We start from the raw sequence: 286,010 nt of genomic DNA, 5'->3' as shown, positions 1-286,010 counted from the left end.
GCAGGACCCTTGACTTCATTCTACCCAGGCTTCTGTCTACTTCCACCTGCTCACTCCTTTTCACCAGAGTCTGGAGGGTCAAATAAGGTAGGTACTAAAAACACTTTACAGACATTACTGTTACACGATTTGACCATGGCTGCTGGGGATAAAAAAGAATGCACTAACACAATTTCTCCCAGGTGATTAATTTTATTTTAGGCTTTCAAAGCTAGAGCTTCAAATATAAATACCCTACTTCTATACTCTTCCTTCAGATTTACAAAAGCAATGCTTGGACCCCAGAGTAAAGTTATAAGGAGAAATACTTGTATTAGTTAGATTACACTCTTATCAAGTTACAGGTAACTGCTCAATCCTGATTTTTATTGTAATACAGAAAGCTTCCTCATAACAAAACACTCTCAATTCTAAGGTTACATCCAACTTTCCATCATTTTGCCCATTGGAACTACAAAAAAAAAAAAAAAAAGATTTGAAATGGGTATTTTTATGTGCTCAACTGTGAAAGATGTGAAAAGACAGGGAAAATGGCTTGTTTTCTAGCTGAACTCTGAAGCTTTAGCAAAAACAATAAAGAATTATTTTTATTTCACTAGTGCCAATTTTATCCTTTACATCTCTCCTCATTTTCCCTCAGTCTGAGCTCTAATCAACAGCCACTTCATGTTTAACATATCATAGTTAATGCAATTAAGTCCAGAAAACTGTTTCACTAAAGATGCTCCCTCTATTTACATTCCTCTACCTTCTGCCCTGAAAATGTGCTTCTCTCTTAAGTTTTAAATCAAATTTCTGATAGATGGAGATATTATTTCTGTAGTTAATGTAATGTGCCTACATCAACATCATCCATTAAAATAAAATAAAAATGACTATATACTTCATTTATCCACATCTGACAAAATTCTGATCACTTGAATTCCTTCAGAAGAAAATTCAATCTATAAAAATAGTCCAATTATTTAAAATCTTATCAAGGAATGTAAAAAAAGAATCAAATGAAAAACTCCATCAGTACCAAACCATCTCACCAATGAATATTTATGACATTTCCATATTTCCTGTCTTCGCTCTGTTTATATAAAGCAGTGGTGCCAAGACTCATCTCAGGATTATTAGCCTGCAATACAATGATGGGCCTAATTGCCTTGCAAACCAGGACACCAATAAATGGAGTCTTCAAGCAATCAATTTTAAGAGGGGGGAAAAGGCCGAATCTCTTTCTGCATACATGCACGTTGCTTGCCTAGAAAATAAATTCTGCCTCTTATTTTTCAGTCTCATTCATCAGTTCTCAAGGAAGCAATGCACCCTTAACATCCTCAAGCTCATCAAATCTATTTAAATTCCAAATACCGGGACTAGTTTTAAAAGCAGGGGGAGAGAAGAGGAAAGGGAGAAGGCAGGAACGGCATACAAAAAGATTATATCACATTCCATTTTCATCTTCTCCCACCCACCTTTGCGAGGTTTTCCCTTCAACTTCCTCTTTATGATATATGAATAATAGAAGATACCCTCCCTTCCTTAATTCTGCCTTAAGCCCCTATCAACTTTACCCTTCGGGCTGACCACTTCCAAAGGCTACAAATATAACTAAAACAAAAAGGTCAAACTGACAGCTTAAAATGTCCTCTAGGCAGACGGTCTGTAATGTGCCTTCTCGGTCCCCTCAAAGTCCCTTCCAACGACCTTATTACTGCCCTTCCCCGCAAACAGCCACCAAAGCTGTCCATTTAAGGGTTCCAACCCCTAAACCTCCAGCATCTCTTGGAGGACATCTCAACCTTTCCTCTCCAGAATAACCCAATGCATTCCCTTCCCAGCAACTGCTCACAGAGCCTCTCCATCCTCTCTGCCCTATTCTTCGCCACAACTCCAGGTCTCCCACACCTTGCATTTCTCTGGTGCCACCTCACCACCACCTCACAGACCTTACTTCTCCAAAACTCCCTCTGCCACCTCGGCAGAGGGACATTTTCTTCAAGATACCATCCCCCCACCTTGCTCACCACCTGCCGTTATTCTTTCAGTGAGTCCAACCTAGCAATCTTAAGTGTTCCCCGCCTCCAACTTAACACCTAGGGCGCCACTGCACCCCTTCCGGTGATTCTAAGATCACCCTAAATCCTATCCCGCCGTGCCCCACCCCCAATTTCAATCCCTCCCATTTGGGGCCCAACTTGCAATTTACCATCTCCCATCAGCTCACCACCACGGTCTTCTCGAGGAAAGTCTCATCCCCACCAGGTCCTATTCCAACCTCGATCCGCCCACTCCAGGAAAACCCCCCGATTCTACCCCCTTTGCTCTCTCCCAACTCGCGCGGTTTCCCTGAGTCTCCACAAATTCCACCATCCACGAATGACAACCGCCCACTTTAAGCTCAGGTTTCAATCCATGCCATGCCCCTCACCCTCCCCCACAGTTCCAAACCACGTCCATCAGCCTGTCCCAGGTTCCCCCACCCCACCCCACCCCCCAAATTCCACCTTCCTCCCCAGGGTCCCATCCAACCGTTTGCATCCCGCTCGGTATTGAAATCATCCCACCGCCTCCCACCCCGGCTCAGAACCCAAGCTGTCAACTGCTCCAGGCCAACCCCAAATCACCACCTTGGCTCGGTCCCCTCCCCCATGAGAAGCCATCCCATTCCAGTCTCCTCTTCCACCTCGCCCCAAGACATCCCAAATTCCACTCCGGCTCCCTCACCACACCCCACGTTCCAGTCCCAGGTCTGATGATTCCCGCATGAACAGTCACCGCGCCCCCCCCGCCCCCGCCCGGGTCCCACCCGCACCCCACCCCCAGCTCGCGCCGGGACCAGCCTCCCTCGCCGGCCCGCCGTTCCACCGCGTCCTCGGCCCCCTCCCCCAGCCCGCGCGGCGGCTCCGCAGCCCCAGCACCCCCAGCCCCGGCTCGGGACGGGAGAGCCGGGGGATGGGGCGCGGGGCCGGGGGAGGGGTCTCCTTACCCGGGAGCGACTGCAGGAGAAAACCGCGGTAGCGGCTGAGGCGGCGGTGCCCTTGTCTTCTCCGGAGGCGACAGTGGCGACGCTCTCGCTCCCTCGCCCGAGTCCAGTAGGGCGGCGGATGGCGCGCGGGGACCGGAGCCGCCTCCGCCTCCTCCTCCTCCTCCTCCTCAGCGGCTGGGCTCGGGATCCGCTGCAGTAGCAGCCTCAGCGCCCGACGGGTGGGGGAGGGGACGCTCGGCTGCGGGCGAGCGCGGAGGAGGCGGAGGGAGGGGGCGGCGGAGGGAGGGGGCGGGGACCGCCGGGAAGGGCGGGGGAGGAGGAGCCCGCGAGGCGTCGCGACACGTCCCACGGCCTCAGCGCGCCTAGACCACAACTCCCGGCATGCCCTGCTCCGGCCGACTCGGCCTGCGCCTCCGGCTGCGCGCGCGCGCGCTGATGCAAATGACCCGTGCTCTAGCCCCGGGTCACGAATATCGGAATAGAAGCCGATAGTCTGCGGGCGGCTTTTGTAACTCCAAGTCCTTCTACCAGGCAAGTGAGGCCATTTTGCAGTCCCACAGCCAGGTGGCAAAGCTAGAAGGATGTCCAGTCTGCACGAATGCCCTTCGACACTCTTAAGACTACATATCCCACCATGCCCCACTGTCCCTACCCTCCTCCTTCCTGTCCCTTCTCAAAGCCGTGTACTACAGTTCCCGGAGAGGATGGTTCCTGCGAAATGCTGCGAGACGCGGTTCTTACTCCTTCCTCCATGTTAAGAAAAAGTGAGAAAAAGGGAAGGAATATTCCAACCCACCGATCGCTGGCCTCGGTGGGTAGATCACTTGTGATTCTCTATCCTCTGTTGCCACCATCTCACGCCAGAGTGAATACAGCAGCTGCTCCCCTTCTCCCTGCAAATTTGTGGACAACTGGCAACTTGAATCCAAATGTTTAAAGGCAATTTACATTTACACCCCATTTCTTTTAAGAACAAGCCTTGAAAAGATAATAGAACAATTTAGAATGTTGTGCAAGATACTCTAGGGAAGCAGCAACCAGCACTGGGAGAGCTAGAGAACTTTCCAGAGGAGTTCCTACGCCCGACTCTAAGACTCGCCTGACAGGAGTACAGTGCTTTTATCCAGTAGAGTGTCGGTGTACCCCAACGGTTATAGTTTCTTGAAAATTACTTGCAAGGTGGTTCTGGCAATATCAGGTTGAGGTAGTTCTGATAATGGCAGGTTTTCCATATTCCCTCCTTTGATAATATATATACTATATATTAATATATACATACACATAATGTGTATGTATATATTACGAGAAAGAGCATTATCACTTAGCGAGCTATGAGAATCAGTACACACAGAATGATTAAGCACCCTACTGTTATGGATAAGACTAAGCCTACTAAGGTCTGGGGCTCACCTAGTCTTGAGAACCATCTTTGCTCTGAATGAGTGGGTCTGGGGAAACTGCTAGCAGAGGTCCCCTACCCCTGGTCCTCAGTTCAAACCACCAGAACATAGTTACATCTTTTAACTTACAGACCAAATAAAATCATTCGTTAGGCTGGCATCAGATTGTTTTCACAGGACGGGAGTAGTATATACACAATCCTGACATCCATCCTCAGATGTTACAGATTTTATATACAGTCCAGACACAGCAACTATAACCAATATTCTGATCCAGAAGGTCATCCTCAAGCTTCCGCCATGTGTGGCTTGGTCGGCCCAGGAGTGACCAAAGCCAGGCTGTGGTCACACTCTCTCAAGCTTATTGACAGCAGGTCTGCCTGATGAACTTTTACTTTCCAGGTTCCTGGCTCCTCTGAGACAGCTGCTCTCTTATGTCACTGATGCTTCCTTCATCCCACCCCATTTTTCCAGACTGCTATAGGGACATGGGGGCGATGAACTCTGCTCTGCTACTTCCTGCTGAATGGGGGCTATGAGGGAGGCCCATGACAGCTGCTAGAGGAGCCTCCAGGGGGAACTGTGAGACCTTTAAACAATTGTAGTGATTGTAGTTTTTAGTTTGAATTGCTTCTGCCTCAGGGTCCCCCTGATAAATAAGCATATTTTCTGAGGCCCTAATGGTTTTGCTAATAGGACCTTACAGAACTCGCCTTGTAGAACTCACCCATGGAGAGAGGGTTAATGCCATCTGCAACCAGGAGTCTGTATGGGGAACTGGTCTCTATGACCAGGCTCCCCTGTTCCCAGCTGGTAAACTTCTCTAATAAGGCAGACATGAAGAGTGCCTTCCAGGGGCCAATCTACACCAAAAATAAAGCATTCAACAAAACAGAAGGTCTGAAGATCCCCCAGAGTCATCTTGATTCCTTTATTCTCAATCCATTCTAGGGGCTGAGAAGGTGGCTCAGTAGTAGAGCGCTTGCCTTGCATGCATGAGGCCCTGGGTTCAATTCCTCAGCACCGCATAAGCAGAAAAAGCCAGAAGTGGCGCTGTGGCTCAAGTGGTAGAGCACTAGCCCAGGCTCAGAGTTCAGGCCCCATGACTGACAAAAAAAAAATCCATTCTAGTGAGCAAAAAACATCAACAGGTTGCCTTGAGCTTGAGCCCCACACTATTAGCCTAGCAGGTGATGGGATTACAAGGGTGGCCACCATACCTGCTTCTAATTACTCTAAGACCTGTTGGTTTTGACTGACTCCCATCCATGTTCCTCCCTGCTTCGGTATTGTAAGGACAGACAAAGGTAAGTCACTCATGTTGTCCACCTGGCCACATTCCTCACAGGAATACACAACCCCCAGGCTTGGTTAGAGGTTCTATTACAGGATGTGAATCACTGTTGTGCCATAGGAAGTCACCATGGAATCACAGGTTAAGACTCACTCCAACTCTGTAGCTATTGGCCATGGAGCCACAGTAATTTCACATTCACTCACACATCCACACGAGGGCTGGGAAGGTGACTCAGCAGTAGAGTGCTTGCCTCACATGCATGAGGCCCTGGGTTCGATTCCTCAGCACCACATAAACAGAAAAGGCCAGAAGTAGCGCTGTGGCTCAAGGGGTAGAGCGCTAGCCTTGAGCTGAAGAACTCAGGAACAGTGCCCAGGCCTAGAGTTCAAGCCCCACGACTGACAAAAAAGAGGTTAAAACAATCTCTCCCCACTTTGGGAGTGTCCTAAACTGGTGCTCTCTTCAAATGGGCCATCGGAGGTGATCAGGCTTTTCTTCTGTCCACTGGATAGGGCTTGTTTTCAGAGAGACCTGGGCTCATACCTGATTCAGAAGCAGTTGTTCAGAGTTGGTCTATGTCTCCATTGAGTCCAGGAGACTGCCACTTTCTCAGAGCCAGGCCCCTCGGAGGAGGACCAGAATAACAATGTGGTGGTGTAGCCTCTTTCAAACCTAGAAGCATCTTGTGCTTCCATGAAAGCAAAGGCCTGCACCGGTGGCTCAAAGGCCCATCATGATTGTCACTTCCTGGTCAGGGAACCAAAATGTAGCAGAAAATACCCTGAGAAGAAGCAAGCGAGAATTGGAGACTCAGTTTATTATGCCAGCAGGACAAGAGGAGTTCCTACTCCAAACTCTGAGCCCTGACTGACTGGAATACAACCCTTTATCAGGTAGAGCACCAGTGTTTTGAGTGTTAATGGACCACAAGCTGTTTCTGGCAATGTCAAGTTGAGCTAATTGCAGATTTTCCTTATCAAGTAAAGATGAAAGCCCTTAGGTTATATGAGGTTGGAGGGAAGACTTATTAAATAAGTGTTTTGTACTTATATATAATGCAGGGACCAAGCAGGAATTTAGAATGATGTTAAAGATCTGCTAACTTGATAAGCTAGTCACAATCTATTGGAAAAGGGGGAAAAACAACATGTTTAGATAGGTTCAGTTTACATGACGTTTGAGACAATATTCTACAAGCATGATTTCAGGAGAGACATTGCTAAAAATATTATCAGTGATTATTTAGTGGGACAGAGTGTCAGATTTCAAGTTGCTTTATTTCATATTGTCTAACCTGTTTATAGGAGCACATATTTCTAAGCTATAAGGCTATTTCCACAAGTATAATTTCCAAGTCCAAGTATTTCTTTTTCCTGCCTAAGAACATTCAATGGCTCTCATTGGTTCAACCGTGCTTTTGGACCCTGATTTTTCTGTGAGCTCCACTCCCAGTATTAACAATGATGATCAGTTCCAATTCATAAAGGAATTAAGGTTGCAAAGAAATTTTTCTACCCCCCACCCCCTGGCCCCTGCTTTATTTTTGGCAATAGTTGAACTCGTGGCCTGGGCACTGTCCCTGAGTTTTTCATTCAAGGCTAATGCTCTACCACTTTGAGCAATAGTACCACTTCAGGTTTTTTGATGGTTATTTAGAGATAAGAATCTCCCAGACTTTCCTGCCCAGGCTGTCTTTGAACTATGATCCTCAGATCTCAGCCTCCTGAGTAGCTAGGATTACAGGCCTGAACCACCAGCACCTCGCTTTTTTCTCCTTTGTCAATACCTCTTCTCAATTTTTTTTTGTTTCTACCACATTCAGCCCATTTCCTTTTCTCCTATTCATTCTTCAAACTCAAGCCAAAGTCCAAAGTTCCCTAGAGGGTATTTTAGGCATATTGATTTGCCTTAATTCTTTTTCTTCTCTTTTTCATTTGATTTTGCTTTAATTCTTACAGAAATTGTTTCTAGCCCTGTAGGCCAGGAAACCTGTGGAGAGGGGAAGTGAAGATAGAAGACCAGAACTATTGTAAAGAATTGACAAAGCTCTACTTAAACCAAGTATAGAATGAATAACTAGCCAAGCATTGGTGGCTTGTGCCTGTAATCCTAGCTACTCAGGAGGCAGAGACCTGAGGATCACAGTCTGAGCCAACCTGGCAGGAAAATCCATGAGACTCTTAGCTCCAACTAACCACCAAATCAGCTGGAAGTAGAACTGTGGCAAAAGTGGTAGAGTGCTAGCCATTAACAAAATAGCTCAGGGACAGTACCCAGGACAGTACCCAGGTGCTGGAGGTACATGCCTATAATTCTAGCTACTCAGGAGGCTAAGATCTAAGAATCCTGTTCAAAGCCAGCCTCAGCCTTTATTTTCAATTAACTAGCAAAAAGCTGAAAGTGGAAGTGTGGCTCAAGTGGTAGGTAGAATGCTAGAATGAGCTGAAAAAGCTAAGCAGGAATGTGAGGTCCTGAGTTCATGCCCCAGTACTAGCACAATACAGAAAGAAAGAAAGGGAAAGGGGAGGGAGGAAGGAAGGAAGAAAAGGAAAGGAAAGGAAAGAAAAAAAAGAAAGAAAAAGAGAAAAGAAAGAAGAAAGATTTATCCACTATTGATAGGATTATAGTCCAACCACTATGGAAATAATTATAGAGATTCCTGAAAAAACTAGAAATAGAACCAACATTTGATCCAGGTATGCCACTTCTGAGTATCTATCTGAAGGAATCAAAGCATAATAAAGATGTCTGTACCCCATGTTTCCTGAGGCACTATTCACAACAGCCAAGCAATGAAGTCAGCTTAGGTTGTCATCAACAGATGAATGGGCAAGGAAAATGTATATACACACACATACATACATACAATGGAGTATTATTCAGCCATGAAGAACAAAATCTGTGACATTTTCAGAAAAATAGATGGAACTGGAGATTATCATGGTTAGTGAAATAAGCCATACTGAGACAAATAGTTCATGTTTTCTCCCATATTGAGAATCTAGAGCCAAATTTAAAATAACTAAAGTAGAAAGAGAACTATTTGGGTTACTAAGAAGAGGAACAGCAAAGGTGAAGAAGAGTGAATATGATCAAAGCACATCATACACATATATATATATATGTCATAATGAAACTCATTATGTAGTACAATTAATATATGTTAATATACAATAGACAGGCACTAATGGTTCATGCCTGTAGTAGCTATTCAGGAGGCTGATATCTGGAAGACTGGGGTTCAAAGCCAACCTAGGCAGGAAAATCTGCAAGTCACTATGTCCAATGCTGGAGCAAAAAGCTATATGGAAGAAGTAGCTCAAGTAGTATAGCACCAGCCATGATCAAAAAAGGTGAACAAGCACAAGGCCCAGATTTCAAGCACCAGGACACACACACACACACACACACACACACACACACACACACACACACACACACACACAATTAAAATACACTAAGTTCATTTTTTATGCTACTGGAGTTTGAACTCAGAGCCTTACACTTGCTAAGCAAATCCTCTACCACTTGAGCCACAACTCGAGCCTCTATTTTCAATTTCATATACTATTATTCTTTTTTTCCTTTTTGTCAATATTGGGGCTTAAACTCGGAGCCTACATAAAGTCCCTTTACCTTTTAACTCAAGGCTGGTATTTTACCACTTGAACCACAGCTTCCCTTCTAGCTTTTGTATGGTTAATTGAAGATCAAAGTCTCATAGACCTTCCTGCCAGGGCTGGCTTCAAATTGTGATCCTCAGATCTCAGCTTCCCGAGTAGTTAGGATTACAGATGTGGGCTTCCAGCATCTGGCTTCTTTGGTGTTCTGAAAAACATAGTAGGAGTGTTTGCACTGTTATCCTTCAGGACTTCACTTTCCCCAAATATCTCAGGCATTATCTTTTCTCAGACTAGGTATCTGCTTTTTCATTATATTCTCTTAGCTTTAAAATCCCAGCCCCAACATTCTTTTTTTTTGGAGGGGGGGCGGGGGGGTGGTATTAGTTTTTGCTTTGGGGATTTTGGTGGTTGTTGTTGTTGTTTGGTCTTTTTAAGAGGGACAAAGGGGGAACACAGAGAGGGAAAGAGGGAGGGTGAGCAAATTCAGTCATGTTATTCAGTATACATTATGTGGAAAATGAACCGTGCAACTTGGAAGCAGGGACAGGAGGAGGAAACTGGAGGAAAATAATGGAAGAGGTGACATTGTCCAAAAAAGGAATGTTCTCATTACCTGACTTATGAAAGGATAACACCTCTTTATAACAAGAACAACAATAAAATCAAATTTTTTAATGGGAAACTGAAAAATAAAGCAAAATAAATACTAAAAAACAACAACCAAAAAAAAAAAAAAAAAAAAACCTGTCCTTCAGTTCCTATCACAAGAGATTTTGTGACTATCAAGTCCCTTCTATCCCTAGTGCTGTTCCCACTGTTGCAAGACATTGCATAAACCCTATCTGTACTTCTTTTCCCAGGAAGTAGAAGTTAGGTAGTCAAATTCAGTGGAGTTCCAATCTAGCCACCAAGTAAAGTATGATAATCAAGAGGAAGAATAGGGCTGGGAATGTGGCTTAGTGGTAGAGTGCTTGCCTAGCATGCATGAAGCCCTGGGTTCCATTCCTCAGTACCACATACACAGAAAAAGCCAGAAGTGGCACTGTGGCTCAAGTGGTAGAGTGCTAGCCTTGAGGAAAAGAAGCTCAGGGACAGTGCCCAGGCCCTGAGTTCAAGCCCTAGGACTGGCAAAAAAAAAAAAAAAAAGTAAGAATAAACAGGTGTGTAGAAGCTGACTGGACTTGAAATCTAGGCAACAGATTCTAAATTAGACACTGCCAAGAGGATGGCCCTCAGTAAGTGCCTTCACCCTTCTGAACTTCAGTCTCTCCATCTGTGAAGTAGGAGACATGTTTCCTGGCTTGCCATTCATAAGGCTGGTAGGGGAATTCAATAACACCATGGCTGTGAACATACTTTGAAGAGTGTAATGTGTCCTAGCCCAATTCCTTCATCTAAGGTGAGATTTTACTCTCCAAATCTCTGCCAAGCCACGTTCTATCAACTTCTTACTGAGAATTATATCAACATTGGTGAATTTATGAAATTGCTTAATGAATTGATTAAGCCAATTTCATTACTTGAAAATATTTATTATATTCATAACTGTGAGTTCGTTTCTCATTTTTCTAGACTTTTCTTTTTCTTTTACCATGCTGAGTATGAAAGGTAGGGCCTCAGGCATGCTAGGGGAGCATTCTACCACAGAGCTACCACCCAGCCCTAGGTTTCTTTCTTCTAATGCTGGGTGCCATGATGTATACCTTTAATTCCAGCATCCCAGTTTTTAAGAATTTTACAAGTTCAAGCCAGCCTATGTTTCATAGCCACAGACTATCTCATAAAAACAATAGTAAGGCCAGGCACTTCTGGCTCAAGCCTAAAATCCTAGCTATTCAGAAGGCTGAGATCAGAGGATTGTGGTTAGAAGTCAGCCTGGGCTGTGAGACTCTTATCTCCAATTAACCACTCAAAGACCAGAAGTGGCACTATGGCTCAAAGTGGTAGAGAGCGGGCCTTGAGCAAAAAAGAGCTCAGGGACAGCATTCAGTTCAAGCCCCAAAAGAAAAAAAGAGTAAAATGCAACAAAAAGACAAATTCTTTTCTCTATCAATTTTGGTTGTTGTTTTTGTTTTTTTTGTTTGTCTTTTGTTGGTCGTATAGCCTGAACTCTGGGCCTGGGCGCTGTCCCTCATCTCTTCAGCTCAAGGCTAGCGCTCTACCACTAGAGCCAGAGCACTACTTCTGGCTTTTTCTGCTTATGTGGTGTTAAGGAATCAAACCCAGGGCCTCATGCATGCAAGACAAGCACTCTACCACTGAGCCACCTTACCAGCCACTCTCTATCAATTTTGTAAGAAAGATTTCATCCTTTTTTAAAAATTATTATTAAAGTGTTGTACAGAGAAGTTTACTGTTTCGTAAGTCAGGTAGTATGTACTTTGGACAATATCTTTGGACAATGTCACTGGAAATATTTGATTCTTCTAACAGCTTTTATCTTTATTGATTTTACTGTTTGTTATTTAGATAATGTCTACCTTTTTCCTCGGAGCAGTTTGAGCCATGTTGGTTTTATTTTGTGGTGATTTTTTCTTTTTTGGTCAGTTGTGGGACTTGAACTCTAGGCCTGGGCGCTGTCCCTGAGCTCTTTTGCTCAAGGCTAGCACTCTACCACTTTGAGCCACAGCTCTACTTCCAGTTTTCAGGTCTCTACTTCCAGTTTTCAGGTGGTGAATTGTAGATAAGAGTCTCATGGACTTTCCTGCCCGGGCTGTTTTGAACTGCAACCCTCATATCTCAGCCTCCTAAGTAGCTGGAATTTCAGGTGTGAGCCACCAATGCCAGGGTATTTTGTGTTGATTACTTGTACTAACAGGAATTTTCCCAGGGGTTAACTTTGCTATGTCCAATATTACCAATGAAGATGGGTTCATTCCATTTGTTGTTTTACCATCTGTAATAAATTGTATCACACCATAGTAGAAACCATTGTAGGCTTTATTTTGTGTTATTTCTACCACATGTAACTTTTTTTCTGCCACCCTATCAAAATAAACTCAGTTAAAAGGACAATGTCCAAACACTCTCCTTTGCCTGTACATGATTACTTTGTGGATCACAATGATTTGTTCTAGCAGTATTAGTGAGCCTCTTTGCTTCATGTCTCTCAAAACACCTCTTTAGGAACTTTGACACACCTGTGGACTTGACTTTACAACCTTCTCTGATCTGGGTGTCGGTGGCTCATGCCTGTAATGCTAGCTACTCAGAAGGCTGAGATCTGAGGATCTCATTTCCAGTTAACCAGTAGAAATCAGAACTAAGTGGTGCTGTGGTTCAAAGTGGTAGAGCACTAGCCTTGGGCACAAAAGCTCAGGAGGGGTGTTTGAGTATACATATCAAGTACTTGACTACAATGCTAAAATAGTTTGGTTGTTGTTTGTGCTAGTACTAGGGCTTGAGCTCAGGCTTCCTGCTCTTGATCAGCAATTTTGCTTAAGGCTGGTGCTTTACCACTTAACCCACAAATCCACTTCCAATTTTTCTGCTGGTTAGTTCGAGTTGAGAGTCTTACAGACTTTTGTGCCTGGGCTGGCTTCAAACCATGATCCTCATATCTCAGCCTCCCGAGTAGCTAGGATTGCACATATGAGGAACTGGCACCTGGCTCATTTTTCTTTTGTCTATGTGACATTCCATGGCATATACCCTTCTTTATCCATTCATCTGTGGTTGGGCATCTTGGCTAATTGTACCATTTGGCCATTTTGAAAAGTGCTGCAATATTCTTTTATTTATTTATTTATTTTGTCGATCGTGGGGCTTGAACTCTGGGCTTGGGCCCTCTCCCTCAGCTCTTCAGCTCAAGGCTAGCGCTCTACCATTTGAGCTACAGTGCTACTTTCAGTTTTCTGGTGGTTTATTGGAGATAAGAGTTTCACGGACTTTCCTGCCTGGGCTGGCTTTGAACCGCGATCCTCGGATCTCAGCCTCCTAAGTTGCTAGGATTACAGGCGTGAGCCACTGGCACCCAGCAATTCTTGACCATATATATGGTAGATATATGCACGCAACAGAAGGAAGCCAGGAGGGACAGAATAAGTGGGAAATGGAACAACATATAACAAAGGGCCCCATCAGCTGCACTGGACATAGAAGAAAAAGAACTAAGCAACCCAAAGACAGCGATGGGAAGGGAGGATTGAGAGGGAAAGAGGGAACAGCCTACACTAAGCAAAAGGAAAGAAATGTAAACATCACCTAACATGGAAGAAATCATTTGTATTGTCAAAGCTCATATAATTCACAAACTTTATAGACCATGATAATGACAATTTGCCTTGTGAAGGTTAAAATGTGTTTGTGACTTTAACTAAGTATTACTATTCCACAATACTGTGAAATATGTGAAATTTATGTAATCATCTAATCTCAATTTTAAAAAAAAGTGAGAGAAGGCATGGGTTAGGAGCGAAGGGTAACAAAGTTGTCAGACATCTTGTATTCATCTACTGTTTTGTAGAATGGGGACTTCTTTTTTTTGGGGGGGGGGTCGGGTCGTGGGCCTGAACTCTGGGCCTGGGCGCTGTCCCTCAGCTCTTCAGCTCAAGGCTAGTGCTCTACCACTTGAGCCACAGCACCACTTCCAGCTTTTTTTTAATGCTTATGTGATGCTGAGGAACCGAACCCAGGGCCTCATGCATGCAAGGCAAGTGCTCTACCACTGAGCCACTTTCCCAGCCCCATGTTACAATTTTTCTTTTTTCTTTATGGTTGCCATTCTTACTAGGGTGAGATAGGATCTTAATGTGGTTTAGATATGCATTTCCTTTTTGGCTAAGGATTTTGAAATTTTCTTTATATATTTATTAGCCATTTGTATTTCTTTTTCTGAGAATTTTCTGTTCCATCCACTGGTCCATTTACTAATTGGATTATTTGTTCTCTTGTTTAATCTTTATTTATTTATTTATTTTTTTTGGGGGGGGGTCCGGTCATGGGGCCTGAACTCTGGACTTGGGCGCTGTCCTTCAGCTCTTCAGCTCAAGGCTAGCACTCTACCACTTGAGCCACAGCGCCACTTCCGGCTTTTTTCTTTGTGTTTATGTGGTGCTGAGGAATCGAACCCAGGGCCTCATGCATGCAAGGCAAGTGCTCTACCACTGAGCCACCTTCCCAGCCCTCTTGTTTAATTTTTATGCTCTTTGTATATGTTGGATATTAATTTTTTCTCTGTTGAACAGCTAAGATTTTTCTCCCATTCTGTGGGCTATCTCTTCCTTCTGATGATTCTTTCTTTTTGCTGTGCAGAAACTCTTTAATTTGATGTAGTCTAATGTGAAATTCTTGCTCGCAATTTCTGAACAACTAGAATCCTATCCAGAAAGTATTTACCTGAGCCTATTACTGCTAAAATTTTCTCTGTTTTCCTGTAATAGATTTAAAGTCTCAGATCTTACTTTAAGCCCTTTGGTCCATTTGGAATTGATTTATGTACAGGGTAAGAGACAGACAGGGCCACATTTCAGGAAACAGAGGCCTAGTTTTTCCAGCACCATTTTTTAAAGAGACTGTCTTTTCTCCATTGTATGTATGTTTTTGATACCTTTGTTGAAAATTAGTTAGCTGTAGTTGTGTGGTTTTATTCCTTATTCTTCTATACTTCTTCTTCTTCTTCTTCTTCTTCTTCTTCTTCTTCTTCTTCTTCTTCTTCTTCCTCTTTCTCCTCCTCCTCCTCCCTTTCCTCCTCTTCCTCTTCCTCCTCCTTCTTCTTCTTTTTTTTTTTGTTTTTTTTGGGGGGGGGCTCCAGTTGTGGGGCCTGAACTCTGGGCCTGGACTCTGTCCCTTAGCTCTTCAGCTCAAGGCTAGAGCTCTACCACTTGAGCCACAGCGCTACTTCCTGCTTTTTTCTTTTTGCTTATGTGGTGCTGAGGAATCGAACCCAGGGCCTCAGGCATGCAAGGCAAGCACTCTACCACTGAGCCACCTTCCCAGCCCCTCCTCCTTCTTCTTCTTTGCCTGTCCTGGGGCTTGAACTCTGGGCCTGGGCGCTGTCCCTGAGCCTCTCTGTGCTCAAGGCTAATAATGCTCTACCACTTGAGCCACAGCACAATTATCAGCCTTTTCTGTTTATGTGGTACTGAGGAATTGAACCCAGGGCTTCATGCATGCTAGGCAAGCACTCTAAGCCACATTCCCAGTCTTCTTCTATACTCTTCTATTGGTCTTATTTTTGTTTTGGTTTTTTACTATCAAGCTGTCTTTCTGCTTAGTTTTTGTTTTGTTTTGATTTTTTATTTTGGCTGGTCCTGGGGCTTGAATTCAGGGTCAGGGCACTGTCTCTGAGCTTTTTTGCTCAAGGCTAGTTCTCTACCACTTAAGTCCCAACTTTACTTCCAGCTTTTTGGTGTAATTATCAATAAGAATCTCATGGACTTTTCTGCGCAGGCTGGCAGAATCCTCAAATTTCAGCCTCCTGAGTAGGTAGGATTATAGATGTGAGACACCAGCTCAAGTGGTGGGGTGCCACCTTACAATCACAAAGCCTTGAGTTCAACTCCCAGAATGGAAAGAAGGAAGGAAGGAAGGGGGAGAGGGAGAGAGAGAGAAAGAGAGAGAGAGAGAGAGAGAGAGAAATGGCCACAAAAGATAACTTACACTGGTGACATTGTAGCTATTAAATTGGAGATGAATTTTTAAGATTGATTGACTAATGACTCACATCATTATATAAAATTTATATGGAGCTGGACACTGGTGGTTCAAACCTGCAATCCTAGGTACTCAGAAGCCTGAGATCTGAGAACCAAGCTTCAAAGCCAGCCTAGGCAAGTATGTCCAAGGAACTCTTTTCTCCAATTAACCACCAAAAGCCAGAAGTGGAACGGTGGCTCAGAGCATCAACAACGAGCAAAAAAGCCAAGGAATAGTGCCCAGACCCTGAATTCACAAAAATAAAATAAGTAAATAAATAAGTAAAATTTCTATGGAGCCACAGCTCACACTCATGTCTTAGCTACTTAGGAAGGGGAGACCTAGAGGAAAATTGTTTGAAGCCAACCTGAGCAGAAAGATCCAAGAGACTCTTATTTCCACTTAACCAGCAAGATGCCAAACTAGAGGCATGGGTCAGGTAAAAGAGTACCAGCCAGTCATGGAGAAAAAAGTCAAGCAAGAGTGAGAGGCCCTGAGTTCAAGACCCAGGAACAGAAAAAAAAGCATAGAAGATAATTGTAGTTCAATAGAAGTGAAAATGATAAGTTGGAAATAGATTTAATAATAGAGAACTTAAGAATATTGAACTGATCTAATGCCGCTTGTTCCAATAAATATCCTCAGTAAAAAATATTCAATATGAGCCAGGTGCCAGTGGCTCACACCTACAATCCTAGCTACTCAGGAGGCTGAGATATAAGGATCACAGTTCAAAGCCAGGCAAGGCAGGAAAGTACCTAAGACTCTTATCTCCAAATGGAAATGGCAATGTGGTTCAAAGTGGTAGAGAGCTAGTCTTGAGTGGAAAAGCTCAGAGACAGAGCCCAGGCCCTGAATTCAGGCCCTGTAACCAAACAAATAAATAAACAAACCCAATATGGCATATTTTGGTTTAAAAATCTTAATTTATAAGCAGAACACAAGAGCTTGCAGAGAGAATAGAGCACTTGCCTAGCAAGTGTAAGGCCTTGGGTTCAAATCCCTATAGCACAAAGAAAAATAAAAACATCCTTACAGGATATCAGAAGAGGAGGTTACGTATTCCGATCCTGAGCTGTTGCCTGGGGAAACAGGATTGGAGACCATACTCAAGCATTTGCTCACCAACATTTTGTGAAGGAAATTTTACTTGATTCTTCTATCAACTTCTCAGCGATCTGAAAGTTCATAATGGTCTTCTCTTTGAAATGCTCTAGATCAAGGTTTAGCCAGCTCTGCATCCCGCACCAACCACTGAGCAGGGAGCATGTGGCCACCTTTTAGTATTGGGCTGGGCCATGTGACTGGTTTGGCCTGTGTAATGTCCATAGACTTGACTGGAGTCGTGGCTGTGAATGGCTTGTGCTGTTTGACTTGGCTGGCACACCTCAGCGAGCTGCCAGGTAGACTCTGGTCCAGATCGCATGAAAACAATGGAGCAGACCTGGCTCCACTCTGCACTCCACAGCCAGCCTGGCTGCACAGCAGGTGACCTGTGGACCAAAAGAGTGAACTAAATGCTCACTGAGTGTTGAGGCAATCTATTTTCTGGCAACTAATAACTAAAACAATAAGGAGCAACAAATACAGCCAACAACAAATAGGGCAGGAGGAGATGGAATTAGGGAAGGCACACCGCTGCTTCAGGGTTTTACTGCTGCTCCATTTTTTCAAACTGAGGATTGAGTTCACAAGTATTCATTACTTCATTATTCTTTAGACACTGCTGTTTGTAGACTATGCACTGTCATTTATAGTATTTTTACAATAACAAAATTAGAATTAGGAGTTTGGGGCCATGGCTTTAGTTTTTGTACTGGTACCAGGGCTTGAACATGGGGCTTTGTGTTCTTGCTTGGCTTGCTTGCTGCTTGCTCACTCTTGGTACTTTACTTACTACTTGAACCATTCCAGCAGCCCAGCATTTTGCTGATTAACTGGAGATGAGTCTCACAAACTTTTCTTTTTTCTTTTTTTTTTCTTTTTTTTTTTTTTTTGTTCCAGTCCTAGAGCTTGAATTCAGGGCTTGGGTACTATCCTTTTTATCCTGGGGCTTGAACTCAGGGCCTGAACACAGTTTCTGAGCTTCTTTTGCTCAAGGCTAGCACTCTACCACTTGAGCCACAGCACCATTTCTGGCTTTTTGTTTATGTGGTACTGAGGAATTGAACCCAGGGATTCATGCATGCTAGGCAAATGCTCTATCACTAAGCCACATTCCCAGCCTGTGTGTGTGTGTGTGTGTATTTTTTTAAGGAAGTGGATGTACCATGGCCTGGTACAGAATGAGAATGGAGGGGGAGGGGAAGTAATATATAAAGATAGATAAATCTGGCACAAGATGGATAAGACAATGGTTGGGGCTAAATGAGGGAATATGTGATTTGTTTTTCTTTTTTTTTAATTTTTCAAATATCCTAAAAGAAACAGGATTTTTGCCATCAAAATAGAAGACAAGAAATATTCTGGCAGACATAGTCTTTTATCCCTTCCCAACAGAGATTTTGTGTGTGTGTGCTTTGTGCATGTGCACACAGCACTGGAGTTTGAACTCAGGGTCTGTGCTTGCTAGGCAAGCAAGGTACCACTGAGCCACCCCTCCAGCCTTTTATTGCTTTAATTATTTTTCAGGTAGTGGCGTGGGTTTTGTGGCCAAGCAATCCTGAGACTATGATCCTCTAACCTTTGTCTTGAATAGTTGGGATGACAAGCACACACTACTGCATTCAATTTTTATTGATTAACATGAGCGTCTCACTAACTTTTTGCAGGTCTCAAATTTCCATCCTCTTTATCTCCACCTCCGAGTAGCTTGGATTACAGGCATAAACCACTTGATCCCATCTCACACATGATTTGTCTCCAAGTTGACAGCAAGAATCTTGATTGGTCCAAGCCACTCCTGGTAATAGTCCCCTTCCCCTAGACCCAATTTAGTGGAGCCTACCTGTCCCCAACCAAGAGAGGAAGGGAAAAGTGTGCTGGGGAGGAAAAGGTTGTAAGGAAAAAATTCTCTGCCTTGATAAAGAAAGGAAAAAAAAAGATGAGAAACCAGGCAGGAAACTCTTGATAATTTCAGACAATGTCCTGATGTTTGGATCCATGGCAGCTGTCTTACACCTTGAGGGAAGATGTCCTCCAAAGTGGATGGTTAGGAAAAAGGCAGCAAGGACTCTGTTTTGGGGGTTTTGTTGTTGTTGTTGTTGTTGGTGGTGGTGGTGGTTGTAGGGCTTGAACTCAAGACCTGGGCACTGTCCCTGAGCCTGTTTGTGCTCAAGGCTAGTGCTCTACCACTTGAGCCCCAGCACCATTTCTGGTTTTTGAGTGATTCATTGGAGATAAGAGTCTCATGGGGACTTTTCTGCCCAGTGTTAGGTCTGCCAACACCCAGGTTGGCTTTGAACCATGATCCTCAGATCTCAGCCTCCTGGGTAGCTAGGATTACAGGTGTGATCCACCAGTGCCCAGCTGCAGCAAGGACTCTAGATGACAAGTTGAGTCAGTCCAAGAGCTAGTCTGCTAAGTGAGGAATACAACATCTATGGCTCAAGTTACTTTTTGTTAGAAAGTATCATTTAGAGCTAAAAACATCCTAATTGATAGATATTGTTATAGGCTTTTTTAGTTTTGAGGGTTTTTTTTTGGGGGGGGGGTGGTACACAGATACTGGGGCCTTGCCCTCTCCCTTACCTTTTCTTCTCAAGGCTGGCACTCTGGCACTTAGGCCATGCCTCCATCCTGGTTTTGTACCGATTAAATAGACATAAGAGTCTTTTAGGTTTGTCTGCCCAGCCTGTCTCAGATCTGTCTTCTGAGTAACTAAGGTTTCCAGGAGGTACGAGCCTCTGGCACCTGACTTCTTCACATTATCAAAAGGACAGACATATATGACATTGGTAGGCCATTTCATCTCCCCAGATGGCTAGCTCAGCACATTTGAGTTAGCCTCGTGGAAGAACTGGCTGGCATTACCAGCACAGTGTTCCAGGGGCTTCCCCTAACTAACAAAGATACTTCCTCTATGAAGACTCTCTGGTGACTGTCACAGAACTTTCCGCTTTACTTGCACATCTAACCAAAAAAAAAAAAAGTTCCTTGTTCCGACCAGCACTAGTGGCTCATACAACTATAATTGTAGCTACTGAAAAGTCTGCGATCTGAGGATAGTGGTTCAAAGACAGCCTGGGGAGACAAATCCAGGAAACTTCAATCTCCGGTTAACTACCAAAAAGCCAGAATTAGAGGTGTGGCTTAAGTGGTAGAGTGCCAGCCTTGAGCACAAAAGATAAGCAAGAGCACAAGGTTCTGAGCTCAAGCCCCAGTACCCCACCACACACACATGCAAACACACACACACACACACACACACACACACACACACACACATACAAAAGTTCCTTTCTTGGACTGGTAGAATGGCTTAAGAGATGGAGCGCCTGTCTAGCAAGGATAAGTCCCTGAGTTCAAACCTCATTGCTGCCCCCAAAATAGTTCCTTTCTCCGTATTTATGTCAGCAAAATAAGTTTCTTCCCCATTTCATCATTACTGGAATGAGGCCATTTTCTACAGGAACCTAGCTCCAGTGCAGGGGGTAATGAGAGTTCAGGAATTGCTGTGGCTTGCTTCTTGGTTTGGACATTTTGTGTTTGTACCACTGAGTGGAGACTAGGGGTGCTGGTGACACTGTTATACAAAGAAGAAACCTTGAGATGGAGGCAATAAAGTAGACATAAACCCGGACTAACGCTTGTCAACATTTGCAAGGGATTCTGAATTGTCAGAGGCTACCTGCCCACAGGTAGGAGACATGGTGAGCCATGGTGGTCAACATCGCCATCTACTGGTAGGGTCCTCTCCACGCAGCCACTCCACAGCTTAATCTATCAGCAGTTTTTTTTGTTTGTTTGGTTTGGTTCGGTTTGGTTTTTGCTGGTCCTGGGGCTTGAACTCAGGGCCTGGGCTCTGTCCCTGGGCCTCTCTGTGCTCAAGACTAGCACTCTACCACTTGAACCACAGCACCACTTCCAGCCTTTTCTGTTTATGTGGTACTGAGAAATCGAACCTAGGGCTTCATGCATCCTAGGCAAGCGCTCTAACACTAAGCCACATTCCCAGGCCTGTGCCTGGCTCTTTTTCAAACTTAAATCACATCACTTCAAACTCTCTAAGGCCTGTGCCCTGCCCAAAATGTTTGCACCTGTCTTCTCTATGCCTGGTCAGCGTGGTCACATTTAATGTATCTATGGCTGTCTACCCTGGCTTTGACCACAGCAGAGGGAAAGCTTTGGAGAAGCTAGGCTATAGGTCCTCAGTCAAATGACTACATCCAGGGTCCTACAAAGGTTATATTCTAAAATATCAACGTTGGAATCTCTAATAGCTTCACAAGTGACACAGCTCCCTTCCCCATTCATCCTAAGGCATCTTGTTGCTTTGAGAGACAGGCTGCTGGTTGAGATCCCCTACTAGCCATGGGGTAACATTGGACTATTGAGGCTGAGGGCTTTCAGGCCATCTCAGCCAGAAGAGTAGCTACAAAATGCCAGTCCAATTGATATGATTCATGTGTGTGTGTGAGAGAGAGAGAGAGAGAGAGAGAGAGAGAGAGAGAGAGAGAGAGAGAGAGAGAGAGAGAGAGAGAGAGAGAGAGAGAGAGAGAGAGAAGAGAAAGAGGGAGAGAAAGAGAAAGAGAGAGAGAGAGTTGGGGGGGGTGAGAATGTCCTGAGGTTTGAACTCAGGGGCTGGGTTCTAGGATTACAGGTGTGAGCCCACTGTCACCCAGCTTAGTTCTTCTTTCTTTCTCTCTTGCTTTCTCTCTTGCTTTCTCTCTTGCTTTCTCTCTCTCTCTCTCTCTCTCTCTCTCTCTCTCTCTCTCTCTCTCTCTCTCTCTCTCTCTCTCTCTCTCTCTCTCTCTCTCTCTCTCTCTCTCTCTCTCTCTCTCTCGTCCTAGGGCTTGAATTCAATGCCTACGTACTTTCTTTTGCCCAAGGCTAGCATTCTGCCACTTGAGCCACAGCGCTGCCTTTTCTGTTTATGTGGTACTGAGGAATTGAACCCAGGGCTTCATGCATCCTAGGCAAACACTCTAACACTAACCTACATTCCCAGTCCATTTCTCTTTTTAAAAAAGAAAAGAAAAGAAAAAGAAAATGGTGAGCAGGGCACTGGTGGCTCACGCCTGTAATCCTAGCTACTCAGGAGGCTGAAATATAAGGATCATGGTTCAAAGCCAACCTGGGCAGGAAAGTCCATGAGACTTTTATCTCCAATTAACTGCCAGAAAACCAGAAATGGTGTTGTGGCTCAAATGGTAGAGTATTCACCTTGAGCTGAAGAGCTGAGGGACAGTGCCCAGGCCCAGAATTCAAGCCCCACGACTGACAAAAAGAAACAAGAAAATTCTGTTTCCATAGAAGGAATTATTTTTTTTCATTACAGAGTGGTATTTGGTTAACAGAACAAGAATTATTTCATATAAGCAGCCACGGAGAAAGCTGAAGATGAAAACCTACCATCCCCATATATAACTAATTTGTGCTGTGCACCAAGAACCTTTTTAAATTTTCCATGCAGGTTTACAACCCCCATATAGTACCAGGCAAAGGAGTTCTTCAACTTGGCCAGGGTATTTAAAAGTCCTGTCTTGACCCCATTGCCAGGCTGGGATGCAGCAACCAAACATGGCCACAAGAGGGCATTAACACCTCTCACCATTGGCAAGGGTTTGCTTGGCTTCAACAAGGAACAGCTCAAGGTATTTTTATCCTGTTAAAGCAGAAGGGCCAGATGGAGACAGATCTGTGGGTGAAGGCAGATAACTTGATGTGCCTTTAAAATAGCATACTTTAAATACACCTAGTGGAGTTGAGATGAATCTGTGTTTCTGTCAACACATTACTTGTAATCAAGAACCACAAATACTTCTATCTGTAGGACTCAGCACTCTACCTGCTGGTTTTCAGATCCTGTAAACCACCCTATGGGACATGCATAGCTGCAAGAAATTGAGCCATCCACCGGACTTGGGCTCAGAGCTCTTGCTCCATCCCTAGCAACAAACTATTTTAGATAGGGAGAAGAAATCCACTCTCCTTGGGCTTGGAGCTCCATTTCTGAGATCATCGACAGGACATTGGGCTCACTCCTCACAGCAGAGGGTGATGCCACTGGCCACCTCACCCTCAGCCCCCAAGTTGTTGCTGCTTAAACGTCTCCACTGGGCCATGTTCCATACCCTGCCCTCCTTGTGAATGCCTCTTGGGGCCTCTCCTACCAGCCTCTGTGGGAGGTGTCTCTAGACTCCCTGACTTGCATTGCTCCTTATTTCCAGATACTCTTCAGTAGCTTGGTCTCAACACAACAGGTCCCTGCAAAGAAGCATCTGGCTGTGGCACTTATCTGGGAAGTGATGTAATCAATTTTGTCTCCAATCCTAGCTTGTCATGAATATGACCAACACTAGGTCTGTGAGATTCTGTTGAGTTTTTCCTGGGCTAGGACTCCCCATCTGTTGTCTCCAGGGCTGCCTGACTTTCCCTGTGGTTACGGTTCCTCCATATGGACTGCTTCCTGCTTTTCTCTTGGTTGTTTTTTCTAGTTCATGTTTTTTAGTTGTCCAGTTACCTCCTTGATTCCCAATTCTTCCTCTTTGTCTCTATTGGAATATTGTCTTTACTCTGACTCTCCTCATTCACAGAGTTGCATGGAGGATGCTTCTCATCTGCCTTCTTTCTCCAAATCCTTCCTCATCATTGCTTGTGGAATGTCTTTTGTATATATTTAAACACACACACACACACACACACACACACACACACACACACACACACACACACACACACACGGGCTGGGAAGGTGGCTCAGTGGTAGAGCGCTTGCCTTGCATGCATGAGGCCCTGGGTTTGATTCCACAGCACCACATAAGCAGAAAAAGCTGAAGTGGTGCTGTGGCTCAAATGGTAGAACACTAGCCTTGAGCTGAAGAGCTGAGGGACAGTGCCCAGGCCCATAGTTCAGGCTCCATGATGGACAAAAAACAACACACACACACACACACACACACACACACACACTCATATATACACACACCCATCCTGGGGCCTAAACTCAGGGCCTGCGTGCTGTCCCTGAGCTTTTTGTGCTCAAGGATAGTACTCTACCACTTGAGCTACATTCCATTTCCAGCTTTTTGGTGGTTCATTTGAGATAAGAGTCTCATGGCTTTCTTGGCTGGCTGGCTGGCTTTGAACTATGATCCTCAGATCTCAGCCTACTGAGCAGCTAGGATTACAGACATCAGCCACTGATGCCTGGCCATTCAGTGCAGTTTGGTTAAATGACTGCGCAGGCTACCATCCTCCCTCAGTCTCTATATCCATTACATAAAGCACAAGCCCAAGGCAGATGGCTGCATCAACAGACATCAGAGATCCTGGGAAATTCCAGCTCCTGCAGGGGTGGGCGCAAGGGTCCCGGTGTTTTGCGGCTTGAGCAGTCACAAGCCCTCCCAGGCAGGATTTGGGGTTTCACTTAAGAGTATAATATCTTCAAATATACTCTAGACTTTTGATCTATTTGGTTCTACACAGTCCCATAGCCAAAGATTGTGTCAGAAGACTGACCTTTGACTTACTGGCCAATCCTTCAACTTAATGATGGCTTTCTTCAGGCCATTGAAACAGTCTGGCTTGAGTGGGTGAGTACTGCCTTTAATCCCTTCTTGGCCAACAGGTCTGTGGCTTTTCCAAAGAAAGCACTAGGTTTAAGTCCCACTAACGCTGCCACTTGGAACCACTTCAGTGCGGAAGCAAAACATTGTCATCTCTGTCAAATTCCAAATTACAGGTTCTTAGTCATACCAGATTAAATATTATCACAAAGATTTCCTCTCTTAGCACAGGGCTGCAGGGTAGGTATCTCCAGCTCAATTTTTCTTCTTCTTTCTCTTAGCACTTTGCTAAAAGTAACAACAACAACAAAAACAGTAAAGAGGAACACCCTGAATTTTCTTCCCATTTCTGTTTTCTTAATTTGGGGTGTGTGTGTGTGTGTGTGTGTGTGTGTGTGTGTGTGTGTGTGTGTGTATGTGTGTGTGTGTGTGTGTGTGTGTGTGTGTGTGTGTGTGTGTGTGTGTGTGTGTGTGTGTGCGCTTGCCAGTACTGAGGCACGAACTTAGGATCTAGGTGCTGTCCCTTAGCTTTTTGACTCAAGGCTGTTGTTCTACCAGTTGAGCTACTTCCACCTTCGTGTGTGTGTGTGTGTGTGTGTGTGTGTGTGTGTGTGTGCACGCACGCACACACGCATACCAGGCTGAGGTTTGAACTCAGAGCCGGGGTGCCATCCCTGAGCTTTTTTTTCCCCCTCTCAAGTCTAGGGCTCTACTACTTAAGCCACATCTTCACTTCCAGCTTTTTTTTTTTTTTTTTTTTGTAGTTAATTGGAGTCTAACAGACTTTCCTACCCAGGGTGGCTTCAAATCCTGATCCTCAGATGTCACTTTTTTTGCCAGTTAATTGGAGATAAGATTCTTACATACTTTTTTGCTTGGGCTGGCTTGAAACTTTGATCCTCAGATCTCAGCCTCCTGAGTAGTAGGATTACAGGCATAAGCCACCAGCTTCTGGAATTCTTTCTTTTTTTAATGATACCATATTAATTACACAAAATAGGAGACTTTTGCTTGTGACACTTCCATACATGTCTATAAGAAGGGCCCATATTTATAATTAGAGAAGAGGAGCCAGGAGAAAATCAACTACAGAAAAGTCAAAGGTGCACTTAAACAACCAACATGAAGAGGAAAATCAATTCTACATCAACATTCCTAAAGAATAAAACAGATCTCCTAAAACATCTTCAGGCCAAGCAAACTTTGATTGAAGGTGAAGACCAAAACCTTCCAAAGAGAGAAAATGAAGTGACAGAACTTGTCAGGAGAAAGAAGTGACGTCTTTTGAGAAATCTTCTGTTCTGGAAGATGATTAGGCAGCGAGAGTAGTAAACAAAGACTTAAAGACGTTCCAAAAACAAGCCAAAGAGTTTGAAGCAAAGCTGGAAAGAATCATTTGTTCTGTTCTTATCGCCCGTAAAGTGAAAGTTCCTGACAATGGGTAGACATGCTGGAGACAGCCAGACACACATTCCTCTCCAGACCCAGAGAAAGAGGAATGGAGGCAAGAGGCTGGTGGCTCACGCCTGTAATCCTAGCTACTCAGGAGGCTAAGATCTGAGGACGGTAATTCACAGCCAGCCCATGAGAGAGTCCATGAAACTCTTATTTCTAGTTAACCACCAGAAAACCAGAAGTGGAGCTGTGGCTCAAAGTGGTAGAACACTAATCTTAGAGCACAAAAGCTCAGAGACAGCACCCAGGTTCTGACTGACAAAAAAAAAAAAAATCTCATGGAAGTGGCACTGTAGCTTAAGCAGTAGAGCACTCGCCTTGAGCTACTGAGCTCAGGGACAGTGCCCTAGCCCAGAGTCCAAGCCCCACCACTGACCAAATAAATAAATAAATAAATAATAAATCAAAAACTAAAAAAAAAATCTATGGAAACAGTGACTAAATTTGAGTTTTTACATCTGGCTCTTCACATATCTGAGATTAGATATTCCATTTTTGCGTATGTGGGAGGGGTGGGGGGGGGTTGTGGATGTGTATGTATTGTTATTGAGACTTGAACTCGGCCTTTTACTCTTACTTGGCTTTTCCCCTCAATGCTGGTTAATTGGAGCTACACATCTCATAGACTTTCCTGCCTGGGCTGGAGTTGAACCATGATCGTCAGATCTCCTGAGTAGCTAGGATTAAAGGCATGAGCCACCAGCACCTGGCCTAGAAAGTCCAGTTTTTCAGGAAGAACTTGCAACCCCTCCTCCCCTGCCCATCACTGGGCATGAGGTATAATTTCCTCGGAGACAGGAGCTTCCCACTACCCTCCACTAGACTTCCTTCCCCCTCCATCCCCAAATGTGGAGTTTCTAAGACTCTACTGGGGAGTTCGTGGTGAGAAGCACATCAGGCGGATGTTCAAAGCTTCTGTGGCAGTTGTCTTTGTCCTCCCTGGAATAGTCATCCCTCTCCAGAGAAGTAGAAAGAGTATATAAAGAGATTTATTTCAAGGAGTTGTGCTTGCTTTAGTCTGGGGGCTGGCATGTCTGCCATCTGGCGGGCAGGCTGCTGGCCTGAAAGCCCTCAGGCAGGGCTGAGGCTGTGAACTACCCACAGGCACACTTCCTTCTTCCCCAGGGAGGCCTCTGCTTGGTAACGCACACCCTTTCACTGATTGGATGGGGCCACCCACATCACCATGGATAATTTACCAAAACTCAACTAATTGCACAGGTTACACACAAAATAAAGATCCATGTTTCATCTAATAATTAGCTTGCTGTGGTTTAGCCAGATGGTCATATAGAAGTAACCTGTGCATGACACCTGGATGGATCTCTCATGTCATGATTTTCTGTGTGTGTGTGTGTGTGTGTGTGTGTGTGTGTGTGTACACACATGCGCATGCATGTATTGGGACTTGAACTGGCACCTTTCCTGAGCTCTTTTACTAATGCCTATTATTTTTTGGGGGGGGGGTCTGGTTGTGGGGCCTGAACTCTGGGCCTGGGCACTGTCCCTTAGCTCTTCAGCTCAAGGCTAGCGCTCTACCACTTGAGCCACAGCGCCACTTCTGGCTTTTTCTTTTTGCTTATGTGGTGCTGAGGAATCGAACCTCAGGGCCTCAGGCATGTAAGGCAAGCGCTCTACCACTGACCCACCTTCCTAGCCCTAATGCCTAGTATTTTATCATTTGAGCCACAGCTCCACTTCCAGCTTTTTGTAGTTAACTGGAGATAAGAGTCTCTCAGAATTTTTCCGCACACACTGGTTCAAAGCACAATCCTCAGATCTTAACCTTCTGTGTAGGTAGGTTTCAGGAGGTCATTATCTCCCTCAGCTGAGATTTTAGCTGTAAGCCATCAGGCCCAGTTCATTATTTATTTATTGAGATGGGGTCTTGATAACTTTTTCTTCAGGCTGGCCTTGAACTGTGATCCTTCCAATCTCCACCTCACAGTAGCTTGGATAGAGCATGAGCCACAGTTCCCATCCAAATGACACAATTTTAAAATGCACAAAAGAGTACCAGTCTCTTATGCCTATAATCCTAGATACTCAGGATGCTGAAATATGAGGATCCTAGTTTGAAGCCAGACTAAGCAGGAAAGTCGATGAGATACTTATCTCCAACGAACCACCAAAAACCTACAAGTGGGTCAAATGGAAAGCTCAGGACAGTGCCCAGGAGTTCAAGCCGAAGAAGAAGCCAAGAAGCCAAGAAGAAGCAGCCAAGAAGAAGGGGGGGGAGGAAGCAGGAGGGGAGGAGCAAGAGGGGGGAGGAGGAGGAGGAGGAATGATCGACAGTGAAGTGAATGCTAGCTAGTATTCAGAAATGTAGTAACTCTCAGAGACTACTGGGGTTATAAAATGATGCAACTGCTTTGGAAAATAGTTTGACACTTCAAAATGTTAAACATAGGGGCTGGGAAGGTGGCTCAGTGGTAGAACGCTTGCCTTGCATGCATGAGGCCCTGGGTTCAATTCCTCAGCACCACATAAGCAAAAAGAAAAAAGCCGGAAGTGGCGCTGTGGCTCAAGTGGTAGAGCGCTAGCCTTGAGCTGAAGAGCTGAGGGACAGTGCCCAGGCCCAGAGTTCAGGCCCCAGGACCGGACCCAAAAAAAAAAAAGTTGAATATAGCCATATTATACACAATAGCTAAAGGTGCCAAATGCTCAAATGCCTATCAACTGATAAAATAATAATACGTGGTAGAGTAGAATGCTACTTGTCAATAAAAAGAGATGAAGACCTGATGCGTATTACAACATGAAAAGATTATACTGCCGGGCGCCTGTAATCCTAGCTACTCAGGAGGCTGAGATCTGAGAATCTCGGTTCAAAGCCAGCCCGGGTAGGAAAGTCCATGAGACTCTTATTTCCAATAACCCACTAGGAAACCAGAAATGGCGCTATGGCGTCAACCGTAGAGCGCTCGGCTTGAGCTGAAGAGCACAGGGTCAGTGCCCAAGCCCAGAGTTCAAGCCCCACGACCGACCCTCCCACCCAAAAAGAATTATACTAAGAGGTAGCAAATCAAAAAGGTCACAATTGCATGATTGTACTTATATGAAATATACCAAATAAGCAAATCCACGCAGATAGTAGGTTATGGGAGAGGCTGAGGTATGGCCCAAGTGGTAGAGCCTCCTGCCTAGCAAGTGGAAGGCTCTAAGTCCAAACCCCAGTACTACCAAACAAATAAATAAAATAGCAGCTACTGGCTCATGCTTGTAATCCTAGCTACACACACACACACACACACACACACACACACACACACACACACACACACACACACACACACACACACACACACACACACACACACACACACACACACACACACACACACTACTACCAGGGAAGGGAGTGTAGTTCAGTGTCAGGGTGCTTGTCTGGTTCCATCCTCAATACTTCAAGGAAAGAAAGGAAAGGAAAAGCTGTGTTTAGGAGTGCAGGCCTGTAATTCCAGCATTTAGAAGGCTGAGGGCTGGAGGATCACAATTCACATGTCCAGCTGGGGCTACATAGGACCCTGCCTCAAATAAGTGAGTGGGGTTTGAGCTCAGGGGTCTATACCACTTGAGCCACACCCTCCCCCAGTCCTTTTGGCTTTAGATTATTTTTCAGGTAGGGTCTTAGTTTTTCACCTTGAAGTCCCCATCAAACCATCCTCCTCCTGCCTATGCCTCCCCGTAGATGGGAGTTACAGGTCTGCTCACACCTTTTATTAGCTTCTCAAAAAGGTTTATTGGCCAGTGCTTTAGAAGCACCTGCCACATCTGGCTGCATTTAGATTTATATCAGTGGTACATGTGGCTTTAGTTTGTCCATGGTTCCCCGCCCCGCACCCCCACCCCCGACTTTTTTGTTTCTTCTTGTCTTGGCTCCATCTCTTTGGGAGAGCAGGGAATTCGGAATTGCTGTAGGAAAAAAAAAATCTTCCTTCTTCCTAAAGTTGCTAAATCTGGAGACTATAATCTAGACATTGGAGAGAAGAGAAAGCTAGGAAGAGAAAGGGAAGGAAACAGCAGGATTCTGGGCCAAATTCCTCCAAGCTAGTTTCCTTCCCTTCCTCTCTTCCTCCCTCTTTCTTTCCTCTCTCCCTTCCATGCTTCCTTCCTCCTCCCATTCCTCCCATAAGAACTGAAAACTTAGTTAAGAAGAAGGTAAGGGTGGAAAGTTCCAGGTACCTGGGATGAAAAACAGCAGAGGGGTTGGGAGATCGGGGTCCTGGGGCGGCTAAGAAGGGATGAGCTCAGTGGCTAATAGGATCGGCCAAGACGAATCCGCCCTCCAGGCACGCACCGCATGGAGGGCTGAAATGCAGGGGCGGCTCCAGGTCAAGATTACAGAGACCTCGGGGAGTGGGGAGCGAGACAAGGAGGCTTAAGGAGCCAGGCTGCACAGCCAGGACTGAAGTGGCAGGATGAAGATTTAGTCTCCGGCCAATGGTGGAGGCCTGGCTCTGCTCCCTTCTCCAGTGCCAACCCTTTCCTGGGTAACTTGGAGGCAATCAGTCAAGACCACCTAAGACGCAGGCAATAATGCCTTGACCTGCAGCTGAGCTTTCAGCGCCTGGGATCTGCCGGAGCTTGGAGGGAGAGGGACTGCAGCAAGAGCTTGGCTTCTGCCTAGGATCGCCCTGCCTCCCCCATCAGGCCCCCCACTTGGTAGCATCTTCCTGATCCCCTTATCTCTAAGGCGCTCAGGGAAGTGGCCCCCCTACCTGCCTGTGCAGTCTTCTCGGAAATGCTGCTCTGAACACCCAGGAGCCATGAGTCCTGCAACTCCGGTAAGGAAGAGCTCTGGGGGATATCAGAGGGAAGGCCAGGCCCGACGTGGGCCCTTTCTAACTAGGAGATGGGAGGAAGAGCCATAAGCCCTGGCAGCTCCTGATCGCTGCTTAATGTCAGCTGTGTGCTCACAGGGGGGTGTGCAGGGCACATGCTGGTGATTCCAGAGCATTCTTCCTTCCCAGTTGGGCCTCCCCCATCCCATTTTCTACTGTGCCCCAAAGGGTCCTTTCCCAATCACCAGCTGCTTCCTCTAGCCCTTCATCTGGAAAGTCTCTCCCCCAAGCTATAGTTTTCTGGTGGTTAATTGGGGGCCGGGGGAGGGGGGAAGAGTCTCATGGACTTCCCTGCCCCGGCTGGCTTTGATCTGATCCTCAGATCTCAGCCTCCTGAGTAGCCAGAATTACAGGCGTGAGCCATCAGCACCAGGCTGAGCATCTTTCATTTTGCTGGTGTTAGCCTGGATCACGATCCTCCTAGTCGCGTTTCCTGTGTCACTGGGATAACAGATGTGTGTCACAGCAACCAGCTATTGGTTAAGATAGAGGCTGGATAACTTTTTGCTTGGACTGGCCTCAAACCGTTTTCCCAATTTCTGCTTCCTGATTCCCTGGGATCACAGGCATGGGGCACTTTGTCTAGCTTTCAAACACTATTTTCAAAGCATACTGTAGACTTTCGAACGTTTAGACCAGTGCTCATAGGAGACTTAGTTTTACCCTAGGAAACTGCTACTCATCCTCCAAGGCCCAGTCAGTCTTTTCTGGAAGCCTTTTGGAACATCTTGGGCAAAGACAGATTCTTCTTTCTCTTTGTGAAACATGCCTTTTTTGTTTACTGTGGGCTTACGTCTAGTCTCCATCAACAGATTGGAGGGTGAAAGGCTTGTTAGATGCTACCCTTGACCCCAAGGAGTTTGGCTCCTCCTCAAATCTTTGCTTTTTCTATAAAAGTTCAGACTTGTGTGTGTGTGTGTGTGTGTGTGTGTGTGTGTGTGTGTGTGTGTGTGTGTGTGTGTGTGTGTACTGGGGCTTGAACTCAGGGGCTTGAACTCAGGGCCTCGGTACTACTGTAAGAAAATAAAAAGATGCTGTGGCTCAAGAGGTAGAGTGCTAGCTTTGAGCAAAAGAAGCTCAGGGACAGTGCCCAGGCTCTGAGTTCAAGACCCAGGACTGGCAAAAAGAAAAGAAAAGTAAAAGAGCTGGGTGCTGGTGTCTCATTCCTGTCTGTAATCCTGGCTATTCAGATGGCTGAGACCTGAGAATTACAGTTCAATGCCAGCCCAGGCAGGAATAACCATGAGACTCTTACCTCTAGTAAACTACTCAGAAAAAGCTGGAAGTGATGCTGTGGTTCAAACAGTAGAGTGCTGACTTTGAGAGAAAGAGTTCAGGGACAGTGCCTAGGCCTTGAGTTCAAGCCCAGGACTGGCACAAACACACACACAAAGAGCAGATCCTTGACTTATATAACTGTAACCAGACCTCTGTACATCACTATTATAATAACAATAAAAATATCAGTTTAACAAAAAGAGCAGAAAGGACAAAACGTAACAACAGACCAACAGGCTTTATTTGGGAGGAAAGTTCGGGAAGGAGGAATAAGTCTTCAGCTCAGCTGGAGGGGAAATGGCGCACCTTCCTTCCAACTAGGATTCCTTTAAATATGAGGCAGAAAAAGTGAGGTCAGGGAAGGGGGGACAGATGGAAGTGGGACCAGATGGTGGTGGGAGAGTAATCTTATTTTGACTGACGTGTTTCAAGGTTTCAACAGCATCTGTGTCAGGGGTGTCAGTATCAGATGTGGCCTTGGCCTCAGGCTCTCTTCCAAGACCACTGGTTGTGTTTGTTGGTGGGGGGAGGAGAAGGGAGCTGATTCAGGGGCATCAGCTACAAGGACTGTTCTAAGATATGGCTGTCAGGGAGAAAATAGAGTCATTGTCCATTAGCTATCCCATAGCTTAAAGCTGGCACTCTACCATTTGAGCCATACCTCTTCCTCTAGCTTTTTGCTGGTTAATTGGAGATAAGAGTCTCAGAGACCACTGCTTGGACTGATTTTGAACTGGGATCCTCAGATCGCAGCCTCCTGAATAGCGAAGATTACAAGTGTGAGCCATGGGTACCTCTCCAGGTTTTTTTTTTTTTTTTTTTTGGAGACAGAATCTCACTATGAATCTCACTGGAATTGTAGATGTATGCTACCACATCCATAGCTTTTTTTTCTTCTTTATTTTTGTCGGTCGTGGGGCTTGAACTCTGGGCCTGGGTGCTGTCCCTCAGCTCTTCACCTAAAGGCCAGCACTCTACCACTTGAGCTACAGCACCACTTCCAGTTTTCTGGTGGTTTATTGGAGATAGGAGTCCCACGGTCTTTCCTGCCTGGGCTGGCTTTGAACCGTGATCCTCAGATCTCAGCCTCCTGAGTAGCTAGGATTACAGGTGTGAGCCACCAGCACCCGGCTTTTTTTTTTTTTTTTTTTTTTGCCAGTTGTGGGGCTTGAACTCAGGGCCTGGGCACTGTCCCTAAGCTTCTTTTGTTCAAGGCTAGCACTCTACCACTTGAGCCACAGCGCCACTTCTGGCTTTTTTTTTTTTTTTTTTTTTTGTCAGTTGTGGGGCTTGAACTTTGGGCCTGGATGCTGTCCCTGTGCTTTAAGATATATATATATATAGGGCTGGGAAGGTGGCTCAGTGGTAGAGCGCTTGCCTTGCATGCCTGAGGCCCTGGGTTCGATTCCTCAGCACCACATAAGCAAAAAGAAAAAAGCTGGAAGTGGCACTGTGGCTCAAGTGGTAGAGCACTAGCCTTGAGCTGAAGAGCTGAGGGACAGCACCGAGGTCCAGAGTTCAGGCCCCACGACTGGATCCCCCCCCCAAAAAAATAAAAAAAAATATATATGTTTAATATATATTATATTATTGTAAAGATCCTATACAAAAGGGTTGCAGTTACATGAGTAAGGTAATGAGTACATTTCCTATTGATACCCCCTCCTTTTTCCCCTACTATTCCTTCCCTCCCCACCTCCCCAACTCCTCCCCACCACTAAGTGGTAAAGTTTGTTTTCAACATAGTGTCTTATACATCTCATTGTTACAGTGGGTCAACCTGTATCCTTGTTTCAGCATTTTGGTATTCCCCTCCCCCTATCCCTGCGCTCTTCAGCTCAAGGTTAGCACTCTACCACTTGAGCCACAGCACCACTTCTGTTTTTCTGGTGGTTAATTGGAGATAAGAGTCCCACAGACTTTCCTGCCTGGATTGGCTTTGAACTGTGATCCTCGGATCTCAGCCTCCTGAGTAGTTAGGATAACAGATATGAGCCACTGGCGCCTGACTATCTTCTGGCCTTTTCTGTTTACGTGATACTGAGGAATTGAACCCAGGGCTTCATGCATGCTGGGCAAGCACTCTACCACTAAGCCACATTCCCAAACCGTGCTTTCTTTTTTTTTTTTTTTAACTTACTTTATTGTTGTTCTAGATGTGACAAACATTGGGGTTACCTTTACATACATCAGGTAATAAGTAGCTTTCCTTTTGCATAGTGTCATCTGTTCCTTCATTCTGTCCATTCCCTCCCTCCCATCTCCACCCATGAGTTGCTTAGTTCACTTTCATCAATGTCCAGTGCAGCCAGGTGCTGGTGGTGGTTCACTCCTATAATCTTAGCAGCTCAGGAAGCTGCTAAGATAGATGTTTGAAGCCATCCCAGGCAGGATAGTCCATGAGACTCTAATCTCCAACTGACTAGCAAAAAGCTAGAAGTGGAGCTGTGGCTCAAGTGGCAGATCACCAGCTTTAAGCAAAAAAGCTCAGGAACAACATCCAAGCCCTGAGTTTAAGCCCCAGGACTGTATTAAAAGAAAAAAAAAGTATACTTGCATTTTATTTTGTTTCAGAGGATATTCAGCTCCTTAGAGCTTTGGTGAAGGTTATAGAGCAGCACATATAGGTCTAAATTGAGCTGAGGGAATTCAGATCTGCATGTTTCAGGAGATGGAGATGCCTACAACAGTGTATGAATGGCATAGCTCTCAGTGATGGAGCTTTATGGAGAGTGGGAAGCATTTTGGTGTCAAAGACAATAGCTTTGAAAATACCTATGAGGGGCTGGGAAGGTGGCTCAGTGGTAGAGCGCTTGCCTTGCATGCTCGAGGCCCTGGGTTCGATTCCTCAGCCCCACATAAGCAAAAAGAAAAAAGCCGGAAGTGGCACTGTGGCTCAAGTGGTAGAGTGCTAGTCTTGAGCTGAAGAGCTGAAGGACAGCGCCCAGGCCCAGAGTTCAGGCCCCACGACCGGACCCAAAAAAAAGAAAAAAAAGAAAATACCTATGATGTCTGTGGTACAGCCTCTTCCTCCCCTCTCCCTTTTCCTCTCCCCTCTTCTCTCCTCTTTTGAGATAGGGATTTACTAAGTTGCCCAGGCTGGCCTTGAACTCTTGGACTCAAGAGATCTTCCCACTTCATGGGCTGGGACTGTGGCTCATGCTTGCCTAGCATGTATGAAGCCCTGGGTCCAATTCCTCAGTACCACATTCACAGAAAAAGCTGGAAGTGGCACTGTGGCTCAAATGGTAGAGTGCTAGTCTTGAGCAAAAGAAGCTCAGGGACTGTGCCCAGGTCCTGAGCTCAAGCCCCAGGACTGGCGAGAGAGAGAGAGAGAGAGAGAGAGAGAGAGAGAGAGAGAGAGAGAGAGATTTCCCACTTCAGCCTCTGGAGAAAGCTATGACTATAGGCACTGGCTACCCCCACTCCTTCCCTCCACCCCCAGCTTTGATGGTACTGGAGATTCAACTCAGTCCTCCAGTCTAATCTCCACTTTTTTTTTTTTGGTTGTGGGGCTTGAACTCAGGGCCTGAGCACTGTCCCTGGGCTCTTCAATGCAAAGCTAGTGTTCTACCACTTTGAGCCACACCACTACTTCCAGTTTTCTGATGGTTAATTGGAGATAAGAGTCTCATGGACTTTCCTGCCTGGGCTGGCTTTGAACCATGTTCCTCAGATCTCAGCCTCCTGAGTAGCTAGGATCACAGGCGTGAGCCACTGGTGCCCCACAAAAATATAATTTTATTGTTAATATTGTTTTGGGTGGGAAGGTGGCTCAGTGGTAGAGCGCTTGCCTTGCATGCATGAGGCCCTGGGTTCCATCCTCAGCACTCCATAAGCAGAAAAAGCCGGAAGTGGTGCTGTGGCTCAAGTGGTAGAGTGCTAGCCTTGAGCTGAAAAGCTGAGAGACAGTGCCCAGGCCCAGACTGAGGTCCCACAACTGACAACAACAAAAAAAGGTGTTGTTCAGAGGAGTTACTATTTCAATTTCACAAGTCAGTACATTTCTTTCATGTGACTACATTTATTTTATTTATTTATTTATTTTTTGGACAATATCACCCTTTCCTTGCTTTCCCCCAGCATTTATTTTGGTTTTTGAGAATAGGTCTTACTCTGTATGTATCCCAGGCTGGCCCTGAATCCACAATCCTCCTGCCTCAGCCTCCCAAGTGCATGTGCCACCACTCAAGACAAAACACAACAAAGAAAAAAAGAAAATGGCAGCCGGGCGCTGGTAGCTCACGCCTGTAATCCTAGCTACTCAGAAGGTTGAGATCTGAGGACTGCGGTTCAAAGCCAGCCTGGGCAGGAAAGTCCATGAGACTCTTATCTCCAATAAACACTAGAAAAAACGGAAGAAAAACAGAGCCCACGCCCTAGCTCAAGCCCCAAGACTGACAAAGAAAAATGAACAGAAATTGGCAGGTGTAACTTCTCTTTAGTACGGTAGTCTTGGTAGGACTGCTCTAGACAGCCGCTTCTATTCAGCTATAAGGCTGTGGACTACAAGCCCCAGCATGCCTCAGTCACCCCAGCTAACCACGCCTTGCCCCCTCCCTTGGGGGTGGGGCTGGTCTAGAGGGCGGGGCCCAGGGGCAGCTAGGCCCCAGGCACAGCCTGGGGAAATGAAATACCCCAGGCTCTCAGTAGAGCCCAAAGCGCAGGCGCGACAGGTCGGGTAGCAGCTGCATTGAGTAGCAGCCGTTTTGGCAGCGGTGTCGGCCACAGGTGTAGACAGGTGGGTGCATCAAGTGGGGCTTGAGAGGGAATGTGCCCCTGGCCCTCCTGCGAGATGTGTGTCAGAGCTTGGTGAGGGGAGGTAAGAGACCAGAGAAGCAGATGCGAGGCCAGATCTTCCACTGCAGGTGTGCCAGCTCTAGTGACGCAGCAACAGATGTGAGCAGGTGGGGGAGGGGCAGAGGCACCTACTCGCAAATGAGCCATCTTCAGGACAGAAAGCCCCTGGAGTCCCATCCAAGCTCCATCACCCACAGGGATGAGTCATTTGCTTCTCTAGGACCATCTGTGAAATGGGAGTCATGATGATCCCCTCCTCAAAGTTGTGGTGGAGACACAGGGAGAAGGCGCAGTCTACGTCAGGCTTGGCTGTGTATTGGAATCACCTGGGGCTCTTTAAAGATTAGCAGTGCTTGCTTCCCATCTCCACAATTTATAATTCCTTGTTCTCATTTCTGACCTGGACAGTTTTGTGTTGTTGTTGTTGTCGTCGGTTGTGGGGCTTGAACTCAGGGCCTGGGTGCAGCTCCACAGTTCAGTTGCTTAAGGCTAGCACCTCTACTACTGTGACCCACAGCTCCACTCCCGGTTTTTAAGTGGTTAGTTGGAGTTAATCTCATGGACTTTCCTGCCTGGGCTGGCTTCAAACTGCTATCCTCAGAACTCAGCCTCTTGAGTAGCTAGGATTACAGCCAGGAGCCACCGTCACCATCACGGGCTGTGTGTTTTCAAGGCTCTTAACTGGTATCATAGGGAGAGGCCAGGGTATGAATCCCCTCTACAGTGCTTTACTAATCAAGTGCACCTGCACTTAGCCATTCCAGCCCACCCTTCCCCCATCCCCATTTCCTCATCTCTAAACCAGAAATAATGGCAAGGGAGAGTCTGATATAATAGTTAAGAGCAGAGCAATGTTCCTGGCATGCAGTTGACCTATCCTGACTACTTTTAAACTAGTTTTTAAAAACTTTTTTATTGTTATTATAAAGGTGATTACAGAGGGGTGACAGTGATCTAAATCAAGTAAAGAGTACATTTACTTTTGGACAATGTCACCCCTTCCCTCGCTCTCTCTTTTTCCCTCCTGTCCCCACCCATAAATTATTGTTTTATGTACTTCATCAATGGTTCCCATGGGCTTCAAATGCGGAGGAAGCTTTTCCTGTCATGGAAGTTTCCTGTTTCTTTTCATGGTTCTGAGCTGCTACCGTTTCAACATTTCTTTTGCTAGCATTTTAGGAGTTTTCAGAATTCCTTATTCCAACCTCTATCTCTTCTGTCCTATAGACTTTTAGGATCTCGAGACAGGCCAGGCCAGAGGGGCAAGGGCTGGCCAGGCTTCTGAAAGTCAGACTGGCCATCTGGGCTCCTGAGCCCCACCCCCACTGCCGCAGCACTGCCCTGCTGACCTCACAGGACAGTGCTCCCATTCTCTAGCTGCAGCAGAGCCTGGGGAGGAGATGGAGGCCGCCTGGCTCATGCTTGTTTACTAACCCAGCCTCAGTCTCCTGGGTGGCTCCCCAGGGAGCACAGGACTAGGGGCTTCTCTTCAGGGAGCTGCTCTGCTAAGTCTGTGTGTCATTGCTCCTCTGACAGGTCCCACCCGACGACGACTCCACCCTGGAAAGTCCTTTTGAAGAAATGGCCCTGGTGAGGGGCGGCTGGCTGTGGAGACAGAGTGAGTGATCCTGGGACCAAGTCCTTGTGTGTCCTGTACCTTGTCCTGGGGCAGCAGTGAGGGAAGTGGGGGTGAATCCTTCCTCCTTAAGTCTGGAGGATCTTCTTGATCCTGGTGCTTGACAAACTCAACTTACTCTTCAAGTCTAGATATCCCTCCCTCCCTCCATCCCTTCCTGCCTGCCTGCCTTCCTTCCTTCTTTCTTTCCTTTCCTCCTCCCCTTCTTTCCTCCTTCCTTCCTTCCTTCCTTCTTGCCTGTCTGTCTGCCTTTTCTCTTCTTTCCTTCATTTCCCTCCTTCTTCCTTCCTTCCTTTCTCTCTCCTTTCTTTTTCTCTTCCTTCCTTCCTTCTTTCTGATGTCTGTCCTGGGGCTTGAACTCAAGGACTGGGCACTGTCGCTGAGTGTTCAAGGCTAGCACTCTACCACTCTGTTAGTGAGTGGAAGTGAGCCACAGCTACACTTCCAGCTTTTTTTCTGAGGTTTAGTGAATATAAGAGTCTCATAGATTTTCCTGCCCATGGTGGCTTCAAACCTTGATCCTCTGATCTCAGGCTCCTGAGTAGCTAGGATTAAAGGTATGAGCTATCCTGGCCAGATGTCCCTTTCTTTGATGAGCCTTCTCTAACCCCCTCTAATCTGCTCTGGTAGCACTGCACTGGGTCAGAGACATCCTTTTTCTTCAGTTCCCACATTGACTTGTAAAACAGCTGTCTTTGCCTGTTGGTCTCCCCATTCCCCTACCCCCATGGCAACCCCACACTGTGAGCTCCTCAGGACAAGAGGACTGGGTTTGAACCTCTGAATGTCCCCAGCATCCCCAATCCAGGCTGGACACAGAACAAAGCTCAGAAGAAAATGAGAGATGTTGTGTGCTTTAGAATCTATAAAGCTCCATCCCATCTGTGTTCTTATTCTCTTCTAATTCCAGTTGCAAAATGTCTGAAGTTATAGTGGTCTCAGGCTTCAGCCCCTTGAATCAGAGGAGGCAGATAAGTCACCAAAGCCAGAGAAGATAGCAGGTGGAGGCTCAGGAGAGGGACAGGTCTTTGCCCTTGAAGAGTCCCTGACTACCTTGGGAGAGCTTGAATCAGGCCATTCCTCTACCCTGAAGGACATTTGTCAGTATCACTTTGGTAGTGTCACTTTACTATGGAGTAGGCCAGTAGGATGGAGGGTTTGAGCAAGACAGGAAGAGGCCTACCTTCATTTCAGGAAGGCAAGGAAGAGGTTAAATACTGGGGGCCGGAGCTGGGGACTCTGGGAGCCAATTTGGCACCCAAAACATTCTGAGATCATCACCCCTGGTGGGGTTGGAATACCACACAGGCTCCATCCTCCGCCGCTGGAAGAGGAACTGGTTCGCCCTGTGGATGGACGGAACCCTGGGCTACTACCATGACGAGACGGCGCAGGATGAAGAAGACCGTGTGCTCATCCACTTCAATGTCCGAGACATAAAGGTCGGCCAAGAGTGTCATGGTGAGCAGAAGCTCTTCCTCTATAGCACTGTGGCCTTGGGTACTCTCCATGCATTTAGAAGGCTCTTTGCCACTCTCAGAATGCTTCCACAGGTACCGTTTCTAGGCCTTCTAGGTCAGTTAGCTGAGGATCAAGAAACTGCTGAGCTCCTACCCTGTGCTGTGTCTCAGAACAGTCCTTGCTCTCTAGGATGAAGATGAATTGAGATAAAGAGGCTCAGACAAGTTGAGTGAGTAGTCCAGAGTCACATAGCAAATCTGATTTTTTCAATCAAGTCTCAAGCCACAATAACAGAGTAACTGAGAGGTGCTCAAGAAGCCAATAATATGGAAATGTTCAAAAGATCTGAAGAGTTCAACAGAGCCCCCTGTGGGTGGCTAATGCCTGTAATCCTAGCACTTTCAGGAGGCTGAGACCTAGAGGATCATGGTTAGAAGCCAGCCCAAGCAGAAAAGTTTTTGAGACTTCATCCCCAATTAACCAGCAAAACGCCAGCCTGGAGGTGTGGCTGACATGGTGGGGGGAGCCAAACACTGGTGGCTCATGTATGTAATAATCCTAGCTACTCAGGGATCTGAGGACCTTGGTGTTCAAAGCCAGCCCAGGCAGACAAATCCATGAAACTTTTTTTATTTTTGGCGGATCCTAGGGCTTGAACTCCGGGCTTAGGTGCTGTCCCTGAGCTTCTTTTGCTCAAAGCTAGCACTCTACCCACTCAGGCCACAGTGCCAGTTCTGGCTTTTTTGAGTAGTTTATTGGAGATAAGAATCTCATGGACTTTCCTGCCTGGGCTGGCTTCAAACCACGATCCTTAGATCTCAACCTCCTGAGTAGCTAGGATTCCAGGCGTGAGCCACTGGCACCCGGCTTAACCAGTAGAACAAATGAACTGGAGATGTGTCTTAAGTGGTAGAAAAGCAGCCAGGAGTGAAAAAGTTGAATGAGAGTGGGGTTTTGAGTTCAAGCCCCAATACTGGCAAAATGGGGGGGGGGAGAGAACACAACACAACAAGACTCCAAAGGAAGTGTGTAGGTTCAGAGGTTAGCAAGGACCAGTGAAGAGGACTCAGAGCAGTGAGAAACTACTTTTTTTTTGAGATAGGGTCTTGCTATGCAGTCTCTGGTTGGCCTTTAACTACATAGCCTAGGCTGGTTTCCATCAATTCCTACTTTTGTTGCTGGTGTCTAGGGTGGGGCCCTGGCACCTGTGCACATGGAAACACAATGTATGTGTGTCTTCTTCCAGATGTGCAGCCCCCAGAGGGCCGGAGCCGAGATGGCCTGCTGACCGTGAACCTACGGGAGGGTTCCCGCCTGCACCTGTGTGCAGAGACCCGAGATGATGCTGTGTGAGTGGCTTTGGCGAGAAGATGGGGTAGGGTCTTGGGGAACACAAGATAGCCCTCCTCATTGTCTCTTCTGGTTCTCTGATGGTAAGAAGAGCAGACGAAGTCCAATGAACAAGCTTGTGTCATCAAGGCTGGCAGAGGGATGTGAATGGCTCCTGACGATTGGTGTGGCACACAGTGGTCCCTTGTGTGCACACCAGCCTAGTTGCCTGATCCTGGGTATTCAGCCCCATGGGAGGTGAGCCCAGTGGCTTCTCCAGGGACCTCAGGGCTAGATCCAGACTTGCCTGCAGACACAGCTGATTGTGTTTAAGGCATGGGTACCCCACTATCAGATGCTAGAAACCTCCAGATCCTCACATTCTCTCCATTCCTACCCTCTGGCCTAGCTACTTGGCCTTACACTGGAAGAGAGGGAGAGATGAGTGTGGGAGCGGGGCAAGGGAGCTCTGGGCACATCACACAGAGCAGCCTTGTCCTCCCCAACCGGTTGCTATGGTAACCAATAAAGGCCCAATTGTCCCACAGCCCCGGGGCATTCCTGAGACTCTGGGGTCAAAGCTTTGGAAAGCTGTTTGTAGGATTGGGGTGTGGAGGTGGATTACACTAGAACACCCACCTACACAGGTCAGAATGGAAAAGCCCCTAAGAGACCCCCCCCCAAATGCACCTGTACAGAGGGAAAGAGACTGTGGTCCAGAGTGCCTAGCCTAGCTTCAGGTCCGTCCCCATGATGGGGCTAGGGAGGGTCGCTTTTGTCCACTTGAGGGAAGGTGGGAGAGGCTGGGTTGGAGAGGAGAGTCTAGAACATGGAAGGCCCTTCTGCCCCCCAACTGCCCTTTCCTTGAACTCCTTCTTCACAATCTGGGCATTTGCTTTGCAGAGCATGGAAGACAGCGCTGCTGGAAGCGAACTCCACCCCGGTGAGCCCCCTCCCCCTCTCCTCCCCCTGCCACCCTGTGTGCCATGGAATCATGGGTGACTCAGACTCGGTCTTCTTCGTCTAGAGAGGCTTGTGCAGACTCGAGCCCCTGGAGGCCCCTGTGAGAGAGTGTGCACAAGCCAATTGGGGCTCAGAGGAGGGAGGAGCATCAGGTCAACTAGAGGAAAGGATCTTTTATCGAGCAACTACTATGTGCCAGGCGAAGCACAGGAATCATTCCTCATGACAGTCCTCTGGGACTGGGATTATTGTCGCCCTCAGTAGATGGTAGGACTAACATTCATTCATCTGCACAAGTATTTACTGAGATCCTACTATGTATGAGGCACTTGGGCCAGAAATCAGAAGTGAGCCAAAGGGAGGTGGGACCTGTCCTCCTGGAATGAGCTTAGAGAGAAGAGCTTTATGTGGCACAATTAATTTACTTAGTTAACAATTCCATTTCAGTAGCTAATAACTCAGACCTGCAGGATGGGACCCCTTTGGTGATTTGATCCCAGTGGGTGTTTAGATGAGGCTCAAGGTGAGACCTGAAGGATAAACAGAAGTTGGGTGAAAGGTGTGGGGATGAGGTGAAGGGATTAGCTTTCAGGCAGAATGCTCAACATGTGCAAAGGCCCTGGGCAGGGGTTAAGATGTTGGCAAGTTGAGGAACAGAAGGGATACAAGAACAGTTGGAGTTCAGAAAGTGAGTAGTAGGCAGTGGGGGAGAGCAGGTGGGGCCAGACCTTGTGGACTGTTTAAGGATATTGGTTTCTGCTACGAACACTAATAGGCCACTGGATGTTTTTAAACAAAGGAATGGCATGATCAGAACGATCACACTAGTTTTCTTCTCCTTCTTCTCTCTCAGTATTGAGGATTAAACTCAAGGCCTCATGCATATGCTCTACCTTTTGAGCTATATCCCCAGTCCTTTGGCTTTTAGTTTGTTTTTCAGATAAGGTCTTATATTAACTTTGCCTGGGCTGGCTTCCAAATAAGATCCTCTGTCCCAGCCTTCTAAATAGCTGGGACCAAAGGCATGCATTTGTATTTTTTCAGAACAGTCAGAACATGTATGGTGGTACACATTTTTTGTTTGTTTTGTTTTGGTCAGCCATGGGGCTTGAACTCTGCACCTGGGTGCTGCCTTGTGCTCTTCAGCTCAAGGTGAGCCACTTGAGCCACAGTGGCACTTCCAGTTTTCTGGTGGTTATTTGGAGATAAGAGTCTCACATACATTCCTGTCTGGGCTAGCTTTGAACGGCAATCCTCAGATCTCAGCCTCCTGAGTAGTGAGGATTATAGGTGGTGCACATTTTAATCCTAGCCTTCTAGAGGCTGAAGATGGACAGTAACAAGTTTGAGACCCTGTCTTAAGAACAACAGCCAAAACCAACTAACTAAACACACACAAAAAAAGTCAGTTTGTCTGGTTGGTAGAGAATAGATTGTAGGGGGATAACAATGGACACTTAGAGACCAGGTCAGAGGCTGGGACAGTGTCCAAGAAACAGGTGTAGCCTAAGTTCTTGCTGGTAGAGACAGGCTGTTGATCACAGGACATACTCAGGAAATGCAATCAAGAGAGCTTAGTGACTGGAGGTATGGTTTTGAAGAGGTGCTGGGCCCAGCATGGCCCAGACTCCTCTTGTCAGACAGATTCTATGCTTGTTCCTTCTACATCTCCCATCTGAAGAGAAACACTCCATGTAGCAGAGGATCCAGAGATGCATTTAGAAACACCTGTAAGGCACCCACCTGCTCAGCACCTGGCATCATTTTGTCATTTCATCCTGGTAGGGGAGGGTTGGGGGGAGGCAGTTGTTATTAATCTCATCTTATAGATGGGGAAGGTGAGATTCAGAGAAGGAAGTACCTTGGTCAAATTCTTACAGGTTTAAGTCAGTAGAGGAGCCTATATTAGAGCCATGGAAGTGAATTATTATTTTCATTTTTTTGGTGCTGGTCTTTGGGCTTGAACTCAGGGTCTGGGTACTGAGCTTTTTACTCAAAAGTTAGCATTCTGCTTACTACTTGAGCCAGCTTCCCTCCTGTATTTTGGTGATTAACTGGAGAAGAGTCTCACAGACTCCTGCCCAGGCTGGCTTTGAACTGCATTCCTCCAATCTCAGCCTCCTGAGTAGCTAGGAGTACAGGTGTGAGCCACTGGCACCTGGCTTAGGCATGGGATTTTGAGAGGAGGCCAGCATCTGCATAAGGAGCTGTGTGCACAGAGACAGGAAAAGGATGTGTGGGCATTTGTATGTGAGTGGATGTGCATGTGTGTGCATGCATGTGCATGTGTGCTTCCAAGGGCCTGAAATCTGGCCTGGCTGGCTGGTTTAGCATGTAGGAAATGACATCAGAGAGATGACCTCTAAAGTGAAAGGGCCTGGTGATAAGGACTTCAAATTCTAATTGGTCTTTTCCTGAGGGCTGTAGAAGCAGTGAGGGGCTTTAAGCAGGGAAGGCTGTGGTCAGGCATGGCAGGGGTGGGGAGTGGGCAGGCTTGCAGGTGGAGAATGGATCAGAGGAAGTCAGGACTGAGAACTTTGGAATAGTGATCTTCAGTGGAGAGGTTGGGCTCACCCAGCTTTGAGTTTGAGTTCCCTTAAGCAGAGCTAATCAGTCCCATGAAGACAGGCAGAAGGAAGGAAGGTGAAGGCTGACCGTTCTGCACTCTGTGACTCTATGAAGCTGCCCTGTTCCTTCTGTGTCTGTCCACTACCCATTGCTGTACTGACCACTTCTCTTGGCCCTGCCCTCAGCCCTTCCTCCTTCTGTTCCTCATGTTCACATCCCTCTGGGCCGGGGCAGGCTACAGCAGGTGTGTTTGCACCTGTGTCTCAGTACTCACAACTGCCCACCTCTGTGTGTCTGTGGCTCTCTCTGCCCCTGTGCCTACGTAGGAATGATCTACACTTTCTTCTTCCTCATGCTACAGGCTCATACCCTACTCTGTCTGGAGGCTCCAAGAAGAGTCCAGTCCCTGACCCTAGCAGTACCAGAGCACGCAGCCAGGGACAAGACTGGGTGGTAGTGGTGGTGGAGGCCAGGGTGGGCAAAAGGACAGATCAGGGCAGCCTGGGCATGCCAGCTGCATGAAAGAGGAGAGGGTGGGCCACAAGAGGCTACTGGACCTTTTTGCTTTGTCACTTGAGCAGTTAGCCACATCCCCCTCCATTTGAACCTCCTGCCACCTTCACATTGGGCCTTAGAGAAAGAAGACACACTCCTGCTCCAGCCCAGCTGGCAGAGGGGCCTGCTAGGGCCTGGTAAGAGCTCTGAGTCTGCAGGTATAAAGGGCCTGACTCCTTCCTCCCTCCCTCCCCTCCTTCTTGGGTTTCTGTGGCTTGAGCAGGCCCCAGCTGGAGCCACGGTCCCACCCAGGAGCCGCCGGGTTTGCCCCAAGGTCAGGTGTGTGACCCGCACGTGGAGCCCCTGTAAGGTTGAGAGGCGGATCTGGGTAAGTGCTGGCTCGGTCCTCCTTGCCTCCACTCTGGCCACCAGGATGAGCCTCCCACATTGCCTGTCCCATCCCCTTCCTGCTCACAGATGTCTCCCCTTTGCTCACAGGACACCAACCACAGCCCAGCTTTCAGGATCCAGTTTTCTGCTACCTCCTCTCCCCGCTGTGCTCTACCCAGTCTGCTCTACCTTCACGTTCCACATTCCAGCCTCTCCCAAACTCCAGCCATGGCACATGTTCCCTCTGCTGCCAAAACCCTTGGCTCCCTCGTTCACATGACAAACTCATGCTCAACTTTGAAGCCCACTCACAGGCTGCCACCTCCTCCGGGAGAACTTTCTAGATTTCAGGCACCACGTCTCCCTCCCACAGCCCAGGACATGAATGCTTAGTTAGTACTGGCTTCATTCTGCTTGGCTTCAAAGTCATTGCAGTCCTACTTTTCTGTAGTCTCCTCTGATCTGGAACTTCCTCTGAGACAATGACCAGGTCTGCTTGGCTCTGTTCCTGGGAACCTGGCTCAGGGTTGGGTGTGCAGCAAGTGCTCAGTTAGTGCTCAATGAGGGGGGCAATCTATTATAACCACTTTATTCCTAGCAGTAAGCATGTGGTGTGTCAGAGAATGTTCACTGAATGAGTGAAGGGTGGAAAGAAGGAACAAATGAATGAACCAGAGAGTAAGAAACCCCTGTGTAGCATTAATGTTATAATGCAGTTTGGGTCTGTCTCTCCCCTAAGTTTTTTCTCAGAATTAGGATTTAGGCCTAGGCCCAGTGGTGTGAGTGGCAGTGGGAGTTGCAGTTAAAGAACTTGTAGCTGAGGGAGTGGCTTAAGTGGTATAGTAACTACATAGCAGGTGAGAGGCCCTGAGTTCAAATCCTAGAACTGCAATTAAAATACCTTTGGTCATCGGATCAACCATGAACTCTTCATGCTCAGTAGTGCTCCATGCATGGGTTAGAATTGCTTAGTGACTTAAAATTCTAACCAACATTCATATTTGCCCCTGGATTCTCTAATTTCACATCTGGGGTAGAGGCTAGGAAATCCATAGGTTTTTTTTGTTGTTTGGTTTTGTGGTATTGAGGACTGAATGCAAGTCATCACATATCAGTTAAGCAATTTACACTTAATACTAAAGTTTGAACTTAGGGGGCTGCAAAGGTGGCTCAGTGGTAGAGCGCTTGCCTTGCATGCATGAGGCCCTGGGTTGGATTCCTCAGCACCACATAAGCAAAAAGAAAAAAGCCGGAAGTGGTGCTGTGGCTCAAGTGGTAGAGCACTAGCCTTGAGCTGAAGAGCTGAGGGACAGCGCCCAGGCCCAGAGTTCAGGCCCCACAACTGGACCCCCCAAAAAACCAAAACAACAACAACAACAACAACAAAAAAAAGTTTGAACTTAGGGCTTTATGATTGCTAGGCAGGCACTCTACCCTAATTAAGCCACATTCCTGGCACTAAAAAAAAAATCATCTCTGGGGTTGGGGGTATAGTTCAGTGGTAAATTGCTTGCTCAAGCATGCTTCAGGCCCTGTTGATCCCCTACACTAAGTGAAAAACCAAACAGCTTGTATTGGTTATGATGTGCAGAACCACTGAGCCAGCAGCTCTTGGGCCATGTGGTTGAATACCTGTGTTCCCCTGTATTCTCAGGGTACATTGGGAGAGGGTAGGTAGGGTAGGAAAGACTGTTGACAGAATGGGAAAGCTGAAGAAGCTCTAAGAGGTTAGCTAACTTGATGGACCTGTGTCACTCAATTCATCTACAACTTAAGCTATCATCCTGAGACATTCCCTGTACCCAATCTAGGATTCAAACTTGTTTTTTTTTTTTTTTTTGGGGGGGGGTCCGGTCGTGGGGCCTGAATTCTGGGTCTGGGCGCTGTCCCTCAGCCTTTCAGCTCAGAGCTAGCTCTCTACCACTTGAGCTACAGCACCACTTCCAGCTTTTTTCTTTTTGCTTATGTGGTGCTGAGGAATCGAACCCAGGGCCTCATGCATGCAAGGCAAGCGCTCTACCACTGAGCCACCTTCCTAGCCCCTCAAACTTGTTTAATTGACAATTCCTAAAAATGAGATTTAGAAGACTGTACACACAAGTACACAAGTTTTAGCTGAAGGGGTTATTTGCATATTGGTCAACACTGTCCCTGCCCACAAAAGGGCTAGATCTTGGAAGAGGTTGAGATCAGAAATCAAGCCCTCCAGTTCTGTCCTAGAGGTCTCTGGGGGTATCTGTGCCTGTAGTCAGGAGATCTCTGGGTTTACTTCTGGGCCTCCCAAACCTGGAGGGTAGAAACCGGTGTCCCAGAGGAACATGAGGCAGTGTTTACCACCTTCTCCAGAGTCTCACAAGGTTGACTCATTGCAGCTGCAAGGCAGGTAGAGGCCTTGCGTTGGGTCTGAGTGTTTAAATCTCTCCAACCCTCTAGGCTTAGAGCCCAGATTCTGGTCACCCCAACTGGAAAGCCTTATTGGATCACTCCTGGGGAGAGAACATAGTAGCAAGTTGAGTTACTTAAGACTAAGGACCTACAGAATTGCTTATCTGAGCCTCTTGCATTGCCCTGGGATTGATTGTTCTCCTTGAACCTCAACTCAGGGTTGGGGTTTTAGTTCCAGTCTGGCCCTGTATTTTGAGCCACTTGAGCTAAATTCAATAAATATGTATTAGGCACTTGCTAAATTCAGGCAGGACTTGAGGGGTTTCCAAGTCTTCTGGAGAGGTAAAAGGACACACCAATCTTTTGTCATTGATCATGCTCTGAAGGATGGAAACCAAGAGTTATGATGTCCAGATGGAACCCCAACAGAATTTGCAGTTGCAGGAGAGAAATATTGGCATCTAAAAGACAAGCTAGGTAATTGAATAAGAGGTGAAAAAGTGTTTTATCAAAGGGAAATGATATGGTGACTTGAAATCACAAGTTGTGCTTGGAGAACTAACTTGTTTTATCATCAGACGTCATAAAAGAAATGTTGTTACATGTGGGTTCCATCCCTCACCTCTCAGACATTCTTCAATCTCTATAGTGTGGCTTCTCAATTATTCCTTTGAAAAGTGATTTTTTTTTAAGATCACTCATAGCTTCCAAGTTGCCAAAGCCAGTGTTTTGGGTTTTGTTTTGTTGTTTCTTTTCCAGGAGCCATTTGAATATTTATAACATCATCCATAGGCCTAGATAGACTGAATTTTTGCGTTGAAAAGGGGCTCCTAGATTTATTGAATTTTGAGCCCTGTCAGACATTTCCCAATCCTAGAAGAGGATGGGCAGAAAAAATGTATTCACAAAATGAAATCAAGGCTGGAGACATGGCTCAAGTATGGCTTGCCCATCTAGCAAGCTTAAGGACCCTGAATTGAAACCCTGGTACTATCTAAAAAAAAAAAAAAAAAAAAAAAAGATAAAACCACAAGACCTGAAACTGAGTGTATTAAAAACAAGAGTGCCAACCTGAATCCTTGGTTTGAGGGCACAGTGGTGGCACAGTGAAGCATTTATGGGAAGAGGAAAAGGTTTGGGAGATGGAAAGATGTTACAATCAACTTGAGTTAGTTAGAGTCGGAGACATCTAGATTTCTAAGGGGTAACTGGGCCATTTAGGTGGGAAACTCAGTGAGAGGGAGGGAGACAGGGTGAAGGGGAGCTAAGAGGAAGAATAGGATCCTGATCCTCCTCAGGTCAGCCTCTCCTATGGATAAAAAGTTTGCATTGGAAGCTTCCATTTAATCCAGCATATATTTATTGGTTCCTGTCATATGCTAGGCCCTGCCTGCTGGTAACACAAATTAATGAGCCTTTGTCCCTAGGTAGCTCACTTTGGGGGTTATAAACAAGAAAGGCCAAGAGAAAAGATAACAAGAAGCACTAGCAAAGCCCACAGAGAAAGTTAGGAAGAAAGAATTGTTTCAGAAATTGAAGGGTTTCCTGGAGTGGGTGACTTTTTAGCTAGGCTTTAAAATGTTGGTAGAAATCTAATGGGGTTGAGAGAAGACAGGAAGTACATTCTGGACCCTGACCATTTTCTGAGCATCAGTCCCCAGCTCTGTGATACTGTGGAGATAATGCCTGCCTTAAGGATCAGAGGCTAGGGCTGGGAATGTACCACTCAGTGGTAGAGTGCTTGCCTAGCATGCATGAAGCCCTGGGTTCAATTCCGCAGTAGCACATAAACAGAAAAGCTGGAAGTGGTGCCTGTGGCTCAATTGGTAGAGTGCTAGCCTTGAACAAAAGCAGCTCAGGGACAGTGTCCAGACCCTGAATTCAAGCCCCAGGACTGGCCAAAAAAAAAAAAAAAGGATCAGAGGCTATAACACATGTGAACACTCTTTTCAGGACCTGCTACACAGTAGATGCTTGATAATAGTTACTCTAGCTACTTTCCAGCTGTACCTTTCATTTCCCTTCTTTCTTTGCAACCCATTTATTTCCTGCCTGAGTCTTGACTATATTCTTCCTGTGACTAGGAGAAAAGAGAAATCCATTATGTTTTTCCAAGAGAGCCCGCTAGACTATTAAGGGAAGTTTGGTGCTATGGGGAAATTTGGAGCAAGGTAAATCAGGTCAAGGGAAAGAGCATTATTGTAGGGAGTTCAAGTTTTAGAAGACAAGGTCCATGGGATTTTCTGGGAGGGGTCTAGAGGAGAATGGGGTGGGAGTGGGGGGTCAAACACAGACCAGGTAGTTCCTAAGCAGCTGATGAGGCTGGACTCCCCAGGTACGTGTCTACAGCCCGTACCAAGACTACTACGAGGTGGTGCCACCCAACGCCCATGAGGCCACTTACGTCCGCAGCTACTACGGACCTCCCTATGCAGGTAAGTCCCCTGCCTGCCCATTCCTGCACCAAGCCCCTCCTACAGCCAATCAGTCTGGACCCTTATATTCATGGATTTTCTTAGGCAGGACCCTTCACAAACTCTTCCCCATCTTAAGCCTCAAAATAGCTCTCCCTACTCCAGAACTGACCTCACCCTGTTTCCAAGTCCTAACTTAGACCTATGGCTTAGTGAAAACTGTTCCTGAGCTGGTAGCGACCCCTGGTGGCTAATATGGGGAACCACCGCGTCCTTACTGCTCCAGTGGTCACCCTCAGGGGTGGGTGGTGGTGCTCGGAGATCCTGGGGTTCCTCCCCCCCCCCCGCCCCTATCCACTCGTGGGTTCTCTCTGCAGGCCCCGGCGTGACGCACGTGATAGTGCGAGAGGATCCCTGCTACAGCTCGGGCGCCCCGCTGGCCATGGGCATGCTCGCCGGGGCTGCCACCGGCGCCGCGCTCGGCTCGCTCATGTGGTCGCCTTGCTGGTTCTGAGCCCTGGGACCTCACCCTGCGTGTGTACACCGCTAGACCCCATTTCCTCCTGAATCCCATCCTCTAAGCCTTGTCTCATGACGGCCCTCTCTGCATTTAGTCCCTTCTGGGCTTGGCTCGCCCCACCTATTCCCTTATCTCTTCACCTCCCACCACCAAGGAAGCTCTCCTCTCAGGCAAGTGCATGGCTACAGCCGCCAGATACCCCAGAAACAGCGTATGACCTTGTTTCTTACACACACAGCAACGTAACTTCATATGGTTCCAAATTCTTCAGGCTCTGGAGACATGAGCAGGCTAGCTGTTCTGTCCTGGGGGGTACCTCCAAGCCTGGTAAGGAAAAGAGGAATAAACACTTAGAGAAGCTGCATCAGTCCTTTGCCCCTGGGACGTGCTGGGCAGGGAGCAGGACAGCTAGGCTGGGAATACTGCTTTTGCCATGAGCACTGTGGCATGTTCAAGGAATTAGAGGAATTCAGTTGGGCAGTCAGATCACCGTGACCTTCTAGACTAACAGCTTGCTGAATAAAGGGGATATATAGGCTCTTATGGAGGGATGTTTTGTGATCATGGCTACAATGAATATTTTGCCGTTTGTGTTGGGCCTGCAGTCTCTATACCCTTCTCACTACCAAATTCTCTGGTCCCGTTTCCTATGACAATTGAGCTGAATCTGGTGGCTCTTGGTTAGGGTGGACTGTGTTTTGAGACCGTTAGCCTTAGAAGAGGCCTCCATCAGGGAATGCCTTTCTGATTCCAGGAGCTCAGTCCTCTGACACCATCAAAGCTGTCTTTTCCCTTACTCCGGGGAAGATGGATTTTTTTCCCTGTAGGGCCTGACTCACCTTTGTTCCAGCCTGGGGGATCCCTCATGTGCCTGCCTTTAGTTGGCCCAGCAGTCTCCTCCTAGACTTTCCCCCTTCCCATCTTAAAGCCAATAGAAATGCTAACATCCTTGCCCACTAAAGTTCCCTTGTAGATGGGGGCCCCATTGGCTCAGCTGCAGAGACTAATAAAGATGTGATTGGCTCTAGAACTGGCTTTGGCTTGTTTTGTTCCTCCAGCAGGCCCTAATTTTCCAGGACATCTGTGACTTAGCATCTTCTAGTACCCTCTGGTACAGTGACTACCAGGATAGATTCTGAGGTTGGTGGGTCTTGTGAAAGTATGTTAGCTGAACAATTTCAGACAAGTCACTTTACATTCCCAAACCTTTTTATTCTACTGGTAAGGTGGCTCAAGAGAAGCTATGGCAGACTCTCTGTTGCCTGAGCTGATGGAAAACACTGGGATACATAACTGAGATGTCTAGGGACTCAAACACGGTCATTTAAATTCTCGTTTGTTTCCATCTTTACAGGGCTGGCTTTTGAGCTGAGATTAAGGATCTGGGAGGTTCATGATCAACCAATATAGATTTTCTTCCTCAAAGTTCTAGACCTGAGAGTCACCAATGCAAATTTGTTCCTATAGACATCCCTGAATCAATTATGTTGGTCTGAATGAGGGCCCAAAACAGGCCTTATACCAGACTGGAGTGGTGTCCCAAATGCAAATTAGAGCACTGAAATAGGACTAACAGATAAGAACTGATTGGCAAAGATATCAGGGGTCCACTCCAGTCCAGATACACCAACTTTGAGGGAAGACAATGATGATTGGGCAAGGGCAAAGAACAGGGTACGGTAGGTGCTCTGTAGAGGAAAGATCATGCCCTACCAAGGAAATTTAGGAAAGCTTTGGCACAAAAGTGGAAATTCACTTGATCCTTAGAGTAAGGGTTTGGCGATCAGAACTGAGACCTATTTTAGCCAGAAAGTGGGAAGAATCAGTTTGAGCAAAGTCCCTACAAGGCCTGAATGTGGTAAAGTTCAAGAATCAGTCTCCTGTCACAACAGTTTACACAGAGGAGGGATGGTAATGCTGGGTTCTAGCAAAACTCATGGACCAGACTCATAACCATAGAGCACATAGGCCAGGAAGTGGCCCCAACAGAGGCAGAAACATGGATCCATCAGCCTTGTAAGAACCCAAGGTCTGTGAGCACCTGAAGAACCCTGTGTTCTCAGGATCCAGTAGTGGATTAAATGCAGGCCATGTTTTAGAGCTTCAGAAACCCTTATTTTAGTGTTATCACCATTAAGCCACCTCTGAGGCTGGCTTGGAGAACAGGCCTACTCTCTGGGGCTCAGTCTCAGGGCTATCTTAGGAGAATCTGTGTGTGTGTGTGTATCCTAAAACTTGAACCCAGGGCCTAGACACTGTCCCTGAGCACTCTTTTGCTCACGGCTAAATTATCACTACAATTCAGAGTCTCATGAACTTTCCTTGATCCTCAGACATCATCCTCCTTAGGATTTCAGGCATGTGCCACCAGAACCCAGTTAGATGTCTTTTTATTATTATTAATATTATTTAATATGTAGGAAGAGTCTAGGCTGAGCCATCGAGATTTCTTCCCATGAATGTGAGTTCAACAGGGTTAGGAAGCTGCTGGAGAGGGATAGCTGCACTCATCTTCCCTCCCAGAGTTTGTCCTACTTGAGTTTATCTTGTAGGTCCTAACAATACTTTGGGCCAGTTGTCACAAACAGCTGCAAAGAGGGAAAACAAATTGATCAGTCTTGCATGTTGGATCACAATCTGTACTTAAATCAGGACACATGACCCTATCTAACCTACTACCCTGTTTGTGCGGTGTAAATCCCACATGGCTCCTTACCTGGTACAACAATTCCCAGAAAGGAGATCAGGGGCCCCTGGAAGACAGCCAACCATATGGCAAGAACAACTCTTCCTTTAGTAACTCCTTTCCTAAGGAGCCCCTATGGACATTCAGAGCTGGGAACTGCCTACTAAATGAATGAGACTAAGGAGTTGTGTGTCAGAACTATGTGGGCAGAACTATGATCACATGGTATCATCAGGCTGGTGACAAATAGGATCCCGGAGGCTTTGGACACAAAGAAGCCCTTAACACCCAGGTGTGGGACAAAGTGAGGTACAAAAGGCTGAGGGAATGATTGTCTTAAGTTGGTTCAAAAGGTAAATGTTCTTCAAACTATGCTGTGATGGGGATTACTGACTTTAGGTAAAGAAGAAACAGAGACCAGAGCAGCTCTTGGTCATTCCTATTAGGAGTTTACTGGATAAGACTAGATCTATAGGGGCATTAGAGGGAGCTAAGGGTAGATAAACACATCAGCAGAGATATATGGTAAAAATAAGATAGCTTCTTTGACAATTGGTGTTGGGAAAACTGGATATCCTTATGTATAAAACTAAAATTGGATCCCTGTTTACCATGCACCAATATAAAATCAAATACCTCATCCAACCTGAAACTCTGAAACTTCTGCAAGATGGAATAGGAGAAACATTAGAACTTACAAGAATATGTAGGATTTCTTTTGTGTGTGTGTGGAGGGGGGGTTGGTCATGGGGCTTGAACTCTGGGCCTGGGCTGCTGTTGTCCCTGTGCTCTTCAGCTCAAGGCAAGCGCTCTACCACTTGAGCCACAGAGCCACTTCCAGTTTTCTAGTGGTTTATTGGAGATAAGAGTCTCACAGACTTTACTGCCTGGGCTGGCTTTGAACGGAGATCCTCAGATCTCAGCCTCCTGAGTAGCTAGGATTACTGGTATGAGCCACCGGCATCCGGCCTGTAGGAATGTTTTGAAGATCCCAGAGGGATAGCAAATAGGAGAGACTTGACAAATGAGATTACATCAAAATAAAGTCTCTGCATAGCAAAGGACCTAGTTATTAAATGAGAAAGATGAACTGGGGGGCTGGGAAGGTGGCTCAGTGGTAGAGCGCTTGCCTTGCATGCTCGAGGCCCTGGGTTTGATTCCTCAGCACCACATAAGCAAAAAGAAAAAAGCCGGAAGTGGCGCTGTGGCTCAAGTGGTAGCGCTAGCCTTGAGCTGAAGAGCTGAGGGACAGCGCCCAAGCCCAGAGTTCAGGCCCCACGACTGGACCTCCCCCCCCCCCAAAAAAAAGATGAACTGGGAGAAAATCTTCATCAGCAATACATCCAACAAAGGCCTAGTATCCAAAATATACAATGAGCTCAAAAATTTACCAATCATGAAATGGTAAAAGAGAGATTTCTCAGTAGAAAAAGAATGTCAAATAGATATATGAGGAAATGGTCAACATCCCTGGCAATGAAGGAAATACAAATCAAAACAACCTTGAAATTCCATATCATCCTAGGTAGACTGGCCAAATCAAGAGTTCATGTTGGTGCCTCACGCCTGTAAACCTAGCTACTCAGGAGGCTGAGATCTGAGGATCGTGGTTCAAAGCCAGCCTGGGCAGGAAAAGTCTGAGAGACTTATCTCCAGTTAACTGCCAGAAAACCAGAAGTGGCACTGTGGCTCAAGTGGCAGAGCACTTGCCTTGAGCTGAAGAGCACAAGGACAGCGTGGCCCAGGCCCAGAGTTCAAACCCCATGACTAACCCCCCCCCCAAAAAAAAAAACAACACTCTGGAAGACAATTTGGAGGTTCCTCAAAAAACTAAATCTAGAAGTTTTCTAGCCATACCACTCTTGAACACCTACTCAGATCATTACAAGTCAGGATACAGTAAAGGAACTTGCACATCCATGTTCACTGCTGCATTATTCACACAATAGCCAAGTTATAGAAACAGTCCAGTTGCCCTACAACAGATGAGATTAATAAAATGTACACATTCATACACATATAAAATATATACATACATACACAGATGATGGAATTTCATTCATTCATTAGAAAGAATAAGATGGTCATTTGCAGAAAAATGGATGGACCTAGAATAAATCATACTAAGTGAGGTAAGCCAAGCTCAAAAGACAAATGGCACATTTTCTCTCATATATGGAAGTTACAGCTAAATATAACTGGACATGATAAACTATGAAGGACTCTAGGCATCCACATACAGTCAGACTAAAGAAGGATATCCTTAGGGATGAAACCTAAAGGTGTAACTTCTCCAAACATTTAAAATACTATTTATAGAAATGAACTCCAGGAAATGTAAATGTGGGTTTCTTTTGTTATTGTTGGTGATGGTAGTGGCTTTTTTTTTTTTGGAGGGGGGGAGGTGGTAAAGGGGACTCATGCACAAAGGAAGGGAGGAAGAGTAAACAAATGCAATCATGCTATTCAGCATGTATTATGTGGAAAACGGCCTATGCAGGGATGGGAGGAGGAAACTAAGGGAAAGCAAAGGGTGACAATGTCAAAAAAGAAAAAAGAGAAATGTGCTTATTACCTGACATATGAAATGGTTACTCCTCTGCAGAATACCTTAATAATAACAATAAAATTATTTTTTTAAGCTATAATCTTTCATAATCGAATCTCCTCATCCCCTAAAACCAGTTGGCTTGAACTCAGGACTTCATGCTTGCTTGGCTTTCTTGCTTGACTGCCATTCTACTTGAGCAATGACCCAATCTTTCTTTATTCTGGAAAACTGGAAAGTCTCACAAACTTTTCTGGCCAAGCAGACCTTGAATTCTGATCCTCTAGATCTCAGTCTTCTGAACCACCATGCCTGACTCAGAATCGAATCTTCAGAGTAACATTTCATTATTTTTGCTATTATTCTATTTCTTAGGAGCAAGTCACTAGGTCCAGTCTGTTACAGGCTTATACTCACAGAAAAATCAAAAGCAAAGTATTGTATACAATTGTATTTGTGATGCCTTTTTTTTTCCCCCATTGTGGGGCTTGAACTCTGGGCTTGGGCACTGTCCCTCAGCTCTTTAGCTCAAGGTGAGTGCTCTACCATTTGAGCTACAGCACCAATTCCAGTTTTCTGGTGGTTAATTGGAGATAAGAGTCTCATGGACTTGCCTGCCTAAGCTGGCTTTGAACTGTGATCCTCAGATCTCAGCCTCCTGAGATAAGTCACTGGCACCCAGCTTGTGATGCTTTTATTTTTTATTATTTATTTATTTGTCAGTTGTGGGGCCTCAACTCTGGACCTGGGCACTCTCCCTGCACTCTTCAGCTCAAGGCAAGTTTTCTACCACCTGAGCCACAGCGCCACTTCTGGCTTTTTCTGTTTATGTGGTGCTAGGAATCAAACCTAGGGCCTCATGCATGAGAGGCAAGTGCTCTACCACTGAGCCACCTTCCCAGTCCCTTGTGGTGCTTTTATATGACTGGTAGCCCAGAACATTTATACTATCCATCACCACAAGTGAAGATGTGTCGTGCTACATTATACTAACTGATAGGAATATTTTAGCTCTATTATAATCTTCTGAGACCAAATATATATGATCCAGCTGGGAACCAGTGGCTCATATCTGTAATGTGAGCTACTCAGGAGGCTGAGATCTAGAGGATCAAGGTTCAAAGCCAGCTCAGGGAAGAAAAATCTATCTCCAATTAGCCAGGAAAATGCTGGATTAGAGGCAAGGCTCAAATAGTAGCGTGCCAGCTTTAAGCAAAAAGCTAAATGAGAGTGAGAGGCCTTGAGTTCAAACTCCTATCAGAGCACATACACAAAATACATATGAACCATCATCATTGACTAAATGTCACTACAGAGTACATGACTATATACTATTACTATACCCTAGAAAAACAGGGCTATCTTTCAAGTTGCAGCCACTCTCTCACTTCTCAGAGTTGTGACACCCACAAGCTTTTCACATTTGTTCTTATTTTTATGGATTCCACATTCCTTTTATAGTTAGTTCTAGGGAAGAGATGAAGAAACATATGGTAATTCAAAAACTTGGCAGGAATGGGAAATCAAGTCAATAATTGTTTTATTTATATGATTTTGGCAGCAAAATTATGTTTATTAAAAAAACTGAACTATACTTCCATTGGTCGAAGAACCCTAAGCCAATGTAAGATCAGTATTAAAAGCAGCATACTGGTAATTTTCTTAAAGATATGGCATAAAAGAATCAAATGTGACAGTGTAAAAAGATAATCACCTCCTTTTCAGAAACCACAACTACCTCCAAATAAAGAATATGACCCATCTGACATATTGAATGGATATTTATTTCAGGACATGCCAGGTCAAAATAAAACCAAAGAGTCAATCCTTGCTTTTAACAATAATATTGTATTATAAAAGCACTTTATAACTCCATCCCATCTTTGAGTATAAGTTACGGGTATGTGGGCTAATGATTTTCTGAAAGCATTTCTCTATTCAGATCCATAATCCAAGTGCTCTCTGAATATTACAAGGTGACAGTAAGTGAGAAGTGGAGGACAAAGAGGAAGATAGGGCAATAAGGTTTCCCCAGTGAAGGGTTTTGTTGCAATGAGTAGATGAGGAAGTATGAAGTTATTTTTCTTTTCATCTTTATACTGTGTTAAGTAATGCTTACAACATAAATTCAGCAGGCCTTTTCTGAGCTGTAACTCAGAAGTTTTTCCCCTGCAAACAATGTATTTACAAGTGTGTTTATTAACTTTCACAGCAATCTCACAATAACTAGTAAAGATTAAAAGGGTGCACTCCTAGTATACTGGTTTGCAATATTTTAAGAGAAATACATATTGCCATGGTGATGAAGCTCTAAACAGATTCAACAAAACACAGAAATTTAAAGTTTTTAAAAGAGAAAAAGAAATAAATATCACCAAAAAGATTAATTGTAGCTTAAATATAAAACTAAATCACTATTAACTAAACTATACAGATCTAATAAAAAGAAAGACCAGCCTGAAAGACCCAACATTTAAAAATGCTAAAAAATAAGGCATAAATCTGTGTAATATTGACTTTTTATTTCCATTCTTTTTCCTCTTCAATATATATATGCTTTTTCTAATCTGCTGTTAGGGGCTTACAAGAAAATTTCCACCTTCAAATTTGACCTCAAGTATCCAGTATAGAGTATTTGTTATACTGTGAGGGTTCTTTCATTCATTGGTAAGCTTCAGATATCATTATTTCTATTAGTTATAGTAATTTTAACCATGGTGCCAAATTTATTCTTCCACTGGTTTTTCTTAAAGGAATTTGTCTTTTATAATGCCTTGCCTGCATAGCATTTTTTTAAAAAGCAAATAAAAATGAGTGATATCTATTGCTTAGAAAGGTAAATGTTGGTGTTGGGGACTGCGTGTGCACATGTAGAGAGTAACTATCATGACAATTTAACAGGCTTGGGAGAAATATCTCATTAGCTTTTTATGATTTTATCATGAGGAATTAAGTATTAAAAACCTGTTCTGAAGCACCTGGTTACTTTTCTCTCCCAGAGTCTAATAAAGCACATTCAAAAGGGTCACAAATACATTTTATGTTCCCCTATTTTTAAGTTCTCAGTTCATTTTGAACTTAACACCAGAACCCTTTCCTCATTCAAAGCACTGCCCACAATAGCTGAGTTCTGACCTCAAAGAAAGTCTAAGTAATTTATATCAGTGTTTAAGAATAGTTTTGGACATCTTGGCCCATAGCCTAGAGCAAGCAAAAGGTATTTCTAGTGGCTTGGTTGGACAATCGTTTGTCTCTTGTTTGCTTTGTGGGAGGATATAAACAGGGAGAGGAAAAAGGAAAGGTAAGAAAAGCAGGGAGAGGTCAAGTGGGTAAGCGACTGCCTCTGTGAGCATACAGCTCATTAACCAAGCCACGCTCATAACAGTTGAGGTTTCCATCATTTTAAAGCACATTATCGTTAACATTAAAAGGGAAGAAATGTTAAGAAAATGTATCTAATCTTTGAAGTTATCACTGGAATATGCTGGAATCTTTTGGCTTTTTTTTAAAAAATATAAATAATGAAGACACTGACTTTTTTTTTTTGTGCTTGTGAAGCTAATAGATCATCTCCACGAGACAGGCAGCAATGATGAATTGCAACACGTTATTACTGAAGGGAAAGATTTAAGCCAATATTCACACTGCAGTCAATGAAACAGAATGGGGCCAAAGCAGTGAGCTTCTGCAGATGGGTTAAAGATGCCTTGGGAGATTAGCAGGAACAGCCTCCTTCAGTGACTGGTTGCTCCTGAGGTTTTTCCAGTTTTATGTCAATCACTGAAACAAAAGTTAAGGAGTAATAATTGGAAAAGCATAATTCTGAGTCCACTGAATTCTGACATATTTGGAAAATCTTGAGTCATCTCAGCATACAAGGTGCTCAAATGAAAGAATTTGCTTATATCTGTTATTCTACAGGAGCAAGGAACTATATGAAGATGATATTCCTTAAAGAATTATCTATACAAAATAAACCTGACAACAGCCTATAAACAAGAGAATTCCAATAGTAGGGGGAAAATTAATAAATATTGGCACTTCAGTAGACCACGTTATTCTATTAAAAGTAATAAAGACCTGGAAAACATTTATAAATGGAAAGAGGTGAATACTAAATATTATAAGTTACGTAGCTTAATAATAATGTTTTCCTATTGAAAGAGGCTATATAAGGAAAATATAGAATGCAAATAACAAAATCCTGAGAAATAACTGTTAATAATGAAACACATCTAATGATATTCCACAAAGTAGAGGTTAAAATGCAGTTTTGCTCTCACTTGTTTTTTCCTCTTCCCTTCTCTTCTCTCTTCTCTTCCTGTCCCTTTTTCCTTCCCTTCAACAATCCATTACTTTCCCTACTCCCTTCTCTTCCTTCCCTTCTTCCCTTTTTTGGGCAGTATTGAGGATTAAACTCAAAGGCCTGAACTTACTAGGAAAGCAAGTACCTTACAATCTGAGCCATATCTCCTTTGGCTTTGTTTTTCAGATTTTTTTGGGTAACTTTGCTCAGAGCTGGACTGCAATCCTCCTGTTTGTCTTCTGAGTAGCTAAGACCAAAGACTTATACCATCATAGGCTTGTTCAGATTTTTTTTTTTTTTTTTGGTCGGCCATTGGGCTTGAACTCTGGGCCTGGGAGCTGTCCCTCAGCTCTTCAGCTCAAGGCTTAGTGCTCTACCACATGAGCCACAACGCCACTTCTGGTTTTCTGGTGGTTTATTGGCGGTAAGAGTCTCATGGACTTTCTTGCCCGGGCTCTGCCTCCTGAGTAGGTAGGAGGATTACAGGTGTGAGCCACCAGTGCCCAGCCGGATTGTTTTTGAGATAGGGTCTTGTTAACTTTTGCTCCAGCTGGTCTCAAACCTTAATCTTCCTTTCTGAGTAGCTGGGATTGCAACTGTATGCCACACTGCCTCTCTCTGAGTTATTTTTTGCCCATGCAAAGAGAGAGCTCAAAAATGCTAGAAGTAGGAAAAGTAAATATGATATACTGTAGGAGGAAAACCTAAAGTTAGTGGAATTTATTTATTTTTTATTTTTTATTTTTTTGTCGGTCGTGGGGCTTGAACTCTGGGCCTGGGCGCTGTCCCTCAGCTCTTCAGCTCAAGGCGAGCGCTCTACCACTTGAGCTACAGCGCCACTTCCGGTTTTCTGGTGGTTTATTGGAGATAGGAGTCTCACGGTCTCTCCTTGCCCAGGCTGGCTTTGAACCGCGATCCTCAGATCTCAGCCTCCTGAGTAGCTAGGATTACAGGCGTGAGCCACCAGCGCCCGGCCCAAGTTAGTGGAATTTAAACTGAAGGAAGAGACTGAGATTCTAAATTTCCTGCTCACTGAAAAGCAGGCATGTGGCAGGGAGCAGGGCTCATACCTATAACTAGCCACTTACTTGGGAGGCAGAGAGTAAAAGCAAGTCTAGGTAAAAAAGTTAATGAGCCCCATTTCAAACCAGGCATGGTGATTCATGTCCTCATCTCAGCTCTGCAATAGATTATAGAAAGGTCTAAGGCTGCCCCAGGTAAAGCCTTGAAAACTAAAGCAAAAAAGGGCTAGTCATGGCTCAGGTGGTAGAGTATGTGCTTACAAAGTACAAGGCTTGAGTTCAAACCTCAGTACCAACTACCTAGCCCACCAAAACAAACAAAACCAAACCCCAAACAAAATAAAAACCACTACTCTCGCTGAGTAATTATTGTGACCAGCTAGCTGTAAAGAGTGTACATGGATAACTAGAACCCAAAAGCTGTAGAAAAACCTTGTTTCTATACACTGAAGCCATCAATTCTGGTCTGTAAAAGGCAATAGTCTAACATTCCTTAGCCAACCAAATAAAGGTCTAACTACTAGCAGTAATAATTTTCTGAAGAACCAAACAGGATACTGTCTTCTCTGCTTCTGTCCTGGGTGCTTTCCATTCCAGGCAAAGCTGCTGCTACACGTCGGAAGAGCTGTGGGAGAGAGATATTATCAAGGTTGATGACTCAGGATCACAAGTTAAATGATGTGGCTTCTGGGTTATTCTTCTCTTGGACTCTAAAATGCCTATATTTTCTATGCATAAATATGTGAAATACATGCCAAATACAAAGAGTGAATAAAGTCATGGTCTCTGCTATCATATGGTAAGACAAGATATTAACATAACAAACAGTTCTGAAATAAGCAGCAAAATGTCATAAAGTACTACAGAAACAGAGAACACATCATTCATTTAGTAAGTGGAAATTCTAACTTTTATAAAGGATTGTTTCAAATTCAATGTATTAAATCTATAATGAAAGTTTGCATAGTCAAAATTACTATTGACAATTACTTAGAAAAGTACTATTACAAATCAATTTAAGGGAAGTGGCGCTGTAGCTCAAGTGGTAGAGTGCTCGCTTTGAGCTGAAGAGCTGAGGGACAGCGCCCAGGCCCAGAGTTCAAGCCCCATGACCGACAAAAAAAAAAAAAATCAACTTAAGACCTGTGAAACCAATGCAGCTGGCCTTTCCTCTACCTTCTTTCAGTGAAGTAGGTGGGCTGTTTTTTAGTATGATTCTAAAATACCAAGATCAGTATAAATACCCCCAACTGGTGAGATACTGTTCTTTAGCTTTTTTTTTTTTTTTTTGGTCAGTCATGGGCTTGAACTCTGGGCCTGAACACTGTCCCTCAGCTCTTCAGCTCAAGGCTAGCACTCTACCACTTGAGCCACTGCACCACTTCTGGTTTTCTGAGTGGTTTATTAGAAATAAAGAATGTCATGGCATTTCCTGTCCAGGCTGGCTTTGAACCGCAAACCTTAGATCTCAGCCTCCTAAGTAGCTAGGGTTACAGGCATAAGCCAACAGCCCCCAGTTTTACTATGCTCATCTTAAATGTGTTTTTTAAAAAACTGGTTGTGGGGCTTGAACTCAGGGCCTACTTCTGTCTTTGAGCGCTTTTGCTCAAGGCTAGTTGCTCTACCACTTTGAGCCACAGCTCCCCTTCCAGTTCTCTGGTAGTTAATTGAAGATAAGAGTCTCATGGACTTTCCTGCCTGGGGAGGCTTTGAACTTTGATCCTCAGATCTCAGCCTCATGGGTAGCTAGGATTACATGTATAAGCCACTAGTGCCCAGTTTAAATGTATGTTTTTAGTTTTGTTTTTTGTTTTTGTTTTTTGCACTTGTGGGATCTGAACTCAGGGCCTGCCAGCTGTCCCTGAGCTCTTTTGCTCAAGGCTAGTGTTCTACCACTTTAAGCCATAGTTCCATTTCAGGTTCTTGAGAGGTTAATTGAAGATAAGCGTCTCACTATGACTTTTCTGCCCTGGCTGATTTTGAACTGCCATCCTCAGATCTCAGGCTCCTGAGTAGCTAGGAATACAGGAGTGAGCTACCAGCGCCTGGCTTAAATGTGCTCTTAAAATAAAACTTTGGTTTCATTCTCTCATCTGGGAGTTCCAGGAATTTTTCTTCCTTGACTAAATTATATAAGCCAACAAAGCACAAATTCTAGAAATAGAAACAGAATTCTAACATATATGTAACACATTTTGTAAGTTAAGAAGGAAGCTACAGTAGAGCCGGTGGTTCACGACTGTAATCCTAGCTACTCAGAAGGCTGTGATCTGAGGATCACAGTTCAAAACCAGCCCAGATAGGAAAGACTGTGAGACTCTTATCTCAAATCAGCCACCAGGAAACTGGAAGTGGAGTTGAACCTCAAAGTGGTAGAGAACTAGCCTTGAGCTGAAAGATTCAGGGACAGCGCCTAAGTCCTGAGTTCAAGCCCCACGACTATTCCTCCCACCCCACTCCCCAAAAAAAATCAAGGAAGTTACAAAAGAAATTTTAAAAAGCAGTTCTGTTCCAAGAATTCCAATAGCAATTTATACTGTGAGATACATTTGAATGACACCTAACTCAAAATAGGAAATTAACTCATGTTTCAAATACCCCTTTATATATATAGTTGAAGATAATTCATTACAATATTTTTAGTGTACCTGTGTTTTGACTAACCTGACACATTTGGTCAGGTGTGAAACTTTCCATTTGTGTTATCAAGTAAGTTATCAAAACATCAAGATTTTGGAGCATTTTGTATTAGGATGTACAAGTTATACTTCAAATAAAGCTGTTTTAAAATGCTAATAAAATAATCAGCATCCGAGGAGTTACCTAAATTTGGAAACTATTAAACCTAATAAAGATATTAGCCATCAACAGTTTTCTTTACAAGCTATCTAAAGATTCCAATCCTGTAAATATTGATAGAAGGACATAACTTCTATAACTACTAATTTTACAGTAGGACATGACTTTTTTTTTCTGTCAATCCCGGGGCTTGAACTCAGGGCCTGGGCCCTGTCCATGAGTTTTTTTTTGGCTTGAGGCTAGCACCCTACCACTTTGAGCTACAGTGCTACTTCTCATGGACTTTCCTGCCCAGGCTGGCTTTCAACCATGATCCTCAGATATCAGCCTCCTGGGTAGCTAGGATTATGGATGTGAGCCACCAGGGCCTGGCAAGACATAACTTCTATTATTCAAAATCCTAAATTGTCTATAGGTTCTACAGGTTCAGCCACTTACACTTACTATGTATTTCAGTTAGGCTCTAGGAATTTTTTAATATATTTATGGTTTTTAAAATTTTTTCGGTGCTAGTACTGGGGCTTGAACTCAGGACCTTGTACTTTTTTGTTGTGTGTCTGTCATGGGGCTTGAACTCAGGGTATGGACACTGTCTTGAGCTTTTTTTGCTAAAGGCTAGCACTACTACTTTGAGCCATAGTGCCACTTCCAGTTTTCTAGTGATTAACTGGAGATAAGAGTCTTGTGGACTTTCCTGCCAGGCTGCCTTTGAACCTTGATCCTCAGATCTCAGCCTCCTGAGTAGCTAGAATTACAGGTGTGAGCCACCTGCACTAGCTACCTTGTGCTCTTGCTTAGCTTTTTCAATCTAGGCTGGAGCTTTACCACTTGAGCTACACTTCCTCTTCTGGCTTTTTTTTTTTTTGCTGGTTAACTGGAGGTAAGAGTCTCTTGGATTCATCTGCCTAGATGGCTTGGAACCTCAATCCTCAGATCTCAGTCTCTTGAGTAGCTAAAATTATAGGCATGAAATGCTGGTGTCTGGTTGGAATATTTAATTTTGGAGAGATTTTTTTTTTTTTTTTTTGGTTGGTCGTGGGGCTTGAACTCTGGGTTTAGGCGCTGTCCTTGCTTTTCAGCTCAAGGTGAGCACTCTACCGCTTGAGCCACAGCGCCACTCCTGGTTTTCTAGTGGTTTATTGGAGATAAGAGTCTCATGGACTTTCCTGCCCAGCTGGCTTTGAACCGAGATCCTTAGATCTCAGCCTCCTGAGTAGCTAGGATTACAGGCATGAGCCACTGGCGCCTCGCTTAAGAGATTTTCAATTTTTATTACTTTAGTAAGTGGTATGCACTATAGCAAGTCAGGTAACCATTACTCTATGATATTGCTTTGATTAAGTAAGCCAGTGAGCTTTTGGCTGACCCCTATTACAGAAAATAGTCTGGTAGTCAGGCTCCGGTGGCTCACGCCTGTAATCCTAGCTACTCAGGAGGCTGAGATCTGAGGATCTCGGTTCAAAGCCAGCCCGGGCAGGAAAGTCCAGGAGACTCTTATCTCCAATAAACCACTAGAAAACCAGAAGTGGTGGTGTGGCTCAAGTGGTAGAGCACTCACCTTGAGCTGAAGAGGGCAGGGACAGTGCCCAAGCCCAGAGTTCAAGGCCCACAACCGACAAAGAAAGAAAGAAAGAAGGAAGGAAGGAAGGAAGGAAGGAAGGAAGGAAGGAAGGAAGGAAGGAAGGAAGGGAAGGGAAGGGCTGGGAAGGTGGCTCAGTGGTAGAGCGCTTGTCTTGCATGCCTGAGGCCCTGGGTTCGATTCCTCAGCACCACATAAGCAAAAAGAAAAAAGCCGGAAGTGGCGCTGTGGCTCAAGTGGTAGAGCGCTAGCCTTGAGCTGAAGACCTGAGGGACAGCGCCCAAGCCCAGAGTTCAGGCCCCATGACCGGACCCAAAGAAAAGAAAAGAAAGGAAGGAAGGAAGGATAGTCTGGTAATCTATCTACATTTTCTTACTGTTCCCCACAAAACACTCCTACTATAAACACCAGTATATTCTTATTCTTTCTCTCTCTGTCAGTGAACTCAGGGCCTGCGAGATGTCCCTGAACTCTTCTGCTCAAGGCTAGTGCTCTACCATTTTGAGCCACAACACTACTTCCAGTTTTTGAGTAGTTAATTGAAAGTAAGAGTCTCACAGGGACTCTTGACTGGACTGGCTTTGAACTGTGATCCTCAAATCTCAGATTCCTGAGTAGTTAGGATTACAAGTATGAGCCCACCGGCACCCAGCTACCAGTATTTTCTTAAGCAACCAAAATGCACTTTTTTTTCTTTTGTCAGTCATGGGGCTTGAACTCTGGGCCTGAGCTCTGTCCTTCAGCTCTTCAGCTCAAGGCTAACGCTCTCCCAATTGAGCCACAGTGGCACTTCCAGTTTTCTGGTGGTTTACTGGAGATAAGAGTTTCACAGACTTTCCTGCCCGGGCTGGCTTTGAACCTTGATCCTCAGATCTCAGCCACCTGACTAGCTAAGATTATTGGCGCCCGGCCAAAATGCACTTTTATAATCAGTTAAATACTTGCTTTATTTATTGTAGTCTTGCCATCATCAAACTCTGAAATAAGGGAAGTTTACCTTTAAAACAATGAGGTTTGAATGAAGAATGAATATCGGAAACTTATAACTTTATAATGATAATACAATAGTTACCTTACATAAAATCTAAGAAGTTTGGGCAAATTATTTCCCTTTTTCCAAAAAATACATATTTTTTATATAATTTTTCACTTCTTTGACAATATGTTGCTAGATCATGAGGCCTGCTGTTGCTAGCTGTTGCTAATTGGAAGAAAATCTTACACTAGAGAATAGCAGGCACACACAATTATTTCATGTTTTCTCAATTTGGTAACATCATCTCATACTCAAAGGACACTTACCTGCTTTACGTTGTATCCTGCTTTTGCACTGGTTTCAATAAACATGACATTCAGTTCTTTGGCTTTTCTTTCTCCCTCCTCAATTGACACTTGCCTGTAGTAAAATGAGTTAAAAGACAGACAAATTCTTACTTTGTAAATATAACCTAAAGGTGGCAAAAAAGTTCTAAAAACAACTTTTGATATAGGTGGCTAGCTATACAGCAAAACACTTTATGCATTTGCAAAACACTTAAAGTTTGTATAATTCTGGGGTTGAGTGTGGCTCAAGAGATAGAGATCTTGGGCTGAGAAGGTGGCTCGGTGGTAAAGCGCTTGCCTTGAATGCTTGAGGCCCTGGGTTCGATTCCTCAGCACCCATAAGCAAAAAAAAAAAAGCCGAAGTGGTGCTGTGGCTCAAGTGGTAGAGCGCTAGCCTTGAGCTGAAGAGCTGAGGACAGCGCCCAGGCCCAGAGTTCAGGCCCACGACCTGACCCAAAATAAAACCAACAAACAAAAAAAGAGATAAGCGAGATCTTGCCTAGCAAGCATAAGGCACTGGATTTAATCCTCAGTATTACAAAAAATTGTTTTTTAAATCACATATGTGTGTGTATGTCTGTGTATAGTTATACTTAACTGATTTTTAAAAAAGAGTTAAAAAAAACTAATTTGCTTTGAGCAAAAGAAGGGGTGACATTGTCCAAAAAGAAATGTACTCTTGGGGCTGGGAAGGTGGCTCAGTGGTAGAGCGCTTGCCTTGCATACCTGAGGCCCTGGGTTCGATTCCTCAGCACCACATAAGCAAAAAGAAAAAAGCCAGAAGTGGCACTGTGGCTCAAGTGGTAGAGTGCTAGCCTTGAGCTGAAGAGCTGAGGGACAGCGCCCAAGCCCAGAGTTCAAGCCCCACGACCGGACCCAAAAAAAAAAAAAAAAGAAAGAAATGTACTCATTACCTGACTTATGAAATGTTAACCCCTCTGTATATTATCGTTATAATAAAATAGAAAAGTTAATTTAAAAATCTGCTTTTACTTGGCTGAATTCATCTATAATTGTTTTCCCTTTTTAAAAATGTGGGGGCTGGGAAAGTGGCTCAGTGGAAGAAGATTTGCCTCACATGCATGAGGCCCTGGGTTTGATTCCTCAGCATCACATAAACAAAAAGCCGGATGTGTGGCTGTGGCTCAAGTGGCAGAGCGCTAGCCTTGAGCTGAAGAGTGCAGGGAGAGTGCTCAGGCCCAGAGTTCAAGCCCCTACTGCCAAAAAAATGTGTTTAAAACTTTGTAGCAATGTAGCTCAGTAATAGAATACTTGCCTAACATGCACAAAATTCTGCATTTAATCCTCAGAATTGCAACCTACACCCAAAACCTACACTTAATTGTCTGCATTTTCCTTTATGTTAAATCATATGCATTTAGCCTTGTAACTGAACTCTCCTCTCCCCCCCCCCCCCCCCCCGAGCTTTACGGTTCAAAGCTAGCATTCTGCCACTTGAGCCACATCTCCACTCTGGCTTTTTGGTGATTAACTGGAAATTAAAGAGTCTCAAAGACTTTCCTGCCCAGGTGGCTTTGAACTGGAGTCCTCAGATCTTGAATAGGTAGGTTACATGCATGAACTACTGGCACCTGGCTGTGTAAAATAATTTTCATTGCTAGACATCACCAAAATGTATAAAACTACTACACAACTGTTAAAAATACAATTGTTTTCAAATTTTAGACTACTGTGAAAAATATTGCTCTAAACATCTTTGCGCTTAATATTTTGTGTACTGTGGGTCATTTTCATTAGGATGGATTTGTGGATTTCTGTAATTGAACAAGTTGGTAAAAGGCATGAATGATAAAACCTCAATATAAAATGATACTTTTACAGGGTACATAATTATCAGTGTTTCAAATAGGGAGTTGTTCAAGTATTAGATTATCTCCTTTACTCTGACATTCTTAGTACCTTGTTGGCATATAGGTACTTAATAAATATGTAAATGTTCTAATTAACCAGATCTTAACTGACAAAAATTCTTTCTACAACAGAGAAAATAGCAATGGAGGAAAATTTTCATAAGCTTCCATCACATTTATCTACCATTTTACCTGTGTGTCCTTATATTCTACTGTAGTTCAATTACTATGGAGTAACTGTCCTTACTCCCAATACTTACAACTTGGGTACTAGATTCCATTACCCTCTTGTCTCCAAGAAGGTATTATTGTAGGGGGTAGAGGCATGATTCAAATGGTAGAGCATCTGCCTAGCAAACACACAGCCCTGAGTTCAATCCTCAGTTCCACAAAAAAATTAAGATTATGATTCTGTAAATTCTCCATGCTCTAAAAACAAGGATATTATTACCTAACATCTCAACGTTTAGGATTTTACTACATTAAATTGTTTTGTTCTCTCATTTTCGCTATATTTGTACGTATAAATAGAAATACTTAGAAAAATAATTTGAGGATTGTGGTTCAAAGCCAGCCCAGGCAGGAAGTTCATGGGACTCTTATTTCCAATTAACCACCAGAAAACTGGAAGTGGTGCTGTGGCTCAAGTGGTAGAGTGATAGCCTTGAGCTGAAGAGCTGAGGGACAGCGCCCAGGCCCAGAGTTCAAGCCCCCTGACTGACAGGCTCATAGACTCTTGCTCTGGCTGGCTTCTGTGATCCTCATATCTCAACCTCTTATGTAGCTAGGATTACAGCATGAGCCACCAGCACTTAGCTAATTTTTGAAAAACACTTAACAGTGTGAGAGTAGATTGCCAATATACAGACATTAGTCCCAAACATCTCAGTACGATGAATTTCCTAATAAATAATGACAATTACTTAGTATCAATATCATACAATCATTAAATCTACAGATTTTATTCAGGTTCTGCCAACTGTTGTTTATAGCAACTACTTTTCTAAACAGAATTTTCTCAACTATTTAGTTATCTTGTCATAATTATTGGGGAGGTGTGAGAACAGGAATCAGAAGGAGGAATGATTTAAATTAAACATATGACAGTAATTGTTCATCATCAAATTTGCCTATTTTTTAACTAGAGAGCTTCTTTGAGTTGGTTTATCAAGTCTATTACCTAATAATCTTTTTTTTTTTTGGTCGGCCGTGGGGCTTGAACTCTGGGCCTGGACGCTGTCCCTCAGCTCTTCAGCTCAAGGAGAGTGCTCTACCACTTGAGCTACAGCGCCACTTCTGGTTTTCGGGTTGTTTATTGGAGATAGGAGTCTCACGGTCTCTCCTGCCCAGGCTGGCTTTGAACCTCGATCCTCAGATCTCAGCCTCCTGAGTAGCTAGGATTACAGGCATGAGATACCAGCACCCGGCTTTACCTAATAATCTTCAATGGCTTCTGTAATTTAAATATAACAGAATATTTCTTCAAATAACCCTGCCTACCTTCCCACCCCTGGGGAAAAAAGTGTGTTTTTAGACTACTTTGAGTAGTTTCATTCATTCATTTTGGTGCCAGTACTGGCACTGAATTTGAGGCATAACTACTGTCCCTTAACTTTTTCACTCAGGCTGGAATTTTACTTCTTGAGCTACATCTCCACTTCCAGCTTTTTGGTAGATAACTGGAGATAAGAGTCCCATGGATTTTCCTATTCAAGCTCGCTTTGAACTGGGATTTTCAGATCTCAGCTTCTTGAGTAGCTAGGATTACAGGAATGATTTACTGTGGTGGTCAGGTGTGACTTATACCATAGGAACAGCTCTTTATTTTATTTTTATTTGTGGATGGTTAGCTTGTTTACTTAAGTCTTTACATATTCTAAATAATGTTACAGCAAACAGGCTTGTAATATATAGTTTATATTGTATGTGCGCGCGTGCATGCGTGCATGTGTGTGTGTCTACACTGTCCTGAGGGTTGAATTCAGGGGCTGTCCCTAAGTTTGTTTTTTCTTGAGGCTAATGTTCTACCATTTAAGCCACAGTTCCACTTCCAGCTTTTTGATGGCTAACTGGAGATGATCGTTAGATCTCAGCCTCCTGAGTATCTAGGATTACAGATACGCACCAACTATGCCTAGTACCCAGCATAGTTTGTATTCTTTTTTTTTTTTGGTCGGTCGTGGGGCTTGAACTCTGGGCCTGGGCACTGTCCCTCAGCTCTTCAGCTCAAGGCGAGTGCTCTACCACTTGAGCTACAGCGCCACTTCCGGTTTTCTGGTGGTTTATTGGAGATAGGAGTCTCACAGTCTCTCCTGCCCGGGCTGGCTTTGAACCGCGATCCTCAGATCTCAGCCTCCTGAGTAGCTAGGATTACAGGCGTGAGCCACCAGCGCCCGGCTTTAGTTTGTATTCTTAACAATGTATCTTGGAGAGATACAAGTTAGATGTTAGAGAAGGGAAAAAAACAACTCTGTTTCTTATTGTGTTTACATCACTCTATGTTGGCCCAGTTGTCTATGAGTATACATTCCCCTGCAGTCTTGCTAACAGAGAAGTTCACCAAATTTGAAATCTTGGCATCTGAAAAGAAAAAATGTTTGTCTATGTAGTTTCATCATATGGTTTTGAGATTTGAACTCAGGCTTTGAAATTGATAGTCGGGTACTCTATCATTTAAGCCAGACCCAGTCCTAATTTGTATTTCTCTCAGTAAGAGGAAGATTGTTTTATAAATATAATTTAAAGGTAAATATTCCCTCTATGAACTGTGAATATTTCTATTTTTCTACAGTGCTGTTTTTCTTTTTAGAAGTCTTTTATTACCTATTAGATACTTCTTATATAATTTACAGATACTTTCTCCTGTTTGCCACTTACTTCATGGTGTTTTCATATAATTGCATTTTATTAATATTTGCACTTATTTTCTGTCATGGTATTAGCATTATAAAGCACTAGAATTTGGTCCCATACTTTTTTTTTTTTTTTTACATTTAAATCTGGTTTGTGAAATCTGTTCCTGTAGGAGGACTTGAACCAATTTTATCTTTTCCTATAGGTTAGTTATCCCAATCCATTTACTTACTTTCCATATGCAAATAAATGTATTTCCAGATTTTCTATTCAGTTCCATATACTAGTAATGCTGCCAGACCTTGTTTAAGTATAGGCTTTATAAATATTTTATTTATTTTATTTTTTTTTTTTTCCGGTCGTGGGGCCTGAACTCTGGGCCTGGGCACTGTCCCTCAGCTCTTCAGCTCAAGGCTAGTGCTCTACCACTTGAGCCACAGCGCCACTTCCGGCTTTTTTCTTTTTGCTTATGTGGTGCTAAGGAATCGAACCCAGGGCCTCGAGCATGCAAGGTAAGCGCTCTACCACTGAGCCACCTTCCCAGCCCTATAAATATTTTAATACATGAAATGGCCAAATGCCCATCTGAATTTTTTTTTCAAGTCTAGCTTTAGGAAAAAATAGCTATTGGCATCTGATCATTGGATATGTTCAATTAGAAATAAATTTGCGAAGCCAGGTGCTAATGGCTCATGCCTGTAATCCTAGCTACTCAGGAGGCTGAGATCTGAGGATCACAGTTCAAAGACAGCCTGGGGAGGAAAGTCTGAGATTCTTATCTCCAATTAACCACCAGAAAACTGGAAGTGGCAGGGTGGCTCAAAGTGGTAGAGCCCTAGCCTTGAGCAAAAAGAAGCTCAAGGACAGTGCCCAGGCCAGAAAATTAACATCTTTACATTAAGTGTTTCTATCCAAGGGCAGAATATGTCTGTGTATATGTTCAAATCTGTATTATTTCCTTAGTGTTTCTGTTTTCCTAGTATAGATTTGAATAGCATGTCAGTTTTACCTGAACTCTTTTAGCATGTTTATTTGCTGTTAGAAGTAAGATTGCTGGGCACTGTTGGCTCATACCTGAAGATCATGGTTCAAAGCCAGTCCAGGGAGCAGAGTTTGTAAGACTCTTGTCTCTAATTAGTGACCAAACAGCTAGAAGTGGAGCTATGGTTAACTGGTAAAGTGTTAGCCTTGACAACAAAAAGCACAGGGACAACACCCAGTTCCTGGATTCAGGCCTCAGGACAGGAACCAAAAATCTCCAAATTTCTAATTTTGGTAACTAATTCTTTTTTTTTTTTTTTTGGGTCCGGTTGTAGGGCCTGAACTCTGGGCCTGGGCACTGTTCCTCAGCTCTTCAGCTCAAGACTAGCGCTCTACCACTTGAGCCACAGTGCCCCTTCCGGCTTTTTTCTTTTTGCTTATGTGGTGCTGAGGAACTGAACCCAGGGCCTCATGCATTCCAAGGCAAGTGCTCTACCTCTGAGCCACCTTCCCAGCCCTTTGGTAACTAATTCTTACTCTTCATTTAATTTGACCTGAAAAGGGATTTGCATAGTTTATCCATCTCTCTTTCCCTTTCCACCCTTTTTTTGTTGTTGTTGGTCGTGGGGCTTGAACTCTGGGCTTGGGTGCTGTCCCAGCACTCTTCAGCTCAAAGCTAGTGCTCTACCGCTGGAGCCACAGCACCACTTCTGGTTTTCTAGTGGTTTATTGAAGAGTCTCACGGAATTTCCTGCCCTGGCTGGCTTTGAATTGTGATCCTCAGATCTCAGCCTCCTGAGTAGCTAGGATTACAGGTGTGAGCCACCAGCGCCTGGCTCCCTTTCCACCCTTAACATCTCATATGCTCTCTGCAGTACTGGGGCTTGAATTCAGGGCCTCATCCTTACTAGGCAGGCATTCTACCACTTCAGTTATGCCTATAATTCATCATTAACTTCTCTTTAAAACATTTTCAACTTCCTCTAGAATATTTTACCCTACCCAATATTTTCTCCTACTTTTGTGGCCTTCTTTTCTTCCTTTGTTCAGGCAGTTCTTCCTCATTTCCTTAACTTTTAAATTTATGGCTCTCAACCAGGAACAAAATTTTGGCTGTCACAACCTGATGTGTATGTGCCACTCAAATCTAATAGGTATAAGCCAGTGATGATGCTAAATATCCTATAATGCAAAGAGCAGTTCCCACAAGGAAAGAACCACCTAAAATGTCAATAGTACTAAGGTTGAAAAATGATGTTTTAAATACCTGATGCTTTAAAATGGCATTCTTTAGTCTTCTCTTCTCTGCAACCACTTCCCTAGTGATCTCTTGAAGTTTCATGACCTATATAGCCTCTGACTCTGAAACTTACATAACTATTTCTGGGTTTTTTGTTTTTGTTTTTGTTTTTTTTTTAGTAATGAGGCTTGAACTTAGGGCCTCAGGCACTCCGTCAGCTTTTTTGTTCAAGGCTGGCTCTCTACCATTTGAAACTACACCTCTGCTTCAGGCATTTGGTGATTAACTGGAGATAAAAGTTTCATGAACTTGTCTACCTGGGCTTTAAACTGAAATCCTCAAAGTTGCTCTCAGCCTCCACAGTAGCTAGGATTATAGGCACAAGCCTCTATCTCTGGCATGAAATTTACATATCTAGTTGCCTTATTGCTCTCAATCCCAGATTCATATTTTACTGCTCTAAACTTATTAGGCAATCTTGTTTATCTTATTTACTCAAGCCAAAAATCTGGGTATCCCCCTTGACTATTTCTTTTCTCACACCCTACAATCTATCCACCAATCTGTATTCCATTCATTTCATCTTTATATCCTAACAGCTCTATCTTAAAAAAAAAAACAACACAAAAACCGAATTTAATCACTTATTATATAAACTACTGTTTTCCTGGGTAGTTAACATCATTTCTTTACAGTCTAATTACTTTCCTCACTGATTCTATAACTTCTCTACATGGAAAATTATTCCTCTACTCAAGCCTCTAATCTCATTTAGAAAAAGTCTCCTACTTTTTCCTTGTGTGATCTGGTCTTAACATCTGTAAAGAAAAATCTTATAGTTAAACTCTTTCTATTATCCTCTTTACAGAGCTCTATGTGGATTTTTTTTTTTTACAGGTCCTGAGGCTTGAACACTGGGCCTGGGTGCTTTCCCTGAGCTCCTTTTGCTCAAGACTAGTACTCTAGCACTTGAGCAACAGCGCTACTTCCAGTCTTTTCTGTGATTTAATTGGAGATAAGAGTCTCACAGACTTTCCTGCTCAGGATGGCTTCAAACTGCAGATTTCAGCCTCCTCAGTAACTAGGATTATAGGTGTGAGCCAACAGTACCCAGTGATAGTGGATTTCTGAATTAAGGATTTTCCATCTTCTGAACCTATTGTCTAGAATTACTTCTTCCTTCAAGATGCACAGTTATTCCCCTCTACACAGCTGACTCCCTTATTTCCTTTGCATCTTTACTTGAAAGTCACTAGTCACCTTCTCAAAGAGATCTTCACTGTTAACCTATCTAAAATTTCAAACCTACCCCTGGCATTTCATGTCCTCTTTCCCCTGCTTTATTTTTCATCTTACCATTTAACATCATCATTTAATAACCTATGTATTGACTTTTGTTTTTTGAGAATGGGTTTTGCTATGTTGTCTAGACTGACCTTAAACTCATGTTTCTTTTGTTTCAGTCTCAAAAATAGCTTAGATTATAGGTCTATATTGCTGAACCTGGCTAGATTTGTCTAGATCATTTTCTTTCTTTCTTTTTTTTTTTTTTTTTGGGGGGGGTGGTCATGGACATGAACTCTGGGCCTGGGAGCTGTCCCTCAGCTCTTCAGCTCAAGGCTAGTGCTCTACCACTTACTTGAGCCACAGCACCACTTCTGTTTTTTTCTGCTTATGTAGTGCTGAGGAATCAAACCCAGGGCCTCATGCATGCAAGGGAAGCACTCTACCACTGAGCCACCTTCCCAGCCCCTAGATCATTTTATTAAATAAAAGCTTTCTGAAGTTTCTGGAAGATGATTTGTCCTTTTTGTGTAATACTCTATGTTGCAGAGGAGCACTTGAGACATAGTGATTTCAATAAATACTTCATAAATGAATGAACACTGGTCTAAAAATTCTACCAATGAAGAAGTCTAGGTGGAAATCCTTTTGGGTTTAGAATCTTGAGTTTATTCACTAGACTAACTATATGTCCTCCTAATTATTAAAGTGAGTTATGGTAATTGGCCCAAATGTGGTCTGTGTCAGAGCCATTTAGGAAGACCTTTATATATCCAAGTGCCCCACCCAAGACAATACTAAATCATTGTATCTACAGGTAGGACCAAATATCAAAAGCTTTAAAAAATATTCGTGTGGGGCTGGGAATGTGGCTTAGTGGTAGAGTGCTTGCCTAGCATACATGAAGCCCTAGTTTCGATTCCTCGGTACTACATAAACAGAAAAGGCCAGAAGTGGTGCTATGGCTCAAGTGGTAGAGTGTAATTGAGCAAATGGATCTCAGGGATAGTGCCCAGGCCCTGAGTTCAAGCTCTAAGACTGGCAAAAACAAAGAAACAAACAAAGAATGTTAAAAGCAGGCCAGCCACTTGTGGCTCATGTCTGTAATCCTAGCTACTCAGAAGGATCGCAGTTCGAAACCAGCCTGGGCAGAAAAGTCCCTTATGAGACTCTTACCTCCAATTAACCACTCAAAACTTGGAAGTAAAGCTGTGGCTCAAAGTGGTAGAGTGCTAGCTTTGAACAAAAAGAACTCAGGGACAACAGCTGAATTCAAGCCCCACAAGTAACAGAAAGAAGAAAAAAAAAAGCAGGTATTTAAACCAAGGATTCTACAGTGAATATTAAGACTTTTTTACATTATATGACTTGAATATGGCTTTGCTCATTTTACTAAAGTATCACAATCAAGCTATTCAGTTCAGCTACAGAGGTTGATTCAACTATACAATTTTAAACACAAACACACCACCGCCACCACCATTAAATATGGTAAAACTATCCCAAAAAACCCTGAGTATAAACATTAAAATTTTAATACTTAACTGGCTTCAGGTATAAATATTCTCACATAGGAGTTATTTGTTCATGGGTTTACATGAAATAAAAGTAATTTTTTCTTAAGAAATTAATTGAGTTGGGCACCAGTGGCTCACACCTGTAATCCTGCTACTCAGGAGGCTAAGATCTGAGGATTGTGGTTCAAAGTCAGGCAGGAAAGTCTGTAAGACTCTTATGTCCAATTAACCACCAGAAAACCAGAAACTGCATGATTGGCTCAAAGTGGTAGATTGCTAACTTGAGTAAAAGACCTCAGGGATGGTACCCAGGCCCTGAGTTCAAGCCCCATGATCAACAACAAAAAAAGAACTGAGGTGAATGTTTATGCTTGTTTAGATTCACACAATAAAGGCTTGTGTAAAGGGATTAATATGTCTCTTTTCAAAATTTCTTTAGTAAACAAAAATGAGCTAATTCTTAACACAGTAATCAAAATACCAAAAATCACTCCATACCTCTTGTCAGCAAGATCTGTTTTATTTCCTACTAGCATGATGATAACATCACTTCCTCTTTCTGTTCTGACATCATCAATCCACTTTGTAGTTTGCTGGAATGAGTTAACATCTGGTATAGGAGGATGGACAGAGGAATTAATGTTACTGAAAATGTCTCCTCAAGTAAAGGACACCACTCTCCCACAATCCCCTGGAAGTTGAAAGGGGGACAGCACATTAAGAACCCACTTTTAATGTGCCTACAACATAACTCCATTTTATCTGATTGCAACTGTCAAGTGATATAAACAAATCTATATTTTAAAAATCCTCAAGGTTCATTTTAATGTAAATTTTTTGACAAAAACCAAATGAATACAATGTACTATATATAGTTGGAAAAAATTTAAAAATTTTTGGGGCTGAGAATGTGGCTTAGTGGCAGAGTGCTTGCCCAGCATGCATGAAGCCCTGGGTTTGATTCCTCAGTACCACCTAAACAGAAAAAGCCAGAGGTGGCCCTGTAGCTCAAGTGGTAGAGGCTCAGGCACAGCACCCAGACCCTAAGTTCAAGCCCTAGGACTGGTCCAAAAAAAGAAAAGAAAAGAAAAACACTTTGAAATCTAAGGACAGGGGATGGGATCCAGTATAGTGGACTAGAGACAGGGCAATACCAGAGCTCTATCTGCTCATTCAGAAATACAAAGCTCTAACCCGGAAATCCAGCTTGAGAGTGGACACCAGGGAGAGGCAGGCAGTCAGGGCCTAATGCCAATTTAGAAACATCAAATTTATAACTCAGAAAGAGGATAAAAATTGACAAAACAAGTCCACATAACCAGGCCCAGCCCAGCCCACTGGGCCACAGTCTGCAGCTCTATGTAGATTGCTGTTGTCTACACAGCGATGGGCCCTACTCAGAATGAAATCTAAGGACAGCTATGACAGATAATATGGTGTTACATTGCCACAATGCTTTTTTTGATCACTTATACATATCAAATATGACAAAGAAAGCATTTCCAAAAGTATGACAGCCAGTAAGTCCCAACACAACCAGAAAATTTGAAAGCCTTTAAACAACTTTCAGTACCACTGTGTTTGCATTGCTTATGCAGTTTGTGATCACTTCAACTTAGTTTGTTTCAATACTTAGTTCTAACAAACTTCATCTTTTCTAAGATTGGATTCTAAGGATTTTTTTTAAAGTAGATATTGAAACAATGCACTAATATTGTAAGGAAAATACAAATTTCACTCACTTTCGTTAAAGTAAGCACAAACCTTTTAAAGCTACAAAACTGGTCAATGCACAATAATAAACACATAAAAAAAGTAGCAACCCAAAGTAAAGCTGCAAGAGAAGAATGACTGCATATAGCTCCTATTCAAAATAAGAAAGAAAAATTCTCAAATGCAATCTTTTAACTTCTAATTTTGCCACTGCAATTACTGTTAAGTAGCTATGACCTCTGATTGAGCAAATACACAAAAATTTCTAGCAATAATATTACTAGCTCAAAGAAGTCCAAGATGTTATATATCTGTTTTCTTATTAATTATGGGACACTATGGAATGATGTTTAAAATTGTGTGTATGTGTGTGTGTGTGTGTGTGTGTGTATAATAAACCAATCTATAAAGACAATTTCAATCAGAGAGCACCAACTGTTAGTCACCAATGCTCCACAGAAAATTCAGTCACTTAAAAGATGAAAGGCATTATTAAGTCTTTGGGAAAAAGAAAAAGACCATTACTTGTTTCATTTCCCATTTTAAATTTTTCTTAGAAATAAAAGTGTAATGTGTTAGCAACAAACTAAGTCAGTCACAGAATCCAGATATGATTCAAATAAATACGATTAATAAAAAAGTGCACGCTATGTTTCTCTGTCTTCCTCTATAGAGAGAGAATGGCTAGAACAGGGAAGCAGAGAAAAGCTGGCTAGTAGAAGCTTTTAATAGCCTCAACAGAATCCATGGAGAATTTGGAAAACGTGGTAAGAGTTAAATGCAGGTTACTTTAGAGAAATCTCAGATCAGATCAAATTAAATGAAAAAAATATTCCTTTAGTCATAATAATTATGGGATAGCTTACGGATAACAGAATAGTAAGAAAGTCTTGAAAAGGATTCATAATTGGACCTGAAAGACAATTTCTGGGGTGAAAAACCTGCATCATCGAAATAAGCCAAATATTGATATACTTCTGACCCGGTTGGTCTGTGATAAAGTTTACTATGATAAAACTTATTTTTACATGCCAGTAAGGAAAACAAGCACAAGACAAGAACATGCAGCTAAGCTAAAAGTTGAAAGGAGATTAGAGATGCATAATTCCCCCCCCCACTCACTTGTGATATCATAAACAACAACTGCCACAGTGGAGTCACGAATGTAGCTAGGAATCAAGCTCCTGAACCGCTCTTGACCTGCAGTGTCCCATAATTGCAACCGTACCTAACAACAAAATCAGTCAAACAAGCAAAAAAATAAGAAAGGTCAACCCATTACAATATACCTACTTGTGATATCGTAAACTACTACAGCTGCAGCAGAATCACGGATGTAACTGGGAATGAGGCTACGGAAACGTTCCTGACCCGCAGTATCCCACAGCTGCAGCCTGATCTGTGGGATGGGAAAAAACAAATAAAAAAAAAAAAACAAAACCAAAAAAACAAACAATAAAAAAACCCTAATGCTTAAAAAAAAAAAAACTAAATAAAAGAGAAACAATGTTCTTTGTAAAGGAGAAAGATGAGTAGTAGGAAGATAACTCAAGTAAAAGGTTTGCAGGGAAGGATGAAAATTACTCTTTTCAATGAATGAAAAACTCTTTTTTTTTTTTTTTGGGGGGGGGGGTCCGGTCGTGGGGTCTGAACTCTGGGCCTGGGCGCTGTCCCTCAGCTCTTCAGCTCGAGGCTAGCGCTCTACCACTTGAGCCACAGCGCCACTTCCGGCTTTTTTGTTTTTGCCATATTATGTGGTGCTGAGGAATCAAACCCAGGGCCTCAGGCATGCAAGGCAAGCGCTCTACCACTGAGCCACCTTCCCAGCCCCGAAAAACTCTTTTCAAAAGGAAACAATATTAAAAATTTGCTTGCTCTGAAGGTAAATGACTGAAAAATGTTATTGTAAAAGATTTCAGAAAATCAGAAACAGGATTTCTTTTTTCTCCTTGTAACTACTTTGAATCCATGTCTTCCAGAAGACATAAAGCAGACTCTTGATATTCACACACTGAGCATAAAAAAGGAACTAAGGTAAATCAGAATAAAGGTATTAATATTTCTTTTTTCTGTCGGTCATGGGACTTGAACTCAAGGTCTGGGTGCTGTCCCGGAGTTTTTTCCTTCAAGGCTAGTACTCTACCACTTTGAGCCACAGCGCCACTTCCAATTTTTCTGGTGGTTAAGTGGAGATAAGAGTCTCATGAACTTTTCTGCCTGGGCTGAATTTGAACCCCAATCCTCAGATCTCAGCCTCTTGAGTAGCTTGGATTACAAGCGTGAGCCACTGGTGAGGACTAGGAATATTTCTTTGAAAACCTCTCTGAAGCTATAATCAGTCTTCTTTGTTGGCCATTGACTACTATGTTTATGTTTCTATTAAAATTTTCTTCCTGAACATAATAGATAATACAACAAAATGTGAAAATATTTTTTTGTAATCCTACACAAATTTCACATATCACATGACAGAACAAAACCTGAAAACAAGTATCAAGTTCTCTTACCATTGTAAAGTAGTTTCCATACTTTAAGAAATGGTAGGTTACATATGAAAACAAAATATATATTTAAAAATTCACACATTTAAGAAATAAATTTGGAAATATAATGGCGCCTTTTGGGTACAGGTTCCAAAAGAATACATTTAAATTATTTACTGTTTATGTGACAGAAATCTCTTCAAGGAGTAATGCAATTGAATACAGAATTAATTTAAAGTTAACACTCAAAATGATAAAAATAAAAGCACACTTTCTCCACTTGTCAACATTGGCACAAATCCTATTCTGACAAATATTTGAATTCACAAATATATAACTATATATTTGAATTCACAAATATATAATATTCAAATAAAATGTTCCTTTTTGGTGTTGCTAATGTTTAAACCCACAGATCAGATCAAATTAAATGAGAAAGTAGATATTCCTTTAGTCATAATAATTATGAGATAGCTTATGGATAATAGAATATTAAGAAAGTCTTGAAAAGGATTCATAATTAGACCTGATAAGACAATTTGGAGGGGAAGGGGGGAGAGAACCTGGCATCGTAGAAATAAAGCTAAATATTGATATCCTTCTGCACTTACTAGGCAGATGTCCTAACCCACTCATATCCCCTCACCCAAATGAAGTCTTTCAAACTGCATCAAGAACAGCACTCAAAAGATTTTTAATGTAGTTCTAATTTCTTCATGAAAATTTTTAAAATTTAACTCTTAAAATTATCTGTTGTCATTTTTCCAAATCATGGTGGTAAGTTTTGTTTAACAAAACAAGAGACATCAGGATTTTAGTAAAAAAAAAAACCACAAACACGAACACAAACCCTTGGCTTTCTCTCCCACTTTGGATCTCACTTAGAGATTAAAAATAATAATAATAATAATAGTACTAAGAACAAGTAACTTACTCTGCAATAACAGTTTTCCAAAAGATCTAACTTCAGTAACAAAAAAAGTACTTCTGAAGGTGACAATCATGGATTATAGCTTTGACCAGTTTTTGAATCTGAATTATTGCATAAAATTGTACACCAAAATATTACTCACTGTTCGATCCTCTAAGTACATTGTTTTTGATAAAAAGTCAATGCCAATAGTTGCCTGTAGAATGAAACAAAATAGAAGTTAACAAAAATAATAGTTGGATGATAGCCACAAGTTTAGAGTACAAATGGGATTTATGAATATAGAAGAAATAATGAATGAACACATATACATAGTCAAGTAAAAATGACAATATTTTCAGTGATAATGGCTTTGATATACTAAACACTTGCTATTCCATGTTAGAAATTGTTTCAGGATCTTTACTTGATCATATGTGAATTGTAACTACAACATTCCTAAAGGGTAACCTTTTCCCCCTAAAGGGTAAATTATTTTCATCCCTGTTTTTCTCATTTTGCAGATAACAAGACAATGAGAAATACAGTTTACATATTTGTAATTGAATATTGAAATTTTGTATTTGTTTAGATTTCTCAGTGCTTCCCAGTCAGAATGGTTTTAGTGCCCCAGTAACAATTTTATAAATATTGCTGATGCAAACTGTTATTCTGTCTAGGTCACTTGTCCTAGTGTTTATTGGAGATAAGTCTCAAGGACTCTCCTGCCTGGGCTAGCTTTGAACCATGATTCTCAGATCTCAGCCTCCTGAGTAGCCACTGGCTACTCAGGCGTGAGCCACTGGTGCCTAGCTATCCCCATTATCTTTTCACATGATGGGTTTAATGTTGATTGATAGGAGTTACCTAAATCAATTATCTCATTTGATATACAAAAAGTCAATTTTCTATCAGGCATTGGTGGTCCATGCTGGCAATCTAGCTACTCAGGAGGCGGAGATCTGAGTATCACTATTCAAACCAGCCCAGGCAGCAAGCAAAGTCTGTGAGACTCTTTTTTTTTTTTTTTTAAATTTAATTTTATTTGTGAACATACTGTACAGAGGAGTTACAATTACATGGGCAGGATAATGCGTACATTTCTTACCAAGCATTGCAGCCTCCTCCTTTGTTTACCCTTCACATCCCTTCCCAGCCTCCCCCCTCCCCCCCAATCCCAATCCTTCTCCTTCCCCCCCATTCCCCCGCTCCCCCCACCCCCACCCCCGTCTGTGAGACTCTTATCTCCAATTAACCAGCAAAAAGCCAGAAATGGAGCTGTGGCAAATGGCACAAGACAGTACCTAGGCCTTGAATTTTGGCAAAAGATTGAGTTCTGGCCCCAGGACTGGAAGAAGAAGAGACGAAAGAAGGAGGAGGAGGAATAAGAAGGAAGAAGAAAGAGGAGGAAGAAGGAGGAGGAGGAGGAGGAGGAGGAATTTTTCTAATTCTGACATTACTGTCATGTTTACTAAATAAAACTCTACACAGAATTTACCAAGCTGAGTTATTTGGCTATCCCAAAGGACACTTTTCACAAGAAAAGGATGGACAGATACATCTTTCCTGTTAATTCTTAATTTCAGAATAAGTAGAATGATTAGCTATCACTCAGTGCAAATGAGATTCTCATTTTGGCTTCTTCCAACAGAGAATTTTGCAAAATTGATGGACTATACCCATTTTCATAATGGAGTCTTTTAAAGCGTAAGAGTTTTAATAAAGTTCAATTTACCAATTCCTTTCTTTAAGGATCATGTTTTTGAGTTTTTTTTTTTCCAGCCCAAATCTTTTATTTTTTTTTTTTTGGGGGGGGGGTCCGGTCGTGGGCCTGAACTCTGGGCCTGGGCACTGTCCCTCAGCTCTTCAGCTCAAGGCTAGCGCTCTACCACTTGAGCCACAGTGCCACTTCCAGCTTTTTTCTTTTTGCTTATGTGGTGCTGAGGAATCGAACCCAGGGCCTCATGCATGCAAGGCAAGCACTCTACCACTGAGCTATCTTCCTAGCCCCTCCAGCCCAAATCTTATTTGTATTTTATGTTTTATGTCTTTATGAGAATCCAGGAAAGAGAACACTAAAGGGAAGGAAAGAACAGGGAAGGGCTGACTGAAGAAGAAGAGTTAAAGAGAGTAGCTGGGCAGGGCCAAGAGTTAGCTTTAAAGCCATGAGATGGATAGGGCTTCCTGAAGCAAACTTGGCAGGTTCTCTAGCTGTTTGGCCTACTTATTTCATGGAACATATTTCCTTCCCAGAGAAAGCAATCAATTCTCCCCAAACTCATAATCTCTAGCCTCATACTACCTCCAACTTATATAAAGCTCAATGAGGGTAAAATTAAGGACAAATCTCTCTCAAAAAATTTTTCTTTTAAGTCAAGAGCACAAAAATGTTTTCCTTTAAAATTTCTTCTAAAAAATCCTAATATTTAAGATTATAATCTACTTTTAATTTTTGTATATGGAATAAAAGCCTAAATTTATATTTTCACAAGTGGATATCCAATTTGTCTAACATCATAAAAAAGGACTGCTTTTAACTGAATTGATTTGGCATTTTTATCAAAATCAACTTCACAAATGTAGAATTTAGCTGTATTTTCTTTTTGTATTCAGCTCAATATTTTCTAATTTCCCTTGTGATTTAATCCTTCACATTCATTATTTAGAAGTGAATTACAGAATTCTACCTACTTGTGAATTTCCCAAATTTGATTATGCTAGTAATTTCTAATTTCATTATTCATTTATTCTTGACTTCAAGTGTAGATCAAAATATTAAAGAAAACAACACCTGTAGGTATTCTTTATGAGGGAATATTTTTTTATTACTTCTAATTCCCTACCTGATGATTTTTTTTTGGGGGGGGGGGAGGGGAGCCGGTTGAGAGGCTTGAACTCTGGGCCTGGGCACTGTCCCTCAGCTCTTCAGCTCAAAGCTAGTGCTCTACCACTTGAGCCACAGCGCCACCTCCAGTTTCCTGAGTGGTTTATTGGAGATAAGAGTCTCACAGACTTTCCTGCCCAGACTGGCTTTGAACTGCTATGAGTAGCTAGGATTATAGGCTTGAGCCACTGGCACCTGGCACCTGATAATTTTAAAGAATCTTTCAATAGAGTTTGAAAGACAATAAAATTGAGTAAGACTGAAGATCAATGGGTAAAAATCATTTCTACTAAGTATTATACAGCATTTTACAAATGTTATAATCTTGTTCTTACATCCATTACTACAGGTATATAAACTTTTTAAATACTTTGAGAATTATTTGTAACAAAACACAACTAATAACTTGGCAACAACAAAATACCTGATAGGTGTTGTCAAAACTGTCATACATGAATCTGGTGATCAAAGATGTCTTTCCAACTGAAATGAAAAGAAAAAAGAGATTTGCTCAGTGAAAAATGTCACTGGGTTCTTAGGCAATTCTACAGAAAATTTAAAAATAAATGCAATAGAAAAATATCTACAGAGGGGTGGGGGGAGGCTGGGAAGGGATGGGAAGGGGAAACAAAGGAGTAGGCTACAATGCTTGATAAGAAATGTACTCATTATCTTGCCCATCTAATTGTAACACCTCTGTACAGTATTTTCACAATAAAAAATTAAAAAAAGAAAACTGAAAAAAAAATCTGCAGTGGTAATTAAAAATTATCTAGCACCAAGTTTGCCAATGTAATTTTTTCTAAAAACACACAATAATACCTTGAGATTAGTAAGAATACAGGTAAAGTAGTTAAGAGCTATGTTGGTTGCTTACACCTGTAATCAGAAGGCTGAGACTGAGGATCATAGTTCAAGGCCAGTTTGGGCAAGAAGGTCTATGTGACTCTTACCTTCAATTAACCACCAAAAAAGCCAGAAGTGAAGCTATGGCTCAAGTGGTAGAGTACTAGCTTTGAACAAAACAAAACAAAACTCAGGACAGCTCCTAGGTCCTGAGTTCAAGCCCCAGGATTGACTGATTCTCTCCCCCCCCCCCCATTCCTGCCCGCGCTCTTTCTCCCTCTCTCTCTCTCTCTCTCACACACACACACACACACACACACACACACACACACACACACAAATTGAGGAAAATAAAGACCGAACAGAGGAAAACAAATATGTTGATTCACAAGACGACAAGCAGACACTTATTTGGACCCTGACAAAAGAGACCAATGAAGGGAACGATCATTTAAAGTACTAGGTTACAGCCAGGCACTGGTGACTCACACCTGTATTCCTAGCTACTCAGGAGGCTGAGATCTTGAGGATTGCTATTCAAAGCCAGCCAGAGCAAGAAAACCCATGAACTCTTGTCTCCAATTAACCACCAAAAAAAAAGCAAAGTGGTAGAGTGCTAACCCTGAGCAAAAGGACTCAGATACAGTGCCCAAGCCCTGAGTTCAAGCTCCACAATGGACAACAAAAACAAACAAAAAATCCTAGACTAGGGCTGGGAAGGTGGCTCAGTGGTACAGCGCTTGCCTTGCATGTCTGAGGCCCTGGGTTCGATTCCTCAGCACCACATAAACAAAAAGAAAAAAGCCGGAAGAAGCGCTGTGGCTCAAGTGGTAGAGCGCTAGCCTTGAAGAGCTGATGGACAGTGCCCAGGCCCAGAGTTCGGGCCCCACAACCGGACTCAAAAAAAAAAAAATTCTAGACTATATAAGAGAGATGTGAGAAGTTGTTTACAAACTTACTGCAGAATCAGATCAGATCTTTACAATTGTCTGTCTCAAAGATCAATAATTTTATTTATCAGTGTTTTTAGGGAAATAAGCAAAAGGTCAAAAATAAACACTTGTAATTTCCTTACTAATGAATACAAAATATATTATATCTAATTATTTTTCTAGTTTCCAATAGCTTGACAGGCTCAATAAAACAAATACAAGAAATCCCATCAATTACAAAGAGAATGGGTAAATAGATATCTTTTAAAAAATTGAGAGAATAAAAACCATACCCAGATATTCATATTATACAATGATTAAGATTTTATTCAATCAATTTTTAGAGACTAGATCCTGGGCTTTACATGTCCCTCTTTTCTTTTCTTTTTTTATTTTTTTTTTTGGTCAGCCGTGGGGCTTGAACTCTGGGCCTGGGCACTGTCCCTCAGCTCTTCAGCTCAAGGCGAGCGCTCTACCTCTTGAGCTACAGCGCCACTTCCGGTTTTCTGGTGGTTTATTGGAGATAGGAGTCTCACGGTCTCTCCTGCCCGGGCTGGCTTTGAACCGTGATCCTCAGATCTCAGCCTCCTGAATAGCTAGGATTACAGGTGTGAGCCATCAGCGCCCGGCCATGTCCCTCTTTTCATGTACGATATGAAAACCTGAAGAAACCCAGGTGTGGTGGCTCATGCTTGTAATCCTAGATACTTGAGAGGCAGAGAGAAGATGACAGAAGGACCCATGGGTCAAGACCAGTTTGTGCAAGGGTTAATAAGATGTCTTGTGTCAAAATAAAGCTAAATGGGGAGGTATATAACCTGCAATCCCAGCTACTTGGGATGTGGAGGTTAAGAATTTCACAGTCAGAAGATGACCAGGGCAAAAGCACAAGATTGTGAGTTTAATCAGTACTGATCCCCTCGCCCAAAATGAAATAAAATAAACAGCAAAGAAAACTTGAAGAAAAATTTGGTCTCATGTAGAAGGTCAAAATACAAAAATCATCACATTTCTAGACTAGAGGCAAACAAATATAAATTTTCTAATTCTTTATTTCCAAAATAAAATAAAATTAATGTCGAAAATGAACTTTACAACTTTGGTGGGGGGGTTTAGGGGGGGGAGTGGGGAGGATTGGATGGGGGGGAGGCTGGGAAGGGATGGGAAGGGGAAACAAAAGGAGGAGGCTACAATGCTTGATAAGAAATGTACTTGTTATCTTGCCCATGTAATTGTTACCCCTCTGTACAGTATTTTCACAATAAAAAAATTAAATTAAGAAGACATACAAGACATCTAAATTGAATATAACATACCACTCTGCATAGTGAAAAATCAAGAAAAACTAACCAAAGGATACACCAGGGCTGGGAAGGTGGCTCAGTGGTAGAGTGCATACATGAGTCTCTGGGTTCGATTCCTCAGCACCACATAAGCAGAAAAAGCTGGAAGTGGTGCTTTGGTTCAAGTGGTAGAGTGCTAGCCTTGAGCTGACGAGCTGAGGGACAGTGCCTAGGCCCAGAAGTTCAGGCCCCATGACCAACAACAACAACAAAAAAAATACCATACAGCTAGTAAGAAGAATCAGTGTTAAACTGTTAACTTTCCCCAAATGACATACTCACACAGTCCTACTCACAATCCCAACATTGATTTTAAACAATCTTGACAACAATACAAAAATTTTAAGAAGCTACAGTATCCAGCCTCAAAACTGACCATGAAAATACAGGTTTCTAAACAATATGGTATTGGCTTAATGATAGAAAAAGATTGATGGAACAGATCATAGTCCAAAAATAGATTTTTAAAAAAAATGTTTTGGGGCTGGGAATGAGGCTTAATGGTAGAGTGCTTGCCTAGCATGCATGATGCCCCGGGTTCGATTCCCCAGTACCACATACATAGAAAAAGCCGAAAATAGTGCTGTGGCTCAAGTGGTAGAGTGTTAGCCTTAAGTACAGAGAGGCTCAGGGACAGTGCCCTGGCCCTGAGTTCAAGCTCCAGAACTGGGGGAAAAAAAAGTTTTGGCAGTTGAATAAAACATCTGTCCTTAAACCAAAACTATTTTCCCTGTCCCTAAAAGTGCCAGAGAACAGACAATTCTCATATTTTCTTTTGCATTAGCATCTCAAGAATACTATTAAAAAGTTATTTTTATAACTTGTGGGATGGGGAGGTGAAGGGGGAAGTGGAGAAAAGCAAAGGAAGGGGTGACACTCTCCAAAAAGAATTATACTCATAGTGGGTGCCAGTGGCTCATGCCTGTTATCCTAGCTACTCAATCAATGGCTGAGATCTCAGGATTACGATTCGAAGCCAGCCTGGACAGGAAAGTCCATGAGACTCTTGTTATTAACCCCCATAAAACCAGCATTTTTTTAAACTGTTTTTTTGTCAGTCATAGGGCTTGAACCCTGGACCTGGGTGCTGTCCCTGACCTCTTTTGCTCAAGGCTAGCAGTCTACCACTTTGAGCCCAAAGCATCACTTCCAGTTTTCTGGTAGTTAACTGGAGATATCATGGACTTTCTAGCCCATGCTGGCTTCGAATCCCAATCCTCCGATCTCAGCCTCCTAAGTAGCTGCGATTATAGGGGTGAGCCAGCTGAATTGTAATTTCTTTCTGCCAACTTTTGTTTAGGGAAGACCTTTGGGCCAAGTGCAATGGCATGTGCCTATAATTGTAGCACTCAAGAGTCCGGGGCAGGAGGATTTCAAGTTCAAAGCCAACCTGAAGTATATAATAAAACTGTAACAAGAAGGAGTGAAAAGGAAAAGGACAAGGAGAAGAGCATCACTTGCAATAAAGAAAAGTAACATGGGGATAAAAATTAAAATATAGTGGTATGGTGGTATACATCTGTAATCACAGCACTTGGAGGGGCAACAAGGAGAGATCTTACCTGTGTTTATCTACCTCAACAACAATATAGAAAATATAGTTAAAAGGTAACAAAAGGGCCTGTAATTTCAGCACTTGGAAGGCTGAAGGAGGATGATCGATAGTTTGAGTCACAAAGTAGTAAAAATGCTATGTCAAAAAGCAAAACAAAAAAAAAGAGTGGGTATTATGGTTAGATTAGGGTTCTTTCCACATTATTTATAATATGCATAAATAGTTTTTGAGTTTTTAATTTCACAGCTACTGTGGCCTTAAGTAACATGATTCCATAATTACAATATACTTCTTCATAGAAAACTCATTTCCAAACATAAAGAACCCCAGTCAAAACATTAAAAAAAAAAAAATCAGAGAGAGCTGGCATATAGATCAGTGGCAAGAGTGCCTGTTTGATATATGAGGCCCTGGGCCAGATCCTCACATCACACACACTAATCAAATTCCAACACAGAAAAATTCTACAAAATAGGTGACCATTAGTCATCAACACAGTCAAGGTCATCGAAAACAAGAAATGTCTGACCAATAGTCATAGTCAAAGAGCTTATGATGACAGGACTTGATATAATTAAGATATCTGATAGGAATCGGGAAAGGAAAGGCAACTAAATAAACCAGGCTAAGTAAAGTAAGTCAAGATCAGAGACACATACGGAATATGTTTTCTCTCATATGCAGAAGTTAGATCTAAAATACACTAGGACATGATAAATTCTACAGGACTTTAGGCATTCACAAACCAAAGGAGGATACTCTTAGGAGAGAATACAAAAGTACAATGCCTATGTGCATTTGATCATGTAAAATAGTATTTATGGAAATGAACTCCAGAAAATGGAAACGAGAGGTTTTTTTCTTTGTTAAAAAGATTAAAAAATAGGGGCTGGGAAGGTGGCTCAGTGGTAGAGCGCTTGCCTTGCATGCCTGAGGCCCTGGGTATGATTCCTCAGCACCACATAAACAAAGAGAAAAAAGCTGGAAGTGGCGCTGTGGCTCAAGTGGTAGAGCACTAGCCTTGAGCTGAAGAGCTGAGGGACAGCATCCAGGCCCAAAGTTCAGGCCCCATGACCGGACCCCCACCCCCCCAAAAAAAAAGATAAAAAATAAAGCTATCGGGCTGGGAAGGTGTCTCAGTGGTAGAGCGCTTGCCTTGCATACCTGAGGCCCTGGGTTTGATTCCTCAGCACCATATAAGCAAAAAGAAAAAAAGCCGGAAGTGGCACTGTGGCTCAAGTGGTAGAGCGCTAGCCTTGAGCTGAAGAGCTGAGGGACAGCGCCCAGGCCCAGAGTTCAGGCCCCACGACCGGACCCAAAAAATAAATAAGTAAATAAATAAAGCTATCAAAATAAAGTATAATTTTATTTTAAGTATATTATTGGTCATCAATTATGAAAATACACTAATGAAATATATTAGTAATAGGGGAGATGGAACAGTTTTATGTGAAACTAGAAGTCTCAGTTCTTCTGTAAAGGCAAAATAATTGAAACAATAAAGTTTATTTAAAAATTCAATATTCGGGCTGGGAAGGTGGCTCAGTGGTAGAGCGCTTGCCTTGCATGCCTAAGGCCCTGGGTTCGATTCCTCAGCACCACATAAGCAAAAAGAAAAAAGCCGGAAGTGGCGCTGTGGCTCAAGTGGTAGAGCGCTCGCCTTGAGCTGAAGAGCTGAGGGACAGCGCCTAGGCCCAGAGTTCAGGCCCCACAACCGACTCAAAAAAAAAAGAAAGTAAACATTAGCCATCATTACAGGTAGCTCACACCTATAATCATAGCTACTCAGGAGGCTAAGATCTGAGGATTGCAGTTCAAAGCCAGCCTGGGCAGGAAAATTTGTGAGACCCATCTCTAACCACCAAAAAGCTGGAAGTGATCTAATCATATAAAATATATGAAATAATATTTTTCAAAATAACTCCAGGAAATGGAATCAAGAGGTATTTTGTCTTGTTCATTTATCTATCTTTGGGGGGGCAGTGGACACAGAAATGGAGGGATAAAGGGTACTGCTCACTTTTGGTTCAAAACTACTCTGTGTTTGATTTCTACCTTATAGGAAACAAAGGACCCATCTATTAGATGTAATAATTATGACATATTAGGTCCACAATATTATACTTCTTGCTACAAAAACCTTGTTGTTGTTTTTAAGGGGGGATGGTGGAATGGAATCTTGATATGTAGCTCATGGCTGAGAACTTGCTATGCAGCACAAAGTGGCTTTGAACTCTTAATCCTCCTGCCTCTGCATCCCAAGTGCTAGGACTATAAATAGGCACATGTTACCATACCCAGCAGTAAAAATACTGTAATGTGTTTGTACATTTGTACATTACATATACATACATATATACATAATTTGCAAATATATATTCATGTGTATATAAGGAAAAAGCTAATTATATTACTCCAATTTTGCTAAAGCAAAAATATATTCATCATCCACAACCAAGAAAAACATTGTCTATAGTTGAAACGATTTCAAAATCCAATTTCGCGCGCGTGCGCGCGCGTGTGTGTGTGTGTGTGTGTGTGTGTGTGTGTGTTACAAGAGATTGAACTAAAAGCTAGGCAAGCCTTCTACTATTTAAGCCATGACCCAGCCCTTTTGTTTTATATAATGGGTTTTGTTTGCTTGTTTGTTTGTTTTTGGTAGGTCATGGGGCTTGAACTCTGGGCCTGGCACTGTCCCTGAGCTCTTCAGCTCAAGGCCAGCCCTGAGTAGCTACGATTACAGGTGTGAGCCACCAGCGCCAGGCTATCTTATGTTTTTGATACAGAATCTTGGCCTCTATGTCTCAATCTTCCTGCCTCAGCTTTCATAGTAAAAAAGCCATCTTTTTGTTTTATATTTTGTTTTTAATCTAGAGTCCTGCTGTCTTCTGCTGGATGGCCTCTTAAGTCTTAATCATTCTGCCTCAGCCTCCAGAGTAAAATTTCCAAACAATTTCTATGGTAAACATATACAAGTAGTTGGGTACTGGTGGCTCATGCATATAAATCCTACTCAGGAGGCTGAGATCTGAGGCTCTTGGTTCGAAGCCAGCCCAGACAGGAAAGTCCATGAAATTCTTATCTCCAATGAACTACTCAGAAAAAAACAGAAATGGAGCTGTGGCTCAAGTGGTAGAGTGTTAGCCTTGGGACAGAGCCCAGGCCCTTAGTTTAAGCCCTAGGACTAGCAAAAAAATAAAACATACATATGTGTGTATATACACTGGAGATAGTAGTGCATACCTCTAATTCCAGCATTAAAGAGGGTGAGGATTCAAAATGATTGTGAACTAAACAAGTGTTAGCCTGGACTAGCCACACAGTCATCTTGAGGAAACAAAAAGAAAGGAATGAATGAATGAATGAATGAATGCTAGAAGAAAAGTTCTCTCAGTAAAATTAAGTAGGAATATGAGAACTACAAAATACTGGCAGAAAAAGTAGTTAAATCATCACTGATTCTTTTTGAAACTTAAATATGTACTCTCTTAAAAGAAATTAAAACTAGGGGGAGGATGGGGGGGAGGATGGTAAGGGATGGGAAGGGGAAACAAAGGAGGAGGCTACAATGCTTGATAAGAAATGTACTTATTAGGGCTTGGAAGATGGCTCAGTGGTAGAGCGCTTGCCTTGCATGCCTGAGGCCCTGGGTTCGATTCCTCAGCACCACATAAGCAAAAAGAAAAAAGCCGGAAGTGGCACTGTGGCTCAAGTGGAAGAGTGCTAGCCTTGAACTGAAGAGCTGAGGGACAGTACCCAGGCCGAGTTCAGACCCCATGACTGGACCCCCCCCAAAAAAAGAAATGTACTCATTATCTTGCCCATGTAATTGTAACCCTCTGGTACAGTATTTTCACAATAAAAATTTTTAAAAATTAAAATTAAAACTAGATGCAGTATAGAGTGATACTGTGCAGAGTACTTATCTAGCATAAATAGAATATTTTACTCATTATAGTTCTAACACGTATTTACATAACATTTACATTGTGTTAGGTGATATAAGTAATCTAGTAATATGTATAAAGTGTACAGCAAGAAAAAAGTATACAAAAAGAAGTCATTTAATATAAGGAAGAAACTTGGGCACCTATGGATTTTGATAGCCATAGAGTTGCTGGAACCAGTTCTCTACAGACACCAAGAGATAGTTTTTTGGGGGATAACTTTTTTGTTGTTGTTGTTGGTGGTGGTGGTGGTGGTCGTGGGCCTTGAACACTGGGCCTGTCCCTCAGTTCTTCAGGTCAAGGCTAGTGCTCTACCACTTGAGCTACAGCGCCACTTCCTGGGGGGGTGACTTTTTAAAAACACAAATAATCACTAAAATATTACAATAATGTTTACAATGCCTCTTTAATGTTACTTCAAAAACAAAATAAGACATTGCAGCCCAATTTCAACATCTATTTTTATCATTTCTGAAAGTGAATCTCATATATTTAATATGCTAATTATGCCCTCTTATAATTCTACAAAGACCTGGTATGAAATGATTGGCAAAATTCTTTTCCATTTGTCTTATCAATAATCACTGTCAAGCTGGGCGCTGGTGACTAACGCCTATAATCCTAGCTACTCAGAAGGCTGAGATCTGAGGATTGAGGTTCAAAGCCAGCCCCAGCAGGAAAGTCCATGAGTCTCTTATCTCCAATAAAGTGATGCTGTGGCTCAAGTGGTAGAGTGCTAGCCTTGAGCTGAAATGCTCAGGGACAATGCCCAGGCCCAGAGTTCAAGTCCAATGACCGACAAAAAAAAAAAATCACTGTCACTTTAGGTATGAAACAATCCAAAGGACAAGCCTATACTTTTAGACATTTGTAACCTAAAACAAATATAACAGCAAAGTGAGCCTACTTATATTTCTTCATTCTAATAAGTACAGAGTAAATGCCAGATACCAAATGTAATGTTGGATATATAAACACAATGAAAACAAGTCTATGTTAGGATTAAAAGAGAAAGAACTTTTTGTTAGAAAGTACAGTAGAAGTGTATTGTAGGGCAGTCTTTTTTTTTTTTTTTTTTTTTGGTCAGTTGTGGGGCTTGAACTCTGGCCTGGGTGCTGTCCCTCAGCTCTTCAGATCAAGGCGAGAGCTCTGCCACTTGAGCCACAGCGCCGCATCTGGTTTTCTAGTGGTTTATTGGAGATAAGAGTCTCACAGCCTTTCCTGCCCAGGCTGGCTTTGAACCTCGATCCTCAGATCTAAGCCTCCCGAGTAGCTAGGATTACAGGTGTGAGCCACCAGTGCCCAGCTATTTTGTTATTTTTAAGTTTTTTGTCAGTCAGAACTGAGGGTACGGTTCAAGTGACAGAGTGCCTGACAAGCAAGCAGCAAACCCTGAGTTCAAAAAAGCTGAGATCAGCCAAGCACCAGCAGCTCATGCCTGTAATCCCAGCTACTCAAGAAACTGAGAGGGCTGGGAATGTAGCTTAGGGGTAGAATGCTTGTCTAGCATGCATGAAGCCCTAGGTTGGATTCCTCAGTACCCCATAAACAGAAAAATCTGGAAGTGGCATTGTGGCTCAAATGGTAGAGTGCTAGCATTGAGCAAAAGAAGCTCAGGAACAGTGCCCAGGCCCTGAGTCCCTAGGACAGGGAGGGGGAAGGGGAGGGGAAGGGGAAGGAAAGAGAGAGAGGGAGAGGGAGAGGGAGAGGGAGAGGGAACCTAGACTTCAGGACTAGAAGAAAAATAAAAACTGTCATCTCAAGTAGTTAGTAGAAAAGTCAGCAAAAACCATTTAAGATATCCCTGAGGGATATCTTGTTAGGGAGCTTACTTAAGTTGTATATATTTTTCGACCTTATTTAGAACACATCTAAAAAGAAATGAATTTAAATATGTGAAAGAAGCCAGGCGCTGGTGGCTCACACCTGTATTCCTAGCTACTCAAGAGGCTGAGATCTGAGGATCATAGTTCAAAGCCAGCCCGGGCAGGAAAGTCCCTGAGACTCTTATCTCCAATAAACTACCAGAAAACCAGAAGTGGCGCTGTGGCTCAAGTGGTAGAGCACTCGCTTGCCTTGAGCTGAAGAGCTGAGGGACAGTGCCCAGGCAGAGTTCAAGCAACACAACCTACAATAAATAAATAAATATAGGCTAAAACAGCAGTCTAAATTCTGGACTAGCTTGAGTAACACAATAAGAATGTGTGTACATGTGTGTAACCCTCACTCATACAACAAATATGAACTATTTATGTGAGTAACTGAATTCTTCAAACACAAGTCAAGAAAACAAATCTGCTATGAACCATATGCAAGATATAATTCTTTATGTTATAGACTCTTTCTAGGATACTAATAGTGAACCTATCTCAACCTCCAAAGTTAGTAAATGACAATATATGAGGAAACAGTTTCTGAGTTGAACTCCTACTTGCCTTTTCTAAGATAACTGAGACAGTTGACATTTCATAAACTCACCCCCCCCCTTTTTTTTTTGGTCTGTCCTGGGGCCTGAACTCTTCAGCTCACTCTTCAGCTAAAGGCTAGCACTCTACCACTTGAGCCACAGCGCCACTTCTGGCTTTTTCTGCTCATGTAGTGCAAAGGAACCAAACTCAGGGCCTCATACATGCAAGGCAAGCACTCTACCACTGAGCCACCTTCACAGCCCCTCACCCATTCATTCATTTATTTATTTATTTTTAATTTTTCTGTCATAGGGCTTGAACTCTGGGTCTGAGCACTGTCCCTCCTCAGCTCTTCAGCTCAAGGCTAGCACTCTACCACTTGAGTCACAGTGCCACTTCCAGTTTTGTGGTGGTTAATCGGAAAAAAGAGATTCACGGACTTTCCTGCTCAGGATGGCTTTGAAGTACAAGCCTCAGATCTCAGCCTCCTGAGTAGCAGGATTACAGGCATGAGCCACCAATACCTGACTTAAATCCACCCTTTTAGATGGGGCTGTCACTCAGTAGTAAAGCACTGGCTTTGCATGTAAAATCCTGAGTTTGATGCCAGGCACCAGTGGCTCACAACTGTAATCCTAGCTACTTAGGAGGCTAAGATCTGAGGATTGTGGTTCAAAGCCAGCCCAGGTAGGAAAGTCTGGAGACTCTTATCTCCAATTAACCACCAGAAAACACGAAGTGGCACTGTGGCTCAAGTGGCAGAGGGTTCGCCTTGAGCTGAAGAGCTGAGGGACAGCACCCAGGCCTAGAGTTCAAGCCCTACAACCAACAAAGAAAAAAAAAAAAATCCTGAGTTTGATCTTTATCCCAAGGAAAAAAGTTACCCTTTCAAAGCACAAAATTTAGTATGTCTTGGGGCTGGGAAGGTGGCTCAGTGGTAGAGTGCTTGCCTTGCATGCCTGAGGCCCTGGGTTCGATTCCTAAGCACCACATAAGCAAAAAGAAAAAAGCCGGAAGTGACACTGTGGCTCAAGTGGTAGAGCGCTAGCCTTGAGCTGAAGAGCTGAGGGACAGCGCCCAGACTCAGAGTTCAGGCCCCACGACCGGGCCTAAAAAAAAAAAATTTAGTATGTCTTAGTATAGTTATAAAGTTGTGCAACTATCACCAATAGCAATTCCAGAATATTTGACCACTCTCAAAAAGAAATCATGGGGGGCTGGGAAGGTGGCTCAGTGGTAGAGCGCTTGCCTTGCATGCTCAAGGCCCTGGGTTCGATTCCTCAGCACCACATAAGAAAAAAGCCGGAAGTGGCACTGTGGCTCAAGTGGTAGAGTGCTAGCCTTAAGCTGAAGAGCTGAGGGACAGCGCCCAGGCCCAGAGTTCAGGCTCCACGACCGGACCCAAAAAAAAAAAAAAAAAAAAGAAATCATGGGTTAGCATAGTGGCAAATGCCTGTAATCCCAGTACCAGTGGAGTTGAGGGGAGAACCCAACCAGGGCAGAAAGCTTTTAAGTTCAAGGCTAGCATATGGGCAATACAGTGAGACTTTGTCTCAAAAGAAAAGGAAATTTCAACTTAGTAAACTGTCATTTCTTCTCTTCCCCAAGACCCTGGCAATCATAACTACTTTCTATCTCTATGGATTTGCCAGTTCTTCAACCTACACTTCACTAGACATGTAACTTGCAAAGATTAATATAATTTGTACAGATTAATCCTCTTGATTTGTAAAATAAGGATAGTTTCTATCTCAAGGACTATTCTTTTTTTCTTGCCAGTCCTTGGGTTTGAACTCAGGGCCTGGACTGTCTCTGAGCCTCTCTGTGCTCAAGGCTAGGGCTCTACCACTTGAGCCACACCACCACTTCTGGCTTTTTCTGTGTATATGGCACTGAGGAATTGAACCCAGGGCTTCATGCATGCTAGGCAAGCACTCTACCACTAAGCCACATTCCTAGCCCCTCTCGAGGACTATTTAATACATACAAAGTGGTTAATATGATTTGTATATACTTAATGAATGCAGTAAACAATTAGAAAGCAGTCCTCTTTTTCAACCTAAGGTTAAATGGATGAATGAAGATAATGTTATGTAAAGCTAGAATTACTGACAAGTGCTAGGGGTAGAAGTCTAATTCAATGGTAGAATACTTGCCTAACATGAATAAGACCCTCAGTTTGATGCCTGGCACTGCCAAAGGAAAGGGGAGGAAAACATTTTCCGGACCATAGAGCAAATCTTGACAAGTTTCCAAGTTTGAAAATAATATACATTATGTTGTTCCCCCTCAGAAAAACAAAATGAGAAATTTATAATTGAACATAATCAAGAAAATCCTGAAATGTTTAGAAATAAGTTATATACATTTTTTAACTGTATTTTTTTTGTCTTTTCTTTATTGGTACTGGGGATCGAACCCAGGACGTTGCACTTGCTAGGCAAGCGCTTTTGCCACTGAGCTACATCCCAGCACTATACATTTTTTGACAAAGAAAAAAATCCTCTTGTTTCCATTAGTTACATGTTGTTTGTCTAGCCTGATTTCAAACCCCTGAGCTCCTGATACTCCTAACTCAGTCTGTTATATAGTTGGTACAACAGATGTATACTACTGTGTATTACTGTGTTCAGATTGTTTTGTAATTAGGAAAAACAAAAACTTTATTCAGTTTAGGTTTACAGAAAATGGCTACTATTGTTCTTCATTAATTTTTTTAGTTTTACCATGGATTTAACATAACCCAGTTCAAGTAGAGGAAAATAGAACAGGGTTAAAGTAGAGAAAATAGATGAGAAAAAATTTCCTGTTCCCCATGTAGGAAATGGGAGTTAAAGGAGTTAAAGACTCCAGAAAATGATTGTTATTGGTGTTATTGAGTGAGTTAACAACACTGAAGGAGCTTAGGTTGGCTTAATTAACTTTCTGTTTTGCTGTAGAATTACATCATCTATGTGAAACACACTTAAATAGGATAGTGAAAGGAGATTTGATTGCAGCTGAGCTTTTCTGCTATGATTCCCTAGGTACTTTTCTCAGCTTTCTGTGTTACCATGACTGAATAGTGACTGCAGATAGTATTTTTGCTAATCTTTATTCTACAGATAAAAGCATATGGTCTGAACAACTATCATCAAATGCACTGATCTTTCACAATGGCTTATGAGAAGAAAATAAGTAACACAAATATCTAATTAGTTTGAGTATTACTTGGCCAATGTAACTGATCAAAAATTATGAAACAGGTCATAATCTGTTATGGTAAGGCCTTGTCTCCACCCCTTTCTCTCCTCCACAAAAAAGTTGTATAGGATAGAGCACATCTGTAATCCCAGCATTCAAGAGTCAGTTGCAAGGATTAGAATTCTGAGCTATATAAAGTAACTCTGTCTCAAAAAGCAGAAACAGAAAAACAACTATTATACAATATTTTTAAAAGGAGTCAGTTTAGTTGTACAGAATAAGTAATTTTATAGCAATGATTCAAAAGTTGTTTTTTTTTTTTTTTTGGTCGGTCTTTTTTTTGGGGGGCTTGAACTCTGGGCCTGGGCGCTGTCCTTCAGCTCTTCAGCTCAAGGCGAGCACTCTACCACTTGAACTACAGCGCCACTTCCGGTTTTCTGGTGGTTTATTGGAGATAGGAGTCTCACGGTCTCTCCTGCCTGGGCTGGCTTTGAACCGCGATCCTCAGATCTCAGCCTCCTGAGTAGCTAGGATTACAGGCGTGAGCCACCAGCGCCTGGCTTTCAAAAGTTGTTTTTAATAAAGCAACCATTTTATTTATTTATTTGTTTGTTTAATTTATTTATTTGTCAGTTGTGGGGCCTGAGCTCTGGGCTTGGGCACTGTCCTTCGGCTCTTCAGTTCAAGACTAGTGCTCTACCACTTGAGCCACAGTGCTACTTCCAGCTTTTTCTGCTTATGTGGTGCTGAGGAATCAAACCCAGGGCCTCATGCATACAAGGCAAGCATCCTACCCCTGAGCCACTTTCCCAGCCCTAAAAAAAAAATTTTAAGACAGGAATTCACAATGTGGCTCAGGCTGACCATTAACTCTTGAACCTTCTGCCTCTGCCTATGAAGCCGAAGAACACAGGAGTGTGTAACCACAGTGATAACAGAAGGGTTAAAATTTCAGGGCAATAAAATGGAGATATCCAAAAGAAAAACAGAAAAACAATTTATCTTACAAAATGAAACAAACTCTTACTATATAATCTAGCTACTGTGTTCCTTGGTTATTACTCCCAAAATGTTGAAAACTTCTATCAACCACTCAATAACTGCATATGGAAGGCTGAGAATGTGGCTTAATAGTTGAATGCTTTCAAAGCATTTATGAGTGGATTTGCTCACCAGCACCATAAAAAAACAAGACAAAAATCTGTATAGGGATGTTTATAGCTGTTTTATTCATAATTTCTAAAACAGAGAAACAATTAAGGTGTCCTGTAAATAATGGATAAACTGTGGTACACATAACACAATGGAATTTATTCAGCAGTAAAAATACCTTATCAAACCATGAAAGACAAGCATGAACCTTAAATGAATATATACTACTAAACGAAAGAAGACAATTTAAAAATGCTATATTATTTATTCCAAGTGAAAGGCAAAACTAAGGAAAATAAAAACATTCTTGTCCCAAAAGATGAAAGTAAAGAAAATCAGGGAAAGTACAGAGGGGTTTAGGAAAATGACAAAACTCTGAAGCCAGGCACCAATCTACCACCTATAATCCTAATCACCAGAAGACTGAGACCCAGAGGATGGAGATTCAAAGCCAACAGAAAAGTCCATGAGACTCTATCTCCAATTAACCAGCAAATAGCTGGGTTGGAGGCATGACTCAAATGGTAGAGAACTAGCCATGAGCAAGCAAGCTGAGCCAGAGAACAAGGCCCAGTATTGGTGGTAAAGGTAAAAGAGGAGAAAACTACTACAATGAACCAGGTATGGTGGTTCATACCTGTAATCTCAGCACTGGGAGCTAAAGTAGTAGAACTGAGAATTTGAGGCAAGATTGACTTCATTTCAAGACTTTGTCTCAAAATAAAAACAAGCCAGGCACCAGTGGCTTATGGCTGTTATCCTACCTACTCAGGAGACCAAAATCTGAGGATCACAGTTTAAAGCTAGCTGGGAAGGAAAGTCCACGAAACTCTATCTCCAAGTGGAGATGTGGTTCAAATGGTAGAGGACTATTCTTAAACATAAAAAACCCAGGCCTGGGTTCAAGCCCCAAGACTAGCACCAAAAAAAAAAAAAAAAGGACTACAATTAACTTCAAATCCTTATGTACAACACGGACAGGAAGCCCAAACATAAAAGATGGTCTTTGGGTGATAATGATACATCAATGCAGACAACAATTTTAACAAATATACCACCATACATTTGTGGGGTTAGAGATTGGTAGGAAAGCTTGGTACTATCATCACCTACTAGGGAGGCTGGTAAAAATCAAGTTACTTAGCCCAGGCAAAAAAATTTTCAAGATTCTTCTCGAAATTTCTACATGGGAGGCTGAGATTGGGAGATCAGCTCCAGGCCAGCTCAGTCTGAAATGTCCATTAAGACTTCATCTGCACAGAAGGAATCTTAATACAGTGTCATATGCCTGAGATCCCACTACTGATGGGAAGCCTAAAGTGGGCACTATCTCAAAATAATCAGGGGTGGGGAGGGGGAGGGAGAGGATAAGCTGGAGATGTGGCTAACATGCTGGAGAGCCAGTGCAAGTATAAGGCCCTGAGTTTAAACTCCAGAATACCCCCCACCCAATTTTTTTAAACCTATGTGAGATGGATGGAGGCATGGTTCAAGTGGCAGAATATAATAATAGGTGAGCAAAAATGAAAGCCTATCTAGAACTTGAGAAAGGCTAGCCAGAGCTTGAGAGCCTGAGTTGATCTCTAGGATGAGCACAAAATAAAGTTGAAAAGAAACGTATCTGAATGTTAAAAGCCCAAAGATATCTTACCAAAGATGAAAAGTGAACAAATATTTTAATGCTACTAAATATTTATTTATTTATTCTTTGTCAGTCGTGGGGCCTGAACTTTGGGCCTGGATGTTGTCCCTCAGCTCTTCAGCTGAAGGCTAGCTCTCCACCACTTGAGCCTCTCAGCCCCACTTCCAGCCTTTTCTGCTTATGTGGTGCTGAAGAATCAAACCCAGGGCCTCATGCATGCAAGGCAAGTACTCTACCACTCAGCCACCTTCCCAGCCCTGTTACTAAATATTTAATGGCTACTATTTTGTTTCTTCATTCAAAAAAAAAAAAATCACTAAATGTTAACTCTTGATGGTGGCTCACTCCTGAAATACTAGCACACAGGAGGATGAGGAATGATGACCATGGTTCAATGCCAGCCCTTGCAGGTCCATGAGACTCTAATCTATAATAAATTAGTAAAAAGCCAGAAGCAGAGCTGTAGCACAAGTAGTAGAAAGTCAGAGAGAGCACCCCAGACCCTGAGATCAAGCACACACACACATACACACACGTTAATGCCTATGAAGGTTGACAATGAGAAAGCAAAAATAAAGAGTAAAATCCAGACGTTTAGTAGTTTACAATTCACTGATATAAGTAAACATGTCTAGATATGAGAAAAGGAAACACTAAGCAGTACCCAACCTCCATACTGTCAGAGGTAACTTTCCTCAATATTTTAAATATTCCAAGGTGCTCAAGTAGTCAAAAATCTTTAGCAGCTGTTCAAGGTTCTTTATAAGTAAATTTGAGTTTAGCTCTAATCTCATCTCCCACCCTTGACAAACATTTGTCAATTGTGAAAGGTTGTAAGATACTCTCTAAGCAAACCATGTATTTTGGAACCTTTGAGCTTTTTTTCACATTATGTGACTTTTCCTTCCTTCTTACACTTATAAACTTGATTGTCAGATATGGCTTTGACTTAAGAAAACGAAATTACTCCTCAAAATTACATATAGCTGAAGAGTGTATGTCAACAAGTACTTTATTTATTTATTTATTTATTTATTTATTTATTTATTTAGTCAGTCATGGGGCTTGAATTCTGGGCCTGAGAGATGTCCCTGAGCACTTCAGCTCAAGGCTAGCACTCTACCCCTTTAGCCACAATACCACTTCCAGCTTTTTCTGATTATGTGGTGCTGAGGAATAGAACCCTGGGCCTTATGCATCCAAGGCAAGCACTGTAACACTGAGCCACCTTCCCAGACCAAGTACTTTATTTTTGTAGGTCATGGTGCTTGAACTCAGGGCCTGGGTCCTGTTCCTGAGTTTTTCTGCTCAAGGCTAGTACTCTACCACTTTGGGCCACAGAGCCACTTCTGGTTTTTCAGTGGTTAACTGGAGAAAAGAGTCTCACAGAGTTTCCTGCCTGTGCTGGCTCTGAAACTCGATCCTAACTAAGATCACAGCCTCCTGAATAACTAGGCATGAGCCACTGGCTTCTAGCTCAAGTACTTTAGATGGCAGCAGGCTTTTATTCCTAAAACAAAATAAATCAAGTAAACAAACTTCTATGTATTTATCGTAAGTTAAAAGATGATTCAAGGAAGAAATAGTTGTACTGTCAAAGCTCATAGAATTCACAAACTTTGTAGACCATGATAATGACAATTTGCCTTATGAAGATTTAAATGTGTTTGTGACTTTAACTAAGTATCACTATTCCAAAATTCCGTGAAATTTATGTAATCACCTAATCTCAACTAAAAAAAAAAAAAAAGAGATGACTCCAGGTCTGGCAATGTGGCTTAGTGGTAGAGTGCTTGTCTAGCATGCATGAAGCTCTGGGTTCAATTCCTCAGTACTACATAAACAGAAAAGCTGGAAGTGAACTGTGATTCAAATAGTAGAGTGCTAGCCTTAAGCAAAAGAAGCTCAGGGACAGTGCCCAGGCCCTGAATCCAAGCCCTAAGACTGGCCAAAAAAGACTAATCCAAGCTCATGCCTGTAATCCTGGCTTCTGAGGAGGCTGAGATCTAAGAATCATGGTTCAAAGCAAACCCAGCAGAAAACCCTGTGAAATTCTTATCACCAATTACCCACCAAAAAGCCAGAAGTGGAGCTATGGCTAAAGTGGTAAAACACTAGCCTTGAACTCAAGGATAGCATTTAGGCCCTGAGTTCAAACCCCAGGACCATCAAACACCAAAAATATACATCTAGATATTAATATCTAGATCTAGATATATATGTGTGTATATAATCCAAATAATTTATATTTAAGGTAAAACATGATCCACTTTTTCTATGGAGGGAGAAGGGGGGAAACCACTTAACACTATCTCAAATCATCTTGTTTATTTTTGCCAAAACCAAACTTGAATTCAGGGCCTTATACATCACTCCTTGCTTGCTTATGGCTGGTGTTCTGCTAATCCTCCAGCCCTGCTTTTTGCTGATTAGTCTCCCAGACTTTTCTGTCTAGGCTGGCTTCAAACCTTGATCCTTCAGGTATAGACTCCTGAGTAGCTAGGATTACTGATGTGAGCCAATGGAACCTGGCTTGTTCATATATTTATTTACTAGTTTACCTATCTGAGTTATAAATGGTAAGGAAAAAAAACAGGAACTTTACCCCTCTTGTACATAGATGTGCTAGTAAATCAAAAGAATGAAATTTTGCTAAACAAACATATTCACTACCTTAGGTAGAGTTAATGTAGTCCAGAAGTTAGTCTTCAAAAGCAACTGTATTCTTATAAAAATAAAAATAGACATGGATCACAGGGATATACATTTTTAAAAAGTCAAACTCAAATAACAGAGACATAAAATCAGGTCAAACTTACTCATCTGCAGTAACAAATTATCAATCTGTAAAAATGAGAATATTTAGGTAATGACTAGCATATTTTTTATTCAAGCTGTATGATTTGAATACTTTTCTCATATAGATATACACACATATATATACACATATACATACGCACATACTAATCAATAAAAAGTTAGGCAAAGCTGGGCGCTCGTAGCTCACACCTGTAATCCTAGCTAACACAGGAGGCTGAGATCTGAGGATCGCAGTTCAAAGCCAGACAGGGCAGGGAAGTCCGTGAGACTTTCATCTCCAATAAACCACTAGTAAACTGGAAGTGGTGCTGTGGCTCAAGCGGTAGAGCGCTTGCCTTGAGCTGAAGAGCACAGGGACAGAGCCCAAGCCCAGAGTTCAAGCCCCACTACCGACAAAAAAAAAAAAAAAAAGGCAATCACCAGGCGCTGGTGGCTCATGCCTGCAAACCTAGCTACTCAGGAGGCTGAGATATGAGTTTCACAGTTCAAAGCTAGCCGGGGCAGGAAAATCCATGAAACTTATATCCAATAAACCACCAGAAAACTGGAAGTGACTATGAGGCTCAAGTGGTAGAGTGCTAGCCTTGAGCTAAAGAGCTGAGGGACAGCCCAGAGTTCAAGTCCCAAGACAAAAAAAAAAAGGCAATCATTGTTTGACATAGTAAAATATTGTGATGCTTTACACATACCTAAAACTAAGACATAAGGAAAAGTCAGGACAAGCAATAGTTAAGTAGTTTAAAGAATTCTAAGAAAATAAACATTTAAAAAGGAGGAGAAGGAAGAGGAGGAAGTAAGTTGTCAGGAGCTGGTGGCTCACAACTGTAATTCTAGCTACTTAGAAGACAGATCAGAGGATGGAGATTCAAAGCCAGCCCAGGCAGTAAAGTCCATGAGACTCCAATTAATCAGCAAAAAGCTGGAAGTGGAGCTGTGGCTGAAGTGATAAAGAGTAGTGTTGGGCAAAAACAAACTCAAAGCCAGGCACTGGTGGCTTGTAATCCTAGCTACTTAGGAGGCTGAAATCTGAGGATCACAGTTCAAAGCCAGCCCAGCAGGAAAGTCTATGAAACTCTTATATCCAATAAACTACCAGAAAAGCAGAAGTGGCGCTGTGGCTCAAGTGGTAAAGTGCTCATCTTAAGCTAAAGAGCTGAGGGACAGTGTACAGGCCCTGAGTTATAGCCCCAGGACCAGCTTAAAAAAAAGAAAAAAAGCAAGAGTTCTAAGGTTCTCATATTGGCTACAAGCCTAAAATCTCCATTGTATGTAAACATTGATAAGACAAGAATGCATGAGATAGCTAACAATCTCAATTCTTGGAAAGTACTCAGTACTTGGAAGGTAGAAGGGATCACTTAAGCAAGTTTGAGATCATCTTGAACAGCATAGCAAGATTCTGTCTCAAAATGCAAATTAACCAACCAAGTGCTGATGGTTCATACCTGTAATCCTAGCTATTAAAGACCTTGAGATCTGAGGATCATGATTCAAAGCCAGCCCAGGCAGGAAAGTCAAAGAGACTTTTATGCCACCAATTAACCACCAGAAAAAAACAGAAGTGGCACTGTGGCAAAGTGGTAGCAAAATGAGCTCAAGGAGAGCCCACACCCTGAGTTCAAGCCCCATGGCCAACAAAAAAAAAAAAAAGCCAAACAAGACAGGGAGCCTGTGGCTCATGCCTATAATCAATCCTAGCTACTCAGGAGACTGAGATTTGAGGAACACGGTTTGAAGCCTCAGCAAGAAAAACCTTGAGGGGCTGGGAAGGTGGCTCAGTGGTAGAGCGCTTGCCTTGCATGCCTGAGGCCCTGGGTTCGATTCCTCAGCACCACATAAGCAAAAAGAAAAAAGCCAGAAGTGGCGCTGTGGCTCAAGTGGTAGAGTGCTAGCCTTGAGCTGAAGAGCTGAGGGACAGCACCCAGGCCCAGAGTTCAGGCCCCACGACTGGACCCCCCCCAAAAAAAAGAAAAACCTAGAGACTCTTTAACTAATTACCAAAAATAAAGCCAGAAGTGGAGCAGTGGCTCAAATGGTAAAGTATCAGCGTTGAGCAAAAAAGCTAAGGCACAGCACCCAGGCCCATAGTTCATGCTCCAGGACCAACACAAAAATAAATAAATAAAATTGTGAATTCAAATAACACAAGGAGAAGATGTCAAGGATAGAGTAAATTAAATGAGATACATGAAGCATATCATCTACATGAAAATAGACTAATGAAACTGAATGAAATAATGAAGAAACAATAAGAAAGGATGATTTTGACCAAAGTATATTGTCTAAATATATGGAAATATCACAATAAAACATCCTAGCTATGTGGAAGGTTGCGGTCCAGACTAGCCCAGGCAAAGAGGTGAGACCCTCATCTCAAAACTATCCAAAGCAAAAAAGCGCTAGGGGCACAGCTCAAGTGGTAAAGCACTGGCTTAACAAGCTCAAAGACCTCAGTTCCAATCCTAGTACAATGCAAACATACCTATGAGTGCATATGAGAAACACTATAGAGCCACAAACAGTGGGAGGTGGGTGGGTGTGTGCGCACGTGCGTGTGCGCGCGTGCGTGCGCGTGCGTGTGTGCGTGTGCGTGCGTGTGCGTGCGTGTGCGTGCGTGCGTGTGCGTGTGTGCGTGTGTGCGTGTGTGCGTGTGTGTGTGTGTGCGTGTGTGTGTGTGTGTGTGTGTGTGTGTGTGTGTGTGTGTGTCCCCGTCCATCCATCCTGAGGCTTGAATTCAGACCTGGGCACTGTTCCTGAGCTTTTGTGCTCACAGTGCCACTTCTGGGTTTTTTTCTTTCAAATAAGTTTTTTATTGTGAAAATACTTTACAGAGGGGTTACAGTTACATGAGCAAGGTAATGAGTACATTTCTTTTTTGGGGGGGGGGGGGGCGGAATCCAGTCGTGGGGCCTGAACTCTGGGCCTGGGTGCTGTCCCTCAGCTCTTCAGCACTCTACCACTTGAGCCACAGTGCCACTTCCGCCTTTTTTCTTTTTGCTTATGTGGTGCTGAGGAATCGAACCCAGGGCCTCATGCATGCAAAGCAAGCGCTCTACCTGAGCCACCTTCCCAGACTCAGGAGTACACTTCTTATCCAGCATTGTTGCCTCCTCCTTTGCTTTTCCCCTACCATCCTGTCCCTCTCACCTCCTCAACTACCCCCCCCCCTGTCCAGTGGTTAATTGGAGACTGGCCAGAGCCACCAGTGCCCAGCTAACAGTGGGAGATTTTAACATGATCTACTTGAGCCACAATCACAGTGGGAGGTGGTAAAATGCTCTCAGTAAAAGAACAGACAAGAATTTGATGAAGTCACACAAGATGAGTCACATGATGATTAACAAATTAACCAAGTAATTATATATAGAATGTTACACCTACAACTGTAAAATATATAATCATTTCATGCAGACAAGGAATATTCCTAAAAGTTGGACATATGGACCATACAAGTCTCAAAAATACTAACAATGAAACTGTATTTTATAACCACAGTTTGCAATTAAGTTAGAAATAAAAAATATAAAGAAAACTAGAGCCGGACAATAGTGGCTTATGCCTGTAATCCTAACTATTCAGGAGGCTGAAATCTGAGGATTGCAGTTCAAAGCCACCCAAGGCAGGAAAATCTGTGAGACTCTTGTCTCCAATTAACCACCAGGAAACCGTAAGTGGTGCTGTGGCTCAAAGTGGTAGAATTCCAGCTTTGGGCAAAAAGAGCTCAGGGACAGCACGCAGGCCCTGAGTTCAAGGTCAACAACTGGGGGTGGTGAGAGGGAAGCCTCTTAAAAGTTTGACTATGTATCCCTTTCTATGGAATTTTAGGGTGACCTTAATGTAAGGAGGAGGCAATGGCTAGAATGCTGATGATACAAGACATAAAAACAAAGTGCCTCAAACTAAAACATATATAGGGATATTGGGGGTTTTTTGGCCAATTTCTTCAATGCAGACTCACTCATTCAATAATTCCTTGTGAATTTGGGGAGGGGGGATGGTGTACTCTAGTTGGAAAAAACAATACCTTCAAATTTTATTTTTCTCACTTGAATTTTTAGTTTTGATTATTTCATTGTTGTAGTATTTTTTCAAAGTGAAAAGTTACTTGCTGCTGAGTATGGTGGCCTAGCTGTCAGAGATCAGGACAATTCTGGCTCCAGGCCTGCCCAGGCAAAAAGTGCTAAACACCCTATCTCCCAATAAAAGCTGGACATGGTGGCATGTGCCTGTTATACTAGCTGTGTGGAAATCATAAATGAGGGTGACTGGAGCATAAACATGAGACTATATTTGAAAAATAATTAAAGTCAAAATGGTGGAGATGTGGCTCATCTTAGAAATCAAATATATGGCCCTAAGTTCAAAACCAGTACTAAGGGAGGGAGGGAGGGAGGGAGGGAGGGAGGGGAGATTTGTTTAAGATTGTGTAGTAAGTTTTGGGAAAGAAAAATGTTATTTTTTTCCCTATACTAGGACTTGTGCACCCTTGTTTGGCTTTTCCTTTCAGGGCAGACATTCTACCAGTTGAGCCTCCAGTTTTGTCATTTTCATGGTGGTATGGAGCTAAGAGTCAAATCTCAGAAGCTGGGATTATAGATGTGGGTCACTAACTCCTGGCTGTTGTTTAAGACAGGCTTACTAGGTAGCTCAGGCTGGCTTCTAGCACTCCATTCCCTGTTTCAGCTTCCCATTTCAGCCTCCTTGAATGTTAGGATTAGAAGGCTCTAGACCTGGCACAAGTTTATTTAACTGATGACAGATGGGCATTGTGTGGATTTTAATGCACTGAAGCAACTATTACTGTTGCTTACTTCTCTCCTCCAAACTCTATGTCCAAAAGATGTGATTTATTTTACTTCCTGTGCGTTTTATCTAGGGCTTGAACTTAGTACCTTGCAATCTCACTTAGCTTTGTCCATCATGGATGGAGCTTTATCACTTGAGCCATGCTTCCACTTCTGGCTTTTTGCTAGTTTACCTGCCTGAGATGATTCTAAATGATTCTCAGATCTCTCAACTTTTTTTTGGGGGGGGGGAGTCAGTTGTGGGGCTTGAACTCAGGGTCTGGGTCCTATCTCTGAGCTCTTTTGCTCAAGGTTAGCACTCTACCTTTTTGAGCTACCATGTCACTTTCAATTTTCTGGTGGTTAATTGGAGATAAGAGTCTCATGGACTTTCCTGCTTAGCCTAGCTTTGAATTGTAATCCTCAGATCTTAGCCTCCTAGTAGCTAGGATTACAGGTATGAGCCATGAGTGCCAGGCAGATCTCAACTTCTTGAGCACACATATATTTCCAAAGGGATATTCCCCAGTTTTAAGAGAAGAATTAAGGTCAGAAAAGGTTAACTTTAAGAGTGTGTGTGTGTGTGTGTGTGTGTGTGTGTGTGTACCAAATCTGTGTGTGTGTGTGTGTGTGTGTACCAAATCTGGGGCTTGAACTTGTGTGTGTGTGTACCAAATCTGGGGCTTGAACTTGTGTGCGTGTGTGCATGCGTGCGTGCGTGTGTGTGTGTGAGTGTGTATGTGTGTACCAAATCTGGGGCTTGAACTCCAGGTCTAGTCACTGTCCTTGAGCTTTTGTGCTCAAGGCTAGTGCTCTACCACTTGAGTCATACATCTTTCATCCCCGCCCCCTCATCCCCCTCCCACTGTCCCCCTTTCTTTCTTGTCAGTTGTAGGGGGCTTGAACTCAGGGCCTGGATGCTGTCTCCGAGCTTTTTTGCTTAAGCCTAGCACTCTACCACTGGAGCCACAATGCCACTTCCAATTTTCTAGTGTTAACTGGAGATAAAAGTCTCACAGGGACTTTTCAGCCCAAACTGACTTCGAACTGTGATCCTCAGATCTTAGCCTCCTGAGTAGCTAGGATTACAGGCATGTGCTACCGGTACCCAGCTGCTGCTGCTGCTTCCTTTTTTTTTTTTGCTGGTTAATTGGAAATAAGTCTCATGGACTTTCCTACTCTGGCTGGCTTCAAACTGTGATCTTCAGATTTCAACCTTCTAAGTAGCTAGGATTACAGGCATGAGCTATCCAGGCCAGCTCAAAGTTTTTAACAGTGACTTTCAGGGGCTGGGAAGATGGCTCAGTGGTAGAGCGCTTGCCGTGCATGCCTGAGGCCCTGGGTTCGATTCCTCAGCACCACATAAGCAAAAAGAAAAAAGCAGGAAGTGGCGCTGCTGCTCAAGTGGTAGAGTGCTAGCCTTGAGCTGAAGAGCTGAGGGACAGTGCCCAGGCCCAGAGTTCAGGCCCCACAACCGGACCAAAAAAAAAAAAAAGACTCATCTCCAATTAACCACCAAAAAACCAGAAGTGGCACTGTGGCTCAAGTGGTAGAGCACTAGACTTGAAGAGCTGAGGGACAGTGCCCAGGCCCAGAGTTCAAGGGGGGGAAGAAAAAAAAACCCACATATATAGGAAGCTGGGCATTGGTGGCTCCTGCCTGTAATCCTAGCTACTCAGGAGACTGAGATTTGAGGATCATAATTCAAAGCCAGCCAGGGCAGAAAAGCCCTCCTGAGACTCTTAATCTCCAATCAACCACCAGAAAGGTAGCTCAAAGTGGTAGAGTGCCAGCCTTGACACACACACACACACACACACACACACACACACACACACACACACACACACACACACACACACACACACACACACACACACACACACACACACACAGAGCAGCCAAGCATTAGTGGCTCATGCCTGTAAACCTAGCTACTGAGGAGGCTGAAATCTGAGGATCATGCTTCAAAGCCAGCCCAGGCAATAAAGTCTATGAGATTCTTATTTCCAACTAACCACCAAAAAAGCCAGAAGCAGAGCTGTGTGGCTCACAGGATAGAGCACTAGACTTGAGAAGAAAAATAAGTAAATAAAGCTCAAGGGCAGTACATAGTCCTGAGTTCTAGCCTCAGGACTATCTGTCTGTCTCTCTCTCTCACACACACACACACTATATAAATTCACACTATATAAATTCTCCAAATTGAGGCTTCTGTTAGCAATTACATATTTACACAAATGTTGAAACTATCTGAGTAAGATTTTCAATCTTTACCAACTATATATAAATACAGCTTTAAAATAACCTACTTGGGGGGCTGGGAAGGTGGCTCAGTGTAGAGTGCTTGCCTTTGCATGCATGAGGCCCTGGGTTCAATTCCTCAGCACCACATAAGCAGAAAAAGGTGGAAGTGGTGCTGTGGCTCAAGTGGTAGAGTGCTAGCCTTGAGCTGAAGAGCTGAGGAACAGCACCAAGGCCCAGAGTTCAGGCCCCACGACCAACCCCCCCCCAAAATTAATAATAATCGACTTGGTTATGTGGGAGGAAGTATATGAATGTATGGTGGTATATGGCTGAAACAAGATTAAGTCATAATTTGATTATAATTGACACTAGGTAAGCATTAATAGGGGTTTGTTACAATGTTCTCTGTACTTTCTTATATACATTTGTAATCTTCCATAATAAAAATACTTTAAATTATCTTTTCTTTTTTGGTCAGTAATGGGGCTTGAACTCTGGGCCTGGGTGCTGTCCTTAAGCAATTCAGCTCAAGGAAAGCACTCTACCACTTGAGCCACAGAACTACTTCTGGTTTTCTAGTGGTCAACTAGAGATAACAGTCTCACAAACTTCCTGCCCAGGCTGGATTTTGGGGGTTTTTGTTGTTGTTGTTGTTGTTTGTTTTCTGGTTGTGGGGCTTGAGCGCTGTCCCTGAGCTCTTCAGCTCAAGGCTAGCACTCTAATTTGAGCCACAGCGCCACTTCCAGTTTTCTGGTGGTTTATTGGAAATAAGAGTCTCACAGACATTCCTGCCCGGGCTGGCTTTGAACCGTGATCCTCAGATCTTAGCCTCCTGAGTAGCTAGAATTAGAGGCCTGAGCCACCGGTGCCTGGCACTTTAAACTATCTCAAGAACCTCAAGAATTATTTGGATAATTCACAAACCAGATATACTACACCTACCAGATACACTACTGCCTACTTCTGAATCCTCCTTGTTTCACTACTTGGCTCTACTAAACCTATTTCATATAAATAATCAATTAGAACTTTTTTTTTTGGGGGGGGGGATCCAGTCATGGGGCCTGAGCTCTGGGCCTGGGCGCTGTCCCTCAGCTCTTCAGCTCAAGGCTAGCACTTTACCACTTGAGCCACAGCGCCACTTACGGCTTTTTCCCCCCTGCATTTGTGGTGCTGAGGAATCGAACCCAGGACCTCAAGCATGCAAGGCAAGCGCTCTACCACTGAGTCACCTCCCCAGCCCCAATTAGAACTTCTCGATAAACCTGATAGCCATTCTTTGTTCTCAATTGGCTGGCCCTGTATCAATTGAGCTACATCTCTACTTCCAGCTTTCTGCTGGTTAAATGGATATGAGTCTCAAAACTTTTCTGCTAGGAGACCTCATACCTCAATTCTCAGATCTCAGATCTCAGCCTGCTGAGTACCTAAGGATTATAGGCTTGAGCCACAAGTGCCCAGACATTTTAGCCACTTTTAAGTTCACAATTTTGTGGTAATAAGTATATTCACAATATTTTTGCTTTGAACACAAGTTATTGCAATTTTCATTTTTAAAAAGTTCATTTCAGTAGATTAATGGATCAAGAAAATGTGATATATATATATATTATAATGGAATTCTATGCCTCCATCAGAAAGAATGACATCACCTCATTTGTTAGGAAATGGAAAGACTTGGAAAAAATTATATTAAGTGAAGTAAGCCAAGCCCAAAGAAACATAGGTCCTATGCTTTCCCTTATTTGCAATAACTAGTATATGTCTGGGACAAGCAGAAAAGGTCAAAAGCTATGTACATATGACTAGATAAGATGATGTTAAGCAAAATGAACCCCAAGATAGGGACACAAGTGGTTTTTTTCTTTCTTGCTATTGTTTCCAACATATTTATAATGTACCATGTGATTTTTTTGTTTGTTTCTTTGTATGTTCCTCCCCCATGGTATAACCCCTGTTTTCACTGTATTTGATGTCAGTGCCCTGCATCTTGTATATACCCTTCTCTAATTTAGGGGAGGGGAAGGGAAAAAACAAAATGCTTAAATAGGGGTACAGGTTGACCGATTGTAATAATGAGATGTACAAGACACTATGTTGAAAAACGAACTTTACAATTTGCGGGGGGAGGGGAGGGAAGTGTACTTGTAGAGGTGGGAACAAAGAGAGGGTAGGGGAAAAACAAAGGAGGTAACAATGCTTGATAAGAAATGTACTCATGACCTTGCTTATGTTAACTGTAACCCCTCTGTACAGTATTTTTACAATAAAAGTTCATTTCAATATTAATATAGAAGGATGAACTGAAAGAGAAGAAACAGGAATGAAAGATAGAGAAATATAAACGATTTAAATTGCCCTGTTAGAATGTTTGTAAGAAGAGGACAGAGACCATATTTATTTAGACCCAGCACTGAATACAGTAAGTATCGTTAAATGGACAAATAACTAAGATTTTATGGTTCTTGGAATGAAAGATTTAAAAAGTAGTCCCTGTTCTAAACAGTATATATACTTTAAATGATTTTTAAAAAACAAAATTTTTCTTTATAAAGGTGCCTTATAAAAACAGGTAAAGGGCTGGGAAGGTTGGCTCAGTGGTAAAGTGCTTGCCTTGCATGCATGAGGCCCTGGGTTTGATTTCTCAGCACCACATAAGCAGAAAAAGCTGGAAATGGCACTGTGGCTGAAGTGGTAGAGTGCTAGACTTGAGCTGAAGAGCTGATGGACAGCGCCCAGGCCCAGAGTTCAGGCCCCATGACCGTCCAAAAAAAAAAAACAAAACAAAACAGGTAAAGATGAGTATCATTAAAGGTAGGAGGGTAGAAGCCTGATGATAAACTTTAAGTAGAAGAGTTGGACATCATCTCAAAAAAGTCAAGCCAGCTGCCAGTTGTTCACACTTGTAATGCAAGCTACTCATGAGGCTGAAATCTAAAGATTAGAGTTTGAAGCCAGTCCAAACAGAAAAGTTAGTGAGATTCCTATCTCCAACTAACAACAACAAGATCCAGAAGTGGAGCTGTGGCTCAAGTGGTACAGCACTAGGCTTGAGCAAAAAAACTCAAGCTATGTCCTGAGTTCAAGCACTACGACTCACCCTAAACACAGAGAAGTGTAGGTAGATTTAGGGGCAAGGTTTTGTACAATCTTACAAAGGTAGGACAAAACAACAATAATCTTTATTTACTTACTAATTTTAAAAATCATATAGTAGGGGCTGGCAATGTGGCTTAGACTCAAGTAGTAGAATGTATGTCTAAGCAAGCATGAAACCCTGAGTTCAATCACACATGATTTAAACATAGTACCCAGAGCACATAAAACAAAAGCAGACATATCACTGTGTCAAAAAACAAAAAACAAGGGCTGGGAAGGTGGCTCAGTGGTAGAGTGCTTGCCTTGCATGCCTGAGGCCCTGGGTTCGATTCCTCAACACCACATAAGCAAAAAGAAAAAAGCCGGGAAGTGGCGCTGTGGCTCAAGTTGGTAGAGTGCTAGCCTTGAGCTTAAGAGCTGAAGGACAGCGCCCAGGCCCAGAGTTCAGGCCCCACGACCGGACCCAAAACAAAAAACAAAAACACAAGAGCCTTGCCAAGACAATGGCTCACACCTGTATTGCTAGCTACTCTGGAGGCTGAGATCTTGAGGATAATGACTCAGAGCCAGCCTGGGGAAGAAAAGTCTATGAGACTCTTATCCCCAAAAAAGCAGGAAGTGGAATTCTAGCTAAATTGGTAAGAGCACTAAACCAGTTTTAAGCAAAAAGCTCAGGCCCTGAGTTCAAGCCCTAGGTCCAGCACACATACACAAAAAGAGGCTTAGCCAGGCCCCAGTGGCTTCACACCTGTCTTTTAGTGAGAATGGCATTATTTTACATACTTGGAAACCTCTTTAAGTCTTGCAAACTTCTTTAAGTTTAACTTAGAGAAGACAGTTGAATTCTCATAGCTGCTTCTGCATTCAGTCTGCTATATCACACATTAGGTAACCTCTTAAGAGTCATAGTACTCTAGACATATATGACAGAGTAAGAAGGGAAAGATATAGTATCTTATTATTATGAAGACTATTTGGACCTCCACAAGGTTTATAGGGCCTGTAAAGCAGCTTGGGAAATCCCTAAGACCACACTTTCAGAGCTCTGAGTTGGACTGTAAAGTTAGGAGACTCAAGAAAAATGTTTTCCATATCCACATAAACATAAAAAGCCGGAAGTGGGCACTGTGGCTTAAGTGGTAGAGCACTAGCCTTGAGCTGAAGAGCTGAGAGACAGAGCCCAGGCCCAGAGTTCAAGCTCCATGAACTGAAGAGCTGAGGGACAGAGCCCAGGTCCAGAGTTCAAGCTCCACGACACACAGAAAGAAAAAAAAAAAGTCTGGGTCTTACTAGTTAATACTAGCCACTGACCTTTTGGAAATTACTCAATAGCTCTTTATTTTTCCATTTCCTTATCTATAAAGTAGATGATAACAGGACCTAGTAATTAATGTGAATATTGAATTACTTAATTGAAAAAGCGTGTTCATAAGGAATTTACATGGAAGAAATCTATTAAAGAAGACATGTAATATGTAATACAATTTAGTGTAATCTATAGTACAATACAAACTTTCAGTACTACTGGGCTCTAACTGATTCTTTCTCACTTCCTAGAATACGACAATTCAAAGGAGGTTATGTAAAACTAAGCTATATAAAGTGAAAAAAGAAGATTAAGGGTGTACTTCCCACTGTCGTGACATTTCCTAATTAACAGTAACAATTATATATACAGTATCTTAAACCACTTAATAACATTCTTTGTCTCTCTGAGAAAAATGGCAAAGAAACACATGAGAAAATGTCATCATCCCTGGCTGTAAAGGAAATGCAAATAAAAACAACCCTGAGATACCACCTTACCCCAGTCAGAATGGCCCCACATCCTAAATTCAACCAACAACAAAATGCTGGCAGGGATACGGAGAAAGAAGAACCTTACTGCACTGTTGGTGGGAATGTACGCTAATACAACCACTTTGGAAAGCAGTCTGGAGGTACCTCAGAAAGCTAAATATAGACCTCCCCTATGACCCAGCCATACCACTCCTAGACTTCTACCCTGAGGAACAAGAACCAGGATACAAGGACACATGCACCTCCATGTTCATTGCTGCACTGTTCACAATAGCCAAGATATGGAAACAACCCAGATGCCCACCACAGATGAATGGATCCAAAAATTGTGGTACCTATATACAATGGAATATTATGTAGCCATTAGAAAGGACAAAATAATGGCATTCACAGGGAAATAGATGTAATTAGAACAAATCATTTTGAGTGAGTAAGCCAAGAGCAGAGAGACAAACAGCACATGGTCTCCCTGATATGTGGGTGTTAAATCCAAAATACAAGGAGATATGACAAAGTAAACAGGACTCAAGAAACAAAGGACCTCCACTCAATTTGTCTTATCAGTTCTAAATGACTCCATGTTCTTGACCACATAAATCTTGACCACATAAATGTGTGTGTATGTGTGTTTGTGTGTGTGTGTGTGTGTGTGTGTGTGTGTGTGTGTGTGTGTGTGTGTGTGTATGCGCACATCTGAAGGAAGTTAGGAGGAGGGCACAGAATCAAAGGGAAACAGGAAAATATACAACAGAGGGGCCCATGAGCTAAACTGGACATTGATGAAAATGAACTAAGCAACTCAAGGGCAGCAATAGGGGGGAGGGAATGAGAGGGAAAGAGAGAACAGCTTACACTAAACAAGAGGAAAGAAATGTATATATCACAGGATGTGGAATAGTTGTATTGTCAAAACATAGAATTCACAAACACTATAGAATATGATAATGACAATTTGCCTTGTAAAGGTTAAATGTGTTTATGACTTGAAGTGTCACTATACTGTGAAACATATAATCACTTAATCTCAATAAAAAAATATTTTTAAAAAATTCTCTCTGAGGTTCCAGATAAAAGCTAGACATATAGCAAAAGAGATTCGGGGAAGACGCCAGGAATTGTGTATTTCAACACTTTTACTAAACCACATATACTACTAAAATATATAGTTACCATAAGATTATCAAGACCTGTGTCATGGCTGGGCATTGGTGGCACACCTGTCATCCTAGCTACTAAGGAGGCTGAGATCTGAGGATCATGGTTCCAAAACAGGGCAGGAAAAACCATGAGACATTTATCTCCAATTAACCACCAAAAAGCTGGAAGTGGAAGTGTGGCTCAAGAGGTAAAGAGCTAGCCTTGGCAAAAATGCTCAGCAACACTCTGGGAATTTGGCTTAGTGGTAGAGTGCTTGCCTTGCATGCATGAGGCCCTGGGTTCAATTCCTCAATACCACATAAACAGAATAAAGCCTGAGGTGGTGCTGTGGCTCAGTGGTAGAGCACTAGCCTTGAGCCAAAAGAAGCTCAGAAACAACACCCAGGCCCTGAGTTCAAGCCAAGCCCCATGACAGGAAAAAAAATCTCAGCAACAGTGCCCAGGCCCTGCATTGTACACGCACATGTGCATATGCATACAAATACACACAGACCCACTTTATAAACAATTAATCTTCATTATAGGACACAGCACCACAGAACCTTAACTTGAAATCATTTCCATGAATATTCCCCTCTACCTCTGCAATATTGAAGTTTGAACGCAGCCTTCAGCTATTCATGAATATGTTTTTAATATAATATGACTTTTTTTTTTCTAGTACTAGAGCTTGAAGCCAGAGCCTCAAGCCTGATAGGCAAATGCTCTACCTGCTCTATCACTTGAACTAAACTCAGACTTTTTGGATATTATTGGGTTTTTTGTTTTTTGTGTCTTTTTTGTGCCAGTCCTGGGGGTTGAATCCATGGCCTGAGATATTTGCTCAAGGCTAGTGTTCTTCCCCTTCAGCCACAAAACTACATCCATTTTATTGCTAGGTAACTGGGCTGGCTTCAAATTGCAATCTCAGATCTCAGACTCCTGAGTAGCTAGGATTACATGAGCCACCTACAGCTTTGTTTCGGAGATGATCTCCTTAACTTCAGTGCTGGCTTAAACTTGCAATCTTCCTGTATCCTCCCTGCTCTTAAATAGCTGGTATTATAGACTACACCCAACTTATACTGACAAACTTTTGTGCTATACTAGTAGCATACAATTAAACAAAGAAAAAGACAAATTTTGCTTAACTCAAAAAGAAAAAGTATAGTTGGGGGATTTAATTTTACTTTGGGAAGGGAAAAAACAAATTGTTTAAATAGGGATACAGGTGGACCCATTGCAACAATGAGATGTGCAAGATGTTATGTCGAAAACCAAACTGTAAGCCGGGCGCCAGTGGCTCACGCCTGTAATCTTAGCTACTCAGGAGGCTGAGATCTGAGGATCGAGGTTCAAAGCCAGCCCGGGCAGGAAAGACCCTGAGACTCCTATCTCCAATAAACCTCTAGAAAACCTGAAGTGACACTGTAGCTCCAGTGGTAGAGCACTGGCCTTGAGCTGAAGAGCTGAGGGACAGCGTCCAAGCCCAGAGTTCAAGCCCCATGACCAACAAAAAAAAAAAAAAAAAGAAAACCAAACTTTACAACTTTTGGGGGGTGGGGGCAGCTGGGAAGAGATGGGAAGGGGAAACAAAGGAGGAGGCAACAATGCTTGATAAGAAATGTACTCATTACCTTGCTCATGTAATTGTAACCCCTCTGTACAGTATTTCCACAATGAAAAAAAGAAAAAGTATAAAATGTAGGGTTTGAGGTGGTTTTTTTGCCAGTCTTGGGACTTGAACTCTATCACTATGCCACATTCCCAGCCCCTTTTTTTTGTGAAATGACTAAGCTTCTAAATTATTGGTTTCCCTACCCAGCCACCCAGCACCTGGAATTGTACACAATCAAATGATTTATGTGTAAAACATTACTGTTAAACAGTTGAATTTACCATAGCAAAAAATATAGTTTATAACCTTTGGTTACAAATAGATTTGACTATCATTCACCAAATATTTCCTTTCTCTCTCTCTCTCTCTCTCTCTCTCTCTCTCTCTCTCTCTCTCTCTCTCTCTCTCTCTCTCTCTCTCTCTCTCTCTCTCCTTTCCTTCTTTCCTCCCTCCCTCCTTCCCTTCCTTCCTTCCTGCCTTCCTTTCTTTCTATGTGGGTCATGGGGCCTGAACTCTGGACTGGGCACTATCTTCAGCTCTTCAGCTCAACACTCTACCACTTGAGCCACAGTGCCACGTCCGGCTTTTTCTGCTTAGGTAGTGCTGAGGAACTGAACCCAGGGCCTCATGTATGCAAGGCAAGCACACTACCACTGAATTACCTTCCCAGCCTTCATTCACCAAATATTTCTCAGCAGCTACTAATATGCTTAATGTTATGCTAGGCAATGAAGAAGAAATGAACAAAGATTATCTTCATGTAACTTTGGACTCCACTGTGAAAAACAGATTAAAGCACACATTAAAAAAATAAGAATTATAAATGTGGTAAATGCTATATGAGTAATAAAGAGAACTTTGCCACTGATTACAGTCTTTGAAAACTGAATTGTAGAATTCTAAGAGACCTAAAAATAAATAATTCATGAAGACTTACATCAACATAATGTAGATTGTACAGACCTTTGCTAATGCATGGGAAAACTACAAACACTGAACATGAACACTGAGATTAATCTTTCAATGTCAAAGCTATGGGATGGTAATGTTTACCAATATAGGAACCTCAAAAGATAATTAACCTCACCACTCCACTGAGCAAAGAGCATGTAAACACAATCTTAGAGAAATGGGAAGTGGAGCCTAAAGGAGACATGAGAACTTAATGTGTTATCCTGAAAGAAAAGCTGAAAAAGAAAAGGACATTAGGTGAACACTAAAGAAAACTCAATAACATATATTTTAGTTTACAAAACACCAATATTGGTCCACTAATTGTAACACATGTGTCATACTAATATGTTAATTGGAAACTGGATGTAGCAGTATATGGGAATCCTCTGTACTATTTTCTTTTCAATTTTTCTGCAAATTCAAAACTGCTTTAAAAAAAAAAAAAGAGTACACATACTTTTACTTCAAACAAAACTTTAGGAATTACCTAGGAAGTGGAAAGGAGGAAAGGAACTAGTAAAAATTTAAACAAAGTAAGAAATGTCAGTACTGGGGCTGGGAAGGTGGCTTGTTGGTAGAGTGCTTGCCTTGCATGCATGAGGCCCTGGGTTCGATTCCTCAGCACCACATAAGCAGAAAAAGCCAAAAGTGGCACTGTGGCTCAAGTGGAGAGCTCTAGCCTTGAGCTGAAAAGCTGAGGGACAGTGTGCAAGGGCCCAGAGTTCAGACCCCACAACTGACTAAAAGAAAAAAGAAATGTCAGCCGGGCGCTGGTGGCTCACGCCTGTAATCCTAGCTACTCAGGAGGCTGAGATCTGAGGATTGCGGTTCAAAGCCAGCCCGGGCAGGAAAGACCGTGAGACTCCTATCTCCAATAAACCACTAGAAAACCGGAAGTGGCGCTGTAGCTCAAGTGGTAGAGCGCTTGCCTTGAGCTGAAGAGCTAAAGGACAGCGCCCAGGCCCAGAGTTCAAGCCCCATGAGCGACAAAAAAAAAAAAAAAAGAAATGTCAATACCTGTTAGGCTGAGGCAGGATGTTAAGTTAGAGGCAAGTCTGAGCTATATTGGAAGAATGTTTCCAAAACAGAAATGGGAAAGAAAGAAGAGTAAGAAATAAGCCATTAAAAAATAAAAGCCTACAAATACTTAAAAGTCAAAATTATTCATCTTAAAAACTCATGCCTGTAATCACAGCTACTCAGGAAGCTAAAATCTAACGATCTTGGTTTGAAGCAAAACCAAGCAGAAAAGGTCATTAGATAGACACTCCAATTAAACAGCAGAAAGCTGGAAGTGGAGGTGTGGCTCAAATGGTAGTGTCAAGTAAAAGCCAATGAGAGCGGGGGCTGGGAAGGTGGCTGGGAAGGTGGCTCAGTGGTAGAGCACTTGCCTTGCATGCTTGTAGGCCCTGGGTTCAATTCCTCAGCACCACATAAGCAAAAAAAAAAAAAAAAAAAGCCAATGAGAGCAGCCCTGAGTTCAAGCCCGAATAAGGGCAAACACAACAACCCTGGGCACTGATGGCCCATGCCTGTAATCCTAGTTATCCAGGAGCTGAGATCTAAGAATCACAGTTCAAAGCCAGCTCAGGCAGTAAAGTCCATGAGGCTCTTGTCTCCAATTAGTCACCAGAAAACCAGAAGTGGTGCTGTGGCTCAAAGTGGCAGAGCACCAGCCTTGAGTAAAAGAACTCAAGAACAGCACCCAGGTCCTGAGTTCAAGACCTATGACCAAACAAAAAACAAATCCCACAAATGCAGGTAGTAATATTCCGTGAGTGCTCAAATAACACTGTAGAGCCAACATCAATAATGTTCAGTAAGCTCTGTTTTATGTATAGCACTGTCCTGAAATTGTTACATATTAATAGCTGGGTCAGGATCAATTCCCTAGGTTCCATCAACCTATTCACCTAAGGAAACAAGTTTATGCTTCAGAAAAATGCATGAGAAAAATGACCATTCAGTGTGTAGGGGGAAGTCAATCTAAATGAAAGAAAAATGATTTCCTAACTATGGTGGAGGCAATTTTGCAACTAGTATTAACCTGTTCTAATATTATCAAACTAGTATAAACAATCTAAGCTAATAGTAAAACCTAGGAATTTATATTAGTCATATGCCTCTCAGTTAAAACAAGTAACTAATGTTTTGTATGATGTCACCTTGGACATCTAATAGGTATCTGATGTTTGATGACTTGGAACTATTCTCTCAATGTTTAAAATTTAAAGATAGTCGTCAAAATTATGAGGAAAAACATAAATGATAATCCCTGAATTGCTGCCAAATTTGTATAACAACATAAAACTGCTATTACTGTAAAAAGTAATCTTACAGACAACAATCACAAAATTAGGATCTTATGTCTAAGACAAAGTACTGCAACCCTGACCAGGTAAACATTAATAACTCCACTCCATCAGATCCTGAAATATTAGGCATAAAGTAATCATTTAATTCAAATGATATTTAAAATCTAATTTAAATAATAAATCAACACTACTCTACTGTCCAAAGGAAATCCTTCCCCCCAAAATGTTCATTATCCTAAGCTTTCTCTTACGTGTATCTTAAAATATGTAATTAAAAGTACTCAAGAAGAAATGAATAACACCCCCCCCCCATAATTCCTGCTTGCATCAGAGCACGAAGAGAATCTATGGCTGTTTCTTGCTGAAGCGAGGAAAAAAAAAAAAAGAGGTGAGATGTGAAAAATTCCAAGTAAAACGATCGTGACATAGCATCTGGCAGACATCGAAAAGACATCAACACTGCCAAAAAGAATCGTCAATGATCAAAGTGAAGAAAAACCCACAACCCAACCTAAGGGGCAACAATCGCCACTGCCAACGCCAACCCGACTCTCACAAGTCGCCTCCAATTCAGACCTTATGTACATATACATATATACATATATATATATACACACACACATATCTATATATATTAATTGACTGTATAACTCAGACTAATTCCCTATCTAGGTGCAAACCCACCACTTCCCACCTTCCAAAAAGAGATCTGCACACCCCAGGGCCAAGCCTCGGATGGAAAACAACGCCCAGCTCCCACCCCCCTTGCCCAAGGTTGAAGGGGGCCGGTTCCTAGGAGTGAGGCTTCCCGGGAGTGGGCCTCGCATCGCCAACGAACCGGAAGAGAGCGTGGTATGAGGGTGGGGTACAGGAGACCCTGGAGAGCAGAGGAAGAAAGGGATGGGTGGACAGCAGGCCGGGGGTGGGGGTGGGGGGTGCGCCATCAAGAGGGAGGGATGGAGGGAGGGAGAGCTGGGCTGCGGGGACCGAGGGGACAGCGAACGGGCGACGTCAAGAGACCCAAAGGCCGGGATCAAAACCCGATGGATCCCCCGCGAGGCGGAGCCGGCGAGCCCGGGGGAAGGGCTGAGCTGGAACGGGGCGCGGACGCGAGGGCGGCGGAGAGCCTCCGCGGACGGGGGGCCGCACTAGGGGCGGTGCGGGGAGGCCGCGGACGGCGGCCAGGAGAGGGGGCGCCGCGCACTCACCGCTCTGCTCCCCCAGGAACACCAGCTTGAATTTCCTCAGCGGATTCCCGAAGTCTCCGCCCGCGGACATGATGGAACCGAAGGAGCTGCCGCCGCCTCAGCCCAGAGACCTCCCGGACCGATACCGCTCCAACCCGCGGAGAAGGGCGGGCGCCGAGCTCTCCCGGCCCCTGCAGGACCGGGCCGAGAAGCAAGGCTGGAGGGCGCAGGACTCTCCACAGACCGGTAGCCGCCGCCTCCCCGCAGAGTCGCCGAGCACCGAGCGCCTGAGGCCCGCGGCTGCGAAGGGCAGGAGGGCGGTGTCGGAGGCAGCCAGCGGTGCGCTCCGGCTTCGCGAGGCTGGCGCCGTTCCTTCCCTTGGCACTCCGTGCCCAGACTGGAGTGAGACAGGCGGAGGGTGGTGGGGCCGGCGCCGCAGAAGTGTCTGGGATCTTTCACAGGCAGCACCCTGAGCTCCCTCAGCTGCCGCCGCCGCAGCCCAACCTGCTGAGTGCGCGAGCCCGGGCGCGAGCCTGCCGCCCTGCCGGCCGACGGCGTGCGTGCGTGTGCGTGCGCGTGCGCGCCACATACAGCGCCTTCCTGGTCTCGCCCGCTCTCCCGGCTCCTCTCGCTCCTCCCACTCAGCGAATTCCATGCAGGTTAGGTTTCCACTTGCGTTGGGAGAAGCCATAAGAGGGCGGGGCAGAGTCAGGGTAAGTGGGAGGGAAGGATAGGCAGGGTGGAAAATGGGGCATTTAACGTCACTCACACAGTGGGCCAATCGGAGGAGACTGAGAGCGGGCAGCGACGAGAATGAGGTGGCGGCGCGGGAGCGCGCACGGGCGCGCGCGCGCGCGACCCTCGCACCTTAGAAAATGGAGTATCCTGGCGGCCATGCGAAGTGTGGCGCGTCGCCGCCTGAGGGGGAGGAGGGAAGAGGGAAAAGAAGGTAGCGTGGAGGCGGAATCCTGACGGAGGTGGAATGACCACATCAGTTCGTGGGAGGGCTGGGTAGCCTCAAAGTGTGTACTGGGTTCTTCTTTCCTCAGCCCTGGACCCTGTGTTCACATTGCACAGATCTGCTCGTCGTCCAGCTTCTCCACCTTCTTCCTCACTGTATTCTTCACGCGGCATCTTACTAGGTACATTCTCCCCTGATACTCCCTGGAGTTTTATAGCTACCAGAAGCAGAGCCTTTGTAGATGAGGAAACAAGCCCAGCGGGAGGAAATGACTTGCAGAATCCACAAAGTCACGAAATGGAGCCCACTGGTTTAATTTGAACCTTTGCTAGCTCCTTATGAATAAGCCAGCCAATTTTCCTGGCCTACCCTTGGCTTGGTTTTTCTGTTACCAGCCTATGCTCTCAGGTTAACTCCAAATGATTTCATCTTCTGCCTTTCCAGAAGTGGATTTAAACATCAAATAAACCACACACCTCATATCACAGATGAGGAAACGGAGAACCACATAGGGAAAGGCTGAATTAGAGTCCAAATCTGGAGAAGGGAGGTACAGTATTACAAAGATCACCTTTTCTTATTAAAGCAGTGTTTCTGAATTTGCTAGGGGTGGGCCTTCTTTAATACACGTGCTTTTTAAATTTTATTTTATTTTTTTTTTGCCAAGGGGAAAGAACCATAGCTTTCATCTTTCCATTCGGTTCATAACCCAAGAAAATGAAGGTAGAAAGGCACAAAAGAACGTAAGGCCAGGCTCTGGTGGCTCACATCTGTAATCCTAGCTACTCTGGAGGCTGAGATCTGAGGATCACAGTTCAAAGCCAGCCCAAGCAAAACACTTGTGCCACCAAATGAACACTGAAAAGCCGTAAGTAGAAGCGTGGTTCAAATGGTAGACAACTAACCTTGAGGGGGGAAAAAGAGACAGCTCCTAATCCCTGAGTTCAAACCCCAATACCAGCACAAATAATTAAACAAGTGTGACATGTTGACTAATGTGACACTACCTAACATAACTAACAATTGAACCTAAGTTTTCAACTGAATGTGATCCTGGAATATAAAGTGGATATTAGGAAAATTAAATCTAAGTTGACCTTAGTTATTAACACTATTGATAACAATTTATTAATTGTTACAAATGTATCCTGTTAATGTAAATTTTATTCCTCTATTCATAGGAAATGAAAGGAGTCTATAGGAACTTTCTGAATTGCCTTTAATGTACCTATGATCTAAAACTACCTTAAAGTCTATTGATAAAAGATACGAAGTTAAGAATTTAAATCAGAGAATTTGGCATCCAGACACTTCAGCCATGGACCAAAAAAAGTAACTTTACCAACTGAAGAAGACTCTTAAAAAAATATCAAAATTTAGATTGGAGGTATGGTTGAAGCCATAGAGCAACAGCTCTGAACTAGAAAGCAGAGAGTAGGAGGCTCTGACTTAACTCCTTCCAATAAATTTTCATTTTAATTTTAATAATTAAAAATAAAGCCACTGTCTCACCCTTGAAATCCTGGCTACTCAAAAGGATGAGATCTGAGGATTGTCGTTCAGAGCCAACCCAGATAGGAAAGTCTATGAGACTCTCATCTCCAATTAACCCTCAAAAAAGTTGGATGTGGACCTGTGGCTCAAGTGGTTGAGCACTAGTCTTGGGCAAAAAACTCAGGGACAGCACCCAGACCCTAAGTTCAAGTCCCAGGTCCAGCACCAAAACAAAACAAAAAAAACTTACATTGTGTTTTGTTCACCAAACACACCTTGATACATGTCCTTATTATTTGAGGATTATTATTTACTTAGCTATATAGATCAAACAAGTGCCTTCTCAAACCAAAGGATGAATTAAGGTAAGGAACTGAAGTCCTTAAAATGTCATTTGTTCTTACCTATCAACAGTCTTCTGAATTTACTCCCTAGGTCTAGAAGTGTAGCTCAGTTCTAGAACACTGGACTAGCATACACATGGCCTTAGGTTCAATCTTCACCATCTCAAAAATGTATGTGGTATGACGTGATGTGGTATAGTGTGTGCGTGTGAGTATATGTACATCTTCCAGTTTCTCTTAGCCAAGAGACAGGAGGCTTTTGTTTTTGGTTTTTTTGTGTGTCGGTCATGGGGCCTGAGCACTGTCCCTCAGCTCTTCAGCTCAAGGCTAGCGCTCTACCACTTGAGCCAAAGCGCCACTTCCAGCTTTTTCTCCATACGTGGTGCTGAGGAATCGAACCCAGGGCCTCATGCATCCAAGGCAAGCACTCTACCACTGAACCATCTTCCCAGCCCTGAGGCAGGAGGCTTTTGAAACAAGCATTGAAACAAAAAAATCAAGATTTTAAATGTGAAATGGACATTCTTTTTTTTTTTTCCTTGTAATACTGAGGATTGAACTCAAGGCCTTACACTTCAAAGGCAAGTTCTTTACCACTTCATCCACACCCCAAGTCATTTCTGCGTTTGTTATTTTGCAAATAGGGTCTCTATTATATGTTCTAGCCAGCCTGGACTTTGAGCTACCTAGTTATCCTTCCCAGGTAGCTAGGGTGACAGGCTTATGCCACTGTGTCCAGCTATTGGTTGAGCTCAAGTATTCCTTATATGTCTGAGCTGACTGGACCAATGATCCTTACAATCCCTGCCTCACAAATTCCTAGGATTATAGATGGCTAATTTTTTTGGCAGTCCCAGGGCTTGAACTCAGGGCCTGAGAAATGTCCCTGAGCTTTAGTGCTCAAGCTCCAATTCTGGCTTTTTGGTGATTAATTGGAGATAAGCATCTCAACAGACTTTGCTGCCTGGGTTGGCTTTGAACCAGGATACAATCTCAGTATCCTGAATAGCTAGGATTACAGGTATAAACCACTGGCACCCAGTTGCTTTCTTTTTTAATATTTGATTTTAATCTGAGGTAGCACAAACCTGTAATCCTGGACTCAAGAGTCTGAGGCAGGAGGAGTTTAAGTTTTAAGGCTAGCTTGGGCTATATTAAAAACTCTTAAAAAGCCGGGCACCAGTGGCTCATGCCTGTAATCCTAGCTATTCAGGAGGCTGAGATCTGAGGATCGTGGTACAAGGCCAGCCCAGGCAGGAAAATCCAAGAGACTCTTATCTCCAATAAACCACTCAAAAAAACACAAGTGGGGGGCTGGGAAGGTGGCTCAGTGGTAGAGCGCTTGCCTTGCATGCATGAGGCCCTGGGTTGGATTCCTCAGCACCACATAAGCAAAAAGAAAAAAGCCGGAAGTGGCGCTGTGGCTCAAGTGGTAGAGTGCTAGCCTTGAGCTGAAGAGCTGAGGGATAGCACCCAGGCCCAGAGTTCAGGCCCCACGACTGGACCCAAAAAAAAGGACAAAGAAAACCACAAGTGGCTCTGTGGCTCAAGTGGTAGAGCGCTAGCCTTGAGCTGAAGAGCTGAGGGAAAGCGTCCAGGCCCAGAGTTGAAGCCCCATGCTGACCAAAAAGAAAAAAAAAACTCTAAAAAAAAACCTTTATAAGTACATTGACATATCTGATAGGGCTCTTCCCAAACCAGTAACCCAAAACCCTTGCACACAAAGAACAGCTAATAACAAGAAACTATTTTTTTAACCTCTTGCAAACAAAGTGAGTGGCAGTTTTTGGTCTCTGACAGTAACAAGTTCTCATTATGTGTCCTGAAATAGCCTTTAAAGTAACATCTGAGAGTTAGAACTATAATTACTTTGTACTTCCTCTAGAATTTTATGAAGTCTTCCCTGCTGCCTGTGTCTCTCAGTAGTCACCTGGACAGGTGGAGCTATTCCCTGACCTTTATGTCTTAACCTTACTTTCTTCTTTCCTCCCAATCTTTTCCCTTTTATCTCTTTGGTGTTTTTTTTTCTTTTTTGGTAAGAGACCTGATCTTGCTGTATTACCCAGGTTGACCGCGACTCCTGGCACAAGCATTCCTGCCTCAGCATCCAGAGTGGGTGAGCCTGTAGGTACATGCCACCATGCCCCAGCTAAGCTTTCATTTTGCACTGACACATATGCAATTTCATTCTCCTCTGAAGCTTTCTTTGTATTTCTCAGGTACTCTGTATAAATCATGTTTTGCCTTCAGATATCTTATGGTCTGAAATCACATAAGAAGTGCTAAAGGTTCAACAAACAGAAATGTTACTTTGGAAAAGAAAGAATTAGAGACCAGTTTTATTTCTTTACCTTTGCATTTTAACTGATATATTTAAATGAAACCAAGATAAACAAAAAGTGAAAATTAATGTATTTGTACTGGCAAGAATTCAGAGAAACTCAATGTTTTGATGGCAGAAATATAAATTAGGCTATTTGTTTGGAAATCAGTTTGGTGATATATATATATATAAAGAACCGTGTGTGTGTGTGTGTGTGTGTGTGTGTGTGTGTGTGTGTGTGTGTGTGTGTGTGTGTGTGTGTGTGTGTGTGTGTGTGTGTGTGTGTGTGTGTGTGTGTGTGTGTGTGTGTGTGTGCCAGGCCTGGGGCTTGAACTCAGGGCCTGAGCACTGTCCCTCATCTTATTTGCTCAAGGCTAGCACTCCACCACTGGAGCCACTTCTAAATTTTTGATGGTTAGTTGGAGATAAAGTTGTCATGGATTTTCCTGCCTTGGTTACCTTTGAACTATGATCCTCAGATTTCAGCTGCCTCAGTAGCTAGGATTACAAGCATGAGCCACCAGTGCACTGCTTGAGGGTATCTTTTGTAAGGGGAGAAATCTCATTCATGATGACTGCACCCTAGGACCCTAATCACCTCAGACCCCAATCACCTCAGACCCCAATACCTAATACTGTCGCATTAGATTTTTCCACAGGAATTTAGCAAGGAGGAACTGAAACATTCAGTCAATTGAATATGTCTTCAGGAAGTATGTCTTCAGGAAGTCTTCTGCCTGTTTCCATCCTCACCAACAGTGTAACTATCCTTCCTTGTCCTCCTATTGTACACTATTTCTTCCCCATCATTTGACTGTCACTTATCAGTCTTCCATCTTATGTCCCTAACTCTTGAAGAGTACTTGCTACATAGTAAGTGTGGAAAATATTTGCTGAATAAATGAAATAAATGTAATATTTTTACTATCTTCAAAAATGAATAGAATTTGGGCATTTGTAGAAGAAAGGTTTGGAACATTTTGAAGAAGATCATTTCCCAAAATGTGCCACATAAATTGATAGTTAATTCCTAAACATTATGAAAAAGATGCCCAGAACAGACTTCATAACTAAAAACTAGAAACAATGGAGAAAACAGGCTTGGCTTGGCAGCTGTATTTTCAAAATAGCTATATTAGCTTTCTTTGATGGGTTTAAAAGGGGACTGTGATTTGAAGCCCATGTATCCAGGAAGCAACTGCCCAGGAATTATAATAAAGGTAGAGCTTTCTTGTGCCCTGGGTGATACAAGGCTTCTTGAGGGACTGATTTCATGTGTATGTGCATGTTTGAAACAGATCTCTCTACATTGTTCAGGATAACTTTGAACTCCAGATCCTCTTTCCCCACTTTCTTTTTTTTTTCTTTTTTTTTTTTTGGGTCCGGTTGTAGGGCTTGAACTCTGGGCCTGGGCGCTGTCCCTCAGCTCTTCAGCTCAAGGCTAGGGCTCTACCACTTGAGCCACAGCGCCACTTCCGGCTTTTTTCTTTTTGCTTATGTGGTGTTGAGGAATCGAACCTAGGGCCTCAGGCATGCAAGGCAAGTGCTCTACCACTGAGCCACCTTCCTAGCCCTTCCCCACTTTCTTGAGTGCTAGGATTATAAATGTGCACCACCATACTTGGCATTTTATCTTGTTCTTAGTGGCAGCCACTATTGCCTGTCTAACAATATATCACAGACACACATACTTTGACAAACATGCTTTCCTGCTTCTGCTAAGGTGTAGGCACAAAGCTTGATATGAGGCAGTAGGAGATGAAGGAAATAGAAGGAGGCTTCCTTAATGAAAAAGTACAGTTGAGAAAAAACTGCCAGTAGATGTGACTGTGTAAGGACATGGAATTTAGAGCTAAAACAGCACTTGTTAATGACAAATGTAAAAAGCTAACCCAGGGCTGGGAAGGTGGCTCAGCCATAGAGTGCTTGCCTCCATGCATGAGGCCCTGGGTTCAATTCCTCAGCACCACATAAACAGGAAAGGCCAGACATGGCACTGTGGCTCAAGTGTTAGAGCACTAGCCTTGAGCTGAAGAGCTGAGGAATAGCACCCAGGCCAGATTTCAAGCCCCACGACCAATCAAAAAAAAAAAAAAAGCTAAACCAAACCATTGATGATGGCCAAGGAAGGAAGTAAAAAACACACTGCTGATCTGAAAACTAGTCTTTCTCTGGATTTCTTGTTGATTAAAAAAAAAAAAATGTGTCTTTATATTTAACAAATGTCTTTGTATTTCTTTGCTAGTGTAACAAAGAAAACAGCTGACAACTAGATGTTCCTGGCTCCTGCCTATAATCCTAGCTACTCTAGAGTCTGAGATCTGAGGATCGTGGTTCAAAGACAGCCAAGGGGCTGTGAAGGTGGCTGAATGGTAGAGTGCTTGCTTTGCATAAATGAGGCCCTGGATTCGACTCCTCAGCACCATATAAGCAGAAAAACCTGGAAGTGGTGCTGTGGCACCAGTGGTAGGGCTCTAGCCTTGAGCTGAAGATCTGAGGGACAGTGCCCAGGCCAGAGTTCAGGCCCCCGGACTGGCAAAAAAAAAAAAAAAACAAGCGGGGCGCTGGTGGCTCATGCCTGTAATCCTAGCTACTCAGGAGGCTGAGATCTGAGGATCGAGGTTCAAAGCCAGCCCAGGCAGGAGAGACCATGAGACTCCTATCTCCAATAAACCACCAGAAAACCGGAAGTGGCGCTGTAGCTCAAGTGGTAGAGCGCTCGCCTTGAGCTGAAGAGCTGAGGGACAGCGCCCAGGCCCAGAGTTCAAGTCCCATGACCGACCAAAAAAAAAAATAAGACAGCCCAGGGCAGAAAAGCTCATGAGATTCTTATCTCCAATTGAACATCAAAAGCTACAAGTGGAGCTGTAGCTCCAATGGTAAAGCACTAGCCTTGAGCAAAAAATAAAGCTTAGGGACAATGCTCAGGTCCTGACATCAAGCCTTAGGACCAGTCCAAAAAATAGAAAAAAGAAATAGCTGTCATTCTCATCTTTAGATCATTCAAGCCCTTGTCCAGTTCCTTGAGTACTGGACAGCCAATACTGTGCATACGTATATTATATATACATATATTATATATGTTATATAGTATATAAACATACTATATGTTATATAGTATATAATATACATTATATAATATATACACACATATACTCAAACTGGAACTGTCTTTTCCTATTTACTACTCCTGAAAAAAAGATTTATTATTCTTTGAGAGGCAGGAAATCAATAGGGGAAAAGCTGTTCAAGTAAAAAGAGTGAAATTATATTGCTCATATTTGAAATAAATAATAGTTCTGGAAGGGATTAAATATCCATCAAATTGGGTGTCCTTCTAACATACTGTACAGGTTATTATTATCAGTAACAAAAATAATAGTATGTCAATATGCAAAGCATAAAAATGAAAAATACACTATAACTCAAAGGTAATCAATTAAGTGCACACAATAAGTACAACATATGTTTAAGTTTGTCTCATTTCAAAAGGACAAGAAAAAAGGGAAACATCTCATGTTAAGAACTGCTTCTGGCCGGGCGCTGGTGGCTCACGCCTGTAATCCTAGCTACTCAGGAGGCTGAGATCTGAGGATCGCGGTTCAAAGCCAGCCCGGGCAGGAGAGACCATGAGACTCCTATCTCCAATAAACCACCAGAAAACCGGAAGTGGCGCTGTAGCTCAAGTGGTAGAGCGCTCGCCTTGAGCTGAAGAGCTGAGGGACAGCGCTCAGGCCCAGAGTTCAAGCCCCACGACCGACAAAAAAAAAAAAAAAAGAAAAAAAAAAAAAAGAAGAACTGCTTCTGGTGGTGAACACGCATGAAGTCCTACGTTCAATTCCTAGCACCAAAAATATTATGCAGAAATAATAAGCCTTGTTTTCCTGATACACTGACCTATAATGATATACCATTAGAGAAGTTATTCAGTCGAGGGTGGTAGAACTTTTACGGAATGGTCCTTCCTGTAATTACAGCCAATTTGCAGCTAAGTCAGAAGATATTTTTGCTACAGATTTATCTACAGAATCTATTTTTGATCATTCCATTTTGTTCTATTCATGTGAATCATGATCCTTGTTATGAATAATATGATTTCTCAGAGCCTGATAAGTGGAGAGTTACTTCTAGGCTTTGAAATTGCAGTGGGGGAAGATGCTGCTTCTTGTTATGCTACTCCCGAATGTATAATGCCTGACACATTGCTGGAGCTCTCTCCCTACACTCTCTCCTTACAAATAATAAAGTCTCCTCTAAGATGTACAGGAGAATGAATCACTCCACCTGCTCCTAAAAGATAATCACTCTGAGAGAAGAGAACATTTGTTTCTACTGCTGTTTATGTAAAGAACATGCCTCTTAGAGGAAGAAAATGTGACCAATACTGTTTGCACTGAGATACTAACAGACTGTACAAGTTATAACTGGTGTAAGAAATCGAGAGGCACCAGACACCAGTGGTTCATCCTGTTATCCTAGCTACTCAGGAGGCTGAGATCTGAAGGTTGCTGTTCCAAGCCAGTGCAGGCAGGAAAGTCCCTTATTTCCAATTAATTACCAGAAAACCAGAAGTAGTGCTGTGGCTCAAAGTGGTGGAGCACTAGTCTTGAGCAAAAGAGCCTAGGTACAGTGCCCAGGCCCTGAGTTCAAGCCCCATGGCAAAAAAACAAAAAACAAAAACAAAACAAAAAGAAATCAAGAAAAGCTGGACATAAAAATTCAGCTACTTGGGAGACAGAGAAAATACGAGGATCTCAATTCAAGGTCAACCTTGGAAAAAGCAATAGGAAGACTATCTCAAAAACAAGTCAGGTATGGTGATATGCCTACGATCCCATATATTTGAGAGACTTAGGTAGGAGAATCACAGTTGTAGGCTGTCTGGGGCATAAACATGAGACTAACTGAAAAATAAATACTGATTCCAATGTTTAGTACTACCAAAAAAGTCCTCAAGAGAAACTATCCTGTGATGAACTATCTTTCTTCAGGTGTTAAAGATTTTATTTTATTTTATTTTTATTTACTTATTTATTATTTATTTTATCTGTCGTGGGGCTTGAACTCTGGGCCTGGGCACTGTCCATCAGCTCTTCAGCTCAAGGCAAGTGCTCTACCACTTGAGCCACAGCACCACTTCTGGTTTCTTGGTGGTTTATTAGAGATAAGAGTCTCATGGACTTTCCTGCCCGTGCTGGCTTTGAACTGCTGTCCTTAGATCTCAGACTCCTGAGTAGCTAGGATTACAGGTGTGAGCCATGGGCACTGGGCTTAAAGATTTTATTTTGTATAAAGTCAAAGACATACCGGGCATTGGTGGCTCACGCCTGTAATCCTAGTTACTTAGGAGGCTGAGATCTGAGGATCGTGGTTCAAAGCCAGCCCAGGCAGTAAAGTCCGTGAGACTTTTTTGTTGTTGTTGTTGGTCATGGGGCCTGAACTCTGGGCCTGAGCACTGTCCCTCAGCTCTTCAGCTTAAGGCTAGCACCCTACCACTTGAGCCAAAGCACCACTTCTGCTTTTTCTGCTTATGTGGTGCTGAGGAATCGAACCCAGGGCCTCATGCATACAAGGCAAGCACTCTACCACTGAGCCACCTTCCCAGCCCCAATTCATGAGACTTTTATCTTCAATAAACCACCAGGAAACAAGAAGTGGTGCTGTGGCTCAAGCGCTTGCCTTGAGCTGAACTGCTCAGGGACAACAGCCAGGCCCAGAGTTCAAGCCCTAAGACAACCAAAAAAAAAAAAAAAAAAAAGGTCAAAGACATTATAGCCAAAGATCATCAGAGCTAATGAGTCAAAACATCATAGTAAGAACTTGAACAAATATCCATTTTTAGGAGGATAAATTATTTTTCTAGTTCCTTCTTTTTCTAAAAACTGTCCAAAAACAGAATAAGAATATAACAGTGCAAACCTATGCTTGGATATTTCTAACTCAGAGGCACAATGTTTTCTTTATCTTTCTTATTTTTTTTTCTAGTCAATATTCTGCCTCACACTTGTTAGGCAGGCATTCTTCTACTTGAGCCACACCCCCCAGCTTAGAACTATAAATTGTTTTGTGTGTGCTGATCCTGAGGCTTGAACTCAGGACCTGTTTCTTTTTTTCCCCTCAAGGCTAGTGCTCTGCCACTTGTGCCACAGCTTCATTTCTGGCTTTTTGGAGATAAAAGTCTCACAGCCTGGGCTGCCTCTGAATTGTGATCCTCAGATCTCAGCCTCCTGTGTAAATAATATTACAGGCATGAGCCACTGGTACCAAGCGAATTTGCTTTTTGAGATAGAATCGTGCTATAATGCCATGATACTTTTAGGTTAAGAAACAAATTGAGCAGTGGCAAATGACTAAAGCATAGAAAGTGCTTCTTTAGGGGAAAGAATGTGAAGAAAGCCAATTTCAGTCAAGCAGAACCGAGGTTGAAGACAAGTACCACATCAAGGACCAAAACAAGGGACCAAAACCAAGACAATTATATAAAAGATTATATAAACAATAGTTAGAAACATATTGTTCTTTGTGGAGGTACTGAACATGGATGATATGCTGTTAACCAGACCTGTTAGAGGACCAGAGTGAGGTTCAGCTAAGAGATGGGATTGATTTATAACCAATTGTCTTTCTCATAGCATCTTCCATAACACTGCCAGCCAGTACTATTTTTGAGACTGGTGTTAGTGGCATAAATCTGTCAGCCTATTTACTCAAAAGGCTGAGATTTAAGGACTGAAATCCAAATCAGCTGGGGCAGAAAATTTAATGAGACTCTTATATCCAGTTAACCACCAAAAGCCAGAAGTGATCTGTAATAGAGTGCCATTCTTGAGAAAAAAGCCAAAGGGCTGCACCCAGGCCTTAAATTTAAGACTCAGTACTGGTACAAAGCCAAACCAAACAAACCCCCCAAAATGGAGGAGAAAACAGCAAAAGTGTGGGTGAAGGTGTGGGCCAAGTGGGAAATTGTTACTAGCCTAGCAAATGTAAAGCCATGAGTTCTGCAAAAAGGAGAAGGAGAAGGAGAAGGGGAAGAGGAGGAGGAAGAGGAGGAGGAAAGGAAGGAAAGAAAAAAAGGAACACTATAAGCTATAAGAACAATATGGAAATTTTTCAAAATCAATATACCTAAAGAGGGCAGAAAAATACTTACTATATTGGCTTCATTTTATAGAATTGTACAAGAGGTAAACTAATGCAGGATAGCAGAAAATTGGTCAATAGTTTCCTGGGGATGGAGAAAGAGGAGATGAGTTGCAAATGAGCCTCAGAAAAACAAAAAGAGCACTGGGGTGTGATGCAAATGTTCCTCATCTCAACATTATGGTGGTATTTTCAAGAAAGTATATGACAATCCTGATCAAATGTCACCTTTCAAATATGGTCAGCTTGTTTCAATTGTGCCTCAATAAAAATGTGGAAACAAGAACAGACCCTGGGAATGTCTTTTGCTTAACAGGGAACATTCAATTTTTCTCTTAATGTATATTAACGATGTGTGTGTGTGTGTGTGTGTGTGTGTGTGTGTGTGTGTGTGTGTGTGTGTGCGCGTGCACACGCACGTGCATGAACTCAAGAGCCTATGTGCTATCCTTGAACGTTTCTGCTCAAGCTTACCTCTCTAACACTTGAACCACAGCTCCACATCCAGCTTTTTTTTAGTTCATTGGAGAAAAACGTTTCATGGGAAGTGGCGCTGTGGCTCAAGTGGTAGAGAGCTAGCCTTGAGCTGAACAGTGCCCAGGCCCAGAGTTCAAGCCCCATGACCAAAAAAGAAAAGAAAAGGAAAAGTTACCGTTTAGTGGTTCTGTGGCTCAAGTGGTAGAGTGCTCGCCTTGAGTTGAAGAGCTCAGGGACAGTACCCAGGCCCAGAGTTCAAGACCCACAACAAAACAAAACAACCCAAAACAAAACAGGGGACCTAGGAACTTTTAGCTAAGTAGTGTAGCTATGACCTAAAACATTTACATACGTAAATGAACACATTTACGTATGTTGTGCTTTTCATAATTATTAATAGACGTTTAAAGCTATTTAGGTTTGAACAATAAGTTATTTAATCATCCCATCTCTAAAGAGCTCCTATTTTTAGTGGTTTTAAAACCCTAATCGCGGGCATTAGGACCTAGGCAAGGTTTGCGATGACATCATCTGTAGGAAACTAAGACACTCCCTCAACCAGGGTATTGAAGGGCATGCTGTAGATAAATGCACTTCTCACAAACATCCAACTCCAAAGTGAAGATTATTTTGGTGACAAACCACCTCTTTCCTTTGATTCCCGAGAAAAGGAAAAGAACCTGCAGTCTAGGAGGGACAGACACCGCAGTGATACAGAACAGCCCCACCCTGTTCTGCGGAGCCACACACAGTATGGCTGCCACACTTAGCATGGCTACCGTAGTTTAAACGGGAGAAGAGCGCACCGCCCCCTCGCCAGGGAGGCGGGTCCCGGGAAACAAAATGAGCCCCGGTGGACCAATGGGAAGAGGCAAGGGGCGGGGCTATCCTAGACAGCCTCAGATGGTGAAATTGGTTTGTCCAGACAGGTCTTCCAGGGCTGTGGCTGCCACGTTAGCTTCTACTTTTGCCGCTGGATTCTGACCCGTGTAGTGCCACCGTCAGAGCTTCCGGGATGGACTCTGGCTGAGCTGATCGGTCGCTGTTCAGTGCTTGTCCTTTTCCTTAAATGACAGTCTCAGTCAAAACCCTGGTGACCTCTCCCTATCTTGAGATGAGTCATCTCTGTCCCCAACTCCCCAAATAAACTGGTAGCACCAGGTGTGGCCTACAGCATATATATATATGAATATTTTAGAAAACAGAAATTATTAAAAGTATGCTGGAAATAAAACCCACTATACTGCTAACTAGAAACAAATGCAATTAACCTTTGCCATCCTTTTCATATATTTATGCATTTATTTATCTATTTAATTTTGGTTGGGATGGGATTTTAAACTGAGGGCCTTGTACTTCCTAGGCAGGACCTTTACTTGAGGCATTTCTTCAGCTCTTCTGTTTCAACACAATGAAACACAATGGCTCAATTGGTAGAGCATGTGCATTGAGCTGAAGAGCTGAGGGACAGCACCTAGGCCCAGAGTTCAGGCCCACAACTGACAAAAAAAAAAAAAAAAGGTGGAGAAATAGCTATAAAATCAAATTTGCAATTAAAATTAATGATTAAAAAAAAGAATTACAAGACTTTAAAGCTTTTAGGGCCTTATGACCTTAGAATCCCAGAGTAGTACAGTCTGGAGACAATGAGTCAACATTTTGTAATGATAAGGACCTCTGAAGTGGGAGGAAACTTTCACCAAAGTAGGAGTGTCAGATAAGCAGAGCCTTCTCAAAAGCTGAGTCTTTTAATCCTTTACTCTGATTAGTCTTACTCAGTCTCTCTCCCTGGAAGAGGAGAGAGGGAGGTAGAGAAAGGAATAAAGAAGGGCCTTGTGTGTGTTAGGGAAGTGCTCTGTCATTGAGCTATATCCCTAACCCAAGTTTATTTAATTTTTTTTTTTTTTGGTTTGAACTCATAGCTTCATCTTTGCTAGACAAGTACTATACTACTTGAGCAATGCCATTACTCAAGTCCATATATATTTTTTTAATTTTAATTTTTTATTTAATTAATTTATTTTTTGGTGCCAGTCCTGGGGCTTAAACTTTGGGCCTAGCTGCTGTTCTTGAGCTTATTTTACTCAAGGACAACATTCTACTACTTGAGCTGCAGCTCTACTTTTGGCTTCTTTTTTTTTTTTTAATAGTTTATTGGAGATAAAAGGACCATGGATTTTTCTGCCTAGGCTGGCTTTGAACCATGATAATCAAATCTTAGCTTTTTGAGTAGCTAGGATTATAGGTGTGAGCCACCTGCACCTGCTGAGCCCATTTTTGTTTGTTTGTTCGTTTTTGTTTTTGGAGAGAATCTTATCATATACCTCAGGCTAGCCTTAAGATCCAAGATCCTTCTGCTTCAACCTCCTGAGTGCTGGGATTACTGACATATACCATCACACCCAGCTGTGTAGAAACAGGGGGCTATATAGTCAAGCATATAAGAGAGTCCTTCATGCAGCCTGTCATTAGTTCTTATGTCAAAACAGCATTGTTAACTCAGAGTGACTTCTGTTTTACTCTGTAGAGTTTACTTTTTTGGGGGTGTAAAGAACAGGTTACTTCAAGTGGTTTAGGGTAGAGGTTTTGCAGGTCATTTCCTAGTAAGAACATGTACACTGAAGGAATGTGAGATCCTAAACAGCCCAGTTTTTAATAAAGCTGTTATTTACAATATGAAGGTGGTTCTGAATTCAAGAACGAGCTAGGGACCATGAGAAAACTGGAGGTCTGGCTCCTTTGTAGCTGGACATAAAGAATAATCTATTCACTTGGACTAAGCCTCTATTTCCTCATTAGTGAGATGGAACTAATAGGAGAACTGTGGGCTAGAAAGGTGGCTTAGTGGTAAGAGGGCTTGCCTTGCATTGCATGAGGCCCTGGGTTCAATTCCTTAGCACCACATAAGCACATAAGGAAGTGGCGCTGTGGCTCAAGAGGTAGAGCACTAGCCTTGAGCTGAAGAGCTGAGGGACAGTGCCCAGGCTCAGAGTTCAGGCCCCATGGCCGACAAAAAAAAAGAGAGACAATTGTTCTGTTACTAGGTAACTATCTCTGTATGACAGAATAATGGAATCTAAAGTTATTAGAGGCCCTTAAAACTTGTTAAAATTTCAGTGAATAAAAGAGGACACTAGCCAGGTGCCAATGGCTCAGTTACTCAGAAGGCTGAGATCTGGGGATTGAAGTTTGAAGCTAGCTCGGCAGGAAAGTCCACGAGCCTCTCATCTCCAATTAAGCACTCAAAAAGACAAAGGGAAGCTGTAGCTCAAGAGGTAGAGTGCTAGCCTTGAGCAGAAAGTTCAGGGATAGCACACAGGCCCTGAGTTCAAGCCCATGACCCCCTTTTTCCCCTCCCAACACAAAAAACAAAAGGACTTGCTTAGGTCTAAGCCAAAAGCAGGAATTTGGAATGAAGCTCCATCACCATCTTCCCTTCATCTTAAAACTCTTGAGTTTGTCACCTACATTTATATGTCTGACTACTGAGAACTAGGCAGGAGGTGACCTGTTCCTGGTCATTAATAGTGGAACTGGGATTCAGACCCAGATTTCTTGAGTCATAGCATGGTGGTCTTAACCAGATAACAAGCTTCTTCCTAATATGTAAATGTGTGTATAATAATAGGCTAAAATTTTAAGGAATTAAAAGTATAAGTATACCAAGGTATAAATGGGGAGAAAAACATGAATAGGTAATGCACAAAGGAAATACAATTGGAGAAAAAGGGTTCAACTGTATAATAATACTGGAGGCTGAGCTGACTCAAGTAGAACATGAGGTTTGACTTCAAGAAAAATCTTGTCTAAGTTGCATTCTGTGAGTGGGTCTCTGCATCCTCTCTCTTCTTTAATGGGCTCCTGTGTCCTCACTACCCACTTGAGCTTACCACTTGCAGTCTCTTTCATCATTCTTTAGCTCTCTCTGGCATTAGGTAATCACCAAACAGCCCAGCCCTGCAGAAGCAGAAAACTGCTCTTAAAGTAGAAGCTGGGGCAGCAGCACCTCTTTCTAACATTTCCTCGGTAGTCAGCCCTCCTCCACCTATAAGCTTTTATATATTTATTTCAAGTATGATTTTCTTTGTACCAGAAAAAATAGGAGCAGAAAAGCACCTACTGAAACTAAAATAGTTTCTAGCAACTTGAGGTAGCTTAATTTATATATTTTCACTTAAACTAAATTAGAACTTTTCAGCACCACTGGGAAACAATTTATTATAAGTGACCATAGACATTATTTTAAAGGAACTTTAACCTGAGATCAAACATAGTCTTCTTCTAAAGGGTTTCCCTTTGTTCTCTTGTTCCCTATGGCTTTCTCTGATGTGGTTGTGCTGAAAGCTAGAATAGTTTTTTAAGGTTTAAAAGAAAGCTAGCTTATAAAAATAAATCTGGAAAGGCCAAGTACCTCCAGGTATTTTTTTTCTTTTCTCTTTAGTGCTGGGGTTGAAACCCAAGGCCTTGCCCATGCTAAGCAAGTGATCTACCACTGAGCTACATCTCCAGCCTCCTTGGCATTTTTTCATTTTCTGATGTATATATGTATGTGATTGAAGATCTAAAACCATAGTTAAATACAGGAACTTTTTCTCTCAAGGTTCTACCATTTGAGCCACACCTCTACTTCCTAGGAACTTTTCTATGTTCACAAACTCATAATTTCACTCAACATCAATTTGATGTTGCCATTATAAATATATATATGTTGTCTCATTATATCCTATTATCTGTGCAAATGTTGAGAAAACAAAAGTGAAGAAAATTCTCTTTACAAGTATGGTGGGGATATTCCTGTGGCCCAGACCCCCCGGCTTGCAAGATTGATCCTGTGAGGGAAAGGGGTTCGTCATGGCGGATGTATGCTAATAATACATCTCAATAAATTTTACCAGCAGTGTCATGCTGTAGATTCTATGATTATCTCTATTGAACTGATATTGAATCTGAGGCTTAGAAGAAAAGGACCTAAAGCGATTCCTGTATAAGAAGTTACCAAGTGTTGAAGGACTCCATGCTATTGTTGTGTCGGATAGAGATGGAGTACCTGTTATCAAAGTGGCTAATGATAATGCTCCCGAACATGCTTTGCGACTTGGTTTCCTATCTACTTTTGCCCTTGCAACAGACCAAGGGAGCAAACTTGGACTTTCAAAGAATAAAAGCATCATCTGTTACTATAACACCTACCAGGTAGTTCAGTTCAATTATTTACCTCTTGTGGTGAGTTTCATAGCCAGTAGCAATGCCAACACAGGGCTAATTGTCAGCCTAGAAAAGGAACTTGCTCCATTGTGTGAAGAATTGATCAAAGTCGTGGAAGTTTCTTAATTTTATGATGGTTTTGATGTATACCTTATCTTGTTATAAAAACACAAGTCAATCTAGCAATCTTTAGACAACAGTAATACTTTTCTCTGTATGTATGTAAGAAAGAACCCCTTTTTCCACCTTATACTAAAGAATCAGTCTGTAGGTGTAATTTATAGGTATTACATTTACTTTGTAAGGTCTTTTCTTTAGCAAGATCTGGGGATAATGGGGATAATCTGAACTGGTTCAGTCTGTCACAGCTCCTGTGGAGTTAGTGCAGTCGCCACATACGGATGGGATCCTGTTCAGTGGATCAGAATCAAAATGGTGCATTGGTCCACATGAGCCATCGAGTGCTCTCTATCATTCAGGACTCCCAGACTGCAAGGGCACAGCAGACCCTCTTATTGTGAATAATAACAAGGACATATTTTTCTTCTGTTGTGTTTTATTTGCATTGAGTATGAGAAGATAAAATGGCTTAGTAAAAGTAATAAAAATCAGTACAATCACTAATTTTATATATATTTACTTTGCAGTGTAGATATGTGTCACTAATGAGTTTTTTTCAGTGGGTGCTTCTCTTTAATGAAAAGGAAAATTATAGCTTACTCTTTTCTTCCTACTCTGCTCTCTATAACCAATCAGTGTTTTAATGATTGTTTTTTATAGAAGTTAAATATGACTTGTTACTGAATCCTGTTTTCAGTATGTATATAAATGTGATAGTTTTAGCCATTTTTTCATACATGGGTATAAATAAAATAGTATTTTTAAAAATAAAAAAAGAAAATTCTCTTTACAATTTAGTGGAAAAGATACACAAATGAACAAGTAGTTATAGCACACTGTGTTGGGGGCATAAGAAAAGGGTGTGGAAATTCAGAGATTGAGAGTTGTATAGGAAAGGCAACTTTTGACTTGAGTCCTGAAAAAGGCATGAAGGTGTGTGAGTAAAGAAATATCATCTTGTAGGTGTAAAAAGAGAGAAAAAGAGAACAAGTGTCAGTGGCTCATATTTGTAATCCTAGCTGCTCAGGAGATTATGATCTGAGAATCATTGTTCAAAGCCAGCTCAGGCAAGAAAGGTGTGAGACTCTTATCTCCAATTAACCACCTAAAAGCCACAAGTGAAGCTGTAGCTCAAGTAACAGAACTAGCTTTGAGTGAAAAAGTTAATGGACAGTGTCCAGGCCCTGAGTTCACCCTAGTACAGGTACAAAAAGAAAATGAGAGTTGGTAGGATATATTATGTCTGTAAAATTCCAGGATTTTCTATTGGTGGAGGAATAAAATTTATTTTTAAAAGGATGAGAGGGGCTAGGTATGTGGCTTAGTGGTGGAATGCTTGCCTAGCATGCATGAAGCCCTGGGTTTGATTCCTTGGTCCCACATAAATAAAATTAATTTTAAAAAACCTGTCTCTTAGAAAATTAAAAAAAATTTCCTTAAAAAAAGAAAAAAAGGATTGGGGGCTGGAAAGGTAGCTCAGTGGTAGAGTGCTTGCCTTGCATGCATGAAGCCCTGGGTCCCTGGATCCTTGGAATCTCAGGGACAGTGCCAAGGCCCTGAGTTCAAGCCTCATGAGTGGCAAAATAAATAAATAAATAAATAAAAGGGAGGGGAGCCGAATGCTGGCGACTCACACCTGTAATCCTAACTACTCAGCAGGCAAAGATCTGAAAATTGTGGTTCAAAGCCAGCCCGGGCAGAAAAGTCCATGAGACTCATATCTCCAATAAACCACCAGAAAACCAGAAGTGGTGCTATGGCTTGGAAGATCAGGAACATGATCAGATTTGCTTAGAAATCACTGTGATTGCAACATGAAGAATGGTGTAGAAGAGCGGAAGAACACATTAGTTCAACCATTTAAAAAATGATCACAAATTACTATTTGGTTCTCTTTTCCTTTACCCTACTATCATAACTGTCTTTCTTCCAGTATTCCCTCATTGTGAAGGGCAAAACCATCTAGAATTCAGGTCTAAAGTATTGACTCTAGGCAGCTCTTTTACAGGTGGCATCCAATATCTCAGTCATTTTCTTCTCTCTCATTAAGGAGGTCAAAAAGGACTTGGTGAATCTCCCATCTATTTTGCATTCTAGGCTGATGGACTAGGAGTTTGTTGGCAGAAGGGAGCAGGCAGCAGCAGATCACATGCTGGTAGAATGGGAAACTGGCTTATCTACTTTCTAGTTGGCCCAGTACTCAAATCAGAATATCTTTTACTGCTCACATCTAATCTATCACTAGCATCTGCCTGTTCCATCTGCTTAACATCTCTCATAGATACATCTTTATCAGTGCCTAAATTTAGGTCTTCTCCTTCTTACACAAATTACCACCTCAGTCTTCCACTAGATTTATTACCTTCACTCTCTCCTACACTATTCCTTTCCTTACTGGTCCTGACGGATCAAAGACTTTGTCCTAACATTTAATAACAACAATATTCTGCCTTTCTAATACCTTTTCTCACAATTATTCTTTCTATTATCTACATTTTAGGCAGGCATGAAAATTCTAAAAACATTACACTCTCTTTAAAAAAAAAACTGGCTGGGAAGGTGGCTCAGTGGTAGAGTGCTTGCCTTGCATGCTCGAGGCCCTGGGTTCGATTCCTCAGCACCACATAAGCAAAAAGAAAAAAGCCGGAAGTGGCGCTGTGGCTCAAGTCGTAGAGCGCTAGCCTTGAGCTGAAGAGCTGAGGGACAGTGCCCAGGCTCAGAGTTCAGTCCTCACGACCAGACCAAAAAAACAAAACAAAACAAAAACCCTAAACATAGAGACAAGATCGGATCTGAGGCCTTAGTCTATACCTATTCTCCATTTCTATGTCACTACCATGCCACCTGTGAAGATGCAGACACAAAATGCATTGCAGAGCTGGGCACCAGAGGTTCACACCTGCAATCTAGCTACTCAGAAGGCTGAGATTTGAGGATTGTGGTTCAAAGCCATCCTGGGCAGGGAAGTCCATGAGACTCTTATCTCCAATAAACCACTAGAAAACCAGAAATAGTGCTATGGCTCAAGTGGTAGAGCGCTCTCCTTAAGCTGAAGAGCTGAGGGACAGTGCTCAGGCTGAGTTTAAGTCCCATGACTGACAAAAAATGCATTGCAGAGATGGGTTACAGATAGGAGAGAGAGGAGGAAGAAGAGGAAGTATTCAATCAGTTCACCAGATGCATATTACTGTGGGCTAGGTCCTAGACTAAATACTGGGGACACAAAGTTGACTAAGATTATCTTCTGGTCCTTGGGAGCTCTTAGTCTATACATGGACTCAAGGATTTCTGTATGATTAATTCATTCCAGCATCTAGCAGGGTTTAGAAATCTGACTTCTAACCCCAATTTCAGAGCTGACTGACCCTTTGTGAACCTTCTGGACATTCAATTTCCTCATAATAACTGAGAATACTACCTTATATTGAATGGCCTTAATTTATATCATTAGTGCATCATTTAATTGTGAACTTCTCCCTTTCCTTCTCCCTCTCTTTTTTTCCTTTGGCCTCATCCCCTCACTCTCTTCTCCATTTCTTTTTGTGCCAGTACTGGGGCTTAATTCAGGGGTTTAAGATCACTTGGTTTTCTTATTCATGGCTAGTACTCTTCCACATGAGCCATGCTTCTAGCTTTGTTTTTTGCTAGCTATTCTGGAATTGGCAGTTTCTCAGACTTTTCATCTCAGGCTGGCTTTATACCACAAGACTCCAGGCCTTGGTTTCCTAAGTAGCTACCTACTTAGCTAGTGGCTGTGGCTCAAAGTGGTGGAGCACCAGCAGAGCAAAAATGAGCTCAGGGACAACACCCTGAGTTCAATCCCTATGATGGAAAAAAAGAAAAAAAGAAAAAAAAAGTAACCATTACAGCCAGGTGCTGGTGGCTCATACCTGTAATCTTAGCTACTTAGAACATTGAGAACTGAGAATCATGGTTCAAAGTTAGCCTGAGCAGACAAACCTGAGAGATTCTTATCTCTAATTAACCACCAAAAAAAGCTGGAAGTGGAGTTGTGGCTCAAGTGGGAGCATGCCAGCCTTGAGCAAAAATGTTAAGGACCAGTGCCTAGGTCCTGAGTTAAAGCCCAGTACCAGCATATATGTAAAAAAATAATAACTATCACAGTATCGTAGTAGTTCTGCCACTGAAAGAAGAAAAGATACCTTCAAGGAGAAATACATTTATCTACATAGCTCTTGGTGGCTCTGAAATTGGATTGATAGGGTGAAAAGATCCAGCTCTGTAAATCCTAACAGTACTGGGTTGGGATGATTCCTATGCATGAATCAAAAAGACGAGTACTGGTAACTACAGAGAGAGGAAGATTAATCAAATGCAGCTGCAACAGAAAGAACAATAACAGCAGAAAAAGCAACAATAAAAGGATTACATATTTGTTATTTCACTTGATGATGACATTATATGTTATAGAGTTTCTTTGCAACAGTATATGTACATATCTCTGTAGCCTGAAATTTCCATTGCTGTATAATTGCTTGTTACAATTAATACCTCTCTTCACTAAATTCTTTTTCTTTTTTGTCAGTCCTGGGCCTGGGCACTGTCCCTGAGTTCTTCAGTTCAAGACTAGTGCTCTACCACTTGAGCCACAGTGCCACTTCCAGTTTTCTGGTGGCTAATTGGAAATAAGAGTCTCATGGATGGGCTGGGAAGGTGGCTCAGTGGTAGAGTGCTTGCCTTGCATGCATGAGGCCCTGGGTTCGATTCCTCAGCAGCACATAAGCAAAAAGAAAAAAGCCGGAAGTGGCGCTGTGGCTCAAGTGGTAGAGCGCTAGCTTTGAGCTGAAGAGCTGAGGGACAGTGCCCAGGCCCAGAGTTCAGTCCCCAGGACCGGACCCCAAAAAAAAAAAAAAAAAAAAAAGAGTCTCATGGACTTTCCTGCCCGGGCTGGCTTTGAACTGTGGTCCTCAGATTTCAGCCTCCTGAGTAGCATAGGCATGAGGTACTGGCACCTGGCTCGCCTCTCCACTAATTCCTATGTGTCACTTAAAGGCAGATACCATGTAATATTAATTTATGTGTTCCCAGAAGTCTATCAAAGAACTGGCTTCTCTTTCTGCTTCTGCTTCTCCTTCTGATTCTCCTTGTCCTTCTCCTTCTCCGTCTTCTGCTACTACTTCTTCTCTTTCTTCTGCTTCTGCTTCTCTTGCTTCTGCTTCTTCTGCTTCTCCTGCTTCTCCTTCAGTTTCCGCTTCTGCTTCTGCTTCTTCTGCTTCTTCTGTTTCTTCTGCTTCTCCTGCTTCTCTTTCTTCTGCTTCTGTTTCTCTTTCTGCTTCTCCTTCTGCTTGTCGTTCTGCTTCTGCTTCTGCTTCTGCTTCTCCTTCTTCTGCTTCTCCTTCTGCTTCTCCTTCTGCTCATGCTCCTCCTCCTCCTCCTCCTCCTCCTCCTCCTCCTCCCCTCCTCCTCCTCCTCCCCTCCTCCTCCTCCTCCTCCTCCTCCTCCTCCTCCTCCTCCTCCTCCTCCTCCTCCTCCTCCTCCTCCTCCTCCTCCACAAAATGTTTTAATGGCCGGGCACTGGTGGCTCATGACTGTAATCCTAGCTATTCAGGAGGCTGAGATCTGAGGATCGTGGTTCAAAGCCAGCCCGGGCAGGAAAGTCTGAGAAACACTTATCTCTACTAAACCACCAGAAAACCAGAAGTGGTGCTGTGGCTCTAGTGGCAGAGCATTTGCCTTGAGCTGAAGAGCTGAGGGACAGTACTCAGTCCCAGAGTTCAAGGCCCATGACTGACAAAAAAAAAAAAAAAAAGCTTTACTGGGTGTAAATAAATGAATATGTATACTGACATCGTCACTATATTTCTTCTTCTTTTTTTTTTTTGCCAGGCTTAGGGCTTGAACTCAGGGCCTGAGCACTGTTCTTGAGCTTCTTTTGCACACTACCACTTGAGACACAGTGCCACTTTTTTTTTCTTCTGTTTATGTGGCACTGAGGAATTGAACCCAGGGCTTCATGCATGCAAGGCAAGCACTCTACCACTAGGTCACATTCCCAGTCACATCATCACTATAAAAGGCATGTCAGAGGGTAAACCAACGATACAAATTAGACAAATTGAAAACTCAGTTCAATTGATTGATTTCAAACATGTCCCTTAAAACATCCTTATCGGTAAAACTGGTATCTCCCCAGCAGGCTTCCTGAGGAAAACAATGTGATCTATGAGCATAACGCATAGCGTAATGGCCACTCCAAAAAGGTAGTTAAAAACCAGACATGGTAGCTCATGCCTGAAATCTACTGAGGAGGGTAAGATCTGAGGAACACGGCAGGAATATCCGTGAGACTTTTATCTCCAATTAACCAGAAAAAAAGCTGGTAGTGGAGCTATAGCTCAAGTGGTACAACGCCAGCCTTGAGCAAGAAAAGCTCAAGGACAGCACCCAGGCCCATGATTAAGCCCCAATACACACACACACACACACACACACACACACACACACACACACACACACACACGATAAGCAAATATATAAATAATAAACAAAATATTCTCAATTATCATGAGATAATGGAATTTCAGAAAAGTTCACGTAGGTCTAATCAGTTCTGAGGTCGCGGTGACAGGTCATATTCCTGTCCTGTTATAGAAGCTCTAAAGAATTGCGATAGAATTTGAGTTCCTGGAGGAACTCAATCAAGTATGGGAAGTTACAGCAACAAATACGTTTAGTAAGTGAGATACGATTGTGTGACCTTGGAGGGTGATTATTTAATTATAGCGGTGAAGGTGACCACTGAATGCTGATGATGAGTAGGATCCCTACTTAGTGAGTCGCGAAAGCTGCCGGAACCAAGATGCTGCCGGAGTTGAGCGAAACTCGGTCTGGTTTTACTACCGGACCTGAGCAAGGCCGTTCCGTCAGCGTTTTCAGACGCCCCGGGGTCGCGGCTGCTGGGGCGGATTTTCTGTTCGTCTAGAGGCCGCAGCCGCAAAGAATGAGCCGTACTCTGGGAAAGGTAACGTAGGTTCCACGCACGACGGACGAGGAGCAGGCAGTGGGTGGGGAGAGCAGGCGGGGGCCCGCACGCAGACTTCCGGGCCTGAAATACCAGGGAGAACAGGCCTTTTCCGGCATGCCTCGCGGCAGTCGCGGTCAAACGCCTGCGGAACCTCCTCCGACCGCCGCCTCTTGCCGCCTCGCGCCACGCCCCTTCCGCTTGTCCTCCCGCTACTCTGTGCTTGGGAAGGAGTAAGCTGCGCCGTGGGCATCACGTCACCGCGATAGGGACCCCATAAATTGTCTGACTTTGGATGTGTCCTTGCGTTTGTTTTGGTCAACTAACATTTTTTTTTTCCTGCTGGAAGGGTTTTGACGTACTGAACTGGTTGGGACCTTATTTAAGTGACTATACAGAATAGATGAGCTACTTTTTTTCTTTTTCTTTTTGGTGGTGGTGATATGAGGTTTGAATTCAGGGCCTGAAGGGCTTGGGTTCCATCAATTAGGCCATGCTCTCAGCCCATAGCTCGAAGTTCTTAAGTGCATACCTTGGCTTTACTCCTTTCCGTAATGTATTGTAATTGAGCTCTTTCAATTAGATTAGGCTGTTAAGCAATGGACTTTTTTTTTTTCATTTCGATAAATATTATTTTATGTGGTCTGATGCATATAGGCATTGCACCTTCTGTGTTTCTCAGGATCCTAAAAATCTCCTTTGGTCTCACTGTGTGTGAATGTCGAGAATCCTATATAATTTACCATGTCTAGCTTCTGGATGTAAGAGAAAACATGCACCATTTCTTTCTCTGAAGCAATTGAGATTTTAACAATTCATATTAAAATGGTACTTTATACATTAGTTGCAATAATTATGGAGATCCTCTTTTTTTGGGGGGGGGCAGTCCGGTAATGCGGCCTGAACTCTGGGCCTGGGCACTGTCCCTCAGCTCTCCAGCTCAAGGCTAGGGCTCTACCACTTGAGCCACAGCACCACTTCCGGCTTTTCTTTTTGCTTATATGTGGTGCTGAGGAATCGAACCCAGAGCCTCATGCATGCAAGGCAAGCACTCCACCACTGAGCCACCTTCCCAGCTCCACTGGAGATCCTTTCTATAGCACCTAAGTTTGGTTGGTCATTGTTGCTCTGGGATCTATCTGTATCTTGGGGGCTCCCAGTGAATATCTTTAGATTTATGTTTTTCTAAGGGTCCAGGCCTCACTTTATGACACTATTTGTTAACTTCAGCAGATTTGTAAGAATTTGTCTAGATTTGAGACAAAGGTAATAAAAATCAGGTTTCCAAATTATAGATGGTCACACTGGTGACTACTCTGCTGTTCCATTTGTCTTGATTTTGAAGAATGCCGAAAGGGAAGAATCATTTTTCCTCTTTTTTTTTTTTTTGCCAGTCATGGGGCCTGAACTCTGGGTCTGGGCACTGTCCCTCAGCTATTCAGCTCAAGGCTAGTGCTCTACCACTTGAGCCACAGCTCCACTTCCAGCTTTTTCTGCTTATGTGGTACTGAGGAATTGAACCCACAGCCTCATGCATACAAGGCAAGCACTCTACCACTGAGCCACCTTCCCAGCCCCAAGAATCATTTTTCAATGATACAATACATCCATCTGTCTGTCTGCTACCTTTCTATGTATCTTCCTCCCATTACTGGTGATTGAGCAGATGTTCTACTGCTTGAGCCATACCACAGGCTGTTTTTGCTTTGGTTATTATTAGGTAAGATCTGTCTTTTTGTCCCAACAAGCCTAGACCATGATCCTCCTATTTATGTTTCCTACCACAGCTGGATAACAGGTGTGTATTACCATATCTAGCTTTTTTTTCTGTTAGGTGTGTGGGGGGGGGAGTGTCTCATAAACTTTATGTCCCAGAGTGGCCTGGAACCTCAGCCTCCTTAAGTAGCTAGGATTACAGATATGAGCCACCAAGCTCAGCTATTTTTTAAAAAGAAGATATAGTCTTGGTGTTTTTTTGTTTTGTTTTATTTTTGCCAGGGACAGTCTGGACCATGATCTTTCTGTTTATACTTCTCACAGAGGTGAGGGCAGGCAGGTACTCATGTGCCTAGCCTTTTATTGGTTGAGATGGGGGGTATCAATTTTTTGCTTGGGCTGAACCCTAATTCTCTTAATCTATGCCTCTTGAGTACCTGGTATTGAGTTGTGATCCACTGTGTCCTGTTCCAGTACTACTGTTTCCAAGCACTCCATTCTCCGGAAAAGCCCAAGGAAATATGAAACTAAGGCCTGCATCTAACAATAAAAGGGCCCTGCCCAGCCTGATTGATCCCTTTCAGATGTCTTGGCCCATTCTACCCTTCTGCTTCATTGCTTTTCAAATGTTGAATTCCTGATCTTTGGTGTTTTGTTTTGTTTTTTGATAGTCGTGAGGCTTGAACTCTGGGCCTGAGTGCTGTCCCTCAGCTCTTCAGTCAAGGCTATCACTCTACCACTTGAGCCACAGCGCCACTTCTGGCTTTTTCTGCTTATGTGGTGCTGAGGAATTGAACCATTCCTCATTGATGCAAGGCAAGCATTCTACCTTCCCAGCCTCATGAACCAAATTTATTCTGTGTCATACCAAAGTTGTGAACTAGGGCTAAGCACTGATGGCTCACATCAGTTATCCTAGCTACTCAGGATTTGAAGCTAGCCTAGGTAAACATGTCTTGTGAGACTCCTATCTCCAATTAACCACCAAAAAGCAGGAAGTAGAGCTATGGTTCAAGTGGTAGAGTGTTAGACTAGAGTAAAAAAGCTCAGGGACAGCACCTAGACCCCAAGTTCAAGCCCTAAGACTGGCACGTGCACGTAAACATACACACACAAAAAGTTGTGAACTAGGCTTAAACTATGGAAATTATAGGGAGATTGGTTTGGGTATTCTAGGTGTGTGAGTCAGATAATTAGAGGTACCTGCAAATGTTTCAGTTCTGGGTCAGGGACATATTTAAATAGCAGATGGATCATGATGGACAGAGCTGCTAGCAGTGGCCTTGTATGTGAGATAATGGTGGGTACTGACTGAGGCTAGTGAGAAGAACTTGAATTGTCTGAATTGCTTTTTATTTTGTTTTCTTGCATTAGATCCTTTTTTCCTTCTTTCTCTCTCCTCTTTCCTTCCTTCCTTCCTTCCTTCCTTCCTTTCCTCCTTCCTTCTTTCTTTCTTTCTTTCTTTCTTTCTTTCTTTCTTTCTTTCTTTCTTTCTTTCTTTCTTTCCTTCTTTCTTTCTTCTTTTTATTTTTTTGAGAAGTTCAGGCTGACCTCAAGCTCCTAGAATGAAGTGGATCCTTTTGCCTCTGCCTCCTGAGTAGCTTGTCCACTATAGAAGCTTCTGTGTTTCTGTTGGATGAACATAACAGATGGGATTGATCCTTTTTTTTTTTTTTTTGTAGGTCGTGGGGCTTGAACTCTGGGCTTGGGTGCTGTCCCTGTGCTCTTCAGCTCAAGGCGAGTGCTCTACTGCTTGAGCCACAGCACCATTTCCAGTTTACTAGTGGTTTATTGGAGATAAAGTCTCACAGACTTTACTGCCCAGGCTGGCTTTGAACCGTGATCCTCAGATCTCAGCCTCCTGTATAACTAGGATTACAGGCCTGAGCCACCGGCGCCCGGCTTAGGATTGATCCTTTTAAGGATGTCTAAGATAAAATTAACTTCTATTGAAGACTTAGAATGTAGATCAAGGTATAGTTCAGCCCAGGGAAAAATAAGAGCTTTTGTGTAATAGCAAAACTTTATAGCAGCAGTTTATATTAGAGAAAATATCCTCAATTCTGACATCAGCTACAGTATGACCACTAATCAACTCTTTGCTTTAGACCATTGGGTATATTAATTCACTTTTCTCTTATTTTTGACAATGCTAGCTTGCTTGCTAGGGAAGTGCTTTACTACTGAGTCATACCTCTAGACTTTATTTTGTCTTTTTGGCCTTTGGTTTCCTCACAGAATATTGTGAGGAGAAGATACTTAGCATATGACAGGTCCTCAACAAATGACAAGATGATAGGGCTGGGAAGGTGGCTCAGTGGTAGAGCACTTGCCTTGCATGCCTGAGGCCCTGGGTTCGATTCCTCAGCACCACATAAGAAAAAAAAATGACAAGATGATGATGATGATGATGATGATGATGATGATTTGTGCATGTGTGTGTGCAAGTGTGCATGCACATGCACACACACGCGTGCTGGTACTGGGGTTGAACTCAGGTCCTGAATGCTTTCCCTTAGCTTTTTTGTTCAAGGCTGCTACTTGAGCCATAGCTCCATTTATGCTCTTCCTTTTTTTTTTTTTTTTTTTTTTTTTCCAGTTAATTGCTGATAGAATCTCATAGACTTGCCTGCCAGTGCTGGTGATCCTCAAATCTTGACCTCCTGAGTAACTAGGATTATAGTCTGAGCCACTAGTGCCCAGCTAAATAGTAGGAGTATTGAAGCTATTATTAAATGCACATAAATTGTACTAGTATAAGCTGATGCAACTGTTTTCAGAGGTACTGTAGCAGAGTGGAAAAAATGGGCTTTGGGTTCAAGCATACCTGGTATCTCTTATCAACTCTAACTTTGGGCAGTTTTTCCTACACAAAACAGAAGCAATTATCTTTTATGCATGTATTAGAGGTTGTTATACAATACTGGGGGAGTTGAATCTGAAGCTCATGCTTGCTAGGTAAGCACTCTACCACTTGAGCTGGGCCCTAGCTCTTTTATTTTGTTTTGAGATGTGGTCTGATTAACTTTGCCCACATTAGCTTTGAACTTGTGATCCTCCTATATCTACTTCTTGAGTAGCTGAGATTACAGTTATATACCACCATGCCTGGCTAGGGTTAAATAGTAGGTAAGTGCTTAGCTCAAAGAATATCCAGCTGTACATCAATGGCTCATGCCTGTAAGCCTATCTCCTCAGGAGGCTGAGATCTGAGGACTGCGATTTGAAGCCAGCTCTGGCATAAAAGTCCCCATGAGACTTTATCTCCAATTAACCACTCAAAAACCAGAACTGGCACTGTGGCGCAAAGTGGTAGCACACTAGCCTTGAGCAAAAGAGCTCAGGGATAGCACAGAGGTCCTGAGTTTAGGCCTTATGACTGACAAAAAAATAAAAAGAATACATTCAACAGATGGCATTTAAAGTAATATTAATATGCAAACATACCATTAATATTCATAAACAGCTCTCATTTGCTTGCATAAGGCCCCTGAATTATTGCATTCATGATCTACCCCAGGCTCTGGTGTTTGAATGTATCCCCCAGTATAGATTTTGCCCTATGACTTTAGTTTTTTGGATCTGTACATTCCCTTCTCAGTTCCAGGACAAGTATTTTTGTAATGACTGCAGCAGCTGTGTCCTCATTCATTCATTCATTCAGTGGCATCACTGCACTCCCTTTCCACTTGCAGAGCCCAAGCTGCTCTTCATCTGCTGACTGGGGGAAGGGGCTATTTGTGGATTCAGTCTCAAAATAGATTACTTTTGTCCTGATAAATAATGCCGAGCATTGCAGGGGAGAGGAAGCACATTTCCAAGAGCCAAAGGAAGACTTCACACCACAATTTGAATGTCTTCCAGAAAGTTGTCAAGTATTTAAGCCTAGCTTTTAGATAATTAAATCCTTAGCTATTGTGGACTCAGAATCTGAACAATTAAAATGAGGAAAAAGCAGTCTCATCTAGATTTCTCTTCCCATTCAGTGCATCTCCATATGACACGACCTATTTAAAAATATATCTGATTTCTATTCTGTTTGGCATGGGTAGTAGATGTTGGGCCTGATGATACCTTTGAGTCATCTGCTGTAACTTTGAAGCATTTGGCCAGTGATATGAGGTGCCAGCCTGAGTTTTCCAGAGGCTCTTAGTTCTCTATTCTGTCTTTTATGCTGGTAATATTAGGGTAAGCATGCTGCACATATACTTTACAAAGGTTTTTTGTTTCATTTTATTTTTGTTTTTGTTTTCTTTTTTGGTGCTGGTATGGAGGCTTGAACTCAGGCTCTCAAGCTCTCACTTGGCTTTTTCCACTTGAGACTGCTGCTCTACCACTTGAGCGATGCTCTACTTCCAGCTTTTTGCTAGTTAATTGGAGGTAATAGTCTCATGGTGTTTTCTAGTTAGACTGGCTTTGAATTTTAATCTTCAGATCTCAGCCTCCTGAGAAGTTAGCTTGAGTCACTAGCACCTAGCCATGAAGTTTTTTAATATGTGATTTAATTGTGCTTTAAAAGATGATCTATTCACTTTAGTCTTTCTTTTGTCTATTCATATGCTTCCTAATCTTCATGGCTTTATATTCTTTGAGAGACTTTTCCTACATTTGATCTATTTTCCCTTGAATTCCTAGGTACTACCACCTGTTTGTGTGAGAGAGAAGGCGTAGAATAGTGAAGAAATTTTGGACTTTGGAGCAGAGAAAGCCATAATTGTATGCTAGGTTTGAGAGTAGCTATGTGACTTTGAGAAGATCACTTAATCTCAGTTTTCTCTACTGTAACATGGAAATAATAATACTATATAAGGAAGATTACTATTATTTATATGCAGGGTAGTTATTCAATGAAGTAGATATGAGTGATTAGTAAATGTCAGAATTGATTATCATTCATTAATTTCTTTCTAATCATTTATTTATTTTCCAAAGCAAAGCGTGATTGAATATGTGTAATCCTCCAGGAGGAGTAGAATTTTTTAATTTAACATAGGTGTCGCTGAGTGATGTTGAGTTTTGGTGACCTGAGGTAGTATGCATATTCTTTGTGCACTATGTCTATAAGAATTTGCCTAGGAATTGGGTTCATTGCTCTAAACAGATACTTAATGTCTGTAATGCTGCAAAAGCTGAGAACTTTGGGTCATCTCCATTTGGATCTCCTAGAAGGTGTGCTACATCATATAATGCTTATGGTATTTCTTATCTCTTTAACATAGGTATATCATTTCATCACCTCCAAAAGAAACCTCAGTCTAGGAAGGTTAGCCATCCTCCTGCCCTAGGCAACTGCTTATCTACTACCTTTCCCCCATTTTTCCTACTCTGAATATTTAATAAAAATGGAACTATATAATATTCTGTCCTTTGTGACTTGCTTCTTTTACCTAGCATAATGTTTTCAAAATCCATCTACATCATTACATTTTGTTTTTATATCCCCTTTAAAATTTGCATAGCAGATGGCATAAAAAAGGTTTTGGGCTTTTTGTGTGTATGTGTGTGTTGGTATTGGGGCTGAACCCAAGGCTTGTGCTTTACCACTTGAACAACAGCTCAACTTCCAGCTTTTTTGGTGGTTGAGATGGGTTTCATGGGCTTTTCTCCCTAGGCTGTCTTCACACTGTGATTCTCAGATCTCAGCCTCCTGAGTAGCTAGGATTAGCTAGGTGTTGTGAGCTATTGGTGCTTTTTCCAAATAAATTTTGGGACTAATGGTGTGGCTTAAGTTGTACAGCATTGGCCAAGTGAAAAAAGCTGAACAAATGCTTGAGGCCCTGAATTCCAGCCCTAGTACCAGCACAAAAACAGAATAAAAACAAAAGTTCTGTCAAGATAAACTTTTGTTTTAGATTTACTGAAATGTTGTGGAAATAGCACAAAGTATTTATATATGCCAGTATCCCATATCATTAATATCTTTATATTGTATGATTATGATTTTTTTGGTCAGTCATGGGGCCTTAACTTTGGGCTTGGGCACTGTCCCTCAGCTCTTCAGCTCAAGGCTACCAGTTGAGCCATAGTGCCATGTCCAGCTTTTTCTGCTTATGTAGTGCTGAGGAATCAAATCCAGGGCCTCATGCATGCAAGGCAAGCAGTCTACCACTGAGCCATCTTCCCAGTCCTGTATGATTATTTTCTATGATTAATAAAACAATATTGATACATTACTTTTTTTTTTTTTTTTTGGTTCGGTCATGTGGCTTGAACTCTGGGCTTGGGTGCTGTCCCTGCGCTCTTCAGCTCAAGGCGAGCGCTCTACCACTTGAGCCACAGTGCCACTGCTGGTTTTCTAGTGGTTTATTGGAAATAAGAGTCTCATGGAGTTTCCTGCCTGGGTTGGCTTTGAACCGAGATCCTCAGATCTCAGCCTCCTAAGTAGCTAGGATTACAGGCGTGAGCCACCGGCGCCCGGCTTTATGTTCCTTTTCTGTTCCAGGATTCCACCTAGATATTACATTATGTTAAGAGTATTTCCTCAGGCCCTTCTTGACTGTGATAATTTCTCAGATTTTCCATGTATTTGCATAAGAAGCTTTTCACATATACACCTTGAAGGAATTGAAATTGTTATCCATAGTGAGCAAGATTTTCTCTTTATGTTATGGGACCTCATGAACACTTAAAAAAAAAAAAAGCGTGTCCTGGGATTAAATTCAGGGCCTGGGCATTGTTCCTGAGCTTTTTAGCTCAAGGCTAGCTTTCTACCACTTGAGCACCAGTTCCACTTCTGGCTTTTTCCTGGTTAATTGGAGATAAGAGTCCCATGGATTTTTCTGCCCAGGCTGGCTTTGAATGGCAATTCTCAAATCTCAGTCTCCTAAATAGCTAGGATTATGGGCATGAGCTTGGACACCCAGCTTGGACAGACATTTAGCATTATTTGGTTTGTAAAAGCACTTGCTATATGTCAGATACTTCCTTAGTTAGGCTATACCACTTATCTTTCCAGTGGGTGCTTGAAGGGCAGACTATAATTGAAAAATAGGAGCAGTCATAAAGGGAATGCAAATCAAAACAACTTTGAAATTCCAACTCACCTCCGTTAGGTTTGCCAATATTGTTAATTTGAACAACAACAAATTTGGCAAAGATGTGGGGGAAAAGGAACCTTATAGCACTGTTGGAAGGAATGTAAACTAATACAATTACTCTGGATAGCAGTCTGGAGGTTCCTCAAAAACTTAGCTGGGAAGGTGGCTCAGTGGTAGAGCGCTTGCCTTGCATGCCTGAGGCCCTGGGTTCGATTCCTCAGCACCACATAAGCAAAAAGAAGCTGGAAGTGGCGCTGTGGCTCAAGTGGTAGAGTGCTAGCCTTGAGCTGAAGAGCTGAGGGACAGCACCCAGGCCCAGAGTTCAGGCCCCACGACTGAACAAAAAAACAAAAACAAAAAAACTTAGCATAGATATTCCCTGTGACCCAGCCATACCACTCCTGGGCATCCACCCAGAACATCACAAGCCAGGATACCGTAAAGACACTTGCACATCCATGTTCATTGCACTATTCACAATAGCCAAGTTATAGAAACAGCTCAGATGCCCTATAATAGTGGATCAACAAAAATGTGGTACTTGAGTACAATGGAAATTTATACTGCCATTACAAAGAAAATAGGTCATTTGCAGGGAAATGGATGGACGTAGAACAAATCATGTTAAGTGAGGTAAGCCAAGCTCAGAGAGACAACTGGCTCATGTTTTCTCTAATATGCAGAAGCTAGATCTAAAATATACTGGGACATGATAAATTATACAGAACTCTAGGCATTCATACACTTTAGGCATTTATGCTCTAGGTATTTACTCTTAAGGGAGGAGCACAAAGGCCCAAAGCTTATCTGCCTCTAATCATATAATATGTATTGAAATGAACTCCAGGAAACAGAAATGAGATTTTTTTCGTTGTTGTTTTGGTTTTATTTTCTTTTTGTCTTATTTGTTTACCTGTCTTTGAGAGGGCAAGAGGGCACAGAAATGGAGGAACAAGGGGTGAACAAATGCGGCAGTGGGTCTCACTAGACATTATGTTGAAAATGAACTATACAATGTGTGGGTGGGGATGGGAGAGAAAAACTGGAAGAGAGCAAGGGAAGGGGTAACGTTGTCCAAAAAGAAATGTACTCTTTACCTTACTTATGAAACTGTAACTACTCTGTAAATCACCTTTATAATAACAATAAAAAAGAAAAAATGGGAGCAGAGGCTGCTACTGAAGTTGATTCATTATTAATATATACTATTTTTTTTTTTTTTTTTTTTTTGTCGGTCATGGGTCTTGAACTCTGGGCCTGGGCGCTGTCCCACAGCTCTTCAGCTCAAGGTGAGCGCTCTACCACTTGAGCTACAGCGCCACTTCCGGTTTTCTGGTGGTTTATTGGAGATATGAGTCTCACGGTCTCTCCTGCCCGGGCTGGCTTTGAACCGCGATCCTCAGATCTCAGCCTCCTGAGTAGCTAGGATTACAGGCGTGAGCCACCAGCGCCCGGCTATTAATATATACTATTATATTGTATATTATTGTGTGTTCTTAGACCTTCTTTGCTAGATGAGAGCCTTTGCGTACTTTACTAGGGTACTGGGGATTGAACTCAGCCCCAGCTGAGTTTGTTTTGTATTTTGTGGGTAATCAGCCTATTTGAAGAGAGGTGTTTGGAAGTTTGTTTTATATATCTACATATCTATATAGAGATATTTATATACATATATATCTATATATCGCTCTCTATCTCTCTATATCTATATATCTATATAGAGAAAGATATATATAGATAAATTTGTTAACATTGTTCTAATATGACTGTTTTGTTGTAGGTGCTGGGCCTAGGGAACAACTCTGTTTCTAAACAAGTCTTTTCCCTCTTAAGGTAAGGATATTAGTAACAAATATAGCTAGTTGTAACACTCATAATTCCTTTTTTTTTTGTTTATCATGGGGTTTGAACTCTAGGCCTGTGTACTGTCCCTGAGCTCTTCAGCACAAGGCTAGTACTTTACCACTTGAGCCTTAGCACCACTTCCGATTTTCTGGTGGTTAATTAGAAATAAGAGTCTTGTGGCCTTTCCTGCCTGGGTTGGCTTTGAACCATGATCCTCAGATCAAAGCCTCATGAGTAGCTAGGATTACAGGGGTGAGCTACCAGTGCTCAGCTTCCTACAGTGTTTTCTTTCTTCATGTGCATTATCTGTCTACTAAGCATATCAAGCTTTAATTCCCCTGCCATCTTGCTCCTTCATTCTCAGTAAAAGGCAGTTTCACTTATCTAGTTGCTTAGGCCAAAAATCCTTGGTGTTATTCTTGACACTGTTGCTTTTTTCATTCTACATTTTTGTTTAACAAACACTGTTGTTTTCACTTTTGAAATATATACAAAATCAAGCAGTTTCTGGTCTTAGACTCAGGTTCTTGTGCTCTCACTTGACCTTTTGCCCATAGCTGGTGTTCTACCACTTGAACCACATCTCCAGTCTAGCATTAGATGGTTTCAAAGCCTGATCCACAATCTTAATCCCCTGAGCTGCTTTCTGTGTGTGTGTGTGTGTGTGTGTGTGTGTGCGTGTGTGCGTGTGTGTGTGTGTGTGTGTGCGCGCGCGTGCGTGTGTGTGGTGGATTAAACTGTGGGCCTTATGAATGCAAGGTAGGCATTCTACTATGTTACACCCCAGGCCATAGTTCCTCATTTTAAAAACTTGGTTTAGATACTTTCACCTACCTGGTAGAAGTGACACACTTTTTTTGTGTTCTACTGAATCTTGTATATGTTTCTGTTCTGGATCAATAGTACTGTTTTGTGATTCACATATATTTACATGTATCATTCTCACATTGACCATGGACAGAGATATCTTACTTATATTTGCATATCCAAAAGAACCTGCTCTTAATAATGTTTATGGAAAGAGAAAGTAAGGCGATATCAAGCATTGATATATCCTTAGTGAGGAACATACAGGTTTTGATAGTTTTGAAAGTAAATGTAGATATTTAATTGCATTCAACATACTTTCCTTTTCTCTCTTTTTAAATTTCAGAATCTCAGGAGAGAATCCCATTTATTCAGCAGGTAAGTCATTATTTTCTGATATCGGTCTCCCTTCTTTTTTTGTTGTTGTTGGTTGTGGGGCTTGAACTCTGGGCCTGGGTGTTGTCCCTGAACTCTTTTGCTCAAGGCCAATGGTCTACCACTTTGAGCCACAGTGCCACTTCTAGTTTTCTGGTGATTAATTGGAAATAAAAGTCTCACAGGGACTTTTCTACCTGGGCTGGCTTTGTACTGTGATCCTCAGATTAGCTAGCATTACAGGTGTGAGCCACCAGTAGTTGGTTGGTCTGACTAAAATGACCCTCTAGCACTCTATAATCTAATTTTGTCTAGAATGATACATAATGTTTTGAAAAGAGTGGCAGAGACCTAGTCCTACTTCTTATACAAGGAGACCCTTGGGCAAGAACATGAAGTAGTGAGTAAGAGCAAGAGTCTCATAGAGCCCTAGAGAAAGTTTGGTTTCTGGCTCTATCATATATTTATTCTGTCTGACTATCTGTCTGCCTGTCTGTCTGTTTGTCTGTTTGTCTGTCTGTCTATCTATATCTATCTATCTATCTATCTATCTATCTATCTATCTATCTATCTATCTATCTATCTATCTATCTATCTATCTATCTATCTATCTATCTATCACAACAGCAGAGTCTAGCACACTCTAGCCTGGAAGACTCCTGAGTGCTGGGATTATAGGTGTGTACCACTATGCCCCGGACTTATTCTGTGATCTTTGACTACCTCTCTGTAGTCAAACCTTGAGGAACTTGAAGGTTGAGTAGTTGAACAAGCATGATAGAGATGGCCAATGAGATTGAGGAGAGGCCAAAGTGGAGAAAACATGGCAGACAAGGAGAAAGTTATGTCATATCTCAGTTTGAACCTCATGCTATTAAGAGTTCAGGAAAGTTAAGGTCTTAATATTATCCCTGGCATTTTAGCAACGTAGAGGTCATTGGTGAGCTAAGGAAAAGTGGTCTATGGAGGTGGGGTGGGTTGGTGTGAATTTTAGAAATTAACCATGAGTTAATGAGTGTATGAGAATTTAGGAGTTAGAGAAGGTGACTATAGATAACATTTCTGAGAAGTTTGAGACTACATAGGACAAGAGAATTTTGGCAGGAACTGGAAAAGGATGTTGGATTGAGGGAATATTATTTCTCTCTTAATTACATTGCTCATTTTGCAAGATTAAAAAAAAGTATAAAAGTAAAAGAGATCCTATGTCAATTCAGCCCAGAATTGGCAGCTATCAACATACTGTCAGATTTGTGTATTTTAAAAAAATCTAAAAAAAGCAAAAAGCAAAGATTATGTTTAATTCCTTTGTCTTGATTTCAGCTGTTAATCCCCACTAGAGGCAAAGTTTATTTGGAATGGTTATATTCTGAAAAAATGTTTTGCTTCTTTTTAAAGATTAGTGTAACTTTTTTTGTTCTCATTTTTGTTTTTATTACTATAAAGGTGATATACAGAGGGGTTACAGTTACATAAGTTAGGTAATGAGTACATTTCTTTCTGGTTAGTATCACCCCTTCTCTGCTGAAAAAATGGTTTTTGAAATTACTATTAAAACCATGAAATAGGTACATATGGTAAAAAATAAATAGCACAAAAGGATGTATGGTAAAAAATTATATTTCTTTAATATCTTTTATTTATTTATCTTTTTGTGCTGGGAATTGAGCCCAGGGCTTTGTACATACTAAGGATGTGACTTACCAAAAGTTGAACAATACTCCAGCCCCTCTTCCATATCTTTCAAGAATGGTTAAGTATATATGAAAATAGACATTATGTGTGTAAATATATATTATGTACTTATCATATTTATTTATATGTATGCCCAGTATTTTAATGTTGGACATTTATATTATTTTTATTGTTTTGCTATTTCAAAAAATGCTGCAACAACCATTTTTATGTATCTTTGTAAACTTGTTCCCGGACATTTATAAGATAAATTCCTGGAACTGAAATTGCTGAGTCAAAAGATTATGATTCGAAATTTTTGGTGAGTAGTTCCAGATTGTCCTTCAGAGAAAGAGTGTATTTTTTTGGCCAAAACTAGGTTTTATAAAATACTTTATTTTTTTGCTGATGAAAATATTAGGTTTTATTGTTTTAATTTGCATTTCTTTTTTTTTTTTTGTTGGTCGTGGGGCTTGAACTCTGGGCCTGGGAGCTGTCCCTCAGCTCTTCAGCTCAAGGCGAGCGCTCTACCACTTGAGCTACAGCGCCACTTCCGGTTTTCTGGTGGTTTATTGGAGATAGGAGTCTCACGGTCTTTCTTGCCCGGGCTGGCTTTGAACCGCGATCCTCAGATCTCAGCCTCCTGAGTAGCTAGGATTACAGGCGTGAGCCACCAGCGCCCGGCTAATTTACATTTCTTAAGAGAGTTTGTCATTTTTTTCCCATGGTTTGTTGACCCTTTGTATTTCTTTCCTTATGATTTATTTTTGCTCATTTTCTATTGAATTTGTACTTTTTTTTTTTTTTTTTTGCTGGTCCTGGAGCTTGAACTCAGGGCCTGAGCTCTGTCCCTGAGCCTTTCTGTGCTCAGGAAGTTGCTCTACCAGTAGACCACAGCACCACTTCCAGCTTTTACAGTTTATATGAGACTTCTTACATGCTAGGCAAGCACTTTACCACTAAGCCACATTCTCAGCCCCCATGCTTTTTCATTTTTTTGATTTGTTAAACTTTAAAAAGTTTTTTGTTTAGATTGTTATTATAGAGGGGTTATAGTTACATATATCAGGTAAAGAGTACATTTCTTTTTTTTGGGGGGGGGGTCCGGTTGTGGGGCCTGAACTCTGGGCCTGGGCGCTGTCCCTCAGCTCTTCAGCTCAAGGCTAGCGCTCTACCACTTGAGCCACAGTGCCACTTCCGGCTTTTTGCTTATGTGGTGCTGAGGAATCGAACCCAGGGCCTCATGCATGCAAGGCAAGCACTCTACCACTGGGTCACCTTCCCAGCCCCAAGAGTACATTTCTTTTTGGACAATGTCATCTCTTTCCTGGCATGCTTCCAGTTTTTCCCTCCCATACCACAAGTTGTATAGTTCACTTTCAACATAGTGTCTAATGGGTACTGCATAAACAGTCCTTTAATATTGTTTTTATGTATTAAGGAAATTAGGACTTTTCTGTTTTATATGCTTTATATTTTTCCTTTCTGCTCTTTCTGACGTGCTGAGTATGTACTGTACCAGTGAGCTATGTCTCTAGCCCTGGCACTTTTCATAGGTTCTTACAGATATCCTAAAGTCAGAAATTTCAAATTTAAATTATAATGGTGCCCAGAATAGAAGAGTAGGGAGCAGTGCCCCTATTTTATTTCACCCATCCATTTGTTGTAAGGACCCTGGGGGTCCCATCCCAGCTGCCTCTGTCCAGTGATTGACCTGATTGTGTTATCTCTTTCATTTCTAATTTTATTTATTATTATTATTATTGTTTTTTTTGGTCCGGTCGTGGGGCCTGAACTCTGGGCCTGGGCACTGTCCCTCAGCTCTTCAGCTCAAGGCTAGCACTCTACCACTTGAGCCATAGCACCACTTCCGGCTTTTTTTTTCTGCTTATGTGGTGCTGAGGAATTGAACCCAGAGCCTCATGCATGCAAGGCAAGCGCTCTACCACTGAGCCACCTTCCCAGCCCTAATTTTATTTTTTATATTTATTTTTCTTTATCTTTTTCTTTTTTGGGGGGGGGGGTCTGGTCGTGGGGCCTGAACTCTCACCTGGGCGCTGTCCCTCAGCTCTTCAGCTCAAGGCTAGCGCTCTACCACTTGAGCCATAGCGCCACTTCCAGCTTTTTTTTTTTGCTTATGTGGTGCTGAGGAATCGAACCCAGGCCCTCATGCATGAAAGGCAAGCGCTTTACCACTGAGCCACCTTCCCAGCCCCTTCTTTATCTTTTTCTTAATAATGTGAACACAAAAGTTAGATATAAATACATAAAAAGAGGTCTAATGAGGTTAGTAAAGGTTGCATACAGGTTGATCACAGCATGAGCAAAATGGTAGAGTAAGAATAACATGGTACTTTCAAGTTCAAGAAATTAGAAGCCAGCACTGGTGGCTCATGCCTGTAATCCTACCTCCTCAAGAGGCTGAGATCTGGGATGATAGTTCAAAGCCAACCCAAGCAGGAAGGTCCATGAGACTCTTATCGCCAATAAACCACCAGAAATTGGAAGTGGCATTGTGGCTCAAATGGTAGAGAACTGACCTTGAGCTGAAGAGCTCAGGGACAGCTCCCAGGCCCAGAGTTCAAGCCCCATGACCATCCAAAAAAAAGAAAAATAAAGAAATTAGATGATTTAGGAGAATGTAAAGAAATTTTGAAAAAAATGTATGCAGCTGCCAGTGACAAATTTTCCAGGGACAAATTATTCTAGGTTGTCTTGGTAAAATATATCAAGAATCATTTGTTTTGTTTTAAATATATACATTATTGAGCATATACTGTTTGCAAGGTGCTGGCATTGTCTCTGCCCTTGAGGGCTTAGAGTCTATTGAATGGAGAGCATATCCTGTAATTAGATTCTTGGCTGGTGCTATCCCAGTTTATCCTTTTTCCTTACATGCATAGCTCTGCTAAAAATGCTTGTTCCAATTTCAAAGGAGAAATAATTAAAGCAAAGTTGTTTACCATGTCCTAGATTGACAGGTTTAGTTCCCAGTTTCATAAACAAGGGTACTGAAGGACAGTTGTTTCTGGCATATAGAAAGAAAAGGGTAGTGATGTGCTTACTTCTTATCACTGTAATTGAGTGATTTCTAAGCGTCCTTTTTGAAACATGAGGTTTTGTGTCTTTGGCAGTGAAGGGTGGTCTTGTCTCAGGAAGCTGTAATGTCATGATAACAGGAAGCCTGGTTCAATAACATAAAGTGGGGGGAAAGAATCTTACTGGAAATCAGAGGCTTCCAAACTTACACATTTTACAATTAAAACAACTGTCTAATTAAGCAGTTTAACCACTAGCAATTTGACTCAAACCTTTCATTTAAGGGGGAAAATGGTTAATTTAACAGTGGTTTGAACTAGCTGTTTAATTAACCAGCTGCTCTAATTGTAGGAATTGCCTCAAACTACATTAGAAAATGTCTCCTTGCCAAAGAATTCCCACAGATGAGAATTGGAGGCAAGCACGTGTAGCCCTAGCAGCTTTAAATAAATGCACTATCATCTCAAAGATCACTTTTGCTTGTGTATGTCTCACTTGTGCATATGTATGCATGTGTGTGCGTGTTGGTCCTGTGTATGCAGGTCCTGAGGCTTAAACTCGGGGGTTAAGTGCTGTCCCTTAGCCTTTGTGCTCAAGGCTAGCACTCTACCACTTGAGCCACAACTCCACTTCTGGCCTTTTTGGTGGTTAATTGGAGGTAAGAGTCTCATGGACTTCCCTGCCTGGGCTGACTTTAAACTGTGATCCTCAGATCTCAGTCTCCTAAGTAGCTAGGATTACAGGTTCAAACCATTAATGCCCAACTTTCCTTTTGCTTTTTGAAGTCACTGGTGGATCTTTGAGTCTGTGTGTTTAAAGATAGCAATTGATGCCAGTTACTGGTGATTTACACCTGTAATCCTGCCTACTCAGGATGCTGAGATTTGAGGATCACAGTTTAAAGCCAGCTGGGGCAGGAATATCCATGAGACTCTTATTTCCAATTAACTACTCAGAAAAAGTGGGAAGTGGCACTGTGGCTCCAGTGGAACACTAGCCTTGAGCACAGATAGGTTCAGAGACAGACCCCAAGCTCTGAGTTCAAACTACAGGACCAGCAAAAACAAAAAGATAGCAATTGGCATCTGAGGGTTTTTTCTTTTCTATTTACACAAAAAATTCTATTAGGGCTGGGAAGGTGGCTCAGTGGTTGAGTGCTTGCCTTGCATGCATGAGTCCCTGGGTTTGATTTCTCAGCACCACATAAGCAGAAAAGACCAGAAGTGGCACTGTGGTTCAAGTGGTAGAGCACTAGCCTTGAGATGAAGAGCTCAGGGACAGCACCCAGGCCCAAAGTTCAGCCCCCATGACTGACAAAAAAAATATTCAAAATTTCTATTATTGGGCTGTAATGTGGCTTAGTGGTAGAGTGCTTGTCTAGCATGCATGAAGCCTGGGTTCAAATCCTCGGTACCAGATAAACAGAAAAGGGCAGACGTGGTACTGTGGCTCAAGTGGTAGAGTGCTAGCCTTGAGCAAAAGAAACTCAGGGACAGTGCCCAGGCTTTGCGTTCAAGCCCCAGAACTGGCAAAAAAAAAATGTTTTCTTATTTAATGCATGCACAAAGAGCTATAAACATAGAAATGACCCGGGAGCTTGAACTCAGGTCGTAGATGCTATCCTAGAGCTTTTTTTGTCAGCTGTGCAGCTTGAACTCTGGGCCTGGGCGCTGTCCCTCGGCTCTTCAGCTCAAGGCTAGCGCTCTACCACTGAGCCACAGCACCACTTCCGGTTTCCTGAGTGGTTTATTGGAGATAAGAGTCTCACAGACTTTTCCTGCCCCGGCTGGCTTTGAACCAGGATCCTTAGATCTCAGCCTCCTGAGTAGCTAGGATTACAGGTGTGAGCCCCGTGTGCCTTGCTATCCCATAGTTTTGTCCTAAGGCTAGCGCTCTACCACTTGAATCATAACTCATCTTCCAGTTTTTTGGTGGTTAATAGGAATTAAGAGTCTCATAGACTTCCCTGCCCAGGCTGGCTTAGAATCTCCACTTAAGGTCTTAGCCTCCTGAGTAGCTAGGATATAGGCATGAACCACCAGCACTTGCTTCTTTTTTTTTGGGGGGGGGGGGGGGGTCCGGTCGTGGGGCCTGAACTCTGCGCCTGGGCGCTGTCCCTCAGCTCTTCAGCTCAAGGCTAGCACTCTACCACTTGAGCCACAGTGCCACTTCCAGCTTTTTTCTTATGTGGTGCTGAGGAATCGAACCCAGGGCCTCATGCACGCAAGGCAAGCGCTCTACCACTGAGCCACCTTCCCAGCCCAGCTCTTGCTTCTTAAAGTAAACTCTTGATTTTTGTATGTTTAAGGTAGCAGAAGAATTTCACAGAGATGGTGAAACTTTACTTGAGCTGGCTGTGTACAATTTCACTATCACCAAGGTTCGTTCATTCCTAGCAGAGGGGGACAGTCTAAAACATCACAGAGACCTGAAAACTAAAGGACCAGTGTTAGCTCTGTAGATGAAGAGCAGGATTTTAAGGGCTCAAAGTGTATGAGAATGAAATGAAGTAGTTGGAATTTGATAATAAAGTTGAAGTTTTTACCTAAGAAATTTCAACTTTGATTTGGGTATTGGTGTTTCACATCTACAATCCTGGCTGTGATCAGGAGCCTGAGATCCAAGGGATCCTGGTTTGATGCCAGCCTGGATAGAAAAGTCTGTGAGACTCCATCTCCAATTACCAGTAAAAAGATCGTTTGGAGGAGTGGCTTAATCAGACCAGTGTGAGCCAAGCAAGCAAGCTAAGCAAGCACACCCTCTGAGTTTAAACCCCAATATAGACAATCTCCCTTTCCTCCCTCCCCCACAAACAGCAACAAAAACATATGAGACATATACTTGTCTCAATTTTTTTTGTTTGTTTAATGTATACTAGGGTTTGAACTCAAGGCCTTGGTGTTCATGATTTGCTTGCTCACAGCTGGCACTCTACCATTTGAGCTACATCTCCAGTCTGGCTTTTTGCTGGTTAATTGGAGATGGAATCTATGGATTTTCTATTTGAGTTGGCTTTGAACTACTATCCTCAGTTCTCAGCCTTCTAAATAGCTATGATTATTGGCACAAGTTACCAGCACCTGGCAGGTTTTTGGTTTTACTTGTGTTCATGTTGGATATTGTTCCTTATCAACATTAATAATCAAATTAGATAATCTTTTTTTTTTGGTGGTGCTGGAATTGAACCCTGGGTCTCACACATGCTAGATAAGTGCTCTGATGTGTAAGCCACACCTCCCCAAATATGTGTGTGTTTATATATATATGTGTATATATATATACATTCATATATATATATGTATGTATATATATACATATTCATATATATAGTTCTGTCTAGTCTATCTGTCTATCTAGGGTTTTTTTTTTTGGTTATGTGTTTGGTCGTGGGTCTTGAACTCTAGGCCTGGGTGCTATCTCTGAGCCCAGGCCCAGAGTTCAGCTCAAGACTAGCACTCTACCACTTGAGCCACAGCACCACTTCCAGTTTTCTGGTTAATTAGAGATAAGAGTCTCATGGACATTCCTGCCTGGGCTGGCTTTGAACCACGATCCTCAGATCTCAGCCTCCTGAGCAGCTAGGATTATAGGCATGAGCCACCAGCCGGTCCTGGGGTTTGGATTCAGGGGCTGGTCCCTAACCCTGAGGCTCTTTGTGCTCAAAGTGCTCTACTAATTGAGCCACAGCACCAGTTCTGGCTTTTTCTGAGTAGTTTATTGGGGATGAGAGTCTCATGGATTTTCCTGCCCTGGCTGGCTTTGAACTGTGATCCTCTGATTTTAGCCTTCCGAGTAGCTAGGATTATAGGCATGAGCCACCAGCACCCAGCTTCCCCATATTTTTATATTTTGTTTTAGAGATGGGGGTCCTGCTAACTTTGCTTGGGTGCCTCTGTCTCCTGAGTGACTGAGGCTGCAAGTGTGTGTCATCCCCATAACTTAGATGATTTGTTTGTTTGAAGTGGTGGGGATTGAACCTAGGGACTTATTTGTATTAAGCAGTTGCTAGTACTACATGATTTTTTAACTTTATAGAACTCTGACTTTATAGAACTCTGTAACTCTGATTACTTTTATTGCCTGTCTTTTTCTCTATATGATTCCCATTAGAAAACTTTGAAAGGGTTATTGCCTGTTGAAGAGCAAGAGGAGATAAGAGGGGCTGGGAAGGTGGTTCAGTGGTGGAGTGCTTGCCTTGCATGCTTGAGGCCCTGGGTTAGATTCTTTAGCACCACATAAGCAGAAAAAGCTGGAAGTGGTGATATGGCTCAAATGGTAGAGCACTAGCCTTGAGCTGAAGAGTTGAGGGACAGCACCCAGGCCCAGAGGTCAGGCCTAACCGACCTAAAAAAAAAAAAAGAGTTTAGAGTCTCATGAAAATATATTTTATCCACTTGTCCCTAATGGCTTTCACAAGAGAGAATATTCAAAATAAAGATGTGTGGTGGGGATTGAATATATCTCAGGAGACAAGGGCAAACTGAAAGTCAGTCCACTATCAAAAGGTATTTATGCCAACAAGAAGCCCTTATAGCCCCAAATATTACCAGTCCTGTGAGAAGAATTTGTTTCCTTACACATAATCTGTCTGTCCCTTGAGAAGCAAAGAAACAGGTTTGTCTTATTTTTCTCTTTTAGGTGGCATTGTTCTGAGTGCCAATCGGTACTACAAGACAAGACCCACTCATGGCATTGGACGATACAAGCACTTACTTAAAGAACAAGAGGTAAGGACCAAGGGAAGACCTTTAGAAATGATATTGTGCAGCTTTTGCAAAGACTTGAAGTTACACATGCACTAGAAGAATAAAGAGCTAGCCCTGGGCTGGGAATGTGGCTTAGTGGTAGAATGCTTGTCTAGCATGTATGAGGCCCTGGGTTCAATTTCTCAGTACCACATAAACAGAAAAAACTGGAAATGGCACTGTGGCTCAAGTAGTAGAATGCTAGCTTTGAGCAAAAGCTTAGGGCCTTGAGTTCAAGCCCCAGGACTGGCAATTAGAAAGAAAAAAGCCGGCCTGAAATAATCCTCTGATTATTTAGTTTGGGATTATCCAAACTGGAAAAGTTGCTACCAGTTTCTGTTCTTGTCCCTAGACTAGATTATCACAGTAAGTAGCAAAATGTTGTTTGGATGTGATGGTGAGCGCTTATAATTCCAATTACTCTGGAGACAGGGATTGGAGGGTTGTGGTTTGAGGCTGGCATGGCAATTTTATGGCATGGCAGGACTAAACCTCAGAAACAGAATTTAAAAAAGCAATATGAATGGGGTCATGGCTCTTAAGTGGTAGAGTGCTTAATTAGAAAGCACCCTAGGGGGGCTGGTAAGGCTCAGTGGTAGAGCTCTTGCCTTGCATGCCTGAGGCCCTGGGGTCGATTCCTCAGCACCACAAAAGCAAAAAGAAAAAAGCCGGAAGTGGCGCTGTGGCTCAAGTGGTAGAGCACTAGCCTTGAGCTGAAGAGCTGAGGGACATCGCCCAGGCCCAGAGTTCAGGCCCCACAACTGGACCCAAAAAAAAAAAAAAAGAAAGAAAGCAAGCACCCTACGAAGTGGCACTGTGGCTCAAGAGGTAGAGCGCTTGCCTTGAGCTGAAGAGCACAGGGACAGTGCCCAAGCCCAGAGTTCAAGCCCCACGACTGACAAAAAAAAAAAAAAAAAAAAAAAAAGAATCTCTTAAAAAAAAAAATGGAGGTGGGAAGGTGGCTCAGTGGTAGAGTGCTTCCCTTGCATGCATGAAGCCCTGGGTTCGATTCCTCAACACCACATAAGCAAAAAGAAAAAAAAAATGGAGGTGGGAAGGTGGCTCAGTGGTAGAGTGCTTCCCTTGCATGCATGAAGCCCTGGGTTCGATTCCTCAGCACCATGTAAACAGAAAAGGCTGGAAGTGGTGCTGTGGCTCAAGTTATAGAGTGCTATCCTTGATCTGAAGAGGCTCAGGGACAATGTCCAGGCCTAGAGTTCAAGGCCCACAACCAAAAAAAAGAAAAAAAGAAAGCACTATGAGAGGGTTGGGAAGGTGGCTTAGTAGTAGAGTGCTTGCCTTGCATGCATGAAGCCCTGGGTTCAATTCCCTAGTACCACATAAACAGAAAAAACCAGAAGTGGCGCTGTGGCTCAAGTGGTAGAATGCTAGCCTTGAGCAAAAGAAGCTCAGAGACAGTGCCCATCCCTGAGTTCAAGCCCCAGGACTGGCAAAAAAAAAAAATTCTAAATTCAATCATCTCAAGTTCTATAAAATATAAAACGGAGAGAAGAAGAAGAGTAAGGGTGTGAGCAGAAGGGAGAGGGAAAGAGGAAGGAAGGAAAGAAGGAAGGAAAAGAGGGGAAAAAGAAGCTAGGTGCTGGGGCTCACACCTGTAATCCTAGCTACTCCGCTGAGATCTAAGGATCACAGTTTGAAGCCAGTCAAGGCAGAAAAGTTCATGACACTCTTATCTCCAACAAACCACAAAGAAAAAGCCAGAAGTAGTACTGTGGCTCAAGTGGTAGAGTGCTATCCTTGAGCAAAAGAAGCTCAGGGACAGTGCCCATACCTGAGTTCAAGCCCTAGGACTGGAAAAAAAAAAAAAAGGAAAAAGAAATAAAGGAAATTATTTGGTTTTATTATTTGTGGCATTAAATGCAAATCTTTTTTTTTGTCTGCGTTAAATGCAAATCTTAATATTAGTTCAGTTTGTATCCACAGAGTAGAAATTATAAATTTACTTTTTAGCTGAATGAGCAGTATGTGGCAAGTATAGGTAGATTATACTTTCAGTATTAAAGTAGCTGATTTATATGTTATTTACAGAGTTAAAATACATATTTGTTCTTTGAATCCATTATCACTGTTACCTGGAAGATTGTCTGAACATCATCCCATTATTTCACTTGTTTCTCTGACTCTAGCTGCATGTCATCTCTGTGGTTGGTTAGATATCTCTGTATATGAAGTTTTTTGTTTTTTGTTTTATGGTTCTGGGGTTATGAACTCAGGGCCTCATGCTTGCTTTGCTGGTACTTTATCACTTAAGCTATACCTCCAGCCTAGCTCTCTGATGGCTGTTTTGGAGATGCAGTCTTATAGACTTTCCTGCCTGAGCTGATTTCACACTGAGATTCTCTGGATCTCACCTTCCTGAGTTAGGTAGGTATGACCTACTGGTACCTGGCTGTGCAGAAGATTTTTTTGGTGGGGTGGACACAATGCTGGCCTGACAAAATGATTTTTGCTTTCAATCTTAACTATCACTTCTGCTAAGTAGTGCAGTTGAGAAGATTTTGCTATTCATCTTGAAGGGACTTTAACTTCTTTTATTATTTTGGTTTGGAATTACAAATGTGTACTACTATACCTGTCCTGAGTCCATAGTGTATATCTCAAAAAAAATTTTTTTTTTGGTGCTAGTATTGGGACTTGAACTCAAGGCCTTGTACTTTCATTCAGCTTTTTCACTTTTTTGCTCACATCTAGTGTTCTACCATTTCAGCCATGCTTCCACTTTGGCATTTTGCTAGTTAATTGGAAATAAGAATCTTGTAAATTTGTCTGCCTTAGCTGGCTATGAAATGTGATCCTCAGATTCAGTCTCCTGAATAACTAGGATTGTAGGTGTAAGCCACCTGCTCAGCATTAGCTCAAAAATGTTCCCAGTGCTGGGGGCTGTGAAGGTGGCTCAGTGGTTCATGAGGCCCTGAGTTTGATTCCTCAGCACCACTTAAGCAAAAAGAAAAAAGCCGGAAGTGGCACTGTGGCTCAAGTGGTAGAGCGCTACCCTTGAGCTGAAGAGCTGAGGGACAGGGCTCAGGCCCAGAGTTCAGGCCCCATGACTAGACCTAAAAAAACAAATGTTCCCAGTGCTAAGAGTTGGATCTAGGGCTCTGCACATTAGGTAGGCCAGCATTTTTTATCTTAACAAATGTTGATAGACTGGATTTCATGATGTTATAAATATTTAGTAAGCATCTGTTATGTGCTGTGCTCTGCTGATGCCTTACCTATTGAGTGGGTTGAAAAATAATATTGTAGAATGAATGAACAAGATCTGGTTTCTTAGAGAGAGTAAGCCAGCAGTGTAAAACAGACAATTATGCTCCCAGACAGAAAGTAACAAATATTAAAAGGAAGATGTAAAATGCTGTTAAAATTCAGGAGTGATTTACACCTATTTTGAGTTGTGAGACCTTAGGATAAGTTGCTAGAGTTGCTTTGTTTGTTTGTTTTAGCAGTACAAAGGTTTGAACTCAGGGCCTCATTCTTACAAGGCAGTCTCTTTACCACTTGAGCCACATCTTGAGTCTCTTTTTGCCTTGCCTTTTCCTTGTTGTTGTTGTTGTTGGCTGTGGGGCTTGAACTCAGGGTCTGGGTGCTATCCCTGAGCTCTTTTATTCAAGACTAGCACTAAAATCACTTTGAGCCACAGTTCCACTTTCAGTTTCCTGGAGGTTAATTAGAGATGAGAGTCTCGTGGACTTTCCTGCTTGGAAATTTGACAATTTGTAGATCTAAGCCTCTTGAGGTGCTAGGATTACAGGCTTGAACCACCATCAGTTGACATTATTTATTTATTTAGGTTGGTCCTGGGACTTGAATTGTGGGCCTGTCCACTGTCTCTGAGCTCTTCAGCTCCAGGCGAGTGCTCTATCACTTGAGTCACAGTGCCACTTCCGGTTTTCTGGAGGTTAATTGGAGATAAGAGTCTCTCGAAAATTCCTTCCCAGCTGGCTTTGAACAGCAATCCTCAAATCTCAGCCTCCTGAGTAGCTAGTATTATAGGCATGAGCCACAGTTGCCCAGCCCCTAAGTTTTTTGTTTTTGTTTTATGGTCAGTCGTGGGGCTTGAACTTTGGTCGTGGGCACTATCCCTCAGCTCTTCAGCTCAAGGCAAGTGCTCTACCACTTGAGCCACAATGCCATTTCCAGTTTTCTAGTGGTTTATAGGATATAAGAGTCTCAGGGACTTTTCTGGCCAGGCTGGCTTTGAATCGTGATCCTCAGATCTCAGCCTCCTGAGTAGCTAGTGTTACAGGTGTGAGCCACCGGCGCCCGGCTCCCTAAGTTTTGAAGGAGAGTCTCACTTTACCCTCATGACTTGGACTATGATCCTTTACTTGTACTTCTTTATGTTGCTGGGATGGATAAGCATGTGCGTCAGTACCCAGCCATTGCGCTTCCCCATGCCACCACACCTGCCATTGGGTATGATTGAGTATTGTGAACTTTTATGCCCAAGATGGCTTCAAACTCCCTTGATTGTAGCCTCCAAGTAGCTAGGATTACAGACTGGAGTCACTGTGCCCAGTTTAAGAGTTGTTTTATTTTAAAACATCCTCTGAGTTCCACATATATTAGTGGGAAAGAAAATTAATTTTGTTTGTTTTCCCATTTCTTGGGCTCCTGTCTTTTTTTGTAATTTTTTTTACTGTCATTATAAAGGTGATATACAAAGTAGGCTCCTTTGTTTTTTCTTTTTTTGTTGGTTGTGGGGCTTGAACTCTGGGCATGGACTTTCCTGCCTGGGCTGACTTTGAACTGTGATCTTCAAATCTTAGCCTCCTGAGTAGCTAGGATTACAGGCATGAGCCACCATGGGCTCCTTAGCTTGGTATAAAAACAGTAACAACTCAATATTATCTGCCCCAGTCTTTCCCTCCAGCCTCTTTTCCCCTATTATGGATACTGTGACTTGATTATATTGGGTTCCTTGCTTTTTATTCACATTTTCCTACTTTTTCAAGACCTCTCATGCTGTTCTATCTGTTTGGAAAACCAGCCTCAAATTTTACATGTAGTCCAGGTTGGCATGGAACTCATGATCCTCTTTCCTTATCCTGTGAATTCTGAAGCATGTTTGACACTCCTCACCTTTAAATTGGGACACAAATGAATGTCTCCATTCTCTACACTGGGTTATTCTCTATAACTGAGGTATTTATCCTTCTAAGAACTGCCAGTTCTTTTTGCTTTCTCCGTCCTAGTATTTACTGCCTATTTAACCATCTTTTTGATAACTATCTTCCCTTCTAGATTGTGAGACACTTAAGGGTAGAGGCTATGTCTCATGTGTCTCTTTATTCTCAGTGTTCAGCACAGGACATGCTATCAAGCAAGAGACAGTACATATTGATCAAGCTAAGTTGAAATGTGGTTATTGTAAATCAGCAGTGGTGAACAGAAGTCACTGTCCGTACACATTTAACTCCAGATCACTTGGATTACTTGAAGTGAGTGGTTCTCCTTTTGCTTAGGGATGTCATGTATTGTTCTAGGGTGGCTAGCACAGAAGTGTTGCATAGTGGTCTAGAAGCTGCTTCAGCTCCTGACTCCTTGTATAGATAGCACAATGAAAGCTTTCATCTGATAGCTCATAGAAGCTCTGTCCTGAGGGCCAGTCATATTTACCCCTCTGGGAACTGGAATGGATAAAATAGAAGGAATTATGTGTGGCTTCCTTTCTATCTCTTCCTATGTTAGAAAGGAAAAACAATACATATCCAGATTCCCCTATTTTTATCCCTTTTTTTGGTTGTCTGGCCCTCTTTAAGCAATCATTCCTAAGATAAGCATTAACATTTTCATGCTTATATACAAAGTGTCCAGCCCATGTTCCATTCTGCTGGTATAATCCCTTTCCTCCTTCTAAAGGTCTCAGTCTTCTAACTTCTTTACTGGGAAGGAAAGGGGCATCTAGTTTATCTCCGCTTTCCTTGTCAATACTGGTTTGATCTCTCTCTTGCATGGCCTCACTGTAAATGAAGTTTACCATAAATAATCTAAGCTTTCCCTTTGGTGGGATGTCAAACAACTATCATATTCCAGAGCTCTTATACTAGTGATTTCTTTGCTTGCATATTTTCTCGTGTACACTCACTGTCTCCTATCTCTGTGTCTTTATACATGCTCTGACTTCTCTGTGGGCTGGAACCTTTCTTTCTCTCTTCATGGTAGTCATCATTAAAACCTAATTTGACTAGCAGCAGTGAGAGGTCACACTTTGGAGCATTGTTGCAGCCCTAGCACTGTCTTAGTGTATAAATCTCATTATTCCCTCATTAATTATCAATTTGTCAAGTTGAAAAAGCTTCATTACTCAGGAGGATGAGATCTGAGGATTGTAGTTTGAAGCTGGCCTAAACTACTCAGAAAAAGCCAAAAGTGGTGCTGTGGCTCAAGTGGTAGAGTGATAACCTTGAGCAAAAAGAGGCCCAGGTACAGCACCCAGAGTTCTAGCCCTAGGACTGACCTCCCCCCCGCCATCTCCCCCAAAAAAAGAAGAAGAAAAGAAAAGAAAAAGCTTCCAGTGTTTTGGAGTGACTAACATTTGATAGAAATAAAAATAATAGTCCTCAACATTTATATAGTGCTAGGTCATTTCTCTCCAGGTCACTTATTTGTCCTCAGTCATTTTCCAGCTTTTAATCTTCAGTTAATAGCAGCTCAGTGATCAGACAGTTGCCAAGAATTGGTTATGGGAGGACAAAATCAGAGCAACATAGTCATCAGATTGAACTTTTTTTTCCTGTTTTTTTTTTTTTTTTTTTTTTTGTGAAAATACCGTACAGAGGGGTTACAATTACATGGACAAGGTAATGAGTACATTTCTTATCAAGCATTGTTGCCTCCTCCTTTGTTTCCCCTTCCCATCTCTCCCCACTCTCTCCGAACTTGTTATATATTCTCATTTCTAGGCTCTGTGGCAAGAGAGTAAGGTATCTCTTTTGTATCTCAGGCAGTTTCCTTCCTTTTTAGAATGTCCCAGGTATCAAGATATCTAACCTGGGCAGGGAATGTGGCTTAGAGGTAGAGTGCTTGCCTAGCATGCATGAAGCCCTGGGTTCCATTCCTCAGTACCACATAAACAGAAAAGGACAGAAGTGGAGCTGTGGCTCAAGTGATAGAGTACCAGCCTTGAGCAAAAGAAGCTTAGGGACAGTGCCCAGGCCTTGAGTTCAAGCGCCAGACTGGCAAAAAAAAATATATATATATCTTTACTCTTGGGAATGTTATGCTGTTTTTGCTGTTGATAGAGGTATCTGCCATTTGTGATACCTGTTTATTTTGTTGTAACACCCATATATAGATCAGCATTCACAGCCCCAAGTCTGAGAAGACGGGAATCCTTCTCAGGAAAATCAGCAAGTCAGAATAACTTTATGGTAACAGTTCTAGCTCCTGGGAACAAAAGATTGGTTTTGCTGGTCTAGTTATTATAGGGCTAGACATGAATCATAGGACTGGCTTAGGGGGGAGAGAGAGTTGTTTTATCTCAGTATCATGTTTTCTGTCAAGTTTGCTTCTTGTAGTCCAGTGCAAGAAAAACCTTCAATGAACATATACTATGTGACTAGCACTATAATCAGCCTTGGTAATACGCAGGTGAATGGGACTTGATCTCTTCCTACTAAAAGTAGAGTCAGCTGGGAAATTCAGTCTTCCAAAATGTAACAGCTTCAGGAATATACTTAAGAGATACAGAAGCAATTCTGATGTCTTATTATATGTAGTAAGTACATGTAATTTTATTTGTCAATCTTGAATGAATTAATGAAGTTGAAGTCTCTGAAAGTAAGGATGTCATGGAATTTAGAAAAATACATATCTACTAAATTTCACCTGCATTCTTTTTTCTTTTTTCACATTAAACTTTGTTTTAAGTGGTCTCAAAAGTCTGTGACAGATTTTTGGCTATGTTGTTTCCATTAAGAAGTACTGATTTTTTTTTTTTGCCAGTCCTAGGGCTTGAACTCAGGGCCTGGGAACTGTCCCTGAGCTTCTTTTGCCCAAGGCCACCACTCTACTACTAGAGCCACAGCACCATGTCTGTTTTTTTCTGGTTATATGGTACTGAGGAATTGAATCTAGAGCTTCATTTATGCTAGGCAAGCATTCTACCACTAAGCCACATTCCCAGCCCCATTTATTTATTTGTTTGTTTATTTATTTATATATTTATTGCCAGTACTGGGGCTTCAAGTCAGGGCCTGGGCATTGTCCCTGAGCTTCTTTTGCTCAAGGCTAGCACTCTACTACTTGAGCCACAGCATTACTTCTGGCTTTTTCTGTTTATGTGGTACTGAGGAATCAAACCAGCGCTTCATGCATGTTATGTAAGCACTCTACTATTGAGCCACCTTCCCAGCCCAAGAAGTACTGATTTTTAAAAACTAATAACTTGGGGCTGGGAAGGTGGCTTAGTGGTAGAGCGCTTGCCTTGCATGCCTGAGGCCCTGGGTTCGATTCCTCAGCACTACATAAGCAAAAAGAAAAAAGCCGGAAGTGGCTCTGTGGCTCAAGTGGTAGAGCGTTAGCCTTGAGTTGAAGAGCTGAGGGACAGCGCCCAGGCCCAGAGTTCAATCCCTACAACTGGACCCAAAAAAAAATAAAAATAAAAAAATAAAAACTAATAACTTGGGGCTGGGAAGGTGGCTCAGTGGTAGAGCGCTTGCCTTGCATGCTCAAGGCCCTGGGTTCGATTCCTCAGCACCACATAAGCAAAAAGAAAAAAGCCGGAAGTGGCGCTGTGGCTCAAGTGGTAGAGCGCTAGCCTTGAGCTGAAGAGCTGAGGGACAGCGCTCAGGCCCAGAGTTCAGGCCCCACAACCGGACCCAAAAAAAAAAAAAAAAAAAAAAAAAAAAAAAAAAAAAAACTAATAACTTAAAACTGCCACACAGAAAAGAATGTTAAATCCTCCCCCCCCCCCCCAAAAAAAGTAAAACAAAACCCTGCCATACAAAAAGGGTCTGCAGGGTCTTGGAAGGTGACCCAGTGGTAGAGTGCTTGCCTGGGATGCATGAAGTTCTAGGTTTGATTCCTCAGCACCACATAAGCAAAAAAAGCGGGAAGTGGAGCTTAGGCTCAAGTAGTAGAGCGCTAGTCTACAGCTGAAGAGCAGAGGGACAGCGCCCAGGCCCAGAGTTCAAGCCCCACGACCGACCAAAAAAAAAAAGGGTCCACAAAACATTTTCTACCTGCGTCATGTCGAAAACGAACTTTACAACTTTGGTGCTGGGGGGGGGGCGTTGGATGGGGGGGGCGGGAAGGGAGGCTGGGAAGGGATGTGAAGGGTAAACAAAGGAGGAGGCTGCAATGCTTAATAAGAAATGTACTCATTATATTGCCCATGTAATTGTAACCCCTCTGTACAGTATGTTCACAAAAAATAAAAATTAAAATTAAAAAAAAAACAAAAACATTTTCTACCTGCATTCTTGACACTGGATATTCTAAAAGTATCTAGTTGCTTGGGCTAGCTGGTAACTGGGATATATAGAAGATAAGTTCCCTCTGTTCTCTATCCACTGGGGGATCTCAACCTGTTTCATTTATTATGCCAAATTACAAACATGTCATATTTTTAGAAGGGTTCATATTTGACATGAATAGTAGTAATTAACCCTTCTCAGTTAGATGAAATTTAAGTAATTCCAGCATCTGAAACAAGGCACCCATCAGTAGTGATGACAATGATGATTACATTAATCTTTTAAGATCCTTTAGGACTCTAGTCTCCTTTTTCAAATGTACATCCTCTCATATTTATTTATTTCAGGAATGCCTGACTTGATATATTGCAAGCTTCAAAGGGTAGAAATGAGGCTGTATTTTTTTTGGGGGGGGGTCCAGTCATGGGGCCTGAACTCTGGGCCTGGGCACTGTCCCTCAGCTCTTCTGCTCAAGGCTAGCGCTCTACCACTTGAGCCACAGCGCCACTTCCGGCTTTTTTCTTTTTGCTTATGTGGTGCTTAGGAATCTAACCCAGGGCCTCAGGCATGCAAGGCAAGTGCTTTAACCACTGAGCCACCTTCCCAGCCCGAGGCTGTATTTTTTTTTAACTAACCATAGTCTGGCACTATTACCAGTGGTCAGTCAATATTTGCTAAATAAATAAATAAATGTACATGAAGGATATGTGATGGAAGCACACAGGACAGATTTCTAACTCAGTGTGAACAATCAGGGAAGGCTTCCTACAAGTCTGAACTGTCCTTAAAAAATGAATGAAACTTTCTCCCATCAAGCATATGGTCTGGGGATTCAGAGGCACTACAGGAAGGGGATATATGCTGGGCAAATGTGGGACAACACTGATCCTGGAGATTCACTGCGAAACTTTAACATTTTGTTAATTCTCAAGTCTTACATGGGCATTAAGGGAAGAGGGGAGATAAGACCTGAGAAGAAAGCAGGTCTGCATCAACCTTTTTAAAGAGAGCATTTATTAAGTAGCTACCATATATTTAGATATCATGTCCCAAACCTAGGAGTACTGGCTCCAATTACTACTCTCTCAACTGCACATCTGAGGTAGCTGCTCTTTTATTCTCCTCAGCATGGTACGGGCAAAGGGTCTTGCATTAAATGTGTCTTATATACAAAGAGGACCAGCTCTTTCTTGTGTGCTTTCTGTTTTCTCTAGGCTGTAAGTTCCTTGGGACTAGATTTTCTGTTTATTTGGTATATTTTCTAAGTGATTGAACTAGCACTTTGCCCATACTTAATAAATTCTTCTTCTTTTTTGGCTGGTCATGGGGTCTGAACTTAGGGCCTGGGCGCTGTCCCTCAGCTCTTCAGCTCAAGGCTAGCATTCTACCACTTAAGCCATAGCACCACTTCCGGCTTTTTCTGCTTATGTGGTGCTGAGGAATCGAACCTAGGGCCTCATGCATGCAAGGCAAGCACTCTACCACTGAGCTACCTTCCCAGCCCCAAATTCTTCATTCTTGAAAGCATACCTGTAGGATACAAGGAGAATGCTTACATCCAGTTTATGCTAACAATGCTACATTACCCAATCTTTTAAAAAGTTACTATTTGGACTGGGAAGGTGGCTCAGTGGTAGAGCGATTGCCTTGCATGCATGAGGCCCAGGGTTTGATTCCTCAGCACCACATAAGCAAAAAGAAAAAAGCTAGAAGTGGCGCTGTGGCTCAAGTGGTAGAGTGCTAGCCTTGAGCTGAAGAGCTGAGGGACAGTGCCCAGGCCCAGAGTTCAGGCACCACAACCGGACCCAAAAAACAAACAAACAAACAAATAAAAAGTTACTATTTATTATTATATACCATGGGTTTGTAACCAGGTTTTTAAAAAACCGTCATTTCAGCTGGTCACTAGTGGCTCATGCCTGTAATCCTAGCAACTCAGGAGGTTGAGATCTGAGGATAGCATTTCAAAGCCAGTCTGGACAGGAAAGTCCATGAGACTCTTATCTCCAATAAACCACTCAGAAAACTGGAAGTGGTGCTGTGGCTCAAGTTGTAGAGTGCTAGCCTTGAGCTGAAGAGCACAGGGACAGCGCCCAGGCCCAGAGTTCAAACCCCACAACTGACAAAATAAAACAAAAAAAATATATCATTTCATTTTACATTATTATAAATGGTATATTTAATCCTCAGACTATTTTATGTGTATTAAAGACCAAGTTTGAAGAATCTGAGACTCAGAAAAATTAAATAGTTTGCTTAAATGACTAGTAATTTCCAGAGCCAATATTTTGACTTAACAAGTCAGAATCTACTAATGCCCATGTTTTTACTGTATGTCCTGTTAGAGGTACCTAGAGCTTCATAATGCCACTGCTACAGATAAGGAAAACCAAGGTCTTAGAGAGGTCAACCTATGTTACATAATGACTTAAGCAGATAGAATTTGAGTTCATATTTTGTCTAGCTTCCATCTGAGTCTTCTGCTTTTTATGCAAGTATCAGGCTGTGCTTCCTTGCCACCCTAATCAGAGCCAGGTCATCATATCTACATCTCTCTCTCTCTTTTTTTTTTTGGGTCCGGTCGTGGGGCCTGAACTCTGGGCTGGGCACTGCCCCTCAGCAATTCCACTCAAGGCTAGTGCTCTACTACTTGAGCCAGAGCACCACTTCCGGCTTTTTTCTTTATGCTTATGTGGTGCTGAGGAATCGAACCCAGGGCCTCATGCATGCAAGGCAAGCGCTCTACCACTGAGCCATCTTCCCAGCCCCGGTATCTACATCTCTTGAATGTTATTTTGAATTATATACATACTCTGGTCAAACTTCATGGCTGATTATAGACTGTTCAGACAGAGATCACCAAATTATTCCAATACTTACATATAAATTTTGTTATTTTCATCCCTAGGACTTCTGGAAGCTGAATATATTACAGGGATGTCAGTCTTTTTGCTGAAGGGTTAGGATGATATAGTTCTTTCCTTTTCTCACCCTAAAGAATATAGCCTGGCTGGGTGCCGATGGCACATGCCTGTAATCCTAACTACTCAGGAGGCTGAGATCTGAGGATCATGATTTGAAGCCATCAAGGGAAGGAAAGTCTGTGAGATTCTTATCTCCAGTTAACCACTAGAAAACTGGAAGTGGTGCTGTTGGTCAGAGTGCTGTGGTAGAGCACTTTGAGCACTAACAAGCCTTGAGCAAAAAAGCTGAGGGACAATGCCCAGGCCCTGAGTTAAAAAAAAAAATGTGGCGTGCTGGGAAGGTGGCTCAGTGGTAGAGCGCTTGCCTCGCATGCATGAGGCCCTGGGTTTGATTCCTCAGCACTACATAAGCAAAAAAAAAAAAAAAAAAGCCGGAAGTGGCACTGTGGCTCAAGTGGTAGAGCACTAGACTTGAGCTGAAGAGCTGAGGGACAGCGCCCAGGCCCAGAATTCAGGCCCCATGACCGGACCCAAAATAGAAAAAAAAAAAAAAAAGTGTGGCTGTGGTAATGGGCAGATACTCTCACTTTAGTGAAGAGAGTCAGGGATTACACACCTACAGTTCTAGCTTTCAGGCCTGGCTAGACATGAAGTAGTACCTTGGCTATTTCCTTGCTATTGTAATCTTAACCATGTCATTTTCCCTTTATGTAAGGAAAAGAAGAGACTAAATTATCTCTCAGATCCCTGCCAGATGCAAAAGCCTGTGATTCTAATTTCACTCCTTCTCTGTCAGCACTTTCTCAGCAAAGTTTCCCAGTAACTTTTGGCAAACAACTTGCCTACAGAGGACTTCAGTTTTCTGTACAAAACTGACCTACTCATTTATCTTATGACTCATTCAGAGGACCATAACGTAGTCTTATGGGAACCTAAGAAGGGCTACCCTGTGCTGTCCCATAGTGAATCCATCCTAGTCATAGGAGTACCAGAGTTTGATGGTAGACAATAGTCCATCTTTTCTACCACCATTCTCCTTGCCTCGCATCTTTTCTTAGTTGCTTAGTTGTCCCCCATGTGCAGTTAGGATAGGCTCCCTCCCCCAAACAGCTCTATATCTGAACAGCCCTTGCACAGATATCTTTCATGGCTCCCCAGGAGGTATTTATGAAGGCCTGAATTTAGGAATAAAAAGGAGAAAGTGGGTAGGACAAAAATTTTGCAAAGGGCTGGGAAGGTGGCTCAGTGGTAGAGCGCTTGCCTTGCATGCATGAGGCCCTGGGTTCGATTCCTCAGCACCACATAAGCAAAATGAAAAAAGCCGGAAGTGGCGCTGTGACTCCAGTGGTGGAGTGGTAGCCTTGAGCTGAAGAGCTGAGGGACAGTGCCCAGGCCCAGAGTTCAGGCTCCACAACCGGACCAAAAAAAAAATTATGCAAGTAAAATTACATAAATTAATAGAATATATCAGTGTAGAACACATATTTAGTATCCTGATCCTAGATCCTGATCCTTAGCACCAAGAAAAGAAAAAATTATGGAAACTAGTATTTAGTATTATATGCAGTTATGCTTTTGCTGGATTGCTGTACACTTGGCTCAGAGTTGAACTATGATAATACCACAATAGGCTCCTGATAAAGTGGACAGGTCCAAGTGGATCTAGGCCAACATGGAAAAGCAAGTGAGAGGCCAAGAGGGACACTGGAATCAGCTTTCTTTATTAACTTGAAGGAACACCTTTGAAGAGCCTTGGCATTTTCTTTGGTTAAGGAAAGCTTCCAGGCTTCAGAGAAACTCCTCCCTTCTCTGCTGGAAATTTTTAGTGCTCTCCATTACATTCAGGCTTTAGCATTCCTCACAGCTCAAACTGCAGTGCTGATTATCCTAATGAGGAATCCTTTTTTGCTATATTTGGCCTGGGGACAGCTCTGAAGAAGAGAGAGAGAGCAAGGCTTCTGTGCCTTTATGGTTAGTATCTTAAGATTGACTTCTCTCACTCATTCCAAGGTCTAGATAGCATCCTTGGTTGGACACCCTTGTTGAGAACTTTAATAATAGGGAAAGGCTTACCTGGAAAAATCCCTTATATTGTGGTTAAAGTAGTTGGGTGTTAGTTCCTGGGATTTGACCTGTCTGGATATGTGATTCTGGAGGACATACTTAATCTTTTTTTTTTTAAGTTTAGAACTTTATTTTTTATCATACTTAATCTTTCTAGGCTTTGTATTCTTCCCACACACAAATGAAGAACTAGGGGAGAAAATAATCTTTAAATTCCTTCCCATTCTGGAATTCTAAAATAGTGACTTACCACGTTTTTCTTGGTTGTGCTAGGATATATTTGGATGGTAATGAAAATAAAAATTTTTTATTGTGATTAAGTGATTACATAATTTCCCAAATTTCACAGTATTGTAGGATAGTGATGCTTAGTTAAAGTCACAAACATATTCTAACTTTCATGGGGCACATTGTCTATCATGGTCTATAACATTTATGAATTCTATGAGCTTTGCAGTACAGTTATTTCTTCCACATTGGGTGTTATGTACATTTCTTTCATTTTGCGTAGCATCAGCTGTTCCCTCTTTCCCACTCTTCCCTCCCTCCCATTGCTGACATTGAGCTGCTTAGTTCATTTTTTTTTTTGTTTTTTGTCGGTCGTGGGGCTTGAACTCTGGGCCTGGGCGCTGTCCCTCAGCTCTTCAGCTCAAGGCAAGCGCTCTACCATTTGAGCTACAGCACCACTTCCTGCTTAGTTCATTTTGATCAATGTCAAGTCAAGCAAAGGATTTTTTAAGAAAAATGTTGAGATGTACAAGACACTATGTAGAAAATGAACTTTACAACTTAGGGGGGGAGTTGGGAAGGTGGGGAGGGAAGGGATGAAAAAAAATGTACCTGTGTATTTTGGGGTTTATAGACCTGTTGGAATTCATCTGCCAGTGGCTCACACCTGTAGTAATCCTAGCTACTCAGGAGGCTGAGATCTGAGGATCGCAGTTCACAGCCAGCCCAGGCAGGAGACTCCATGAGACTCTTAACTACAATCACCTACCAGAAAACAGGAAGTGGTGCTGTGGCTCAAGTGGTAGAGCGCTAGCCTTGAGCTGAATTGCTGAGGGACAGTGCCCAGCAGTGCCCAGGCCCAGAGTTAAAGCTCCATGACTGACCAAAAAAAAAAAAAAAAAAATCCTTTGCTTTCATCAGAATCTTTTTTTTTTTTTCGGGTCGTGGGCCTGAACTCTGGGCCTGGGCGCTGTCCCTCAGCTCTTCAGCTCAAGGCTAGTGCTCTACCACTTGAGCCACAGCGCCACTTCCAGCTTTTTTCTTTTTGCTTATGTGGTACTGAGGAATCAAACCCAGGGCCTCATGCATGCAAGGCAAACAAACACTCTACCACTGAGCCACCTTTCCAGTCCCTTCATCAGAATCTTAAAGAAATCAAAAGTAGGCAATCTCAGCACCAGTGGCTCACACCTGTAATCCTAGCTACTCAGGAGACTGAGATCTGATGAACATGGTTCAAAGCCAGCCAGGCAGGACACTCCTTGAGACTCTTATCTCCAATAAACAACTAGAAAACCAGAAGTGGTGCTGTGGCTAAAGCAGTAGAGCCCTTGCCTTGAGCTGAAGAGCTCAGGGACAGCGCCAAAGCCCAGAGTTAAGCCTCACGACCCACCGACAATAAACAAACAAACAAACAAACAAATAAAACTTATTATCTTGTTTTGAGATTCACTTACCATCTCCAGTCCTGTTTCTGCTAAAAATTAGTACATTGACAATTATGCTAGATCAAAGATCTGCCTACTTCTCATCTTTCCTCTCCCTCTCTGTAGTGGGAGTAAACCCAGAGCCTTGTTAAGTATGCCTTCTACATACCAGCCTAGATTTTTGGAGTGGAGAGAAGGTAGTACTTGGGTACTGACTGAGCTCAATCCCCTTTGCATTTGCTGGGCAGGTGGTCTTATCACTTGAGCAACACTTCCAGGTTCTTTTTGCCTTGATTATTTTCTTTTTCTTTTTTTTTGGGTCCGGTCGTGGGGCCTGAACTCTGGGCCTGGGCGCTGCCCCTCAGCTCTTCAGCTCAAGGCTAGCGCTCTACCACTTGAGCCACAGCGCCACTTCCGGCTTTTTTCTTATGTGGTGCTGAGGAATCGAACCCAGGGCCTTGAGCATGCAAGGCAAGTGCTCTACCACTGAGCCACCTTCCCAGCCCTGCCTTGATTATTTTCAAGGTAAGGTCTTGCTTTATGTTCAAGGCAACCTGGGCTGTGATCCTCATATTTGTGTTTCCCCATGTCACTGGGAATGTCAGGTATGTGCCTTGTAAGCACCTTGTAATTGTGCTTACCCCATAGCTGGAATGACACTATTGAGTGACATAAAGGCTTAAGAATTTTTTTTAATTATTTTATTTTTTGTCGGTCATGGGGCTTGAACTCTGGGCCTGGGCGCTGTCCCTCAGCTTCAGCTCAAGGCGAGTGCTCTACCACTTGAGCCACAGCGCCACTTCCAGCCTTTTTTTTCTGCTTACGTGGTGCTGAGGAATCGAACCCAGGGCCTCATGTATGCAAAGCAAGCGCTCTACCACTGAGCCACCTTCCCAGCCCAGAATTTTTAAGCCTAGGATGGCCTCAAATCCTGATCTCCTGGTCAGGTTGTTGTTATTGTTCCAGTACTGGGGCTTGAACTCAGTCTTGAGCTCTCAACTTGGCTTTTTTGCCCCCAGCCCATGCTCTACCACTTGGATCATGTTCCTCCATTTTCAGTTTCTCTCTTGCTTGAGTTAAGAGTCTCATTGATTTGTCTGCCTGGTTGGCTTCAAGCCCACTGGAAAATGAACTTGTTCATTCCTTCCCAAGAAAACTTCAGTTTGAGAGAAAAAAGTGAATAATTTATTTGTTTTTAATTGTTTTACAGTTTTGGTTGATTTAAAAATGCCAATATGCTATGATTGAATTTCTTTTATAATACTTTGATTTATTTTCTTTCTCTTTTTGTTTTCTGTTCAGCTCAAGAAGAAGAAAGGAAAAGTTGAATTGAGACCCATTAATTTGGGGACCGATTATGAATATGGAGTTTTAAACATTCACCTGATTGCATATGACATGACTCTGGCAGAGAGTTATGCCCAGTATGTTCACATCCTCTGCAACCATCTCTCCCTCAAAGTTGAGGAAAGGTAGGAGTGATGGTTTTGTATGTGATGTTCTTGGAGTGGGAAAAGCATGTACTGCTTTTCAGTGAAGTCAGGATTTTAATAAATAATTTGAGTGGATCAAGAAAATATGGTTCATATATACAATGGAATCTTACTTATCTTTCAGAAAGAATAATATTCTGTCACTTGCAGGGAAATGGATGGACTTAGAAAAAAATTATGTTAAGTAAAATAAGTTAGGCTCAGAGAGAAAAATTTTGTTTTGTTTTGTTTTTGTTGGTCATGGGCCTGAACTCTGGGCCTGGGTGCTGTCCCTCAGCTCTTCAGCTCAAGGCTAGCGCACTACTACTTGAGTCACAGCGCCACTTATGGCTTTTTCTGCTTATGTGGTGCTGAGGAATCGAACCCAGGGCCTCATGCATGCAAGGCAAGCACTCTACCACTGAGCTATCTTCCCAGCCCCTCAGAGAGAAAAATAATGCATGTTTTCTCTCATGTGAAAGTTAGATCTAAAGTAAAATATACATGAGAGCATACAGTATGCAGATATACACAAAGAAATTGACCAAAGGATGGAGTACTTAGGGGAGGAGTCCAATAGTATAAGTTCTCTGAATGACTAGCAAACCATTTAACAAAATGGGTACCAGGAAGCTGAAACAAGTTTGGGGGTGGAGGAGACAATGACAGGGACCACCCGAAAGGAGGGAGGAAGGGTGAACAAATGCAGTCATTATATTCAGTGTACGTTATGTAAAAATTGAACTGTGTAACTTGAGGGTAAGGACTGAAGAGGGAAAGATTGGGGAGAATGATAGAAGGGGTAAAGTTGATCAAGGTGCATTGTACATATAACCTAACTTCTAGAACTGAAACCCCTTTGTACAACTACTTAAGTAAGTAGGGTTTTTTTTGTTTGTTTTTTAGGTAACTCTTTTAGGTTTACAGTCTTCCACAATCAAAATATAGAGCAGTTCCATCAATCCAAAAAATAAACCCAGTATCCTGGTGTAGTCAGTCTCCTTGCCCTTCCCCAGGGAAGGGGTTTTCTATCCCTATTGTTTTAACTTAATCTAATGTATTTAGCCAAGTGCTGGTGGCTTGTGCCTGCAACCCTAGCTACTCAGGAAGCTGAGATCTGAGGACCAAAGTTCAAAGATAGCCTGGACAGGAATGTCAGTAGACTTTTTTTTGGCACGGGGTGGGGGTGGGGGGTTGGATGGGGGGAAGAGTACTAGGTGCTGTTCCTGAGCTCTTCAGCTCAAGGCCAGCACGCTACCACTTGAGCCACAGTATCACTTCTGGTTTTCTGGTGGTTAATTGGAGATAAGAGTCTCACAGACTTTACTGCCTGAGCTGGCTTTGAACCACGGTCCTCAGATCGCAGCCTCCTGAGTAGCTAGGATTACAAGCCTGAGCCACTGACACCCAGTGTCAGTAGACTCTTACTTAAAGTTTACCAGTAAAAGGCCAGAAATAGAAGTGTGGCTCAAAGTCTAGAGCACCAGCCTTGAGTGAAAAAGCTAAGGGACAGCACTCATGCTCTGGGTTCAAGACCGGCGCGTGCGCGCGCACACACACACACACACACACACACACACACACACACACACACACACACACACACACACACACACACACACACACACACACACACACACACACACACACACACACACACACGGAAAGAGAGGAAGGAGAAGGGGGAAGGAAAGAAGGAAGGAAGGAAGAAAGGAAGGAAGTATATCTTGTAAACGAAACTGTATAATGTACAGCTGTTTGTCCTCTTAGCATTACATGTTTGAGATTGCTTTATGTTTTGTAAGTGGTTGTTTTGTTTTGTTTTGTTTTTGTTCAGTCATGGGGCTTGAACTCAGGGTCTGGGCACTGTTCCTGAGCTCTTTTTGCTCAAGGCTAGCACTCTACCATTTTAAGCTGAAGGACCACTGCCTGTAAGTTTTTTTTCTTTTTCTTTTTGGTTGTTGTCATTGTTTTGTCCGTCGTGGGGGCTGAACTCTGGGCCTAGGTGCTGTCCTTCAGCTCTTCAGCTCAAGGCTAGTGCCCTACCACTTGGGCTACAGAACCACTTCTGGCTTTTTTCTGCTTATGTGGTGCTGAGGAATCAAACCCAGGACCTCATGCATGCAAGGGAAGCACTCTACCACTGAGCCAACTTCCCAGCCCCATGTTTTTTGTTTTTGCTTTAATTGTGATAAAATACATGTAAAGCTAACAGTCTTAACTATTCTTTTTGTTTGATTTTTGGTCAGTCATGGGGCTTGAAATCTGGGCTTAGGTGCTGACTCTGTGCTCTTCAGCTCAAGGTGAGCACTCTACAGCTTGAGCCACAGCGCCACTTCCAGTTTTCTAGTTGTTCATTGGAGATAAGAGTCTCATGGAGTTTCCTGCTGGGCTGGCTTTGAACCGTGATCCTCAGATCTCAGCTTCCTGAGTAGGTGATTATAGGTGTGAGCCACCAGCACCTGGCTAGCCTTAATTATTCTAATGTGTACAATTAAAGTGATATCAAATCCATCCATAATTTTGTACAACACCACCATCTGTCTCCATAACCATCCATCTTATAAAACTAACTGGCTGCCTACCAAGCATGAGTTCCAAACCTATTACCATTAAGAAAAAATCCATACTTACTAAACTCTCCCTTTCCTTCTTAGCCTCTGTCAATTACCATTCTATTTTCTGTCTCTGATTTTGACTATTTAAAGTCATAAGTGGAAATGGCTTATTTTACTTCTTCTATGGTAACTGGGTCCCAGCGCTTACATAGCCAAAGGAGGAGAATTATGAGTTCAAGATCTATATTTATGGGGGCTGGGAAAGTGGCTCAGTGGTAAAGCGCTTGCCTTGCATGCATGAGGCCTGGGTTCGATTCCCCAGCACCACATAAGCAAAAAGAAATAAAGCCGGAAGTGGCACTGTGGCTCAAGTGGTAGAGCATTAGCCTTGAGCTGAAGAGCTGAGGGACAGTGCCCAGGCCCAGAGTTCAGGCCCCATGACTGGACCCCCCCCCCAAAAAAAAAATCTATATTTATGTACTTTTTTTTTTTTTTTGGTTCCTGTCGTGGGGCCTGAACTCTGGGCCGGGGCGCACCTGTCCCTCAGCTCTTCAGCTCAAGGCTAGTGCTCTACCACTTGAGCCACAGCACCACTTCTGGCTTTTTTCTTTTTGCTTATGTGGTGCTGAGGAATCGAACCCAGGGCCTTGAGCATGCAAGGCAAGTGCTCTACCACTGAGCCACCTTCCCAGCCCACTTGTTTGTTTATTATGCTGGTTCTGTGACTTGAATTCAGGGCCTGAGCTTTTTTGCTCAAGGATAGCCCTCTACCACTTAAGCCACAGCTCCATTTCTGGCTTTCTGGTGGTTAACTGGAGATTAGAGTTGCATGGATTTTCATATCCAGGCTGGTTTTGAATTGTGATCCTCAGATCTCAGTATCCTGAATAGCTAGGATTATAGGCTTGTGCCATCAGTGCCTGGCTAAAAGCTACTTATATTTATTTATTTTTAATAAGTTTTTTTGTAAAAATACTGAACAGAGGGGTTACAGTTACATGAGCAAGGTAATAAGTACATTTCCTATCAAGCATTGTTGCCTCCTCCTTTGTTTTTCCCCTACCATACCTTCTCTCCCACCTCCACAACTATACTCTGCCCCTCCCCTAAATTGTAAAGTTTGTTTTTCAACATAGTGTCTTGTACATCTCATTGTTACAATGGGTCAACCTGTATCCCTATTTAAACATTTTGTTTTTTCCCTTCCCTTCTCCAAATTAGACCGACATCAAATACAGTGAAAACAGGGTTATACTGTGGGGGAGGAACATAAAAAGCAACAAAAAATCACATGGTACATTATAAATACGTTAGGAACAATAGCAAGAAAGAAAAAAACCACTTGTGTCCCTATCTTGGGGTTCATTTCGCTTAACATCATCTTACATGGTCGTATATATACATAGCTTTTGACCTTTTCTGCTTGTCCCAGACATATACTAGTTATTGCCAATAAGGGAAACTATAGGACTTATGTTTCTTTGGGCCTGGCTTACTTCACTTAATATAATTTTTTCCAAGTTTTTCTATTTCCTAACAAATGGGGCGATGTCATTCTTTCTGATGGAGGCATAGAATTCCATTGTGTGTGTGTGTGTGTGTGTGTGTGTGTGTGTGTGTGTGTGTATGTGTGTGTGTCTGTGTCTGTGTCTGTGTCTGTGTCTGTGTCTGTGTGTGTATCACATTTTCTTGATCCATTCATCTACTAAGGGGTATCTGGGTTGGTTCCATATCTTAGCTCTGGTAAATAATGCTGCAGTAAACATAGTCGTGCTGGTAGTTTTAGTATGGCCTTGTTTGTGACCATTTGGGTTTCTTTTTCTTTTTTTTTTTTTTGTCGGTTGTGGGGCCTGAACTCTGGGCCTGGGTGCTGTCCCCCAGCTCTCCACCTGTAGATCAGTGCTCTACCACTTGAGCCTCAGCCCTACTTCCGGTTTTTTCTGCTTATGTGGTGCTGAGGAATCGAACCGAGGGCCTCATGCATGCAAGGCAAGCATTCTACCACTGAACCACCTTCCCAGGTAAATGCCCAAAGTGGGATTTCTGGGTCATAGGGGAGCTTTATGTGGAATCTTTTGAGGAAGCTCCATACTGTTTTCCAAAGTGTCTGAACAAGTTTACACTCCCACCAACAGTACAGTAGGGTTTCCTTCTGGCCACATCCCCTCCAGCATCTGTTGTTATTAGAGTTCTTGATTATAGCCATTCTAACTGGGGTGAGGTGGAATCTCAATGTTGTTTTGATTTGCATTTCTTTTATGGCTAGAGAGGTTGAGCATTTCTTCATGTGTCTATCTTATTTTTATTTTTAACAGTTCACTTCTCTGCATTGATTGAAGTTTTCCCCACTGTTATATATGAGCAGTGCACCAGTTTTTTGCTTTATGTTTTGCCAGTTTTGGGGCTTGAACTCAGGGCCTGGGCACTGTCCCTGAGCTATTTTTGCTCAAGGCTAGTACTCTACCACTAGAGTCACAGCGCCACTTCCGGCTTTTTTTCTTTTTTCTTATGTGGTGCTGAGGAATCGAACCCAGGGCCTTGAACATGCAAGGCAAGCGCTCTACCACTGAGCCACCTTCCCAGCCCAGCCTCTCTACTTAGAAATGACAAGACTTCCCAGTATTTCTTTTTTTTTTTTTTTTTTTGTTGGTCATGGGGCTTGAACTCTGGGCTTAGGCGCTGTCCTTGCACTCTTCGGCTCAAGGAGGGCGCTCTACTGCTTGAGCCATAGCGCCACTTCCTTCCCAGTATTTCGTTATCAAACTTTTTCTGCTTTCCTGTTGGCTGTCTTTAGGGCCTTTCCTGCCTTCTGGGCTGTAGAGGCACTGATGACTTTCTTGGAATGCTTCCCCCAGGCAAGCACTTTTTAGCTCATTCTTTACATCTGGATAAATGGCTCTCACCTGCAAAGCCTTCCCTGAGCCTACCTTTTATCCGCTTGTCAGAATCTACTGTGATTGCTTTTGTCTTACTGGAGTACAGGTGCTTGTGTACTTGCCTGTCTCTCTAACACTCTGAGTGAGCTCCATCTTTTTTGATAGGTAGCAACTTAATAATAATATTGTTCAGTTGTCAATTAAAAGCACCCAAAGCTTCCTACCAGTGTCTCATGCCTGTAATCCTAGCTACTTAGGAGGCTGAGATCTGAGGATATCAGTTCAAAGCCAGCCTGGGCAATAAAGTCTGTAACTTTTCTTTTCTTTCTTTCTTTTTTTTTTTTTTTTTTTTGTCGGTCATGGGGCTTGAAGTCTGGGCCTGAACGCTGTCCCTCAGCTCTTCACCTCAAGGCTAGAGCTCTACCACTTGAGCCATTGCTCTACTTCCAGTTTTCTGAGTGGTTTATTGGAGTTAAGAGTCTCATGGACTTTCCTGCCCAGGCTGGCTTTGAACACACACACACACACACACACACACAAAGCAAACAAATATTTTGAAATAATAAATGACTATCATTATAAACAATTTCAGTTTAGAGAACTCCATCTTGGTAAAGTGCTCTCCTCTATACTTTAAATATATTAGTTATAGAACATACTGTTGATAGAAGGCTTATACACTTGGGGAAAACAAATTCACTTAGCATGTAATGTAGCCAGTAATAACTAGTACTTGAGTGAGTTCCTTGAAGGTATGGATGGGGTTTGTCCCTAGAGAGCCCGTGACAAAGCAGGTTGTTATGAAATATTTGTAGAATGAAATCAATGAATAAAAGCCTGTTCAGCTCTGGAAGTGTGACTGAAGTGGTCCTTGCTCAGCAAGCATGAGGTCTTGAGTTCAAATTCCAGTACTTCCCCACCTCCACCCCTCCCCCAAAAAGAGCTAAACCAAACAAACAAGAAAAAACATGATTAGTGACAGGAATGGATAAGTTCTACTTTAATCAGCCTTAGTTACAGAATGCCAAAATGGAAAAATAAAACTAACTTTTAGAGTGACTTTTACTTTTCTTAAAGCTTTTATTAACATAGTTATTTTATTTGACCTGCCATAAGAAGTCTGTGATTGTGTGTCCACTTGTGTGTATATGTGTATGTGTGTGTGTGTGTTTGTGTGTCTGTGTGTGTGAGTGTGTGTGTCAGGGGTTGATAATACTGGGCATTATGCATCCTAGACAAGTACTACACTGAGCTACATCCCCCTTTTTTATATCAGAAAGTTATTACTGTATTTGGATTGCCGATCAAAATCTACTGTACAAAACAGTAGAAGATGTTATTTAAAGAGGCTATATAAAAGAGTTCATAATACCCCGGCACCTGTTTATCAAGGCAAAAGAATTGGCATTTCTTTCTTTTTTTTTTTTTAGAGTTGGTTTATTATATTATATATTTTAGCTTTGAAAGTCATAGAAATCAGTTATCCCAGTTTTTTCCTAGAAAAGACCCATTTTCCCAAAGCATTATGCACAAACAATTTTAATTAGAATATGACAGATATTTCATAATTTTTAAATATAAAATGAAGTCCATGGCTTGAAAAAGTTATTTACTGCAATGAGTTTGAGGGGAAATTTTATAATCTATACCATTATAGATACAAAGTATAATGGTTCAACTTTTTAGTGCTTGACAGGGAAGAATCATGATAAAAAGGTCAATATGAAATCATTTGATTATAGTAGTAATATCTAACATTTGAAATGTATCCATGCTCTTTTGAATAATTGTATTAGTCAGGTATACTTATTTGGCCGCTGTTGTTGCGCAGAGCTGGGTCCTGAGCCAGAGAAATGGCCATGAGAAGGGAGGAGGTGGTGGTGGAGGAGGCGTGGCAGGGGGGAGGGGGGCGGGAAATAGATTTCCAGAAGTGGAATAACTGGATCAGAGGGGTGGTTATCCTGTATAAAAGTGTGTGTCTCACTGCGCCTTCAATGCCATTGAGTGTCAGAATTTAAACACCATACCATGCGTAGGAATTGGCATTTCTTAGGTGTATGATAGGATCTCAATTAACCATTGTAACAATTTTATGAACTGGGTATGCATTATTTCTTTAAGTTTGAGCAAGTAATAAGTGACAAACTAATATTTAAACCAGGGCCATCATGTTTCTATTTTCTACTGTATTAAACTTGTTTGTTGTTGTTGGTTGTAGGGCTTGAACTCAGGGCCTGGGTACTATCCCTGAGCTCTTCTGCTCAAGGTTAGCACTCTACCACTTTGAACCACCGCTCTACTTCTGGTTTTTGAGTGATTAATTAGAGATAAGAGTCTCATGGGGACTTGTCTGCCTGGGTAGGCTTTGAACCATGATTCTCACATCTCAGCATTAGGTGCCCATGGGCACCCGGCTTACATTAAACTTTTGTAGAGATCCATCAGTAGATGGCTTTGTCCTTTGCTATTATGTAATGAAACTTTGTGAGGCATGAAAAATTAGGAATCCTGGTGTTATTATTATTTCATTTATTTGTAGTTCAATGAAATTTTGGGTAAGGTGAATATAACCCTAATACCATTTTTTCTTTTAGTCATTAGTTCAGTACTGTCTCATCACCACACTTGATCTTTACAATTGTATACAAATATAGGCTCAAGTTGTAATTTTATTTATATAAGATATTGAGGCCCAGATAGAAGAGTGAATTGCCTGAATATTGCTAATAAAGGGCAAATTCCAAGTCCAGTTTTTTCACAGCAGCACATTGATCTGCTGGTGTATGAAGCATGGAATGCAACAGTAGTTCTCAACTCAGTCGATTGAGATAATGTGTACAGATAACTGTCATCATTTGAAGGTTATCAGTGGCATCTGAGCCCCACAAAAAACCATTTGGCCTAAAATGGCAGTTGTGGTAAGAAATCTTGACCCAGATCAGTTGGGTTTGTTGCTTTATTTCTCCAGAACAAAGCATACCTACTGATGGGCTTGATTCTTTCAGAACAGGCTGTTTTTCAGTAGCTGAAAAATCTTCATTAATCATCAGGTTATATTCAAAATATTGTATTGAATTAAGCACCAAGGAGACAGAAAGTTATTAGACACATTCTGCCCCCATCAGAAAGTTCGGAAACATCTGGAAGAGATAAAGGCTATTTAGTTACTTCTAGCTGCAAATAAGCTCCCTTGGATTCTAGAAGCTATTGCATACAGTGGTGGCTATAGTCATGGATGATCCTGGTAGAAGCAGGGCTGCTGGATAGGCAAGGCACTGGTAGCTCATGCCTGTAATTGTGACTACTCAAGAGTCTTGAAATTTGGAAGATCATGGGTTGAAATCAGCCAAGGCAGAAAAGTCCATGAGACAGTATCTCCAGTTATCCAACAAAAAGAAAAATGCAGAGCTTTCTTGTTCATGCTGGTGGTCTATCACTTGAGCTTAACAAGAGCAGGAGTCCCTGGAATTGAAGCACAAAAGGTGGGGGGGGGGGAGAAAGAGAGAAAAATAGAAATAGTACTGCTGGCTTACATGGACATTTCCAATATCTTGCTCTCTTTCCATAGTTATGCAATGCCCACCAAAACCATGGAGGTGTTGAAGCTACAGGACCAAGGCAACAAAATGTTCCTGGACTCTGTCCTTACCACCCATGAGCGAGTGGTTCAGGTAGGTGTGGGCAAACCTGAAGTGGATTTGCTTCTTAGGTTCACTCCTTGTGTTTTTTCCTTTGTTATGCCCTTCTTTTTTTTCCTTCTTAACTGCTTTGAATGAGTGTATATGCTGGAGTTTAATTCTCACCCTCCCCCCTCCCCCATCTATCAGTTGTGGGGCTTAAGCTCTGGTCCTGGGTGCTGTCCCTTAGCTCTACAGCTCATGGCAAGCACCCTACCACTTGAACTACAGTGCTACTTCCGGTTTTCTGGTTATTTATTATAGATAAGAGTCTAATGGACTTCCCTGCCTGGGCTGGCTTTGAACCACAATCCTCAGATCTCAGCCTCCTGAGTAGCTAGTATTACAGGAGTGAGCCACCAGTGCCCGGCCTCTATCTCTCTTTTTATGCAACCTCATTTATTCTTTTTTTTTTTTTTTTTTTGTCGGTCGTGGGACTTGAACTCTGGGCCTGGGCGCTGTCCCTCAGCTCTTCAGCTCAAGGCGAGTGCTCTACCACTTGAGCTACAGCACCACTTCCGGTTTTCTGGTGGTTTATTGGAGATAGGAGTCTCACGGTCTCTTCGTGCCCGGGCTGGCTTTGAACCGAGATCCTCAGATCTCAGCCTCCTGAGTAGCTAGGATTACAGGCGTGAGCCACCAGCACCCGGCAACAACCTCATTTATTCTTCCAGCCTTAATGACTATATCTGTATTCTAGAATCCAGATAACCCTATCCAAGATACATGTATCTAGGCTTGATCTATAGACTGAACTTTAATACCCAGATACCTATTGGACTTATCCATTGGGATGTTCCACAAATGCTTTCCCTGCCCTCAGTGTATACAGAACTATTTATAAGGGGAATGATTTTTTCCCTTTTCTATAAACCTCTTCATTTTTGAGCCTAATGCTTATCCTCCAATATTCAAATTCCTTAGCTTCTGTCTCTTAAAAAATCTTTCAAATCTATCAGCTTTGGTTTACTTCCATAACTAATGTAATCCTATCATTTTCTTCCTCTAAACCCAAGTGGCTTACATTTGCTCTAGCAGTTGTCTTCTGCTCTTTTCCTACAGAGATAGGTGAGAAGCCATACCACCATGATCGTGCTAAAAGTTATTAAAAATTCTGAGTGGCTCCTGCGTATTATCCCAGCTGCTCAGGAGGCAGATATTCATCAGATGATTACTGTTTGAGACCACCTTAGGCAAAAAGTTAGGGTGACTTGTCTGCACAAATAAGCTGATTGTAGTTGTACACACCTGTATAATCTCAGCTATTTGGGAGTTATAGATAGGAGGACAAGGGTCAAAGGCAGGTCCTGGGCAAAAATAAGAGGCCCAAGCTGAAAGAAAATAAAGCAAAAAGTATTGTGGCGTGTGGCTCAAGTGATAGACAAATGCAGTGCCTTGAGTTCAAACCCCAGTACCATCAAAACACAAAAACAGAAAAAACAAGCAAAAAACTCAACATTAAAAGAAAAAAGTCACAGGCTAGGAATGTGGTTTAGTGGTAGAGTGCTTGCCTAGCATGCATGAAACCCTGGGTTCAATTCAATAAACCAAAAAGGCCAGAAGTGGTGCTGTGGCTCAAGTGGTAGAGTGCTAGCCTTGAGCAAAAACTCACGGACAGTGCCTAGGCCCTGAGTTCAAGGACTAGCCCCCCCCCCAAAGAAGAAGAAGAAGAAGAATCACGTCTTGTTATTTTTTTCACTTGTGGGCTACACACACATACACACACACACACACACACACACACACACACACACACACACACACACACACACACACACACACACGAGGGTTAGAAATGTGGCTTAGTGGTAGAGTGCTTGCCTCAAATGCATGAAGCCCTTGGTTCAATTCCTCAATGCCACATAAACAGAAAAAACAAAAACAAAAAACAGAAATAAAGGGTTGTAGCTCAAGTGGTAGAGTGCTAGCCTTGAGCAAAAGAAGCTCAGGAACAGTGCCCAGGCCCTGAGTTCAAGCCCCAAGACTGCCAAAAAAGAAAATAAATAAAAGTGGTAGGGAGGGTGGGTTGCTGGTGGCTCATGCCTGTAATACTACTCAGGAAGCTGAGATATGAGGATCATGGTTCATAGCCAACCCAGGCAGGAAAGTCCATGAGACTATTATCTCCAATTAATCACAGAAAAAGTGGGAAGTGGCACCGTGACTCAAATGGTAGAATGCTAGCCTTAACAGAAGTAGCCCAGAGACAGATAGCAGCCAGGCCCAGAGATCAATCCCCAGGACCAGCAATAGTAGTAGTAATAGTAGTAGTAGTAGTAGTAGTAATAGTGGTGGTGAGAACTATTTGGGAAGAGAAAGGAGATCAGTAGGAGGGGGAAGAGCCCTCTTTTTTTTTTTTTTTTTTTTTTTGGTACGGGTTTTTTTTGTTTGTTTGTTTTTGTGTTTTTTTGTGTGGTTTTTTTTTTGGGGGGGGTTCGGTCGTGGGGCCTGGGCACTGTCCCTCAGCTCTTTAGCTCAAGGCTAACGCTCTACCACTTGAGCCACAGCACCACTTCTGGCTTTTTTTTTCTGCTTATGTGGTGCTGAGGAATTGAACCCAGGGCCTCATGCATGCAAGGCAAGCACTCTACCACTGAGCCACCTTCCCAGCCCTTTGTGGGTTTTTTTGTTTTTTGTTTTTTTTTTGGTTGTGGGTCTGACCTCTGGCACTGGGCACTGTCCCTCAGCTCCTCATCTCAAGGCTAGTGCCCTACCACTTGAGCCACAGTGCCACTTCTGACTTTTTTCTGTTTATGTGGTGCTGAGGAATTGAACCCATGGCCTCATGCATGCAAAGCAAGTACTCTACCACTGAGCCAACTTCCCAGCCCTTTGTACGTTTTTTATTGTAATAATACTGTACAGAGAGGTTACAGTTACATGAGCAAGGTAATGAGTGCATTTTCTATCGAGCATTGTTGCCTCCTCCTTTGTTTTTTTTTCTCCTACCATCCCTTCCCTCCCACTTCCATAACTACTCGTGCTCCCCCTCCTCCCCTTCCTCCCACCAAAGATGTGAAAGTTCATTTTCAACATAGTGTCTTGTACATCTCATTGTTACAATGGGTCAACCTGTATCCCTATTTAAACATTTTGTTTTTTCCCTTCCACTCCCCGAAATTAGAGAAGTATATATACAAGATGCAGGGCATGGACATCAAATACAGTGAAAACAGGGGTTATACTGTGGGGGAGGAACATACAGAGAAACAACAACAAAATAAACACATGGTACTTTATAAATACATTAGAAACAATAGCAAGAAAGAAAAAATACTTGCGTCCCTATCTTGGGGTTCATTTCGCTTAACATCAACTTACATGGTCATATGTACATAGCTTTTGACCTTTTCTACTTATCCTCCATATGTACTAGTTATTGCAAATAAGGGAAACCGTGGGACTTATGTTTTTTGGGGCCTGGCTTACTTCGCTTAATATAATTTTTTCCAAGTCTTTCCATTTCCTAAAAAATGGGGCAATGCCATTCTTTCTGATGGAGGCATAGAATTCCATTGTGATATATACCACATTTTCTTGATCCATTCATCTACTGAGGGGCATCTGGTTTGGTTCCATATCTTTCACCTTCTTTTTGTAGCAACCTTATTGATCTATAAATGGCAGAATATATGATTTCTAATTTAAAGTATACAATTAAATAGCTTGTAATATATTTAGAAAGTTATACAACTGCTTCTATGATAATCTCACAATATTTTTTATCAACCCAAATAAATGTTGTAGTCCTTAGAAGTTACTCCTTTGTCTCAGTTTCCCTACACTCTTGGAACCACTCATCTACTTTCTACCTTCTATGCATTTAGGTCTTCTAGGCATTTCATTTAAAAGGTATTTGTATAATTATATATAATATGTGTAAGTGTAGAATGTATAGCCTTTTGCATCTGGGTGTTTTCATGTTTCCAAGGTATATTGATATTGTACTATAATACTTAATTTTATGGCCAAATAATAGTTCATTTTATGGAATCTTACTATTTTTATTAACATATATTAGTTGTACAATGTGACACTTTACACATATACAAATATATGGAATTTCATTTACAGTTCTGTCACCTGACAGCAAGGTAGTAAGTGGAAAGTTAAGGGAGAAATCTTAAATGCGCTAAATTTAAAATAATGAAAAGTGCTTAGAAATCTTCATGTCTTCACATATTATCAGATAGATCTTACTTGCTATGAGGGCCCACAGATGAATTCTGTAGCTGTCAGTTGCCTTTTTGGTTCTCCTCCTGCTTTTTGTCTTTACATCCCATTCACTCTGGCCACATCAGGAACTAGTTCTAATAACACTGTTATTAAAATTGCCAAATACTGTTATGCATCTACATTGTACTGAATCTTGTTTACTCTGCCTTGAAAACTCTATGCTACTGTTGAATTCTCCTGTTGTTCTTCAAGTCTCTGCCCAGATGTTAGCATCTCTGGAAACTTTATTTGACCTTCTCCAACTGAATTAGTAGATATTTCTCTTGTGGTCCTCACAGCTCCCTGCATTGCCTTTCTCCTGTACATCTGATTCACCTCTGACTCTCAGGCCAAGTTCTCATCCCATTCAGCAGCTGGCCTGTTTGAATAAACCTGAGTAACATCAGAAAGTTAGCCTGGACATGGGGCCAGGAAGGTGGCTCAGTGGTAGAGTGCTTGCCTTGCATGCATGAGGCCATGGGTTCAATTCCTCAACACCACATAAGCAGAAAAAGCTGGAAGTGGTGCTGTGGCTCAAGTGGTAGATGGCTACGCCTTGGTAGATGGCTAAGTTCAGAAACTAACAATGGAGTTAATCCTTCACCTTACTGGATTTGACATTGGAGCCCAGGCCATGTCTGCCCAATTACCTTTCAGTGCCCTCCCTAGAGCATCTTTTCTTATTTTACAGATAAGCGGTTTGAGTGCTACATTTGCAGAGATTTTCCTGGAAATACTCCAGAGCAATCTTCCTGAAGGAGTCAAATTGTCAGTGAGGGAGGTAAGTGCTGGTTTGAGAAGAGGCCTCCCTCAAAATGAGGAGAAAGAATGGATTGCTAGGTTTTCAAAACAACAGAAGTGTAGATAGTTCTGCCCACATAATAATGAGCATTGTGCAGTCTGGAGGTACTGTGATTGTTATTACAACACTGTGGAGGCACCCAAGGTGATGCTTTGTGTATCACAGAGCTCACCTCCATCTCAGTGTCCCGCTGTTAGGGGGAACCCATGACACTTCAGACTCTCTCCTTTCAGGCAGTTATGTAACAGTAAGACCATGTTTAAAGATTGCATAGAGTGTATAAATCAGAACACAAACAGCAAAATTTTCCTCCAAGAGACATTTCCTAGACCTTCAAGGTTTCTCTATAACCTGATTGAATATATCCAGTAGAAAATACGGGTCATATAGCTGGGTGCCAGTGGCTCTTGCCTAATTGTAGCTACATGAGGTTGAGATTTGAAGATTGAGGTCTGAAACCACCCTGGGCAGAAAAACCCAAGAGACTCTGTCTTCAGTTAACCAGCAAAAAAGCTGGACTAGAAATGGCTCAAGTAATAGAGCACCATTACTGAGCCAAAATAAATAAGCCAGGCACCAGTGGCTGATATCTAAGGCTTGAAGCGCCAATTAGAATAGGAAAGCTTATGAGACTCTCATCTCCAATTAACTACCAAAAAAGCAAGAACTGCAGCTGTGGCTCAGTGCTCACTTTGAAAAAAAAAAGAACCAGTGCGCAGGCCCTGAGTTTAAGCCCAGGACTAACAAAGAATAAAATAAAATCATGAATAAATAAATAGCTGAGTGAAAGGGCAGGGCTTTGATATCAAGCCCTGGTACTGGGGCAAAAAAAAAAAAGTGCTGGTCATGAGCTAGAGCTATGACTCAAGGGTTGGGTGTTTGTATACCAAGCTTAAGCAGACAAGTTCAAGCCTCAGTACTTAAAAAAAAATGCTAGTCAGAAGGATATCTGGTTGGACATGAAAAACTGGCAGAACAGGTCATTAGGAACTTTAGCCTAAATACTAGTTATTCAGGTCTATTTGCATGACACAAATCCATCAGGTTAGACCAGTACCCTGACTACCCATCCCCTTTTGTTCTAAGGACATGCTTGTCAGCGTGTTGACTTTCATGCGTGAACATGGAAGTTATGTTCTGGTCAAGCTGACAAAAGATTCCAGTGCCTGTAAATATAATTTCTTAATATAAAGGGATAATTTTTATATTAAAAAAAAAAGTGCTGGGCTGGAAAGGTGGCTCAGTGGTAGAGCACTTGCCTTGCATGCCTGAAGCCCTGGATTCGATTCCTCAGCACCACATAAGCAAAAAGAAAAAAGCTGGAAGTGGCGCTATGGCTCAAGTGATAGAGCGCTAGCCTTGAGCTGAAGAGCTGAGGGACAGTGCCCAGGCCCAGAGTTCAGGCCCCACGACTGGACCCCCCCCCAAAAAAAAAAGTGCTAACTGGAAGCCAGCAGCTCATGCCTGTAATCCAGCTTACTCAGGAGACTGAGATCTAAGGATCACAGTTCAAAACTAGCCAGGGCAGGAAAGAGACTCTTATCTCCAATAAACTCCTTGGAAAAAGTTGGAGTGGCACTTTGGTGCACATAGTAGAACTCTAGCCTTGGGCAAAAGAAGTTCAGGGACAGAGCCCAGTCTGAGAGCTCAAGCCCCAGGACTAGCCAAAAAAAAAAGAAAAAGTACTTTTAGTCTGATGATGTGGCTCAGTGGGAGAGCATCTGCCTAGCATGTACAAGGTCTTGGGTTTGATCTATTTAACAAAACAACAATAACAAAAGCGTAGTTCTTTACATGCCTGAGAAATCTGATTTAGCTTTGAAACTCTGATATCTAGTACAAATCTCAAACATGGTAGTGAATCTCAATCATTCTCTGCAGAGAATGGGTCCATCTTGGATGCTGTATGTATTTGAGAAACTAAAAGTTCTGTAGTAATTCCCACTACTTTTCTTTTTTGTCCTCTCCAGCACACTGAAGAAGACTTCAAAGGAAGGTTCAAAGCTCGGCCAGAACTTGAAGAACTGTTGGCCAAGCTGAACTAGCTACCACAGATGTTTCATTCCATCCAACACTAGTGGTACTGAGTCTCAAGGAGAAGAGCTTCTTAGGTGGTCAGAGTTAAGTAAAAGGCTGGCCCGTTGATTTCTTAATTACTCATTTCCACACTAGGAATGCTTTCTCTCTGTGACATGGCAGTACTTGCCAGTTATTATACCACTTACCTTTGGAATAACTTGGAGTATCCTCCATCTAATAAAAATCTGCTGCTATATTTGTTACTACTGCTTTTGGTGTGTATGAGAGATGGGGAAAGGGAGGAAAGGAGAAGAGTCAGGCCATCTTGACTCTACTAAGAGATTCTTTTTTCTTTTTGTCTGATGTGTTAGCATAGAAGCATGCTTCCCTTCCATATTGTTTTGATAAGAGTGAAGTCCTCTTTTTTTTTTCTTCTTGAGGTAATTTCTTGCTATATAATCCTTTGTAACTCACTTTGTAACCCAAACTGATCTTGAACTTTGAGATTCTCTTGCCTGAGCTTTCCAAATTCTAGGATTACACAAGGATGTGCCACTATGCCTGGCTTGAAGCAATCTAGTGTTATAGTGATGTAGGGATCATAGTACAAATAAACTCCCTATATTAGTTCATTTTGTGTTGCTATAATGAAATACCTGAAACTGGGTTCTTTTATTTTTCCTGCCAGTTCTGGGGTTTGAACTCAAAGCCTAGGTACTGCCCCTGAGCTTTTTTGCTTAAGGCTAGCACTCTACCACTTGAATCACAGCTCCAGTTTCAGCTTTTTTATGCTTAATTGGAAATGAGAGTCACATGGACTTTCCTGCCAAGTTGTCTTTAAACTGCAACGCAAATCTCAGCCTCCTGAGTAGGAAACTGGGTACTTTATAAAGAAAAGAAGTACATTGATGTCACTATTCTGGAGTTTCAAGAACATGGCACCAGGGCTGGGAAGGTGGCTCAGTGGTAGAGTGCTTGCCTTGCATGCTTGCATGCCTGAGACCCTGAGTTTGACTCCTCAGCACCACATAAGCAGAAAAAGCCGGAAGTGACACTGTGGCTAGCCCTGAGCTGAAGAGCTGAGGGACAGTGCCTAGGCCCAGAGTTCAAGCCCCATGACTGACAAAAAAATAATTAAAAAAAAAAAAAAAAAGAACATGGCACCAGAGACAGCTCAGTTGTGGTGAGGACTCTCAGGCTTATGAAAGAGGGAGAGATCATGTGATAAGACAGGAAGCGGAGCCAGGAGCTGGTGGCTCAAGACTAATCCTAACTGTTCAGGAGGCTGAGATCTGAGGATCGCAGTTCAAAGTCAGCCCAGGCAGGAAAGTCTATGAGACTCTTAACTCCAATAAACCATTCAGAAAACCAGAAGTGGAGCAATGGCTCAAGTGGTAGAGCACTAACTTTGAACTGAAGAGCTGAGGGACAGTGCCCAGACCCAGAGTTCAAGCCCCACGACCGACCAAAAAAAAAAAAAAAAAAAAAAAAAGACAGGAAGCTGAGAACAAGGAGGGGTTAGTCTTGTTCTTTTTTTTTTTTTTGGGGGGGGGGTCCTGTCGTGGGGCCTGAACTCTGGGCCTGGGCACTGTCCCTCAGCTCTTAAGCTAAAGGCTAGCGCTCTACCACTTGAGCTACAGCGCCACTTCTGGCTTTTTTCTTTTTGCTTATGTGGTGCTGAGGAATCGAATCCAGGGCCTCAGGCTTGCAAAGCAAGCGCTCTACCACTGAGCCACCTTCCCAGCCCCTAGTCTTGTTCTTTTTATTACTGTAAGGTCTGCCCTGGGAAGGCGACACAGGCTCCTCCTTCCTCTTGGAAAAGTCTCTGCCCAGTAGTTGTGTCACCTAGGTAATTGGCACACCTGGAGGTCACATCCTGGGCCACCACGGTCACCCTTCCCATTGGACCAGGGGAGAGTCCCAGACCCTGAAGTCACATCCCCATCCAGTGTGGCCTCACCTTCTCCCCTCTCCTTTCCTCCGTACACCCAGCCTGCCCTTCACCATGTAGGGCTGGGGCAGCAGCTCCGTAAATAAACTTATTTTCCTGCCTGAATAGCGCTTGGTGCTTTCTTTGTCAGCTACTTAATTAAGCCTAGTATATTTAATTTACCTTACAATTACAGCCTACTATTAGAGGGTTCCAAGAAACTACTTTAATCCCTTTCCATAGCAGAGCCCTCCTCCATGACCTAATCACCTGCAAGGCATCACTTCCTAAGGTTCTGTCACCCTTAGACAGAAGACCAAGCTTCCAGTGCCTGAACCCTTGGGGAACATATTCAAACCCTATAAAAACCACTCTCTGAATAAAAAGCTTAAAGAACTTGGGATTTTGGAGAAGGATGGAGATTTTGCATATGAAAAAACTCTCCAAGCCGGGCGCTGGTGGCTCTCGCCTGTAATCCTAGCTACTCAGGAGGCTGAGATCTGAGGATCGCGGTTCAAAGCCAGCCTGGGCAGGAGAGACCATGAGACTCCTATCTCCAATAAAACCACCAGAAAACCGGAAGTGGCGCTGTAGCTCAAGTGGTAGAGCGCTCGCCTTGAGCTGAAGAGCTGAAGGACAGCGCCCAGGCCCAGAGTTCAAGCCCCATGACCGACAAAAAAAAAAAAAACTCTCCAAAACTGGGCACAGGGGGCTCACACCTGTAATTCTAGCTACTCAGGAGGCTAAGATCTAAGGATAGCTGTTCAAAAGCCAGTCCCCACAGGAATGTCGTCCGCTAGACTCTATCTCTTACCACCAGAAAATCAGAAGTAGCACTGTGGCTCAAGTGGTAGAGCACTAGCCTTGAGCTAAAGAGCTGAGGGTCAGCGCCCAGGCCCAGAGTTCAAGACCCACCACTGACAAAAACAAACAAAAAATAAAACTCCAGATGGAATTGTGGTGTGTCCATAAGTAAAATAAATTGCTTTGTAAGTTAGTAACGACAAAAGTATTCAGGTAAAGGTTTATACCTGCTAATTAAGTTTTCCTGGAACAAGCTGAAATAAGGGAAAGTAGATCTTGGGTAGGAGTCAGCAAATGACTGCCTATAAAGCAAATCCTAAACTACCATGTGCTGGTGGCTCACACCTGTAATCCTCCTAGCTATTCAGGAGGTTGAGATCTGAGGATCGAGGTTCAAAGCCAGCTTGGGCAGGAAACTCCGTGAGTCTCTTTATCTCCAATAAACCACTGGAAAACCGGAAGTGGCACTGTGGCTTAAGTAGTAGAGTGCTAGCCTTGAGCTGAAGAGCTGAGGGACAGCGCCCAGGCCCAGAGTTCAAGCCCCAGGACCAACCAAAAAAAAAAAAAAACAGCAAATCCTAACCCACTGGCTTTTGTTGTTGTTTGGTTCTGTTTTAATGATTTATTGAGGTAAAATATGTCACAAAATCAGGTATTTTGAAATGAATATTAGTTATATAGTACAGTCACAAGACCTTCTGTCTTTATAAATAAAGATTTATTGGAACAGACCTCTGCTCATTCACTCAATGTTGTCTATGACTGCTTTAATGCTATAATGACATGGTTGAGTAGTTACAACAGAGTACACAAAATTAAAACACTCACTATTTGGCCCTTTGTAGAAATAGTTGTCAAAGACTTATCTAAGTCATTGAATCTCAAAACTTCTAGGGAACATGAAAATCACCAGGATGAGGTTTTTTTTTTTGGGGGGGGGGGGGGTGGGGGTCCTGTCGTGGCCCTGAACTCTGGGCCTGGGCGCTGTCCCTCAGCTCTTCAGCTCAAGGCTAGCACTCTACCACTTGAGCCACAGCACCACTTCTGGCTTTTTTTTTTTTTGCTTATGTGAAGCTGAGGAATCAAACCCAGGGCCTCATGCATGCAAGGCAAGCGCTCTACCACTGAGCCACCTTCCCAGCCCCAGGACGAGTATTTTTCAGCACAGACTCATGTCCTACCTTTTAAAATTTCAGTTGTATGGTGTAAGGGTCTAGACTTCGTTTCTTACAAGTTCCCAAGTGATACTTGTGCTGCTAATCCAGGATTACCTCTTTAAGAACCTCTAGTTAGGTGGCCCCTAATGTTTTCCCCTTTCTAAGCATTCATGCATTCATGCAGAATAGCTATCATTTGTGGAACCAACACTTGTGCTGGGGGTCTCGGGATATTGTGTATGTGCCTGTGAATGTCTGTCTATATGAGAATATGTGAGTATGTGTGTGTGTGTATCTGAAGCTCACATTTATTGGTCTCTTCCTATTTAGAAATTCTCTTTCAGGTTATTTGTATTATCCTGATCTTACAGGTAAGAAACTGAAATTAGGACAGATGAAATCACCTTATCACACAGCTAAAAGACAATTCTCTTCCCCTTTACTTCTGTGGGGATCTGGGAGAGCTGTGAGCAGTCTCACCACTTCATGTACTTTCCTGGCTCATCAGCTTCAGTCCTGCAGTTATTTGCATTTGTTCCCTTGATCTCCATAGGTAACCACAGGAAACTCAAATTTCCTTCTAAGGCATAACACTACTGGGGACAGGTACACCTCATTAAAATGCTCCTCTGAATTCAAATGGAAGGTTCAGCAGGTCAAGACTTACAAGTGAACCCCACTGGGAGTGAAGGCAGAATTTTCCAGTGAGAACTGATGTTTTGGTTATAGAACTGCTCGTTATTGAGTCTCCTCTAGGGAAGATTAAAAAAAAACAAAAACCAATAACCACAAAAAAACAGAACAAATGAGTGAGAGACTAGGGAAGTATAATGACATAAAAGATGCATTTACATGTTAACAAGATATTGAGCTGAAAGAGTTTAGGAACAGCCAGCCTCATTGTTTCCTTTAACAACTGCATGTTCAGGGCCCAGAAAGCTGTGATTTGCCCAGTGTCACAGGGCATTTCACGGGCAGAGCAACAGCAGGATTCAGATCTCCTGATTGCCAGCCCATCCCTTTCTATTGCATCACTAAGAGATGAGTCAGACTTATCTCTTCAATAGGAGGCCTTTGGATTCTGTATCCTTGGAACCTTCTTACCACTCACCTAGTTGATGATTTACCCTTCCACTGGAGTCAAAGGACTTTTGTTGCTCATGGTTAATCTGACCTGAGAAATGGAAATTGTTCTTAATGTTCCATCCTAGCAAAACAAATAGGAGATAGTTTTACTGGATCCTCAGGGCTACACAACAATTATAAGCTTCCTTTGGTTCTCTAGAGTAAAGCACAGGGAAAAAATGTTTTCTTAGGATCACAGAACAATGAAATGAATTAAACAGAACAAAAGTATCTGTGCTCCAAGTTGAAAATACCTTTCTCTTATCTCCTTGAGACAACTATTATAAGAAAAAGAGGCAGACAAACCTGGGTTGGCCTTGGGTTTCTGTGTGTATTAGTTTTAAAGCCTGTGGTGGTTTTTTGTTGTTTTTTTTCCTGGTGTGTTAACTTCATTGAACTTCGTTTTTTTGTTTTTTTTTAATTTGTAAGATGAGGTTATCTCTTTTTTAGAGGTAGGAGATGGAGAAAAAGCAAAAGGCTCAGTAATTATGAGATTTTATTCCCTTCTCAACAATTGTAGTTTAGGGTGTGTGTGTGTGTGTGTGTGTGTGTGTGTGTGTGTGTGTGTGTGTGTGTGTGTGTGTGTGTGTGTGTGTGTGTGTGTGTGTGTGTGTGTGTGTGTGTGTGTGTGTGTGTGTGTGTGTGTGTGTGTGTGTGTGTGTGTGTGTGTGTGTGGCAAAAGGCTCAGTAATTATGAGATTTTGTGTGTGTGTGTGTGTGTGTGTGTGGCAAAAGGCTCAGTAATTATGAGATTTTGTGTGTGTGTGTGTGTGTGTGTGTGTGTGTGTGTGTGTGTGTGTGGCAAAAGGCTCAGTAATTATGAGATTTTATTCCCTTCTCAACAATTGTAGTTTAGGGTGTGTGTGTGTGTGTGTGTGTGTGTGTGTGTTGTGTGTGTGTGTGTGTTTGAAGAAAAGTCTCATACTTTCTTTGAACCAGGATCCTCAGCTTCCTGAGTAGCCAGGATTATTGGTGTGAGCCACTACATCTGGCATGGTATACTTTTTTGAAAGATTTTTTTAGGACAGGCACTAGTGGCTCACATCTATAATCCTAGCTACTTAGGAAGGAGCCTGACAACTGGAGGATTGCACTTCAAAGCCAGTCTGGGCAGAAATGAGACTCCCCATCTCCAGTTAACCAGCAAAAAAGCTGGACTGGAGGTATAGCTGACGTGGTAGAGTGCCAGCTGTGAGCAAGCAGTCCAAGCAGACAAGAGGCTCTGAGTTCCAACTCTGGTACTGGAAACAAAACAAAACAAAACAATTTTAAATTGAAGGCATGGTTTACACAAAATGAAACAGACTTTTAACTGTGTATTCAGTCAATTATCAACTGATCTGTTTTGCAACAGCATCTACTACTTATTCCCAAATAAAGAACATTTGTGTTACCCCAGAAAGTTCTCATATTGTCATTCTCCCCCAGAGGCATTGACTAATCTCATTTATATTGCCATAGGTTGGGGTTGCCTATTAATATGACATATAAATAGAACATGCAGTATGTCTTCTTGGGTCTGACTTCACTGATTTTGTTACATGTTTTGGTAGTTCGGTTCTTTATAATTTTAGTTTTGAATGTCTAGATGGGGTTAAAGAATTCCTAATAGGGACTGTGAAAGCATGAGGGATAGGCAGGAGAGAAAAGAGCGACAGTCATTGGATTGAAAGTCAGAATAGCTAAGTTTTACTGGTGGCTCTGGCAATACATAATCTATGGAATCATCTCTCTGGGGAAGGAAATATACCTACCCAAGGTCATCCACTCAGCCAGTGAGTGGCACACCCATGGATTGTGCCAAGCCACTCCGTTCTCAGCTCAGTGCACTTTACTGGAACTTTTAGGAATTGATTGTTATATAGTTCAATAACTTCCCAGAAGGACAAAATGCCTAGGTCAAACATGCAGTTTTCCTAGCTAACACCAGAAGATTCTATAGCTTTTCTTTTAGTCCTTTTCCTCTGCGTGAGAGTGCTTGTACTTTGGAAGCCTGTGAAATAACCAGCTGAGATTCTGAAAGTAGATGATTTTGTCACAGAGAAAGAAATCAAATCTGGGTGTTTGACCCTAATAGGAGGAAAGCTCTGTGAGCATGCATTGGGTGAACTGATCTGCTGGAAAGACTGCAGGCAGGGGTAGATAATGTGTCTTGTGCTTATTTCATTTGTACTTTGATCTCTTTGTATACATTTGATTTCAAAATGTCCAATCTTCTTGCAGAATGTAAAATGATGTTGCTGTTAACACTCTCCCTGGGATAACTTATTCTCAGACATTTCAGCTCATTTTTACAGGATCAGCTCACATTCAGACAGAATGCCCAAGCATTCTGGGGAAAGAAAATTCTTTAAGATATAGCTACTAACCAAAGAAGAATCCCTCTTACTTCCTCTGCCAGCGTTAAGCCCCTTGCTGAAGCAGAGGAGGGAGCCCCAGTATTCCCTACCAAGGGAAAGTATAAAGTTTCAGTCTGGACTTGCTCCAGTTCTCTTCCAATTTCTAAAGTCAGCAGACCAAAGATCTAGTCTGGCAACTTTACCTAGGGAGGGAGGAGTATCTTCTTACTTAACTAGTAAAACATATTACAGTGCACCTTTGTATTAGGACCTTGCAGCAGAAGAGCTAAACCATGAGTCTGATCTAGGCTTGGTCAAGAGGGGCACCCAGCCAAGAAGTCCCCCTACTCTCTTCCCAGGTGACCCAGAATTACCAGAGGTAGATGTTAGATTGTATCAGAACAGGCATAAACTACCTTCAGGCATAGACTACCTTAAGCCCCAGCTCTATGGCGGGCTGCAGAACTGAGACTGAAGAAAAACACCAAACTTTACATCTGAGTTGCTTACACTTACTAATTTTTCTTGTAAAGGGCTAACAAAGCAAACTAATAACAGGCAGTGTGGTTATTCACTATGTGTTAAGCTGTGCACTGGATGCTTGTGAGAGGACAAGCCAAACTTTAGAGCAAGACAGACCGAGTCCCACCTTCAGCACCTCTGTAAAAAGCTGTGAATACTGTGTTGGGAGGGCTGGTTTAGACATCATAACTAAGGATGATCATTAGTATACAATGATGGCAGACTTAGATTCTAAACTCACTCATTACTTTTTTTTTTTTTGGGGGGGGGGTCCAGTCGTGGGTCCTGAACTCTGGGCCTGGGCACTATCCCTCAGCTCTTCAGCTCAAGGCTAGCACTCTACCACTTGAGTCATAGTGCCACTTCTGGCTTTTTTCTTTTTGCTTATGTGGTGCTGGGGAATCGAACCAGGGCCTCAGGCATGCAAGGCAAGCGCTCTACCACTGAGCCACCTTCCCAGCCCCACTCATTACTTATATAACATTATTTTTACAACTCATTCTTCCAACAATTCTGAGGAAGGTCTATATTTTCTAGGAGGCTTGTGAGGAAAGTAATAAAGACATACACACTTTTGTGTGTGGGTACTGGGGCTCCAACCTAGGGCCTTGGTGTTCTCCTTGAGCTTTTTTTTTCTTTTTTTTTTTTTGCACAAGGCTAGCACTCTACCTGTTGAGGCACAACTCCACTTCTGGCTTTTTGTGTTTAATTGGAAATGAGTCTCATGTACTTTCCTGCCCAGGCTGTCTTTGAACTGGGATCCTCAGATGTCAGTGTCATGAGTAGCTAGGATTACAGGCAGGAGCCACCAGTGCCTGGCTATACACAATTTGTTATAGGAAGCCATTATTTCTGCTAAGGATGGCCTTTCACCGATCTGTGCTAGTATCACCCTGCTGTCTCCATGACCTATAGCATTTAATTACATAAGCAGTAAGATGATTTCTATCTAAAATAGCTCATTTAAAAGTTTTTCTACTTTAGTCCCTCCCCCACAGTGTAACCCCCACTTTCACTTTATTTGATGTCAGTATAACATGTGGAGGAGATAGGGACAAACAAGTCGTTTAAGGATTCAGGTGGACCTGTTGCAACAAGGAGAATTACAAAATGTCATGTCAAAGCAAGCTTTACAATGTCGGTGTGTGTGGGGGGAGGGGGGTATGATTGGGTGGGGGGGAGGGGGGAGGCTGGGAAGGGAGGTGAAGGGTAAACAAAGGAGGAGGCTGCAATGCTTGGTAAGAAATGTATGCATTATCCTGCCAATGTAATTGTAACCCCTCTGTACAGTATGTTCTCAAATAAAATAAAATTAAATTAATTAAAAAAAAGTTTTTCTACTTTATAGTGGACAAAAGTAAAACTGTACTTCTGTTTCTGAATTTTGATACTTTTCTGGGCTAGCACAGTATGTAACCTTATGAAACTGGGCAGTGGCAGTAAATCCATTGCCTGGTTAGACATATGAAGGTGAGCAACTGACACTACAGCATATTGTGTAATTAAACCTGATGTTCAGTAGATTAGAGATTTTAAATGATGTGTGCTCATGTGGTATTAGGTATCAAATCCCAGGACTCATGCATGCTAGGCAAGTGCTCTATCATGCAGCCATATTCTTCCATTTCTTCCGCTTAAATGCAACTCTGTATGTTCTGTTCATTCAGCAGACTCTGGTTCCCATTTGCTGAGAGTTTCTTGTTTGCTTCTTTCCCTTAAGATGAATGAAATATCCAAAATAGCTGATGAAATAAAAGGCGCTCCTGCCATTCTTAGACAATAAGTTAACTGCTCCAGTGTTACTTTATTTTCACCTGTGAAACTAGACTGTAAGCAACAGGCAGGCAGATGCCACACTGCTCCTCTCATCAGTTTCCAACACATGCCCCAGAAACACTTTCTGTTGTTGAGCTTGTGAATGAAAAAAATGAAGATCTGATGAGGAAACCTTGTGAATTTACTTCGAAAATGACAATTTCCCTGTAATCAGGTCAGTATTTGGCACACTGACCTAAGAGGTAGGATGGGAGTACCTCTTATCCCATTTTGTTTTACATACAAACATTGGTGGAACAGGAAGGGTAAGGATGTATGAAATGTGATCATTAAAATAAAACAGCTCTTGGTAATCATGTCCAAATCCATGGTACCTGGCCTTCAAGTCCCAAAGATGAAGAGTTTTTGGAGTGTATGTTTTACTCTTCTCTGTGCTTTTTCTTATTGATGTGTAGGTACTTTCAATGTATTCCCAGGTTTTAGATCTTCAGGTCCACACTTCCACCACTTAGGATTCCTTCCTCTCCAGGTCTCTGTGGGTGCTAGTTTATGCAGGGCCACGCTTAGGGCAGGTGGCTGGGAGTCTCAGCACTGGGCAGTGCTTTGCTCTTTTCTCTTCTGCAGTTCCTCTCGCCGCTTTGCCTGCTGCTTGCTCATGCAATCCCTGAAGGCCTGCACCTGAGGCTGACACTGCCTCCAGTCCTGGTGTTGAGCCATGCACTCTTGCACTGCAAAGTGAGAAGCAGCACAGCCAGAGCGAGAAATCAGCTGGTCTAGAGGGTCTTCCTCCTCCTCCTCCTCCTTCTTCACCTGTCGGGCCCAGTTGTGGCCTTTAGGGACAGAAGTTGACATCCTGGGTAGTCTACAGAATACCAATACAGCAGACAAGGTCAAAGTACAGATATAATTATATTAGTATTCTTGTATTACAAATACCACTGGCTAGATTGCACTGTTAAAGCCTGCTTATATGTCTGTGTCCCTTGGAAAACTAAGGTGTTTTTTTTTTTTTTTTATGACAAATACAGTTTATCTCAGTACCTCAGCACTAGGCCTGGCAGAGAGATAATAGTTTGAACTGAAACCATGTGAGAGTGCTTACATCTACTCAAAAAGCTCAACAAACCAGGCATTCATGCTCACACCTGTCATCTTACCTGCTCAGGAGGCTGAGATCTGAGCATTACCATTTGAAGCCAGCCAACTCTTGGTAAGAGAGTCTGTAAGACTTTTATCTCCAATTAACCACCAAAAAATAAAAAGTGGGGTTGTGGCTCAAGTGATATAGCATTACTCTATCATAAGCTCAGGGACAGCACCCAGGCCCTGTGTTCAAGCCCCAGGTCTGGCACACACACACAAAAATTCAGCGATTGGGCTGAGGATGTAGCTGATTGGTAGTGCTCTCTAAGACCTTCTGGATTAGACATCGCCCACCCCCTTCCCCAGAACAACAAAACATAAATATTTCAGTGACTGGAGAAAATGTGAGAACAAGAAATGAAAGTTGGCAAAAAGACTAAGTGACAATAGCAGGGCTTTGCAGGTCATACTGAGGAGTTCACAAGAGGAATTTATTTTTTATTTTATTTTTTTAAAAGGTTTTTTTTTTTTATTTTTGTCGGTTGTGGGGCTTGAACTCTGGGCCTGGGCACTGTCCCTCAGCTCTTCAGCTCAAGGCTAGCATTCTATCACTTGAGCCACAGTGCCACTTCTGGCTCTTTTTTTTTTCTTCTTCTGCTTATGTGGTGCTGAGTAATCGAACCCAGGGCCTCATGTATGCAAGGCAAGCACTCTACCACTGAGCCACCTTCCCAGCCCTTTATTTTTTATTTATTGAATTAAAAAAAATTTTTTTTGTCTGTCATGGGGCCTGAACTCTGGGCCTGAGCGCTGTCCCTCAGCTCTTCAGCTCAAGGGTAGCGCTCTACCACTTGAGCCACAGCGCCACTTCCGGCTTTTTTCTTTTTGCTTATGTGGTGCTGAGGAATCGAACCCAGGGCCTCGAGCATGCAAGGCAAGCGCTCTACCACTGAGCCACCTTCCCAGCCCCTTAATCACTTTTTATCTCTACACAAAACTCATTTGCTTTGCAGGCAGGATTATTTGGGGAGGTGACTTTGAAATAGACATGAGTTAATTGGATATCTATAGCTTTGTTATTGCCTCATTAGATGCCTTTGGGAGTCACTTAGTCATCTTTTTATGAAAGTCGGGATGATGATTGATGATTCCCCTCCTCCTCCCCACCCCCCAATTCTGGGGCTTGAACTCAAGGCCTGGGCTTTGTCCCTGAGCCTCTCGGTGTTCGAGGCTAGCACTCTACCACTTAAGCCACAGCGCCACTTCCGGCTTTTTCTGTTTATGTGGCAATGAGGAATCATGCATGCTACCCAAGCACTCTACCACTGTGCCACATTCCCAGCCCGGGATGATAATGTTTGTATAAGGAGAAAACCAAGAATATAGGAAATTACAGTTTCTATTACTGTACAAGTTTACTCTTCCTAAGCACACTCAGATCTTTAAAGGCCAGGAGGAAATCTCTTAAGAACAAGAACAGGGGAAGAGGGCTAAGAGATCCAGATTCGAATGCTAGCATCTAACCTTTTAAATGTTTTCACTGATAATGTTTAACTCGCAGAATTAAAGTGAGGCTGACAGGGTGAACATACACTGCTTTAAAAAGAGACTCTGTTAATACTCCTGAAGTCTCCCTGGAGTAACAAGCAGATCAGAGCTGAGAGATAGAAAAGGGCAGGCTAGGTGGTTGGCAGGTGGATGGTGGAGGCCAGCCAGGGCTAGGAAGGCTTGAGAAGGATGGGAAAACAGAAAACCCACGGCAGCTCAAGCTCTTGAAGCGCCCAGCCCGCCTAAAGAAGAGGACGCATGCGCGTGAGAGGCCGCCAGCGCTCTCGCGTCGACCCCGCGGCGCCCTCCCCACGCAGGGACGCCGTGCGTGATGCTCACCTAACCGGTATAGAAAAGGCCTCAGACGCGCGCTCTGCTGTAGCTGCGCGGGTTTGGCCGGCAGTTTAGGGGACAGTCCTCCCCGGGAGCCAGCCCGTCTGGGGGAGCGTGCGGGAGGAAGGGCAGGGAACCCACTCCGCGATTTCATTGGTGATCTCTCGGTATAGATCCCGCCTTCGGTCCTCTCGCGTCTTTTCGAGGGAGCCACTTCCGGAAGAGGGGGAAAGAGGTGGGCTGGTGGAGGCGGGGTCAAGATGGCGGCGCCCTTGAGGATTCAGAGCGACTGGGCCCAGGTCCTCAGGTGAATCCAGGCCCACAACAGGGAGTCGAGGCGGGTAGCAGATGTAGTTTTTGCATCAGAGATGGCCATGCCTGGTACAGGATAACTGTAGTATTGCTTTATCAATATCTCTGGCTCCCAGAGAGCTCAAAGTCCAGAAAAATAAATCTTAAACTCACCTGATCATCATTTTTCAATTTGAACGGCAGGCCTGAGACTAAAGTGGAATATATAACTCACTGTGATCCTCCATCAGAACTAAAATCAGTGAGATGGAGGAAGGTAAGCTGGGAGTCAGGAAGACTCGTGTTCTAGTTGTCATTTACAAGATACTGGTCATCAAGCATTTTCAGAGTTCCAGTACTACTTTACATATGTGATGGAGTCTTTGTGTCTTCCTCGGTCCCCAGCACATAATGGACTGGACTATCAGAAAACGGTAACATCTACCATGTCCAGGCCCTTAACTCCATGTTCAGTGGATTTTTTTTTTTTTTTTTTTTTTGGTCGGCCATGACTTGAACTCAGGATCTGGATACTGTCCCTGAGCTTTCACTCAGGTATAGCTCTACCAGTTTGAATATGGCCACTTATGGTTTGCGAATGGTTAATCATGGACTTTCCTGCGAAGGCTGGCTTTGAACCGAGATCCTCAGATCTCAGCCTCCTGAGTAGCTAGGATTACAGGTATGAGCCATTGTGCCTGGCTGATACACTTAATTTTAAGTAATGGTTACTGAGCTTTAAGAAAACTGCATTATTAGGATGACACAGCAAACCATTCATAGATTTAACACACACATAATTTTTAAAAGTTATTTTATTTTACTTATTGCCAGTCTTGGAGCTTGAATTGTGGGCCAGTGTGCTGACACTGTGCTCCTTTTTTTTTTTTTTTTGGTTCAAAGCTAGCACCATTTGAGACACAGTACCATTTTTCGCTTTTTCTGTGATTAATTGGAGATCGAGCTAACTTTGAACTGTTACCCTCAGATCATAGCCTCCCAAGTAGTAAGGTTCACAGGCCTGGACACTGGCACCTGGCGTAACATATTTATTGATCATATACTGTGATGATTCTGTAATCATCAGGAAGGTCTCAGTGCCATAAATGACTATTATTACTAGTGAAAGTTTTCAAATTGAATCATGGTGAAAATAAGTGAAAGCTAGTCTCCTGTATGTTCTGTCATGTACAGTCACTCCCTCCTCCTCCCCTCCATTACCACCCTCTATTAATTTTTTTTTTTTTTTTTTTGCCAGTTGTGGGGCCTGAACTCTGGGCCTGGGTGCTGTTCCTCAGCTCTTCAGCTCAAGGCTAGAAGTGCTCTACCATTGAGCCACAGTACCACTTCCAGCTTTTTCTGCTATGTGGTGCTGAGGAACATGAAAGGCAAGCACTTTACCACTAAAAAAAATTTTTAGCCCTAAAAAATTTTTTTTTGAAAAGGGCCTTGCTAACTTTTCTGTGGCCTCAAACTTGTGATTCTCTTGTCTCTGCCTCCTAAGTAACTGGAGTTATTGGTATTTGCTGCCACCATGACTAGCTAGCGTAGGCCCTTCCATCATGGCCTAAAATTCAGTATAAAGATATCAAGACTTGGAAGACTGAGGAGGTTCATTCTAAAATGTAAAGAGGTATGTTAGAACACATACCTTATTGGGTATCAATCCCAAATGTTCCAGTTTCATAACTACATGTCTTTGGGCAAGAGACTTCTCTCTCACCTTTAGTTTCCTTTTGTTGTTGTTGTTGGTCGTGGAGCTTGAACTCTGGACCTGGGCACTGTCCTTGAGCTCTTCAGCTTAAGGCTAGTGCTTTTCAACTTGAGCCACAGCTCTACTTCTGGTTTTCTGGTTGGAGATAAGAGTCTCAGGGACATTCCTGCCCCAGTTGGCTTTGAACCTGATCCTTAGATCTCAGCCTCCTGAGTAGCCAGGATTATAGGTATGAGCCACTGGCGCCCAGCTGAACTTTAGTTTTTTAATATCTAGCTTTAGTATAAATGTATTTTTGTTTAGTTGGCTATAGGCCAAGTTCCTACCTAGCACAGGGCCTACTTTACAGTAATCCCAATAATTATCTTGATATTATTTATTTCAAAGTGAACTCCTTATTGGCCATTGTGTGCATTGATTTAACTTATAGGTATCTATTGATACTTAATCCACAAATAGTTCAACAAATAACTTATGACTATGTTAGAATAATCTATGCCTGGATGGGAGGTTAGACTACATCATTTAAGACCAAAATGTAGATTCTATGACAATAGTATCTGTTGACTTTGTGTGAGCCTAATTAGACTTTTGTTTCTCTTCACAGGAAAGATGAAGGGGAGGCCTGGGTGAGTTGTCACCCTCAAGGTAATGTTCATCAATCTTTATGGTCTCTCTTCAAACAAGGTATATACTACTTCTAGAATTATAGCTTGTTTCTTTTTTGCTTACACAGTGTTTATGGTCTATAAACATGCTTAGCTGGTCTGTGCTCTACTGACATTACTCCCATCCCACTCCAGATGGCCTGCAGACTAGTTTCTGTTGGGTAGCCACAGACAGTTTATGGAGACATGAAGATAGTAATGCATCTTAATCAGTCCCTTAGCTCTGTATTGTTGCATTCTAGATTGCAGCTTTCAGCTGGGCACTGGTGGCTTATACCAGAAGGTTGAGATCTGAGGATTGTAGTTCAAAGCCAGCCTGGGCAGGAGAGTCCATGAGACTCTTATCTCCAATTAATTACCAAAAACCTGGAAGTGGTGCTGTAGCTCAAGTGGTAGAGTGGTAGCCTTGAGCAAAGGAGCTTAGGGACAGCGTCTAGGCTACTAATGCAGAATTGAGCCATTACTGATTTGTGTGTGTGTATGTGTCCTGGTCCTGGGTTTTGAACTCAGGGCCTGGGCACTGTCCCTGAGCTTTTTTGCACAATTCTAGAACTCTACCATTTGAACCATAGCTGAAACTTTCAGCTTTTTGGTGGTTACTTAGAGATAAGCGTCTCACAGGTTTACTTGCCTGGGTTGGTTTCAAACCTTGATCCTTAGATCTCAGCTTCCTAAGTATCTAAGATTACAGGCATGAGTCACTGGCACCTGGATCCATTATTGATTTTCACAACTAATTATATAAATAAGAATGAGTCTGTAACTAAAAATTATTTGAACATGACCTTAATTTCCTCCAAGTCAGGTACTGTCTTTCAAAATCTTTTTCAAGTAGAAAAAGTTGGAAGTGGTGCTATGGCTCAAGTGGTAGAGCGTTAGCCTTGAGCTGAAGAGCTGAGGGACAGCACCTAGGCCCAGAGTTCAGGCCCCACAACCGACCAAAAAACCAAACCAAACCAAACAACAACAAAAAAAAAACTTACTCGGGGCTGGGAAGGTGGCTCAGTGGTAGAGTACTTGCCTTGCATGCATGAGACCCTGGGTTTGATTCTTTAGCACCACATAAGCAAAAAGAAAAAAAGCCGGAAGTGGCACTGTGGCTCAAGTGGTAGAGCACTAGCCTTGAGGTGAAGAGCTGAGGGACAGTGCCCCGGCCCAGAGTTCAGGCCCCACGACCGGACCCCCCCCCAAAAATAAATAAAATAAAAATCTTAATTCTCCCTACAAATCCCTCTCCCTAATCCCTTGTTTGAAATCCATGATGGTTTCTACTTTACTATTACTTCTAGAACTTAAGAACTTCAGTATAACATTTGTTATACTGAATTACTTGTAGCTAGTTTCTGAATTCAAGGACTTCATGGTCTAGCCAGGAAGACAGACACAAAAACTGTGAGTATATGAAGTCCAGAAGATTGGAAAAAGTCTTTAATCTCATTGTGCCATCTGTATATGTACATATGTAGGATAATATTTTATTCTACTCACTTGACTGGAAAATCAGTCTTCTACTTAAGCAAAGGTTTAAAGATTTTTTCACATTACTGAAGCTTAATTCTTTGCTGTGTAACACACACATATACACACACACAGACATGTTAATCTTTCTTCCTTGAAGAATTGTATTTTATAGCTAGTAAACAAATTGAGATACTTCTAGCAGCTTTGTACAAAAAGATTCTCTCTCTGCAGATACAGCACTAATTCTTTGTTCCTTTTAGCCTTCCAGTCTATTTTAGGTATGCTCTTCCCATTTCTCCTGACTTTGAACACAAGAATCTATTTTTATTTCATGGACATAGTATCTATACAGGTGCCTGAGTTGCATCTTCAAGGAGAATAATATTAAGTTCTTATTTTTTGAGATGTTTCTTTTGTGTTGTATAGGGAAACCATCATTGTATGGCAGCTTAACTTGTCAAGGAATTGGCCTAGATGGCATCCCAGAGGTTACAGCTTCAGAAGGATTTATTGTGAATGAAATAAACAAGGTAGGTTTTTATGTCTTGCTGATAATGTAGTATTCAAAACTATGATTCTACTCATATCTACTTTAGATATTTATGTTATTATCTGTGTATCTGTGTAGACTTCCATTTCATTTGTATAGTAATAATAATTTTTACTCCTTAGTGTTAAGAGTTTTCTTTTTCTCTTTAGTTACATTTACATTTTTGTTTTTGAGTCCAAGTTTCACTATGTAGGCTTGGCTGGCCTTGAACTTGTGATCTACCTGCATGTTGATCTACAGGCATGTTGGATACCACACTTAGCCTATATTTACTTTTAAATGGAATCAAATGTTGTTAATTACTCACTTTAAATCAGCTCTGATAATGCAACTATAATTTAAAATTTTTCTGGAAACCACATTAAAAAGTAGAAATAGATGAAATTAATTTTAATTATTTAATCTAAGTACCTAAAATATTATTTCAACCTATAATTACTATACAAGCTTATTTTATATTCCCTCCCTTCCTCCCTTCCTGCCTTTCTTTCTTTCCTTTTTTTTTTTTTTTTGTTGGTTATGAGGCTTGAACTCTGGGCCTGATTGCTGTCCCTAGGCTCTTTAGCTCAATGCTAGAGCTTTACCACTTTGAGCCACAGTGCCACTCTGGTTTTTTGGCGGTTTATTCGAAACAAGAGTGTAATGGACTTTTCTGCCTGGGCTGGTTTTGAACTGAGATCCTTAGATCTCAGCCTCCTGAGTAGCTAGGATTATAGGCATGAGCCATCCGCCTGGCTTTCTTTCCTTTTTGTACTGGAGCTCAAACTCAGGACCTGGGTGCTATCTCTAAGCTTTTTTTGGGGGGTGGGGTATTTTAGATCATTTTATTTGCAGTGTCTCACATGTATGTATTCAATGTTATATATACATATATATACATATATAGAGAGAGTTATATGATATATATACATATATAATATATAAATGTATAATACATATAAAGTTATATAAAGTTCTATATATGAAAATCATGTAAAAGTTTTATATATGAATGTATTAAGTATATAAAGTATTATAAGGTACATAACTTTATATATATATAAGTTTAATAACCATATTAGTGAATTTATTATTTATCCCTAATTGATTGTCTTTCTACTACTACTATTACAAACAGATTCCCTTTTTTTTTTTTTTTTTTTTTTGCTCAAGGTTAGTACTCTACCACTTGAGCCACAGCTTCACTTTTTTGGTAGTTAATTAGAGATGAGTCTCAGGGACTTTCCTGCCCAGTATGGCTTTAAACCATAATTCTCAGATATCAACCTCCTGAGTAGGCTAGGATTACAGGTGTGAGACCACTGGTGCCTAGCTTCATTCCTTTTTTTTTTTGGTCGGTCGTGGGGCTTGAACTGTGGGCCTGGGCGATGTCCCTGCACTCTTCAGTTAAAGGCGAGTGCTCTACTGCTTGAGCTACAGTGCCACTTCAGGTTTTCTAGTGGTTTATTGGAGATAAGAGTCTCACAGAGTTTCGTGCCCGGGCTGGCTTTGAACTGTGATCCTCAGATCTCAGCCTCCTGAGTAGCTAGGATTACAGGCATGAGCCACTGGCTCCCGGCTTCATTCCATTTTTAAAGTTAAAATCTTACGTATATTTTATACTTACAAGATGTCTCAACTCATACTCTTCATTTTTTATTGGAAATATCTGATCTCTACTTTCATGGAATTTTCTGTTATAAACATATATTCACAGAGGTGTGAAGTGTGTAGCACATTGGTAGAGTAAGTATAAGGCCCTGGGTTCAATTCTTAACATCAAATATATAAACAAATAAACAACCCATGATTTTTTTCTGTAGCACAATAGCACAGACCAGTAGATCTAGCCATTTAGGAGGCTGAAGCAAGAGAGTCACTTGACCCCAGGGATTCAAGGCAAACCTGGGCAATGTATCCAGTCCTTACCTATTTAAAAAAAAAGTAAAGAAAAGAAAGAAAATATTCCTACCCAAATAATTTCCTTCCTTCCTCCCTTCCTTCCTCCCTTCCTTCCTCCCTTCCTTCCTCCCTTCCTTCCTCCTTCCCTCCCTCCCTCCCTTCCTTTCTTTCTTCCTTTCTTTCTCCCCCCCCCTTTCTCTCTTCCTTTCTTTCATCGGTCGTGGGGCTTGAACTCTGGGCCTGGGTGTTATCCCTCAGCTCTTCAGCTCAAGGCTAGCACTCTACCACTTAAGCCACAGCATCACTTCTAGTCTTCTGGTGGTTAATTGGAGATAAGAGTCCATGGACTTTCCTGCCCAGGCTGTCTTTGAACCTTGATCCTCAGATCTCAGCCTCCTGAGTAGCTAGTATTACATGTGTGAGCCACCAATGCCCGGCTGCAAATAGTTTTAGAGTAAAAGTCTTCTAATAACTGAATCAAGTTTTGAGTATCTGTTTTTAATTTTAAACTTCAAAATGCAGTTCTTGGTTTTTTTGTTTTTGTGTTTGTTTTTTGTTTTGCTTTGGCTTTACTTCAGGTGTTGAGTGGCCTGATGCAGCTGTGAGCCCTTATATTGGACAGCACAGCTGTGCTATCTGTGCCTGGCTGGGATTTGGTGAAGAGCCAATAGTAATAGTACCTAGTGTTTTTCTCACTTGTCTTTGGGGAGGGGAAGAAGTGTCTTAAGTGTTTTAGAACTGGTAATCTACTCTTCCTTGCTCACCGGAACTGCTGCTATTAGCATGTACTGATGAGCTACCCCAAAGGGCAAATCTACCTTTTTTTCTTCTTTGTCTTTTATTGTGTAATTAATCGTGTGTGTGTGTGTGTGTGTGTGTGTGTGTGTGTGTGTGTGTGTGTGTGTGTGTGTGTGTGTGTGTGTGTGTGTGTGTGTGTGTATGTGTATGTGTGTGTGTGTGTGTCCTAAACTTGGGACCTGGGCTTTGGACCTAGGCTTTATCCCTGAGCTTCTGAATCACAATCCTCAGATCTCAGCCTCCTGAGTAGCTAAGATTATAGGCATAAGCCATTGTCTTCCACCTGATCTCTTTTTTTCCCTTTTACTATATTTGGAATATACTCCCCAAATTAGAGAATACTTGTTTTTATAATCTTTTTTTTTTTTGTCGGTCATGGGGCCTGAACTCTGGGCCTGGGCGCTGTCCCTCGCTCTTCAGCTCAAGACTAGCACTTGAGCCACAGTGCCACTTCTGGATTTTTCTGCTTATGTGGTGCTGAGGAATCAAACCCAGGGCCTCATGCATGCAAGGCAAACTACCACTGAGCCACCTTCCCAGCCCTGTTTTTATAATCTTAAGATCTTACTTTTTTTTTTTTTTTGTATGCAGCTATAGTTATAAAAAGTGTCAGAAGACATGAGGTGTTTTTTTTTTTTTAAAGTTTTTCAATTGTTATTATAAAGGTGATGTACAGAGAGGTTACAGTTACATAGTCTGGTAAAGAATACACTTCTTTTTGGACAGTATCACCCCTTCCCTTGCTCTCAGTTTTTCTCTCTCATCCCCACCCACAAATTATATAGTTCATTTTCAGCATAGTGTCCAGTGAATACGATTGCTGCATTTATTTACCCTTTTTCTATTTCTGTGCCTTCTCATACATCCCCAAAGACAAATAAATGAACAAACAGAACAGAAAGGAAAAAAATCAGCAAAAAGAAAAACTTATTGTTTTTATTACCTGGAATTCATTTTCATAATATTATTTTGTTTGATCAGATATACATAAGCATTGTGCTTTTGTGTTCCTCTCCTAAGGGAGGATATCGTCCTTTGGTCTCACTGTCTATGAATGCCTAAGGACCTGTATAACTTACTATGCCATGGTATTTTAGTTCTGCATATGAGAGAAAACATGTGCCATTTGTCTCTTTCAACTTGGCTCAAAGACATAAATTTTAAGTTTTAGTTAACTGTGACATTAGTTTTGTGATTTTGGACAAATAATTCTCTGAGCCTAGTTTGCTCATCTTTATCATAGACATAATACTATACCTCACAGGATGGTTATTGAGTGAGACAGCATATGGATGAAACTAAAATATTACAAAAATTATTGTTTGACAATCCTGTGGGAGGGGCTAGGAAGGTGGCTCAGTGGTAGAGTGCTTGCCTTGCATGCATGAGGCCCTGGGTTGGATTCCTTAGCACCACATAAGCAGAAAAAGCCGGAAGTGGGGCTGTGGCTCAGGTGGTAGAACACTAGCCTCGAGCTGAAGAGCTGAGGGACAATGCCCAGTCCCAGAGTTCAGGCCCCACGACCAACCAAAAAAAACAAAAAACAAAAAGAAACCCAATCCTGTGGAATTGACATTTTAAATTTTCATTTGATAGAAAAAAGAACAGATTCAAAGGTTTGTTATTCCTAATAAAGTCAGATTTTATGTTGGAATTGCAAACCAGTACTACTACTAACAGGTTGAACACCCCATGGCAAGGCTGCTTTTCACCACATGCTTTACCAATATTCGTATTAGCCAGGTGGCCACTTTTGCTTTCCTTTTTTTCTTTTTTCCTTTTTCTGTCTCTCTCTATCTCTGTCTCTCTCTGTCTCTCTTCTGTCTCTGTCTGTCTGTCTGTCTGTCTGTCTGTCTCTCTCTCTCTGTCTCTCTCTCTCTCTCTGGCAGTACTGGGACTTAAATCTGGGCCTTCTATTTGCTAGGCAGGCATTGTACCTATGGAGCCCTGCCTCAAGTCCTTTTTGCTATCTAGATTGCTTTTCAGATAGGATCTTGAGTTTTTGCTCAAGCTACCATTGGGCCTTGATCCTCTTACCTATGCCTCCCACATAGCTAGGATTGAAGGCATGTCAATGTGCCTGGCTGGCTTTGTTTGTTGTTATAAAAGATGGGGTCTTGGTAACTTTATCTCCAGATTAGCTAGCCCTGTTACCCTTCTAATCTCCATCTCTTGAATATCTGCAATTATAGATGTGAGCCACTATGCCTGACTCCTTTTTTCTTAAGTCTTCAAAATTCTCTGTGTGTGTGCTGTTGTGTGTGTGTGGTGTGTGTGTGTGTGTGTGTGTGTGTGTGTGTGTGTGTGTGTGTGTGTGTGTGTGTGTGTGTTTATTTTATTTTATTTTTTTGGTCAGTTTTGGGGCTTGAACTCAGGGACCTGGGTACTGCCCTTGAGTTTTGCAGTCAAGGTTAGTGCTCTATTACTTTGAGCCACAGAGCCACTTCTGTTTTTTTTATGGTTAATTAGAGATAAGAGTTTCATGGACTTACCTTCCCAGGTTGGCTTTGAACTATGATCCTAAGATCTCAGCCTACTAGTACCCGGCCTATGTATAGTTTATATTTAAAACATATCTCAGTTCATATTCTAATTTATTTTATTGGAAACACCTGATCTGTATTTCTTCCTTTATACTTAGGGCCAGATACATTCTTTATCTCTTCAAACATCATTGCTAATTTCTGCTGTGAACCTGCTAAGTGGGTTCAGACAGTAAGTGGTTATGGTTGAACATTCATTTCCTAACTGCCATGAGTCATTTTGCTGTTTGCTGTTGCTGCATTGTGCTCTTCAATGGATCTGTCATTATGCTTAAATGCTTATTAACACTGGAGGATTAAAAAAAAATAATTTGAAGCGAGGTGTCTGTAATCTTAGCTACTCAGGAGGCTGCGATTGTGGTTTGAAGCCAGCCTGGACAGAAAAGTCTATCTCCAGTTAACCACCAAAAAGCTGGAGCAGTGGCTTAAGTGGTTGAGCACTGGCCTTGAGTAAAAAAGCTCAGAGATAGTGTCCAGGCCCAGAGTTCAAGCCCTAGGACACATACACACACAATTGACTTTGAATTTTGTGCCAATGTGACATACTTACAGTTTCTCCCCTCTGGATTTTATCTCCTGTAGTTTTTCTTTAAAACATTTCATTAACAGCATACTTGTCTACTGCTGACAATAGAAGGTATTTTAACATTTACCTTCCTTTGTAGTCTGTTTATGGATTAAAGGTTGATATGCAGGATTTATGAACAGGAGAAAAATACTGGTCCTTGAAAATTTTCACATAATTAAGCCCCAAGGAAATGAAATTGTCTGAGAACAACCCCAATTCTTATAGAGGCCCAAACACCAGCCATTGGAGCTCCTTACAGACTTGATGGTATTCAGCCAAGAGAATTTAGCTGACATTGTAGTTTCTGGTACAGAAACTAAATCCAGGTCAGTAACCTTGCAGCCTATGGGGTTTGTCACAAGGTTAGAAGAAAAAAAGTAATTAATGGAAGGTCTGCAGGCATGGATGGGCTGGCTAAGAAAGTGCTGTTTATATAGATATCCAATTTGCTTTTTAAAAGAAGTGGATGACTTGTAATAACAGCATATTGATTCTCGGTGATGACAAAATTAGGATTTTGAAACTTTCCTAATGAAGTATACAAACCTGTGACTGTTGGATGAAAAGAGATTCAGAAAATCTTGATAATTTACAACTTCTTCCCTCTCCCCCTCCCTCCCTTCTTTCCTTCCTTCCTTCTTTTCCTTCTCCTTCCCTTTGTTTTCTTCAAGTCTTGAAATCAGGGCCTCACACTTGCTGGAGTGGTACTCTATATTTCTTGAGCCATGCCTCCAGTGTACCTTTTTAAATTTTTTTTTTTTTTTTTGTCAGGCATGGGGCCTGAACTCTGGGCCAGGGCGCTGTCCCTCAGCTCTTCAGCTCAAGGGTAGCACTCTACCACTTGAGCCACAGCGCCACTTCTGGCTTTTTCTGCTTATGTGGTGTTGAGGAATCAAACCTAAGGCCTCATGCATGCAAGGCAAGCGCTCTACCACTGAGCCACTTTCCCAGCCTGCTTTTTTTATTTTTTAAATTGCTATTACAAAGATGATATCCAGAGGGGTTACAGTTACATAAGTCAGATAAAGTGTACATTTCTTTTTGGACAATGTCACCCCTTCCCTCACTTTCAGTTTTTTCCCTCCCATGCATGCCCACAAATTGTGTAGTTCATCTTCAACATAGTGTCTAGTAAGTACCACTGCTGCATTTGTTCACCCCCAATGTAACTTTTTGCTGATTATTTTGAAGATAGCATCTCTCAGACTTTTCTGCCCAAGCTGATCTCAAATTGTTATCCTTCAGACCTCAGACTCCTGATTAGTTAGGATTACCAGTATGAACCATCACCACCCAGCTTAAAGACATTTTCATTGTCCTGAAGAAACTTTGAAGTGCTGTCGCAGAAAAGATAACATGTTAGGAGCCTTTGAGTGAGTGTATCTTCTTGGAAACTCATAAGAGAGACACTGCTAGTTGGCATTCTGTTGGTCAGAACATGTTGTTGGTGTTGGTATTGGTATTAGGGTAAGGGAAATTACATAGTAGGAATCCTTAAGGAAAGGCTTTACCAAACCATGTGTGTGTGTGTGTGTGTGTGTGTGTGTGTGTGTGTGTGTGTGAGAATAGTGGGGACTTGAACTCAGTGCCTCACATTGTTTGCTTAGCTTTTTCACTCAAGGTTGATGTTTTCCTACTTGAGCTACATCTCCATTTCTGGCTTTTTGCTAGTTAATTGGAGATAAAAGTATCTCAAATCTCAGATCTCATCCTCCTGAGTAGCTAGGATGGACATACTTTCCTACTGTGCCATCAATGTTAATCTTGCTGCTATAGCTGAAATACATGAGATGATGACTGCACATTCTAACAGCTATGTGATGATGGCCAGTATATGATTATGTCAACTTAAGACCTAGATGGGACTGGCCACTGCAGTCCTGACCCAGTCCCCACACATTGTGTGGGTGTGCCGTAATTTACCAGTTTTCTGTGATAACTGAAAATATGAATGGTCTAACAATCTTGAACATTGTCATAGGCAAAGATTTACTTCTAGACTTATCTGTTAGACAGTAGGCCTAGTGGCTGGTGCTGAGTTTCCTTATCTCTTTGTGCATTATGCTGCTGATCCTGTTCCTTCCTCTGCTGCTAATCAGAATATTGCTACTTGATCTTCTAAAAGTTCATGCACTGATGCTTTTCTGTTATGTCCTATTGTTGGTCTGTATTCTATGAGACAGTTCACATCAACATAAAAAGATACTGGCATCTCAGCAATAACAAATTATACTTCAGTTCTCTGAAGTAAATCAACTTTGGAGCCAAGGGGAGAGAGTGGTAGTTTTGTGAGCCAGGGAAAGAAGATTAGAGTGGGTACACTTAGGAGATGAGACTTTCCTGTAGTCCTAATGTTTTCTTTAAGAGGCTTCAATTAAATTGGCGCAGCTTCACTGATGAATTTCATCTTTCCTTCTATCTAGAAAAGCATTCATATTTCATGTCCAAAGGAAAGTGCATCTTCTAAGTTTTTGGCACCATATACTACTTTTTCCAGAATTCATACAAAGAGTGTAAGTATTTGATAAATAAAAAGAAAATTTCATAGTTATTTTCACTTTACCTGTTTGTCTCATGCTGTAAACATATTTATAATTAATTAGTATATTGCATTGTAAAATGGTAGAACTAATGATATTGGCAAAACTAGTTCTTAAGTCCACACTTAAAATTTGTATAAATCTGTACTTGTCATCTTAGAGACTATATGAAATGTCCTTAAGTATGTTTTAACACAGCCACATAATAGCTCTGTGATAATCTTGTAATAATTAATGCTTTCATAAATGCTACTACTGTTCATATTTTATTGCCTGCCTACTAGACAGGAACATCTCAAGATTCCGAATGTACCATTTTGAAGAATATTTTAGCAGTTTTTATTATAATGCCCTTGAGCTTTTTTGAGGCAGAAGTAAGAAAGTAGTAGATAAACTAGCAGGTAAATCACAGAAAAGCATCTATATCTTACTGTGTGGTACACTTTTTTTTTTAAAGCTAATTTTTATCCTTATTACAAAAAAAAAAAATATATATATATATATATAGACGAAGTATAAAAGAAAGTGAAAAAATCACTCAGATCTCTATAATCTAAAGATAACTAATGAACTTTTGCTGGATAGCCTTTATTAATAATAGTAGTTAGTGATAACTAACATTTACTGATTGCCTGCTATGATCCAGCTGAACTCTATGCAGAAGTCTACATATCATTATTTTACTTAATTCTTTCAGTCTCTCCTATTGAAAATAGGTATTTTACTCGAGTAAGTTTTTACAATACATGCTCTTGGGGCTTGAACTCTGGGCCTAGGCACTGTCCCTGAGCTCTTCAGCTCAAGGCTAGCACTCTACCACTTGAGCCACTGTGCCACTTCTAGTTTTCTGGTGGTTAATTGGAGATAAGAGTCTCATGGACTTTTCTGCCCAGACTGGCTTTGAACCATGATCTTCAGATCTCAGCCTCTTGAGTAGCTAGGATTACAGGTGTGAGCCACCAGCACCTGGCTAATACATAGCTCTTTTATAACTTACTTTTTTTTCTTTCTGGCTACTTTTCTTATTTAACTTAAAAAAATTAGTATATGTTACTGTTTTTTATTTTTACAAATTTTAATGGATACATTATGCTATGTTCATATGTGCAATGTACTTTGGTCATATTCACCCATCACCTTCTCCTTTCCACCTCCCATAGTTTTTTTGGTTTCCTTCCTCCAAAATCCCTTTTTTTTTATAACTTGCTCTTTATTACTTATATACCTTTTTCCAGTACTGGGGATTCAATCTAGAACTTGGTGTGTGCTAGGTAGGCATTCTACTATTGAGCTATATTCCCAGCCTTTTTAACTTTTTATTTTGAGACAAAATAAAGCTTGAGCTTCAAATTTGCAGTTCTCCTGCCTCTGCCTCTCAAGTGCTAGGATTAGAGGCATAAACCACCATGCCTGGCTTACTGTACATTATTCTATGTCATCTCTCTAGGTTTTTTTTGTTTTTTTTGTTTTTTTGTCATGGGGCTTGAACTCAGGGTTTGGGCACTTTCTCTGAGCTTTTTCACTCAAGGCTACTGCGGTACCACTTTGAGCCACAGCTCCATTTTCAGTTTTCTATTGGTTAATTGGAGATAAGAATCATGGACTTTTCTCCCTGGGCTGGCTTTGAACTATGATCCTCAGGGCTTAGCCTCCTGAGTAGCTAGGATTATAGGCATGAGCTACCCACTGGCACCTGGCTCTCTCTAATATTTTCTTACAGCTGCATGATATTACATGTCTGACTTTGCAATATTTTCCCAGTCTTGATTATTCAACATACATGTGTTCCTAATTTCTTCATTTTCTGCTTTTGTGAATATGGAATCTGTATTTCTCTATACATATCTATATAGAGGTATGTATATATGCTCTATATATACCTATATAGAGATATACAGAAGTGTCTTTATTCTTACTTGAATACTTTAGGTATTTAAAAAGTTAGTGCAAATGGGTTCCTAAAAATTAGAAAAGCTATCTTAAAAAACAAAAGAGCAAAAGGTAGAAGCTCTAGAAATAATATGGGATATATTAAAGTAGGAGACTATAGGTGATTACAAGAATATTTTTTTGTTTGGAGAAGTGAAAGGTGTTGGCTTTGGCTTTGTCAGGAGATTGTGATGAAAACTCAGTTGAAAACTCAGCTGTTTATCACACACAAGTATTGGGAAGCATAGGCTAGGAGAAGAAGTTTGCAACATTATTTCAAGAGAATAAGAGCATTTCATTCATTACAACACTGTTTTGTCTTTTGGACAGATAACATGCCTGGACATTTCCAGTGGAGGAGGCCTTGGTGTGTCTTCTAGTTCTGATGGGAGCATGAAGATCTGGCAGGCTTCAAATGGAGAACTCAGAGTAAAGGACTTGGATACACTTTTAGAAGCTGATTCAGGAAGGGTGGTCTGAGAAACTTTGGATTAGGTGGTGGAAAAGAGTCGTTCATAGTAAACATATAGAATCATTGCATTTTGATCTCCATTCTCCCATTTGGTTATCACAGAACCATTTCATGCTCAGTGACTTACTAGGGATTGATTGTCTTCAGTGGGTGGGTCTATTTCTTCTATGATCACTTGCTATTACAGAGTAGATGCTGGCTTATTAGACTGGCTTATTACACAGAGGGTTTTGTGAATAGTGAAAGAGTCTCCAAGCCTTCAAAGTTTCTAATCCTTAAAACTAGACCTAAGGGTGGCTGTGAAAGTCATGGTATTCAGTGCTACAACATCTTAGTTCAGTCCCATAAAAGGAAGTCAACAGTCCTTAGAACAATAGTTCATAGACAAATGAAATAAAGTAGTCCTTTGGCCAACCTTTTCTAAAATCCAGCATGTGGGTATAGCATGTAGGTGTTTCATAGAAGCAACCAAAGAGATGGGAGGTGAGAGAATATCAGGGATGAACAAGAAAACTAGCATGGAATTTTCTTTTGTTTTTCCAGAGAGTTTTGGAAGGACATGTGTTTGATGTGAATTGTTGCAGGTTTTTCCCATCAGGCCTTGTGGTTCTGAGTGGGGGAATGGATGCTCAGCTGAAGATCTGGTCAGCCGAAGATGCTAGCTGTGTGGTGACCTTCAAAGGTCACAAAGGAGGTATGAACAATCTTCTCTAATGATCCCCATAGACATGTGACTGAAAGGTAGAAACAGAAGTTATCACAAATGTACAAGTTATGTATGTATTTAGATGAGCTGATATTTCCCAATGACTAGAAATTCTTTGCTAGTCAGTCTTATTACTGCTGTCTAGAACTTAATTGTCTTATACAGATGTTTTCAACAATTGACAAGGGAAAAAAGATCCTTCCAGATTGTCCATGTATGTGCTGAGAAGAAAAAAAAAAAAGAAGGGAGAGAAGGAGAAGCTTATATTTTCTTCTTGTGAGTCTTTTGATGACTATAAAAGCTGGTAGTGAATGGCTAGATCACCAGACATCAGAAATAGAAATCTTGACATCGACTGTTCATTACCATGAGTTTAAATAACAGCTTATATTTTTATTATTTTTTTTAATTTTTATTTTGCCAGTCATGGTGCCTGAACTCGGCCTGGGCACTGTCCCTCAGCTCTTCAGCTCAGGGTTAGTGCTCTACCACTTGAGCCACAGCACCACTTACAGCTTTTTCTGCTTATGTGGTGCTGAGGAATCGAACCCAGGGCCTCATGCATGCAAGGCAAGCACTCTACCACTGAGCCACCTTCCCAGCCCCTACAGTTTATATTTTTAAAATGTTAGATAATCAAATAATCTCAGATTGTAGAGACAGACTTGAGAATATCTTCCCCTTGTAACTGACTAGTTGGTGTGTGTGTGTGTGTGTGTGTAATTTAGAGATATTCTGGCCTTAGAATATTAAGTGATAAATATGCTATTTCCAGGAAATGTGAATAGTGTCCTCAAATAGTTCCCTATCTTGAATCTTTCCATAGGAACCATAATAATATAATTTTCTGTACCACTATAATCCTGATTACTGTGATTCTGATTTTTGCTCTGTCTTGGAGAAGAATGGGCCATCCTAACCCCGAGGCTACTTATTGAAATAACTGGATAGAAAGATTCAGTACTTAATAGGCATCAACCTACATCTGATTTCATGTCACATTTCTCCTACATCGTGTCATTTTTTGCTCAAGCTAAGTTAAAAAAATAAAAAACCAACTTTTTCTCAGCTTCTTGAGTAGCTAGGATTACAGTACCACTCACTTGGGAATCAATTGTGTGTGCCCCCTACGTACGATATTTATACCTGTCTTTGCATTGTAAACCTGACTACATGAGAAACTTGTAAGCAGAGATCAAGTTTTCAGTTTTAATATTTTATTTTAATGGTGGGCCAAATTATATAATCTAATAAACATACATATTAACCTTTTAGAATTTGAATGGTTTGTTTCTGTGATTAAAAGTAAACACATACACTGAGAGGGAATAGAGACATTTGGAGTCTTTCTCCCATGACTGAAGAACTGATAGTCTAAGGGATCAGAGACACCCTTAAGAGTTTGGGAGTCAAGGAACCACAGTGATCCAGAGGTTCTGAATTCACCCCACTCTGAATGTGGGACCAAGGAAAACTTTTCAGTGGAACAGGCATGACTTCATGATGACCTTAACAAGATATTCCTTCAGTGTCTGCACACCTTTGGGTCACTACAGCTACTGAGCGTGGCCACCATGAGACTGCTCAGTCTCCTAACATACTTCAAGTCTCCCTAAGAATACATAAGCCATCCTCAACTTAGAGTGAATAACAGAAAGTTTGTTAATTTGTTTAAAGTTTTATTCATGCCAGGTGCCAGTGACTCAGGCCTGTAATCCTGGCTATATAGAAGGCTGAAATCTGAGGATCATGATTCAAAGCCAGCTGGGCGGAAGTGGCACTGTGGCTCAAGTGGTAGAGCAGTAGCTTTGAGCTGAAGAGCTGAGGGACAGCGCCCGAGCCCAGAGTTCAAGCCCCATGACAAACAAAAAAAAAAGTTTGATTCATATACTCATTCCATTCTCTTTGTTTTTGTATGAAAGTGTTGAGGTTGGGGGAGGGATTTCTGCAGTCTCATAGCCTTGTTTATTTTCCTTTAGAAAAAGATTTGTATTTAGATTGAATAAAAATGATGACACCATGTAGGAAGAATGATATGAGGTCAGATGCAGGCTGATGCCTATTAGGTGTTGAATCTATATCCAGTGAATTCAGTTAATAGCCTCAGGGCTAGGATAACCCATTGCCACAAGATAGAGCAAAAATCTGAATCTGTTTCTGAGCAACATGTGTCACTGTGATGACTTCCAAATAATTTCCAAGGGCTTTGTGAGGCTCTTTTTTTTTTAAATTAATCTCTTCAGTTTCTAGATTTTGAAGTATTAGCCAAAGCCACAAACAGTAAGAAAATACAGAATAAATAGTTATATATCTTTACATGTATCATTTTCAATGTTTTCACATGTGGTAACAACATACGCAAAAGGTAGTGTTGACAGCAACTCAGCCCCTTACTGCCTTGCATATGGATGACATAGGACAACTGAACTGAATAATGTAGTCTGGTGCTTACTAAAGAAAACTACTATAAAATGAGCAAAGTATCTCTGTGTAGGTCTAAAGTAGCTCATTTGTGAAGAATCTTTTTGGTTTGCTTAATCAAGTCTCTAGCTTTCTTTTGTCTCTAGTATATGAAAACATTATAATGAGAGAGGCAGCATAATGGGTATGGGATCTGGGATAGAAGACAGGCAAATCTTATTTGAATCTTAACTCTACCACTTAGAAAGTACAACCTGGAAAATTCCTTAACTTTTCTGAGCTTTCATTTTCTCATTTCAACTGGAGATAGTTGTATTAAATGAAATAGTTCATATGAAAGATTTAGCATAATCCTTGACATATAATAAATGTTATTTTTATTTGTCAAATATAAAATTAAGCCAGGCACTGGTGGCTTATGCCTATAATCCTAGCTACTCAGGAAAGTAACATCTGAGGATTGTGGTTTGAAGTCAGCCTGGGCAGGAAAATCCCTGAGACTCTTTTTTTTGTCATGAGTGAACTCTGGGCCTGGGCACTGTCCCTCAGCTCTTCAGCTCAAGGCTAGCGCTCTACCACTTGAGCCACAGCGCCACTTCTGGCTTTTTTCTTTTTGCTTATATGGTGCTGAGGAATCGAACCCAGGGCCTCAGGCATGCAAGGCAAGCGCTCTACCACTGAGCCACCTTCCCAGCCCTCCCTGAGACTCTTTTTTAATCTTTTTTTTTTTGGTCGGCCATGGGGCTTGAACTCTGGGCCTGGGCGCTGTCCCTCAGCTCTTCAGCTCAAGGCGAGCGCTCTACCATTTGAGCTACAGCACCACTTCCGGTTTTCTGGTGGTTTATTGGAGATAGGAGTCTCACGGTCTCTTCGTGCCCGGGCTGGCTTTGAACCGAGATCCTCAGATCTCAGCCTCCTGAGTAGCTAGGATTACAGGTGTGAGCCACCAGCGCCCGGCTACCCCTGAGACTCTTATCTCCAATTAACCACCAGAAAACCAGAAGTGGTACTGTGGCTCAGAGATGTAGAGCCACTGTGAAAAAAGTCTCAGGGACAGTGCCCAAGCCCTGAATTCAAGCCCTAGAACCACCACGACCAACAACAAGAAGCTTTAATCTCTGCTGGGAAAGTGAGCCTATAATATTTTAACATATTTGTCAATGTGAAAAGCAGAAACCTTAGGTTTCCTTGGCACAGGCCGAAATTTTCTTAATAGAGACTCAGAAACACAACAAATCAAAGAAAGGTTGGACAAGTGGAATTGCATGAAATTGCAGAGGTTCTGCATGGCAAAGGACATAGCTAGCAAGATCAATAGAAAGCCCACGGATTGGGAGAAGATCTTCACTAGCCATACAACAGACAAGGGTCTCATATCTAATATATACCTGGAACTCAAAAAATTAAATCCCCAACAACAAATCTTCAAAGAAACAACTGCCCAATGAGAAACAACTCTGAAGAGGAAAGAAGGATGGCCAATAGACACTTGAAGAAATGCTCAACCTCTCTAGCCATAAAAGAAATGCAAATCAAAACAACATTGTGATACCACCTCACCCCAGTTAGAATGGCTATAATCAAGAACTCTAATAACAACAGATGCTGGAGGGGATGTGGACAGAAGGGAACCTTATTGCATTGTTGGTGGGAGAGTAAACTTGTTCAACCACTTTGGAAAGTAGTATGGAGGTTCCTCAAAAGACTCCACATAGCGCTCCCCTATGACCCAGCAAAACTAGATATTTTAATAGCATAAGCTTGTTAAAATATTGTATATATATATATATATATATATATATATATATATATATACACACACATATGAAACTTGCTGTTTCTTACAGATACAGTAATTTTATCTAATATTTTATGTAATATTTATGAATTGTATCTAATATTCTTATTTCCTATACAAGTTAAAAATGCTTATATGTGGGGCTGGGAAGGTGACTCAGTGGTATAGTGCTTGCCTTGCATGCATAAGGCCGTAGGTTCGATTCCTCAGCACCACATAAGCAGAAAAAGCTGGAAGTGGTGCTATGGCTCAAGTGGTTAGAGCTCTAGCCTTGAGCTGAAGAGCTGAGGGACAGGGCCCAGGCCCAGAGTTTAGGCCCCATGACCAACCCCCCCCCCCCAAAAAAAAAAAGCTTATATGTGATTCAGTTGAATCTTTTCTTGAAGGAAAATGCTTTTTTTGCCTTGGTTTATATGTTGAAGACTTGTGTCTGGCTGGATGCATGAAGCTTTTCCCCAGCTTTCAGTAGGTCACAGGTGTGCTGTTTCTCTTACAAAGGCATTATGGCAGTTACTACTTTCAAAGCTTCTTTCTAAGCAATTCCTCAGAGAACCCCATTCCTCTAGGGCTCCTTTTTCTTTTATTGCCATCTGTGAAGAGACTCACACTGGATGCCATTATTTTGTGAGTGACAATTTTATTAGCAAGAAGGTGACAATTTTCCACTCTACTTTTAAAGGAAAGGGAATCTTTCTAAATGGCTGCTCTTTGCTGAGTATTACTTGAAAATTGTACAGTTAATACTATTCACAGTTCCCTAGTCACAACTGTAGCATCCTTGCCTGAGTATATACATTTCAGAATGTTTTCATAGAAAGCTAGTATCACTTCCATGGAATTTAGTAACATAGTAACATCTTAAAATAAGGATGGGAACTTGCTGATAAAAACAGACCAGATTTTTTACTCTGTGTGTGTGTGTGTATGTGTGAGTGTGCATGCACTCGTGCATGTGTGTATGCGCACACTAACTCTGAAGCTTGAACTCAGGACCTTAGCTTTTTCCCTTGAGGGTGATGTTTTATGACTTGAACCACAGTTTTATTTCTAGCTTTTTGGTGCTTAATTGGAGATAAGAATCTCACATACATTCCTGCCCTGCTGGTTTCAAGCTGCAATCCTCAGTTATCAACCTCCTGAGTAACTAGGATTATAGTGCCAGGTGAAAGATGGATTTTAAACTCAAAATGTTTTTTGACCAGTTAAAAAATATCTTGTAAGTAAGAAATACAGCAGAGCACAATGGCTTATATTTATAATATCAGCTACTTGTAAGAATAGCAGTTTGAGGTCAACCCAGGCAAAAAGTTAGTGCAACCTCTCCCAATTAATAAATGAGCAGTGGTATCATGTGCTTTTGATCCCAGCCAAATAGAGTGTCAGCATCTTCACCTTCTAATACGTATATTTTTTAGAATGTCTAGTCTAGAAAGTCCTTTAACCAGTAGATATAGAACTGGAAGGACTTTTCTAATCACAGTTGTCAAGTATAGGTATACATGTGTATATATTATATACAATATATTATACATTTCAACATAAATTAATATATTAATATAAAATATATGATACATTATAATATAGATAATAAATATATAATATAGTATATAGCATATACAATATAATAAATATATATATAGGATTTAGTGTTATTTTAAGTTGTATTTAGAAAGTTACATTGTAGTCATTACATCTTATTGAGTTACCTTTAACCTTATTTTCTCAAACAGACTCTAAATTGGATTTTTTTCAAAAAAAGTCCTCAAGATGGAAAAAGAGTAGAGAAGATGGAGTTGTATAAACAACTCAATCTCTTTGTAAATATGTACAAAGTATTTCAAAGTGAAATTTCCAGTAAGAGTCTAGAAGTTTGTGGTTAATCATAATTGAATTGTCAACCATATGTAGATTGAGTTGCTGTAGAGTTTTGTCGAGGTCTTTATATCTGGTCATTTCATCTTAAAGGAATGGGAGCAAGGCAAAAATGACTAATTAGCTTAGAGACCTTTGGCCAATTATCCATAAGTACTCAATCTGCAAGTATTTGTTGAGCACTGATTGTCATGGGGCTTGAACTCTGGGCCTGGGTGCTATCCCTCAGCACTTCAGCTCAAGGGTAGTGCTTTACCACTTGAGCCACAGTGCCACTTCTAATTTTCTGGTGGTTAATTTGAGGTGAGTCTCATGGACTTTCCTGCCTGGGCTGGCTTTGAACTGGGATCTTCAGAACTCAGCCTCCTGAGTAGCTAGGATTAGATAGAGGTGTGAGCCACTAGCACTGGCTAGCTTTTTTTGTTTTGTTTTGTTTTAAAGACAGGATATTGCTATGTAGCTCACTCACACTGGCCTAAAGATGGCTATGTAATCCAAATTGGCCTTAAACTCGCAATCCTCCTGCCTCAGCTTCCTGAGTGCTAGTGCATCACCATGCCTGGCTAAAATAAAATTAAGACATGTTCTCTTGGATTACCACAGACTGTTCCACCTTTCTATTCTACCACCTATTTGTCACACTATACTACACTGTATGTTTTTATGTCCATGAGTATCTCTGCTTTTTTATGCTGTGTATTTCTAAGACTACAGACCATCCAGATGTCAGAAATGGGAAACATGAACATTTTGGATATTATTGGTCTTATTTAATCTTCGTCAGGCAATATATTGTTGAGGGCTGATTTGAGGACTGAGTGAATGTGTATGTCTAACTTCCTAATGGGCCTCCCCTGACTCTGTGTTGGCAAAGTGGAACACTGACTCATGCTGCTTCATTGCAGACAGGTGAGATGGAAGGTCAGCTTCCTTTGTCCTGCTGATCCTTCCTAGAGAAAGTGGAACACCAACTTACTTCAACTTGCACCACCCCATTGCTTTCTGGTGCAGTGTATAAGCTCAGTCCTGCTAACTGAACAGGGCAGGGGTTGGGGGAAGCAGTGTGTTGCTTTCTACTCTATCTCCTAGCACTGAGTAGAGGTTCGGCTTGCTGTTCCATTCTTCTGACAGTACCTGGCTTTAGCTCTATCAACCCCACTGGGTAGGGAGCTGGAGTGCTGCTGCTTACTTCCATGGGGTTAGGGTAGAATATGGCATTGTTTATCCTGCTGCAAAGGAGTCTGGGGAGGTGTTGGGGAAGATACAAGCTTTTGTGTTTACATTTGACTAGATTTTTCCAAGAAAGTATTCTGTTGTTGGCTACATGTTTGTTTGTTTGGTTTTCCTTTTGGTTAGGGCCAACAGATTTTTCTTGGAGTCTTTAAAAATCTGTACCTGTTAACAGTTCTAGCCTATATTCTTCTGCAGTGTCCTGGGCTGTCTGAGAGCTACTTGGGGAAGTCCAGGGAGCTCATTTACTTCCAGTCTTGAGGTCCCCAGGGAGCTTGACTTTTCACATCTTTCAGAATTGTCTTAGGTCTGTTTAGAAGATGGAGGAGTGAGGATGGCCCGCGTCAGCCAGAACAAGAGGTTACTTTCTATTTTTATGATGAGGAGACTAGCCAGGCTTAGTGATGTCCTCCTGTAGCCCCATCCCTTGGTAGGCTGAGGCAGGAAGACATCAGAGTTGAGGCCAGCCTGGGATGCATAGCAGGACCCTGTCTACAAACAAGGGCCAAGGAGGCTAACATTTTAAAGCAGTTCTCAGTGTAAGCAGCAAGGTGTGTTTTTTTTTTTTTTTAAAGACAGTGACTTGCAAACTGAATTCTTAAGATGTTGACTTAATTTTTCTATTAAAAAGGGTTTGGGCCAAGTGCTGGTGGCTCAAGGCTGAATTTCTAGCTACTTAAGAGGTAGAGATTGAGAAGATCATGGTTCTAGTCCAGCTCTGGAAAAAGTTCACAAGACCTCATCTCAGAAAAAAAAAAAAAAGCTAGGCATGATGATACATGCCTGTCATCCCAGCCATGACAGGAAGTATAAATAGGATCATGGACCAGGAGCATGCCTGGAAAACAATAACAACAACAACAAAAACAAGACTCTGTCTCAAAAAATAACCAGATGAAAAGCCTGGTTTAAATAGAACACCTGCCTAGCAAGCATGAAGCCCTGAGTTCAAATCCCATTACTGCCAAAGGGAAAACAAACCGGGGGAGGGAGGGATGGTGGTTAATCCAAAAATAAGAATTGAAAACCACTGGTCTTAGGACATTCCAGTGAGTTTTAAATCCAGAGGTTGATTTTATGTGTCTTTCAGCTAGTCTTTGAACCATTGAGAGGCAGAGATTCTATTTGTTTTTCTAGCACTTACAAATGCTCAGCATGGCCAGGTGCTGGTGGCTCATGCCTGTAATCTTGGCTACTCAGGAGGCTGAAATCTGAGGATCGAGGCTCAAAGCCAGCCTGGGCAGGAAAGGCCATGAGACTCTTGTTTGAGTTGTTTTTTTTTTAGCTGTATTTTTTTTTGTCTTTTCTTTTTTTGGCACTGGGGATCGAACCCAGGACGTTGCACTTGCTAGGCAAGCGCTTTGCCACTGATCTACATCCCAGCCCGCCATGAGACTCTTATCTCCAGTAAACCACTCAGAAAACCCGAAGTGGCACTGTGGCTCCAGTGGTAGAGCGCTCACCTTGAGCTGAAGAGCTGAGGGACAGAGTTCAAGCCCCGGGACTGACAAAAACAAAAAAGAAATGCTCAGCATGTTGTGCATGCTAATACATAGTACATGTTTATAAAAAGATTGAGTTGTTTACACAGCTTCATCTTCTTTACTCTTTCTTTATCTTAGGGACTTTTTCTTAGTCTGAGATTCGATTTGGTATCTGTGCTTTTGCTTTTTGGTTGGTGCTCTTCTACCTGAGCCATGCCTCCATCTCTGACTTTTTTTTCTTTTGACAGGCATCTTAGATACTGCCATTGTTGATCGAGGGAGGAATGTGGTGTCTGGTTCTCGAGATGGAACAGCACGACTTTGGGATTGTGGGCGTTCAGCCTGCTTGGGAGTCATTGCAGACTGTGGTTCTTCCATTAATGGAGTGGCTGTGGGGGCCGCTGACAACTCCATAAACCTTGGCTCCCCTGAGCAGATGCCCAGTAAGTTACCAGTTCCTTAAGTTTTTCCCTTCTTTTTTTTTTTTTTTTTTTTCTGGTCTTGGGGCCTGAACTCTGGGCCTGGGCACTGTCCCTGAGCTCTTCAGCTCAAGGCTAGTGCTCTACCACTTGAGCCACTGCGTCACTTCTGGCTTTTTTCTTTTTGCTTATGTGGTGCTGAGGAATCAAACCCAGGGCTTCATGCATGCAAGGCAAGCACTCTTCCACTGAGCCACCTTCCCAGCCCAAGTTTTTCCCTTCTTTCCCTCATCCTTTCCTGCCCTGTAACTAGTATTTCTATTTTTCACCATAGAATTACCATTTATTCATATACCTATTATGTTTCTGTCATTTTGAAGTTCACAAAGGAAATTTATGTGATACTCACTATGTTTGAGTTAGTATGATATAACCGAGTAGATAAAACTAAAAGCCAGGTGCCAGTGGCTCATGCCTGTAATCCTAGCTACTCAATAGGCTGAAATCTAAAGACTGTGGTTCAAAGCCAGCTTGGGTAGTAAAGTCCATGAGACTCTTATCTCCAATTAACCACTAAAAAGCCAGAAGTGAAGCTGTGGCTCTAGTGGTAGAATGCTAGCCTTGAGCACAAAAATTCAGAGATACCATCCATACCCTGAGTGCAAGTCCCAGGACTGGCACATAAAAAAAAAAGAAATCTGTGTGTTTTGACAACTTTATATTATTGGACAATAGTGCCTCAATGAGAAATAGAGCATAAATTCTGAAAAATTAATCTGTGAATCACAACCATTGAATACAGTGTATTAATAACCATCAGTGACTGCTGTAGGGTACTGCAGCTTGTAGCCTGGCTGTCATTAACATGACTTACCTGTCCCGCAGGTGATCGGGAAGTTGGAACAGAGTCAAAAATGTTGCTGGTGGCCCGGGAAGATAAGAAGCTTCAGTGCTTGGGACTGCAGAGCAGGCAGCCGGCAAGTGGTTCTTATAAGAGCTTTGAAGGCTGAGGACATAAGTTGTTGACAAGCTGCTTTAGACACATTTACTTACTCCCTGGGTTCACTTTCTTAAGGAGGGTGCATGGGTGAGGGGAAGTATAAAGTAGTAGTGAAGATCTTCAGATTTGGGGCCATATCTAATCAAGGCTCTGCCATTGAACAAGTGACTTAACCTTTCTAAGCCTGTTTCCTCATCACTATACTGGATGTAATAGGTGTTACCTCTTAGGATTATGGGATGATGAAATGCTTTACTGCCTTGTAAGGTTTTTAGGTCACTCTCCTCTTAGGATCTTAGTGTGCTATGTGTAAAGTGATGAGGTTATGTGAATCTTCCTTATAGGTCTTCTGTACTACCTCTGAGGTAATTTGAAGAAATACTTAGGAAGGGGCTCATACATTCAGTGCTCTCAATCAATTGATGAATAGTATGTATTTGAATAGAACTGGGTGGATTTTAGTATGTATTTGAATAGAACTGGGTAGATTTTCTTCTCTCATCCTCTGAGGTTTTGCTAGACAGATTGTGCTCCTAAACTGTCTTCTCTGAGATTAGATTTTCCTTTATTTTTTTTTTTTGTCAGTTGTGGGACTTGAACTCAGTGCCTAGGCACGGTCCCTGAGTTCTTTTTCTCAAGGCTATTGCTGTACCACTTTGAGCCACAGGTCCACTTCCAGTTTTTGAGTAGTTAATTGGAAGATAAGCATCTCACAGGGACTTTTCTGCCCAGGCTAGCTTCAAGCTGTGATCCTCAGATCTCTGCCTCCTAATTAGCTAGGATTATAGGCATGAGCCTCTGGTGCCTGCCTGGCTTGTTTCTGTTTTGTTTTGTTTTGGTCAGTCATGGTACTTGAACTCTGGGCCTGAGCGCTGTCCCTCGCCTCTTCAGTTAGCGCTGTACCACTTGAGCTACAGCGCCACTTCCGGTTTTCTGGTGATTTATTGGAGCTAAGTTTCACGGACTTTCTTGCCCGGCGTTGGCTTTGAACCGGGATCCTCAGATCTCAGCCTCCTGAGTAGCTAGGATTACAGGCGTGAGCCACTGGCGCCCGGCGGCTTGTTTCCTTTAGTTTTGTTTTTTCTTTATTATTTGAAGATAAAATGATTAGCTTCAGCTAACAGTATGGAATAAGTGAAAATAAAAATAATTTAGTGCAAAGCTCATAGAACTCATAACTGTTATAGACCAGGATAGACAATTTGTCCTATGAAAGTTAGAATGTGTTTGTGACTTTAACTAAGCTTCACTATCCCACAATACTGTGAAATTTGGGAAATTATGTAACCACTTAATCACAATAAAAAATTTGAGAAAAAAAAATAATTTAGTTTTTTAGATACATGGAAAGGAATTGTGATTGTTTAAATTGCCACTTTAAAAAGTTTAAGCATGTTTCTTCTCCTGCAGAGTACCCCCCCCCCCTTAAAAGGTTGCTAGTAGTGACATTTTACAAAACGTAACTGTTCTGTTGGAATTGTATTTCTCAAATGTAGAGTGGTAATGCGAATGGTATAGAGAAGGCTGCATGTGGTTGCTCACAGCTTATAATCCTAGCTACTTTGGAGCAGATTTAGAAGGATTGTGGTCCAAGGCTGGTCCTGGCAAATTTCATAAGATTCTAAAGAATAAATCAAAAGGATGAGGGATGAGGCTTAAGTGGTAGAACATATTATCTTCCTGGCAAGCATGAAGTGCTGAGTTTAAACATGAGTACTGCCAAAGAGAAAGTGGGGGGCTGGGGGGTGGGGGGATTAGTGAGAGCACTGAGGGGTGGGAGTGTGAAGACTGCTCAGAGTGCAGTGTGAAATAAACTGCTTCAGCCCTTAGCCAAGCTTCTGGTCGGCTATTGGTGAGAGTTTTGTTTACTAGTCATGAGTGCTTAAAGTGGGGAGGAAGCATCTTTTTTTTTTTTTTTTTTTCTGGCCATGAGGCCTGAACTCTGGGTCTGGGCGCTGTCCCTCAGCTCTTCAGCTTAAGGCTAGCGCTCTACCACTGGAGCCACAGTGCCACTTCCAGCTTTTTCTGTTTATGTGGTGCTGAGGAATCGAACCCAGGGCCTCATGCTTGCAAGGCATGCACTCTTCTGCTGAGCTACCTTCCCAGCCCCAACAAATGCATCTTTAAACAGCATTTTTGTCTTCTGCTTGTTCCCAGGTGTTCCTCTTTGTTGGCTCAGATGCCTTCAACTGTTGTACTTTTCTCTCTGGTTTTCTGCTGTTGGCGGGGACACAAGATGGAAATATTTACCAGCTGGATGTGAGAAGTCCACGGTGAGTCACCATTCATTTGCATCCGGTGGGTCATCTGCTGAGTGGAATTTTATATTGCCTTTAACATTGATTTACTTTAGCATATAGATGACTTTTGTATTAAAGGTACATTTTGGGCTGGGAATGTGGCTTAGTGGTAGAGTGCTTGCCTAGCATGCATGAAGCCTGGGTTTGATTCTTCAGTACTACATATACAGAAAAGGCCAGAAGTGGCACTACTGCTCAAGTGGTTAGAGTACTAGCCTTGATCCAAAAGAAACTCAAGCCCAGGACTGGCAAAAAAAAAAAAGTGCATTTTTCCATTGATAAGTTTTTCTTATATGAGTTATCTTTATTATTCTTTTTTAAATTTTTTTGGTTGGTTGTGGAGCTTGAACTCTGGCCCTGGATGCTTTCCCTCAGCTCTTCAGCTCAAAGCTAATGTTCTACCACTTGAAACACAGCACCCACCTCTCGCTTTTTCTGTTTATGTGGTACTGAGGAATCGAACCCAGGTCTCATGCATGCAAAGCAAGCACTCTATCACTGAGCCACCTTCCTAGCCCCAATCTTTAGTATTCCTGGAACATATTGAAAGGTAACTTGATTCCTACTCTCATGGTTGTCCATATGTAATGATTACTTTGCAAATAAAACAATATTAACTAATATGTCTTTAAAATGATTGTTTAACTTTTAAGGAATTCAGTCATTTTCTCTAAGTTATTAGACTAAAATTAAATGATTGTTTTAATAATACTGAGGATTGAATCCAAGACCTCATACATGCTGGGCAAGCACTCTGCCACTTAGGCAATTCCCCCAGCTGAATGATCTTTTCTTTTTCTTGGAGTTTTGAACTCAGGACCAACCTTGAGCTTGCCAGGAAGGTACTCTACTGCCAAGTCCAGACTTCAGCCCTTTTTGCACTGGTTATTTTGAGATAGGGGTCTCACTTCCTGCCCCCAACATATACCTGACCACGATCTGACTGCATTCCCCACAAAACAAGAATAATGGTTGTGTGCCACCATATCCAGCTATTGGTTGAGAAACAGTCCAGATTTTTTTTTTTTTTTTGCCTAAGTTAGCCTTCAGCTCTCTCATCCTTCTTATTACAACCTCCCAATTATCTAGGATTATAGATGTGAGCCTCCAGCATGCATTTTCAATTCAAGTAAGCTGGCCTGTATCCTACTTAGTTTTCTTTTTTGCCATTCTTGGAGCTTGAACTCTGGGCCTGAGTGCTATCTCTGAGTTTTTTTGCTCAAGGCTAATGCTCTACCAGTTCAGCCACAGCTCCAGTTACAGCTTTTTGTAGTTAATTGGAGATAAGAATCTCATGGAGTTTCCTGCTCAGGCTGTCTTTGAACTGTGATTCTCAGATCCCAGGCTCTTGTCTAATAGCTAGGATAACAGGCATGAGCCTCTGGTGCCCAGTTCCTATTTAGTTTTGATCATTACTTAGCTGACACAGGCCTTATCATGATCTTTTTTTTTTTTTTTTTTTTTGTCGGTCGTGGGGCTTGAACTCTGGGCCTGGGCGCTGTCCCTCAGCTCTTCAGCTCAAGGCGAGCGCTCTACCACTTGAGCCACAGAGCCACTTCCGGTTTTCTGGTGGTTTATTGGAGATAGGAGTCTCATGGTCTTTCTTGCCCGGGCTGGCTTTGAACCGCGATCCTCAGATCTCAGCCTCCTGAGTAGCTAGGATTACAGGCGTGAGCCACCAGCGCCCGGCTTTATCATGATCTTATAGCTCAAAGAGAATCACATACCTCTCTGTTGCAAGATTTAACAGATTCTATGTCTGTCCCTACCTTCTTATATTTCCTTCCTAACACTAATTTCCAACTAACACTTATTGAATGGCTTCTGTGGACACCATTTTTATCTTGTTTTAATATTTCGTAACTAGTCTTAATTCTGTCTTTAGGTAAAAAAGGTTAATATATTATTAACAATGATATCTTCAATCCATGTCATATTCCCCTAAAAACTTGAGATTTTAGTGGTAACTTAGTTCATGCTTAGAGACACATTTAGATTCATTCCAGGGTGGTTTTAAATTACTTTGATTTCAGTTAAGAATCTTGCCAGGAACTAAATCATATGTAGAGTTTTAATCTCTCTCTACATTTGTTCTGTTTCCTTTTATGTGGTTAGTACTATATGCTAAATACATAGTCAAGCACTGCTTTCAATGAAAAGTAAAACATCCTTTTTATTCTGTTAGGGCTCCAGTGCAGATCATTCACAGATCAGGAGCTCCAGTTCTGTCCTTGCAGAGTTTCAGAGATGGATTCATTGCTTCCCAAGGTAAATCCAGGGACCAAGTGAAAGTTCCATCTTGTTCACTTAAATTAACATAGTTTTATGAGTTTTTGTTTATGGTACTGAGTATTGAACCTAGAACCTTGTTCATTCTGAGCAGGGGCTCTATCACTGAGCCACATCACAACCCCCTTTTAATTTTTTTTAATTTTGAGAAAGAGTCTTACTTACTTGCCCAGGAAACATACTATCTTCTTGCTCAGGCTCATGAGTAACTGAGGTTACAGTCATAATGTACCATGGATGGCTGCTAAACGTAGGGAATTTTTTTTCTTTTTTTCTTTTTGTTTTTGCTACTGGGCCAGGGTCTTTTTTGCTTATAGCAAGTACTCTTACCACTTGAGCCATGTATCCAGCCCAACTTTTTGCTGATTAGTTAGAAACAGAGTCTTTTGGACTTTTCTGCATGGGTTGATTTCAAACCTCAGTCTTCCAGGTCTCAGCCTCTTGAGTAGCTCTAGCTACTACTATAGGTGTGAGCCACCAGTGTCCAGCTTTGTAGCATAGCATGTTCTTGATCATATAAATATAATTTAAAAAATTATTAAAAAGACTGGAATTGCTGGGAGCCAGTGGCTCAAACCTATAATCTCTTTTTTTTTTTTTTTGGTAGTGGGACTCGAACTCTGGGCCTGGGCTCTGTCCCTGAGCTCTTCAGCTCAAGGCGAGCACTTTACCACTTGTGCCACAGCACTACTTCCAGTTTTCTGGTGGTTAATTGGAGATAAGAGTCTCACAGATGTTTCTGCCTGGGCTGGCTTTGAACCGTGATCCTCAGATCTCAGCCTCCTGAGTAGCTAGGATTACAGGTGTGAGCCACCGTCACCTGGCTTCAAACCTATAATCTTAGCTACTCAGGAGGCTGTGATCCAAGGATGGTGATACAAAGCTAGCCTGGGCAGGAAAGTCTGTAGACATTTTTTTTTTTTTTTTGGTCATGGGGCTTGAACTCTGGACAGCCTGGGTGTTACCCCTGAGCTCTTCAGCTCAAAACAAGTGCTCCACCATTGAACCACAATGCCACTTCCAGTTTTCTGGTGGTTATTTGGAGATAAGAGTCTCACAGAAGGGCTGGGAAGATGGCTCAGTGGTAGAGCGCTTGCCTTGCATGCATGAGGCCCTGGGTTTGATTCCTCAGCACCACATAAGTAAAAAGGAAAAAGCCGGAGTGGCACTGTGGTTCAAGTGGTAGAGTGCTAGCCTTGAGCTGAAGAGCTGAGGGGCAGCGCCCAGGCCCAGAGTTCAGGCCCCACAACTGGACCAAAAAAGAATAATAATAATAAAATAAAATAAAAAATACTGTCTTGGGGCTGGGAAGGTGGCTCAGTGGAAGAGTGCTTGCCTTGCATGCATGAGGCCCTGGGTTCGATTCCCTAGCACCACATAAGCAAAAAGAAAAATGCCGGAAGTGGCGCTGTGGTTAAGTGGTAGAGCGCTAGCCTTGAGCTGAAGAGCTGAGGGGCAGCGCCCAGGCCCAGAGTTCAGGCCCCACAGCCGGACCCCCCCCCCAAAAAAAAAGTCTCACAGACTTTCCTGCCCAGGCTGGCTTTGAACCATGATCCTCAGATCTTAGCCTCCTGAGTAGCTAGGATTACAGACGTGAGCCACCAGCGCCTAGTGTGTGAGACTCTTATCTCTAATAAACTACCAAAAATCTGGAAGTGGTAGAACATTAGCCTTGAGCAAAAAAAATTCTCAGGCCCTGAGTTCAAGCTCCAGAACTGGCACATGCACACCGCTCCCACACACATACTCGGTTCAAAGCCAGACTGGGCAGGAAAGTCTGTGAGACTCTTATCTCCAATTAATCACCATAAAACCAGGAGTGGCACTGTGGTAGAGCACTCACCTTAAGCTTAAGAGCTGAAGGACAGCTCCCTGGCCCAGAGTTCAAGCCCCATGACTGACAAAAATAACAAACAAGCAAACAAACAAAAAACATCAAAAAACTAAAAGGAAGGGCTGGGAAGGTGGTTCAGTGGTAGAGCGCTTGCCTTGCATGCTTGAGGCCCTGGGTTAGATTCCTCAGCACCACATAAGCAGGAAAAAAAAAAGCCAGAAATGGCGCTGTAGCTCAAGTGGTAGAGCGCTAGCTTTGAGCTAGAGAGCTGAGGGACAGTGCCCAAGCCGAGTTCAGACCCCACAACTGGACCCAAAAAACAACAACAACAAAAAAAAAAAACTAAAAGGTTAGCTAGATGTGTATTTTCTTGGTAAAACTTTCCTCCTTCTCCTAGTGTATATAGAACCAAGTTTATAACTTGAGGGAGTAATTTGGTTGCAAATTAAAGAAAACATTTATGTAAGCAGTTCCTTATTTAAAAACACTGTCAAGGATGTTTGCAAATAGATATGTAAGCTTGCAGTTGCCTACTGTCTTTGGCAGGTACTGCAAATCAAGAGAGCCCTTCTTTCCATTGACTTTGTACTTGATCTTCAAATCCTCCTAACTCAGCATTATAAGTAGCTGCTATAGATTTTCATAGTTGGCCCACATAGTAAGATTTACTTGATATTTCACATTTTAGGACCATCTTCTTAGGCTAGTAACATACCTACATAAATAAAAAGATTTAATCCCCCCCAAAGATTTAATTTTTTAAAGCCTATGTGTAATCTTTCTGTATTTTAGTAGTAATCTTTCTGTATTTTAGGTGATGGAAGCTGTTTCATTATTCAGCAAGACTTGGACTACGTCATTGAGCTTACTGGGGCTGACTGTGACCCTGTGTACAAGGTACAGTCCTGATAGGACGTCAGGCCTTGGTGATTCTCACTTGGGATCTAGGCCTTTGAAGGGGCTTAAATCGGCTGCCTTATATTATTAGGGATGCTAAAATACTGCTTACTGTATAGTATAAGCAGTTTAATCAAAACCTTTATTTATTGATTTTTTACTTAACATCTTGGAGCTTTTCCCAGGTAAAATGTATATAGTGTTCTGTATTGTGTGTTAACGTAGCATTTCAATTTTATAAAAAAGGAAATGGGCTCAAAAAGATTGAGGAGGGCTGGGAATGTGGCTCAGTGGTAGAGTGCTTGCCTAGCATGCATGAAGCCCTGGGTTTGATTTCTCAGTACCACATAAATAGAAAAAGCTGGAAGTGGCGCTATGGCTCAAGTGGTAGAGTGCTAGCCTTCAGCAAAAGAGGCTCAGGGACAATGCCTAGGCCCTGAGTTCAAGCCCAGGACTAGTTAAAAAAAAAATTGAGGAAATTGCTGCAACATGATCACAAACTGAGTTAGATTAATTCCAGAATGCATGCATAATGTTACTGTTCTTTGAGAAACTAATAAGATCCTCCTCAGGGAAAAAAAGGCATATATTCATAACTTTGGGTGGTTTTTTTTGTTGATATTGTTGGTTGTGGGGCTTGAACTCTGGGCCTGGGCGCTGTCCCTCAGCTCTTCAGCTCAAAGCAAGCACTCTACCACTTGAGCCACTTCCAGTTTTCTGGTGGTTAATTGGAAATAAGAGTCTCAAGGACTTTCCTGCCTGGGATGGCTTTGAACCACGATCCTCAGATCTCAGCCTCCTGAGTAGCTAGGATTACAAGTGTAAGCCATTGGCGCCCTGTAGAACTTTGTTTTAACATAAGTTTTATGAGGTTCAGGGGGACCGTAGCTCATATGTGGACATTATGGACCCTATACACTAAAGCATGCATAGCACTAATAGGCTTGCATACCACTTATGCCAGTTTGTTTCTCTATTCTCTAGTCATGAGTGCATCCTTGACCAAGCCCAGAAATGTTGTAAATACATATTGTAGATGTAATCTTCTTTTGCCTTTGGAGTCAATAAATTTCTTAGACTACCTTGCACTATGAGGGCAAGGCTCCATTTCTTCAAGATGACTGAATTCAGACTTTCTTGTTTCAGGTAGCCACATGGGAGAAGCAGATCTACACATGTTGTCGAGATGGTCTTGTGCGACGCTATCAGCTTTCTGACCTCTGAGCCTTTTGATGGAGAAGTTCTAGTTGGTGAACAGGATCAACCATGAGCAGAAGCATCAGTCCTCCCCAAGTTCTGTGGCCCCCTAGTGTCTGTCTTCAGCACCCATAGGAAGTCACATCATGTGGGCTGCCCTAACACATGTGGAACTCTCATTGCTCTGAACGGAGTAAGACGCTCACGTGTGCTCACTGCCTCTGCCCCAGCTTCTTCTGTGTAAACTCACCCACAACAGGGCAAGGATCTGGAGACTTGCAGTTTGTTCTTAAACTAGTTGTATTAAATGTTTACAAGGAACAGAGGCCTGGTCTCTGGAAGAAATAAAGAATATGTGTTTGTAGAAGCATGAATTTGGAAAACTTAATTACATTCTTTTACTCCCACAAAAAGCCAGTCCTAAAAAAAAAAAAAAAAAAAAAGCCAGTCCTTCCTCAGTGGTCCCTGTTGGCTGGCCCTAGAGTAGGCTATTTGCAGTAACAGTGATACCCTGTAAACAGAAACCCAGTATGTGTGTGGGGTGGTGGTGTCTTAGATTGTTAGGACAACCAAAATCGAGACAGTCCCAGGTAAACTGCCATAGTTGGTCAGCTTCTCCATAGATGAGGAAGTCCAGTCATAATCAGTGTAAGTGGGTGGCTTATCAAAGTGCGGGTTCTGAAACTGGTTATCAGTGTCATCTAGTTGTTAGAAATAGAAATTTTGGGGCCCCATCCCATCAGAAAGTCTATGGATCTTACCCAACACTGTGTATATGCTAACAAAACCCTTTGGGAGATTCCAATACATGCTCTAGGGCTGAGAATTGTGACCTAGAGGAGGAGATGGTGAAGGGCACTTCAGTTATACCTGGAACCCAGGGCTCTTAGGATGTGGCCTGGTGAATATGTGATGAGGCTGGCAGGACCTGCGCAGTGGAGGAGCTTTGGTGTTGGGTGAGGAGCTATCAGCAGTGGGGAAGCATGTTAGTTTTAGGCAAAGGAATAGCATCCTCATCTCTTCTCCCTAAAAGTGCAATTGTATATACTCCATGATTGTTTTTTCACTTCGTCTCTGAGTTCTTTGCTTCATTCTGTTTAATAATGTCCTGAATATGGATACTATAGTATTTGTGTTTTAGAGATTATTAGAAAAAGGGTTCTTTTTTTTTTTTTTTGGTCCGGTCATGGGGCCTGAACTCTGGGCCTGGGCGCTGTCCCTCAGCTCTTCAGCTCAAGGCTAGCTCTCTACCATTTGAGCCACAGTGCCACTTCCAGCTTTTTTCTTTTTGCTTATGTGGTGCTGAGGAATTGAACCCAGGGCCTCATGCATGCAAGGCAAGCGCTCTACCACTGAGCCACATTCCCAGCCCAGTAAAAGGGTTCTTGAAGGCAGGATGCAACACTTGGAAGTGCTGGGCCATACAGGCTAAGAGTGATTTACTCAAGGGAAGAAGGTTATTCCTTGGTTGGTGTATAGTAGAGCTGATAGTTTTGTTTGTTCCCTCATCCCCTCTCTTCCCTGTCTCTCTGTCTCTCTTTTTTTCTTGTTCTAACCCTGGGGCTTGAACTCAGGGCTTGGGCACTGGTCCCTGAGCTTTTGTGCTCAAGGCTAGGGCTCTATCACTGGAGCCACAGCTCTACTCCCAGCTTTTTGGTGGTTAATTGGAGATAAAAGTCTCATGGACTTGCCTGCCCTTTCTTACCCTTTCCCGCCCAAGCTATAATCCTCAGATCTCAGCTTCCTGAATAGCTAGGGTTACAGGTGTGAGACACTGGTCCCAGCTCTAATGTTTCCTTTTTTTTGGGCCAGTTCTGAGCTTGAACTCAGGACGTGGGTGCTGTCCCTCTTTGTGCTTAAGGCTAGTGATCTACCACTTGAGCCACAGCATCACTTCTGTTTTTTTTTTTCCTGAGTCATTTATTGGAAATAGTCTCATGGACTCTCCTGCTGGCTTTGGCTTCAAACCATGATCCTCAGATCTCAGCCTCCTGAGTAGCTAGGATTACAGGTGTGAGCCACCAGCACCCAACTTATTGTTTTCTTTTAGAAACAAAATAATGCCAAGAAATTTTTACACCCGTTAAGGAATACTATATTTGTTTCTTACTAATCCAAAAGTGAAGTGAATTAATACTTGGCCATACCGATAGTTGATTTACACAAAGGGAAATTGCTGAGTTCAAAATATATAAATCCTTGGGCTGGGAAGGTGGCTCAGTAGTAGAGCTCTTGCCTTGCATGCATGAGGCCCTGGGCTCGATTCCTCAGCACCACATAAGCAAAAAAGAAAAAGCTGGACGTGGCACTGTGGCTCAAGTGGTAGAGCGCTAGCCTTGAACTGAAGAGCTGAGAGACAGTGCCCAGGCCCAGAGTTCAGGCCCCACGACGGACAATAAATAAATAAATAAATAAATAAAATGTAAATCCAAGTTTTCATTGCCAACTTTAAGATAAGAACTTAAACTTTAAAAACAAACAGGATGAGGGTGGATATGGCTGAGTGCACACAGCAAGAGACAGTCTAAGTTCACCCCAGGGTTCTTTCCTGTGTCACCTTCTCACGCCCTTTTTCATAGGTTTCCAGAGTTAGCATTCTGGTTGTGAAATGTAGTGACCCTTCACAGCTGCTCTGAACTCCTGGCCCAAGAGGAGTAGAGGCTGGCTCACAGGTGCTGCATAGCTTTGTCTATTGTGAATGTAAGGATCCTTGTCAGCAGAGAGCATGCTTTTCCTTTGGGATGGAGGAATGCATTCTGGGTAAGAATGGACATTTGCAGCATCTCAGGCCAGTGAACGTCTGCACTGGGCCTTGTTTCTTGGTTTTGGATGCCCCCTTGTGACGCTGGCAGAGAAGTACTTCTGTGTCTAAGTCCTAAAGGGCTCAATGGCATCAGCAACCAAATTGCACATATAGTGTCACATACACACTACACAATAAATCAGGTTCATTTTGTAAAAATGTATCTCCTTGTGCATATATTTTATATTCCTTATTTCACCTTATTTATTTCTTGATGGTACTTGGGTTTGAACTGAAGGCCTCATACTTGTTAAACAAGTAGTCTACTTCCTGAGCCATGCCCCAAACCCAACTCTACTTAAAGGCTGAGGATCCCAATATGAAGCCAGCCTTGGCAGGAAAGTCTGTAAGACTGATCTTCAATTCACCACCAAAAGGCTGGAAGTGGATCTGTGGCTCAAGCAGAACAATAGCCTTGAGCAAAAAAGCTCAGGAACAGCAACCAGGCCCTGAATTCAAGCCCCAGGATCAGCACCCTTGTCCCCCACAACTAGGAATCTAAATAAAATAGGTACTTTAGTTACTAAGAAGTGTCAATATTGGTCATTTTTTGTGACAAACGAGATGTTAATAGGGGAAATTAGGTGTTGTGTATATAGAAACTGCTATCTTCACAATTTTTCTGAAAATGTAAAGCTATTCTAAAATGTAAAAAAAATTTCAAGAGCTGAGTGCCTGTGGCTCTTACCTGTAATCCTAGCTACTCAGGAGGCTGAGATCTGAGAATTGTAGTTCAAAACCAGCCCAGGCAGGACAGTCCATGAGACACTTATCTTGAATTAACCACCAGAAAACTGGAAGTGACAGTGTGGCTCAAAGTGGTAGATAGGGGCTGGGAAGGTGGCTCAGTGGTAGAGCACTTGCTTTGCATGCATGAGGCCCTGGGTTCGATTCCTCAGCACCACATAAGCAAAAAGAAAAAAGCCGGAAGTGGCGCTGTGGCTCAAGTGGTAGAGCGCTAGCCTTGAGCTGAAGAGCTGAGGGACAGTGCCCAGGCCCATATTTCAGGCCCCATGACCAGACCCCAAAAAAACAAAACAAAACAAAGTGGTAGACAGAGCACTAGTCTTGAGCGAAAAAGCTCAAGGACAGCGCCTAGGCCCTGAGTTCAAGCCCCACAACCAACAAAATTAGTAAAATTCAAAAAATTCAAAAATCAACTAAAAACAATTGTTGTGAAAAAAAATTTTTTTTTGTTGGTTATGGAGCTTGAACTCTGGCCCTGGGCTCTGTCCCTCAACTCTTCAGCTCTACTACTTGAGCTATAGCATCACTTCCAGTTTTCTGAGTAGTTTATTGGAGATAAGAGTCTGCTGGACTTTCCTGTCCAGGCTGGTTTTGAACCGTGATGCTTAGATCTCAGCCTCCTGAGTAACTAGGATTACAGGCGTGAGCCACCAGTGCCCAGCAAAAAAAATTTTTAAAGTGGCTGCTGTACATCTTAAAAATAAAACAAAATGGGGCCCTGTGACTCTCCAGTTTTCAGTTGATTGATCTTTAACAGAGTCATAGAACCAGCCTCAATTTTCCCTGTCATTTTATTTCTCTTAACTGAGAGTCCAGAAGGGGGTTCACTTAAGGACTACACTTCCCAGAGTGCCCCTGGGTAGTTGTCAGGGGCAACCAAGGAATGCAGACTAACAGCTTTGCTGGAGCCTGAGGACTACCTCTACTACTTGCTGCCAGACAGCCATGGGTCTGGATTACTACTCTGTGCTCCAGATCACTCGAAATGCAGAAGATGCTCAGATCAAGCAGGCGTAAGTTTGGTGGGAGCCAGTCCTTGGGGCTGTGCTAAGGTAGCCCCCACCCTCATCCTTTCCAACCCAACCTTTCCTGCACAGCTCAGGGCAGGCAAGGTGAACTGTGCTCTTTCTCTTGCTTCTTGCTTACTTAATCCTGGCTTTGGGCTGGGATTCAGATATCTTAGTTTCGCACTCAGTTCCTTGCACTTTATACTCTATGCCCTGTTGCTTCTCATAGGTGCCGGCATTTTCCCAGCAAAAGACTGAGGACAAATGAGCCATTTGAATGGCATCCTGAGTTGTTTGTTTACAGCACTGGTGATTAAACTCAGGACCTTCTGCTTTCTAGATAGGGACTCTGTCAGTTGAATCATGTCCCCGGTTCTGTCCTGAGTCCTGTGGAGAGCAACAGGATTGTGAACAAGGGAAGGTTCTGACCAGATGGGTGAGTTAAAAATCCATTCTGGCCATCATATGGGCTTGATCATTTTCTGAACTCTATCTCTGAAATCCTCCATCAAGTCTCAGAACTTTAAAGGTCCAGCCCTAAGAAAGTCTAGGACAGGAGTCAGCACACTTCTAAAAAGATTTTTGTTTGAGTTTTTCCTTTGAAAAATAAATCAAAGAATATTTATTGAGTACCAGCCATTGTGTTTGGTACAGAGAAAGCTAAAGACACAAGCTAAATAAAGTCAAACAGATACCTCCCCTGTCCTGAAGCAGCTTCATTTTGTTGGTGAATACAGAGGTTAAGTCACTGCAACCCTAATGAATGTTGCAAAAGGGAAAGTACATGGTGCCTAGAAGCTTCTATTGGGAAAGGAAGAGAGAAGACTTAGTTGAGGTTGGGTAGTATACTAGCTCTACTTCTCAAATGCATAGGGGATGCTCTGAGAACCTTCTGTCACAAACTCATTCAGCCTCCTTATGATCCTCAGAGACCGACACCATTGTCATCCCATCAGCATGCACCAGTAAAAGGCAGACTGTAGTCTGACGCTATCATGGGCTTGTCCCTGGGCCAGGTCCTGCAAGAGTCTTAGTAGGGTAAATGGAGAGAGATTACAATGTGGCTTGGAGAAACAAGACACAAATTCTCAAAACATTTTTAGACAGCATATGATGTTGATCTGCTGATCAAGGCATCACATTGCCTAATGAGACTTTTCAAGGCACAGTTTTCCTGGAAGAAGAGCATCGGAAGGCTGAGGCCTGAATCTCTGGCCTGCTAGTTGTGTGACATGGACAAATGATTTAACCTCTGTGAACCTCAGTTTCTCATCTTTTAAAAAAGGAGGAGGGAGGGCTGGGAAGGTGGCTCAGTGGTAGAGTGCTTCCCTTGCATGCATGAGGCCCTGGGTTCGATTCCTCAGCACCACATAAGCAAAAAGAAAAAAGCCGGAAGTGGCGCTGTGGCTCAAGTTGTAGAGCGCTAGCCTTGAGCTGAAGAGCTGAGGGACAGCGCCCAGGCCCAGAGTTCAGGCCCCACAACTGGACCCCCCCCCCCAAAAAAAAAGCAAAAACAAAACAAAAACAAGAAAGGAGGAGGGAGCCAGCACAGGTGATTCTTACCTGTAATCTTAGCTACTTAGGAGACTGAGGGCTACCTCAGTTTGAAGCTAGTTGGGGCAGGAAAGTCCTTGGCACTCCTGTTAACCACAAAACAAACAAGTCAGATGTACAGGTATGGCTCAAGTGGTAGAGCACCAGACTTTAACAAACAATCTAAGGGACAACACCCAGGCTCTGAGTTCACGTCCTAATACCAGCACAGAAATTAATAAAATAAACTTAAAAAGAGTGAGGGAGTTGTGGTATTGAGTAGGATTAGATGAGACAATTTATGTAAAATGGACAGAAAACATTTGCATATGAAATCATGTCATATGAAGATTCTTTAAAAACTGCATAGGTTTCAAACAACAGCCCTAAGCTGGGCGCCGGTGGCTCACGCCTGTAATCCTACTCAGGAGGCTGAGATCTGAGGATAAAGGTTCAAAGCCAGCCTGGGCAGAAAAGTCTGTGAGACTCTGATCTCCAATAAACCACTAGAAAACCAGAAGTGGCACTGTGACTCAAGAGGTAGAATGCTCGCCTTGAGCTGAAGAACGCAGGGACAGCGCCCAGGCCCAGAGTTCAAGCCCCATGACTGACAAAAAACAAACAAACAAAAAAACAGCCCTTAACTCTCTTGTCAACTGGTCAGGCATGAATCTTACCATATTTGATACCCTCTTTTGAGAGTACCTAGATTTTGGCAAAAACAAACAAAAAAACCTACAACATAACGGAACAACAAAAAAGTTGAACATCTACAAGGAAGAAAACCATAATGACAAGTCATTATAACCCCAGCTATCAGCAACTCAGTATCATTCATTCACCTTTTTTTTTTTTTTGGCTTTACTAAAGCTATACTGAACTAACTTGCACTAAAACTTGTACTTGAACTCAGGGCCTTGCCCCTGGTGAGGCAGGAACTTTACAACTTGAGCCATGCCTCCACCTAGCCATTTTTACTTTGTTATTTCTTAGTGGGGGGGGGTCCAGTTTTTTGCCTGGGGCTGGTCTTGAACTGTGAACCATCTACGGCCTCCCAAGTAACTGGGAACAGTTGTGAACCACCAAGATCCTTGTTGGAGATGGGGGTTTCATTAACATTTTGCTTATGTTGCCCTCAAAATCACAGTTCTTCCAGTCTCTGCCTTCTGAGTAGCTGGGACTCATTCATTCTTGAGTGGCCACTGCACTTCTTGCCCTCCCATTCAGGGAAGCAGATGGACGCAGAGCAAGACATTCACTCATACTGAAAATGACAGCTGAGCATGACAAAATTGGAGGTGAGAGGTAGAGATATTTCAAGTCAGCTTGGGAGACCCTGTTGCTTTCACTTATGAATAGAATTTAATTGTGATTCTTTTCACAACTAACTGCGACCTTTGAAGAAGACTGGGACAACTATCTCCAAGTCTCTGGAGGTTGATGGGGAAGAGCTTTCTGTAAATTTCCCAGGGGCTAATCCAGGACTCTTGTAGGAAGAATTAAGGATAGCAGACCCAGCTGTGTAAAATCAGCCTTCCACAGTGACACAGACTGCCTGAAGGAGAGTCATTCTTTCACTCACCCCTGCTCACCTCTAGGCAGTAGGGCCATGAAGAACTGGGTACAATGACTCCAGGACTTCACAATAGTGGGAGGGATAACCTATAAGCAGACAGCTGGATACAGCATGCTGAGTCCTGAGATCACAGGCTCTGAGGATTTGGATACTAAAGTCTACTTTAGAATGACAACTAGGGGCTGGGAAGGTGGCTCAGTGGTAGAGCGCTTGCCTTGCATGCCTGAGGCCCTGGGTTCGATTCCTCAGCACCACATATGCAAAAAGAAAAAAGCCGGAAGTGGCGCTGTGGCTCAAGTGCTAGCCTTGAGCTGAAGAGCTGAGGGAAAGTGCCCAGGCCCAGAGTTCAGGCACCACGACCGGACCAAAAACAAAAAACAAAAAAAAAACAATAGAATGACAACTAGGACCCCACAGTCAGGGGAGGATCCTGAAGGAGTTACCTCTGTAATGAAACGTTGAAGAGTGAACTTTTAAAAAGGCCAGGGGTCAGCCTCTAGTGGTTTACACCTGTAATCCTAGCTACTCAGGAGGCTGAGATCTAGAGGATCACAGTTGGAAGTCAGCCCAGGCAGAAAAGTCCTAGAGACTCCATATTCAAAATAACCAGCAAAAAACAGTTCTGAAGACATGGCTCGTGTAGTAGAGCACCAGCTGAGCAAATTGAAACCCCAAGTTTAAATTCCAGTTCTGGGGGGCGTGGGACTTGAATCTTAGAGTGAACGTTTTCTTAATGTTTTCTGATGACAATGAAGAATCAAGAAGGCTTTCAGAAAGACAGTGAAATGGTCCAAGTATTTGGGATGGGAGTGAGGGAGGGAGAGAAAGTTCAAACCATTGGCAGCACACAAAATGCATTGGTTTGGAAAAGGTTCTGTGTGTGTGTGTGTGTGTGTGTGTGTGTGTGTGTGTGTGTGTGTGTGTGTGTGTGTGTGTGTGTGTGTATGTCCCCGCGCATGCCAATATTGGGGCTAGAACTCAGGGTCTGGGTGCTGTCTCAGCTTTTTCATCAGGCAAGGCTGTGTAGATTTGAACTAAGGCTGTATAGCTTAAGAGCATGGGCTAGATATTTCTTGTTATTCCCGTCAACCTCCAACCTCCTTTCCACCTGCCCTGCAGGCAACATGTTCCCACCACTTCTGCAGATTCCTCTGCCTGAGAGCCTCCTGTGCACCCTGCTAAAGGAGGAACAAAAGGGTCAGGAGGGAGTAGAGTGGGTTTGCCATCTTGATTCCCCAGTTCCCTCCTTTGGAGACTCTTTAGGCTGCCTGTGTCCAACTGAAGATCTCTCCTCCTGCCAGGGCCCTGTCTGCACACTCCTTCCAGGGCTCAGTACCAATGTCCACCTCTACTCCTGCAGGCCCAGGTCAGGTGGCCCTGGGAGTGCCTCCCTGGGGTATTATGCTGTCCCTTATGGTCTTCTTCCCCTTTCCTGTGCCTTGGTGAAAATCCCTTTAATCAGCCCACATATCATCCAGTCCCTGCCACCTCTTCCCTCCTGGGATACTGCCAGTATCGGTCACTGGATGCTAATGGGACCCGCAGGGCCTCTCTCTACAGCTAGTTATCCTCCCTCCTCCCTCCTCCTCCTCCTCCTCCTCCTCCTCCTCCTCCTCCTCCTCCTCCTCCTCCTCCTCCTCCTCCTCCTCCTCCTCCTCCTCCTCCTCCTGCTCCTTTTCTTCCTCCTCCAGCTCCTTTTCTTGCTCCTCCTCCAAGCTGGTGTGTCTGTTCTAGTCCTCTGAGAAGCAGGCACAAAGACCAGATTAGACATGCGCAGAACATGTCAGGGATCCCATGAAAGATGAAGGGGAAGGTGTCTCTTGACCACAGTACAGGAAGTAAGCATGGGAGGGTTGGGTAGAAAGGGCTGCAGAGTGGCTTGAGAGAATCTCAGTCAAATTGGCGAAGAGCCCTCAAGCCAAAGTTGTCTATTGGAGGTTTAAATATCTTCTCCCAGAAGGCTCATGTGTAGAAGACCTCATCCCTAGCTGGTGGCACTGTTGGGAAGTGATTGGATGGCGAGGGCATGATTGATGGATTAAAACCCATTGATGATGGGGCTGGGAAGGTGGCTCAGTGGTAGAGTGCTTGCCTTACATGCATGAGGCCCTGGGTTTGATTCCTCCGCATCACATAAGCAGAAAAAGCTGGAAGTGGTGCTGTGGCTCAAGTGGTAAAGCACTAGTCTTGAGCTGAAGAGCTGAAGGACAGTGCCCAGGTCCAGAGTTCAGACACCATGACTGATAACAAATAAACAAACAAAAACCCATTGATGAGTTCGTAGCTGAATGCACTGTGCTGTTAGAAGGTGGGGGCCTTGCTGGAGGAAGTAGGTCACTGTGGAGTGCCTTTTAAGAGTGTATCTTGGGCTGGGAATGTGGCTTAGTGGTAGAGTGCTTGCCTAGCATGCATGAAGCCCTGGGTTTGATTCTGCAGTACCACAGAAATAGCCAGAGGGGCGCTGTGGCTTAAGGGTGGAACGCTAGCCTTGAGCAATAGAAACTCAGGGACAGTGCTCAGGCCCTGAGTTCAAGCCCCACAGCCAACAATAAAATAAAATAAAGGGTATATCTTACCTTGAACACCCCCTTGCCCCCTCCCTTACTCCCCCCACAACAGCTCTACTCCACCACCCGCTCACTGCCCCCAGGCTTCTGCCTCCCTAAAAGAAATGGATCCCCTTAACCATGACTGAAACCCTGAATGGAAATCAGTCTCTCTTCCTTCAAGTTGCTGGTCTCAGGTATTTTGTTACAGAGATGAAAAGCTGAGGAACACAGAGGAGCCCCGCATGTCATAAGAATGAGAGTCATCACTGAATCCCTATATCCCTCAGAACTGGCTGGAGCAGCAGGGGAAGCAGAGCCTCAGAGCAAAGACCCAGGGCAGCTGCAGGGCTGGCCGCTAGCCATGCCCTCCCCCCCCCCCAGGCATCAGGCTTTCTTCAAGGAGAGCCAAGCAATGTACCTTGCTGTGGCCCTCCCCAGTTCATAGCTAGGCAGTGGGCAGTGGGTGCCAGCTCTGATGTCTTACATTCAGTGTGCTCTGTCCCTCAGAAGCAGGCCAGCTGTGGTGACCTGCTTTCCTCTTCCTCCTCTAGGTACCGGAAACTTGCCCTGAAGAACCACCCGATGAAGACAAATGATTCAATTGCAGCAGATACATTCAGACAAATAGCAGAAGCCTACGACGTGCTGAGCGACCGTGAGTGATGATGGGGCTGAGCCACTTTAGGGGTGACTGTCCCCCACCCCTCCACTAAAAGCATTCCTGATATCTCTGGGGGTGGGGGACCCTAGAGTATGCATCTGACTTCCCTGCTTGGAATCTAAACAGCGAGAACATAGTAAAATATATGAAGAAGCCATAATTTAAGAGCACTGTTCAAAGCCCAAGAGTTAGGCTGATTGTACACCTTGCCAGGAACAATCCCTTCACAGAAGTAGAGTGCATTTCTCTCCCTCCTCTCCTGCCTCCTATGGATGAGGAACAAAGGATGATGCTGGCCATGGACACTTGGCTGAGGCTGAGCAGACACACACTCATCCTTCCCAGACTGACTGAGTGACTGAGTCCCCATGTCCCCAAGGGCAGAAGAAGGCCAGAGTCATTAAGAAATCTCTTGCCACCCAGCACCAGTCAGTGTCCTGGTAGCTTCCTGAGGGCTTGTCCTGAGGCTGTGACCCTGGATCCGGCACAGAATGGCTAGAAGATTTAGGAGACGTCCAGCCCTGAGTTTTCACACTTCACGGTCCTCAGATTCTAGTCCAAGGCCCTAGAATTCTTAGACTCCAAAATATCCAGACTTTAGGATTCTAAATATCCACAGGGAAGATGGTAGTTATATTGTTTTGTGCTGGTCCTGGTGCTTGAACTCAGGGCCCGGCCACTTTCCCTGAGATTTTATGCTCAAGGCTAATACTTTACCACTTGAGCCACAGCTCCACCTTCAACTTTTTGATGATTAGATGGAGATAAGAGTTCATAGACTCTCCTGTGCCGGCTGGCTTCACACCAAATATTCAGCTCTTAGCCTCCTGAGTAGCTAGGATTACAGGCTCCTTAGCCACTGGTGCTGGCTGGCTTAATGAATACTGAGTTAAGCCAAACCTCAGGCCAGTAGCCTAGCTTAACTTAGTCTCTAAATTCCTTTCTCCACTGAATCTGTTTCACTAGTGAGCTCATTCTGGCTCAACCCAGAATGAAACTGAACTTCAAACTTCTGGGATCATGTTCCTGATACTGGTAGGCAGCAGGCATTGGGGATTGTTCCATCCCCTTCCCCATGCTCTCCCGTCCCCCATCTATCTTAGCCCCCAAGACTGGACCCCCTCCTCAAAGTCACACGTACCCACAGCTGTGAAGAGAAGCATCTATGACAAGTTTGGAGAAGAGGGCCTAAAAGGTGGCATTCCTCTGGAGTTTGGATCCCAGACCCCGTGGACAACTGGCTATGTCTTCCACGGCAACCCTGACAAGGTGTTCCATGAGTTCTTTGGAGGAGACAACCCCTTCAGTGGTAAGAGACCTGCTCTGCCCTGGCCTTACCAAAAGGGACACAGTTGTAAAAGATGCTTTTCTCTGAGTAGTGTTTTTTGTTTGTTTACTTGTGTTCTGTTTCTGGGGCTTGTCCTGGGCACTGTCCCTTAGCTGTTTTTGTTGTTGTTGTTGGTCATGGGGCCTGAACTCTGGGCCTGGGCGCTGTCCCTCAGCTTTTCAGCTCAAGGCTAGCACTCTACCACTTGAGCCTCAGCCCCACTTCCAGCTTTTTCTGCTTATGTGGTGCTGTGAATAGAACCCAGGGCCTCATGCATGCAAAGCAAGCACTCTACCACTGAGCCACCTTCCCAACCCCTGTCCCTTAGCTTTTTGCTCAAGGCTAGCACTCTACCACATGAACCGCAGCTCTACTTCTGGCTTTTTGATGGTTAATTGGAGATAAGAGTCTTGCAGACTTTCATGCCTTGGCTGGCTTTGAATTATTCAGCCTCCTGAGTAGCTAGGATTATAAGTGTGAGCTATTCGGACTCTGCTGTTTTCTCCCAACTTTAAAAAATATGCACAGTACTTCTTTTTTGGGAGGGGGAGGGGTCTGGTCGTGGGGCCTGAACTCTGGGCCTGGGCGCTGTCCCTCAGCTCTTCAGCTCAAGGCTAGCACTCTACCACTTGAGCCACAGCACCACTTCCAGCTTTTTTCTTATGTGGTGCTGAGGAATCGAACCCAGGGCCTCGAGCAAGCAAGGCAAGTGCTCTACCACTGAGCCACCTTCCCAGCCCCTATGCACAGTACTTCTAAAAATAAACAAAAGGTAAGATAGATTTTATTGATAAGAACCCAATTCCAGTCTTCCATTTTCTTCCCCAGAAGCATTTTCATGCTGTTAAGTCTACAAAGGCTTCCAGAAATTTCCTGTGCCTTGATAGACATATATTTATTTTTTCCCTAAGCCCTTTATTTTCTTCAGGAAATGGGATACATTGAACACACTGGTGTGTGTGTGTGTGTGTGTGTGTGTGTGTGTGTGTGTGTGTGTGTGTGTGTGTGTGTGTGTGTGTAAGAGAGAGAGAGAGAGAGAGAGTACTAGTACTAGAGCTTGAACTCAGGGACTTGAGTACTTGTTTGCATTTTTCTGTTCACAATTGTAGCTCTACCATTTGAGCCACATCTCTACTGCTGATTTTTTGTTGTTTTGTTTGTCTTTGGACCTGTCTGCCTGGGTTGAGTTGTGATCTTTAGATCTCAGTAGCTAGTTAATTGGAGATAAGTTAATTGGGTGTCAGTGGCTTATGCCCATAAGCCTGGATAATCAGGAGGCTGAGATCTGAGGATCAAGGTTTGATGCTAGCACAGGCAGGATAGCCTGTGAGATTCTTGTCTCTAATTCACTAGCAAAAATCCAGAATTGGAGATATGGCTCAAGTCATAGAGCATCATCCTTGAGTGAAAAAGCTGAAACAAGGCTAAGGCCCTGAGTTCAAGCCTAGTACTGACACAAAAACAGAAACAAAACTAAATTTTCCTGTGCAGCCAAATTTTCCTAACTTAACTATTGGCTAGTTATGGCAATGAACTATTGGTTTGGCCTCTCTGGGCCCTGATACATGGGAAGCTCTTTTTATGCATTTTAGCTGCTCTTTACCTTTTTGTTGATTAGTTTTCTTGAGGCAGGACCTTGCTATAGAGCCCTGGCTGGTCTCAAACTTATAATATTCCAACCTCAACTTCCTAAATGCTTGGATTATAGGTATGTATCACCCATGCCTGACTTCTTCATCATTTTAATATTTTTTATTTATTTATTTTTTTTTTAGTCTGGTGGTGGGGCCTGAACTCTGGGCCTGGGCGCGGTCCCTCAGCTCTTCAGCTCAAGGCTAGTGCTCTACCACTTGAGCTACAGCGCCACTTCCGGCTTTTTTCTTTTTGCTTATATGGTGCTGAGGAATCGAACCCAGGGCCTTGTGCATGCAAGGCAAGCGCTCTACCACTGAGCCACCTTCCCAGCCCCCCCTTCATCATTTTAAGAGAGGAGGGAAGATTAGGCACTAATATCCCATCCCATGGACCTAGAAACCAAAGCCAAAAGGACTGTACAGCACTCAGCGTACAGCTAGGATGGGGCTCTCTCTGCATTTGAATGGAAGAGCCGGGGTTGGAAGGGCTGTGGATGCAGAGCTGGTTGGGACAGAGGAAATTGGGTGAAGAGGAACTTTGATACGCTGGTGAGCTCTCATATTTGCCAGGAACCAGCCTCCCTCCTTTGTATCAACTGATAACTGCATAGAAACTTGAAATCTGGGGCCTCTAATGGTTTGGGGCTGGGCTGGACAGTGAGGAGCTGCGGAGTCCAGGGACCTCTAAGGGAGGATTGTTTTCTTTGACCTGTCACTATCAGAATTAGCCACTAGAGAGAGAGAGGGTGTGCCTTATTTGCTGAGATATGCACAATCCAGGGCATCTCCTCAAATTGCTGGGGAGAGAAACAAGTAGAGGTAAGCAGAGGGGTGGAGGGGGGCTGGCAAGGAATGCGAATCATTGTAATCATTAGTGTGCACCTGAGGGCAACTTTGCTTCTGAATCTGAACGTGGGAATGAAGTGTCACGTTATTATGAAGTTGGCAGGTATACGGGAGGATATGTGTCTCTATTTGGGGTGAGGGGAGAGGCAGAGGGAAAGAATGGCTGAGTTTTTAGACACAATTTCTCCTTCTCCTCTCCTTCCATTTCATTTATTTTTTATTTTTTTGGTTGGTCGTGGGGCTTGAACTCTGGGCCTGGGTGCTGTCTTTCAGCTCTTCAGCTCAAGGCTAGCTCTCTACCACGTGAGCCACAGAGCCACTTCCGGCTTTTTCTGCTTATGTGGTGCTGAGGAATCAAACCCATGGCCTCATGCATGCAAGGCAAGCGCTCTACCACTGAGCCACCTTCCCAGTCCCCTCTCCTTCCCTTTTGTAGAATTCTATGATGAAGAAGGGGGTGATGTGGATTTAAATTTTGGGGGACTCCGGGGCCGAGGAGTCAAGAAGCAGGACCCCCCAATTGAACGGGATCTCTACTTGTCCCTGGAGGACTTATTCTATGGCTGCACCAAAAAAATCAAGATCTCACGAAGGGTGAGTACTTGGCTTGCTCCTCTTGGGGGCCACCTTTTGTATCCCCACTTTCCCTGCTGCCCTCCTCTCTTATTCTATTTCTTTTTTCCTTCCTTCCTTCCTTCCTTCTTTCCTTCCTTCCTTCCTTCCTTCCTTCCTTCTTTCCTTCCTTCCTTTCCTTTCTTTTTTTCTTTTTTTTTTTTTTTTTGCCAGTCCCGGGGCTTGAACTCAGGGCCTGGGTACTGTTCCTGACCTTCTCTTGCTTAAGGCTAGCACTCTACCACTTGAGCCACAGTGCCACTTCTGGCTTTTTCTGTTTAGGTGGTACTGAGAAATCGAACACAGGGCTTCATGCATGCTAGGCAAGCACTCTACCACTAAGCCACCTTTGCAGCCCTAGTCCTCTCTTATTCTAACTGGAGGGCTTGGGAATGGTCTCTGGTGGACTCATGGAATCCTAGACTGAGGGATGAGACCATGGAAGGGTTAGCTCCTCCCCCCCTCCCCCCACAGTGCAGACTCCTAACTGCGTCAGGACCCCTTCTGCTCTGTATCCAGCTCATCCTTGGGAAGGGTGATGAACCTGCAATGGGGGAAGCTCCTGTGAGTTCTGATTTCTATTATTTCTAGGCCACGCTCCAGGCTTTCTTTAGTGTGTGTGCTTCATGAGCAAGGGGCAGGTGTGTTGGCTTGGAGGGTGGGCTGGAGGATAATTCATAAGGTAGTGACTGGTTGAAAAAGACTCTATGTGTCCTACAGTCCTTGGCTTGTTGCTGTCCCATGTCCAGCTCTCTACCCATCCCCCTCTTCTTCACCAGCAGAGATTATAGCGACACTCTCCACAGATAGCACCCATACATGAGCACCTGTGATTGGGCGGGGGCTGCTTTGGGTGAAGCTCAGATCTATTAGCTTCCCTGTTCTCTCTCCCTCTGGGGTAAAGAGAACCTATCCCTGACCCAGAGCCAGGCCTCTGAGATTTGGAGGTAGGAACTGCATCTCTGTTACTGGCCAGGGCTGGTGGGGTGGGTTTAATCCACTCCTGGTAACTGTCTTGGTGTCTTAGGACATGTCTTGCCATTCAGTGACATAGAATGGGCATGGGCTGGCTCAGGGCAGGTCCTATTGCTAGAGGAGCAATGCAATCCTGAGCATCTTTCCCATGGGCAGAGGAGGCTCATGGAAGTCCAAGCAAAGCACCCTCCTCCCTTTTTTTTTTTTTTTTTTTTTTTGGGTTGTGGGGCCTGAACTCTGGGCCTGGGCGCTGTCCCTCAGCTCTTCAGCTCAAGGCTAGCGCTCTACCACTTAAGCGACAGCGCCACTTCCGGCTTTTTTCTTTTTGCTTATGTGGTGCTGAGGAATCGAACCCAGGGCCTCGAGCATGCAAGGCAAGCGCTCTACCACTGAGCCACCTTCCCAGCCCATCCTCCTCCCTTTCACTGCAGGTACTAAATGAGGATAAGTACTCCTCTACCATCAAGGACAAGATCCTGACAATTGATGTGAAGCCTGGCTGGAGGCAGGGCACACGAATCACCTTTGAGAAGGAAGGGGACCAGGTAAGGAAGAGAAGCTGTGGTGGGTAGATGGAAGGGAAAGGAGGAAATGCTTTTTCTGCTCCTGTGAATTCTGGTCTGGTAGGATGAGATGATCCCTGAGGTCCCCAGACACACAGCCTCACTGTGCTGCTGTCAGTAGAGTTTACCACTCCACTAACAAATAATAACTAGGTGCCAATGGCTCATGCCCGTAATCTTAGCTACTCAGGAGACTGAGATCTGAGGATGGAAGCTCAAAGCTAGCCAGGGCAGGAGAGTCCATGAGACTCTTATCTCCAATTACCCACGAAAGGAAGGAAGGAAAGAAGGAAGGAAGGAAGGAAGGAAGGAAGGAAGGAAGGAAGGAAGGAAGGAAGGAAGGAAGGGAGAAAGAAAGAAAGAAAGAAAGAAAGAAAGAAAGAAAGAAAGAAAGAAAGAAAGAAAGAAGAATAGAAAAAGCCACAAGTAGAGCTGTGGCTCAAGTGGTAGAGTGCTAGCCTTGAGCACAAAAGCTCAGGAAAAGTGTTCAGGCCCTAAGTTCAAGCCCCAGGCCTGGCGTGCACACACACACACACACACACACACACACACACACACACACACACACAAGGGAAATAGGGTTACCTCAAGTGGGAAACTGAGGCCCAGAGACAGAGGGACTTGCCCAAGACAGGAGCGCAAGAGCTGAATGGAGACTGCAGTCTCCCCTCCATTGCTTGTCCTGATTTGTTCCAGGGTTTGTTGAATAAAGTCCAATTGTAGGAACTCTTTAGAACTTCTGTAGGAATAACTTTAAGTTAAATACTTACTTAAATAGAAATACAAAATTATTGTCCTGGGGATGCTGAATCCTATAGCATTTGAATATTTTTCTTTCTTTCTTTTTCTTTTTTGCCAGTCCTGGGGCTTGAATTCAGGGCCTGGGCACTGTCCCTGAGCTTCTTTTACTCAGGGCTAGCGCTCTACCACTTGAGTCACAGCGCCACTTCCAGCTTTTTCAATTTGTGTGGTGCTGAGAATCGACCCCAGCACTTCATGCATGCTAGACAAGTATTCTACCACTAAGCCACATCCCCAGCCCTGAGACTTTTTCAAAATAACAAATAAGCATGCTCTTCAAGCAGCTTCCGTGTTTCCTACTTTGGTTAGCCTACCCTGAGCTGGGCCAGCAGCATCTCAGCCAAGCAATCACTGTGGGCCTGTCTCCCCCATCACTGGGGAGAGGGGCTTCTCTGTCTCTTCCACAGGGGACCCCAGCAGCTTCAATGCCTGAGTAAAGCTCAGGTGAGGGGTGTCACCTGTGAGTTGCTAACAGAGCCAAGACTTGAGGTGGTTGAGACTTGAGGTGGTGGTCTGACACCCAGCTCACTGCTGCTGGGGGAAACCCCTCCCTCCACCGAGTCGATCTCTTTGGGTACTTCCTGGGGAGTCAGGGGCTCTGGGTCACATGGAAATGGCCCTTGCAGAAATCCCCGTCTAATCTCCCCATTGTGCAGATGAAGCCATGGAGACAAGTAGAGGCAGGAATTTGGCCAAAGTCACACAGCCAATGAGTCCTTGTTGCCCCTTGGCCTCCCCTGCCCAGGGCCCCAACATCATCCCAGCCGACATCATCTTCATAGTAAAGGAGAAGCTGCACCCTCGCTTCCGCAGGGAGAATGACAACCTCTTCTTTGTGAACCCCATCCCTTTGGGCAAGGTGAGTGGGTGCCATGCATTACCTGGGGTGGGGGTGGGGTCCAGCCTGCACCACCTACAATAACCTAGACTTTGCCTCCCCTCCCCCAGCCACTGGTCACCAGCCACAGCCTCTCACCTTCCAGATTTGTCTCTCCTTTATCTCTCCTGTTCGTCCCTCTGTGCCCTCTGCTCATTCATCAGGGTGCGCTGAGCACCTCTGTCTGGGCCAGGCATTTCCAATCAGGGTACACGGAGCACCCTTGTCTGGGCCAGGTGTTTCTACTCCTTGTTCTCTGTTCCTGATGGGGATCTTCTGATAATGCTGTTACCCACCTTGCCTTTGGAGGCCCTCCTCACCAGCGCCACCATGGTGCAGCCCTCCTTCCCACTCCAGCAGGATGAGGGCCCTCCTTGCCTCCCAGAGCCCCCACCCCACCCCCACCTTTCCTATTTGTAGTAAGACCCTGTACTCTATCCCCATCAGAATGGCTTTCCACACCTCAAACTCCTTGAGGGGGCTGGGAATGTGATAGAGTGCTTGCCTAGTATGCATGAAGCCCTGGGTTCAATTCCTCACTACCACATAGAAAAAGCCAGAAGTGGCACTATGTCTCAACTGGTAGAGTGCTAGCCTTGAGCAAAAGTAGCTCAGGGACAGTGCCCAGGCCCTGAGTTCAAGCCCTAGAACTGGCAAAAACAAACAAACAAAATTAAACAAGACAAAAACTTGAGGGCAGGTAACAGCCCTGGGCTTATTCACTCAGTTCTCAAGCAGCCTCTGTCTCCCTGGTTCTAAACTCAGGGGTTGGCTCCAAATAGCCTCACAAGAGCCGGGTGCTAGTGAGTCACACCTGTAATCCTAGCTACTCAGGAGGCTGAGATCTGAGCATCACAATTAAAAGCCAGCCTGGGCATGAAAGTCTGCAAGATAGTTATCTCTAATTAACCACCAGAAAACTGGAAGTGGAGCTATGGTTCAAGTGGTACAGCTCTAGTCTTGAGCACAGGGACAGTGCTTAGGCTCTGAGTTTAAGCCCCAGTACACACACACACACACACACACACACACACACACACACACACACACACACACACACACACACACACACACACACAAGTTCAGGGACAGTGCTTAGGCTCTGAGTTTAAGCCCCAGTACACACACACACACACACACACACACACACACACACACACACACACACACACACACACACGATGGTTGTGGTGACTCTCCCCACCCTTATTCAATCCTAACTTCCCCAGGCTCTTACCTGCTGCACCGTGGAGGTAAAGACCTTGGATGACCGTCTGCTCAACATCCCTATCAATGACATCATCCAGTAAGTCTGTCTGTTTACCTTGAGCTCCAGGAACCACTAGAAGGGCTGGCCTGGAATGTAAGGCAGTAATGTGAGACAGGTCTGCCTTGTATAGTTGTACAGGCTGCCCCTAGCTCAAGGATCCTCTTCTGAGAGGGCGAGAGAAGAACAAATCCACCCCCACCCTGGCCAAAGTGCCAGCTTCATGCACCTGGAAGAAAAGAATAGCTTGTTTCTAATTTGCATAAAGCCATAGTAGAGGCTCGAGCTCTCCAAAGTGGGGGCAATTCCTGTTTTCTCTTACCCTCAATTAAAGGGTAGGAGATATTAGAGGAATTCGTTGGAGTCCCCCGTCACCTCTCCTAAGTCCTTTCGCAACAAAAGTCCTTTGCTCCACACTGGTGGTACCTGCCTGCATTCTTAGCTACTCAGGAGGCTGAGATCTGAAGAGCCTGGTTCAAATTCAGCCTGGGTAGATAAATCCTCAAGACTTAATTTCCAATCAATTGGCAAAAAGCTGGAAGTGGCTGTATGGCTTACGTGGTAGAGTGCTGGTCTTGAGCAGAAAAGCCCGGTGAGAGCATGAGGCCCCGAGTTAAGCCCCAGTACTCGAGCAACAACAACAAAAAAGGCCCCTTGGGTGGAAAAGGTTGCTCATCATCTCTACCTGCACCCCAGGATTTGCCCTGTTGCCCATGGTGACTCAGAGGGCCCAACCTGTTCTACATGTGGGAGTGGTATGGACCTCTTGGGACCACTGCAGGGTGCCCTCTAAGCTCCCTTCTTTCCCTCTCCCTCCCCAGTCCCAAGTACTTCAAGAAGGTGCCAGATGAAGGGATGCCATTGCCGGAGGACCCCACCAAGAAGGGGGACCTGTACATCTTCTTTGACATCCAGTTCCCCACCCGCCTCACACCGCAGAAGAAGCAGATGCTGCGCCAGGCATTGTTGACCTAACTCCGGGAGCCTCACTGCTCTGCAGCCTCTGCACATATGACATGGGGGGGGGGGGATGGCACAGAGCCTTCGGCTGACACAATAAAGATTTATTTCCTGGCTGGGAATGTGGCTTAGTGGTAGAGGGCTTGCCTAGGTTCGATTCCTCAGTACCACATAAACAGAAAAAGGTGGAAGTGGCACTGTGGCTCAAGTGGTAGAGTACTAGCCTTGAGCACAAAAGCTCAGGGACAGTGCCTAGGCCCTGAGTTTAAGCCCCAGGACTGGTGGAAAAAAAAAGTATTTCCTGTCCTCAGCTAGGTCCCAGAATATGTGCCAGGCAGGAGCCTCACGCTGGGTTCTAGAATTCCTAGTTTGGCTTTGCTTGAGCAGGACCTTGAGGATTCAGAGCTTTTGTCCTGGGCACTGTCCCTTAGCCTTATTACTCAAGCTAGATCTCTACCACCTGAGCCATAACTCCACTTCTGGCTTTTTTTTTTTCTGGTTAATTACATATGTTTCATGGACTTTCCTGTTGTAGCTGGCTTCAACTAGGGATCCTCAGATGTCAGCCTCCTGAGTAGGATTACAGGCAAGAGACACTGGTACCCAGCTTGGGACACAAGATCTTTAGAGGGGGACAGTTGCTGGAATATGATGTGTCCCATTATGGAGACAAAAAAGAAAGCTAGTAGGGAAGCTGAGTGCTGGTTGCTCATGGCTATGGTCCTAGCTACTCAGGAGGCTGACATCTGAGGATCGTAGTACAAAAGAACGCCAGTAGTTCCCTATGGCAAAGCTGTCATTAGAACCTAAGACCACTTCCTACAGACACAATAGTTTCGGTTAGAGGCACATGGAGAGCACAGTTCTCCTCCTCCTCCTCCTCCTCCTTTTTTTTTTTTTTTTTTTTTTGTCAGTCCTGGAACTCAGGGCTTGGGTATTGTCCCTGAGCTTCCTTTGCTTAAAGCTAGTGCTCTATCACCTGAGCCACAGTGCCACTTCTAACCTTTTCTATTTATGTAGACTGAGGAATTGAACCCAGGACTTCATGCATGCAAGACAAGTACTCTACCACTGAGCCACCTTCCCAACCGGTTCTACCCCCTTCCCCCCATCACTACCTTCTTGAACCAGCTACTGCCCCATCTGGTCAGCCAAGCAGAGCTCAGACCCTGTTACCATGGTGATGCTAATGCGATGGTGGTGAATTCAGGCTTAGATTTGGGGGAAGGGGTTCTGCATTGCTACTCATGTAGCCTGTGGGTTTCACACGTGCATTCCAGAGTCAATAGTAGTATCTCATGCTCCTCTGGAATCTGACTTGGGGATTATGTTAAGTAAGAGAGTAGCTTCAGAGGTTCTGAGACAGCCCTCCTTCCCCCACCCCCTTTCCATATGGGACACATTTGTTTAGAATCCCACCCTTTGTTAACACCATAGTAGTAGCTTAAGTGTTTCCTCTTTGTTTTTATGGTACTGGGGTTTGAACTCATGGCCCCTTACTTGCTAGGCAAAGTCTCTATCACCATGGTCCCAACCCTTTTTATAGTTTTTTTTGTAAATAGGGTCTCACTTTTTGCCCAAGACAACCTGGATGCTTCCATGGAGCTGGGATGCCTGAGCCAGCCAACTTTGCCCAACTGCTTGTTGGTTGAGATGAGGGCCTCACTTTTCTGGTTGGCCTTCAACCATGATCCTCCTGATGTCTGCTTTTTGAGTAGCTAGGATAACAGCTTTCCTTCCTTCCTTCCTGGTGCTTTACTGCTGTGTCATTTCTTTAGCCTTGTTTTTCACCGATTATTTTTAGTATAGGGTCTTGCTTCTCACGAAGGCCCAGGCCCAGGCTGGAGCTATGATCCACTGTTAGGCTTCCCTTTGCCATTGGGATCATACGAGTTCCATTTTCCCCTGTGGTGATGGAGTCTCTTAAGACTTTTCTGCTAGACTGGCTAGGTACCATGATCCTCCCAATCTCAGCCTTCCACGTAGCTTGGCATGAGAGGCGCTCACTACTGCATCCAGTTAGAGGTCAAGAAGGGGGTCTCCAAAACTTTACTGCCTGGATTGGCCTTGAACTTCCACTATCCAATTCTTAGCTTCCCACGTAGCTAGAATGACCAATGTGAGCCACTGGTGCTTGGATATTTTTCTTCTTAAGTAGTTCATTGCTATGTTGCCCTGGGTGGCCCTAAACCCTTGGGCTTGCCTCTTGAAGCACTTGCCCTAGCTTCTCAAGTAGCTAGGACTACAGGGCTCTACCACTGCTCCCAGCTTTTGCAGCCATTATCAAAGATCATTAAATACCATGAAGGCAGCAGCAGAAAGACCTTGAGATAGACTATGGAGCCAAGACTCTAGGAAGTACTTCAATACAGGGTCAGGTGCACCTTTAGAATCCCTGGGAGCCTTGGGCCCATTCTTACAATGATTCCAGCCCTTTGTGGGGAAAGCAGTTGATAGTGATGGATGCTGTACTCTGAGATGGGCCTAGGTGAAGGGGGTGCTGGTAACTGCCCCTTCTGAGAGCAAGCCATGAGGAGTGGGAGGGCTGTGCTTTGAAGCTCTAGAACTCTAGGCCTCCTCTATAATAGATGTTTCTGGCTGTCCTGGTAGCCTCTGATAGTCTCAGGCTTGAAGACAAACCGCCATAAGCTTTAACTGCAGTGGTCAGTGAAAAGCAGGGAGGGTCAGGTGCCCATTCAGTGGGCGTTCCTGAGCCCTACATTTCCCAAAGATTCCTGCTACCTTTTTAGTTTCTCCAGGGATTTGCCCAGAACTGTGATGAGTTCAGGTGGCCTTGTATCCATCCATGTCTCAGACCCAAAGCTGGTGAATAAACCAGCTGACCAATTAATGAAAGCAGGTAAACAAACTACTTGGCCCGTTTACTTGCCCCTGCAGGTAGCCAACTGCACCTCTAATGCCTGCCTCATGGACTCATGGGTAAAGATTGAAGGCTGAGGCCAGGTTTCCATTTATGCCAAAGCCCTTCAGCCTGGCAGTAAGCCCTAGGCTGGGCTGCCTGTCAGCCTCACTCTGGTTTGCAGCTTCAGGAGGTCTGAGGTCTCAGCTGGGTTTTTCAGACACTGGGAAGTGCACTGGGTAGTCCTGCGACTTCCTGCCCAAAGACTAGTGGATGCAGCCTCCAACTCTGACTCATGGGCTGAGGTGGGAGGGGGAGGGACTGGCAGTGGTGCCAACTGCTTTAGGCTAAGAGAAGAGGGAGGGAGGTCCTGTGATCTGAGCTTAGCTCTCAGTACTGGCCCTGGGAGTGTCCAGCAATGAGAGGAAGCCAGGGCTTCCCAGTTCCGCTGCAGATTGTGTGGTTTTTCTCTAGACAACCAGTTGTGGGGCTTGAACTCTGGGCCTGGGCGCTGTCCCTGAGCTCTTCAGCTCTACCACTTGAGCCACAGCGCCACTTCCGGTTTTCTAGTGGCTAATTGGAGATAAGAGTCTCATGGAGTTTCCTGCCCAAGCTGGTTTTGAACCGCACTGAGTAGCTAGGATTACAGGCATGAGCCACCAGCCCCGGGCAATCCCCCAATCCTTGAAACAGAAATAGCTCTGCCCATCTACTTTTAGGCACAGATGGTAAAAAGGGACAGAGCAGCTAAGACCCCTGTGTAGTCAACATTCTCGCTTATTCTCATCTCTTTGGGGGTACCTACAAGAGGGGAGGCTCTCAACAGGAAGTACCCTCAGGCAGAGATTTGGTGTTTGCCCTGCAACCTAAATTTACCCTAAGCTGAGTCAGGGCTGACACATGACTGAGGAGCCAAGGCTGGGGAAGCAGACCTTCCTTGTTCTCACTAGGTCTAGGACTTTGGGTGTTTCCCATTTGTAAAATGGAACAAAGGAGACCCATAGCATGGAGGATTCCAAGTTCCTCTAGAGGCAGGGTGGACAGCGCGCTCACTGCAGATGACAGAGCTGAGAACGGAGCATTCGCTGGTTGAGTGAAAGCACAACTGGCCCACAAGGGAAGGGCAGGGAGAATAAAGTCACTGCTGTCTCAGTGGGCTGCTCTCTCCCTCAGCACCACGGCCCAGAACCTGGGTGGAGACTGAGAAAGAACCGGCATCCATGGGCCCACACTGGATGCTGGAAGTGGATAGTGGGACACACCCCTTTCCCAAGTCAGGTGGCTTCTCCCTTGCCCACCAGGTGCCAAAGGGCCCATGGACCAAGACCTCTGGCAACAGCTACAAGAGAAGGAGGAGACACAGAGGTTGAGCTGGCTTTATGGGGGACAGGCTAGCTGGGCTGGGCTGGAGGGGGGTCAGGATAAAGATTTAGGATGAACTTTTCAAGGGATTGAGGCTTCAGGTCTCCTAGCTATCAGATGTGGTCACCACCACCAGCACTAAGCCAGTAAAGAGGTGTGGGAGGGAGAGAAGGAGGGAGGGAGGGAGGGAGGGAGGGAGGGAGGGAATGGGACATGGTGAAGACAGGGAAAGGAAGAAGGAGATGGGAAGCAGGGCCTGTGTGGAGTGGAATTCAAAACCAGTGGCTTTGTGTCAGCAGCAGGAGAGGCTCAAAAGGGTGCCTCCCTGGAAGTGTAGGCCACCATGAGGGCCCGCTTCAGCTGCTCATAGGTGACGAACATCACCACGTTCCAGGACCCCAAGCGGAGAAAGGAGGGCATGAACCTAGGAGAGACAAAACACAGGTCACAGGGGACATTTGCATCTCCATTTTCAACCATAAGACTCTGAGCCTCACAGCTGTGCAGCTATGAGCAAAAATCCTCTTTGAGATGCCCCTCCCTTTCTATGGTCCTAGGGATCGAACCGAGGGCTTGTGGTGCTAGCACTTGTTAAAACTAACCCCCAGCATTGAGTCTCTATTTTAAGAGCTACAAACCAAGATGATAGTCCTTCTGGGAAGTAACTCCTCCCCACCAGGAAGCCTGGAGTTGGGGGTGGGGGAAATGGGAAGCTCACCCCTTATAGAAGGCTCGGGGCCCTTCCTTCTGGAGCATGGTAAGAGCACAGTGGCCAGCGCTGCTGTACTGGCCCAAGGCAGAGTTCATATATCTTGTCTTGACCACATCAACAGGGGAGGCGATGACGGTGGTACAGAAGCCCGCCCCAAAAGCAGAAGTGAAATGGCAAGGGAGGTCATCTGCCAAGAAGCAGAAGGCAAAGCAGTCAGCATTTTCCACCCATCCAAAGGAAAAAAAAATGCTTAAGTAGCTATGAGTCTCCTATTTTAAAGTATCAGAGACTTGCCAGGTGCTGGTTGGCTCATGCCTGTAATTCTAACTCAGAGCTGAGGGCTGTGATTTGAAGCAACCTAGTGCAGAGAAGTCCTAAGTGGACTTAGGACTTAGGCAAAAGTGGAGCTGTGGCTCAAGTGGTAGAGCACCAGCCTTGAGCAAAAAGCAAGCTGAACAAAAGCATAAGGCCTTGAGTTCAAGCCCCAGCACAGCTACATATAGCTTTTGTGTGTGTGTGTGTGTGTGTGTGTGTGTGTGTGTGTGTGTGTGTGTGTGTGTGTGTGTGTGTGTGTGTGTGTGTGTGTGTGTGTGTGTGTGTGTGTGTGTGTGTGTGTGTGTGTGTGTGGTTAATTGGAGATAAGAGTCTCATGTACTTTCCTGCCTAGACTGGCTTTAAACTGTGATCTTTAGATCTCAGCTTCCTGAGTTACTAGGATTACAGATGTAAGGCATGGGCACCTGACTCAATCTCACTCTTTAAGCAAAGGGCAAACAGGGTGGAAAGATGTGGTCCTCAGACAACTAGCCCCCTATCCCTTCCTGCATCATTAACTTTAACTCACCTGTCATGAGGTTGGCCCTTAGGAGGGTGTCCTTGATGAGGTCATAGGTCACCAGCTCAGCACAGTTGACAATGGCATTGCGAGCAACATTGGGAGAGGTCCCTACAGGTGGAGAGAGGGTCTGTGTGAGATCAGGCCATAGGGGAGGGGAAGGTAGGGAATGTAGGGGACATTTGGTACCCACCTTTCCAGAGTCCCCGGAACCCTTCCTCACGAGCAATGGTCTTGTAGGCATCAAGGGTGCTTTGGTACCTTCGGCCACCTCCAGCCCGGGCCTGAGCTTGGAAGCGGACCTTCACCACATCTGTGGGCTGGGCCACAGCGACAGCCAGAGCCCCTGTGGTGCTACCTGCCAGGAGGCGGCTCCCAATGCTGGCATCTGTGGGCACACGGGAGTCAGAGGCCAGCTAGGCTTATACTTCTTTTTTTACTCACTCAAACTGCCACATCACTGTCATCTAACTTGCAGAAATAGGCTTCAGACCTTGCATCATCTGGGTGTATTATCATGCCTGTGATCCTAGCTATTCGGAGGCTAAGATGTAAGGATCAAAAATCGAAGTGAGGGCTGGGAAGCTGGCTTAGTGGTAGAGTGCTTGCCTTGCATGCATGAGGCCCTGAGTTCGATTCCTCAGCACCACATAAGCAAAAAAAAAAAAAAAAAAGCTGCAAGTGGAGCTATGGCTCAAGTGGTAGAGCACTAGCCTTGAGCTGAAGAGCTGAGGGACAGCGCCCAGGCCCAGAGCTCAGGCCCCATGACTGACAAAAAAAAAAAAAAAATCAAAGCTATTCATCAAACTCTTATTTCCAACTAACCAGCAAAAAGCTAGAAGTAGAGTTGTGGCTCAAGTGGTAGAGTGCCAGCCTTGAGTAAAAAAACTCAGGCTCTAAGTTCAAGCCCCAGTACCAGCACCCAGTACAACAAAATCCTCTCATCAGACAATATCATTCCTAAAACATGTTCATTTAACCTACTCAAGAGCTAAGAAACTTTCTGTTTAACAAATCCAAGGCTAAGAGAAATAGCTTTCTGAGGTATTAGGACCCCTAAGACTGGTAAACTTTTACCTTTGGTAAAAGGGAGGGTGAACAGGGCATATCAAGAAAGAGAAGTGGACTAGTTAGAAGCTGGTGGCTCACACCTGCAATCCTAGCTACTCAGGAGGCTGAGATCTGAGGATCAGAGTTCAAAGCCAGCCTGGGCAGGAAAGCCTGTGACACTCTTATCTCCAATTAACCACCAGAAAACCGGAAGGGGAAGCTGTGGCTCAAAGTAGCAGAGTGCTAGCCTTAAGCGAAAGAATCCATGCCCTGAGTTCAAGTCCCACAACTCACAAAAAAAAAAAAAAAAAAAAAGCAAGAGAGAGAAAAGGAAGAACACCAATCCCTTCCCCTGATCCATTTCTCCTAAGGATCTTAGAACCTAAAGAAGCTATTCGGCCAAATGAACTAACATCAATCAAAAAAAAGGCTACTGGCTAGGCCCAGGCCAAGGTGTCCATGCCCCAGTCCACACTCACGCTCTGAGCCCTTGGTGTAGAACTGCTTGACGGAGTCATAGAGGCCGATGCGGACCGAGGCGAAGCTCATCTGGCGCTGCAGGCCAGCAACCAACCCATTGTAGAGGCTGCGGGGCCCCTCGGTGCGCACCATGGTCAGGATGGTGCCCAGCACGCCACGGTACTGGGTGCTGGTCATGGTGCGCACTGGCCCCTGACTCTCTCCTTGGATCTGCAAGACCAAAACAGCATGGCTATAAGAATAAGTAGGTTACTCTATCTGTCTTCTACCATTCTGATGCTCAAAATCACCCCCAGCCTGACCCTTGGGGACTCAGTGTTCCTGGGAAGGGAGCAGATTAGATTCTGTCAAGACTCTGGGCTTCATCCTCACCTGCAGCCGGACTTTAGCAGTGTCCAGAGGAAAGGTGATGAGGTCTGCTATGCAAGCGGCTGTGCCGGCCCCCAGGAACTTCACAGCAGCAGTAGGGGGCACATCTGTGGCCTTGAACCCAACCATGATTCTGATTTCCTTCTACCTCCCAGGAGATGGAGAAAAATTGGTGAAGAGGGTACCTTCAATCAGCAAGACAAGATACAGGAACTCTGCCAGAATCTAAGCCAAAAGAAGAGAGTCTACATCAACCAAAGCACCCCAGGCTTCCCCTAATCACCACCCCTGTTTACCCTGGCAGTACCAAGTCCTTAGGCAGGACTAAATGGGCCCTGTAGGGAACATCGGAGAAAGCTGGAGAGAGACCTGAGAAGGCGCTGGAGTAGTTCCACTGAGTTATTTATTATTAGTTATCATTAATATTATCTATTATTTATTATTTGTGAAGGGCTTTCTCTGGTTCACTGCAGCAAGTATGGATCAAGGCAATCTTAGTGCTGCCCCACCCACGTAGCCCCTGGTCCACTGTGGCAGAGATTACACTGATGAGACCCAGGTTCCTGCCCTGCACGTCTATCCTCAAGGCTGACAGAAGTAGGCAAAGTTCTACCAGACCAAGGCTGGACAGGCAAAGACCTATAGGCTTTCCCGGGTTTTAGGCAGGAGGCAGTCTGATGGATCAGGAATTACTGAAGAGAAAAGGAAGGGACAATGTGTGAGTAACTTAATCTCTTCCCAGTCCCTGTACAACTCAGGCCCTATAGTCATTCTCTCAAGTCTGCTCTGCTGGGCACTGGTTCACTGAGTCACAGTGGACAATATCCACCCTTGAGAGGCCTTATTGTTAGGCACAGGGGTGAGTGGGCAGGTGATTCTAGCTGCATTGGGGCTTGCAGGCCATCCTCTCTAAATACAGAGGAGGAAGCATCTGACTCCATTGGGAGTAAGGAAGAGGGGATCAGAATGTGGCCTATCAGAAGGCCAGTTTCCTAGACAATCTGCATTTAAAAAAAAATAGAGATGGGAGGTACAAGTCAGAGCTACAAAGAAGCAGGATACCTAAAGTTTCATTTTGTTGTACTCCGTTTGTTTGACAGGGTCTCTCCATGAAACCCAAGTTGACTTCTAACATGCGATCTTCCTGACTCCACTTCCATGCTTACAGGTGTATACTACCACACAAGACCCAAAGGCTCCATTTGGTATCGGAGTTGGAACACCCTCCTCCACTGCGCCTCAGGAGGAAGTGAGCCCAGCACCAGTGGAGGAGGGTAACCTGCTTCTATTTCCCCTGAGTTCACTTCTCTGATTTCATAGGAGCAGCTGCTCTGGGCCCAGTTGATTGGCTGTGGCTGTTGCTGGGGCTCAAGAGGAAAACACTGGCTGAGGGAGGGAGGATGTGGTGGGAGTTACATGTGAGCACAGAGAACCATGGAAATGAACAACTCACCCCTGCTTCTTCCTCCTGGGAACTCCAACCCTCCCACCTCCCTCCCACCCTTGTCTCTTGGGCAAACAGGACATCAAGATCACCTCACCATAGCAACGGCTCTGCAGGTTGCCTCACCCCACTGTCCAGGTCCTGTATTGATCCTCATAGCAGCTCTTTGGGGACACTGTCCTTACTTCTGTGTTAGTATAAGGAACTTAGAGCCACGTCCACAGACTCCAAAGCTAAGACTGTTTGTTTTGTACTGTTGCCCAACTCCTTATTTCTTTCCTGCTGTTTTCTCGGAACCAGGTACAGACAGTACCTTTCACAAGGGAAGTTTCTTTATATCACTGAATTCAGGCAACTGGTATCTCTTCTCTGGATATGAGAGATACGGTAGCCTGAGTCAATCACTTGCCTGAACTTGAGCCAGATTGAGTGGAAAGGTCAGAGAAGACAGAGACCCTGCTGCTGCCCACAAAGACAGAGGCTCAGCTGCCATTGTAAAAGTTGCCTTGGGGTTGTCTAATGTCAGGTCCTTCAGAGGGGTGGTTATGGGGACAAAGGTCATCCATGCTTAAGACAAGCCTAGAAACTTAATTATATTTGATAGTCCCAGGAAAATAACCAACTTCAGAGCTCAAAAAGTAATCTCAGTTCCAGGGAAAGCCAAAAGCTGGGCGCCAGTGGCTCACGCCTGTAATCCTAGCTACTGAGGAGGCTGAGATCTGAGGATCACGGTTCAAAGCCAGCCTGAGCAGAAAAGACCGTGAGACTCTTATCTCCAATTAACCACCAGAAAACCGGAAGTGGTGCTGTGGCTCAAGCGGTAGAGCGCTTGCCTTGAGCTGAAGAGCGTAGGGATAGTGCCCAAGCCTAGAGTTCAAGCCCCATGACTGACCAAAAAAAAAAAAAGTTATAACCATAGGTACCTATCCTAGGTCTGCAGCTGAGTCCCAGGGTGACCTGGAAGCAATCAATGGGCCTCAGATCCTCCTATATACAACAGAGATCACCATCGTTGTCAGGGTTGGCTGAAGGATGGAAGGAAACCAGAAATGATGATAGCACTTAGTGAACTGGGGAGCTGGTAGTAGATGTTTTTGCTATTGTCTTGAGGATCCCAGCCTCCAATATCAAAACTCTGAGGGGCTGGGAGGAGCCTTCCCTCAGTCCGGACTCTTACCTGGCTTTGTAAGGTCTCACGCTGTGAGGCCTTCCAAGATCAAGCTTCTCTAAAAGCGTCCCATTCTTCAAAATTGCCAGTGGCTATCATGGCCCGATCCCCTTGATTTTCCATAGAAAATGAAGGCCAGGAGACGAAACACCTAAAGGTCATACTATGTGTTCTGTAGGTGAAAGAAAACAAAGGAGCAGAGTTTAAAAAAGAGAATCTACCATGAAGGAACACACTCCAGCAAGGAAAGAACACACAATTCTGCGAGGCCCTTAACTATGTCACTATAAGCAGTCAAGGACTAATTGTGTGTGCGTTAACTTTGGAGTCTTTCCTCTCCAGTCTACTTAAAATCACACGTTGGCTCCCTCCAGGTTTCTGCTTTTCTGATAGTCCTCTAAATAAACATCCTCTAAGCATTCAGCAGACTGCAAAGTGTGGGTGTTGGCCGGAGGGGGGGGTGTCGGTCAATAGACAGTCTCTGAGTTGGCTAGGGCCCAAACTAGGGCTGTGAGGAGGTTGGCGGGGCTGGATGCAGGCTGGGCAGATGGAGCTCACCAACTCCTTTGGGAGGAAACAAGTCTCAGAAAAGGCATCAGGGCCTATGGCCTGGAGCCACCACGTGGGGACTCTCATTCTGATCCTCTCTGACACGCGGGAAGCCCCACCCGAGGCAGGTCAAGAGAAAGGAGCAAAAGGGTATGTTGCAGCCACCTAAACGCGAGTTGAGGAGTGAACACCAGGGAGTTAGTAAAAGGATCGGAGGAGGGAGAACACAAAGACCAAGCGAACAGAAGACAAACATAATCAGTGTTGGAGGAGGGAAGAGAAATTCTAAAAAGGCAGAAGCGCTTGAGTCCACACAGAGGGGCACAGCGGGCGGGGAGCAAGTGTGGCGCGCGCTGGGCTGGGGCTGGGCTCACCGGACCGCAGGGAGAACACACGAGTGCCAGCAGCTGTCAGTCGGCGGGCGCGGGAAGGAGGCACGAACAGTCCTAGATCCGCAGGCACCACGGGCGCGACTTGAAGTGGAGTGGGGACAGGCAGAAGCGGGACGCAGTTCTCGGGAGGCGTGGCCTACGGAATGGGCGTGGCATAGATGGGTGTGGCCTCGGAAGGGGCGGGGCCCACCTGCTGCGAAGGCCAAGGGAGTCAGGAAGCCGCCGCCTCTGCGCACCGACCCGCGCGTCTAGAGCTGTCTCCGCGCCTTCTTCCACTTCCATTTCCGCATTGAGCCCTTTGTATACCTCGAAGGACATCACCTCCCCCCCTCCCTGGCCCGCCATCTTCACTGTGAGAATAGGCCGACCGATGGCCGGAAAGAAGCAATCCGTGACCCGGTCTAGACGCCCCAGGCCGCCCTGTCACGGTGGCCCGGAGTCTGGATGGGGTCCAGTCTCTCCTTTACCCCCTCCCGACCCTTCGCCGGTCGCGGGGGAGCGCGGGCTCCCGCGGGGCGGGGCCGGGACTAATCCGGGCTGCAGCGGCAGGTGGCCCGGCCACAGTTAACGGCCGTTGGGCGCGGCTGGGGTTCCCGCCCTCCGCCACACCCTCTGTGTCCTTGGGGACCCCGAGAGACTGGAGGCAGGGGTGGGGCGGAGGCCCTAAGCGTGACCTGCGGCCTCCAGGCACCGGCCGGATGGCGCCCCAGGGAGGAGAAAGCGAGTCCGGAGAGGGACCGGGATCTCCCGGGGGTGACAGACTCCAGAACCACCAGGACTGGAGCCCTGTGGCCGGGACGAACAAGCCTTCGGGGAGCGTCCTTGGACTCTGCCCCTACTCGGTGCCCTCTGTCCTCCTCCTCTGTTTTGATCCGTGTTTGGCACAGGGTGATGTTCCAGGGTTAGATGAACCCCGACAGTGTAAGCTCCCCATCAGGAAGCTGCGGCCTTTGTTTCCGAGGAGGCCCTGCCCGGCGCGGGGACGCTTTCGTAGAGGCCCGCTGGGTGCGGGCTGGGCCGCGGTGGCCCCGGGCAGTGGAGATGGCGGTGTGTCCACCCTGCATCAGGCTCAGGGTGGACATGTAGGTAACTCTCTGAGGCCCGCATGAATCTTGATTTGTCCCAAGAGGAAAGAGCTCCACACAGGTGGAATCACTGGCCCAAAGTCACATAATGGTGAGCTCAGCCTCAAGCCCTGGCCAGTGTAGCACCAGGTATGTTTCCTGTGTGGTCCGCAACAGCAGGAACTGTCCGGAACTGGACGGGGGGTGGGGGGGTGGGGTGGGGACCACAGCTGGAAGGAGGCCGGACAATGGGAGCAGGGAAAGAAAGCACGCTGTAGGAAGAAACACCTTGCACACCTCAAGTTCTGGAGCTAGGAGGCTGAGACAGGAACCGGAAGCTCAGATCAGCCTGGGCTACGTAGTGAGACAGTGACTCCACACACACACACACACACACACACACACACACTAGGATGAATATGGAATTCTATTTCCCCTAAGCATAGATCTCTCTCTCTCTCTCTCTCTCTCTCTCTCTCTCTCTCTCTCTCTCTCTCTCTCTCTCTCATGCTGGTACTGAGGCTTGAACTCAGAGCTTTGTGTTCTCCTTTGTTCCCCCAGCTCAAGGCTGACATTCCACCACTTGAGCCACACTTCCAGTCTGGCTTTTGCTTGTTATTTGGAGATATATAGTTCATTGACTTTTCTGCCTGGAATGGCTTTGAAAGGATCCTCAGATCTCAGCCTCCTGAGAAGCTAGGATTAGAGCTGCCATTACCTAGCCCTAACCATGTACTTTAAAAGAAGAAAACTCCTTAAAATATATTTTTGAGAAACACATTACCCATACACAATGGCATTTTACACAGCCATTAGAATATTTTACATCATTTGCAAGGGAAATAGATGGACATACATTAAGTGAGACAAGCCAAGCTTAGAAAGACAAATAGTGCATGTTTTCTCTCATATGCAGAAGCTAAACCTAAACTACACCTAGATCTAAACTACATTGGGACATGATAATTTATACATGTCTCTAGGCATTCACACACAGTGAGACCAAAGGAGGGAATACTCTTAAGAACACAAAGGCACAATGCCTATATGTATCTGATCATACAAAATAATACTTATTGAAATATTTATTTGTTGAAATATTATTATTAAAATATGTCCAGGAAATTGTAGCAAGAGGGTTTTTCTTTTTGCTGTTTTTGTTTTCTTTTGTCTTGTTTGTTCATTTATCTGTCGTTGGGAGTACAAGGGGAGGCACAGAAATGGAGGGGGAAAGGGTGAACAAATGCAGCAATGGTACTCATTGCACACTAGGTATATATATATACCTTGTGGGTGGGGTTGGGAGGGAAAAACTGGGAGAGAGCAAGGGAAGGGGTGACATTGTTCAAAAAATGTACTCTTTACCTGACTTATGTAACTGTAACCCCTCTGTACATCACCTTTATAATAACAA

General features: G+C 43.1%; 8 protein-coding genes across 19 annotated transcripts in view; 5 read left to right on the top strand and 3 right to left on the bottom strand.

Moving 5' to 3' along the window:
• The window catches only part of Fam168a (family with sequence similarity 168 member A), a 156,478-nt gene extending 153,241 nt beyond the window's left edge, over positions 1-3,237 (bottom strand). Inside the window, exon 1 of one of the 6 annotated variants that reach the window (XM_070035044.1) lies at positions 2,978-3,237. Coding sequence is in view for 4 of the 6 variants with exons in the window: in XM_070035043.1 (XP_069891144.1) it covers positions 2,198-2,200 (3 nt within the window). In the remaining 2 variants the exon portion in view is untranslated. Of the gene's footprint in view, positions 1-2,197; positions 2,426-2,977 lie in introns of those variants that run through there. The other 5 variants (XM_070035048.1, XM_070035043.1, XM_070035046.1 and 2 more) reach the window with 5 other exon arrangements.
• Positions 3,238-36,776: 33,539 nt separating this feature from the next.
• On the top strand, positions 36,777-52,170 carry Plekhb1 (pleckstrin homology domain containing B1). 3 transcript variants are annotated; one of them, XM_070035042.1, is made up of 7 exons: positions 36,777-36,920; positions 38,516-38,597; positions 39,924-40,076; positions 41,323-41,425; positions 42,309-42,348; positions 50,542-50,641; positions 50,998-52,170. In XM_070035042.1, the coding sequence occupies exons 2-7, from the start codon at positions 38,561-38,563 to the stop codon at positions 51,132-51,134; spliced, it is 570 nt and encodes a 189-aa protein (XP_069891143.1). In that variant the 5' UTR covers positions 36,777-36,920; positions 38,516-38,560; the 3' UTR covers positions 51,135-52,170. The 3 variants fall into 3 exon arrangements, with proteins under 3 accessions (XP_069891143.1, XP_069891140.1, XP_069891141.1); XM_070035039.1 differs by lacking the exons at positions 50,542-50,641; positions 50,998-52,170 and adding an exon at positions 45,715-46,116; XM_070035040.1 differs by lacking the exons at positions 36,777-36,920; positions 50,542-50,641; positions 50,998-52,170 and adding an exon at positions 45,715-46,116 and having other exon boundaries at positions 38,349-38,597.
• A 5,970-nt stretch (positions 52,171-58,140) lies between these two features.
• On the bottom strand, positions 58,141-124,630 carry Rab6a (RAB6A, member RAS oncogene family). Of its 2 annotated transcripts, none has more exons than XM_070035038.1 (8): positions 124,130-124,630; positions 85,564-85,622; positions 82,419-82,472; positions 80,156-80,261; positions 77,648-77,759; positions 67,383-67,476; positions 62,261-62,327; positions 58,141-60,154 (listed from the first exon to the last, which is right to left on the bottom strand). In XM_070035038.1, the coding sequence occupies exons 1-8, from the start codon at positions 124,197-124,199 to the stop codon at positions 60,090-60,092; spliced, it is 627 nt and encodes a 208-aa protein (XP_069891139.1). In that variant the 5' UTR covers positions 124,200-124,630; the 3' UTR covers positions 58,141-60,089. The 2 variants fall into 2 exon arrangements, with proteins under 2 accessions (XP_069891139.1, XP_069891138.1); XM_070035037.1 differs by lacking the exon at positions 80,156-80,261 and adding an exon at positions 79,985-80,090 and having other exon boundaries at positions 124,130-124,624.
• A 17,004-nt stretch (positions 124,631-141,634) lies between these two features.
• On the top strand, positions 141,635-142,178 carry LOC138836174 (ragulator complex protein LAMTOR3-like). The gene is made up of 2 exons (XM_070034671.1): positions 141,635-141,707; positions 141,813-142,178. Exons 1-2 carry the CDS (start codon positions 141,699-141,701, stop codon positions 142,176-142,178), a joined length of 375 nt encoding a protein of 124 aa, XP_069890772.1. The 5' UTR covers positions 141,635-141,698.
• A 6,866-nt stretch (positions 142,179-149,044) lies between these two features.
• Positions 149,045-204,357, top strand: Mrpl48 (mitochondrial ribosomal protein L48). The gene is made up of 8 exons (XM_070035036.1): positions 149,045-149,154; positions 159,688-159,740; positions 160,906-160,937; positions 170,286-170,374; positions 187,778-187,947; positions 196,950-197,052; positions 201,965-202,054; positions 204,046-204,357. The coding sequence occupies exons 1-8, from the start codon at positions 149,134-149,136 to the stop codon at positions 204,118-204,120; spliced, it is 633 nt and encodes a 210-aa protein (XP_069891137.1). The 5' UTR covers positions 149,045-149,133; the 3' UTR covers positions 204,121-204,357.
• A 12,559-nt stretch (positions 204,358-216,916) lies between these two features.
• On the top strand, positions 216,917-251,933 carry Paaf1 (proteasomal ATPase associated factor 1). 3 transcript variants are annotated; one of them, XM_070035033.1, is made up of 12 exons: positions 216,917-217,018; positions 219,324-219,403; positions 221,272-221,375; positions 229,609-229,698; positions 231,985-232,083; positions 232,670-232,820; positions 241,886-242,080; positions 242,942-243,033; positions 245,214-245,329; positions 247,542-247,624; positions 250,294-250,376; positions 251,523-251,933. In XM_070035033.1, the coding sequence occupies exons 1-12, from the start codon at positions 216,972-216,974 to the stop codon at positions 251,598-251,600; spliced, it is 1,218 nt and encodes a 405-aa protein (XP_069891134.1). In that variant the 5' UTR covers positions 216,917-216,971; the 3' UTR covers positions 251,601-251,933. The 3 variants fall into 3 exon arrangements, with proteins under 3 accessions (XP_069891134.1, XP_069891136.1, XP_069891135.1); XM_070035035.1 differs by having other exon boundaries at positions 216,918-217,018; positions 219,324-219,364; XM_070035034.1 differs by lacking the exon at positions 216,917-217,018 and adding an exon at positions 217,348-217,436.
• A 4,072-nt stretch (positions 251,934-256,005) lies between these two features.
• Positions 256,006-272,416, top strand: Dnajb13 (DnaJ heat shock protein family (Hsp40) member B13). 2 transcript variants are annotated; one of them, XM_070035031.1, is made up of 8 exons: positions 256,006-256,136; positions 262,340-262,443; positions 263,597-263,758; positions 266,693-266,850; positions 268,275-268,388; positions 269,953-270,066; positions 271,314-271,390; positions 272,173-272,415. In XM_070035031.1, the coding sequence occupies exons 1-8, from the start codon at positions 256,069-256,071 to the stop codon at positions 272,324-272,326; spliced, it is 951 nt and encodes a 316-aa protein (XP_069891132.1). In that variant the 5' UTR covers positions 256,006-256,068; the 3' UTR covers positions 272,327-272,415. The 2 variants fall into 2 exon arrangements, with proteins under 2 accessions (XP_069891132.1, XP_069891133.1); XM_070035032.1 differs by lacking the exon at positions 269,953-270,066 and having other exon boundaries at positions 272,173-272,416.
• A 4,117-nt stretch (positions 272,417-276,533) lies between these two features.
• On the bottom strand, positions 276,534-283,641 carry Ucp2 (uncoupling protein 2). The gene is made up of 8 exons (XM_070035030.1): positions 283,515-283,641; positions 282,601-282,763; positions 279,983-280,204; positions 279,610-279,820; positions 278,274-278,468; positions 278,090-278,191; positions 277,252-277,432; positions 276,534-276,957 (listed from the first exon to the last, which is right to left on the bottom strand). The coding sequence occupies exons 3-8, from the start codon at positions 280,106-280,108 to the stop codon at positions 276,843-276,845; spliced, it is 930 nt and encodes a 309-aa protein (XP_069891131.1). The 5' UTR covers positions 280,109-280,204; positions 282,601-282,763; positions 283,515-283,641; the 3' UTR covers positions 276,534-276,842.
• Between the last annotated feature and the right edge of the window lie 2,369 nt (positions 283,642-286,010).

The sequence above is a fragment of the Dipodomys merriami genome, unplaced genomic scaffold (assembly GCF_024711535.1).
Source record: "Dipodomys merriami isolate MVZ:Mamm:240054 unplaced genomic scaffold, mDipMer1.0.p SCAF_25, whole genome shotgun sequence".
NCBI lineage: Eukaryota > Metazoa > Chordata > Mammalia > Rodentia > Heteromyidae > Dipodomys > Dipodomys merriami.
This window is presented reverse-complemented; position numbering and strand designations above follow the sequence as displayed.

What these genes read in the sequence shown, in the direction of transcription:
- Mrpl48 (XM_070035036.1), top strand. Translation starts at nt 149,134, where the DNA reads ATGAGCCGTACTCTGGGAAAG. An exon ending in TGAGCCGTACTCTGGGAAAG is followed by an intron (nt 149,155 to 159,687) that starts GTAACGTAGGTT and finishes GTTTTGTTGTAG; the next exon opens with GTGCTGGGCCTAGGGAACAA. An exon ending in CCCATGAGCGAGTGGTTCAG is followed by an intron (nt 197,053 to 201,964) that starts GTAGGTGTGGGC and finishes CTTATTTTACAG; the next exon opens with ATAAGCGGTTTGAGTGCTAC.
- Plekhb1 (XM_070035039.1), top strand. Translation starts at nt 38,561, where the DNA reads ATGGCCCTGGTGAGGGGCGGCTGGCTGTGGAGACAGA. An exon ending in CGGCTGGCTGTGGAGACAGA is followed by an intron (nt 38,598 to 39,923) that starts GTGAGTGATCCT and finishes AATACCACACAG; the next exon opens with GCTCCATCCTCCGCCGCTGG. An exon ending in TGGAAGCGAACTCCACCCCG is followed by an intron (nt 42,349 to 45,714) that starts GTGAGCCCCCTC and finishes TGGCTTGAGCAG; the next exon opens with GCCCCAGCTGGAGCCACGGT.
- Paaf1 (XM_070035033.1), top strand. Translation starts at nt 216,972, where the DNA reads ATGGCGGCGCCCTTGAGGATTCAGAGCGACTGGGCCCAGGTCCTCAG. An exon ending in CTTCAAATGGAGAACTCAGA is followed by an intron (nt 232,084 to 232,669) that starts GTAAAGGACTTG and finishes TTGTTTTTCCAG; the next exon opens with AGAGTTTTGGAAGGACATGT. An exon ending in CTCCCCTGAGCAGATGCCCA is followed by an intron (nt 242,081 to 242,941) that starts GTAAGTTACCAG and finishes CCTGTCCCGCAG; the next exon opens with GTGATCGGGAAGTTGGAACA.
- Rab6a (XM_070035038.1), bottom strand. Translation starts at nt 124,199, where the DNA reads ATGTCCGCGGGCGGAGACTTCGGGAATCCGCTGAGGAAATTCAAGCTG. An exon ending in TGTACTTAGAGGATCGAACA is followed by an intron (nt 80,262 to 82,418) that starts GTGAGTAATATT and finishes CCCATCCCACAG; the next exon opens with ATCAGGCTGCAGCTGTGGGA. An exon ending in CAGGATACAACGTAAAGCAG is followed by an intron (nt 62,328 to 67,382) that starts GTAAGTGTCCTT and finishes TCTCTCCCACAG; the next exon opens with CTCTTCCGACGTGTAGCAGC.
- Ucp2 (XM_070035030.1), bottom strand. Translation starts at nt 280,108, where the DNA reads ATGGTTGGGTTCAAGGCCACAGATGTGCCCCCTACTGCTGCTGTGAAG. An exon ending in CTACACCAAGGGCTCAGAGC is followed by an intron (nt 278,469 to 279,609) that starts GTGAGTGTGGAC and finishes GTGTGCCCACAG; the next exon opens with ATGCCAGCATTGGGAGCCGC. An exon ending in CCCCGAGCCTTCTATAAGGG is followed by an intron (nt 276,958 to 277,251) that starts GTGAGCTTCCCA and finishes TGTCTCTCCTAG; the next exon opens with GTTCATGCCCTCCTTTCTCC.
- Dnajb13 (XM_070035031.1), top strand. Translation starts at nt 256,069, where the DNA reads ATGGGTCTGGATTACTACTCTGTGCTCCAGATCACTCGAAATGCAGAA. An exon ending in AGGAGACAACCCCTTCAGTG is followed by an intron (nt 263,759 to 266,692) that starts GTAAGAGACCTG and finishes TCCCTTTTGTAG; the next exon opens with AATTCTATGATGAAGAAGGG. An exon ending in AAATCAAGATCTCACGAAGG is followed by an intron (nt 266,851 to 268,274) that starts GTGAGTACTTGG and finishes CTTTCACTGCAG; the next exon opens with GTACTAAATGAGGATAAGTA.